Genomic DNA, 288,358 nt, shown 5'->3' on the forward strand with positions numbered 1-288,358 from the left:
CTGTCTTTCCTTTCCTTCCCTTCTATCTTCCTTCCCCGCCTTTTCATTTTCTTTCCCTCTTATCTTCCTTTCCTCCCCTCCCCTTCCCTTTACCTTAACTTCCCTTCCCTTCCCCTTGCCTTTCTTTCTTCCTCTTCCCTTCCCTCTCTTCCTCTCTTCCTTTCTCACTCTTCCCCTTCTGTTCCCTTCCCTTTTCCTCGGCTTGAATTTTCCAATGTCTTTCCAAACTTTGATCACATGGCTTCTGCACCGATGCTGTGACAGTTGTGAACTGCAGAGAGCACTCAAAAGTCACCCTTTTTTTTAGTGTCATTGTAACTTTGAACACTCATTAAAGGAGCAGTGAGAAATCAAGGATTACCTGCAAGTCAATTCTTAAAATGTACGTTTTGCATTTAAATCAATTCAATTTATGTTGGTCAAAGACTAGTATTGGGGGTTAAAAAAAATCCAGTCGCCTACCTGTTTAAAAGTAGGCCATGTATAAAATATAATGTAACAGGGCAGAACAGAAGATTATCACTCCTGCTACAATTTAATCTGTGCCTCTAAAGCTACAAAATAAAATGTGATATTTTTTTTAACTACATGACATAAACTGAGATTCTAAGACAGGAGTCGGCAAAAAGTAAAAATCTATCTATATGTGACGGAATAGAATAACAGAGCTAGAAGAGACCTTGGAGGTCTTCTAATCCAACCCCCTTGCTCAAGCAGAATAAATATTTTCCTCTACTCAGAGTTATTCAAAGGTTAGTACACCATTAGTATAATATTAAGGAATGTGAGGATGAATCAACTCGCATCTTATCTTGCTGGAAGACAACAGGATTTGGCAATGTCCGGAGAAGAGGGTTGCTTTGATTCTAAGAGAATCAAAGACCTTGCATTATTTGCAGGAAAAAAAATCCATCTAAACCCAAATTCAAGACACTCAGAAAGCCTTTTTCTTTTCCAATTGGCAAATTTTTATTATTTGGTAAAATTTGGGGAGGGGGAGCCATGGAAACGTTTAGGCCAATCATAAATATTGTGGCCTTGTTTTACAGACTCACAATTTTTTACCTTTTTATCCTAATCATCAGGGTTAAGTGGTTAAGACGCTGAGCTCATCAATCAGAAAGTTTGGCAGTTTGGCGGTTCGAATCCCTAGTGCCGCGTAACGGAGTGAGCTCCCATTACTTGTCCCAGCTTCTGCCAAGCAAACAGTTCGAAAGCAGGTAGAAAAAATGCAAGTAGAAAAATAGGAACCATCTTTGGTGGGAAGGTAACAGTGTTCCGTGTGCCTTCGGCATTTAGTCATGCCGGCCACATGACCACGGAGACGTCTTCGGACAGCGCTGGCTCTTCGGCTTTGAAACGGAGATGAGCACCGCCCCCTAGAGTTGGGAACGACTAGCATACACGTCCGAGGGGAAACTTTACCTTTACCTATCCTAAGCATTCCTCTTTTTTTTTATCCTAATCCTTTCCTTATTCCTCTTTGTCGTCTACTTTTTCCTCTGAATTTCTTCACTCTGTTACCAGTTAGACTTTGTTCCCTTCACAATTTTCTTTACATCCCTGTACAACCTCTCTAAAAAGTTTGAGCAAGAAGCAAATCAGAGCTTAATCGTCTGTCCACCACACCAACAAAATGAACCTAATGTACTGGCTTCCTCTGTAAATGAGTTTTTTTTATTTTTAAAGGACAAAAAAAAGAGGAAAATCAACAGATAACACAGTTTTTAATTTCCAATTCTATGAGATCAGTATGTCCACCGATTGCTTTTTTTTTTTTTACAACCAGCCACAGCCTCTGGCAAAATAAATCCATTGGCAGTGTATCTCCACATAGTCTGTGAAATAATAGCGCAGGCCAGATAATCTGTGAGTCAGCACAAAAGAATTATCTAACATAAAATAAGCAATCTGTCTGTTTCCCTAAAAGTACCTTACTTCTGGCTTTATGGAAGCACAAAAGCCACAGTAGCTGCTAAAGAACATCTCCCCTAAACAAAGATGATTAGGGGACTGGAGACTAAAACACATGAAGAACGGTTGCAGGAACTGGGTATGTTTAGCTTAAGAGAAAGAAGGACTAGGGGAGACATGATAGCAGTCTTCCAATATCTCAGGGGTTGCCACAAAGAAGAGGGAGTCAAACTATTCTCCAAGGCACCTGAGGGCAGGACAAGAAGCATTGGGTGGGTGGAAACTAATCAAGGAGAGAAGCAACTTAGAACTGAGGAGAAATTTCCTGACAGTGAGAACAATTAATCAGTGGAACAGAAGTTGCCTCCAGAAGTTGTGAATGCCCCAACACTGGAAGTCTTTAAGAAGATGTTGGATAGCTATTTGTCTGAAACGGTATAGGGTTTCCTGCCTAGGCAGGGGGTTGGACTAGAAGGCCTCCAAGGTCCCTTCCAACTCTACTATTGTATTGTATTGTATTATATCTCAAAGCAGAATTCACCAAGCTGTGGAGAAGGAAAGAGGGCAAGCATGAAGAGATAACCAACTCTCTTTCCAGAAAACAACCCTGTGAATTGAGTTCTTTCATTTAAATCAGGAGTGTCCAACCTTAGCAACTTTTAAGACTTGTGGACTTCAATTCCTAGAATATCCCCAGTCACCACAGTTGAATAGCCCTGATTAATCTATGCCCCCATTTTCTACTCCTTAGTCCCACTCTATTAAAACCTATAGGCAAACATATTTACCTGACTTAAGAACAATTCAGAAAAAAAGTCTTCATGTGCTACTGATACTTCTTGACTCCCAAGTGTCTAGATTTTTTTTCTCAACCCCCCCCCCAAAAAAGAAAGAAAAACGGAAAGAAAGACAGAAAGAAAGTGAGAAAGAAAGGAAGGAGAGAGAGAGAGAAAGACATAAGGAAAGAAAGACAGAAAGAAGAAAGATGGAACAAAAGAAAGACAAAGAAAGAAAGAAAGAAAGAAAGAAAGAAAGAAAGAAAGAAAGAAAGAAAGAAAGAAAGAAAGAAGAATGGAAAGAAAGACAGACAGAAAAAAGAAGAAAGAAAAAGAGAAAAAGGAAGGAAGGAGAGAAACAAAGACAGAAGGAAAGAAAGAAAGATGGAAAGAAAGGAAGACAGAAAGAAAGAAAGAAAGAAAGAAAGAAAGAAAGAAAGAAAGAAAGAAAGAAAAAGAGGGAAAGAAAGGAGAGAGAGAGAAGGAAAGAAAGACGGAAAGAAAGAAAGAAAGAAAGAAAGAAAGAAAGAAAGAAAGAAAGAAAGAAAGAAAGAAAGAAAGAAAGAAAGAAAATAAGTAAGCCAGTTTTGGCATTTCCAATAGGGTTTGGAGGGGATTGTGAATGTACAGATATGCAGCCATCTCCTTTGTCTCTTGACAAAGGAAGGTTATGAAATACGTTGCTCGGTCATTATTATTTTTTAGCCTTCTGACATTCTGGATCTTTTGCCAATGTTTGATTTTACACTTTGTCAGAATCACTCAGCCAGAAGGAGCAGAAAGGGACGCTGATTGGAAGAGAAACTTCCCGGAGGACCAGCCCTCCTGGCTGCTCTGCTGGAATATGTAATGCTTGCCTTTTGTAGCAGTTTTATTTTTAAAGATACCCCTGAGCTGTACATAAACAGCAACAGGTGGAGGGGGGGTCACAAGAAAAATGCTGGAGGGCTGCAATCTGATGCTTTCTGGGACATGCTGCCTATTTTCCTGGAAGATAAGGTGGGGGGGGAACTGGAATAACAGTGGACATTGTAGAGTCCTAGATGCTCTCTGACCTCGGTTGTTTGCTTGCAGTTCGTCACCCAACTAGATATATCATCTTCATCTTTGTTATCCTTGTTGAGCAATGAAATGTTTGCGAGAACACCAAGGTCTCCATAGTTCAACCCTGAGTTAACATCAAGGTCACGAGAAGATGTAGTACCGCTTTGTACTGTGCTACTGAGACTACGCTTGGAATACTCCCTCCACTTCTGGTTGCCATGATACAGAGAAGATGTTGAGACCCCGGAAAGTGTGCAGAGAAGAGCAAGAAAGGTGATAAGGGGCCTGGGGGCTACGGTGAATGGTTGTGGGAACTAGGTATGTCTAACCTAACAAAGAGAAAAATTAGGGGTGACGCGATAGCCTTCTTCTAGTACTTGAGGGGCTGCCTCAGAGAAGAGGGGATTGACTTATTCTCCAAAGCACCTGAAAAGAGGAGGAGGAGGAGGAGGAGAACTGTCTCATCTCCAGTAAAAGGAGAAGGAAAGGCGATGGAGAAGGAAAAAGAAAAAAAGGAGGAGAAGCTGTCTCATCTCCAGCAGGAGGAGGAGGGCGGAAGAAGAAGAAGAAGAAGAAGAAGAAGAAGAAGAAGAAGAAGAAGAAGAAGAAGAAGAAGAAGAAGAAGAAGAAGAAGAAGAAGAAGAAGAAGAAGAAGAAGAAGAAGAAGAAGAAGTAGTAGTAGTAGTAGTAGTAGTAGTAGTAGTAGTAGTAGTAGTAGTGGCTAGACATACAGCCTGGATCTAAAGAAAAAAATCCTGGCTATTAAGAGTGAGAGCTATTAAGCAATGGATGATATGCGGCCATCCTGGAGTTGTGGGTTCTCCATCACTGGAGGCTTTTAAAAGAGTTTTGGACAACTATTTGTTCAGGATGAGATGAGGACTCTTACCTTGGCAGAGGGTCCCTTCCAGATGTATGATTCTAGATTCTCTTCTATTGGCACCCTGGATATTGTTAAAGCCAAAAGTGGCACTGGAGAAGAAACTCACCAGTTTGTCTTTGGTGTGTGGTGAAAAAGAGCCATGGGGGCACGGTGGTTAGAGTGCAGTATTGCAGGCTACTTCTGCTGACTACTGGCTGCCAGAGGTTTGGTAGTTCGATTCTCTCAGCCTTCCATCCTTCCGAGGTGGGTCAAATGAGGACCCAGATTGTTGGGGGCAAATATGCTGACTCTGTAAACCGCTTAGATAGCGCTATAAAAGCACTGTGAAGCGGTATATAAGTCTAAGGGCTATTGCTATTTGCACTCAAAATAACCAAATTATCCACCACTTTTGGAAGGGCTTGTTCACAGTTCCTAGCATAAATCCCTGCTAAATATTATGAACCATCTTTTCACCAGATACAAAGAACTGGAGGGTCGGATTGCTGCCCACAAAGGCTTAACATCTAGAAACAGAAAATAGATGCATCAGATATGGGTCTCAGACCGAGACGTGGCTGAACAAAAGAATAGACAAAATTTTGAGCTGTGATGCCCTCTGGATCTGTTTCCTGAACCAGAATGAATTCCTATCATCAGTGCGAATAAAATCTCCGCATGCCAAAAGCAAGAAATTATTACAATTAGAAGCTTATATTGCAACAAGAAGAAATTTCAGAGGAGGGGAAAAAAAGAGATCATGGAGATCCCTCATGGTACTCTGGCAGAGAAGACAATCAGGAGCTGCCGAGAAGCTTGTTAGGGCCAAAAATATCCTTTCTGCCTCTCCCAGAGAGAGACATTATCCCCATTCAAACCTTTTACTCCGATATTGCTAGTGGTAATGAAGTTGTCTGAGTCATTTTCAGGAGAAAAACACAAGCCCGCTTCAATCATCTTTTTTCAACAAAAGGAATGCCAATGTTTTGACATTTTACACAAAAAAAAGGGAGGAAAAGTAAATTAAAAATATGCCGGCACTGGAAAAGCTCCTAAGCCACGTCATGCATTGGCGGGGATAGGCAAAAAATAAAATGAAATTGATTACTTACCCACTGAAATTATAAATCTCCCCCCCCTTTTTTTTCCCCTTTGTAAGACACGAGATGATAGATGGGGAAGAATCAAGATCACGTGAAGTGTTAATACCACTTTATAAGGCCTTGGTAAGTCCACACTTGGAATACTGCATTCAGTTTTGGTCGCCACGATGTAAAAAAGATGTGGAGACTCTAGAAAGTGTGCAGAGAAGAGCAACAAAGAGGATTAGGGGACTGGAGACTAAAACATATGAAGAACGGTTGCAGGAACTGGGTATGTTTAGCTTAAGAGAAAGAAGGACTAGGGGAGACATGATAGCATTGTTCCAATATCTCAGGGGTTGCAACAAAGAAGAGGGAGTCAAACTATTATCCAAAGCACCTGAAGGCAGAACAAGAAGCAATGGGTGGAAACTAATCAAGGAGAGAAGCAACTTAGAACTGAGGAGAAATTTCCTGACAGTTAGAACAATTAATCAGTGGAACAGAAGTTGCCTCCAGAAGTTGTGAATGCCCCAACACTGGAAGTCTTTAAGAAGATGTTGGACAGCCATTTGTCTGCAACGGTATAGGGTTTCCTGCCTTGGCAGGGCGTTGGACTAGAAGACCTCCAAGGTCCCTTCCAACTCTACTATTGTATTATGTATTATGTATTAAGAATTTGAAATGTCCCCCAAAGAAAATGGGGCAGTGCATCCTAACCAGGGGTGGACTGCTATGAGTTCATCTGGGCCAGTTATGGCCAGTTTGGAGAATTTCCAAATCGCACCCCTGGCTGCCTCCGCCCACACCACGCCCTGTCGCCCCACCATGCCCCTCCCAGGAGTCTCCACACAGCCCTTTTTGGATGCGAGGTAAGTGCAGGCCTGCACGGAGGCTTGTGAGGGGGAAAACAGGACTCCCAGATGGCCTCCGAGCACAGGAGAGGCAGTTTTCACCCCCCTAGAGGCTCAAGGAAAGCCTCCGGAGCCTGGGGAAGGTGAAAACGTCCTCCCACCATGGTTCAGGAGCTGACTAGGCCACGCCCACCATGGTCATGTCCACCCAGCAACCAAGCAGAAAACCCGTTGCTGACAATTTTTGAAGCCCACCCCTGATCCTAACCTGGTTCTCAGAGAGAGGGGGAACCTCCCTGGAAGAAAAGGGCAAATTAGAAGTCTTTTTGCATGGCATAAGGTCTCTTCAATGGAGTGTTCAGCATCCTTAGACACCAAGCAGAGGACAAACATGTCTAGCAAACAGGAGACATAATGGAAATGCCTTCATTTCGCAACACCTGGACAGACTCGGCCATCGTTTCAACTGGGAAAACGAGCATCCCAAATCAAGCCAAGTTCAAAAATGCCAAATGACTCCTGGAAGCTGGGCATTCAGAAAAAGAAAAACTGGCCATCAACAGGCACGTAGAGGTAAGCAACATCTACATCGCCACTAACAAGAGACCATCAAAAAGCCAGAAAAGGAAACCACTTCCCTATTAGTAATCAATACACATATGAGCAGAGATTAACACCAAAATTAACACTAGACCAATGGCCTGACCAGCATGTCTGGGCTTTCATCAGGGTGTGAACAGATGGCAGGCCTGCTCTGGAGAACACTTCCGTGTCTGGCACCTTGTCCTGCCACCGGATCCTCTGAACTCTAGGGAGGCAGGAGGCATGGAAATGCTTCAATTGCCTAGCTTGCCTCCGTTATACAATCCAAGTCTCAGTATATTCTTAGTATATAACTCAGGTTACCTGAGTTAAAGATAATCCTTGATTTACAGCTATTTGTTTGGTGAACCTTCAAGGTTACAATGGCACTAAAAAGCAGGTGATTTATGGGCAGTCCCTGCACGTATGACTGTTGCAAAGCTCTTGCAAGCAAAGTTAGCAGGGGGAAAAGAGGATTCGCTTTAAAAACGGTGTAAAATTGAGTACGGTTATCTGATGGCTTATTTAACAACCTCATTGCTTAGTGTTAGAAGTTCTAGTCCCAATTGCAGTTGTAAGTCGAGGACTACCTGTACAAAAAGCATTTATGGAACATTTGTGTCTTTCAGTTAGCTGCAGCCCTTTATTGATCTTAATATGTAATACAGCCCAGGTTCAAATCCCAGTAAGGGTATGGCTAGCTGATGAAAGCTAAATAGCTTGAAATAGATCTATACTAGTCTCCCTTTATTTATTTATCAGCACAAATACAACATATATATATATATATATATGCCCTCCCCGAAACTATTGCAACACAGCAGCAGCTATGGGGTGACCATGCTCGCTGCCTCCTGCACCTCAAAAATAATAAGACTTCCCTGAAAATAAGGCCAAGCGCTTATTTCGGGGGTCATGATAGAATTTTCCTGAGTTTTTTCATTGGTTTCTCTCATAATGCCTCCTCTCTCTCCTTCCTTTCTGTAAGGACATGCCTACAGTCGAGGCACATGTTTATTAATTTTTGGATGGAAGAAAGACGTAGGCACAATATAGATAATAAATATAAACAGTAATCTCATCTGGACACTTTCCTAGCTGAAGGTTGAAAAAGTGAGTTCAGTTTAGATAGCAAATATTCCAGGAGAAGCCCTGCCCTCTGCTGGCTAGAGAAGGAAGTTCATTTTCAGGTAAAGGTAAAGGCTCCCCTCGTACATACTGTATGTGTTAGTTGTTCCTGACTCTAGGGGGCGGTGTTCATCTCTGTTTCAAAGCCAAAGAGCCAGCGCTGTCCAAAGACGTCTCCGTGGTCATGTGGACCGCATGACTCAATGCTGAAGGCACACGGAACGCTGTTACCTTCCCACCAAAGGTGGTCCCTATTTTTCTTGCATTTTTTACATGCTTTTGTACTGCTAGGTTGGCAGAAGCTGGGACAGGTAACAGGAGCTCACTCTGTTACACAGCGCTAGGGATTTGAACTGATGAACTGCCTGCCAACCTTTCTGATCGACAAGCTCAGGGTGTCTCAGCCACTGAGCCACCTCGTCCCTTCATTTTAGCTACTGATTAAACCTAAAGTTCATTTTAGCCATTGATTAAGCCAAGTTTAATTCCCTTGGTTTATTTCCAGAAGGGGAAAAAAATCCCAGATCAACTATAGCTCTTTAGGATCATCCTAAACTGAACAAATCATATGCAATCCTTTCCAGAGCTTTTCATAGTGCAAAATGATATCAAAAATCTAATAAAAACTGTCCAATGTTGCCAGATGATTGAATTGGAATTAAGAAGAGAGAGAAAACAATTAATTGTATTGAGGATACATTTACGATTTATGTGCATGAGGCATTTAGCTGGATAATTCGTGAAACGGAGAGAATATTACGGAAGCATCTCTAATAGACAAAAGGAATAACCTGAAGAGGAGAGTCACTTCTAAGAGAATACAGATAGTCCTCAACTTATGACCACAATTGAGCCCAATACTTATGTCGCTAATCGAGACAGTTAAGTGAGTTCTCCATTTTACGACCTTTCTTGTTACTGTTGTTAGGTGAATCACAGCAGTGACACGGTCGTTAAATGAATTCTGCTTCCCCACTGACTTTGCTTGCCAGAAGGTCACAAAAGTTGGTTGCAATGGCCACCAGGACAACTGCAACCGTCATAAATATGAGCCAGTTGACAAGCGTCCAAATTTTGATCCCCTGGCCATGGGGATGCTGCAACGGTTGTGTGAAAAGAGGTCCCGGGTCATTCTTTTTCCCCAGTGCCGTTGTAACTTCAGTAACTAAATGAATGGGTGTTAAGTCAAGGACCACAAGTAGTGGGGTCTGGAAGAGGACAGTGTTGAGTTGGTGAATGTGGTGATGGAGGCATAAGGGACAAGGGTTAGGGCAGCTTCCTTGGGTAATCCCAAAGAATAAAGCGATGTGTTGCATGTGTGGGCTGTGAAGTTTCCAAAAAATGCCCAAAGTAAATTACGAGCCTTGAGACAAAGTTCAAAAGAAATCCAGTCATTTATTAGGAGCAACATTTTGGCATTATCTTCTGCTGCGGAGCCAAATCTGATTTCAGCTTAATGGCGTCTGAACTTTACCCCTGTATCTCGCCTCCCTTCTGTCTGTGTCATAAATCACATCCACCAATGAGGTGCTGCGGCAGGCTATGAACTTGCGCATTTCACATGCCAGCTGTAGAAATATGAGACCTGACTCTAGCCAAAGGAATGCATGGAATTCTCCTCCCTTTTCTGCCACATGTCACCCCACTGATTGCCAGGGTAGATTCAGCTGATCGGTTGAGTAGGTGGGGGCCCCATTGCTCTCTCACCACTTCACATGAGACCCTCCCAAAGCTGCTTGCTCAGTGGAAGAGACGACCATCCCAGATAGAAGTGTGCCAATCTTCAGTCAAGGGTATATGATAGGATTCAGACGGTTTGTACCGGTTTGGGAGAAATGGTAGTGGCAACCTATCTGAGGGGCTCCTACTAAGATGGAGGGGGTCAAACTTTTCCCAAGCACCAAAAGACAAGAAACAATGGTTGGAAACTAACCATGGAGAGAAGCAACCTACTGCAGAACCAAGGAGAAGTTTCCTAATGGTGAGAGCAATCAACCAATGGAATAGCTTGCCTTCAGAAGCTGTGGGTGCTCCATCCCTGGAGGCTTTCAAAAAGAGGCTGGACAACCATTTATCTGAAATGGTATAAGGTCTCCTGCTTGAGCAGGGGGTTGGTCTAGAAGACCTCCGAAGTCCCTTCCCACTCTTACTATTCTATGTTCTACGATACTTGCACTCTCCTGCTAGATTAAGAACCTTTCATTAAGCTCAAGGTCCATTTGTAGGAAAATAAAGTAATGGGGGGGGGAGGACATGGTTAGCCACAAATGGAAGACCACCAAGAAATTCAGAGCTGTGGGCTAGACAGAGTAGCTCAACATTCTTCAAGAAGGCACCAGCCACAAAACTGTACAATAACTGTACAACAGCTAGAAACCTGTGTCAGAGTTGCATTAGATGCTCAGAATGAGCACTTGGTTCCAGGAATTTACCTTGGCAATTTCTAGGTGAATGATACTTTCCTAATTCAGATTAGTTCCTGTCATTATTTTTAGTAGGGAAGAGGACATATTTCCTCTTCCTTGGTGATGCATAAGAAGTCATTGTTGTTGTTGCTGTTGTGGCCCACCAACAGGAGCTGGCAGCAAAGTCGGACACTGAAGAGGTTGGGGAGGAACATGGGCCAGTCCTGAAGGCTGGGGAAGGCTCGGAGAAGGGCTCTGCATCGGAGGCTGGTAGTGATCAGCTGCCTTCAGTGCTAGACAGCAGTGAGGCAGAATAACAGCTGGAGCCTGTTCCCAGTGTGGACTTGCAGAGCTGCCAGAAGAAAAGAGCAGCTATGAAACCAAGGTTGAGTTGGTAGTAAAGCCACAGATGGTGAATGGCCTCTCCCACAGGAAATAAAAGAGGAGCAAAAGGGGAGTGGGTTTTGCAGGAAACAATTCGTTTGTTCGTTCGTTTCATTAGTTCCTTTTAAGGAGTGTGAAGATCTGTCCGTGAAAAGAGTTCCTATCTCTTTTCACTTATGACTATAACCATGTTGCTTGTATCTTTACAATTTATATGGTTTTATTTGTTTCCTAGTATGATTTGATTGCTATGACTATCACTTAAGTGTTGTGTCTTACGATTCTTGATGAATGTATTTTATTTTTCTTTATGCACACTGAGAGCATTGGTACCAAAGACAAATTCCTTGTGTGTCCAATCACACTTGGCCAATTAAAAATTCTATTCTATTCTATCCCATTTTACACTACTCCATTCTTATTCCATTCCATTCTATTCTTCTCTTCCTATTCCATTCTTCTATTCTCTGCTATGCTGTTATTATTCTATTCTATTCAGTCCATTCTATTATTCCATTCCATTCTTTTATTCCATACTATTTTCCCATTGTATTCTATTCTTCCATTCTATTCTATTCTTCCATTCTATTCTATTCTTCTATTCTATTCTTTTATCCCATTCTATTCTATTAGTCCATTCTATTCTATTATTCCATTCTATTAGTCCATTCTATTCTATTATTCCATTCTATTATTCCATTGCATTCTTCTATTCTATTCTATTCTTTTATTCCATTCTATTTTCCCATTCTATTTTATTTTCCCATTGTATTCTACTCTTTCATTCTATTCTATTCTATTCCATTCCAAATCTGGTTTTAATTGTCTATCACAGATGAGTCCCCCTAGACCCTGGCCCCCCACGTTTACCTGAGACCCAACCCCAAGAAAGCCATAACGAGTACCACCCTTGAAAATCAACACGCGTGGGTGCCATCTATAGCACTTCATCAGCTTTTATTATGTTATTAAAATATGACAAATATGGGGGTTGGGGAGAAAAAAATCTACTCGTTCACACACACAAAGAAAACGGTTTATAAAAACATAGGAGCCTTGGCAGACCGCGTCCTGTACAAAATACTGTTCAACCAATGATAATTCTGCCTCTGGAACTCTCGAGGGTCTCAACGCACCCAACACAAACGAGCTTCCTAGCAAGGACTCCCTCTCAATTTGCACTTATTGCTTCTCACACGGAGTGACCTTTAAATTTTGCTGCAGCAGTAACACCTTTAAGTGAGAGCTCAGCTCCCGTTTAGCATCTGCAGAGTTACGGTATATATGTCACCGTGAAAGACCGAAACTGGTGAATGTCGACACATACCAAATACGTCGGTGAAAGATCGAATATTTCATTACATTATTTTACATTCGGACCCTCACCGGTGTATGTCGCCAATCACAGATATGCTCTGGTGGAGGTCGAAAAGAGAGGGGCCGAGGTGTCGAGAGGATAAGGGTATTAGGGTAAGGGTGTCGAGAGGATAAGGGTATTTAGCAAATATTTCGGACATACACCAAGCGACTATGTGAATGTCGACATTCACCGGGGAATGTCGACATTCTACAGATTTCGGACTTTCACTGTAACATATACACTCATACATCTGCATACATACACACATACATACACACACACATACATACACATATATCTATAAACACACATACATACACATTCATTCACACACATGCATACAGATGCTGGATTATATATATATATATATATATATATATATGTAATCTCATATATATATATGTAATCTCAGTACTATATTTGGTCCTCAGAACGTCTTTGGGTTTTCCAAAAGCCAAATATCTGTGTGGATTAAAGACTGTTATAAGCCACTTGTGATTTGCAAGATGCCCCTTGAGCCTGGGGAGGGAACACAACCCTCAGATGCTCTTGGTAACCAATAAAACCAAGAAATACCCACCGGGGGCCTCTAACCATCTTTAGTCAGTGAAAAACGTGACTCTTGAGTATTGAATTCCATAAGCTATTAAAAAGCCACTGTGGCCGTTGACGCTTGCTTTGGAAAAGCAAAGTTTTGGAAAAACGAATCCGCTGCTTGAGGTTTGTTTGTGGCCGTGACTGGTGGATAAAGTAAGACACTGGGCAAGTTGGAATCTACTTAAGAGTTACGAGCCAACATAATTCTCGATATTAAGTGGTAAGTGGTGAGGATAAACACTTTTTAATTGATCCTGGATGGCCGCATGTATAAACTGTGGGTTGTCTGAATAAGACTGACCACAAATGGCCCAAGGATTAATTTTCAGAGGATGACACTGAAAAGGCACCACATAGACAAGAGTAAGATTTCTTGAAAGAAGAAAAAAACAATAACAACCACCACTTATAGAAGCACCAACAAGACAGCAAAGGACTAATCGTATTTGACAGCTAGCAGTGGATACAAGTATTGATAGGAAAACTCACTTACTGTACCTGGCAGGGTAGGAGGAGGATTAAATCAGGAGTGGCCAACCGTGGCCACTGTTTAAGATCTGTGGACTTCAATTTCCAGAATTCCCCAGCCAGCAGGGTAGGAAATTCTGGGAGCTGAAGTCCACAAGTCTTAAAATGGCCAAGGTTAGATTATATGGATCAGAGGGAAAAATGCTGACAGTACGATTATGGGACTGAGGCACGCACAGAAGTGTCGCTTGGTCTAGCAGCAACCAATTCCACTATGGACATGTGTGCAATCACTGGGTTGATATTAGGAGTTAAGCATCAACTGAGAATAGCGGTGGGCACCTGCACATTTGGGGAGGGGGAGCTGCTTAGATGCCTGCTTCCTGCACCATGCATCTTGTAAACAGTGTCCATCCGTCAAACACTGAAGGAATGTCACATCCTTCTTCCAAGCATGGAGTTTCGTATCCCGTTCTCGGCACCAAGATGCTCAGCAGAATTCGCCATCGAAGCCAAACGAAGGACCTCCCCTTAAAAAGAGCTCAGAAAAGTGCATTTTGGCCCCAGTGCTTCCCCTGCCACTTGATGGTACCTTGAGGCTTTCAGTGTAAGCTAGATTTGATGCAACAATTCCTATGAAATATTTCACCCTCGAATCAAGGCTAAGGAGGGTGGCATTCCAGGTTGCAGGGCCGCCGTGATCCCAAAGAACTAGCAATTGTAACAATGTTAAAAAGAGGAATTTGCTGACAATGTCCAGAGGTGCGGCTTTGCAGCGTTCTTCTCACGGAAGAAAGTGGTGGAAAGTTTGAGAAGTTGTAAACTGGTTCGCCACTACGGATTGGTAATTTTCTTTTCAGCGAAATACGGGCATGATTGAACAAAGAAGCCAACGCCGATTGGACACTAAAAAGCTTTTCTCGACTTGGCTAATAAGGATGGGTTATACCTTGATCTCTTTGCAGGCAAATCCGCTTGCAAGTCTGTCCAGAAACATAATGAACTGGACAGGGCAAAACCTTACAATCTAGGGGAAAAAATGGAAGATGGTGAGAAGGCATACATGTTCGTGACAGAGCAGACGGATAGATGTTTTGTGCAGATTCCATGGGTTTGTTTTCTCAGGCCGCACCAGGCCAAGGTCTTGGAATCAGGAACAATAATACCATTTGCTCAAGGAGTTTTCAAGTGGTGCTCCACATTCCAGCCAGAGGAGGCCTGGTTTCAAATCACGAGGTTGAAACGTACAGATGTGTCCGGCATTCCAGCTTGGGAGGGTTTGGCACAGATCGGAAGATTTTGCATTCGAAGCGTTCTATGAAACCACCGATTGGAAAAAGGTCCGATTTATCATTCAAACGTCCGCAACTACATTCAACGGACAGGAACTCCGGGTAGAAGAGGACAACGCAAGACGAAACTGGGCTGCATTCCTGTAAAAGCAAGAATTCAACTTTGGCAGCTTGTGGACTTCGACTCCCAGAATTCCCCAACCAGCATAGCCGAATGGAGAATGATGGAAGTTGAAGTCCACTTTAAAATTTCCAAAGTTGGACATCCCTATTGTAAAGAGATTTGGGTTATTATTTTATTGCTGGATTGTTATCGATCAGATGACTACGGGGCTCATATTGGGTAGCTGCAAATACCAAATGGCAGCCTTTGAAACATTGGTCTTCTCCAGCCCCAGTTAATTTTAGGCGTTGTAGTTTTTTTTTCAAATGGCTTCTCACAATTGATGAGTGCTTGTTGCAAGATCTGAGCGATGCCCTTATTATTTTTTTAAGCTTTATGCACCGACGATATGATCAAAGGAATAGGATAGAGAATTGACACCACCAGGAGAAACGCCAGAAAAAAAAGATGTCCATACTGCATCAAATGTACATTTGGATTTGGGGGGGAGATGCTACTGAAACGGACTTAAACAACACCCCAATGGCAATATGGGCAACGGCAAAAAATGTGGGATTAGTCTTCAAACGGTTGTTAAGAGAATCACTCCAGATCTCAAAGTGAAAGGCATCTGGCTAAAACAGTTCCTAACTGAACACTGTCCTTTGAGCCTGCTGAAGTCGTCAAGTATGGAAGTCTCAGCTGTTGTCATTGATCACCAACTTAAAATATAATATGAAAATCATTGACGGCGAGCTTTTGTTGAGTAGGAATCAAATTAATACGCTCATCTCATTGGTTTTTTTTTAGAAAACCTTGTCAAGCTCCTGCGTTGTCTTCAAGAACAGCTCACATTTGGGCTGGCGAGGCCAATCTAAGGTTAAACCCACACCTGCCTAGGTCAAACAGCCTTTGGAGGGGCTTCACCAGTTCCCAGGTTCATATTGGTAACAACAACCCAGCGTGGGTGACATCTTGGCGAGGACATTCTAAGGTCCTCTCCAGCTCAATAAAGATAGAAAGAGGGACATTCTCTGCATTGCAGAGAAGCGGCACTCTGCCTTCATACAGATGTGGCACCTGTGCATTTTGTCAGGCTTGTTACCGATATTAGGAAAAAAGTGACCTTTAAATGATTTCCAACAAGATTCGAGAGGGGGGAAAAACCAGAAACAGCAGCAGCTTTAAAAATAGAGGTGCAAAACATTCTTTTGTGCTTCCCCATTGGAAAAGGAGGGGGGGGAAGCATTTAAACCTCATGGAGGAAAAAGTGAAACTCTACTGCGTCACGAGCCAAAAAGAACTTTTTTCACGTAGGATATAGTGAAGTTATTGTAGAGCATCTCAATATGTTCACTTCCTGGCAGCTCGTGAAGCATGACCTTCTGTTCCTGCTGACCTATCCACTTCTGGCATTGTAAGGCACTTTCTATGTTTACGGTTCCATCTCCGTTCCCATAAAAGATCTTCGGCTCTTTATCGGGGAAGCTGTCGTAGAAAAACGATTCCGGAGTGTTGACGCCCGTGCCGTAAAGGCAATGCGTGCGTACGCCTGGGGGCGCCATGCTGTAAATCAAGGCTTCGGTAGCTTTCCTCATGAGCCAACCATCTTCGAAACCGATGTCCGCGTAGAACTTCTGGAAATCCCGAATCGTGTAGTTTGCGGAAGGCGTGCTGACGAAGATCTTCTCCGGAGACCAGGTGTAATTGTAAGGGAGCAACCAGTTGGTGGAAACGGCGGATCTCTGTTGGTCCCTGATCTTGAAGGAGCTGATCACGGGAATCCGATTGTTGTCCCCTGTGAGATTAAAGCAAGGACTTGTTAGAATTAACAGTGGTGGGATTCAATGTTGTTTACTACCAGTTCTGTGGGTGTGGCTTGGTGGGTGTGGTTTGGTGGGTGTGGCAGGGGAAGGATACTGCAAAATCCCCATTCCCTGCCCACTCCAGGGGAAGGATACTGTAAAATCCCCATTCCCTGCCCACTCCAGGGGAAGGATACTGTAAAATCCCCATTCCCTGCCCACTCCAGGGGAAGGATACTGTAAAATCCCCATTCCCTCTTCACTCCAGGGGAAGGATACTGTAAAATCCCCATCCCCTCCCCACTCCAGGGGAAAGATACTGCAAAATCTCCATTCCCTCCCCACTCCAGGGGAAGGATACTGTAAAATCCCCACTCCAGGGGAAGGATACTGTAAAATCCCCATTCTCTCCCCACTCCAGGGGAAAGATACTGCAAAATCTCCATTCCCTCCCCACTCCAGGGGAAGGATACTGTAAAATCTCTATTCCCTCCCCACTCCAGGGGAAGGATACTGCAAAATCCCCATTCCCTCCCCACTCCAGGGGAAAGGATACTGCAAAATCTCCATTCCCTCCCCACTCCAGGGGAAGGATACTGCAAAATCCCCATTCCCTCTCCACTGCAGGGGAAAGGATACTGCAAAATCCCCATTCCCTCCCCACTCCAGGGGAAAGGATACTGCAAAATCTCCATTCCCTCCCCACTCCAGGGGAAGGATATTGCAAAATCCTCATTCCCTCCCCACTCCAGGGGAAGGATACTGCAAAATCCCCCACTCGGGAGGCAGAGAATAGATGGGGGTGGAACCACCTCTGATCATAAACATGTTAATTCATGTTTGGGGAAGGGACACAACTTGGAACTTAGCATATTTTCTAAGACATTACATAAGGCCCCTTTCCTCAACAAATAATGTGGAGAGGAGCCATATTGCAAAAGTTGGACAACAGCTTGAAGCACGTTAAGAAAAGCGGCTGTCCTTCAAAAACGATCATCTAATCCTGACAGTATTTTCTTTTGAGAGGGGAGAGAGAGAGAGATTATATCAGATGAGTTTTGAAGATATTGTTTGAGAGCGTCTTATCGAAACCATTTCCCCACACTGACAGGGCAAGCCACTAGGACTCTGATGGCAAACCTATGGCACGCATGCCACAGGTGGCTCATGGAGCCATATTTGCCGGCACGGCAGCCCTTGGCAGGCCTCAGTTCCGGCCAGCTGATTTTCGGCCTTCCGGAGGGCCATGGAAAGCCGTTTTTGCCCTCCCCAGGCTTCAGGAAAGCCTCCGAAGCCTCGAGAGGGCAAAAAATGGCCCAATGGACAAACCAGAACTTCTAGTTGTGCCGTTGGGCTGTTTTTCACCCTCTCTACGCTCCGGAGGCTTTCCTGAAGCCTGGGGAGGGCAAAAAGTGACCCAATGGGCAAACCAGAAGTTCGTTCCTGATCTTCCGGTTCGGCTGTTTTTCGCCCACCACAAGTTCTTCTGGTTGACCCGTTGGCCCTGTTTTTCCCCAGGCTCCGGAGGCTTTCCTGAAGTCTGGGGAGGCCGAAAACTCCCCCCACTCTTGCGTGGGGCTGCGCACGCATGCGCAGGTGGGTGGGGACACACACACACAGTTTTGGCACCCCTTTAGGAAAAGGTTAGCCATCACTGCACTTGTACATAAAATGAGAGCAAACCCTACCCCTTCTAGTACTGATGATGTTGCCTAGTGTGGTAATAAAACGTCTGCAAGAAAACACTTCATGGCCAAAGTCCCCCAACTGTCTCCTGATTTCTAACCTGGTGCCTTCACCACCAAGCTGAATACCAGAATTATAGTATTCCCCAGATTACTCTCTGAGGATCAAAGTACGCTGGACATGTTCAGGTTGCACCATAGTCCCCCATATCCCTCTAAACCCACCTACCTGATGCCAGCACTCGGAAAGCTTTAGCCACTCCTCCCCACGGAGCCCCCAGGGAGACAAAGTCCCGGATGTATTTGTCTTTCCATTCCTGGGGCTGATGGCTGAGGAAGTACAGAGAATACATGTTCCCCATGCTGTGGGCAATCAGGACCACCGGTCCGCCATACTCTTCGTACATGATCTCGATCAGCTTCTGGAGAGCTTCAAAAAACTCTCCATTCTCATCTGCAAGGATGAAGAGACAGGAGTTATCCAGCGGAAAGAAGGAAGTCATTACCTTCGTTCGGTTTAAAAACCTTTCTTGACCTGTCCATAGATTACTAGCTATTGCACCAACAGGGAAAGAATGCAAGCATTATTGCAACGATTTGTTTCAGGGTAGCTTTATACGTTAATGAACAGGTTCTGCCCCAGGAAATGTAAGAAAGGTGAGCGGTTTAACTAATCAATCAATCAATCAATCAATCAATCACAAACACTTCCAAGGATGTTGCTCTGAATTGGTTATTTGCTAACCAAGTAATTCCTTTTAATTAGGTAGATGTCTTTACCTGGGACTCAAGGTATCCCATTTAATTACCATTCAAAGAAATGTGTTAACAGTTTTGTTGCTGTTGTTAGTTGCAAAGTTGTGTCCGACCCATTGCGACCCCATGGACGATGTTCCTCCAGGCCTTCCTGTCCTCTACCATCTTCTGGAGTCCATTTAAGCTCACGCCTACTGCTTCGGTGACTCCATCCATCCACCTCATTCTCTGTTACCCTTTTTCTTTTGCCCTCAATCCTTCCCAGCATGAGGCTCTTCTCCAGGGAGTCCTTCCTTCTCCTTAGGTGGCCAAAGTCTTTGAGTTTCCTCTTCAGGATCTGGCCTTCTAAAGAGCAGCCAGGGTTGATCTCCTCTAGGACTGACCGGTTGGATCGCCTTGCAGTCCAAGGGACTCGCAGGAGTCTTCTCCAGCACCAGAGTTCAAAGGCCTCCATTCTTTGGCCCTCAGCTTTCCTTATGGTCCAACCTTCACAGCCATACAAATTAACAGTTTAGTTCCCCTAAATCAGGGGTGTCCAACTTTAAGCTTGGCAACTTTAAACCTTGTGGACTTCAACTCCCAGAATTCTCCAGCCAGCATGGGGAATTCTGGGAGCATGTTGATGGGGGAATTCTGGGAGTTGAAGTCCACAGGTCTTAAAGTTGCCATGATTGAACACCCCTGTCCTAAATGAAGGAATCCTTTCCTACTTTCTCACACTTTTTAAACAACAAAAATATTTCTAGGGTTTATCCCATGATCTGAGAGAAAGCTGTTGCAACTGCAACTGATATAATAACTGCAACACACCCAGAATATATATACTCTATATTTACACAATGACTTTATGAAGGATATGCACTCTAGCACATTTCCACCGAGGCCCTAAAGCTAATCTTGATTTCAACAATATTTATAAAACTATGAAGACATACTTGCATTTCGTCTTATGATATAATCACAGAATAAGGATTAAGTCTGGGTTAAAGACTTCAGTCCTTTGCTTATTTTCTGACACTCCTTCTGTGAATAACAATCACAGGAGTAAAACCTGACATTTCTGATGAAAACTCATTTTGAAAATTCTTTTTCAGAACTGCAAAAGTTTTTATTCATTTACACCACCGCCTTTAACTAATTTAGCATTAAAGCCCAACAGTTTGAGTTCAGTGTTGAATGTCTATTTTAAAAAGAATGATATTTATATACCTTGTAGATGATTTATTTAGTTTTGTGTTTTTTAAAAAAAAAAACCAGTTGTCCTTGCTTGTTGGGTGATATTTTAAAGCAGGAATTATTCATCTTTGTCAATAGCACTGCATATTGTTTTCATTGTTTCTATTGTTACAGTAGACTTGTTTAAAACTGTAGCAATTTATACCACAAAACTGACAAGAGTTTTGTCAATGTACTCAGTTTTCTAAAAGTTTCTGCCTGAAGTTCATAAATCCAAGTCAAAACCCATGTAGCAAGATAAATATATTCTGGGCTTGGGTTAAAAAAAAAGTTGGCATAAACAAACAGCAAAAAATCATGATCTGATTCAAACACCAATCTCCATATGTGAGATCAGCAGCAGACGGGGTAAAATAGAGAGGAACATTATTTTCCACTGTTGGGGTGGTTTTTTCCCAGCTGTTTTTATCTCTCTCTCTCTCTCTCAAGTATTTTATCAAGAGCAGTTGGCTTTCTTGCAGCATCCGATCAGCGAAGCGAGATTGATTGATTGGCCAACAGCCTTGTGACATTCGGTTGCATCAGTGGGCAAACAGCTCAAGAATGTTTGTGTGCGGTTCTTAGGATCTAAAACTCCTAAGGTTGTTGAAGTACAGATTAGGCTCAAAAACAGTAACTTGTGAGAGGGACCTTGGAGTCTTAAGTGGACGGTCACTTAAGCAGTGAGTCAGCAGGGTGCAGTAGCAACAGCCAAAAAAGCCGCTACAATCCTCGGCTGTATAAACAGAGGAACAGAATCAAAATCGCGTGAAGTACTACTACCGCTTTATAAAGCCTTAGTAAAGCCACACCTGGAATAACTGCACCCAGTTTTGCTCACCACATCACAGAAAAGCTGCTGAGGCTCTGGAAAAAGATCAAAGAAGAGCAACTAACATGATCAAAGGCCTGGAGACTGAAATATATGAAAAACGGTTGCGGGATTCGGGCTTGACTACTCTAGAGAAAAGAAGAAGTAGGGGTGACATGATATCAGTATTCCAATATTTGAGGAGCTGCCACAAAGAGGAGCGGGGGGTCAACTTATTCTCCAAAGCACCTGGAGGCAGGACAAGAAACAACGGATGGAAACTAATCAAGGAGAGAAGCAACCTGGAATTGAGGAGAAACTTCTTAACAGTGAGGACAATTAACCAGTGGAACAGCTTGCCACCAGAAATCGTGGGTGCTCTATCACTGGAGGTTTTTAAGAAGAGACCGGACAGCCATTTGTCTGAAATGGCATAGGGTCTCCTGCTTGAGCAGGGGGCTGGACTAGAAGACCTCCAAGGTCCCTCCCAGCTCATTCCTATTCTTTCAAGCAAAAGCAAAGTAGACATGAAGACTTTCAGGCATTTTATTTACAGATATTCGGAAAAGCCGTTCTATCAGCGGAGAGAATAACTCAGCTCTGTTCCGATTCTGATTTTGACTCTGAAGCTTTTAAGCACAAGCAGCAAAGTGAACTGGCCGGAAGAATTCTGAATGCCTAAATCACTTGGAAGGACTTGCTGGACTACCAAATTAAAATGCTCTTGGGAGCCGTAGCTCATTTCATTAGCGGCATCTGGTGGAATGAGCTACATAGGTAGTCCTTGATTTACAACCTTAATGGAGCCCAACATTCTCCTCGTTAAGTCATGACCGTCCTAAGTCAAGAGACACATATGACCAGCCCAATTTTACGATATTTTTCATGGCCACTGTCAAGCAAATGCAATGTGTTGGTGGAGCCGGATCTCAGATTACAGTATCTGGATTGAGATGGGTGTAACTATTGGGTAATGTGATTTATGACACAGACTGAGGGGAGGAAAGGAACAGGGGCAAAGTTCAGAAGCAGGTAAAACCGAGAAAAGAAATGGCTGCGAATAAATCTTGCCCAATGGAGAATGCCTAATGAAGCTGTTAATAAATCACTGGTTTTCGCATTACAACATTGGCTCGCTTATTATGAATCAGTTACGGCATCGTTAGGAAACTTTACACAATGGTTGCAAAGGAAGTGCCATAGTTGCTAAGTGAACCCCATGTGCACAATGGGGTTTTTTGCGTGTAGAAAACAAGAACCATCTATGGAGAGTCTCAGTCATCCGGGTCATGGTGGTCCCAAAGGTGGGGGGTGGTCATAACTTACAACCATTGCAACATCCTCATGGTCACATGATCAAAATTCAGGCAACTGACTCTTACTTATGACGGTTGCAGGGTCCTGTGATCACCTTTTGTGACCATCTGACAACAAGCAAAGTCAATGGGGAAGCAAGATTCACTTAACAACTATGCTACGAACTTAACAACTGCAGTGATCCACTTAGCAACTGCAGCACAAAAAGTTGCAAAACGAGACAAAACACACTTAACAAATGTCTCGCTTAGCCACAGAAGTACTGGGCTCAATTGTGGTCGTACGCTGAGGACGACCTGTACTCTAGTCCTCTTTGATGTTTTTGACTAACGTACATTAACAAGGAAATTCTTCTTCGCCTGGAAAAGTTGGAAAACTCCCGTGCAGCATAGCAAACGCTCCAAATTCTTAGGAAATCTAACCCTGGTGATCTTGTTTTGCAAAGATATGTAAAGGAAGCAGCACTTTGCAAAAATGAAAGGAAGAATCTCTCCCACACGCGCAGGCACACATACTGGGGAAGTTGTTGGGGTTTTTTAAAATATTTTTTTAACCTCTTCAGTGGTTGAAAATGAAACCTGACAGGCAAGGCAACAAAATTAAAATCTCCAATGCACCTGCCAAAGAACACAACCAGCCAAAAAATAGCATCAAATCACGTGCCAAAGGGACATCTTCAACAATGGGCTGTGATTGGTTTTCGGGAGACAAATGCCATAAGCTTAAAAAAGGGGGGGCGGGAGAAGAGATGAGCAGAAGACATCCTAAACTAAGCAAAGTTTGTTAGGACGGAAAGTGGACAAAGTTTTGTTCATGATGTTCTTAGTTATACCACAGACTAAAACAAAAACCAGATGGAATTTCAGTTGCACCATTATGATTTTTGGGGAGAATAATCTGAGGAGACCTTGTCACTGTATAACAGAATAACAGAGTTGAAAGGGAACTTGGAGGTCTTCTAGTCCAACCTCCTGCTCGAGCAGAAGACCCTACACCATTCCAGACAAATGCCTGTCCAATCTCTTTTTGAAAATCTACGGTGACGGAGCATCCTCAACTTCTGGAGGGAAGCCATTCCACTGGTTAATTGTTCTCTGCGACAGGAAATTTCTCCTTAGTTCTAGGTTGCTTCTCTCCTTGATTAGTTTCCATCTGTTGCTTTTTGTCCTGCCTTCAGGTGCTTTGGAGAAAAGGTTGATCCTGTCTTGTTTGTGGCAGCCACTCAAAAATCAGAACACTGGTATCATGTCACCTCTAGTCCTTCTTTTGATTAAACCAGACATGCTCAGTTCCTGCAACCGTTCTTCATACGTTTAGCCTCCTGTCTCCTAATCATCTTGTTATCACTATCCTTATCATCTTGTAATCATGTCTTATAACACACACATCTTATAATCCCTATCTTTTTTTCTCCTCATTTATAACCATTTGAACATTTAAAGCCAAAAGGACTGGGGGATTCATCCATTGAGAAAACGTCTGCCAGGGGAGACAAAATCCCACATCAAAAACAGAGAGTTGTAAGTGTTAACAACTTTCTGATTTTATGTCTCCCTACCTACATATGCTACTCTCCTTGGTGACATGTGAGCATTTGGGGGGGAGGACATGGGACATTTCACAACCAAGTACCAGGCTGCCCATCATCTCGGTGGCGCAGAGGTTAGAGGGCAGTACTGCAAGGTTACTTCTGCTGACTGCCGGTTGCCTACAATTTGGCAGTTCAAATCTTACCAGGCTCAAGGTTGACTCAGCCTTCCATCCTTCCAAAGTGGGTAACATGAGGACCCAGATTGTTGGGGCTATAAACCGCTTAAAGAAGGCTGCAAAGTGGTGCATAAGTCTAAGTGCTATTGTTATCTTGGTTTTTAATTGTAACTTTTAAAATGTTTTATCCCATTTTAATGGTTTTTTGCACTTTTAAACTTTTATTTCTTTAGAAAATTTACATAGCCACGTATTTGCTCACAGCGACTATAAGGAGGCTTGCAAACAATAAAATACAGAGTATAGAAAAAGCAATAACAAATAATAAATGCCAAACACCCCCACACTCCAGCAACAACACATGGTCAAATAAGCCACTTTATGGTTCCCCAGGCCTGCTGGCAAAACCAAATCTTAAAGGGTTGATATTTCAAGCTTATCCTATCAGGTGCCCAAGGTCACTATTTTAGTGAAATGGGTACCACAAAAACTCCATAAATAAATAACATCCATAACCTTAATTTTCTGAGAAAACGTATCTAAGAATACTTGAGGTCCAGAAGCAACCTTGTGGGGGGGACGGGGGGGGGGACGGGGGGGGGGACGACAATTATTCCAGAATAATTGGCCTTTTGCTTGGTAGCACGGTAGCTTTCCTATTGAAGCAAACCTTTAATAATCTTATTATCCAAAGATTTAAGAGCCCAAATGCTTATTAATAATGAATGTCATACTTGGTGCCTTCCGCCAATCGTAAGGAGCGCCTCTGATACTTTCGTCTCGCTGATAGCCCAGATCTACCAGTTTTTGCACCAGAGTGTAGAAGTACGTGCCTGTAGACAAAGAGAATTCTGGGTCAGCAAACCTTCAATCAACAATCTTCCCTTTGCGCAGAGCGAGCTTAGAGCCGAGCTTCTTCTGCAGCCGATTCTCGTGCCTCGCTTTTCAAAGGGGCCATTGACTGAATGAGCTATTGTGCGTAGAAATACATCTCTACTCACTTTGAAGCTTTGCCCTTTTTACTATTAATTTAAACGAACAAGATGCACGTTAAAACAATTTATTTTTACTGTTTTTTTCAGACTATTAAGAGGCACCAAGATTTCGAAGAGGTAAGTAAGGGGGAAAAAAAGTTTTTGTCTTCCCCGGCCCCCAGGAGCACTCTTCAGCAGGGCCGGGGGAAGGCAAAAACGCTTCTGTTTTTGCAAAAAACAGGCGGAAAATGGGTTGTTTTTCACCAAAACGGGGGCATTTTTCCTTTCCCCCAGCCCTGCTGAATCCTAGAGTGCCTCTCGGGGGTAGTGGGGGAAAGCAACACACCCCCATTTTAGTGAAAAATTGCCTCTTTGTTGCCCATTTTTCACAAAAATAGTATAATAATAATAATAATTTATTAAATTTCTAGACCGCCCCCTCTCCCCGGAGGGACTCGGGGCGGTGTACAGGAATAAATTTAAAACATACAAACAATCATACACATAAGTAAAAATCAGATTAAACAACCCCTGCACAATTTATAAAAATTAAAAAACAGACCTTAAAACCAATCTTAAAAAATTTAGAAATAGGACTGAGGTGGGATAGGTGGAATTAGGCCAAGCCGGCTAGCTGGAATAGGTGGGTTTTAAGTTTCTGATGGATGAGGGGCGGGGCTTCGGGAAGCCAAAAATGGCCGTACTCGGTGTATAAGACACGCCAACGTTTCCACGCTCTTTTAGGGGGGGGAAGGTGCGTCTTATACTCCGGAAAATACAGTAATTTAAAAGTATTCCTTTTTTTAAAAAAAAAATGCTCGATTTCTGCAAATGTCCACACCAGGCGACATTCTATTTCATTTTAATGTCTCCTTAGTTGCCGAGGAAGAGGAGGGAGAGGTGGGGCTCAGTGGATAAAGATGCTGAGCTTGTCAGCTGCGAAGCTGACAGCCGGTATTTGAGACCTGAGCACTAGGCGACGGGTTGAGCTCCTGTTCCTTGCTCCAGGTCCAGCCCACCTAGCAATGCAATTCAATACATTATGGTCATAGACCAGAGAGCAGAACAAATAAGAACGCTCAATAAATATACCATGAAAAGTTCTAGAATAAAATAAGAACAGATAAGATCTCTACGATAACATCCAGTGTGTCAATTACACATGGTGTACTATACTAAACATTCAGTCCATAAGCTGTGTGGCCCGTAGTCAGTTTAATACTAAGAGGAAAAGGAATAAGCAATGCAAAATAGCTGTGGTGGATTAGAGACATGTTTCCAACAAATCCCCAGGGCTGCTGCGCAGAATCTAACCATCTGCGCTATACTTATGGACTGCTCATCCTTAAGCAGCCACTGGAGATAAGCGGTGTTGGAACGGCAATTGTTGGAAGGATAAGCCATGATGGCCAAATGACCACGGAAAATGCCTTCCGACAACGCTGGCTCCCTCAATTAGGAAACAGAGTGAGGGCCACGCCCTAGAGTCAGACATAATTAAGCCCAAAATGCTGGCTGCCAAGTGAGACACTTGCTAAGCGAGTTTTGCCCCATCTTGTGACCATTTCTTGCCATAGTTGTTAAGTGAGCCACTGGAGCTGTTAGTGACACGGTTGTTAAGTGAACCGGGCTTCCCCATTGACTTTGCTTGTCAGAAGGTCGCAAAAGAGGATCACATGACCCTGGGACAACCTGCAACGGTCACTAAATATGAGTCAGTTGCCAAGCATCTGAATTTTGACCACGTGCCTATGGGGATGCTACAATGCATGGAAATTGGTCATAAGTCATTTTTTTCAGTGCCGTTGCAACTTCAAGCAGTGTTGTGGTCCACCAGCAGCCTGTGGAGCTGGCAGCAGAGTCAGACAGGGAGGAGGGTGGGGAGGAACATGGGCCAGTCCTGGAGTCTGGGGAAGGCACGGATGAGGGCTCTGCATCGGAGGCAGAGAGGGAGCCAGAGCAATCTGGAAGTTATGTGCTGCCTCCGGAGTCTCCGGAGTCTGACATCAGCGAGGCAGAGGAACAGGGGGAGCCTGTTCCCAGTGGGTGCATGTGCAGAGCTGCCAGAAGGCAAGAAGAGTTAAGACAAAAGGGATGACTCAGGAGTAAGGCTTGGAAATGATTGGCCCTCCCATAGCAACTTTGTTCATTCTGGTCAGTTTAAATTCTGTGTGGCCATGAAAGCATATTGCCAATTATGTCTTTGGCAGGGTTTCAAGGGTGAGAAAGGTGAGTACTTATCAGCCTTATCCTGAAAGACTTTGGCAGACTTCTGTCGGACACTTTACAAACTATTTGTGACTCATTCAAGGGCTGTGAATGAACATATTTCAGTTGAAATAAAGAGAGGGGTTTTGGGACTAAGCGTGTGCTTTTTGCTGCATCAGGAAGACTAGGTCAGAACAAGCGGTCACTAAATGAACTGCTGTACGTCGAGGACTACCTGTATATAATCAGACTTACAGATATTCTCTTTGGCTCCCCCTTTTATTAATCAGGCACAAGAAAAGCTAACAGTGGACCAGAAAAAGGGGGTGGGGGAGCTGAGAAAAGGCTGTATGGGCTACTTGATGCTGCCCAAAACCTTGATGAAAAGAGATACATACCAACGCTTCTTTTGCTAGGATCAAGGAACTCCAATGCGAAAGTCTTCCCAAACCCAGGGACTTTGATATCGACCCCATCCGGGGGAGCAGTAGCGCCACTAGTTCGATTGTATACTAGCCTAGAGAGAAAAATCACCAATTAATTGAAACAGGAACAGAATCGTATCTGATCATGCACTGTAGCCTATTTTCATCCTCCATGCCAATCTTTCTGGAAGTTTATTAGCTGGCAGCCATCAGCATGGACTTTATGGACCTACTGTTTTGGCTCTAAGTTATTTTTAAAAAGGGGGTGGAGTCTGTTTGATTTCTAGTGATCAAAACACTCAAGAGTATATTGAATTTTGTTGAAAAGAACGTAGCCATCTCATGAGGTTCTAGTGGGGTGCTTTGTTCTGAGCTGAAAATAAATTGTTTGAAATGAACCATATTCTATTTAGTATTTACACATTGTAGCTATCAGGTAAACAAAATGTATATTTTAAATGGAATTCGGTGAACTCATTTCTTCAGTATTGGTTTTAAACATTAGCCTGATTTTTTTCTTTTTGTACATTCCACTTAAGAGTTGGGACGTCAATCAGCTTTGAGCAGAGTAGTTTAACGAACTTCTTCTGGAAGACTTAATATAGTCTAAGAAATGTATTCACTTAACACTGAGAGCCCTAAAAATAAATTTTAATTGTTACAAAAGGATCCTGGGAATTACACTGTTAGTTCACCTTTCTCAATTGAAGGTACTGGGCTACAGCTCTCAGAGTTCCTAATCACCATGAGTCAACAGGCAGTAGAAATAAGAATTCTGGGAATTATTATTCCAACACATTAGTTAATTAAGATACATTAGTTTTAAGCAAACTAATTAGGTTAAACTTAATTGCAAGGTCACTTTTCTCAGACAGTGGTGTTCTCCACCCCTTTATAATCAAGGTCAATAGAAACCATGATGACCTATCAATCCTGAAATCTCAACATTTTAACGGTTTCACTTACCGTATTTTTCAGAGTATAAGACGCATCGGAGTATAAGACACACCAAGGTTTTGAACAGGCAAATTTTAAAAAAAGGTTTTGCACTCTGCAAACCTCCCCCAAACAACCCATTTTTTGCCAAAACGGGCCCATTTTTTTTTTAAAAAAAGGCATGAATAGACTTTAGGATACGTGTAGAGCGCTCCTGGAGGGAGGGGGGGCAAAAACAAGCAAAAAAAGGGGCCCTTTTTGTCAAAAAAAAAAGGGTATGGATTGCCTTTTAGAAGGCTTATAGAGTGCTCCTGGGGGTTGGGGGGGGCAAAATTGAGCAAAAAATGGCCCCAGAAGCACTATGAAATCCTCCTAAAGTCTATGATGGCCATTTTGGTGAAGAAGGTAGGGTTTTGGGAGGCAAAAAATGCTGTATTCAGTGTGTAAGACACACCCAGATTTTCAGCCTCTTTTTTGAGGGGAAAAAGATGCAACTTATACTCTGAAAAATACGGTAATTTGTCTCCTTCTCCTGCAAATGGTGTAACTAATGGCTGCATTTAGCCATTCTGGCCAGTAAATGAACAAACACCTTTGTCAACAAGAGATTGATTAACTTGCTTCTACTTTCCGGCTTGGGGGAAACAGGATGGGGACTACATCATCTGTACTGTTTGTTCTTTTTAAAGAACACATTCATGTGACAGCTAAATTGATCGTTAACTCACAGCTAACATGCAAAGAGGACAGCATAATCGGATGCTTAAAAAGCACAGTGCAAGACTGTTTATCCACGTCAAGTCACAAACTTTAAACCTTAAGCCTTCCTATGTCACAGTGCCACGGCCTTTTGGAGTACCATTCTCCCAAGATATTCATAAAGGCCCTCCTTTAAATGAGCCTTAAAAATTGGCTCTATCTCCAGCCCCTGAATTGGGGGTGATGGTTTTCTTAGTATGCTTTTCTCCAAACCCCAAGTCCCAAATTACTATGGGTTATAGAACCCCTGGTATGGTTTTCTGGTCAATGAGTGCGTGTTTTCTAGACTTTTGGATGATGTAACTAGGTTATGTAATATTGCTGTGTGGGGTCCTTAGTGGTCTCAGAGCTTGGTTGCTTTCTTGCAGGTGTTTCACTACCAAACTAGGTAATATCATCAGTGCTGCAATATTGCTGTACTTGGCAACTCCACCCCATCCCAGACTCGTAATCAATCAGGGCAGCCTGTAAATTCCATAAATAAATCCAGGTAATGGTTGCAGAGCAGGGTTTTTTTCTCTTAATTCGTGATTATTCTCAATTTCTAGCCAGTTTTTTCACACACACACACACACACACACACACACCAGAGATGGTATTCAGCAGGTTCTGGCCAGTTCTGGAGAACCGGTAGCGGAAAATTTGAGTAGTTCGGAGAACTGGTAAATACTACCTCTGGCTGGCCCCGCCCCATCTATTCTCTGTCTCCCAACTCCCAACTGATCGGAAGGGAATGGGGATTTTGCAGTATCCTTCCCCTGCCATGCCCACCAAGCCACGCCCACAGAACTGGTAGTACAAAAATTTGAATCCCATCACTGACACACACAGACACATACACACACCTCCCGGTATCTGACTGAATTATACAAACAACAGTGTGGCCCACCTGATATTATCTATCCAGCAGTCAATGATAACTGGAAGCAACAATTCTAAATTCAGCCACAATGTAAAATAACTGTCTGTCTTCTTAGAGCAGAGATAATGCACCACGGCTGGTTTGTCCAACTTGGCTTCTAGCTGGTTTCCCAAATCTCCTGGCACTGTAATTATACAAGACAGGAAGACTTACATGACATTTTTTTTCTGTAGATTTATCCAAGACTTCCCCCCCCCCCTCTCTCAAACGTTGTCTTGGGTCCTTGGAAACACACTGTATTTTATTTTCCTACGTGAAACTCTTTCTGGTCTCCATGGGCACTGTAGAATTGTAGGTGGCTTCTCAGAAAGCAAGTGAGTGAGGTGGATTCCCAGCAATACAGATAGTCCTCAACTTACGACAGTTCTAAATGAGTGACCATTCAAAGTTACAATGGCACTGGAAAAAAAGCGACTTATGACCTTTGTGACTGTTATGAAGACTGCAGCATCCCCACGGTCACATGGTCAAAATTTGGACGCTTGGCAAATAATATAGGGTCTCCTGCTTGAGCAGGGGGGGGTGGACTAGAAGACCTCCAAGGCCCCTTCCAGCTCTATTCTGAATGATGGCTTGAATCACTGCAGTTGTTAAGTTAGTGTCCGTTTTTCACACCTATAACCACTGCAGCCTCCCCGTGGTCATGTGATCAAAATTCAGGCGCTGGGCAACTGACTGGCATTTATGACGGTTGCCGCAATCCCCTTTTGTGACTTCCTTACAAGCAAAGTCAATAGGGAAGGTTTTTAAGTGGCTCTGCTTCTTGCAAGCAAAGCGCTACTGGCTGAACCACTGCAATGATTCACGTAACCACTGTGGCAAGAAAGGTCGTAAAACGGGGCCAAAATTAACTTCACTAAAGTTTTATTTAGAAGCAAAAATTTGGGGCTCCAAATTTTTGGGTCGTTAAGTCGAAGACTACCCGTATCCCCAGGACAGCGTTTCTCAACCCTCAACCCTTTAAGAAGCCTGGACTTCAACTCCCAGAATTCCCCAGCCAGATTTAGAATCCCAGTTTAGCATTCCCCCCCCCCCAAACCTGATCAGGTGGCACACTTAACAAGCAAAGAAGTGGACCAGCAATAGCCTTCCCATGTTTGTTTCCTAAGCATGTCTGGGGGTTTTATTGGGCTCAAAGGTTTCCGGTTAGGCAAATGGATCATGCTTTATTTGAACGAAAGAGATCACATCCTCTGCCTTTGGCCAAACAGTTCCACTCGTCTCCTTCATAAAATGAAAGGGGTTTCTTTTCCCTTAGTGAGCAACGGCCTCACGTTAAATTTCCCACAAAGGAGAATAAAGACAGTCATTTCCTAAGCATCCTTTTGGTAGCTCTTCGCAGGCAAATATGTCCCTCGGCGAAAGACAAAAAGGATATCTGCAGAATACTCCGTGGTCACATGATCAGAATTTGGCAGGCTTAGTAATTGGAATCTCTTTATGTTGTTGGATAAAAATCGATAGTTATTTTTTAATCCAAAAAAATTGGATATTTTTAATTTAAATTGTTTTTTTAATTTAAATAATTGTTTTTTTATTTAAATAATTGATTTTTTTATTTAAATAATTGATTTTTTAAATTTAAATAATTGATTTTTTAAATTTAAATAATTGATTTTTTAAATTTAAATAATTGATTTTTTAAATTTAAATAATTGATTTTTTATTTAAATAATTGCTTTTTTATTTAAATAATTAATTTTTTTATTTAAATAATTGATTTTTTAAATTTAAATAATTGATTTTTAATTTAAATTGATTTTTTTTATTTAAATTGATTTTTTAATTTAAATTGATTTTTTTCATTTAAATTGGATTTTTAAATTTTAAATCAGATTTTTTTTCATTTAAATCGGATTTTTTAAAAAAATATATATCATTTTTTAAAAAATAAAATGCTTTTGGAGTAAAAATCTATCTAAAGATAGTTTTCTATTTAAGATGCATTAATAATTTAGTTCATTCAGCATGAAATGGAGCTTAGGTGTAGTACAGGGCTGTATATTTCGCAACATTGGGACTGTCGGTGAGTTAACAGCGGGTCAGAGGAGGAGCCAGTGCGGGACAGAGGTGACAGCTCCTCCTTAAAAATTATGATTTAAATCCGCTTGATTTAAATCAAGCCTTTTTATGAGATTTAAATTGTGATTTAAATTGTGATTTAAAATGATTTAAACTAAATCCGCCCTGTTTGTAGTGTTTCGGAATTAAATGATCGCCATTGGAGACTGTCCCACTGGGCTTCAGACAAGCAATTGGGTGGGGGCATAGAGGAAACCCCCCCCCCCAGGATACTGAAATCCTATATGTCTGTTGGCAAGAGCCCAGGTTCTGATCACATGACTGTAGGGATGCTGCAACGGTCATAAGAGTGAGATTTGGCCATAAATCATATTTTTCAATGCTGTTGTAACTTCAAATGGCCACTAAATGGGTGGCCATTAAGCCAAGTTCTACCTATACGGCATCATATTGCAGATACTATGTAGTTGTGTTTAAAACTCTCTCTGTCGGTATGTACAAATCACCTGGATAGGTTTTCTCCTGAATAGGTTTTCACCGACAATAATATCTAGCACTTATCATTTGCTCAAGTGAATTCAGATTTACTATAATTATACCTTATTAATAAAGCAGAAATAACAGGGGGGAAAAGACTTGGGTATTGCAATACTATTTTCAAGGAGAATAAACATTGTTTTTGAAACTATATAATGTAACAAGATTTGCAGCAATATAACAAAAAAAGGAAAGAAGAGGTTGTTTTTGTAACCTTCTAGTAAAAGATAATTTTGTATTCCTATTTATAACTGTTGCAAAAAAAACAGAAGCTACTTCCTATTTCTTGCTGCACTTCTGACTTTTTTTCTTTTTACTGTATATTATTCTGTGTTATCTTTACCTTTGATAAAAACTGTGTGTGTGTGTGTGTGTACACAAAACAAAATAAGAAAATGGGCAGTTAGCCAACAATTTGTTTCTCTCTGCCACACAAACATGCCAATGGAAAATCATCATCTTATCATATTTATGGCTTAGAAGCCAAAGAATTCTGCCAAGGAGGATACGATAGCCCTTAGACTTGTATACCGCTTCAGTGTTTTTACAGCCCTCTCTTAGCGGTTTTGCAAATATCAGCCTATTGCCCCCAACAATTTGGGTCCTCATTTTACCCACCTCAGAAGGATGGAAGGCCGAGTCAACCTTGAGCCGGTCTGCATCGAACTGCTGGCGGTCAGCAAGGAGTTAGCCTGCAATACTACTGCATTCTAACCACGATGCCACCGGGGTTCATAAAACATCTAAATGAGATTAGCAGAATAAACTGCCTTTTGGGGAGAAGAATTTATGGCAATTTAAGGCAATTCACCACCTCCTGCATGGACTTTAATGTTCCAATCCAGCTTAGGTCTTTATAAATCTCCTGGTGGCCTCCTATCCATTTAATAACCAGGCCAGATTCCACAGATATCTTTGAAGATTTGGGGCAATGCACATTCAGCTAAACATGCATGCCTGGCCCAAACCCCCAAACCAGCTGGCCGGTGGGAGGCATGTGCACACGTGCAGCAGAGCTGAGCTGGGGTCACGGCTCACGTGCCCACCTATGGCACACATACCATAGGTTTACCATCACGGGTATAGGACTCCTGCTTGAGCAGGGGGCTGGACTAGAAGACCTCCAATATCCCTTCCGGCTCTATTCTGATTTTTTTTCAAGAAAAGGCAAAGTAGACAGGGATTATCTCTAAATGCCATTCTATAACTGGAGAGAATAACTAATGAAAACTATTTTCAGGAAGGCTGGAAAACCTCTGGTGTGGCTAGCCAATTAGAAACATGACACAGATTTAGGAATTTTAGACCACTATTATCTTGAAACTGGTTTAAGAATTTAAGCTTCTGGATACATTTGCAAAGTTCAGGATGTATTTGTTTTCTCTGAGTTTTTTTCCCTTCCTTCTCTTAAAACTTATTCTGCCCTGGAATACTTGAATGAGGTTGACTTGTGGAACAAGTCTGTTTTTCCAAGAACTGTGGGAACATTGCCCTTCACTGTCCACCAAGAACAGTTCACGGAACTACGTATGTGAATCAACATACGGTTTACTCAGCAGGTTATTATTAGATCTTGGGAACAAGCATGTGACGTGTAGAAAAATGTATCAACAAGAAACAAAATCTAACTAGGAAGGAAACAGAAGCCCCAAACTAGAGATATCTGTGTTTCAGAATTAGATGGTAGCTAAGTAACATTCACGTGGAAATAAAATTACATTAAAGCAACCTTAAATTTATTTAATTCACCATCCTTTCTCTGATACTCATCCCCAGTGCAGGCAGTCCTCGACTTACAACAGTTCATTTAGTGACTGCTCAGAGTTACAATGGCACTGAAAAAAAGTTGAGTTAGGACCCTTTTTCACACTTGCAGCCTTTGTCGCATCCCCAGGATCATGTGATCAAAATTCAGATGCTTGGGAACTGACTCATACTTACGACCATTGCTGCGTCCCAAGGTCACGTGACCACTTTTGCAAAGCAAAATCAAAGGGGAAGGCAGATTCACTCAACAACCGTGTTGCTGACATCAACTGCGGTGATCCACATAACCACCGTGGCAAGAAAGGTCGTAAAACGGGGCAAATCTCACTTCACAAATGTCTCACTTAACCAAAGAAATGTTGGGCTCAGTTGTGGCCGTAAGTCGAGGACTACCTGTATTTTTTTCCCTTCCTCTTTAAGGTCAAGGCAAGCAGAAGAGGGCAAGTAAAAAGAAAATACAACTTTGTTCCATAAAGAGGGAGAAACAGGAAAATCAACGGGGAAGCCAACACCTGCTTTTTCTCTTGAGAAGCCCCCCCTCTTCCCCACTTGAATGTCCAAACAGACTCACACCATGCCACAGCTCCCCCTCCACCATAGCACCCACCCAAGCCCCCACCGGCATCCATGTTGTAACACAAACACGGGTGATTCCTGAGCCACCTGTTATGGATTTCCAACTTCCCACTGGAAACCTGAATACCAGCTGGCTGGCACCCTGGATTTTTGGCCATTTTGGGGGCATTTTCAGGCCATTTTTGGGGGCCACTTCAGGCCGATTTTGGGGCTTTTTCTAGCCAAACACGGCCTGTAAATGGCCCAGAAAACGGCCTGAAAACAGCTCCCAAAGGGCCTGTTTTGGGGGGCATTTTCCGGCTGTTTTCTGGTACTCTGGTGCCCATGAAGACCAGCTGGCCAAGCGCATGTGCCAACCAGAAACCAGAACAACAGCTATTGACAGCGCGCACGCCCACAGTGAGGGCTCTGTGTGCCACCTCTGGCATGCGTGCAACAGTTTCACCATCACAGTTCTAAGATCTCTCTCATCCCCTTAAAGATGTGTCTGTTAGAGGAACACATAAACCCAAAGCGAGAGAATGGTGTACTCAGAATGAGGGACTCCGCAATCTCTGGCACTTTGGCCACTCCAATGAGGATGCTGTCTGGCATTTTCCTTCCCCCCCAAATCCAGCTCCTTTTCATACGAAATCCATACCTCCTTCCAACAAATCAAGTTCATCCTGTTTCTCTTTTTGGGTAGTTCTACCTATGAACGGTAATATTCTCTCTCTCTCTCTCTCCTTTTTTTTTTTTTTTTTTGCTTCCAACATCTGGTTGGTTGGACAAATAAAACACAACTTTCCTAATGAAGCATGAAAATTTTTCAGGGCTTACTGAAGCTTTGGACAAAACTCCAGACCTTGAAGTCCTCTGTTCTGGACTTGAACTCGGAACATATTTGCATACATCAATCCCTTCTCTGGGCACTCAACTACCAAATGTTTTCTGCTCAAAAATTTGAGAAAAGAAACTAATACTACCACATAAATCAGTGTAAAACTTATGTATTCGGAATACTTACATAAGCCAGTTACTTAAAAAGAAAAGAAAAAGAAATCTTACTCATAACAAAATGCTTAGTTACTGAATTACTGTCCTATCTTGAACATAGATGATGTATATAATCTTAGTTTCAGCATTTTCAGCCTCAGATTAAAGGCCAAAGCATTTTTTCCCCACCAAGACAATAAAGGAATAAATAGCTGAAGGCATCCATCCATCCCTCTCCCCCCCCCTCTCTCTATATATAAATTCAGCAACTCACAATTTAAATATATAGTTCCCTTTATGCCTAGTTTAAGAGAGAAAACAATCCTTTCTGTAAAACATTGTATTCAGCATTTTAAAAAACCCTTACTTTTTCCTGTTCATCTCTGTACAATAAAGCTTACAAGCGAAATAAAAAATGTGATTTCTATTTAGGGTCATATCTGAAATCAACAGGCTTTGCAAATTTCTGCAAAGGAAAAAACTGGTGTGATAATTCTCTCTCTTAGAATTATTGCAGGATGTAGAACGTAAAAGAAGTTAAGAGAGTTTAGTGGAGTTAAAGGCAGCCTTTAAACATGACACAGAAGTTAACACTGATATCCAGAAACCAGACAGACTGACTTCTGTTTCACATTGATTAGTCTTGCATCAATATAATGATCCATTAGCAGACTTGCAGGCGTTTGTCCCTGGTTTCAAAGACAAACAGATCTTCCTTTTAGTTTATTTTCTGCTTTTGCCTTTAAGCACAAAAGCAAAACCAGCATTTTAAAAGACCAGAGTCAGAACAGAGTTGGAAGGGACCTTGGAGGTCTTCTAGACCAGCCCGAACCTGTTTTTAATGCTAGGATTAGTCTGCACTGCAGGCTTTGTCAATCAAGAAAGCATCTCATTTTCTACTGCCAAGAAGAAATAAATGACTTGTTAAACCTGCAAGGTGTTTCACATTGATTAATCTTGCATTATTATAATGATTTTAGCCATTAGCAGACTTACAGGTAAGTAGCACTGGCTGGTTTCCCTTTCCAGCATCACCCCCATCTCTCAGGCCAATTGTATACAGACCACCTGGGCTACTTTTGGCTGCCCCCCAAACAAAAGTTTACACCAGGAGTCCCCAAACTTGGCAACTTTTAAGACTTGGGTTGAAGTCCACAAGTTTTAAAGTTGCCAAGTTTGAAGACCTCGGGTTTAAGCCATAAACCACCAACAGACGCCCATTCTGGCAAATTACACTTAACCAAGTGCTTTTCCACCGACTTTCCTTTTGAAAAAGTGGGGGGGGGACCCCTTCAGTTCAGCTCCCCCCAATTCAGGTTGCCACAACTCCCTAAAGCCCATCCTTCCCATTACTCCACAGTCCCAAATTAGGCAAATGGGCCCCAACGAGTAAATAAGGAGGCAAGGAGAGAAAACAAGAGGCAAACCCAGATACCTCTCACGCCCAGCTTATTTCTAAGCAAGCCGCGGTTGTTGCGGCCGCAGAAGAGTTCCGAAACTCGCGAAGAGCCGCGGCGGTTGCCGTCGGAGCGCGGTTCCCACGACCCCCCTCGCCGCGTGCAAGCTTTTTTTGCCCCGGTCTCCAGTTTTTCACCATGCACGCGCGTGGATTTATAGCCTGACCCTGGTGGTGGTGGTGTTCTTTGCAAAGCCCCCTTTGCAAAGCAATCCAATTAGGGGTCGACACGCATATTTGCCATCCCCACGACCTGTCAACCCGCCTCCGCTGACCTGGGTTTGCAAAAAAATAAGAGGATCCCCCCCCCCCAATTGGCATAGGGAGAAAAGGGTGGTGCTACTTCGGGGACAGCGGGCAACACCCTCCCGCCCCCTTACCCAGCACGATGGGGGGCCCCGGGGGGGCAGTCCTGCCCCGTGGCTGTCCCGGGGTCACGGCAGGCAGCTGGGAGCCAAGCAGGAGCAGCGCTAACAAGGCCAGCGGGGCGGCCGGGAAGAGCTGCCAGGCGTTCGCCGGTGCCCCCATGGCTCTCGGACTCGCCCCGCCGGCGAGCGCGGGGCTAACGGAAAAGAAACGCCGGAGCTCCGCCCGCATCGCCCTCCGAAGCCGAAATGAGGAGGGTCGCTCCTTTAAAAGGAGGGGCTGCAGCCAATCCGTTGCTCCCCGGCTTTTCTCGGAACCAATCAGAAGCCAAAAGGAGCGTCCCGCCTTGCCTCGCGCGCCTTCCTCCGCCTCTTTTTTTTGGAAGCCATCCAAGGTGGGCGACTTGAGAGCGGATACATCGATGGAAAAGACACACAAACACACACACATGGAGGGAGGGGGGAGCATCTGAGTCTCCTTTGCCTTCTGCCTTACCGCCGAGGCACAATCGATCGCCGATCGAGTCGATGCGATTTGGCTGCGGCGCCTGCAGGGAGTTGGGATTCCGGTTTTTGCTTTGTTTTTGTAGACGTCCTTCGTGCATTTGGTTTGGGTTTTTGCTAATCCGCGTTAGTTTAATTCAGTCTTGGCTAGGGAATTCTTGGACTGGAAGTCCACCCTTCTTAAAGTAACCAAGATTGAAAGGTTTTTAAAAAGTTGTTTTGCAAGCCTTGTTTTCATGCTGTCACGTGCTGGCTTGTTAACCTGTTGTGTCCTGATTTGAAGCTTCTCTTATCTCTTATGTCTTTCTCCCTCTCTCTCTCTCTCTCTTTTATTTCTCTATTTCTCTTTTATTTCTCTCTTGCTTATCTCTATTTCTCTCTCATCTCTCACTTTTCTCTCTCCCTCTCCCTCCTTTCTTCTCTCTCTCTCTCTCTCTCTCTCTCTCTCTCACACACTTTATCTCTCTTTTATCTCTCACTTTTTTCTCTCTCCCCCTCCCTCTCTCTCTCACACACACACACTTTTCTCCCTCTCTTGTCTCTCTCTTTTCTCTCTCACTTTTTTCTCTCTCTCCCTCTCTCACTCACTCCCTCTCTCACACGCACACTTTTCTCCCTCTCTCACTTTTCTCTCTCTCCCTCTCTTTCTCCCTTCTTCCTTCTCTCTCTCTCTCTCTCTCTCACACACACACTGTCTCTCTTTTATCTCTCACTTTTTCTCTCTCCCCCTCCCTCCCTCTTTCTCACACACACTTTTCTCCCTCTCTTCTCTCTCTCTTTTCTTTCTCTTTTTTCTATCTCTCCCTCACTCACTCCCTCTCTCACACGCACACTTTTCTCCCTCTCTCTCTTCTCTCTCACTTTTCTCTCTCTCCCTCCCTCCCTCTATCTCCCCCTCATAGCTTTATTGTCACTTTGAATGTACACTAATTGCTCTATGGTAAAATGAAATTCAGTTGCTTACAGCTCTCAAGAGTCACCACCTCCAATAATACACTACATAAACATGACAACATAAATAAATAAATACAAAATTATGTATATTATATGTCACAGAGAAACACCACTGTTCAGTTCAGATGTATACATGTACATGGCGAGAAACATGAGTTTATCAGACGGATGACATAGGGAACAAAGCTGTTAAGAGAATTGAGTAGCCCTGGTAGAAATACTTTGAAACCTCCTCCCAGAGGGGAGCAACAGAAACAGACCATAAAGTATGTGCAATCTCTTAACAACGGAGGGAACCGTTTTTGTAGCACATTTCAACACCTGGCTTTTGTTGAGTAATGTAATCATTTTCCATACAATCGTAGCTACAAATGAGCTTAGTGGTCAGCTAGTCCAAACCTCCCATTTGATTCAGGCTCAGCTAGAGTTTCACTGCAGGAAAGAAGCAGAGTAATCAGCTGCCCAAAATTAAATCCTCTGTACCGCCTGACTTGCTTTAAAGTTAGCCAAATCCTTTTGGGTTTATCTGAGAGATAAAGAAGAATCAGCTATTGTAGGAATTTCCCCCCAAATGGCCTGGAAAGCATAAACAGCTCAGCTAAAATTCAGAACGGCAGTACCAATAATTAGAGCTACTCAAAAATGGGGAGCTAATATTTAAGCTCCCCAGATTCCTTCATCAAACTGGTCTCAAATTGGATCGCTTCTTTTTTCTTTTTGAATTGTGAGCTTTCTATGCTCTAATCCAGCCTTCTCTGGACTAGCAGTCAATGGAAAGAATAAGAATACAGTACTCATTTTTGTAATAAATAAATAAAGTTCTATGCAAGTAGTCCTCAACTTATGGCCACGTCTGAGACCAAAATTTCCATTTCTAAGCAAGGGGTGCTGCTAAGTGAGTTGCACCTGATTTTACAAGCATTTTTCATAGTTGTTGACTCCCTGGTAGACATATTTTATTGATAGTTGTGCCATAAATACCAGAGAGGAGGTCTATTTCTTGAGAAGGCAAGATGGCCTATTCTGGTTTTCAATAGAAATGTCAAGCTATAAATACAGAACATGGAACATGGAATAATAGAGTTGGAACGGACCTTGGAGATCTTCTAGTCCAGTGGTTCTCAACCTGTGGGTCAGGACCCCTTTGGGGGTCGAACGACCCTTTCACAGGGGTCGCCTAAAACCACTGGAAAACACAAATTTTTGATGGTCTTAGGAACTGAGACACCAATTTTATGGTTGGTGCTCACCACAACATGAGGAACTGTATTAAAGGATCGCGGCATTGGGAAGGTTGAGAACCACTGCCCTATAACCCAAGGCACGCATGCCAGAGGAAGCACGCAGAGTCTTCTCTCTGAGCATGTGTGTTGTCGCCAGCTGCTTTTCTGATTTCCGGTGCAAACACATGTGCCTGCCAGCTGTCTTCGCAAGCACCAGAGCACCAGAAAATGGCCCCAAAGTGGCCAAAAATAGCCAAAATCAGGCCATTTTGGGGGCTGTTTTCAGGCCGTTTTCTGGACCGTTTACAGGCTGTGGTTGGCTCAAAAAAGGCCTGAAAATGGCCTGAAAATGCCCCCAAAACAGCCAAAAAACAGGCATGTGCGCACCAGCTAGCTAGGGTTCGGGTTTCCCGCACTGTGGTGCGCGCGCACACATTTATGCATGTTCTGTTTGGTGCCAAAAAGGTTCGCCATCACTGTGCTGGGCTGAAAATTGACAGGCTCACGTTTGAGTCCTGGTTTCTGCCATGGGACAGGGTGAGCTCCTGGCACATGCTCCATTTCTTGCCAACTCAGCAGTTTGAAGGCAGGCAACTGCAAGTAGATAAATGGGTACCATTTCGATGGGCAACTTAATGGGGACGTGAAAAGAGTTCCCTGATTGAGTCCTGTGAGTAACAGTCCTATCACTCTTCAATCCTTTCAACCCGAAAGCACTTGGCATGTAGTAGTAGTAGTAGTTCCCCTATTGACTTTGCTTTTGGGACAGGGCTGGGACAGTAGCAAATGGTGATCACCAGAGCCCCAGGATGTGTTGTGGCCCGCCAGCGGCCAACAGAGCTGGCAGCAGATTTGGAAAGTGAGGAGGTTGGGGAGGAACATGGCCAGTCCTGGAGGTTGGGGAAGGCTCTTATGAGGGCTCTGCATCAGAGGAAGAGAGGGGGCCAAGGACATCTGGCAGTTCTCAGCTGCCTTTGGAGCTAGACAGCAGTGAGGCAGAGGAACAGGTGGAGCTTGTTCCCAGTGTGCGTATGCTCAGAGTGACCAGGAGAAAAGAACAGCTCAGAAATCAGGGTGGACTTGGGAGTAAAGTCACAGGTGGAAGATGATTGGCCCCTCCCATAGGAAATAAAAGAGGAGTGAAAGAGGAGTGGGCTTTTGCAGGAAACAATTTGTTTGTTTGTTTGTTAGATTCATTTTAGGAGTGTGAAGATCTGTCCGTGAATCTCAGAGACTCTGTGCCCAATCTTTCCTTGCACAACACCTCATTTGAAAAATATTTACATGGCCGCTTTCCAAGATAGATAAGGTCTGTGATCATAAATATCCCTTTGAAAGACTGCATGCCAGGCCTTTCTGAATGTGAATGAGAGGAATTCACATTCATTTAATAAAAGGGGTTTTGTCGGGACCAGGACTCTGCTTCGTGCTTTTTGGGAAAGCCTCGGTCAGAACAGGATGCTGGAATAGTTGTATCCACATACTGGTTGCCTAGAGATAGAATTTTGATCATGCTGTGATGGTTATAAGTATGAAGATAGATCATAGGCCACTTTTTTCAGTGACAATGGAATTTTTAACAGTCATTAAACAAATGCTTTTAAGCCACCTGTACATGCTTCTCTGTTTGATCCGTACTGCTTCAACATATTGCCCAGGTTAATCTCCAAGTCTTCATTGGCATTAAAAACCAAGAGTATTCCTGTTATTTTGTTTTTCCTCCTCCTCCTCCCTCTTTCTCCCCTCCCCACCTTACTAATCTTGAAAACTTGCTCACTGTGTTGTTGGGCATTTTCAGTCCGTCTCTGAATTTGGAAATCCTTGCTCAGGGTCTAAGAATGGGTTTTGTATTGCATGCAGCACTGCAAAATTGTTCTTGCCCAGTGACTGTCATTAAGCAGCTAAAGGAAGACTTCCTGATAAACTCATCAAAGGGCTCCTTCACTCCTTTGAAATGAGGAAGAGTTCTAAGAATGTGGTTGGACTCAGAGCTCAACTATGCTGCAGAAGCCACACGACACAACCTCATTTCGATTAAGAAAAAATTGGTTGCCCTCTGGAAAGACAGATTTCATGGAACGTTACATGAACAGGATGCAACTGTTTTAAGTTGTTGTGTTGTTGTTGTTAGTTGCAAAGTCTTGTCCGACCTATCGCAACCCGATAGACAATGTTCTTTTAGGCCTTCCTGTCTTCTACCATCCTTTGAAGTCCATTTAAGCTCACCCTGACTGCTTTGGTGACTCCATCCAGCCACCTCATTCTCTGTCGTCCCCTTCTTCTTTTGCCCTCCATCGTTCCCAGCATTAGGCTCTCCTCCAGTGACTCCTTCCTTCTCTTTGGTGGCCAATGTATTTTTGTTTTCTAAAGACTGCCTTCTAAAGAGCAGTCAAGGTTGATCTCCTCTAGGACTGATCGCCTTGCAGTCCAAGTCTTCTCCAGCAGCAGAGTTCAAAGGCCTCAGTTCTTTGGAGCTCAGCTTTTCTTATGGTCAAACTTTCACAGCCATACATTGCAACTGTTCAAGAGAAAAGCCTTATGCCAGGTATCAGCTGCCTTCAGAGTCAGACATCAGTGAGGCAGAAGAACAGCTGGAGCCTGTTCCCAGTGTGCGCATGCGCAGAGCTGCCAGACGAAGGGAACAGCTAAAGAAAAGGGGTCGACTTGGGAGTAAAGCCACAGGAGAACGACGAATGGCCCCTCCCAGAGGAAATAAAAGAAGAGCAAAAGAGAAGTGAAGTTTGCAGGAGACAATTAGTTCACTTAATTGGTTCGTGACTCTCCGAGACTCCTTGCCAGGTTTTGCAGATATAGGCCTGCCAAGCCAGATAAGGTCTGTGACTGTAAATCCTCCTTGGAAAGACTTTGCTGGATGTAACTGAGCAGAATTCACAGTCAGTTAATAAAAGGGGTTTTTGTCGGGACCAGGAGTTTGCAAAAGGAGATTTCTTACCCTGTTATCCTGTGTACACCTCCTACATGTATATTCAGTTGCCTTCCTGGGCCCTGGGTTAAATGGGCTGTAGGAACATTTGAGATGATCATTATCTCTTGCATAATTTTCCATCATTTGAACATGTTTGCACAAAGGGCGCTTGGGCTGTTTTTCGGGTCCATCCAATGATGCAACCAGGGTGGCTCGAAGTGATTCACAGGTGCCAAACGAAGTCTGTTTCCACCTGTAGTAACTGGGAAACTTCTAAAATACGCTCCTTTCTCCCAGACTGTTGGATTGTGCTCTTCTCCATGGTGTTCTCCATCCATCCTTGCATCTACATTGCTTTAAAAGTAACAGCTAAGGGGGAAAAAAACCCAATAAGGCCTTTTCCCCCCCATTCTGCTGTTGAAGTGCTACCCACCCATTCTTAAATCAGCAGAAAATTATTCTGATCTGACCTGCACTTTCCCTCGTGTTGACCTAGTAGTTCTTTGTTTCCAGTCACTCAGCTTTCTTCCAAGATAATAGGGGGACAAAGCCTAACATAACATCCATATCTTGAAAATGGGCATAACTGGGTTGCTGAAATTCAAACAGCCTCTAGATTATAGCGCAGAGATCAAAAGTCGATTGGCTGTTCTTTGGCTGCATCTGGATTTTTCCCCCAGCCCTGATGTCTTCGTCTTACTGTTGGATGCGGTTGGAATAAGGAGGAAAACACTATTTTCAAATGGAAGAACTAAGGACAGGTTAAAGAGGACTCGTACATGGCGGACACGGTGCTGAAATCTAATTTTTTGGGGCCACCGGTTCTGTGGGCGTGGCTTGGTGGGGGTGTCATGTGACTGGGTGGGCTTGGCCAACCTTTTTTTCACTTTTTAAAGCATTTTTTCCCCTGTCGAATAGGCATGATAAGCCCGGTCACATAGTTCCATAGCAAAGCTAGTTTTCTTATATTTAATACGAAGACTTGAAACTCATTATTTCTCATTAATAGATAATGTCATGAACTCTTGTAATAGTCTCATCTTCCTGAGTAGGCATCCGGACATTTCTAGCTGAGGAAGCAAAATAAAATTCCGGGGAAAGGAATAATTAGGCAAATTGGGAGGAGCTCGGCTCTTTTACTCAATCAACTTTTGCACTGCCGTTTTCAATTAAACAGGATCTCACAGGCCTCTTGCTCAATGCAACCGATCGGCGTCTGCTAATCTTTCTTCTCCAGACAAACTGTTTCTTGTCAGCTCCTTAAGATAATGTTCTGGATAATGTCTCCAAAACATCTTGGTCTCCTCCAAATTGGGTTGTAAAATAGTCCTAAGATGATTGTGTTTGTTTTTGAGAGCCTGGGTGTTGAAAGAAAGGATTTATTGGACCGTTTGGATCCTATCAAACCCAAGTCCTTCTCTGCTAATTCTTGACAATAGAATGGCTTGGCAACCGCACTAATATCTGAATTGTGAATGGTCTTAATGTGCTTATTAGACTTGGGTGAGATATATTGTCTTTGCAGCAACATGCAGAGAGCCAGTTTGGTCTAATGGTAAAGGCAACCAGGCTAGAAAACTAGAGGTGGTGAGTTCTGGTCATGAATGCTGGCTGGATGACTTTGGGCCAAGCACTAGGAGATTGTAGTCCTGTCTTAGGTACAAAAGTTGGTTGGGTGACTTTGGGCCAATCACCAGGAGTCGGTGAGTTCTAGTCCCACCTTAGACATGAAAGCCAACTGGGTGACTTTGGGCCAAGCACTAGGAGACAGTGAATTCTAGTCCTGTTTTTAGACACAAAGGTTGGTTGGGTGATTTGGGGCCAGTTACTTTGTCTCACCCTCACAGGGTTGCCCCTAGGAAACTAGGAGGAGGAAGGAGTAGTAGGTATGTTCACCACTTCTTTGTAAAAAAGCACAAAAAGATATAATAAACGCTGTTTCCAGCATTCTTTAATAAAGTTACCGATATAAAATATATCAACCTTTGGATTTAAAATTCAACAACACACCATATTCTGTAATCATAAACATTTACACTTTTCAAATTGCAAAATTAATGTAGCATTTCTTTTGGTCTCTAGCAAAGCTTCCAGATTTCAAAGTAGAAGTTAGACAAAGCCTTTTCTGTAACCAAGATAGTTAAATGTTGCTGTCTCAACCAGTTCCAATAATTTCACCATCCATTTTTCCAATCTGTAAGTCTGTCCACCTCTGTGCATACAAAGATCCCTCGGCAATATTTAGTGCAGTTTGCTTCTTTGCTTATTCCTTAAACAAGGGATTGCTGAATAGCTGAAGCACTTTGTAAAGGAATCCAGAGTTAACCTTGCGAAAAGCAGAAGGGAAAAGGGAGGAAGGAGCAAACCATTTAACTGGAAGGTGGGGCTCAACAATCAAAGCTTATGGGGATCTGAGATAGAAGGAAACATGAGGAAGAAACTCCAATCAGGAAAGAGAGCAAGGATTTCAGAAATAGTACTTTATCATGTTAGGGTATATAAGAGAATAACAGAATTGGAAAGGATCTTGGAGGTCTTCTAGTCCAACCCCCTGCACAAGCATGAGACCTTATACCAGGAGTGTCAAACTCATTTTCATTAACAGCCACATCAGGATTGTGTAGTCCGAACCAGGTAAAATTTCTTCTACCGGTTTGCGCCAACTGGTCTGAATACCACCTCCGGGTATAGATTTTCCTGCTTGGGCAGGGTGTTGGGATAGAAGACCTGTAAGGTTCCTTCCAGCTCAACAATTCTATGAATTTCTGCTGCTTTTCCCTCTCTCTTCTGAAAGCAAAATCTGGGACTGATTAAAGTACCACCAAAAAGGCCTTCACCTATTTCACTGGCAGAGTTGATGTGTAAGGAAAACTAGGACAACACAGAAACAGGTAATTGAGGCCCAACATCTTCTCTCATTTCTAGTGTTCTCCTCAGGCACCAATATTTGGGTAACTGCATGATCCTTCTAACTACAAGCTGAAGGGATTTGACCCAGATAATGCTCAGCCACGTCAGCAAGAAGGAGCCAGAGTTTAGCAACTGTTGCTAAACAGTTCCTGTGCAAACAAGAAAAATTGCATCTTTTTGTCCTGGCCTTGGATTGTAGCGACCACAGAACCTCCTTTCTGGTGATAAGAAGACATCTAGTTCAGAGGGAAAAAGTAGAGTCAGTAAAAAGAAGAGGATATATGTAGTCCAGGTTGAACTGTGGAGCCTTAGGAACTCTCTGATGTAGGAGCTACAACGAAACTCAGAGGACACCATGGATTCCACAGAGAGAAGTTATGATGACTCGGTCAACTAAGAAATGAAATTCATCTCATCCTGGTCACCCTTTTTTTGAGCTATTGCCATATGGCAGGTGGTAAGGTAAAGGTAAAGGTTCCTCTCGCACATATGTGTTAGACGTTCCTGACTCTAGGGAGCGATGCTCATCTCCGTTTCAAAGCCGAAGAGCCAGCGCTGTCCGAAGACGTCTCCGTGGTCATGTCGCCAGTATGACGAAATGCCGAAGGCGCACGGAACACTGTTCCCTTCCCACCAAAAGTGGTCCCTATTTTTCTACTTGCATTTTTACGTGCTTTCGAACTGCTAGGTTGGCAGAAGCTGGGACAAGTAATGGGAGCTCACTCCGTTACGCGGCACTAGGGATTCGAACCGCCGAACTGCCAACTTTTCAATCAACAAGCTCAGCATCTTAGCCACCGAGCCACCGCATCCCAGCAGACGGTACAGGACAGTAAAAACAATGAGAAATAGGCTGAAAAACAGCTTCTATCCCAGAGCAGTAACTATATCAAATTCTATGGTATAGTGTAATATTAATGCAGTATCCAAGGTTTTCAATTCAATTGTAAAGAATGCAAAGGATGTGTTTTCGTGTTTTATTTTTATAGTTATAAGGTACACTGAAGATGGTATTTAATTTCATTGTACAAGGTGGAATGACAATAAACTAAAAAAAAAAAAATATTCCTGAGCAGCTGTCTTGATCTAACTACATTTCACGTCAATAATATAATCACTAGGGTTCAACAAACTTTGCTTGGGGAGTCTAGCTTTGTGTACATGGATTCTGGGACCTAGCTCAACAATAGTAACTGTGAGAGGCATCTAGGTATCCTACTGGACTACCACTTAAGTATGAGCCAACTAGGTGCTGCAGCTGCCAAAAAGGCCAATGTATGTAAGTCCTAGTGCCATGATGGCGAACCTATGGCACGCGGAGCCATTTGTCCAGGCACGCGAGGCATTGACCTGGCCAGCTGACTTCAGCCTTCTTTTGAGGCCATTTTTCACCCTCCGGAGGCTTCAGGAGCTTCCCTGAAGCCTCCGGAGCGCAAAAAACCAGCCCTATGGCAAAACCGGAAGTTCAGGAACATACTTCCGGTTTGCTTGTAGGGCCGATTTTAGCCCTCCGGAGGCTTCCGGAGGCTTCCTTGAAGGCTCTAGAGGGCAAAAAATGACCCTATGAGCGAGCCTTCAGGGAAGCCTCCGGAAGGCTCCCGAAGACTCCGGAGGGCTAAAACCAGCCCTATGAGCAAACTGGAAGTCCATTCCCGAACTTCCGGTTTGCCCATAGAGCTGGTTTTAGTCCTCCGGAGGCTTCAGGGAAGCTCCTGAAGCCTCTGGAGGTCCTCCGGGCAGGGGGAGACTATTTTCGCTCTCCCCAGGCTCCTATAAAGCCACTGGAGCTTGGGGAGGGCGAAAAAAGCACACCCAAAATGGGGGGAGCACTGGTCATGCATGCATGTGTGCTGGGGTTGTACGCATAGCATTATGGGTGTGGCACGCCTGCGCACAACCCCCATGCGCTCCCCCAGCTTTTGGCACGCGAGCCACAAAAGGTTCTCCATCACTGTCAAGTGTCAAGACTGAACTGCTTTGCTTTTATAAGAATTATAAAATTCACATTCCCAGGAGGGCCAAATGCGATAAAGAGAGCCGTGTATTTTAAAATGAAAGAATAAAATGTTTATTTCTTACAGCAATAAGGATGAAAGGGGAAAAATAAGAGTAAAGAAATTATTCACCATGTTCTAACATTTTGGGTACTTTCCCATCTCCAGTCTGGTGTGACTGGCCTTTCAGAGATATGATTTAATACAACAGATAAATATGGCTGCTATCTAGCTAACCCTGATAATGTAGTAGTCTCATGACTGGAGAAAAGTGAGTTAACTGTCCATGACTCATTTTCAGCACTTAAGAAGTCCTATTTAGTCTTCATAAAGGTTGGGTAAGATAGAAAAGGGCAGTTGTTAAGCGTCTGGGAAATCAGAAGATTCAGGCAGCTCAAATGAGTATAAAGATTTATTGCAAACTGAAGCTCTCTACAAGAATCTGGCCAACTAACAATCAAAAGAAATGAATGGGAGATAAGAAAGGCATTCAAGGTGGGCTGGACTTTGATCTCTTGCGGGCATGTAGGGACTCATGACTTATGACACATTTAACCCCTCCCTCGGGCTCAGCCTGATCATCTCCTACAGCTCTTTTTCTCACCTCTGAACTGGAGCAGTTGTTGTGATTCTACAGTGTGTAGTCTCATCCTGTTTCATTGGTTGTACTTCATCATTTTTGAGTCATAAAAAGCCACATTTTGTCTACCGAAGCCAGTTCTGCCAGAGACATCAATGGAACATAAACAAACTGCCGCTGAACACGGGTACTCATTTTTTACTCAGAATATTTCATTTCCTGTACTTGTTGACCTATTTCTACTTCTTCCAACGTTGAGCTTTGTGTCAGGCCTGGTGCCACAGCTGGGGAGTTTCCTTTCCTGAAAGGAGAATGATGCATTTTGTTGGTTCCTCAGGAATCTTTGAAGTTTTCCTTGATGGAGGATGTACCTCGATTGTCTTCCTGGATGGTCAACTACTTGGTCCCTAAGCAACAGCGATCAGAAAACTCAGGAGTTCTCTTCTTCAGCTCCAGTTCCATTCTGGTTTCCTTAGCATGGCACATAACTGTGTTAGTTGAGGAGGATGGAATAATGGAAATTGTAAGATTTATCCCAGGAGTGCCCAACCTTGACAACTTTATGACTTGGGGACTTCAACTCCCCAGCTTGCATGGCTGGTTGGGGAACTCAGAGAATTGAAGTCCATAAGTCTTAAAGTTGCCAAGGTTGGACACCCCTGATTTATAGAAACTGAAGAGCAACCAGGGTATCTAGCTCATTTCTTAATTGATTATGGGCCATCAAGATGACATTGAATCTTAGTAATCACATAAATACTTCTTCTCCAGGATCATGTGTCCTCAACCTTGTCCTTCAGGTCTCTGAATTGGATACCCCAACAGCTGAAATTGAGTCTTTCCGTCTTACTGAGGGTCATCCTTTTCTTCTTCTGGAGGCTAAAACATATAAAAAATGGTTGCAGGAACTGGATGTATCTAGTTTAATGAAATGAAGGACTAGGGGAGACATGATAGCAGTGTTCCAATCTCTCAGGGGCTACCACAAAGAAGAGGGAGTCAATCTATTCTCCGAAGCACCTGAGGGTAGGACAAGAAGCAATGGGAGGAAACTAATGAAGGAGAGAAGCAACTGAGAAGTAAGGAATAATTTCCTGACAATTGGAAGAATTAATCAGTGGAACAACTTGCCTCCAGAAGTTGTGAATGCTCCAACACTGGAAATGTTTTAAGAAGATGTTGGATAACCATTTGTCTGAAGCGGTGTAGGGTTTCCTGCCTAGGCAGGGGGTTGGACTAGAAGACCTCCAAGGTCCCTTCCGACTCTGTTATTCTATGATTCTATTCTTTGTCCTTCTTCCTTTCCCAGTGTCATGGACTTCTCAAGGCAGCTCCCTCTTTGCATCATAATATGTCCCCCAAAATATAATATTGTGAGCCTGATCATAAGTGAGAACTCTGGTTTAATTTGTCCTAGGATTCATTTGTTTGTTTTCTTGGTTATCCTTGATATTCTTGATTTGTCTCTTAGATCAGGGGGCCATGGACTGGCACTAATCCATGACATGTCAGTAACCAGGCCGTGCAAACAAGCAAACCCCATCCGTGGGATGCACGCAGCACGTGAAACACCCCTCCCCCATTCCATGGAAAACCCTTCCTTCACGGAACTGGTCCCCGGTCTTCAAAAAGTTGGGGGCCACTGTGTTAGAGGGCTTTCAAAGGGTCCAAGATGGGTTACTAAAGAAAACAGAGAGAGCATTTTGCCAGGAGAGACAAATGAAACCTTCACAAGAGTTAGAACATCAGGTGTCCAAAAACAGAATATTGTCTTCACACCTTGCTTATAGGACTCTCCAAAGCACCTGTCGTGGTTTGTGTGTGTACGTCATATGTCTGTGATGGGTTGGTTTTGTTTTTTTGCAATTCAGTAAAAAAAGGAAGAAGGAAACTACCAAAATGACACAAGAGTAGATTTAGAGGAGGGTTGTGGGCAACAGGGAAATGATGCACAAATATGTAATCGGAAACAGCAGTTACGGTACTTCCACACCTCCCACCATCAAGCTCACAAAGGCAACAGTGTGAAATAAAAATAAATAGTAAAATGAACTGATAAAATTAAATTGAAGCATCTTTAGACTAGACAAAAATCTATTTTAGGGAGGAAGGAATAGTCTTCAAAGTTGCCCAGCATATTTCAATCCCATATTATTTTTTTGCTCCCTAGGCTCCCTACATCTTGGCAAGCTTGTTCCAACCCTTTCTTGTATGCTAATGTCCCAAACTTGACTTGCTACTTGTTACAAGTTTATCTGATAATAAAAATAAGTAAATTAATGCTAGACAGGACTGGACAACTCTTTCCAACAGCAACATTCCAGAGCAAAAGAAAACGTCTTTTGCTGAACAGGACTCAAGACACATATAATGCTGTAAAATATTCATAAGACCACTGCACCAGTCTACACCATTGGCAGTCATTTCTTTTCTCTCTTTTTTTTCCTGCATCCCTTCCTTCCTTCCATAACAGAGAGACTGGCAGAGCTAAAGGGAGCAGTCAAGCAAGGCATCAATTTAGAATCTCTACATTGTCACAAGATAACAAAGTCCAACCCCTTTGAATGCCGTTGAACTTTATCTACTGTAGTTTCACCCAGGTATAACTTGTCAGACTGAGAAAATTCCTGTGCATAGCCTTGAGCAATAAAACAATTAATTGAACTCTGTACATGTGGGTCTGATAGTTTGTGCCTGACACTCTTCCGCCCTTCCTTCCTTCCGCCCTTGCGTCCTTCCCTCCATCCATCCATCCCTCTTTCTTTCTTTCTTTCTTTCTTTCTTTCTTTCTTTCTTTCTTTCTTTCTTTCTTTCTTTCTTTCTCATTATAAATCTTGATACATTGCATTATTTCAATACAGTATGGAGCTATTTATACAATATTAATGGAAGATGATGGACATTCTGTTCTTTAGAGGGTTGAAAATGAAGAGGAGCATTCAATCAATGCAGTATTAATTACAGTATAGGATGTCAATATTGCAAACATAAAATTGTTTAACTTTTTCATTCAGAGTTGAGTAGGCCATTAAAAGAAAAAGAACGGCTGAGAATTCCATTGAAGTATTTGTTGCATGCCAAAGGGTTTTCTAGACAATTTCCCTGTGTATGTGTACTGAAAAGAGAGAGGTCCTGTGTTGAGTTGGGGGGGCTCGCGACTGAGCATCCTGTTTTACAACTTTGGAAGTCCACGTAAGAACAGGGCAAGCTGCCAAGGCTGTCACAGCTACCCTGTTTAGCGATAATGATGTTAATGGAAGCCATCATAGACTAAAAAGTAGCCGGAATATGATGGCTTTATGCTCATCTCTCACTTTCACTTCATTTTCTCTGGAAATCTTCAACCTACAATAATGGTTTGCTTGGAACGGTTCCATGATTAAAGAAAAAAGAGTTGTTGTCATTGATCATGGTTATCTTGGCAACAACTGCCTAGGAAATCTAAGCACAATTACAAAGTGTCTCCCTTGCACAAAAGTGTGAATTGATGGATTGAATGGAGGGAGGGAGCCATTAGTCTTTGTATGTGACATCTAAATTTGGTTGCTTTCTTCTTGGTATGTTTATATAACTCAATGTTTCTCACCCAGGGCAACTTTAAGATGTGTGTGGACTTCAACTCCCAGAAGTCCCCAGTCATGTGCTCCATGAACAATTTATTAACAATACCAATGGGTTCTAGGATCCATTTTGCATTGTTAGTTTGTGAACCTTTTTGGGAGAGGGGCGGTCTAAAAATCTAAGAAATAAATAAATAAATAAAATAAACCTTCTGCAGAGTTCTTTAACACATACATACCTAGGCAGTCTCCATTTTCCTGAAAAGCAATGTCATTAATGGTATAGTTAGCCATCTATCTATTGCAATCTCCCACAACTCTAATGATGTGTAGACAGCAGTTTGGAGGGTTGTTTTTTTTTAGCTAGTGTGTAGGTTGGTCAGACAGTTCCATCCTCTGTATGATGATATTATGAAAAAATATTATTATTCAAAATATCATGCGGCATTTACTGCTTATTGCACAGCACCAGATCTAGAAAAGGGCAAGTTTTCAAGTGCTGGAACTGCCTCCTTTACAACTTTAACAGCATCTGGATGTGTCAACATTCATTTGCAGCCATTGTGTTGGCGTGAAAATCTTCGCTAGCATATGTCCTGCTCATGAAGCCTTTGGAGTTACTCCCATCAGATTTAGCATTCTGGCTGCTGCTGAAAGATTTTTCCCTGCTTGGAACCCTGGACAAATGGCGAGTTGCACAGCCCTTCGGCATGTTTCTAAATATGCAGATGAAGTAACTCATGTGCAAACGAGACTGTGAAATTACCATTTCTGCAAAGTCTCTGGACTTGCAAGATTTCCCAAGGCAGCGGCATATGTCTTGCCAAGGAAAAGGTGTGTTTTGTGGTGGCGTAATACACTTGTGCAATTGCAGTACTAAGTACTGTGCTTTTTTTTTTTTAAAAAAAATGGCTCCCTCCGTTGGCAACAGGCGCTGGGTGCAAGGCATGGAAAAATAACTGGAAGGGTAGGTGTGAGTTTGTGTGTGCATTTTGCAATTTAAAGACCAGCCGATAAAAACCAGGCAATATTTAGAAAAACCAGAAATCTGATTTAAGAACCTAAAGTATTTAAGTGAAAGTCTGACAGTATTGCAAATTGTGCATACCCCTCTCACGAGCACAAACCAGACCAACTTAAAAACAAAATAACCATTTCCATGATTTAAAATTTTTTAAATAGTTAAATTGGTTTAATTTCGTAAGGTATAATAGCTGGCCATGCCTTAATCCACAAATCAAACTAAAATCTATTTAAGATCCCTTTAAATCCCAAATTGCCAGAGTTACACACACACACACATATGGATTACACAGGTTGTCCTTGATTTACAACAGTTTGTTTAGTGACTGCTCAAAGTTACATCAGCACAGCAAAACGTGGCTTATGATCACATGATCAAAATTCAGATGCTTGGCAACTGACTCCCATTCATGATGGCTGCAGTGTCCTGGGGTCACTGGTGGCCCCGTTTGAGACCTTCTGGCAAGCAAAGTCAATGGAGAAACCAGATTCACTTAACAACAGCAGTGATTCAGGAAAGGTCATTAAAAAGATTCTTCAAAATCACTCAATTGGCTTTTGGCCTGAGATAAATTATAGATTAACAGAATTGGAAGGGACCTTGTAGGTCATCTAGTCCAACCCTCCACCCAAGCAGGAGACCCTACACTATTTCTGAAAAATGACAGTCCAGTCTCTTCTTGAAAGCCTCCAGTGAGGAAGCTCCCACAACTTCTGAAGGCAACTTCTGTTCCATTGGTTTGATTGTTCTCACCGTCAGAAAGTTCCTCCTTATTTCTAGGTTGAAACTCTCCTGCGTCAGTTTCCATCCATTATTTCTTGTCTGGCCTTTGGGTGCCTTGGAACATAGCTTGATCCCCTCCTCTCTGTGGCAGCCCATCAAATATTGGGAGATTGCTATCGTGTCTCCCCTGGTCCTTCTCTTCACTAGACTAGCCATACCCACTTCCTGCAACTGTTCTTCATATGTTTTAGCCTTCAGTCCAGTGGTGGGTTTCAAATTTTTTAGAACCTCTTCTGTAGGTGTGGCCTGCTTTGTGGGAGTGGCTTGCCAGCCATGTGACTGGGTGGGAGTGGCTTGCCAGCCATGTGACTAGGTGGGCATGGCCAACTTGTACAATGTAGTGAAACTCACTTAACAACGCTCTTGCTTAGTAACCAAAATGTAGGCTCAGAAACTCTGGCATTTGAGTTTGACGCAAGTCTTAAAGCTGTCAAGTTACAAGACCCTTGCACCCCTAACCCTTTAGAAAAAAACCCCAGGGGTGCTCAAACTTGACAGCTTTAAGACTTGTGGACTTCAACTCCCAGAATTCCTCCTCTCGCTCTTCATCCTGATGATGTGCGGACGGGCGGGGGAGGGAGCTGGAACCGCTTCTAAACGTCCCTGTAGATTTGTGGAACCTCTTCTATAGAAGAGGTTAGAACTGGCAGGAACCCACCCCCGCTTCAGTCCCTTAAACATCTTGGTTGCTCTTCTGTGCACAATATCTCAACATCTTTTTTATAGTATGTTGAATAAAACTGGATTCTAGGTGTGATTTTACTAAGGCTTTATAGAGTGGTTTTAGGTAGGACCCGAACTCATGTTCCTCAGGCTCTTAACCCGATGCCTTCACCAACTTGGCTCTCTAAATATTCTTTGGTATTCCAAAAAGTCATACAGTGGTATCTTAGATCTCAACTGCTTTGAAACTCATTGTATTTGATAACCCATGCATTCTAACATGAAAATTTTTATCCTGATACTCATCATTTCTTTGGTACTCAATGGACAAGCTAGAACTTTTCTCTGTTTAGCTTCCTTGTAACTCAGTACATTATTCCTTATGGGAAAATTTTGTTCGGTACTCATTATTTTTGGTACCCATTGTACCTCCGAGAACCAATTCAAACAACACCAAAAGGAACTCTTCAAACTAGAGGAAAGGACCTTCAAATAGCAAATAAACATAAATGTCCAGAGCAAAGGAAGAGAAATAATCTTTGGACAAAATGCACACACAAACCAGTTCACTGATAATAACCAACCAAGACAGATCCTAAGATTATAATGTAGAGGTCAACTCAGTGTAAACATCAACTCGGAGAAGAGCTGTTGTGAAAAGGACAAACTCCAGGTTGAATAAGGAAAGGAAGTGTGTGTGTGTGTGTGTGTGTGTGTGTGTGTGTGTATAAATAGATAGATAGATAGATAGATAGATAGATAGATAGATAGATAGATAGATAGATAGATAAATGGATGGATGGATGGATGGATGGATGGATGGATGGATGGATGGAGATGGAGATGGAGATGGATATATATTTAATACCCCCGTTTCCCTGAAAATAGGACCTAACCGGAAAAAAGGTCCTAGCATGATTTTTCAGGATACCCGTAATATAAGCCCTAACCCAGAAATAAGTCCCAGTTAAATTCATCAACCAGATGGACTCATTTAGTACTGTATTTTCCTGATAATAAGACCTCACCAGAACATGAGCCCTAATATGTCTTTTGGAGCAAAAATTAATATGACCTGGTCTTATTTATATATACATCATGTATGTGTATGTGTGCGTATGCATGTGTGTGTGTATGTGTGTGTGTGTGTCTCTTTACACACAGAAACTCACATGCACACACAGAAATATATGTATATAGGTAGTCCTCAACCTATGACCATAATTTAGCCCAAAATTTCTGTTCTTAAGCGAGACATTGGTTAAGTGAGCTTTGCCCCATTTTACGACTTTTCTTGCCGCAGTTGTTAAGTGAATCCCTCCAGTTGATAAGTTAGTAACCCGGTTGTTAAGTGAATCAGGATTTCCCGTTGACTTTGCTTCTCAGAAAGTCGCAAAAGGGGATCCCATGGCCTTGGGACACAACAACGGTCATAAATATGAACCAGTTGCCAAGCGTCTGAATGGTCCTAAGTCCCATTTTCGAGTAACTTCGAATGGTCACTAAATGGACGGTTGCAAGTTGAGGACCTGTATTTTGTATTCTGCAAATAGCCAAAGTAAATAACGACACAAAAAAGAGCTAATTCTGACCTAGCTCTCAATTAATCGTCTCACAAACTTACACCAAAAAGATAAGAAAAGCAGGACAGTCACATGGCTTTCTGCATTATCTCCAAAATGTCTACAGGTTGAGTACCTGGACCCAACCTCCCTTATCTCCTGAGTACAGGTGAGCTCCAGCTGCCACTTCCTTATTTTGTTTTTGTTTTTTTAGTTGGGAAGTCGTGTCCGATCCATCGCAACCCCATGCACAACGTTCCTCCAGGCCTTCCTGTCCTCTACCATCACCAGAGTACATTTCAGCTCACGCCTGCTGCTTCAGTGACTTCATCCAGCCACCTCCTTCTCTGTCGTCCCCTTCTTCTTTTACCCTCAATCTTTCCCAGCATTAGGCTCTTCTCCAGTGAGTCCTTCCTTCTCATTAGGTGGCCAAGGTATTTGAGTTTCCTCTTCAGGATCTGCCTTCTAAAGAGCAGCCAGGGTTGATCTCCTCTAGGATTGACCGGTTGGATGGCCTTGCAGTCCAAGGGACTCGCAGGAGTCTTCTCCAGCACCAGAATTCAAAGACCTCCATTCTTTGGCGCTCAGCCTTCCAACTTTCACCGCCATCCATTGCAACTGGAAAAACCATAGCCTTGACTATACCCACTTTTTTTTGGCAGGGGATGTCTCTGCTTCTTAAGTCTGCTGTCTAGATTTTCCATAGCTTTCCTCCCCGGGAGCAAATGCCTTTTAATTTCTTGGCTGCATTTTTTATTTTTTATTTGGTTACGATTGTTTTAAAAGTAAACTTTTGTTATGATCCTTTTTTTAAAGTCGACACCAGGAGGCAGCAGATATCCACAGCATGAAGAACAGATCATAATTGCTAGCTATTTTCTCAAGATAACCTGGCTGACTATCTGTGCAACAGGAAGAACAGGTGTAACAAGCCACACCTGAAATGCAAAGCAAATATACTGTAATATCAGCATTGCAGAATATTTTGCAACAAGCTTTTCACTGCAAAACATTTCCAAATGCTAGTGTGTTTGGACACTGCTTCGGGCACTTTTTAGTACTTCACGTACTTACCATTTTAATGTCTTGTACTTTAGCTTTACACCATCGTAAGCCAGAGTTGCCTGGCCGTGAGGTGGGTGGTATATACATTTTATAAATGAATGCATTAAATAATAAATAATACAATACAATACAATACAATAGTAGAGTTGGAAGGGACCTTGGAGGTCTTCTAGTCCAACCCCTTGCCTAGGCAGGAAACCCTATACCGTTTCAGACAAATAGCTATCCAGAATCTTCTTAAAGACTTCCAGTGTTGGGGCATTCACAACTTCTGGAGGCAACTTCTGTTCCATGGATTAATTGTTCTAAGTGTCAGGAAATTTCTCCTCAGTTCTAAGTTGCTTCTCTCCTTGATTAGTTTCCACCCATTGCTTCTTGTTCTACCCTCAGGTGCCTTGGAGAATAGTTTGACTCCCTCTTCTTTGTGGCAACCCCTGAGATATTGGAACACTGCTATGTCTCCCCTAGTCCTTCTTTCTCTTAAGCTAAACATACCCAGTTCCTGCAGCCGTTCTTCATATGTTTTAGTCTCCAGTCCCCTAATCCTCTTTGTTGCTCTTCTCTGCACTCTTTCTAGAGTCTCCACATCTTTTTTACATCGTGGCGACCAGAACTGAATGCAGTATTCCAAGTGTGGCCTTACCAAGGCAATGTTGGGGCAGGTTTACTCTCACCCCATCGCTTTTTCATTTTTTAAAAATGCATATTTCATGCATTGCTTGAAGCTGTTTTTCATCTGGGAACCTGATCTTAAAAAGTTAAGCGAATGAAACGTATCTTAAATAATATTCTACTACACCTAAAGCGGCTCAGAAATTTCCAGAATTGTATCTCCTGTGAGGTAAAATAAAAGGTGAAAAATTATAATTCAGGGAAAGACCAAACAGTTTTCTTTCAGTAAGCATCTATGGAGATTCTCAGACATCCAGTCATGATTGTCCCAAAGGTTGTTTTTTTTTTCTTCAAAAGGCAACTGGACTTTCTGTTTTTTCTTTGAAGAGGTTTCACTTCTCATCCAGGAAGCTTCTTCAGCTCCGAGAACCTTTGTTTCAATAAGGATGTTTAATAAGCCGGATCAGATGGGTTGAAAGGTTGCAGCATATGAAAATCTGTGTGGATGTGTTTACGAACTACAATGACTTTGTTTGCAAGGCACATTAAAGCCGGATCAAACAAATTGCATTATGGCTTTGCCACAAGGGGTGAAACTGTCATATGCCTACCAGCACACAACTGCACCAGAGGTGGGTATTCAGCAGGCTCTGACCAGTTCTGGAGAACTGGTAGCGGAAATTTTGAGTAGTTCGAAAAACCAGTAAATACCACCTCTGGCTGGCCCCGCCCCCATCTATTCTCTGCCTCCCGAGTCCCAGCTGATCGGAAGAGAATGGGGATTTTGCAGTATCCTTCCCCTGGAGTGGGGAGAGAATCGAGATTTTACAGTATCCTTTCCCTGCCATGCCCACCAAGCCACGCCCACAGAACCAGTAGTAAAAAAAATGTTGAATCCCACCACTGAACTGCACTTTGTAAAAGTTGTTTAATCCTAGTATTCCTCACAGGTGGTAAGATGACTTGCCTGCCAGTCCTTCACGTCGAAATCTTCTTCTTCCTAGCACAGTGTTGGTGAACCTTTTCGGCACAGAGCTGATCTCCTGATTCTTCTGACCCTGCCAATCTGGATCTATTCTTTTGCCAACCGCTGGCTCTTTGGGATCGGCGCCTGCAAAGGTCTGGTGTTCTTTATTTACTGCAGCTTGTACGCCAGCGTCTTCTTCATCATGTGCCTCAGTCTAGAACAGTTAGAACTGACGTTTCGCTTCTCATCCCAGAAGCTTCTTCAGCTCTGACAGGTTAGTGGGGAATGGAAGGATTTATATTCCTTGCAGACAGCTGGTCATTTGTATCCTTTTGCAAATCCAGTTGCCTCCTGAAAAAAGCTCCTTTGGGACAACCATGACCTGGATGACTGAGAATCTCTGCAGACTTTTAGCCGTACAATTTGGGATGTACACCCTTGGAATAATGTGGGAATAGGAATGGATTTGAAGAGGAAAAAAACTGCAGACTACAGGAACCATTTGCACCACTCAGGTGACCCTGAGGACACAGACAAACCTCCAGGTGACCTCAACAACTCTCTAAAAGGATGCAAATGACCAGCTGTCTGCAAGGAATATAAATCCTTCCATTCCCCACCCTCCAGTCAGAGATTCTTGGATGAGAAGCAAAACATCTTCAAAAGAAAAAACAAGAAAGTCCAGTTGCCTCCTAAAAAAAGCACTTTGTGGAGAGGAATTATATTCATGAGAAGGCTCCTGGTTACTCATGATAGGAAAAATACTTTGTCCAGGCCTTTGGGAAGATGAGAAAATAGTTGACTTTTGAGCAAAAGTTGTTACAGGTTATGACCACAATTGAGCCCAAATTGTTAGGTGAATTTTTGCCCCATTTTAAGATCATTTTTTGCCATAATTGTTAAGCAAATCACTATAGTTGTTAAGTTAGTCACACGGTTGTTAAGTGAATCTGGCTTCCCCGATTGACTTCGCTTGTCAGAAGGTCGCAAAAGGGGATCACATGACCCCAGGACAGCGCAACCGTCATATATGAGTCAGCTGACAAGGGTCTGAAGTGTGATCATGTGACCATGGGGATGCTGTAGGGGGTCATATGTGTGAAAAATGCTCATAAGTCACATTTTTCAGTGCCGTTTTAACTTCAAGTGGTCATTAAAGTCAAGAACTAACCGAACTTTTACTTTCAAGTTGAGTTCATCATGCAGTCTTCCGAGCAACAATGGAAGAAGTGGTTTTTCACTGTCTTCTTTGACCAAGTTTCGTTTGTTTTGATTTTTTAAAACTTCTCAGTCTAGCAAGTTTCCAGTCTTACTTATCATTTTCAAGGTCAGTGATGTTGGACCAGTTTAGCTGGTCCCCCTTTGGAAACAATGCTCAATGAATTTAGGGATATGCTTTCCTTAAACCTACTTACAGGGTCAAAGTTTGGAAGTTCTCCACTTATATCTCAGTGAGTGTCACAGAAGAAAATGTTTGCCTGGATTTAAGGTTGGTGAAATACTTTCCACTGATTTTATCAATTGGCGTCAGAGACCGTTTTGTCCCAGGAAAAAAAAATGTTGGTCACACTAAGGTCACTTAACAACTGAATAAGCTTGAGAAAGAAAGAAAGAAACCACTGCGAAAAAATATCCAAGCAACTCATTAACTTCCAAATTGTAGAGTTAACTTCCAAATGGTACTTAAACATAACTTCCTCATTTTGTACTCTACAAATATAATTTCCTTATTTAATATAACTTCCTTAGATATTTGTACTCTACAATGTATTATTTACATTGCATAATAAAATAATTAATTTAGGGGGGATATAAAATTAAGAGGGGGAAGAGGGATCTTGGGATTCCTTGCTAACTCAAAAGACAACATTGGAAGTTAGCAACCAATTCCAAGTTCCCTGTTCTCCTTCTTAAATCTATTGTTGGACTACACGGGACAAGACTTCAAATTAAAGGCATATTTTCAAACAGAGGAGCATCCTGTTCCCGCAAAGAGCCTGCCCGGCCATAATTCTCACACTTGGATGCTTAGGGGAATTCTTAGGGGTTGACATCCACTCATCATAAAAAAAGATGTGGAGACCCTAGAAAGAGTGCAGAGAAGAGCAACGAAGATGATTAGGGGACTGGAGGCTAAAACATATGAAGAACAGTTGCAGGAACTGGGTATGTTTAGCTTAAGAGAAAGAAGGACTAGGGGAGACATGATAGCAGTGTTTCAATATCTCAGGGGTTGCCACAAAGAAGAGGGAGTCAAGCTATTCTCCAAGGCACCTGAGGGTAGAACAAGAAGGAATGGGTGGAAACTAATCAAAGAGAGAAGAAACTTAGAATTAATGAGAAATTTCCTGAGAGTTAGAACAATTAATCAGGGGAGCAGAGGTTGTAAATGGTCCAATACTGGAATTTTTAAAGAAGATGTTGGATAACCATTTGTCTGAAATGGTATAGGATTTCTTGCCTAGGCATGGGGTTGGACTAGAAGACCTCCAAATTCCCTTCCAACTCTTCTCTTCTCTTTCTGTTCTGTTCTGTTCTGTTCTGTTCTATTTCTATTTCTATCCTGTCCTATCCTATCCTATCCTATCCTATCCTATCCTATCCTATCCTATCCTATTATCCTATCCTATTCTATTCTATTCTATTCCTATTTCTATTCTATTCCTGTTCTGTTTTGTTTTATTTCTATTTCTAATTATGTCGTGTCCTGTCCTATTCCTATTCCTATTCCTATTCCTATTCCTATTCCATTCCATTCCATTCCATTCCATTCCATTCCATTCTATTCTATTCTATTCTATTCTTCTATCTTCAAATTGCTAAGCCTGAGAAACACTGCTATAGATCCTTATCCCTAAGCAAAGAGGCTCCATTCCTGGCCATAAAGAATTTTCCTCCATTTTTTCTTCCCCTCTGAAAGAACATTTGAAAGCAGACGTTTTACAAAGTCAGAGAGAATTGATAGAACGAAAAAAATGTCTTTTTTAAAAAGCAAAGTTATAATTAAAGAACTTCACCGAACGATAATCCAATCTTGCCTACTCCTAGGGTGTGTTTCTCCTAGTTCTACTACAAGACTGGGAACAAAACTCTTAGCTATCTTCCCTTCTGAACACACCCAGCTTTTTTTTTCTTTGTGCCTCTCTGGCTCCCTTGAACCGGTTTGCTGTTCCCGGGCCCAATCTACTGTACAATCGCTGACAAAGAGAAGGACAAGCTATCCAATTCAAGAAATCTGAGGTATGTGCTTTATTCTTCGTTGCACACATTTCGAAATGCATGTTTATTTATCTAGCCTGTTGGAAGACGCGTCTTTCTGGGTTCAGTTCCAAGTGGGGGGGGGGAGGGGGAAGACACTGGATTCATGGGAGTTGCTTGGAAAGATGGTTTATTGATGAACAGGATCACATGGCTTGAAGATCTTGGATGAAGGGGAAAAAGGGAAGAGATGTTGAGACTACCTGGGTTTTATGCCCTCTCTGGGCTTTTGAATATGAGCTTGTGTTCTGATTGGTTGTCACACTCCCATGGGCCCATGCAGGGGCAACTCTCTAGGCTATCCTGAGTCCCAAGCTTGGTTGACTCTCGCTGCGTGATGATGTAATGAAAGGACTTTGGGCAATTCCTACTGTGGCTCTGCTTCAAGGCTCTGCTACATCTTTGTTATGTAGAATAAACTGACCCAGGTCTTAATGGCCCATTGAAAAAAGGTGGGAGGAATGTGTTTCTGCCTCCCTTTTAGGGGAAGCCCTTTTGATATTTCCTAAAATATCTAATTTTCCCAGCAGAAGGGTGGGTGCTAATTTCCCACTATCCTATTTAGAAACCTCCCATCTCCTTCATTGGATGAGCAGGCAGTCATTAACCTAGTGACAAACATGTAGGACAGAGAAAGAGAACAGCCTATCTGTCATATATAGGAGGTCATGATCTCTCTGGTTTCCATGAAATCCCAAGAAAAGACTGATACCAGGAAGAAAATCCCACTGATGGAGCACCCACAACTTCTTCAGCCGTTGATTGTTCTCAGTGTCAGGAAATTTCTCCTTACTTCTAGGTTGGATCTCTCCATCCATTGCTTCTTGTCCTGCTCTCAGGTGCTTTGGAGAATAAGTTGACCCCCTCTTCTCTGTGAATGCCCTGCAGGTACTGGAAGACAGTTATCATGTCTTCCTGCTCTACCACACCTAGTCTTTCTGTTTGAAAGGCTAGTCACACCTAGGTCCCTCAACCATTCAGCCTCCAGACCCGTTTTCATTCTTATTGCTCTTCTCTGCATATTTTCTAGGGTCTCAACATCTTTTTTGCATCATGGTGACCAGGAATGGGATGCAGTATTCAAAGTGTGGCAACCAAAATCAAAACAAAAACCATCTGAAGAAGTTTGATTCTTGCCCGATGTATCTCCAGCATTTTTTCCTGTTCTTGAGTGTCTATGTCAAGTCATAGACAGATCAATAGACTGTTGGCCGTCAAAGGAGGGGTGAAATCCAGCAGGTTCTGACAGGTTCTGGAGAACTGGTAGCAGAAATTTTGAGTAGTTCGCAGAACCAGTAGCGGAAAATTTGAGTAGTTCAGAGAACTGGCAAATGCCTCTGACTGGCCCCAGAGTGGGGTGGGAATGGAGCAGGGTTGGGTTCCTGTCAGTTCTAACCTCTTCTATAGAAGAGATTCCACAAATCTACAGTGCTGTTAGAACCGGTTCCAGCTCCATCCTCCCGCCCGTCTGCACATCATCAAGATGAAGAGCAAGAGGAGGAATTCTGGGAGTTGAAGTCCACAAGTCTTAAAGCTGTCAAGTTTGAACACCCCTGGGTTATTTTTTCTAAAGGATTAGGGGTGCAAGGGTCTTGTAACTTGACAGCTTTAAGACTTGCGTGCTTCAAATGCCAGAGTTTCTGAGCCAACATTTTGGTTGCTAAGCAAGAGCGTTGTTAAGTGAGTTTCACCACATTTTACAAGTTGGCCATGCCCACCCGGTCACATGGCTGGCAAGCCACTCCCACAAAGCAGGCCACACCTACAGAAGAGGTTCTAAAAAAATTTGAAACCCACCACTGGAATGGAGATTTTGCAGTATCCATCCCCTGCCATGCCCACCAAGCCATACCCACCACGCCAACCAAGCCCACCATAGAACAGGTAGTAAAAAATTTGAATTTCACTACTGAGTGAAAGCTATAATTTTTGGAATCCTCTCCTCTCCCACGGGGCACCGGGGTTCACCCGAGACTTTGCGCATGGGTGAGAAAACGCACTGATCCCAATCACCAGCCTGTTGCAGCCCCAACAATACAGACGTGGATTGGGTTCCAGTCACCTCCAGCACAGCCCATTATGCACGGGTTATTGACACAAGAAACCGTGGGGAATGACCCCTGTGTTTTCCAGGTCATTGGGCAGCTCACAAATGCTCCATTTGCTATTCATTAACACAAGACACATCTCTAAACAAGCCCTCCCCTGCTTCCGAATAGGAGAGGCTGCCTAATACAATAATTAGGATTTAATATCATCTAAAGACGGAGGAAGCGTTATCTGAAGTGACCTCTGTTCCAATTAGTAGGGCCGAGACAGTACCATTTTACACCAAGTGTGTGCTTTCTTAACAAGGCCGAGATTTGAATAGGCAAGCGAGATGCTCTTAAGAATGCCTTTGGTACCGTTTTTACTGAGCCAGAGTGCCGTAATAGCAACAACATTGTCCGGCTTACACTGATTTAAAGCCTTGTTAACCCACAAATTATGTTAGACTATACTTCTACAGCAGACTAAAAGACAACAGACTAAAAAGCAGAGACATCACCCTGCCAACAAAAGTGCCTATAGTCGAGGCTATGGTTTTCCCAGTTGCAATGGATGGCTGTGAAAGTTGGACCACAAGGAAGGCTGAGCGCCAAAGAATTGAGGCCTTTGAACTCTGGTGCTGGAGAAGACTCCTGCGAGTCCCTTGGAGAATCGAATTCCCGAACTGCTGCATTCTAACAACTGCATTGCCACGGCTCATAGGATATTCTACTGGGGCTGATGGAAGAAGTAGTTCAACCATATGCGGCAGGCTCATCCGTCAGAGTTTGAAAGAGGTTGCCTTCAACTGGATGCCTTCCAGATATGTCCAGAAGGTTGAGTGGGTAAAAATGTCCAGAAGGCAGCAGATGCTGTATGATTGAAGCTGCTATATTGGGTTTTTTTATGGCCGCCTCTCCTAATGCTCCTCATGGTATTTCATTCCCTATAATCCTTTGTACCCAAAACATCTGGAGGCACCATTTTGGGAAAAGCTGGTAGCCAGCAGAAGAATGTTGCACCAGAAATGATAGTCTTTCAAGCGATTCCCCAAGTAAACCTTACAGCAGGGGTGTCCAAACTTGAGAACTTTAAGACTTGTGGACTTCAACTCCCAGAATTCCCCAGCCAGCGGCTGGCTGGGGAATTCTGGGAGTTGAAGTCCACAAGTCTTAAAGTTCTCAAGTTTGGACACCCCTGCCTTACAGGTAGTCCAATTTACATCATGACTTGTAATCATTTGTTTAGCCACCATTTCAAGTTTTACAGAAGTATTGAGAAAAGTCTTGTCCTCCCACTTATGACTGGTCCTCGAGCTTACAATCATCACATCACACACATCCCCAAAGTTGTACGATCACCAATCAAGCATTCGGCCACCAGCTCACATTTACAACTGGTAGCAGTGTCCTGCAGTCTTATGATCTAAATTTGCAACCAAACGGGTTTACATTTACAGCTGCGGCATTCCGTTAATGACCAGGGTATTTGGCTTAGTGATCATCATAAATATAGTCCTAAAAATGGGTTCAACTCTACTTGTGACTGCAATGACTTATGATGGAAATTCCAGTCTCAATTGGGATCGTAAAATGAGGATTACCTATAAATAGAGTTTATCTTGGATTCCACTAACAGAGTGAAAGACGATTGAAACACTAAGGTTTTCTTAAGCTTTCATTCTTCCATTAAAATGTTAATTTTAGGAATACCCTGTTCTGTTGTTGAGTCATATTTTCATCTGTTTTTTTTTAATTGAAAAAGTTTTATGCAAACAGATTTTCCCCCTTTTTACCCCCCCGCCATATAATGTAAATCACGTACAAATACTGTACCCTCTCCCCTCCCCCCATCTTAAAGTAAATTTCTCATTCAAATATTGTACCCCCTCACCCCCCAACAATCATAGTATAAGTTTCTCTTAAAGTAACAATAACCCAATAACCCCATCATCTAAATTAATTAAACGTATATAAATCATAATATAGGCTTCTCTTAAGGTAACAATATCTCATTAATCCCATCTTCTAAATTTATTGTGCATATATATTTCCCCACCCTCCACCCTAACCCTCCCCCACCTCCCAATCAAACCCACCCCCCTGACTTCCGCTATACACCACTCTAACAATTCCAAGCATCCCACATATTATTTACTCTGATCATCTGTCAATCTAAACATTCTTACCTAAAGGCTACATAGTACTTCCTAGCGTGATATTTATTCTGTATGTAATCAATCCATTTTGCCCATTCCTGTGTATAATTCTCCTGCTTCTGACCTTTTAAAAAAGCTGAAATTTTTGCCATTTCGGCAAACCCCGCCACTTTCTGAATCCATTGATCAATTGTCAGTAAAAAATCTTTTTTCCAATGTTGTGCAATCAACAACCTAGCTGCTGTAACCATATACAAAACCAGTTTTGTTTCCCCTTTGGTAAAGTCCTTAGTTATACCCAATAAAAACATTTGCGGAGTAAATTGTATTCTTTTCTTAAATACAAGTTTTCTTAAGTTTTCATTCTTCCATTAAAATGTTAATTTTAGGAATACCCTATTCTGTTGTTGAGTCATATTTTCATCTGTTTTAAGCATGTTCACCATATTAGAATGCAATGGAAAACAGGTATGACAACTTGCTTTCCTTCTTTCATCTTGAGATGGTGGTTCAACAGCCAAAAAGGTATGAGTGCATCAGCTGTATGGGGTGAACATAACCACAGCAGGAGAAGGAAGCTAATCTCAGCTCTGCATTTGACAAAAGAAAGCTGCTTCTACTAAAAATATTAAATCCAGAGATCCAGATGGAAATCTAAGCAGCTTTAAAAGAATACTGATAGGTGTGAGCCCTAGCGGATTCTGAATCATTTGTCTTCCGGGTAAAGAAGAAGGATTAATCTTTCAATAATCTCTCTTAAAACTGGTGAAAACATCCTCCAAAGATGTTCCATGAATGAGAACTGAGAACAAGCATGATTAATCTTGCACGTTGCTCAATCATTTGGAATCTCCAAGTCACTGAGCAATCTGTAAAAAAAAAAAAAAGTGTGTGAAAGTGTCCAGTGCAAGATGTTCATTTCTGCTCCACAGTTCTTTTTCTGGAACCAAGAACAATGATCTATAGATGATTATTATAGGTGAAGACAGAACAAATCATTCTTTCTTTCATCAAAGGACACCTTCATTCATGGTGTCCATTCATTCTACTTCTAAGCTGGACACTTGCATGATCCACCCAATATCCCCACCCACAAACTGAGTGGACAATTTCAAAAGGACCTCAGTACCCAACAGTAAGGGAAGGGCATGGGTTAGGACAAGAACTCAAGATGTCATTACAGAGTCAGCTTATTGTCCCCAACAATCTGGGTCCTCATTTTACCTCCCTTGGAAGGACGGAAGGCTGAGTCAACCTTGAGTCTGGTGAGATTTGAACTGCCAAATTGCAGGCAGCCAGCAGCCGGCAGAAGTAGCCTGCAGTACTGCACTCTGACCACTGTGCTGCTGTGGCTCATAATCAACGAGTCAAGCAACCTAGAACTAATGAGAAATGTTCTAAAATGAGAATAATTAAGCAGTGGTATTGTTTGCCTTCAGAAGTTATGGGTGCCCAAGGCGTTCAAGAAGAAAATGGACAGCCATTTGTCTGAAATGGTATAGATCAGGTGTGTCAAACTCGCAGCCTGCAGGACAGATGCGTCACATGCTGGCCACACCCACCCCTGGTTTAGTGAAGGGGGGAAGTTGTGATACATCACATGATGACAACATGTCATCGTGAGTTTGACACCCCTGGTACACACCCTCCTGCTCAAGCAGAGGGTTGGATTAGTAGGCCTCCAAGCAGGGGTAAATCCAGCAGTTCTGACAGGTTCTGGAGAACCGGTAGCGGAAATTTTAAGTAGTTCAGAGAACCGGCAAATGCCACTTCTGGCTGGCCCCAGAGTGGGGTGGGAATGGAGATTTTGCAGTATGCTTCCCCTGCCACGCCCACCAAGCCACACCAACCAAGCCACACCCACCAAGCCACACCCACAGAACCAATAGTAAAAAAAATTGAATTTCACCACTGCCTCCAAGGTCCCTTCCAACTCTGTTATTCTATGTTTTATGTTTCATACCAACCATATATGCCGGATTAAAGCAGGAGGCTGTTCCAGGCAAATTGCCTTAACATCAGCATCCCCCACAGTGTGTTACCTTGGCATTCAGTAAAATGTTAAACCTTTTAAAAAGATAAGTTTAATTAAAAAGCAAGGGAAAGTAGCCTGCAGTTCATTTTTTTTATTTTTCAAGGGTGTTTTTAGGACCACACGATCTTTCCTAGATAGAAAAAGGAGGGTGGAATTGTTGCAGCCTACTGTTTTTGAAATATGTCCAGAAAATAGAGAAATAAAAGTGAGATAAAATAATAAAGAGAAGTCTTACATGGAAGAGGAAAGTTCAGGGGATAACTCTCCAGGTTGCCTTCTGTTAAATGAGTGTTTGGGAACTGGTCCAGTGGTGGGATTCAAATTTTGTTACTACCGGTTCTGTGGGAGGGTCTTGGCGGACTTGGCGTGGCTTTCTGGGCGTGGCTTTCTGGGTGTGGCAAGGGAAGGTTACTGCAAAATCCCCATTCCCTCCCCACCCCACTAACCTGCTTTCCAGCTCCGTTCTCCTATTCAGGGCAACAAAAGAAGATCAGCTGGGAGGCAGCAGGGGCGGGGCCAGCCTATTTGCCGGTTCTCCAAACTACTCAAATTTTCTGCTACCGGTTCTCCAGAATCTGTCAGAACTGGCTGAATACCACCTCTGAACTGGTCCAATCTGTACTGGATGCCATTTTGTGAGTGTGCCCTTGCTGCCTCTGTTCCTGATGCGGTCAATTTTGTCAGCAGGAAGCCAGCCTCTGTAGAAGAGACGTTTGATTCAGAGAAAAGGAGTGAAGGAAGAAAAATTGTCAGCAGAAAACTAGCCCACTTTCTGACTCCAATATTAGCTGCTTTTTACCTCACTCAGGGGATTCTAATTTTTAAAATCGGTAAACTGTTTAACAGATCGTAAATCATAAATAGTATAACAGAGTAACAGAGTTGGAAGGGACCTTATAGGTCATCTAGTCCAACCCCCACCCAAGCAGGAGACCCTACACCATTTCTGACAGATGGCAGTCCAATCTCTTCTTGAAAACTTCCAGTGATGAAGCTTCTACAACTTCCGAAGGCAACTTCTGTTCCATGGGTGGATTGCTCTCACTGTCAGAAAATGTCTCCTTATTTCCAGGTTAAATCTCTCCTTGTTCAGTTTTCATCCATTGTTCCTTGTCTTGCGTTTTGGTGCTTTGGAAAATAGTTTGACCCTCTCGTCTCTGTGGCAGTCCCTCAAATATTGGAAGACTGCTATCCTGTCTCCCCTGGTTTTTCTCTTCACTAGACTAGCCATGCCCAGTTCCTGCAACTGTTCATCATATGTTTTAGTCTCGAATCCCCTAACCTCCAGGTCTCTTAGTCCAACACCTCACCCAAACAGGAGACCCTACACCATTTCAGTCTCTTCTAGAAAGCCTCTGCTGAGGAAGCTCCCAAAACCTCTGAAGGCAACTTCTGTTCCATGGGTTGATTGTTCTCCCTGTCAGAAAATTCCTCCTTATTTCCAGGTTGAATCTCTCCTTGATCAGTTTCCATCCATTATTCCTTGTCTGGCCTTTGGGTGCTTTGGAGAACAGGTTGATCCTCTCCTCTCTTTGGCAGCCCCTCAAATATTGGAACACTGCTATCATGTCTCCAAGTAAAGAATCCCAGAAAACCCTCGGACATTTTCCTAGCTTGAAAGTGGCAAGGGCCCATTTCAAAAATCCTGCAAGGATTAAACAGGGAAACACCTTGATTCAGGTGAAATCAAAGCTGCAAGGAAAAGCATGTTTTGACAAGCACATCAAATGAGGGTGTTGGTGAAAAAGAAAAAAGACCATAAATAATCCATGCTGGGGGAGTGTGCTCCCATCCAACTTCGCCCAAGGGTTTATATACCGGTGGGAAACGCTCAGCTACTGTGGTCCCCAAATTTCAAGTATTTGTACATTCCCCCCCCCTCAAAAGCAGCGTTGTGTAACATTTGCTTGCTTTCCAAATTTAATCAGCCACATTTCTAGACCAACAAGTGTTAAAAAGAAAATGAGGAAGATTCTTGATTAATGTATTCTATTTTATTTTTCTTTATCTACACTGAGAGCATATGCACCAAAGACAAATTCCTTGTGCCTCTAATCACACTTGGCCAATAAAAAAATCAATTCTATTCTATTCTATTCTATTCTATTCTATTCTATTCTAGTCTAGTCTAGTCTATTCTTTTCTAATTCTATTCTAATTCTATTTCTATTCCTGTTCTGTTCTGTTCTGTTCTAATTCTATTTCTTTTCTTTTCTTTTCTTTTCTTTTCTGTTCTGTTCTGTTCTGTTCTGTTCTAATTCAGTTCTGTTCTATTCTAGTCTAGTATAGTCTAATGCTATTCTATTTCTATTTCTGTTCTATTCTATTTTCCATTTCTATTCTATTCTATTCTATTCTATTCTATTCTGCTATTCTATTTCTATTTCTACTCTGTTCTATTCTATTTTCTATTTCTAATTCTATTCTATTCTATTCTATTCTATTCTATTCTATTCTAATGCTATTCTATTTCTATTTCTACTCTGTTCTATTCTATTTTCTATTTCTATTCTATTCTGTCTATGCATTGGATGAGACAAAGCACATACGTTTTTTGGGGTAACGAGGCGGAGTTTGCATCACTCTGCATCATGGCGCAATGCTTTTTTCATTGTCTGTCAACCCTTCACCCTTCCTAGAGGCAGCTCTCTTTGTAATGTAATACAAACTTTATTTACAGTCAAAGACTGGTGTCCACTCCATATAAGAAGCCATAAAGAAAGAGGGAAGATCTTTAGAGCATATTAAGCAAGGTCCTGTTGGTAAAACCTCTAGGAATATGAGACCCATTTGGGAGTAGTAATGAAGGACACCAAGCCAGAAACCAGGAGATGGTGAGTTCTAGTTTTGCCTTAGTCACAAAACCAACTGGGTGACCTTGAACCAGTTCCCTGTTCCTCAACCTTAGGAAGAAGGCGGCCATGTCCAGCTACTTTCAAAACTCTTGCCTAGACAATTGAGGCAACTAGTCACAAGAGTCAAGAGAAACACGAAGGTGTACTTGTAGCTACCAAAAATCTACTTATGGAGTTGACCAGGACAACCATGCCTAGATTAACAGAGATTTGGAGCAATCTCTGGACATCTTAATTGAATGGACCAAATGTGCAGAGAAATATTCTTTATTCTCAATGGCCGGTTAAATAGGAGACTGTATTATTGGATCAATTGGGTCAAGAAGCAACAGTGAGAACTGGACACGGAACCACTGATAGGTTCAAAATTGGGAAAGGAGTCCGGCAAGGCTGTATACTGTCACCCTCCCTATTTAATTTACATGCAGAGCACATCATGAGAAAGGCAGGGCTAGATGAATCAAAAGTTGGAATTAAGATTGCCGGGAGAAATATCAACAACCTCAGATATGCAGATGATACCATTCTAATGGCAGACAGTGGAGGAACTAAAGAGCCTCTTGATGCGGGTGAAGGAGGAGAGTGCAAAAGTTGGCTTGAAACTCAACATTAAGAAAACTAAGATCATGGCATCTGACCCTCTCAATTTCTGGCAAGTAGATGGGTAAAAAATGGAGGTAGTGAGAGATTTTATTTTCTGGGGATCTAAGATGACCGCAGATGGGGACTGTAGCCAAGAAATTAAAAGAGGTTTTCTCCTTGGGAGGAAAGCTATGGCAAATCTAGACAGCACACTAAAAAGCAGAGACATTACCCTGCCAACAAAAGTGCGTCTAGTCAAGGTTATGGTTTTTCCCAGTTGCAATGGATGGCTGTGAAAGTTGGACCATAAGAAAGGCTGAGCGACAAAGAATGGAGGCCTTTGAACTCTGGTGCTGGAGAAGACTCCCATGAGTCCCTTGGACTGCAAGGCCATCCAACCTGTCAGTCCTAGAGGAGATCAACCCTGACTGCTCTTCAGAAGGCCAGATCCTGAAGAGGAAACTCAAATACTTTGGCCACCGAATGAGAAGGAAGGACTCACTGGAGAAAAGCCTAATGCTGGGAAAGATGGAGGGCAAAAGAAGAAGGGGACAACAGAGACTGAAGTGGCTGGATGAAGTCACCAAAGCAATCAGTGTGATCTTAAATGGGACTCCAGGGGATGGTAGAGGACCGGAAGGCCTGGAGGAACGTTGTCCATGGGATTGCGATGGGTCGGACATGACTTTGCAACTAACAACAACATGACAGAGGTAAATAAAGATCCTGTTATATCCTGACTGGACCTTCTATTTTATTTTGTATCATTAAGAAGCTCCAACTCAAGACTCTGGACAACTTAGACTTAAAAATAAGAAAACCAGAGCAATAAAGGAAAAAAATGCACAGCCAGACATTTAAAAAAGAATATAACACAGACAGGAATAAGTGAGAGGGGCTCTGTAACCACCCTACCCCAAGGCCTGGGAGAGAGGCCAGGCCTTCAAAATCTTCAAAGACTTCCAGAAGCATCTCAAGGGTGGAACTTCCTTAATGAGGACCAGGGAATTATTACTTTTCTAACTCTAAGCCAAGAATGTCAAAATGCTTGCAGTCCAACTGGTTTCTCATTGGCTATAAGTAATAAGTCATCTATCCATATCTCTGGTCCTGGGTGTCTTCTAAAATAAATTTGTTTCTTAAAACAGAGGTGAGGTTGGGTCCTCTAACAAAGTAAAATGGGAACTAATAATTTGCACAATTTGGAAGTGGAACCCGTTTTTGAAACACTCCAAAATTGCATTTGGTTGGGGGTTGGGGTTTTTTGCAGCAACATCAATCCTGTTGCTTCGTATTCAAGCGAATCAACTATTTTAATGTCCTTTAACCCCCCCCCAATTATTACTGTCGGTCCAGGTATCTCCTCATCTTTATTGGTGCATTTGATTTCTGCTTCTCCTGCCCCCCTTTTTTCCTTGCTAAATTTAATTCTGCTTTAAAATATGACTTTCCAAGACCATGTTTGAAAGTTGGCATTTAGAAAGCTCTGCTTTCTGTGATCATCATCTTCTTCTTCTTCTTCTTCTTCTTCTTCTTCTTCTTCTTCTTCTTCTTCTTCTTCTTCTTCTTCTTCTTCTTCTTCTTCTTCTTCTTCTTCTTCTTCTTCCATATCCGTCATTGGACGTTGGCGATCATGTTGGCAATCCTATTTTTGTCAACAGCCACATGAAAAAGTGTTGCTGGGTTTCATCCAAACTGGCCCCTTAGACTTTGAAGCCATGATGTCCTTCTTCTGCCTGGACCTCCTTTGCCTTCACTCTTTCCCTGGAGGATGAAGCGAAGGATGACATATTTTTTTCTGGGTGTCGCATCCTATGTGCAAAATATTCTAACTTTCACTTTTTAATGGCTTTGAAGATCTCTTGGCTTTCCCAGGCGGCTCATCACCTCCTCATTTGTGATTTTGTCAACCCAGCTTCTATGTGACAGCTGTCTGTCAACCCACATTTCAAATGCTTCTAAGTCTCTTCAAGTGGCTTTCTCCCATCTTTCTGTGATAGCTTTCCTTATTAAGCTTCCATCGCCGATCACCGGTACCTACCCTTTTGCTTGCTGAGTTTTTATGAGGTCAACCTGTTCAGTTTGCTTTGCTCCTTCTGAGTCACCTGGGCGGTGTCCACAAAGGTGTGGCTGCCTCTCAAACATTCCCCTGGCAACCGGGGAATGAAGAAGATAAAGTCTCCTCCAAGCTGAGTACAGCTAAACTCCCAGGGATCGGCCTATTCCTGCCATTTTCCTGACACCAATCTTAAAAGCGGCTTGCGGTTGCTGGCTTCACAGAATTTGTTTTTCATTTCCCAATCTAATCTACTTCCATGGGATTTCTTAGTGGTCTCCTCTCCAAGCGCTAAAAAACAAAATATTTTGGACATGGGATGCGACACTCGGAAAAATACAGCACCCTTCACTTAATCCTCCAGGGAAAGATTGAAGGCAACTGAGGTCCAGGCAGAAGAAGGACCTCGTGGCTTCAAAATCTAAGGGACCAGTTTGAACAAAACTCAGCCGCCCTTTTTCATGTGGCTGTTGACAAAAATAGGATCACCAACCTGATCGCCAACGTCCGATGACGGACAGGGCACAAGAAGAAAACAATCACTCTGACAGATTCTCAAAGATTGTCCACCACTGAACAAAGAAGAATGACGGGTGGGAATTGAACAGAGAAAATCAATCAGGCAAAGACTTGAACAGAATATACAAGGATGACGCAGGGAATGGGCTTGACAAGGTTCAGTCTTGTGTTCAGACAGCCTGCTGTGGCCCAGGTTTTGCAAAATTGCAAACGTCCGCTTCACAAAGGACAACTCTTGGAGGGAAACCTTCTACGCCCACTTTCTTCTGTAATTTCACCTTTCCCGACCTTTCTCAACCTGTGGCTCTTTCTGGATGTAAATCTGAGAAGTCCCAACCCATTGAGAGAATGCCGGAGGCTGTGTACATATGCTAGGAGGGCCAAGACAAAGTGTTGTGGGGCATTTTTGAGCTGGGTACCCAAATGCTGTGGTTTCTTTGCTTTGCTTTCACAACCAAAGGTGCGTTCTTCAAAGCCAAACTGTGTGCTAAAGTGGGTGGGTGTGGAGCTGGCAACTGAGGACATCTGGGAGGGCCAGGTCAGGGCATGTCCTGGTATCAGACAGGATTCAGGTAGAGAGGAGGGAGGGACACCATATTCTGCACCAGTTGTCCATGTACTTAGCATTTGGAGAAAAAAAAGAGTCAATATTGACCTACAGTTCCTTGGCTAATAAAATACCACCATCATTTGAAAATCCACTAAGCTACTGCTTTACAGTGCAAAAAACATGTGCTGTCATCATGGGAGAGGTGCATAAATTTGAAGGGATGGAGTTGAAGAGCTGCACTGCTTGGCTTTCATATGTTTTTGCAAAGCTCTGAGGGCAGCTTATATTTGTGAGACAGTTCTAGGATCCCTTTACCACAATAGCAATAACACTTAGACTTACCGTATTTTTCAGAGTATAAGACGCACCTTCCCCCCCAAAAAAGAGGGTGAAAATCTGGGTACATCTTAGACACCGAATGCAGCATTTTTGGCCTCCCAACCCCCCCCCCCCTTCACAAAAATGGATGTGCAGAGGGTTTGTGAGACCTGCAAAGTGCTTCTGGGGGCTGGGGAGGGCAAAAATGAGCGGAAAAAGGGGGCGTTTTTTGCTCAATTTTGCCCCCCCCAGGAGCACTTTGCAGGCCTCTCATATTCTCTGCATGCCGCATTTTTCACCAAAAAATGAGGCATGCAGAGGGTTTGGGAGGCCTGCAGAGTGCAAAAACTTTTTAAAAGAATTTGTCTTCAAAACCTTGGTGCATCTTATACTCCGGTGCATCTTATAGTCCAAAAAAATACGGTATATACTGCTCCATAGTGTTTTACAGCACTCTCTAGGCAGTTTACAATGTAAGCACCATTTGCGTATTTCCCCCAATAATCTCGGTCTTCATTTTCCCGACTTTGGAAGGATGGAAGGCTGAATCAACTTTGAGCCCTGTCAGGATCGAGCTCCAGGCTGTGGGCAGAGTTTGCATTCTAACCATTGGGCCACCAGAGCTTTCTATTGGATTGTCCCCATCATTTGGCAAAACACATGGCAACATCTGAGTTTATATTTATTTCCACTCCAGTTGGATATTCATCATGCAGGGCTAGCTTTATTGTTAGATGAAATTGGTACAAAGGGTTGGTAGCTTATGTCTGGTTGGCTATTAATAGGATCACTCTACATAGGTAGGAGAAGAGCAGGCAGAGCTGAGGGTGGAGTTAAATGTGTCATTAGATTAGAATCTTTACATTGCCACAAACAGTCCAAGTCCAACTCCTCCTTATATGGTGCCAATTTAGTGATGAATTTTAGAGTATTGTATATAGGCTTGAATAACTCTTATATGTTGCAATCAAATGGATGGCCCATTTTCCTTCCACCTGATAGTATGGCTCTATCATTAGGTGAAATGAAGCAGTCCCTACTTTTAGGACACTGGGCCTGCACACTGAAGAGGAGTCCTTACTAGATCCCTTTGGCACCTACAACCACTTGATTGTGCCATGAGGCATCACTCTGAAAGGGTTGTGATGTAGTTTTTATTTTTTATTTATTTATTATTCATGCTTCTAGACCGCCCCCTCTCCCAAAAGGGACTCGGGGCGGTGTACAGTCCATGCAAAATATATCAAAATACAATAAAAATTGAATATGTACAGTTGGAATGGAGGAGGTTAAAAATGGAATTAAAAGAACTGTACAAAGCAATATATATAAATATAGGATTTTGAACCCCTAAAACACACACAATAAGTTAAAAACAATACCCCTAAAATAACCAGTTAATACATTTGCCAGGAGGGACAGTTGTAATTATGCCAGGCCTGCTAATCGGAACAGGTGAGTCTTCAATTTTTGCCGGAAGGAGCGGAGGTCAGTAGTGGTTCTAATGTCGGGGGGGAGGTCATTCCAGAGGGTTGGGCCCATCACAGTGAAGGCCCTACTCCTTGGTGTCGCCCGTTGGCATTGCCTAGTGGACGGCACCAGGAGAAGTCCCTCTCTGTGTGAGCGAATTGGCCGCAGGGATGTATGTGGGAGGATGCGATCCCGCAAGTAACTAGGTCCCGTGCCATGGAGCGCTTTAAAGATGGTAATCAGCACCTTGAAACGCACCCGAAAAACCACAGGTAGCCAGTGCAGCTCGCGCAGGAGAGGTGTTACGTGGGAGTACCTTGTACTCCCCATCACAGCCCGCGCGGCTGCGTTCTGAACTAACTGCAGTCTCCGGGCGCGTCCCAAGGGCAGCCCCATGTAGAGAGCGTTGCAGTAATCCAGGCGGGACGTCACCAACGCGTGAGTGACCGTGCGTAGGGCATCCCGGTCCAGTAGGGGGCGCAATTGGCGCACCAGGCGAACCTGGTGGAACGCCCCCCTCGCCACGGCTGCCACATGGTCATCCATTGACAGCCGGGCATCAAGGAGGACGCCCAAATTGCGCGCCCGTTCCACAGGGGGCAATTGTTCGCCCCCTATGGCCAGCGATGGAATCAGCTGGCTGAACCGAGGTGTCGGTAGCCACAGCCACTCAGTCTTGGAGGGGTTGAGTTTAAGTCTGTTGTCCCCCATCCAGACCCCGACGGCTTCCAAACACCGGGACATCACTTATGCAGACAGCTGCTCTGTCCATCCACCAATGGACCACACTGGGACACTTAAGGTGGCATCTAGATCAGTGATTCTTAAACTGTGGATGGCCATATTCTGGGGGGGGGGGTAGTGGAGTAATCTACCCAGCAGTCAAGGATCCAGTTTGGGATTGTCATTGCCGGCATCCAGTATTGGTGTAAAACAGTACAATGTTTAGCTTGTTCCTTTTTGTGTGTTTGTTGGTGCTGATGGGGTAATGACATTATTTGAGACTGAGAAAGGGGGCAATAGTGCAGGACAGTTTAAGAACCATTGTTCTAGAACAGGGGTCGGGAAACGTAAAGACTCAAAGAGCCATTTGGACCCGTTTCCCACAGAAAAGAAAACACCGGGATCCCCAAAGGTCCTAACCGGAAGCTCCCTGTTCAATTCTGGAGCTGACCGGAAGTTCAGTTCCCCCCACCATAGAGTCTCGTCCTAGCACGGCGTCCTTTTTCCTCTACCTGTCATAACCAAAAGCCCTATCAATTGTGGAGACAACTGGAAAACCTTCCCTTGGCCATAGAGTCTTCTCCTGGCGCACTGTGCTTCTCTCTCTCCCCTCCCACCGGAAGCTCCTCTCAAAATTGTGGCACCGACCGGTGACGGAGCCGCAGCAGAGGGAGGAAAGAGCCACATGCAGCTCCAAAGCTGCAGTTTGCTGACCTCTGTTCTAGAATAACAAAAGAGCAGAGTTGGAAGGGTCCTTGGAGGTCTTCCAGTCCAATCTCCTGCTCGAGTAGGAAACCCTATATCATTTCAACCATTTCATAGTTGTCCAATCTTCAGGACAGCGTTGGCGCACCCACAACCTCTAGAGCAAGTTATCCCACTGATTAATTGTTCTAATTATCAGGAAATTCCTCTTTAGGTTGGATGTTCTCCTTGATTAGTTTCCATTAGTTAGGTTGGATGTTCTCCTTGATTAGTTTCCATCCATTGCTTCTTGGGCTGCCTTCAGATGCTTTGGAAAATAGGTTGACACCCCGTCCCCTTCCTTGCCGCCGCTCCTCCTATATTGGAAGACTGCTATCATATCGCCCGTAGTTCTTGTTTTCATTAAACTTCTAAACATTAGAAGTTAAGGTTATTGCTGAGAAGGAACAGGATGGAGGTTGTGATGGAAAGGAAAGTTATGGGAGTGGTATTGGTGGGTGAAGCAGGAGATCTTTCTATTGTTTAAAGAGTTGGCTTGTCTCAGTTCAGCCTTGCCTTTGGGCAACTAGAACTTAACGTTTTTCAAGCTCGTCTCCTTATGTCTCAAAAAATAATGCACGGTCTTTATACCTGTGCATGAGTCACCGTCTAATTCAAGAAAGTCAATTCACAGAGATGGCATGAGGCCATCACTATCCATGTGGTAGAATCTGGATGATGAGCGGTTGAAGGAACTGGATATGTCTAATGAAGATGTTGTGATAGCAGCCTTTCAGTATTTGTGGGGCTGGTACAAAGAAGAGGAGCTCAACCTATTCTGAGGTTCAGGATAAGAAGTAACAGATGGAAACTTACCAAAGAGAGATCCAACCTGGAACTAAGGAGAAATTTCATGACTGTAAGAATAATTTTATTTGTAAAATTAATTGGCTGTGTAATCAATCAATTAATTACTTGCCCCCAGAAGTTGTGGATGCTCTATCACGGGAGGTTTTCAAGAAGAGGTTGGACAACCATTTGACCCAGATGGTATAAGATCTCCTGCTTGAGCAGTGGGCTGGACTAGAAGGCCTCCAAAGTCCCTTTCAAGTCTGTTATTCTGTGTTCTGGACTGAAACACCATGCCACAAATACAATACAATAATACAATAGTAGAGTTGGAAGGGACCTTGGAGGTCTTCTAGTCCAACCCCCTGCCTAGGCAGGAAACCCTATACCGTTTCAGACAAATAGCTATCCAACATCTTCTTAAAGACTTCCAGTGTTGGGGCATTCACAACTTCTGGAGGCAAGCTGTTCCACTGATTAATTGTTCTCACTGTCAGGAAATTCCTCCTCAGTTCTAAATTGCTTCTCTCCTTGATTAGTTTCCACCCATTGCTTCTTGTTCTACCCTCAGGTGCTTTGGAGAATAGTTTGACTCCCTCTTCTTTGTGGCAACCTCTGAGATATTGGAATAATGCTATCATGTCTCCCCTAGTCCTTCTTTCTCTTAAGCTAAACATACCCAGTTCCTGCAACCGTATCAAATATCAAACAAGAACTACAGAGATCTAGAAGAGACTGTCTTCCTGAAGCAGAACTTGACTCATAGACCCATGTTATGCTGTGTGCTCCCAATTTGGGAGAACTGGAGAGTAGGAAGCTTCTCTTGCTATCCCAATATAATTAATTCAATCTGCAGAATATAATTATTCCCCTTGATTTGGGCACTTCTGTTTTAAAGCAGCAAGACTGATTTGGTTGAATCATCATGAATTCCGCCTTCTATAATGTTTTTATTCTATTCAGATTCTTGCATAACCATATGGAATTGGGACAGGAGCAAATATCACAACTTGCCTCACCCATAAAGACACAAATGCACACCTGTTTCCAGGTGGGAAAGTGTCAAACGTGTAAGGATTTATTGGGCTAAAAATAAAGAGAACAGAGTTGGAAGATACCTTAGAGGTCTTCTAATCCAACCCTCTGCTCAAGCAGGAAACCCTACACAACTTCAGACAAATGGTTATCTAACATCTTCTTAAAAACTTCCAGTGTTGGAGCATTCACAACTGTTCCACTGGTTAATTGTTCTAACTGTCAGGAAATTTCTCCTTAGTTTTAGGTTGCTTCTCTCCTTGATTGGTTTCCATCCATTGCTTCCTGTTCTCCCTTCAGATGCTTTGGAGAATAGGTTGACCCCCCCCTCTTCTTAGTGGCACCCCTCGAGTTTGAAGACTGCTATCATATCATCCCTTGTCCATCTTTTCATTAAAGTAGGCATACCAAATTCCTGCAACTGTGCTTCATATTTTTAGTCTCCAGCTGCCTAATCATCTTCATTGCTCTTCTCTACACTCTTTCTAGAGTCTCCACATCTTTTTTATATCGTGGCAACCAAAGCCGGATGCAATATTCCAAGTGTGGTCTCACCAAGGCATTATAGTGGGACTAATGTTCCACATGATCTTAATTCTATCAGTAATGTTCCATTGTCAGATTTCAGCTTGTGAGCTTCTCATCACGTTTCTCACAATTGGGACCAATTTCCGTATTTGTATCCTGGTATTTGGGGGGGGAGGGGGGCAGGTGAATGGAGAAGGGAGGGGAAATCATCAACCCACCTTTGAAGATAGTCGCTTTTTTTTTAGAAATCTAATTCTCCTGCCCCCACCCCCCAAACAACCAAATGTTTTCCTCAGTGATGGGTTTCAATTTATTTTAGTACCGGTTTGCTCATGCGCATGTGTGCAGAAGCATCGTGTGTGTGTGTGTGTGTGTGTGTGTGTGTGTGAGTGTGTGTGTAGCCTCCCACTGCCACCACTACCACAGCAGAAACCCACCTCTGGTTTCCCTCCATCTTAGCCTTCTTTCTCTCTCTCCTACTTCTGCAACTATCCTTGGCTTTGATTTCACAGCTCCTTGCTGTTCTTTCTGAAGACATTCTTACCCTTGATTGCCCCTTCCGTGAAAATACCTGAAGTCAGCTCACCTGAATTTTTCCCCAACTCCACCCTTTCTCCTGTAGGAAGTGGGCACCTACCCTTCTCCTAGGAAAATGGAATATTCTAGGAAATATTAAAAAGGCGGAATAGAATATTTCCCCTAAAAGAGAAATCTTAAGACAGAAACCCTGCCCCCAGCGGATATTTTGGTTATCTACAAGACAAAAGACTGGGCCAGCTTATCTACAACACAAAGGATCTTCAGCTCCAGGGTGATAGGATTAGCCCTCACTCAAGATCCAAAACTGGACAAAGCCATTAAGTCATAATAGGAATGGTCCAAAGCCCCTTCATTACATCATCACCCAGCAAGATTCAGCCTGGCCCCATGGGAGTCTGACAACCAACCAGAGTGCATTTCTTACACAGGAACAGGAAGCTCCAAGGCAGGGCCCAAGAGATGGTATAAATCTCTCTCCCTCTCTCTCTCACCCATGTGCTCTTTTTTGCCCAGGATCTCAAACCATGTGGTCCTGCCCACCATTAAACCATCTTTCCAAGCAGTCTCCATGTTCCCAGTGTCTTTTTCCCCACTTGGAACCGAACCCAGATGGACATTTCTTCCATCACTTCCTTGTCACCTACAGCTCCTGCCTGCCACTCTTGATCGTTGTGAAAGTCTACACAGGATCAATTCTTCCTCAAGAAGGAAAGGAAATAATCTGGGGCACAAGAATATGCAGCCCCAAATTCCATGGTGCCATGGATGGCATTTCTCCAGGGATTCAGCCAGAATTCTCCCTCCTAATCCCATATAATTTAAAGCAACCTGGAAACTTTTGGCTAAGGAATTCTGAGACTTGTAGTCTCAGAATTGGAGAGAGCCCTAATTTAATAAAGCGAAGGGGGGGGGAGTAAATCTCTCATAACTATCACATTTATTCTGACGATGCTCGAATCTTACAGAACAATACTATAACAGACCATTTCATTCTGCTTAGTCATTCCTTCTGTTTGCAAGAAGGGAGAAAGACAGAACGAGGGAGGGATATCATCAGGCTGAATGAAGCTTTGGAAGTTTAGCTATAGGCAATTCAATCAATTATCACCACGCACTAACATTGACCTGGGTTATAACCTGAAAACTGGAGTTTCTATAAATGTGACCGAACCAAGTCATGCTAAAGCAAGAATAAGATTTTTCTTTGGGAAAATTCCAGTTAAACTTTAAACTTTGCTAGCTCAGAGCATCTGGAATCTCACATCCCTGCAAAAAAATGTGTCCCTGATTCAGACGCAATCTGGCATCCTTATAGAAAGTGGCATTTTATACCGTGACTTAAGAAAACTGTTGTGGCAGTTTGTTGTGGCAAACTCATCCAGTGAGGAGGTTGGGGAGAAATATGGGCCAGTCCTGGAGTCTGGGGAAGGCTCTGATGAGGGCTCTGTGTCATAGGCAGAGATGAGGCCAGGGCTGTCCAACAGTGATCAGCTGCCTTCGGAGTTAGACATCAGTGGGGCAGAAGAACAGCTGGAGCCTGTTTCCTATATGCGCATGCACAGAGCTGCCAGGAGAAATGAACAATTAAGGAACAAGGGCCGACTAAGGGAGTAAAGGCATAGGTAGACGGTGGACGACCCTTCCCATAGGGAATAAAGAGGAGCGAAAGGGGAGTGGAGTTTGCAGAAGACAATTAGTTCACTTAATTAGTGTGAAGATTTGTTCGTGACTCTCAGAGACTCCTTGCCAAGTATTTTCTTGTTCAGTGTTGCCTTTGGAAGATACCGGCCTGGCAGTTCTCCTGATAAGGTCTGTGGTTGTAAATCCACCCTTGAAAGACTGTTTTCCGGGACTTTGTTGGATGTGAATGAGAGGAATTCACATTAGCTTAATAGAAAGGGGTTTTGTCGGGACAAGGAATCGCCTTCGTGATTTTGTGAAGCCTCAGTCAGAACAAAAATGTCAAGGTTGAAAGTGACAACCCATGGAAGAGAATGGTGTATAATCCAGGTTTATGGGGAAAAACACAATTGCTCAATTTCCCAAAATAGGAGGACCATTGAAAATATTGTTCGGTAGGGTAGTCCTTGATTTACAACCAGTCATTTAGCAATGATTCAAAGTCACACCGGCACTGAAAAAAAAGTGAGATACGACCTGTCCTCTTACTTATGGCTGTCACAGCATTCCCCACAGTCACGCAATCAGAATTTGGGTGCTTGGCACACTGTCTTGTATTTACAATGGTTGCGGAATTCTGGGTGACGTGGTCAAAATTTGTGATTTTTCCAGCTGGTTTCTGACAAGCAGTCAAATGGCATGATTCACTTAATAACTGCAGTGGTTCGCTTAACAACTGTGGCAAGTATGATTGTAAAATTGGAATGACTCACTTAATGACCTTGCTTATCAATGGAACTTCTTGTCCCAGTTATGGCCAGGACTGTTTACGTTTGAAATGACACAGGAATGTAATACTTTCCATCGAAGGAAGCAAGATCAATCCACTTACTAGAGAAGGGAGTAGAGGAGCTCCAGGGCTTTGACTACCTCTCTGGCTGGGCCGAGGCCCTTGGAGGCTTAGCCTTTCTCTGCCCCGGGCCTTTTCCCCGCTTCCTTCTCAGCCCTGGGACCCTTCAGGTTCTCCTTCCTCACCCCACTTGAGTTCCTCAGAGTTACGACCTGCCGGAGGACGGTAGACCTTAGCGGGGCTCTTCCCGGCCTTGGGGTCAAGGATCGTGGGAATCCCCCCCAGTTTACAAAGTCCCGATGGAAGTGGTGGTGCCTCTGTCTCCCTCCAGGAGGGTTGGACTAGAAGACCTCTAAGGTCCCTTCCAGCTCTCTTATTTTATGAACCTTTAGGGATTGTGGATTTCCCAACACATTTGGCCTAACTGAATTGTTGACTATAAAGAAGTGCATTTTCTTCAGTCACAGCTTCAGATGGTCACTAAACAATCATAAGGACAACTTCTAACAGATAGACACTCTTATGTACATATAATTAGCTTCTTTTGACAAAAACTTCATTTCACAATAGATCTCAATCTACTCCCCCATTTTCCAAAAAGCAAAAACATTATTTCATCTAATGGCTCCCGATTTTTTTTTTAACCATTTATGTATAACTTACAATTGTCTGCTCCAATTTTCCTCTCAGGAAGAGCTGCCTTGGTCTTTGATGCTTGGATCTTGAATTAATTTGTATTGTTCTTTATTTGTAATCTGGTCTTCCTCCCAAAGGAGCCAGAGAGATCTATTAAAAGAGAACAATACAGTGAAGAGGAAATAATAAGAAAGGTGATGGACTGTGCCGAAATGGACAAACTAACTAAAGAAATCCAGGGAAAAGAAGAATCAGAATTCTATCAGATATGGGATAAATGGTATAGGTCAGTGGTGGGCAACCTTTTTTTTCAACTGAGCCAAATCTCGCCAAAACCACGATTGAAATTTATTTGGAGAGCCGCATTTTTAAAACCGAAAATACATAGGATGGTACACTGTTTTTAGTTTCAATAAGTTTTTATTGAGAATATTCCGCATGCAAGTATCCACATAGGTGGGGAGGATACAAATAACACAACTAATAAAATAAAAACTTTAGAACGATATTATTTATCGATAACGTTAAATTCCGTAAAATTTGCCTTACAATGTAGAGAAAATTACATCCTGACATTGACTGACAAAGTCACAACCACTAATGTGAACATTGGCCTTGCATTTCCTTGGATAGTTTGAGTAAGTCAGGTTTGTATGTTGTTGCTTTTAATTTCATCTCCCTCTCCCACTTTCTTTCTTTTTTTCTTTTTCTTTCTCTCTCTCTCTCTGGCTCTTTGTCTCTCTCTCCCTCCCTCCCTCTCTGTCTCCCTCTGTCATTTTCTCTGGGTGTCTATCTGTCTGTCTGTCTCTCTCTGTATCTCTGTCTCTCTCTCCTCCTTCCCCCATCTCTGTCACTCTGTGTGTGTGTGTGTGTGTGTGTGTGTGTCTGTCTGTCTGTCTCTCACTCACTCTGTGTGTGTGTCTGTCTGTCTCTGTCTCTCCCTCTGTCTCTCTCCCCTCCCTCTCTCTCTGTCACTCTGTGTATGTGGGTGTGTCTGTCTCTCACTCATTCACTTAATCACTCACTCTGTGTGTGTCTCTCTCTCTGTCTGTCTATCTTTCTCTCCCTCCCTCCCCCTCTGTGTGTGTGTGTGTGTGTGTGTGTCTGTCAGTCTCTCTCTGATTCCCTCCCTCACTCCCTCTCTGTTCCTCTCTCTGTCTGTCTGTCTCATTCACACACACACACACACACACACACACACACACACTGTGGTCACCTTGTTGAGTGTTCCAATCACATGTGATTGGAACACTCAACAAGGTGACCACAGTGTGTGTGTGAGTGAGACAGACAGACAGAGAGAGGAACAGAGAGAGGGAGTGAGAGAGGGAATCAGAGAGAGACTGACAGAGACGAATCAGAGAGGTACTTTTAACTACCTGGCAGTGGCGTTTTGGCTTGGGGGGCTCCTCAGAACTTCCCAAGACTTCGGAGGGAAGTTTACAGCCCTCCCTCGGAACGCTTCGGAGGGAAGCTTCTTCAAAAGCCCTGGCGAGTGACAAGAAGTCTCCCAGGCTTTAATTTGCTGAGCTGTGCGCACGCGCCTGTTTTCCACGCCGTGGAGCAGTGGCGAGATTCTGCGCGGCGAGCGATGATTCCGGGGGCCATCCGGGAAGATGAGGAACGCGAGGGGGGACCCTGCCCCCCCACTGATGGCCCCCGGAATCATCGCTTGCCGCCCAGAATCTCGCCGCTGCTCCACGCCGTGGAAAACAGGTGCGCGCGTACAGCTCGGCAAATTACAGCCTGGGAGACTTGTCTCGCCGGGGTTTTGCAGAAGCTTCCCTCCGAAGCCCGAGAGGAGGGAGGGAAGCGGGCGCCCGGCACACAGAAGAGCCAGATTAAAATGTTTAAAGAGCCGCATTTGGCTCGTGAGCCGCGGCTTGCCGACCACTGGTATAGGTGGATGGAGGAAAGAAATAGGAATCCTAGGCGATAAATAAGCAGAATGTGGTAGCTCTTATAGATTGTTGTCGGTGTTAAAATGTTTATTCATTGAATAATATAAATACGAATGATTCTGGATAAAAGTACTTTCAAACAAATGTAGTTAAAGGAGAATGTTGGTATATTCTTTGATTTAAAATGCACAACTCAATTTGAATGAAGTATAAAGAATGATTGTAGTAATGCACGGAATTTAAATGTAACCAATCGACATGCTAGCTGGAAGACGTATTGAAGAGTGTTTTGTGTGTGCGTTATCTGTCTAATTAAAACAATTTTTTTAAAAAGAGAACAATACATTATTTAATTAAAAGCCGGGGTAGCGATAATTTACAAATCTGTCCTAACGCAGGGTGTCTAAGAATAACAAAAATGCTATAACTAAAAGCAAAGTTCATTCCAAAAAGGTAGCCTGAAATTTGATGGCACGAATGTCTGCAGGATGTAATCACACAAGTCAAGAGGGAGGTGACTGCAGTCAAAGCTCCACCTGTTGGATGTATGTCTGAAAGCCTGAATAACCACCAATAGCACTGACACCCCCCCCCCCCTTGCAAAATTCCTTAGATGTGCTAGATTGCTGGGGAAGAAGAGGAGGACAGAAATAACCTTGGAGAAAATACGTGGTGAGAAAACAGGGGGAAAAGGAAAGCGTAATGAAGAAGCTTCAGGATTGCATTGCCTTAATTCTCTTTGATATATAAAAAGGCGGGAAACATAAATGGAAGGGAGCCAGTTTGGTCTAGTGATAAAGGAATCAGGCCACAAACCAGGAGGTGGCGAGTTTTAATCCTGCCTTAGCCAAGAAAGCAAACTGGATGACTTTGGGTCAGCTACTCTCCCTCAGCCAAACCCAGCTCACAGGGTTGTTGCTGTAGGGCAGGGGTGTCCAAACTTGGGAACTTTAAGTTGGCTGGCTGGGGAATTCTGGGAGTTGAAGTCCACAAGTCTTAAAGTTCCCAAGTTTGGACACCCCTGCTGTAGGGAAAAGAGAGGAGGAAAGAATATTCGGTGTGAATTATTTATGAACAAATTAAACCAGGGGTGAGAGTCAAAAAATTTAGCAACTGGTTCTCTGCCCAGTTGTTGGGTGGGTGTGGCCATGCGGGTGTGGCCTACTCAGCCTCCTGCACCATGGTGGAGGGGGGAGTTTTCACCCTCCCCAGGATCCGTCGGTTTTCCTCAAGGCTCCGGGAGGATGAAAACGGCCCTCCCCCTGGCTCCGGAGGCTCTCCGGAGACCAGAAATATACTCATTTCCAGACTTCCGGGGGGTGGGGGCATTTTTTGGCCTCCCCAGGCTCCAAAGACTTTCCTGGAGGCTCCAGGAGGGCAAAACCTGCTTCTCCCAGACTCCAGAGGCCCTCTGGAGGTGGGAAATGGATCCGGAGGCTTTCCTCGAGCCTGTGGGAGGGCGAAAATGGCCTCCTTCAGGCTCCAGAGGCTTCCGGAACTTCCCGGAGGCTCATTTTTCACCCTCCCAGACCCTCTGCCCTGTACTTACCTGGCATCCAAAATGGGCCGTGTGGAATCTCCTGGGAGGGGAAGGGTGGGGTGGGCGGGGCCAGCTAGTCCTTGCAACCCATTCCTAAGAGTTCCGTAAACGGGGCGTGCATAAGCACACCAGCGTTCCTACCCTCCCTGTCCTACTGTCCCCATTTATTCGCATCCATTTCCTGTGTTCATGCCCATGTTTATACTTATACCTGTTGCCTTGTACATGTTTGACAAACTAAATAAATAAAATAAAATAAATTGAACCTATCTATCTTATTCCTGGCTTCCTCCAAGATGGCTGCTTGCTCTACCAATCTCCCCCTCCCAATATATATATAATAGAAAGGACTGTTTTCCTCTCTCTCCCCCCCCCCTGCTTTCCCCATGTTGGACCAGATAACGAAGCAGCTGCTGTTAAAGGCATTTAGCAGAGTCCCTTCACAGCCCACCTGTGCAAATGACCTGTGTGCTCCAGACAAAACACTTCTATTTTCTTAGGTCCTGAAAGCCATTAATTTCCACAGGTATTCTCCCAACCAGGTAAGGGAGAGCCTCCCCCCCGCACTCCACCCATCTCTGGTCCAACAAATCCTCTCTGTTTTAGCTTTTGCATCATATAAACAGAATATTTGGACGTGTTCTTGTCATTTCTGGCCTTTGCAGGTTCCCAACCTTGTCTTTCCTTTCAGCTTTTCCAATTGTGAGGACTCTTCTCCAGTAAGGTGTGACTCGGACAACCTCATTCCCCCTCCCCCAACATTATTTGGTCCATTTGGGCTTTGGGGTAATGAGAAGTGGAGGTTTTCTCTGAAAGGGACTGCTAGGCAGACTGGTTGGTACCTTCACAAAATGGCAGTCCCTTGCTAGGCAGACTGGTTGGTACCTTCACAAAATGGCTGCCAGGGTGGGCTAGGCTGGTTTCCATTTTCCCAGAAGGCAAAATAGGTGAAAATGGCTTCCTGCCCTCCGTTCCAGGCGGGCAAGGTGTTTTCCTTCATATTCATTTGCTTTCTTTATTGAGAAGTGGAGCAAATGTAATGAAGCACCCTGTTATGGTTAATTTCTTTTTGGTATTCTCTATTTTCTAAGATATACGTGTCCTATCCACACATCCGTGTGAAGGAAAGCAACTTTTCAGATTTTAAGTAATAGTAATAAATGAAGAGGGAGCCTGCCAGTTTGCCTGAAAATATATCATTCATCTACTATTTCTGTTACGTTGTGACCATCTAGAAAGATATTTTACCCACAGCTAAATTAAGCAAGGTTCCCTTTAGAACACCAAGATGGAGAATTAAAATAACAGCTCACAAAGAAGGATTCTGAAATGGGAAGTTCCTCCACCTTCAGAGTATTTTAGCTATTGCCATTTCTCTGTTTATTTATGTGGAAGAGTTATAAGCAAAATGTATACACAGTTCACCTATTTTTCTGAGTAGCTTGTTTGGTTCACTTTAGAAAAAATAGTGTTAACTTTAAAACATGAAACCAAGAAGCTGCAACAGTAGCAAAGCGTAGGAAATTTATTATGTGTTTATTGATGTATTAGACTCCTATCTCACTTTTCATTCAGAACTGAAGCTAGGGTACAGTAGGGTAGTGCAATAGCAATAGCACTTAGACTTATACCCCGCTTCACAGTGCTTTACAGCCCTCTCTAAGCAATTTATAGAGTTAACCTATTTGCCCTCAACAATCTGGGTCCTCATTTTACCGACTTCGGAAAGACGATAGGCTGAGTCAACCTTGAGCCTGGTGAGAATTGAACTGCCAAATTGCAGGCAGCAGAAGTAGCCTGCAGTACTGCACTCTAACCACTGCGCCACCAAGACTCACTTAACAACTATGTTGTTAAGTAAGACATTTGTACCTCTTTGCAAGTTTTTAATGCAGTTAATGGGGGCTGTTTTACAATGTTTCATACGGGTGCTTTCTTTAAATACCTATTAATTACAAAGGATATTTCTAGAATGTGATCTCAATATTCATTTCTAGAGATAGGGGAATTTGGCTGGATCTCCAGCATTCATTTTTAAAAAAAGGAATTGAAATTTAAATAGCCAATGTGTTTTCATTTTCATGAAGGGATGCAGTGGCTAAGACGCTGAGCTTCTCGATCAGAAAGGTCGGCAGTTTGGCGGTTCGAATCCCTAGAGCCACGTAATGGAGTGAGCTCCTGTTACTTGTCCCAACCTACCAGTTTGAAAGCATGTAAAAATGCAAGTAGAAAAATAGGGACCACATTTGGTGGGAAGGTAACAGTGTTCCATGCACCTTCAGCATTGAGTCATGCCACCCACATGACCATGGAGACGTCTTCGGACAGCGCTGGCTCTTTGGCTTTGTAATGGAGATGAGCACTGCCCCCTAGAGTCGGGAACGACTAGCACATATGGGGAACCTTTACCTATGTTTTCATAGAAACTGGTGAGCTGCCTGGATTTGTGGATTCCACACCTCTTAAAGTTGCCAAGTGTGAAAAAACACCGCTTTAGAAGCTGGTTTTCCTTCAAACTAAAATGTTTTGCTTCTCAATAAACCCATAGAACTAGCCTTATAATCTGAGATTGTGGCTTTTGACTCACACCAACAGGGTCATTTCATTTTGCGTGACTTTTACACTGGGCAGGATCTGATTCTATAACTCCCACAGTTTTAAGACAGACCTTTCAACGATTTTGGCCACATTCCTTGTGATCCAAAGAACTGGATTTCAGGTGAATTCAATGGGCAGGTGACCAGATGGGGAAGCCAAACGCAAAATATTTGGAACCAGAAATCTTTGGAAGGATCTGTCCTGGGAGGAGGCTCCTTGTGTATTTTGGATCTAATTGTGGCAGGAGACCTGCATTCCGCTTGCTGATAAAAGACTCCTGAAATAGAGGAGAGAGAGAGAGAGAGAGAGAGAGGGAGGGAGGGAGGGAGGGAGGGAGAGAGAGAGAGAGAGAGAGAGAGAGAGAGAGAGAGAGAGAGAGAGAGAGAGAAAGGGTGGGAGGGGAAAAAAAAAACCAGAACAGGTTAAGGCACTTCCTGAAATTAAAGTTAAAATTGAGAAAGGGAGTTTCCCTCCTGATCTCTCTGCCTCCCTCCCTCCCAACCAACCAAACATACACAAACCCAATCAGGTAGATTCAACTGGGCGTGGATTTCGCTCCAGGTCCCACCTCCACCTTTCCTGCAGGCCCAATGGCTTTGCCTGTTGGGAAATTGACTCAGGTCATGTGCTTCCACGGAGGGGCAGGTAACTTAGGAAAAAGAGAGCGAGGAAAGAAAAAGATTTTTTTTTAAACCTAGGCTGGGATCCTGCCATGATGTCAGAGGGAGACAAACGGACTGTCTGTTAAATTTTATCCCCCAGTTAGAGCTGGGGAGAAAGAGCTCACCTGAAATACAGGTACAACAGCAAACAGATATTTTCCCCCTTATTATTAAATGTTATTTGAATCTTAGCTACCTTTTTCCCTGTTCCCTTTTACCCATAGTTCTGGCTTTTCTGAGATTGACTTTTTTATATCTTCCCTTTGATCACTTGGGGAATGGGGGTACCCTTTATTTGTAAGTTTTTGTGTTTGGCTTGTTTTATACTTTTTCTCTCTTTCTCTCTCTCTCTCTCCTTTTCTTTTATTTATTTTTTGTTCTTTTTTTTTTCTCTCTCTCTCTCTCTTCCTTCTCTCTTCCTCCTCCTTTTTTTCCCCCTCTTCTCCTTTACCTCTGCTTTTGATTGTAGCTCTTCCCTCCCTTCTGTGGTCATGACGGCTTCTTCTCCGCACAGTGACTGTTTGGTGGTCTTGTTTGGGGCATCCGCTGGTGGAAATGGGGCTAAGCTGGGGTCGGATGAAAGGGAACTAATTCTGTTGGTGTGGCAAGTTGTGGATCTCCCCAGCAAGAAGGTATGACTTCCCAAACCTCTTTGTACACCCGTTGGGCAATTTGCAAAAGGAGAGGCGAAACCACTTTAACCGAGAAAAAAACCTCTTCTCTCTCATTCAACCACCTGAGGGGGATTTCTATATCTGAGCAAACATACCCAGGGCTGGAATGAGCTTTGCTCTCCTCCCCCAAACTTGGCTTGGGGGGGTTGGGGGTGGGGGGGCTGGCGGGTTAGTTGAAAGCAGGGAGAAACTATTAAGTCTGGACCAGGCTCAGTTCAAAATTAAACCTGGGTTCAAAATTTTCCCTTGAAATTGACTAGGAGAGTCAATTCCAGACTTTACAAAAAGAACGAAGTCTTCGCCCAGCTCCATATTCTGGGGTCCATTAAACCTGGGTTCAAAATTTCCCTTGAAATTGACTAGGAGAGTCAATTCCAGACTTTACAAAAAGAACGAAGTCTTCGCCCAGCTCCATATTCCGGGGTCCATAGAAGCATTTTCATGTTTGAGGGACTCTAAAAGGCCCTTGCTTCTTGTAAAACAAACAAACAAACAAACAAACAAACAAACAAACGGCCTTTTAACCATGTTTGGGATATTGGATATGTACCTTTTTGTGTTTCTGTGTTTGAAATCAGGCCTGCATGTTTGCTTGGGGAACCTGTCGCTTGATACGGGGATTAAACCGGAGTGAGTGGGAGGAAAACCTGTTTTACGCAACCCAGAAGAACTCGGTCCAATGAAATCCCTATGTTGACTTTCTTCCTCCCCCCCCGCACCCCCGCACCCCAAAGTGAATTTCAAATGAATAATTTGAAAAGAAAACAAGAGGGGAGGTTCAAGGGCTGTGTGTCCCCCCCACCCCCACCCCCACCCGAGATCCCTAAATCAAGTTCTTAATGATGGGATCAGCCTGATTTTATTCCCCCGCTCCTCATTGGAATGATGCAAGAATTGCAGCTGGGTCTCTTCAAAAAATAATCTCTTATATTTTTATGGGAAGGCTGTGAATCTCCTTGAAAAGGCAAAAAGCCCAGAGGGGAAACCGAGATGGGAAGTTTGCGAAATTAGCAACTGCATCTCCAGCCATCCCTTTCCCATTTTCAACGGGGAGCCAGCTGTGGTTCCAACCACCTTTTAATACACTTTATTTTATTTTTTTTACAAGTCGCTCGCTCCATCCAGTTCCTGGAGTTTTACTTTTCTTTTCTTTTTCCCCTCCCCCCTCCCCCTCTGCCTTCTTTGTTAAACATTTTCAGGTAGGGACGCTGCATAAATGCCTGGTGAAGGCAGACAATTTGGAGCTGAGCGAGCCTTGCCGAGAACTGACAGGGTTAACCCCCGAGAGTTTGGCCAAAGCGGAGCCTCTGGACCGCGTCCTCCAACAGGTGAGGGTTCGCTTGTGAATGCAGGGAGCAGGGTTCCAACTGATGCAATCGAGCAAACAGGAAGTGCCTTCCGCTTTGAAAATTGGTCAAGCGACCCAGTGCTTCGCCCCTTGTCGAGGAAAGCGTGTTTGTTCTGCAACCGAGGCTGGCTGGGCACCATCTCTGCCACGTGTGCGGCCACCTTGGATGGTGGCCTGCAGTGGCTGAGTTCACCCAGCACCCGAAGCTGTTTGCTTTTGCTCCTTTTGAACCCTTTCTTGGCCTTTGCAGTCGATCTGAGTCGCAGTTAAGCAGCCAGGGTTTGCGAAGGGAAGCCACTGAAGTTTATCCGGGCATCGGTAAACCTGGTTAAAATAAATGCAACATTTGTTGATTTAGTGGTGTGAACTGATCATGGTTGATAGTGTTTCGTTGGCCAGTGATGAGTGCTGGAACTTGGTCGAGTAAGAAAGTGCAGATGTGAGGACAGTCAGTAGATAAAACATCTCACCCTCATTATAAATGACTGGTTTACCCACCCTGTGCCCAATCTTCCATCATCTTAGGGAGGTGTCTCTTTGTTGTCTGTCTGATATGTACCAGCTCTCTTTGTGTTACCTGTCAACCATTCGGTTTGTGTTACCTGTCAGCCACACCTTTATGAGTTGTCCAGAGAATTATTTTTTTTAAAAATCCTGGCTTGGCATTATGTATGAACGTAATCCAAGGTATGAGCTATGTTAAAAAACTTGGATGTCGTAAGTCATTGCCGAGAATAATTATGACTGGAACTTTCGGTGAGCAAATCCATGTTGGCCCATTTAGATGTAGATTAATGTCTATATTTGTTGCTTAACGTTGAACTCCGGGACATATCTGCACGTGCGAATTCACTTGGAAAGTTTTTGGATACGTTGTGTGTTGCTGTTTGGTTTGGAAACTTCTCAAGAATTTTAATACACTTCTGAAACGTGGGACAGAACTTTAGCATCCTTTACAGCAGAGGTCCAACCCCCCCTGGGACCAGTACCGGTTCGTGACCTGTTAGGAACCGGCCTGCATGGGCAATGGGTGAGTGGGCAAAGCTTCACCTGCACATGTGCAGGATCTAGGTCCGTGATGGTGAACCTATGGCATACGTGCCAGAAGTGACACGCAGAGCCATCTCTCTGGGCACATCAGGCATCGCCCATTGCTCTTCCAGGTTCTGGTGCGCACCGGACAGCTGGTTTTTGCTCACATGGGAGCATTGGAAATCAGAAGCTCAGCTCCCAGGCATGTGCATGCACATCAAGGAGCTGCTCTTCCTGTTTCCAGTACTCTTCCCCCCCCCCCCCCCGCCTCCAGTGCATGCTCCCATTTCGGCACTCGGTGCCGAAAAGGTTTGCAAGCACAGATCTAGGTTGCACAAAAAAACCAATCCCTTCCTTCCCTCCCACGCCATCCCCAGTCCATAGAAGACAATTCTTCTTCCCAAACCAGTCCCTGGTGCCAGGGAAGTTGGTGACTGCTGTTCTACGGCAAAGTCAGAGAAAACTTTCTGGACCAAGAGCCCAAACCATAGCAAGATATCCCAAAGAATATGGGAAATGCTTAATGCTTAAGTTCAACACATTTTAATAGTGTTGATTTGACTTAATCTCTTTCCTTTTTTTAAAAAAAAATGTACCAGCCTTTCAAGGTAGGTCAAATTAGGAATTCTGGATTCCCAGAATTTTATTCTATTGATGAGACAGAATTTCAGAAGCCGAGAAGGGTTCTCACTGTCTCCAAATTGAATCAAGGCCAAGGCTATTCCAAAATCCTTGTTCACGCCTCCCATTTTCCCAGGACTGAGAGTAGCTGTTTCACACCCCTTCCCTAGTCCTCAAGGACAGATCATCTCTGCATTCGGAATCCCTACAAGTAATCTACACCCTCCAATCGCATTGAATATGAGAAACCAGATCAAAAGCCTTTGGACACGGCATCTGTTCCTGAGGATATTCATCCCAACTTTGGGGAAATTTTGGTACCCATGATGTCTTGGATTATGCTTCTTTGGGTGGGAGGGTGAGAAGATTCCTGTCTCTGAACAACAATGTAAGGACAGCTTTCAGGAATATCGACAGAAGAGAATATTTGTAGTTTAGGGTTGAACCGTAGAGTCCTTGAGGTTCTCTGAATTTGGTGGGTTTTTTGCAGACATTTCGTTAACTAAGTAGGTAACATCTTCAAGGCTAGAAGGGAGCGGGGTTTGCTCTCTGCTAGAGAATATAATGAAAGGTTTGCAAAAGAGCCAAAAACAGGCCAGCCCAGAGAGCACCAAGGACTCCCCGCTTTTCAAGGAATGTTACTATTCTTGGCAAGTCCCAAAGATGCTTTTTTTCCCAAGAGGCCACTGGGCTTTCTTGAGTCCAGCTGCCTCTTGGGAAAATAAGCACCTTTGGGACAACCGTGACCTGGATGGCTGAGAATCTCCATAGACATTGTTCTTAGCCAGGGTCCCACAAAAGACTTTGGATGGAGAAATGACAGGTATCGTATTTGGGTGGGAGGGTAAGGAGATTCCTGTTTCTGAACCACAATGGGGAAAGAAGGGAATGTTGCATCCCCTCGGATGCACAATAGGAGGCTGTCTCCTCTTGTTCTCTATCTCAGATTGAGGTCGTCCTTGGTTTAAGGACCACAACAGAGCCCAAAATGTCCATCGATAAGCAAGACAGTTGTTCAATGAATGTTGCCCCATTTGACAACCTTTCTTGCCACATTGAGTGAATCCCCGCTGTTCTTAAGTTAGTCACACAGTTGTTAAGTGACTCCGGCTTCCCCATTGGCTTTGCTTGTCGGAAGGTCGCAAAAGAGAAATCACCAGTCAGTCCAACCGTCCTAAGTACATGCCAGTTGCCAAGCAGTGATCATATGACCACGGGGAAGCTGCAATGGTGGTAAGGGTGAAAAAGAGTCATAAGTCACTATTTTCAGTGCCGTTGTAGCTTGGAACAGTCACTAAATGAATGGTTTTAGGTCAAGAACTTTCTGTTTTGGGTTGATTCCTGGTTGATCTATGGATGATTCCTGACATTGGAAACGAATTCCAGGACTTTTATCTGGCTTTGTAAAGCTTTCGTGAGGTTTGGAGAAGTAATTCTGGAGCTGAGCATAGATTTCAAAATTCCCAACCAAATTCTTCGCCTAGTTCTTTTTCACCGTTTATCTGAATTCTGCCACGGAACTTCCCTAATAATTATCCAGTAATTTCTCAAATTAAATTATTAGAGGGACACGGTGGCTCAGTGGCTAAGATGCCGAGCTTGTCAATCAGAAAGGTCGGCAGTTTGGTGGCTCGAATCCCTAGCGTCGCGTAACGGAGTGAGCTCCTGTTACTTGTCCCAGCTTCTGCCAACCTAGCAGTTCAAAAGCATGTAAAAATGCAAGTAGAAAAATAGGAACCACCTTTGGTGGGAAGGTAACAGCATTCCATGCACTTTCGGCATTGAGTCATGCTGGCCACATGAGCACGGAGACGTCTTCGGACAGCGCTGGCTCTTCGGCTTTGAAGCGGAGATGAGCACCGCTCCCTAGAGTCAGGCATGACTACCACATACGTGTGAGGGGAACCTTTATCTTTAATTTCTCAAAGAGAAAACTCTCCTTGCAGTAGCCATCTTACCCAGGAGCTTCTGGAAGAATTTCCTTCCTTGGTGTTTCACATAATTGAAGAGAAGTTTGTTTCAAAACAAAAACAAACAAAAAAAAAAAAACCTAAACCCCTCTGGCTACTTTGGGATTAAATAGATGCAAATTTCCTGCCCTCTGTCTTGGAGAGTTTCTCTGAAATCCTCTTTTCTACTTTGAAAAAAAAAATCAAAAGCAAATTCTCTTTCAGAAAACTAAATGAAGACCGATAGGAAAAATGCAAGGTATTTCTTTAAATAAATATGTACGTTTTTCTTTCTATAATACATCACATTTCCAGTTTTGCAATGGCAGTGTACTGGCTGTATCTAGTCCTTTTTGAGTAGATATAGTTTTATACATCCTGATTATAACCAATATTCTCTTAATCATACATTTATAATCTCTTTTAAATACATAATGTTGTATGTCATAGTTATCGACATTATTTTCATAATTGTACCTGAAAAATGCAAGATGATTGTTAAGATGCCAAATGGGTATATATTTATGATTGGGATCCTATTGTATTGTTTTTCCTGGAAATATGACATGTTGGTTGACATGTCTTGCGCTCAGAGCTTGTCTGTAGAATTTGTTGGGTGTTCCTTCGCTTTTAAGGTCTTAAAGAAAAGATTGGACAGCCATTTGACTGAAATGGTATCCTGATTGAACAGGTGGGTGGACTAGAAGTCCTCCAAGGTCCCTTCCAATTCTGTTATTCTGTATATATTCTGTATGTCTTCTTCCCATTCGTGTTTCCAAACAGTTGTTGGTAACTCCATATGTTCCACCAAGGCCATCCAGCTATGATAATCCAGCTGTTACGCTAATTTAGTAACTTTACTCTTCGTTTTAACCTTCACAGGGACTAGAACGTACTGTATTACAATACAACAAAAGCAAACTAAATTGAGGACTGTAGAGTGCCATTCAGAAGTGCCAGATGATATTTTTCATAATCCCCCAATAAGCATAGTGGAGGTGCTAATCTTAAACAGGATTTTAAGTTGGCTAGATGGTTATATGGTAATTAATTGAATATGAGGGGCCCTTGGTCCTCTCTGAGCTTGGTTGCCTTCTTGTAGACGTTTTATGACCCAAATTAGGTGATGTCATCACTGCTAGCAGGACTAGCCCTGATGATGTTACCTAGTTGGGTCATGAAATGTCTGCAAGAAAACAACCAAGCTCAGAGAGCACCATGGACCCAGTGGTGGGTTGAAGGCGGTACATCCCGGTAAGGGCGTACCGGTGCCTGCCGGAAGCACCGGGTACCGTTCTGGTACGGTGCTCCGGAGGGCCCACACACCTGCCCGAGCTCCTTACCTGTATTTGAGCACTTTGGCACTTCTGTGCATGCACATGAAGCGCACGGTGCCTGCGCGGAGCTCCGCCGAGCAGCTGGAGCATCGCGGAGGTGTCATGGAGGTAAGGACGCATGCACACGCTGTGTACATGTGGGGGACACCGGGCCCCATTGCACCGGGATCCGGAACCCACCACTGCATGGATTTCTCATTTCAACCCTGAGCTACAAGTATCCTCCTTTATTGTTAATTGAATCTTCTTTTGTATGCTTTTCCACCATCTTGTTTTTGGTCATCTGTTTAATTTACATTGGTTGCTTTTAATGGTTTTTAATGGATTGTGTTTATTACACATGTGCATGAGATGGATGGCTGTAGAAATCCAATGCAGTCAATCTTACCCATGTAGGAGATCCCAGGTGCAAGAAGTTGGATTGCGCACTTGGTAGAATACCACGTGATTTGGTCTGTTTCGGCTTTGAACGACACACCAGCATGTCCAGTGCTTTTCTTTCTGGTGTCCTTGCAGGATAAGGTTGCTCTTTTTCTATGTGTTACTATAGACACGAGGAATAGCTCGGCTATTTACACGTGAACGTAAACATTCCCTCGTCCTTTTTCTTCCTATGTATCTCTCCGAGCTTGGAGTTGGAAACCGGAGGGGAAAAAATTGAAAGTAGACAAATGCAATTTCAAAGCTTTGTTGAATGTGGGTTGGGTGGGTTTTTTTTCTCTCTCTCTCCTATGAATCTCCTGTGAGTGTGTTTGCTGAGGAGGTAAAACGGGTTACTAGATTGCTGTTTCTTGGACAAGTATCTGCCTGGAAAATAGAGCTGAAAGTGCCGTGTTGTTTCAAGGCTGCTGGGTTTTTTTTTTTCCCCTTCTCCATGCTGAGCTGATTCATCCTTAATTATAGGAGAACAGAAGCCTCTGGAAAAGCTGAAGTAATTTTGAGCAATGGGGGGGGGGAGCCATTAGATATGATACGTTTCTATTCTTTCACTCTCCAGTTGGATAAACTTCACGAAAAACCAGTTAAGACTGCAAAGTGAGTTTTGGTGGTTTGGAAATTATTCCAAAATGAGTATTCGGACTGCAAGTTAGATCTTGCCCTGCGTTTTACAACCAAAGACAGCTGAAGCAGCTTAAATACACTTTGCCGTTTCTTCTGTCTCCCATCCCTCCCTCCCTCCCAGTCACACTTCTTAAGCAACACACTATAATTATCTTCGATACTTTTACGAGACAGTACCCTGTTTTCGCCAATTGCAACTTGGGGTTTAGCCACCCTTCGCAGATTTTGCCCGCTTTTGCTTGCTGAACCAAGTCACGGACTGTTGTAATCGTGAATAATGGGGAAAGCCACAGTTGGCTGGGTACACAAATTAAATTAAGCTACAGTTTTAAAAACAAGTCGTACTGCGCCGGAGAAACCCCAGTGAATAAGTTAATTAAGGCATGATGAAAATCACAAACCGTAAATCATCCCCCCTCCCCATCAAAAGTTAACACAGCCTTTGAAAAGCTTGCCTTCTCTGGCCCCTTGTTTTGTAAGCTCGCAGTGACTGAGCTCACACATCTAAGTTCTTAAACCTAGCTTGTTGAATAAGCCAGCCATTGACAAATCGTTCCAACTATAGGTCATGATTTTCAAACCAGATTGCTGGATTCACATGCTAAGCCAAAAACCAAACTCTCTGATCATTGGGGGAGCTTTGTCACAGGAAGCTTTCAAGGAGAGACTGGAATGCCATCTGTCTGAAATGGTGTAGGTAGGGTCTCCTGCTTGGGGTGGGGGGTTGGACTAGATGACCTACAAGGGCCCTTCCAACTCTTTATTATTCTGTGTCTTTGGGTATAATGTGATATGTACACCAAGATGATTTTCTGGTAGGAACCAAATGGTTCTTGACCCTTTCCAAGAGAACTTTGCCAGGTCTGTAGGACAGAATCGGCTGGTTTAGCATACTTGGGCATGCTAAAGTAAGGACAGCTTTCAGGAATATCAACAGAAGAGAATATTTGTAGCTCAGGGTTAAACCGTGGAGTCCTTGATGTTCTCTGAATTTGGTTGTTTTCTTGTAGACATTTCATGACCCAACTAGGTAACATCTTCAAGGCTAGAAGGGAGCGGGGTTTGCTCTCTGCTAGAGAATATAATGAAAGGTTTGAAAAAGAGCCAAAAACAGGCCACCTTTTTTTTCAAGAGGCCACTGGGCTTTCTTGAGTCCAGCTGCCTTTTGGGAAAATAAGCACCTTTGGGACAACCATGACCTGGATGGCTGAGAATCTCCATAGACATTGTTCTTGGCCAGGATCCCACAAACACTAAATACACAATGCATGACTTTGGATGGAGAAATGACAGATATCATGATAATGTTTGTGTCAGGGTTGCAAAAAACACCCCCAATGAAAGAAAACTCCAAGGTTTGAAGTTCCTCAAAGTTCCATTTTATTGGAGATGTCATATTGGCACATCTGGGAAAACCCAAATCTGAAAGCTTCCAGGTTTTTCCCACCCAAGGGAAAGTTCAAGTCCCTGCCCAGCCCCCACATGTCCATCACATGGCCCAATCAGACCCTGTCCCAATCGGAGAGACCTTCCAATCACACCACTCCAGGTGCAGGGCAAGATGTCCTTGACTCTCTGAGAAAGGAATGTTATTTTGACTATATCTCTCTCTCATACTCCATATAATCCCTCCTCCTATTTTCTCACAGCAGTAAATGTGGCAAGCTGGAAGGCCCAAGGCAAAAGATGGCTTCCAGGCCTGACAGGCCACCCCCTCCCATCAGAAGACCATGTCCTATAACGAACTTAACACAGGGGATTAAAATCAAAATAATAGCCACAAGAAGTGATGTCCTATTGGCACATCTGGGAAAAGCCGAATCTGAAAGCTTCCAGGTTTTCCCCACCCTAATGAAAGTCCAAGTCCCTGCCCAGCCCCCACATGTCCGTCACATGGTCCAATCAGGCACCATCCAAAACTGGAGATGCCTCCCAGTCACACCCCTCCAGGTGAAGGGCAAGACGTCCTTGACTCTCTGAGAAAGGAATGTTATTTTGACTGTATATCTCCCCCATACTCCATATAATCCCTCCTCCCATTTTCCCACAGCAGTCAATGTGGTAGGCCAGAAGACCCAAGGCAAAATATGGCTTCCAGGGCTGACAGGCTGCTCCTGCAGGCATGGGTTTAGAAAGGAGAAGGGGACCTCCAGACTGTTTAGGTGAGCAAACCTTGGACTCAAGGAAAAGCAGTCAAATGAGCCTCGCCCTTTGCAGTTGGCTAGCAGATTGCTCTTTGCCCTGGTGAAGGAAGCCAGGGTTTTTGTGGAATCTGTTAACCTGAACAATGGGAGTGATATTGTATACTTTACACTGCAAACACGCGGCTCCTTCAGAAATACCGTCAACGTTTTGATCTGCAAAAGTATCCATTGGGGTGCACCGTCGGAAGGCTTGCAAACGTATTTCTTTGTTTTTGTTAGATCATACAGGTACTCCATTAAGGTCACAACTGCGACCAGGATTTCCAGCGCTAAGCTAAGCAGCTGTGAAATCAACTGTGCCCAAATTTGTGCCTTCTTTTTTTTGGGGGGGGGCATGGTTGTTAAGTGAATCTCTACAGTTATTAAGTCAGAGGGGGTCAAACTTGATTTCATTGAGGGCCACTTCAGGGTTGTGTTTGACCTGGGGGGAGCGTGGCCATGGTGGGTGTGGCCAGCTCGACATCACATGTCAGGGGCGCCTGTGGTGGCTCGAGCGCCCCGCTAAAGAAAACAGCTCCCGAGCTCCATTTCTGGCTGCAACCTTCTGCCAGCAAAAACGGAGCCCAGGTGCAGCCCACGTGAACTCCATTTTCAGCTGCAATGGCCTCCGTTTTCGCTGGCAGAGGCATCACGGCTGGTCCTTCACTGTTTCCAGGGCAGCCCCATGGGCTACATCTAAGCACCCAGAAGGCCAGATATCCCCCCCCCCCCGGGACCTTGAGTTTGACACCCCTGTATTAAGTGACTCAATGATTGTTAGGTAAATTCTAGACTCCCCACCCCTTCCAAATGGACTTCACTTATCAAAAGCCAGCTGGGAAAGTTGCAAATGGAAATTGCATAATTCCAGGGAGCTTGCGACCAAGATAAACACATGCCCGTTGCTATAAACGTGTGTATTTTGATCCTGTGGCTAGGCCGTGCAAGGGAAGGTCATAAGACATTTTTTTTTTCAGTGGTGATGTAACCTCAAAAAATGGATAAATGGCCGGTTGTAAGCAGAGAGCTACCTGTATGGAGTTACTATTATTCAGTGATCGCCTGAAAAGGTGCCACGCAGACGAAGGTCACAATCAGAATAGGTCGTCTTACCCTACGAGACAGATTTATGTGGAATATTGAGTAGTAGTAGTAAAGGCAGTTTGATTTATGCAAGGCAGTGCGAGGCTGGTTGTCTTTCATTGTTTTCCTTCACTCTGAGACCAGATAAATCATCTGTCTAGGAATGTATTGGTACTTTTTCAAGAAGGCAACTGGACTTCCTTGTTTTATTCTTTTGAAGACATTTCACTTCTCACCCAAGAAGCTTCTTCAGCTCTGACAGGATGGTGGGGAATGGAAGGATTTATATTCCTTGCAGACAGCTGGTCATTTGCATCCTTTTAGAGGGCGGTTGAAGCACTCCGAGGTTTGTCTCTGTCCTCAGGGTCACCCGAGTGGTGCAAATGGTTCCTGTGGTCTGCAATTTTTCTCTGGAAATCCATTCCTATTCCCACACCATTCCAAGGGTCTTCATCCCAAATTGTACAGCAAAAAATCTGTAGAGATTCTCAGTCCTCCAGGCCATGGTTGTCCCCAAAGGGGCTTTTTCAGGAGGCAACTGGACTTCTTGATTTTATTCTTTTGAAGACATTTCGCTTCTCATCTAAGAAGCTTCTTCCGCTCTGAGTGGATGGTGGTGAATGGAAGGATTTATACTCCTTGCAGACAGCTGGGCATTTGCATCCTTTGAGAGGGTCGTTAAAGCACTTGGAGATTTAAAAACCTTCCATAAATCCTTCCATTCCCCACCATTCTGTCAGAGCCGAAGAAGCTTCTTAGATGAGAAGCGAAATGTCTTCAAAAGAATAAAATCAAGAAGTCCAGTTGCCTCCTGAAAAAGCACCTTTGGGACAACCATGACCTGGAGGACTGAGAATCTCTATAGTATCTATTTGGTAGAGTGATAGAAAATGGCTGGTCTCTATTTTGCATTGTTGGAAATGTTTTCTAGTGCATCCATGGACCTATGTTTATTTAGAGATCTTGCTGAATTTCCAAGCTGGCTGTGAAGATGCTTGTATATTTTATTTAAATGTTGTCAGCTAATTCTCCCTGGTTCTCGTAATCCCCTCTAAGGATTTTCTTGTCTGTTGATGGATAATTGGAAACAGGGAAACCTGTTTCAAAATAGGAGTTGATGTGAGGACGGATGCATGTTAGAGGATGTCTCAGCGTATAAAACACGGTTGCTTTATGCTCACAAAATAAGGTGTGGATTTCTCTGTTTCATGGAGTATCCTGAATGAAAGAGGTTCAAACATACAGATGCTTCTTTGGGGAAGAAGATTTTTCTGGAAAAACAAAATTCTTTTATCTAGTTTGCTTTCTGCTGTCTATTTGGACACAGCCTTATATTGTTGGGTTTCTTTTGGCAAGAGTAAACGCTTGTGTATCTATTGCCAAGAGTTGTTTGCTGTCGTTTTGCTGTTGCTTTTTAAAAACAAATGAACCTGTTTGGCCTAGGGGTGAAGATGCTAACCTGGGAACAAGGAGACTGTGAGTTCTAGTCCAGCAGTGGGATTCAAAAAGGTTAGCAATTGGTTCTCTGCCAGGTTGCTGGGTGGGCGTGACCATGGTGGGCAGGAAATAAATTAAGTAAATAAGTAAATAAACAAGCACATACATGCATACATACATAAAATGGGATTTCTTTGTAGTTCTATCCAAATATCAATTGTTACCCAGCCATGCTTAGCTTTTCAAGCGCAGCTAACAAAGGTATTAAGTGCAGAAACACTGTTCAGTAGGTGGAGGTGAGGATCTCAGGTGCAAAGTAGTGGAGAAAAGAGGCAGAGGTGAATCTGTGCATTAATGGGATGTATTTAATTGCAATGGCGTACGGTCTCCTGCCTTGCGCAGGGGGTTGGACTAGAAGACCTCCAAGGTCTCTTCAAGCTCTCGGATTCCGCGTCCTATGGACAAACTTAACGAACTGTTAACATTGGAACTCATAAACACAGTAACCTGAGTAAGAGAATGTTAGTTATAAAAGCATATTAGAAATATAGAAGTTCTTCAATAGTATCTAATTTGAATTAGATAAATACAGACAGCATTGGAACTGTTTACTGTTATAATGATGTATCATACTGGATTTTTTATTGGTTGCATTCCCCCCCCCCTCCAAAAAAAATCTTTTAAAGGATGTTCTATGCATTTGGCTATTTTTCTGTTTGACCGTCGCTCTATCATCATTCTCTTTTGGTTTCATTCCCGTTTTGTTATTGTGGTTTTTAAATGGATAAGGTAAATAAATAAAGAAGGTAAATCCCCAATTAAGGAGTCAAGGATTGAGGCTGGTCTTTGGCGGTGATGTGGAATCCCAGAACTGATTGAGCTCTGTAGATTTATCTTCTGCATGGCATTATCTCTACCTGCCTCACCTCTTCCGTTCAATCCCTCTCTTTTTTGCCTCCTCTGAGGAAGTCAGGATGCTACAGGGGATGTAAGAAGATACTGAGGAAGTTGAATGCCTTTCTTGTTTCTCAAGTGGGTGGTTTCTGTTTTTTGTTTTGCTCCTTCCTCAGCCTGGTGCCCTCCCCAGACGTAGGGTTACATCCAGGGGTGGGATTGAAAATTTTAAGCAGCCACTTCTTTGCCCGGTTGCTGGGTGGGTGTGGCCATGATGGGCGTGGCCTCCTGCACCATGGTGGGGGGGATTCTCACCCTTCCCAGGCTCTGTTGGTTTTCCTTGAGCCTCCAGGAGGGTGAAAATGGCCTTCTCCAGAGGCCGGAAACAGGCTCATTTCCGTACTTCCGGAATTTCCGAGAGGCGTATGTTTTCATCCTCCCCAGGTTCCGGAGGTGTTCCAGAGGCCCTCCGGAGACTGGAAACGGCCCTGTTTCCAGACTTCCGGAACTTCAGGGAGGCCTGTTTTTCACACTCCTGGAACCTCTGGACTTACCTGGCATCCAAAATGGGCCATGTTTAGACTCCTGGGAGGGGTGGAGTGGGGTGGGTGGGGCCAGCCAGTCCTTTCAGCTCCCGGCTGAAAGAGAATTAACAGTGTTGGAAGGGACCTTGGAGGTCTTCTAGTCCAACCCCCTGTTCAAGCAGGAGACCCTATACCATTCCAGACAAGAATAAAATAAAAGAGAAGAGAAGAGAAATAGAATAGGATAGAATAGAATAGAACTGGAAGGGACCTTGGAGGTCTTCTACTCCAGCCCTCTGCTCAAGCAGGAGACCCTATACCATTCCAGACAAGAATAAAATAAAAGAGAAGAGAAGAGAAATAGAATAGAATAGAACTGGAAGGGACCTTGGAGGTCTTCTAGTCCAGCCCCCTGCTCAAGCAGGAGACCCTATACCATTCCAGACAAGAATAAAATAAAAGAGAAGAGAAATAGAATAGAATAGAACTGGACGGGACCCTGGAGGTCTTCTAGTCCAACCCCCTGTTCAAGCAGGAGACCCTAATCCATTTCAGAGAAATGGCTGTCCAATCTCTTTTTTAAAAAGCATCCTGGCTTTCTCCCACTGAAGCGTTTGGCATCTGGAGATGTTGGAATTTTGCTCTCTGAAACCATTGTAGTTGGACTCGATATATGCATTGCTCATTTCTGGTTTTTAAACTGCCTGTCTAGAGATGTGCCTGTACCTGTGGGTTAGTTATAAAAGCCACCTGAGTTTAGGAATGCAAAACAAAGTACCAAGCGCCAACCATTTCCCCTTGTATGTTATTCCACTAGGATGACAGCTGAACTCTCACGAGTGGTTGGGCGAAAGTGCTCACACAGTCATGCTTTTTCCAGGCTGATGTTTTCATTGCACATGGGACAATAGCATTAGTGAAAGATGGTCCTCAGGAGCACAGGGAATAGTACAGGTAGTCCTCGACTTACATCTGTTCAATAAGTGACCGTTCAAAGTTGCAACAGCACTGAAAAATGTGACTTACGACCATTTTTCACAGTTACAACCTTTGCAGCATCCACGTGATCATATGATCCAAATCCAGAGGCTTGGCAACTGGTTCGTATTTATGCGGCGGTTAGAATGCAGTATTGCAGGCTAACTCTGCTCACTGCCAGCAGTTCGATCCTGAATGGCTCAAGGTTGACTCAGCCTTCCATCCTTCCGAGGTTGGTAAAATGAGGACCCAGATTTTGAGGGTCAATAGGCTGACTCTGTAAACCACTTAGAGAAGGCTGTAAAGCACCGTGAAGCGGTATATGTGTTATTGCTAGCACACACAATATTTTGTGACTTTGGTGTGCGTAGCTGTGGTGAGAGGTGGTGTTTATTATAGCAAGACATTCTGAGCACATTGACCCCTCCTTTTTTTCCAGCTTCAACTTATCTAATAGTCACCATGGCACATGCAGCAAATCATAGCTCTGAAGGGGGAAATGGGGCAAGGAAACAAACCGTGGGACTCCAGATGTTTCTGAACTTTTCTACAGCTGCTGAGGATTGAGATCCAGGAACATCTGGAATGCCGCAGGTTATCTAGGACATATTTCAATTCACACAGAAAGCAACACAGAAAGCAGGAGTCCATGGTGGTGAAGATAAGGCCACACTTGGAATACTGCATTCAGTTTTGATCACCACGATGTAGAAAAGATGTGGAGACTCTAGAAAGAGTGCAGAGAAGAGCAACAAAGAGGATTAGGGGACTGGAGACTAAAACATATGAGGAACGGTTGCAGGAACTGGGTATGTGTAGTTTAATAGAAAGAAGGACTAGGGGAGACATGATAGCAGTGTTCCGATATCTCAGGGGTTGCCACAAAGAAGAGGGAGTCAAGTTACTCTCCAAAGCACATGAGGGTAGGACAAGAAGCAATGGATGGAAACTAATCAAGGAGAGAAGCAATTTAGGACTAAGGAGAAATTTCCTGACAGTTAGAACAATTAATCAGTGGAACAGAAGTTGCCTCCAGAAGTTGTGAATGCCCCAACACTGGAAGTCTTTAAGAAGATGTTGGATAGCCATTTGTCTGAAACGGTATAGGGTTTCCTGCCTAGGCAGGGGGTTGGACTAGAAGACCTCCAAAGTCCCTTCCAACTCTGCTATTGTATTATGACAGGAATTGAATTAGAACACCTGTAGAGGTGGAGCCAAGGGACATGGTGGCTCAGTGGCTAAGACGCTGAGCTTGTCGATCAGAAAGATCAGCAGTTTGAATCCCTAGTGCCGCGTAATGGAGTGAGCTCCCATTACTTATTCCAGCTTCTGCCAACCTAGCAGTTCAAAAGCATGTAGAAAAAATGCAAGTAGAAAAATAGGAACCACCTTTGGTGGGAAAATAACAGCACTCCTAAATGCTTTGGCATTGATTCATGCCGGCCACATGACCACTGAGACATCTTTGGACAGCGCTGGCTCTTTGGCTTTGAAACGGAGATGAGCACCGCCCCCTAGTGTCGGGAACGGCTAGCACATATGTGTGGGGTAACATTTACCTTTACCTTTAGAGGTGGGACCAGGCTGGAGAAGGAAGAGATAAACTTACTGTAGGTGCAAAATTAGGACCTTGTCTTAAACTGACACAAGATGTCAGGAAATGATGGGTAGTGTTGAAGTGGAAAAATAGTCACACATACACTGTCCTATGAAAGAGGATTGTAGGCACCCAAGTTAGGTTTTAGTGATTTGGCTCAGGTGTCTGGTTGCAACTTGGATCCTACCTGAGAACCTCAGGGAAGATGAAATCCCAACACTCGTCATCACTGATCCCCAGCTTACAAAACACCGAAATTATAGGTTTCTATCTTTAGGGGGAAAATGCATTTGGGAAAATTGAAGTGAAACAAAATGGAGCGATTTTTATCATTATACCCAAGGAGGTAATTTTAAGTAATCGATAGAATAAAAACAAATTAATGGAAGACAGACTAGCTTCACTCAGATGTTACAGAGCTGTTATGCCTAAGGAATAAAGTTTTAGGTTCGGCTATTAGAAATGCCTGAATATTCTTTAAGACTCACAGACAGTAGAAAATTGTGTGTGTGTGTGTTCTCTCTCCTTCTCTCTCTTTCTCCTTCTCTCTCTCTCCTTCTCTCTCTCTCTCCCTCCCTCTCTCTCTCTCTCTCTCTCTCTCACACACACACAGACACACACTAATACATATAAAAGTATTTGTTTTACAGGTTGTCTTGATATGTTTCCATGCTAAAGAAGGATGCATAGCAAAATCATCTAATTTTGATTTCTCTTTACTTAACCTGCAGTGTTCGTTGTCTTTCCTTCAAAATTTGGTGTACACTAAATGTTTACAACATCACTAATGAAACAGCTGAGTTACTGAAATGGCTGACAAGGTGGTTCTTCATGAAAAAGTGGGGTTTGTAGCAAGAAAGCATTTGAGTTCAATTGCATGGAAGTTCTTATAGGAGACATCAGTTTGTGAATGAACGCCATAATCATCTCATTTATGAAACAGATGGTTATGTTGCATTTGCCTCTTAGCATTTTCCAAGGCTCAAGCAGTACCTGGTGTTTTTTTTAAAAGACTCTTTAATCAATAATAAGTAAAGGGAAATGGTCATGCTTTCTTCTGACCGAGGCTTCCCAAGAGCATGAAGCAAACTCCTTGTCCAGACAAAAAACCCTTTTATTCATTGACTGTTAATTCTGCTCATTCACATCCAGCAAAGTCTTTCAAGGGAGGATTTAGTGTCACAGACCTTATCTGGCTTGGAGAGCTGCCAGGCCGATATCTGCAAAATGTGGCAAGGAGCCTCGGAGAGTCACGAACCAATTAAGTGAACTAATTGTCCACTGCAAACTCCACTCCCCTTTCGCTCCTCTTTTATTCCCTCTGGGTGGGGGCATTCATCATCCACCTGTGGCCTTACTCCCAAGTTGACCCCTGTTCTTTAGCTCTTCCCTTCATCTGGCAGTTCTCTCCATGTGCATACTGGGAACAGGCTCCAGCTGTTCTTCTGCCTCACTGATGTCTGACTCTGAAGGCAGCTGACAACTGGCATACGGCTCTGGCCCCCTCTCTGCCTCCAACACAGAGCCCTCATAAGAGCCTTCCCCAGATTCCAGGACTGGCCCATGTTCCTCCCCAACCTCCTCACTGTCTGAATCTGCACAGAGCCACTATCAACCCTAATGTTCATTTCATGCATTCAACAAAGCTTTGCGTATATTCTCATTTCCCGAAGCCAAAATAAAAGACTGCCGACCTGGTCAGAAATCAGAGAAGTTGGTAGAAAATATCCTTGCGAGAAAGAAGGAGGAGAAGGAGGAGGGAGCAACCTGCTAGTTGGCCTCCTTGTGAATTCTTGGCAAGTATTCCTATCCAGCACATCAGCCATTTTGTGAACATGCTCAGAGAATTCCAGATGTGTTTGCTGTTGTCGAAAGAATGTGGTTCTGTGATTGAAGAAATGTGCAATTCGGCTCTCAGTTGACTTGAAGAGGGTCACCTCCACACCTGTCCTAACAACTAACCACTAACCATGAGAGCTGAGGGCTTTCCTATTAGCAGCTCAATCTGCAGGAAATGGGCAGGGGGTAGAGATGCAAAGTTTTAAAACAGAATAGTGTATGGTTTCCTTCGGAGATTCCAACAAGCTGATTAACAGGTTGCAATTTTGTTTCAGGGCAAACCTGTTCTGCAACCTGTTTCTTCTTCCTCCTGTACCGAAGGGTGTGTTTTCCCTTCTGCCTGGTTTTCATTTCATCTCACAAATCTCTTTTCAAAACCATTTTGATGGCGTTTTGGGAAGAGGGACAAAAAAAGGGATGCTTGCCACGACTCTTGGAAAAGCCAAGGCGAATGCAAGAGCGATTGTTTTCTGGCATTTTTTGCTTTTTGTCTCGGCTCGGGTAAAAAAAAAAATTAAGGGAAAAAAATAGGCAGGAATGCTGACTCTGCTAGATTCCTTCTCTTTAGATTTGGAAAGCTGATTAGGTTTGGGCAAATGCCGTGTCTCCAGTTCTTTTGTAGGAAGTAGGTTACTTGGATCAGGCAGATGGAACCCTAAAGTTGATTATTAGATATTGGAAACTTTCCTTTCCCTTTTCTCTTTCTGCTTTCCTTTCCCTCAGCCTTTCCTTTCCTTCCCCTCAGCCTTTCCTTTAGCCTTTCCTTAACCTCGGCCTTTCCTTTCCCTCATTCTTTCCTTTCCTTTCCCTCAACCTTTTCTTTAGGCTTTTCTTTTCCTCAGCCTTTCCTTTCCTTCCCCTCAGCCTTTCCTTTAGCCTTTCCTTTCCCTCAGCCTTTCCTTGCCTTTCCTTTCCCTCAGCCTTTCCTTTCCCTCATTCTTTCCTTTCCTTTCCCTCAACCTTTTCTTTAGCCTTTTCTTTTCCTCAGCCTTTCCTTTCCTTCCCCTCAGCCTTTCCTTTAGCCTTTCCTTTCCCTCAGCCTTTCCTTGCCTTGCCTTTCCCTCAGCCTTTCCTTTCCCTCAATCTTTCCTTTCCTTTCCCTCAACCTTTTCTTTAGCCTTTTCTTTTCCTCAGCCTTTCCTTTCCTTCCCCTCAGCCTTTCCTTTAGCCTTTTCTTTTCCTCAGCCTTTCCTTCCTTCCCCTCAGCCTTTCCTTTAGCCTTTCCTTTCCCTCAGCCTTTCCTTTCCCTCAACCTTTCCTTTCCTTTTTCCCCCCTCAACCTTTTCTTTAGCCTTTCCTTTCCCTAAGCCTTTCCTTTCCTTTCCTTGCCCTCAGCCTTGCCTTTAGCCTTTCCTTTCCCTCAGCCTTTCCTTTCCTTTCCTTTGCCTCAGCCTTTCCTTTCCCTCAGCCTTTCCTTTTCTTTCCCTTCCCCCTTCCCTCCCTGAGCTGGAAGGAACAATTGTAGTCTAATCTCTTCAGCCCGCCCTCACCTACACACACAATTGTATAATTAGGTTTGTGTAACAGGCAGTGTCAGAGTCGAGACAGCAAACATAAGTAATAGACAAAGGAGACTGTCAATGAGTGTTACCTTAAACAACATTCAATCAATGATCCAGGTATCAACAACATGCCAAAACTCAACCCACCAGCGATAGTCATAGGATACTAATAAGCAATCAAACCATACTAGGGAACAATAAAAACAATATAAGTTGTAAAGATACAAGCAACATGGATATAGCCATAAGTGGGAAGAGCTAGGAACTAGTAAGGATGAGAAGAAGAATAGTAATACAGTCTTAGTAGATAATTTGACAGTGTTGTGGGAATTAGTTGTTTAAATGGAGAGAAAGTGCTTTTAAGTCTGGATCAATATTATACATATTATTATTATGTAAATGTATGATTTCATTTATTGTAGCCCCTACCTAGAATCCTTATTCTTCCTGGAGTGATTTCTTCAAGGACAGCTCTTCTGTCCATGGTGTGAAATCCCTTGAATTATTAGGAATAAAGGTAAAAGTTCCCCTCACATATATGTGCTACTCATTCCCGACTCTAAGGGGCGGTGCTCATCTCTGTTTCAAAGCCAAAGAGCCAGCGTTATCCCAAGATGTCTCCGTGGTCATGTGGCCGGCATGACTAAACTCCGAAGGCACCCGGAACGCTGTTACCTTCCCAGCAAATGTGCTTCCTATTTTTCTACTTGCATTTTTACATGGTTTCGAACTGCTAGGTTGGCAGAAGCTCAGACAAGTAACGGGAGCTCACTCCATTACGCGGCGCTAGGGATTCCAACTGCCAAACTGCCGACCTTCTAAATGACAAGCTCAGCATCTTAGCCACTGAGCCACCGTATCCCATTTATTAGGAATAGAAGAGACCAACTAACTGAACCTGATCATCCACATCAACCTACTGGTGGTCTTGGGCTGCATTGACCATGTTGTTCAACGGCTATTTTTATTAGCCAAACGACACAGGAAAGAACAGTATTGCAGAGTCCTTGCTGCTCTCTGAACTTGGTGGTTTGCTTGCAGGAGTTTCATGACCCAACTAGGTAACATCATCAGGGGTGACATGTGTAGGGTTTGATCCCTAGTTATATACAGCAGCTTGCCCTGCTAGTGTTGGTGAGGGTGTGGTTTCCTCCTCAGTAATTTCTTGATTAGGGTACAGGTAGTCCTCAATGTACGAGGAGGTGTTATAGAATAAACTGGACAAGCATTTGACTGGGATGGTGTAAGGTCTCCTGCCTTGAGTAGGAGGTTGGATTAGAACACCTCCAAAGTCCCTTCCAGCCCTATGACTCTATGGTTCTGTCTCTAGAGTTCTATGCTCTAGGATTATGTGTTGTAGGGTTCTAGGAGTCCATGGTTCTAGGATTCTCTATTCTAGAGTTCTATGTTCTATTGTTGTAGGGTCGTAGAGTTCTAGGGTTCTACATTTCTATGATACTATGATTCTATGACACTGATACTATGCTTCTGTGATATTATGGTTCTATGGCTCTATGGTTCTATGATCTTGATCCATATTTCTTTGACTGGCTTGATCCTTAAAGAGTACTAGGAATATATGTGCCTAAAGGCAGGGATCCTAATGGTTTTGTGAAGAAGGAGTATCTATGCATGGTCTACTACTTCCCTTCTTACTGGCTCAGCTTTGCACTACAAACAGTGGGAGAGTGTTGGGTAAATACAGCAGGAGGACGGTGCTTTGCAATCAATACCTAGAGCCTGTGCTAAAGATCGCGTTGCTGCAAGACCTTGAGGGGAGGGGAAGGGAGGTGGAGGGAGGGACAGGCCACGGGCAAACAGGGAAGTGTACAACAAAGGCTTTGTGCCTGTGTGTGCATGTGTTTCTGTGTAACGTCCTGCAAAGCCCTTTCAAACCGGTTATTATGGGGCCATGATGTTTTGCAAAGCTGTCTCTTGGGTTCGCGCAGCGAGTCGGGGAAGATCTCCCTTTCCACAAAGGAAAGGATAAATAGATTTAGAAGATATTTTCTTTTTCTCCTGTCTCCAACTCCACAGAAGATAAAAATGGACAAAGGGACGAGACTGGGGGGGGGGGAAATGAAAGGATCCTTCACCCAGTGCTCTCGTAACAACCAATGGCTCAAATATAACCAAGTGTCTACATTTTCAGAAAGGTCTTTCAATATTTTATATTAGATGTTTGACACTCGTTCGAAAAGTTGACTGGGGAATGGGATAATTATGAAGCCGGTGAATCCTGCCCCTTTGTTAATTCTGAAAAAAGAAATAGAACTCTTAAGGGAGTTTTGCTTAGTGTGCCTAGAAGATTTCTGCCTGGTGGAGATTTATGGTGAAATACAAGAAAACAGCCTTTCTGTCTAGCCGTTTTATAGTTTCACGCCGGATTGCACCAAAGGTGGGTTTTTTTTCAAGAGGCAACTGGACTTTCTTGTTTTTCTTTGAAGATGTTTCGCTTTTCATCCAAGAAGCTTCTTCAGCTCTGATTGGATGGTGGCGAATAGAAGAATAAAAATCCTATCAGAGCTAAAGTACCCTGTTTTACCCAAAAATAAGACCTCCCCAGATAATAAAGCCCAATTGGGCTTTTGAGCGCATGCACTAAAATAAGCCCTCCCCTGAAAATATGCGCTCCCCAAAAACATTGCAACACAGCAGCAGCCATGAGGTGACTACGCTTGCTGCTTCCTGCACCTCAAAAATGATAAGATCTCCCCGGAAATAAGTCCTGTCTTATTTTCGGGGAAACATGGTAGCTTCTTGGATGAGAAGTGAAACGTCTTCAGAGAAAAAAAACAGAAAGTCCAGTTGCCTCGAAAAAAAGCATCTTTGGGACAACCGTGACCTGGAGGACTGAGAATCTCCAGAGACATATTGGATTGCAGTTCCCATGTTTCTAAAGCAACATGTGGGGAATAATGGATCTTGTGATTCAACCCATGGAAGTTGCTAGTTAAGGAAGGCTATAAAATGATTTTCAGTAAATACAGAATATGATTTATATCAGGAGGACCAGTCTGTTGAGGAGGATGGCCATGGCAAACACTACCCAAATTTGGTGTAAAGGTAAAGGTTCCCCTTGCACATATGTGCTAGTCATTCCCAACTCTAGGGGGCGGTGCTCATCTCTGTTTCAAAGCCAAAGAGCCAGCACTGTCTGAAGACGTCTCCGTGGTCATGTGGCCGGCATAAATAAATGCCGAAGGCGCTTGGAACGCTGTTACCTTCCCACAAAAAGTGGTTTCTATTTTCCTGCTTGCATTTTTACATGCTTTTGAACTGCTAGGTTGGCAGAAGCTGAGACAAGTGACGGGAGCTCACTCTGTTACGTGGCGCTAGGGATTCGAACTGCCAAACAGCCCACCTTTCTGATCGACAAGCTGAACATCTAAGCCACTGATCCACTGAGCGTCCCATAACAATAATAGAGAGTGGATTTAAAAGAAAAATCTAAAATCAGGTGCTCTTGCAAATGGCCTGGCCCCGTACCCAGCACCTCGGATTGCCCCTGGTGGTGGGGGGATCAGCAGAGGTGTAAGGTGGGTAAAATCTGGAGCACCCCAAGCTGCTTCTGTGTATCTGTGATGAGTGGCAGGCAATGCTCAAGGAAGCCTGTCAGGTGTACGAAAGAGGCTGGTGGCAGGAAAAGGACAGCTGTGCCAGTTGGGGAGGGGGGGTCTTTTAATCTTAACTGTGGGACCCCTTAACTGCAAGGCTTGGGCTGCATTGAGCCTGTCAGAGGGAAGGCATAAGGCAGACCATGGCAAGAAAGCGCTTGCTGTTGACAACAGCAGGACTAGCCTCTGAATGAGGATTAGGTGATTCTTTCCTTGCTTGAATAGAGCTTAACAATATGGAAAGAAAGACGGCCTCAAGTCAAAAGCCCTTCGGGATGACTTCACGGACAAAGGGCAGCAGTGCCCTTTGCTGACTTCTGGGAGGCTTTTGAATTTTCTCCTCTGGCAACCTCCAGGGAATTATTTTTGGGGGAGGTGATATCCCATCTCACTATGAAGCTGTATGAGAGGGGTTCTTGGTGCCTTCTGTGCTGTGTTGTTTTTCAAGGACCCCACAATTGTCTTCCTCCTCTTCCTCCCCCTCCTCTCTTCCTCCCTCCCTCCCTCTCTTCCTCCCCAACCCCAGTCCTTTCTAGCACTGATGACGTTACCTAGTTTGGGTAATGAAGTGTCTGCAAGAAAACCATCAAGCTCAGAGAGCACCAAGGACCCAGGTTTTCCTCCTCCTCACTCCCCTTCCTCTCCCTCCCCCTCCTCTCTTCTTTTCCCCACTCCTCCACCCCAACCCTACTTCTTTCTAACATGGCATTGGCATCCTTCAGTCTCAAAAGACGATGGTATCGTGCTCTGGGAAGAGGTCAAAGCTGGAGTGTCCTCTCCAGAGCACGAGGCCTGGGTAGATTAATATGGAGGATAGACTGTGACCCAAGCAGCAGATCCTCTCTCTCCACATCGCTGAAATAGTCCAGGAACGGCAGAGCCGATACGATGCATCACAGGAGTTACCAGAACATGGTTGTACACAGTCATGAAATGCTTCTGGGACTCCGGCTCCGGATTTTGCCTGGAGGTTGACTCCTGAAGCCTTTTCCAGTAGTGGATATAGCCATAAGGCAGTGGAGGTTTCTAACCAGAGTTTCCCTTCTCCTAGAAGATGGTTCTGTCGCTTGATCTGCCGTTGGGGCATAGAGCCCTCTTCCGCCTTCCAAATCATTGACCGTCTTCTCCTGTAACCCTGGAAAGGGGCCCTTACGAGGTGCTCCCAGCCGGGCCAGCTGGACCAAGGATTTTTAAGGAGGTGTTACTCCTCTATCACTCACCCTTTGTCCTGGCTTGTGACAGGCAGAGCCTGGCTTCCCAAACATTGGGCCCAGGATGGCAGGGTTTCTTTCTAACACTAATGAGGTTAAACCACCAAGCTCAGATAAGTGAATCAGTCTGCCTTCCATAACTTGTCACTCTCTAGATGTGTTTGGAGAGATTTCAGACATCAATAAGTTTTGATGTTGAAACGTATCTGAAGGGTACAGTATCAGATTAAGGGAATTTTATATAAATTATAAACAAGCCACTCTCCCAAATCAGAAACAGCCCAAATGCGTGGATGATGGGTGACAGGAACAGAGTACTGTTGAAACAATAGTGCTTGGCAGAGCCGCCTAAACAAGCTATATTTATATTTTTCATTTGTAGGTGTGTGTCGATATGAATGTAAATTGAATGAAGATCTGCACTCTTTGTTCTATATAATAGTAGCTACTTAATTCTGCAGAGGGTTTGATGAGTAGGCATCTGCTGTACTAGTCTCGAGGGATGAGCTACCTCTTATTTGTAATTGTCCAGTTCCTCCCATTCCTATTTTGAAATCCAAGAAGGGCTCAGTTTGAGGTTCTAAATTTGTTGTAGGGGAAGGAGTGGCAGAACCTGGAGGTGGAGTCAAAAGAGGAACCAGCCTAGAGTTTCTACATAGTCACAAGCAGACTAAGTAATATTGAACTCCATTGACCCTTATCCAGCACCAAAATAGTGCTGTGACTTGACTAGATGACATATGTGACGTTCCAATTAAATGGATGCATTGCTACTCATTCACAGGAATGTACTCAACTCAGGGTTAGCACTGAATGAAGGACTTCATTGCCTTCAAAAGTTGTGGGTGCTTCATCACTGGACGTTTTTAAGAAGATAGTGGACAGTCACTTGTCTGAAATGATATAGGATCTCCTGCTTGACCAGGGGGCTGGACTAGAAGACCTCCAAGGTCACTTCCAGCTCTATTCTGTTTCAATGCAGAAATCTGCTTTGGAAATACAAGTGTGGTTAGCTAGAAAGTCAAAGCAATATCCCCATCTTGAAAAGAAAGTGGTAGATCATTTCTACAAACGTGTCAAGATATGGTGATTGCTTGGAATCGATCTCTCAAAGTCAAGCTTGAATGAGGTTGTCACTATTCCCTTCCCTCCTTCACATCTATGGCCCTGACTTTTGTCTACCTCTTTCCATATTTACATGTAGGTGCAAACTCCCTCTGCACAATACTGATTACTTAAACCAAACATTGGGTGTAGCTTTTAGCCTGACATGAAAATCCCTGTTCTCTCTTTTCTTCTTTTGTTGGTTGGCCCAGGGACTAATCTTCATTTGTGCACAGTTAAGCAATAGATAAGACCTTAAAAACAAATGAAGAACAATACCATTGTTCCGTTGTGAAATTATTGAACCCTGGTGCTTCTACGTTAGTCTTCTACCGCCTTAATTTCGCTTTTTAGAATTGAGTTGAGTGACAATAAAATAACTCTTCCCCCCACCCCCCGTCTTTGGCAGTGCTTTTCAGGGTCCCATTTTCATCTCCCAAAACAGAGGCGGTTCATGCATGTAGGATAATTTTACATCTGGTATTAAATCTGTCCCCACACCTTCTGTGTCTTCTGTCGACAAGGCCTACCTTTGCTCAGACAACAAATAGCCTTCAAAACAGGGGCAGTCAGTACTGCCGGTTCATTTGTGGGTGCACCGCACGCATGGGTGCTTGATGTGCATTGCGCATGCATGCGCAATACAATAAATATTGTTCTGCACTTGCGCAGAAGCAAAAAACAAAATGGTGGCACTGTAGGCACTGCCCGGAGAACTGGTTCAGGGGCGTGGCAGGCCTGGGTTACTGCCGGTTCCAGCGACCCAGGCCGCCAAACCACTACCGGTTTGTCCGAGTCCCTTTTGGGAGAGGGGGCGGTCTAGAAATACGAAATAAAATAAAGTAAAGTCTGAACCGGTCGGAACCCACCACTGCTTCAAAACCAGATTTTGGTGTCCATGTAAACTTTTTACAGCCAGTTGATTATACAGCAACAACATACAGCGAGCAGCAGAAACCACTGTTTAAAACAAGGCGAGGCTCACAAACCTTTTGCAGCTGAGTGGCATAAAATACGTGCTGTAGTAGCATAAGGAGTGTAACACAAGGAGTCGCTTTGCCGAAAAGGTGGGGTGGGGTGGGGGGGAAGGCAGGTGTTGGCTTGATGCCAGGCTCTGACTGGCTGAACGCGCCACGCAGCTTCTCTTCGCTCCCACTAAATGGCCAGAATCCTGTTTAACTGGTTTCCGAGGCAGCTGTTGTTCCATTAGGTTTTCTCCTCTGGGCTCAAGCATTTCATGTAGGTTAAACCTTTTTTTATAAAAAAAACAGGGCTGCTGCTTGACAAATGTAAGGAATGTTGCGGGTGATGTTTGGTTCGCGCTAGTCGCACCTCAGCTGAAGCAAGCAGGCTGGGGAATGTTTTAACGTCCTCAACTTATGTCCACAAGCGAGCCCCAAGATTTCTGTGGCTAAGCGCGCGGTTTGTTCGGGGAGTGCCCCGCTTTATGACCTTCCTTGCCGCCGTTGTTAGGTGAACCGCTGCAGTTGCTCAGTTGGTAAAGCAGTTGTTAAGTGAACCAGGCTTCCCCATGGAATTCATTTGTCAGGAGGTCGCAAAAGGGGAACATGTGAGCCCGGGATTCTACAACATGACGTGACTTCGCAACTAACAACAACAATCTCCTTGGGAGGGGAAAAAACCCCCCACCTTAATTCTAGTTATGAATATTTCTTTGGAAAAAAAAACAGAGATCTCACTCCCAAATTCAGTTGTGTGGCATGACCATGGCGTTTCAGATACAGCGAATCCCTTCCCCCTCCTTATCGCTTTCCGTTCTGTGCCCGTGCTCAAATAACACCCACAAAATAAATTCCAAGGAAATGCAAGAGCTCAAATTAGGGTTGTGTCAATATTGGCATCCAGGCGGTTCCTCGGGTGGAGGGTTGCTGAATTTCGATGCTTCTGCCACGAGGCAGGCAGGCATCCTAGGCGCCCTTTAAAAGTGGTAGACACGTCTCAAGCGGATTTGCTTCCGCGTGTGAAACATTTGGGCTTTTCTTTTCCAACAGTGCAGGGCTGCTGACCATTTCTAAAGTCAAACCTGTAAGGGTGACAAGGCAGTAATTAAACTGCTCATAGCATCTGAAATGCTAAAAAAAGAAAGAAAATATTGGGACAGGTTGGTTTTCTTGATTCTATCCAAATACTACCATCTCCACTCTATGTTGTTGTTAGTTGAAAAGTTGTGTCTGACCCATTGCGACCCCATGGACAACGTTCCTCCAGGCCTTTCTGTCCTCTACCATCCTCCAAAGTCCAATTTAAGCTCACGCTGGCTGCTTTCGGTGACTCCATCCAGCCCCCTCATTCTCTGTCGTCCCCTTCTTCTTCCTTTGCCCTCAATCTTTCCCAGCATGAGGCTCTTCTCCAGGGAGTCCTTCCTTCTCCTTAGGTGGCCAAAGTCTTTGAGTTTCTTCTTCAGGATCTGGCCTTCTAAAGAGCAGTCAGGGTTGACCTCCTCTAGGACTGACAGGTTTGATCGTCTTGCAGTCCAAAAGGCTCGCAGGAGTCTTCTCCAGCACCAGAGTTCAAAAGCCTCCATTCTTTGGCGCTCAGCCTTCCTTATGGTCCTACTTTCACAGCCATGCATTGCAACTGGGAAAACCACAGCCTTGACTATACACACTTTTATTGGCAGGGTGATGTCTCTGCTTTTCAGTATGCTTCCTTCTAGATTTGTCAGAGCTTTCCTCCCCAGGAGCAGGAGTCTTTTAATTTCTTGGCTGCAGTTGACTTCAAGAAAAATGGCTAGAAGTCACTTTTTTCAGTTCTGTCATAACTTCAAATGGTCACTATAAATGAACTGTTGTAAGTCGAGGACTACCTGTATTTCCAAACCTATTAATTTGTGAAATGGGAACCTAGGTCAGAGGCTTGTAAGTGTGATTATTTTTCCCCTCCTTTTTCAGTTCAGCCAACTGGTTTCCAATGACCTGAAAGTTCTAGGAAGGAGCTCATATACTTTCTGCACCGATGGCCAACCCCTTATTCGACAAGTTCTCCATCCAGAAGCATCCAAAAAGGTAAGCTACTAATGGGATCCTGGCTATGACTCAGGACAATATGTTGCAGTGGTGGGTTCCGGATCCCATTCCAACCGGTATGGTTGGAACGGGTCCCGCGTCGCCCACATGGACACGTGCGATATGCCCATGTGTTGTAACTGCCAGCAACGCTTCCACAAGCCTCTGCGATGCTCCAGCTGCTTGTCGGAGCATCGCGCAGGCGATGTATGTGCCATGCACGTGCGCAGAAGCACAGAAGGCTTTAAAGGACAGTTAAGGAGTTCAGGCAGGTGGGTGGACCCTCCGGAGCACCATACCAGAATGGTACCCGGTGCTCCGGGCAGGCTCCGGTACGCCCATACCGTCTGCAACCCACCACTGATATGTTGGATGTTACTTCAGGGCTCAATTTATTTTCTGCTGGGGATCCTTCAAATCTGAAACTACATGTTGTGACCCACCAGCTGCCAGCTGAGCTGTCAGCAGACTCAGATGATGAGGAGGTTGGGGAGGAACTTGGACCAGTGATGGAGTTTGGGGGAGGCTCCGATGGATGCTCTGCATCAGAAGCAGAGATAAGGCCAGGGCCATCCGACATTTCCCAGCCACTGGAGAGGCAGCTGCCTTTGAAGGGTGATATGAGTGAGGAGGAAGAACAGCTGGGGCCTGTTCTAGTTGCACAAATGTGCAGAGTAGCTAGGAGAGGAGAACAACGGAGGACAAGGAGTCAATTTGGGAAGCAAAGCACATGTGGACTCTGAATGGCCCCTCCCTGGCTGGAGAATAAATAGAAGGAAAGCGGAGTGGTTATCGTAGGAGACAACAGTTCATATTTCTGAAGACTTTGCTCATTGTGTTTCGTGCATCAAGGACTGCTTGCCAGAATGTAATGGGCAGCCTTTCGGCTGGGCGCTCACAGCCAAGTCTATTGCTGCATTTAACTCCTTGCAGGACTCTTGCTTGGACTTTTTGTTGGGTGAATGCCATTAATTCACAAGAGGTAACTAAAGATGGGTTTTTCATGGGAAGGACTCTGTTTCTTGTTTCAGCTAAGGCTGGATCAGAACACTACAATGCAGTGAAACTATGGTCATAATAACTTGAAAATTATGGGCTTCTGATGACAGCACCTCTTCTTCCTTCAAGTTTTATTTTAAAAGCATCTTTGTGAAATCAACAATCAAGCTCAACCTTTTTAAAAAAAAAATATCTACATCAGTGTTTCTCAACCTTAGCAGTTCGAAGATGTGTGGATTTCAGCTCCTAGAATTCCTGAGAGCTGAAATCTCCACATCTTCAAACTGCCCAGGTTGAAAAAACGCTGCTCTACCTTTTCCCAATTAGAATGCAAGAACTCTTAAGTTCTTTAGAGTTCAAGAACTCTTAAGTTCTTTAGATCATACAAATAACATACTATAAAAAAAAAACCCCACCCATAACTCTTTTCTAATCTAGGACAAGGTCATGTCATCTTCAGGTCAAACTGAAGAACTCCTTGTGACTTATGCAGATCATAAATCAAGGAAACAACAGTTCTGAGGTTTATTATTTCCTTCTTCTGGAGATAACTTGCTTTCCCCCCCCCTCAACTTTCCTGTGTGGTTCACAGCCCCAGGATGTCCTAATAGGCATGAGTAGCATTTGACTTTTGGTAAACTTTTCAAAAATGACAAAAAGCAGAGACATATTGGTAGTATGTATAAATAAGGAGGGTGCTTTTACAGACTGTCACTGTACTGACTTTAAGGCAATAGGATTAGCATAACTCTTGGGTAAGCTTTCTAAATTTGCAGGTGAAAAGAGTTGTTGAGTTGACGACTCTTTGTTATTGTCTTCAAACACATTCTAAACACTAGAAGGATCCTGCATCTAATGGAATCTGCATCTAATGGAATCAGGGGTATGTGATTTTGACTGAATTAGGGTTCTGTATTTCGTCTAATTTAACTGGTCTCAATCTTCCCTAAAGTCCCCTTGTCCCCTTCTCCCATCTGGGAACTCCCCGGGAGTTGTAGTTTTAAATTAGCTTCATCAACACTTCCATTTCCATTTCTGGTAATTTGAAGAATTGCAGTTCCTAAAATACTAATGGGCAGATCAGGTTGATAATAGAAAGATGAGCTAAGCACCTAGAAAGCCTTACACAAACAGAAATTTGAATACATAGTTATTATTTTTTTACTTCCATTTACCCCTTTATTATCACATGAAAGGCATCTCTAATCTAAATTTGTAGGGAAACTTAATTGATCAACCTGATGTGAAATTAATCCCAAGCACCTTTGAATGAAACAATCATTATCTATCACTCCTCTGGTTATTCAATCATCCTTTTCTTTCCTCTGCATCTCCTATCTGAAATTGTGTGCCTGGGCACAAGATTGCATGTAATATTTTGAATGTGAAATACTTTGAGCTTGAAAGGGGCTGATCTGAACATATTGGAAGGGTTTAGGGACAGAAACAAACAACAAGGTACCCATCCAGTTTTCTAGTCCCAAAGAGGGACTCATGGTCTCCAGCTTTTTAATCTGGTGCCTTAACTATTAGACCCAACTGGCTCTAAATATTCATTATCTCCTTTTTATGTTACTCCCATTACAGAATCTTCTGCTGTCTGATTGCTTTTATTCGTTTTATGATCTACGGAAAGAATTCCATGACTGCTATCCCAGCTCAGCCCCCGTGAAGGATCAAACTATACAATCTATGGCAGAATGTATCTTTTGCAAAGTTTTGCTAAAGTTTTATATCATAAGCAAAGTGGGATATCTGACCTTTCAGAAAATGCCAACTGACAATCTTCAATAGCCTTCATCCTTGGCTAGGTTGGTTGGGCTCATATTGAGAGTTGCAATTTTATAATATCCAATATACTCCAGTTTATTGCGCGTACACACATTTGCGAACAGGTAGGGAAAGTAAGTCAATACCACCCCTGATCCATGGTCAAAATGAAAAGTATCCCTATTTATTTTATTTATCAAATTTATTGGCTGCCCACCTTAGCACAAGGTTACTCTGGACGGCTTACAAAATTAAAAAATAAAACCATATAAATTAAAATTATAAAATACAAAAGCAAAAAGAAGGAGAGGGAGGGAATAGGATGAGCAGGGAGGAGGTGGTGATCTGATATTCATCTATAAGCCACCTCCATCATGAACCGTCTCCTTTGGAGTCCAAGGCCATCTGATAGACCCTAGGCCTTTAGACTCTTATGGAAGGTCAGGAGGGTGGGAGTGGACTTCACTCCCGGGGACAAGACGTTCCAAACAACAGGTGCAATGGCAGAGAACGCCCTATTCCTGGACCATGCCAGCTAGAATTTCTTCGCCGATAGGGCCCACAGCATGCCTCCTATGTTGGTACAACTGAAACAGGCCAATCCTAGTGGGATGAAATGGTCCCTCAAGTAGCCTGGAACCATACCGTGAAGAGGAATGGAATGGAATAGAATATGGGGATGGGGATGGAATGGAATGGAATAAAATAGAATAGAAAATGGGAATGGAATAGAATGGAATGGATTGGAATAGAATAGAATATAATAGAATATAATAGAATAGAGGAATGGAATGGAATGGAATAGAATATGGGGATGGGGATGGAATGGAATAGAATAGAATAGAACAGAACAGAACAGCACGGAATTGGAATTGGAATTGGAATTCTTTATTGGCCAAGTGTGATTGGACACACAGGGAATTTATCTTTGGTGCAGATGCTCTCAGTGTACATAAAGAAAAATAAAATAGAATATATTCATCAAGAATCATAAGATATAATACTTAATGATAGTCTTAGGTTACTAATAAGCAATCAAATTATACTAGGAAACAAAACAATATAAATTGAAAGATACAAGCAACATGGTTATAGTCATAAGTGGGAGGAGAGAGGTACTAAGAAAGAGATAGGTACTAGGAAGGAAGAGAAGAATAACAGTAATACAGTCTTAGTAGATAATTTGGCAGTGTTGTGGGAATTAGTTGTTTAGCAGAGTGATGGCATTCAGGGGGGAAAAATTAAAGGTGATTACCAACATCTTGAGTTGCAAGCCAGCAGCCATTGTAGCTCATGGAACAGTGGTATTAATGGGGCCCAGTGGTGCAATTCAGCCGATTCTATCCGTTTTGGGTGAACTGGTAGCAGCAGTGGCGGGAGGCTCCGCCCACCCTCCCGGATGTCATCATGTCTCGTTTTGAGAGGCGCATGCAGAGAGGTGGTGCCTGTGCTCACATTTGTGATCCGGTAGCGAAGGTAAGTTGATTTCACCCCTGATGGTTCCCAAGGACTGTCCGTGATCCATAAGCATCTCTGTGGCTGGAAAAATCCTTTCACGGTCGTTTCTTAAACTCAAATCATCCAGATATTGGCTATGGGATAGATGAAAGCGAGGAGGACTTTGGAGTATGGCAGGTGAAAGCCATGGTAGCCATTGTTTTCAGCATGCTTCCGGATACATGCAGTAAGTGAAATTCTGATTCTCATTCTGGGCCTGTTTTTCTTCTCCATCTGAAGCATCTTTTCTCTCCTTGGTGCATTTCCAGGCTCTTGACTTCTTCATTTTGGTCTGTTTCAGGTCACAGGTTTACCACCCCAGAAACGGTGAAGTACAAGTATGAAACGGGACCCTGGTAAATGTTTTTTTCTTCTTCATAGGATGGCACCAAATGGAAGCTGGATGGGGGGCAGAGATGATTGCGGAGTCCCTGGAGCCTTATTTATTTATTTACAGACTTTTATTCCTGGAACGCGGTGGCTCAGTGGCTAAGACGCTGAGCTTGTCGATCAGAAAGGTCGGCAGTTTGGCGGTTCGAAACCCTAGCGCCGTGTAACAAAGTGAGCTCCCGTTACTTGTCTCAGCTTCTGCCAACCTAGCAGTTCGAAAGCATGTAAAAAATGCAAGTAGAAAAAACAGGAACCACCTTTGGTGGGAAGGGAACAGCGTTCCGTGCACCTTCGGCGTTGAGTCATGCCGGCCACATGACCATGGAGACGTCTTCGGACAGCGCTGGCTCTTCGGCTTTGAAACGGAGATGAGCACCGCCCCCTAGAGTTGGAAACGACTAGCACATATGCCCAAGGAGAATCTTTACCTTTACCTTTATTTCTGGGAGAAAAAGAAGGATAGTAAGGAAACATCCCCAGTTATCTCAAGCTTTGTAGAAAATCCGAAGTCACCATTTTTGCTATCTTTATATTTAATTTTTTCCCCCCGAGGGCTTCCTAAATGCCAAACATGAGAAACATACCATTTTTAGAGACAATAAGAAGGGTGACTTTGAGAGAAATGTGCAAGAATCTTAGCTCAATACAGTGGCATTTTGGTCTTCCTGTGGAGTTGATATTCTGGCTTGCTCTACCTGGCTGCTGTGACACTTACTTGGACTTAAGTCTTCCAGTGTCATTACAACTACATTGGGCTAAACGTTTTGTCCAGCGATTTTGGATTGGTTCATGCTATGGCCTGTGAATATTATTGCAGCGTATATAGGCTAGGCACGTACGAGAGTTCATATTTTCTCATTTAGTTATTTTTTAAATGTTATTTTTATATGTTTATTTATTTAGCTTGGAATAGTAGAATTTTCATGAAAAGTATATGGAATTGGGATGGGATGAGATGGAATGGAATGGAATAGAAAATAGAATGGAATAGAAAATAGAATGGAATAGGAAGAAGAGAAAAGAGCTGGAAGGGACATTGGAGGTCTTCTAGTCCGGCCTTCTGCTCAAGCAGGAGACCCTCTACCATTCCAGACAAGAATAAAATAGAAGAGAATAGAATAGGAATAGAATAGAATAGAATTCTTTATTGGCCAAGTGAGATTGGACACACAAGGAATTTGTCTCTGGTGCATAGGCTTTCATTGGGCATACAAACAACAAAATAATATAATCATAAGATACCAATAATGAAAGGTAGTAGAAAAGATGAGAAGGATAATCGTAATACAGCCAAACTACATGGTAAATATCCTTAGACACAAGACACCAATGTGGGTGAAGTACAATCCTGCATTTTGCTGGCACGAGTACAATCCTACATTCAGTGACCGTTCAAAATTACGAGGGCACTGAAAAAGTAACCTATGACCAATCCTTGCATGTACAATTGTTGCAGCATCTTACAGTCATGTGGTCAGAACTCAGGGGCTTGGCAATTAGCATGTATTTACAATAGTAAATCCAGTTGAAAGTGACAAGGGCACTGGAAACAGTGATTTACAACTGGTCCTCACATTTACAACTCGCAAAGCCACCTGGAGTTAAGTGATCACTCTTTGTGACCTTCCCAGCTCAGGGGTCTCCAACCTTAGCAACTTTATGATTTGTGGACTTCAACTCCCAGAGTTCCTCAGCCAGCAAAGCTGAGCTGCCCCCTCTCCCAGCTGGCTTCTGACAAGCAAAGTCAATGAGGGAAGCTGGATTTACTTAACAACCATGTGACTCACTTCACAACTGCTATAATTTGCTTAACAGCTGTGACCAAAAAATAAAAGGTCATAAAACTGGATATGACTCATTTCACCTCCGCCTTGCTTAGCGATGGAAATCTTGATCCCAATGGTGGATGTAAGTTGAGGATCGCTTGTAGTATGGTAATCCAGAATTGTGTCAGATTAATTGCTGGTTTGTATTGTCTTCTCTTTCTTTTTGTAGTAGTAAATCAGAAGCAGTGGACAACGAAACGGTCATACGGGCCCGAGGTCTCCCTTGGCAGTCTTCGGACCAAGACATAGCTCGCTTTTTCAAAGGCCTTAATATTGCCAAGTAAGAAAGTTTCTCAATCATCCAATAGAATAGAATTCTTTATGAGCCAAGTGTGATTGGACACACCAGGGATTTGTCTTTGGTGCATAAGCTCTCAGTGTACATAAGGAGAATAAAATACATCAAGAATAAAAGATACAACAGTGAGAGTCAAGGTTACTAATATGCTATCAAATCGTACTAGGAAACAAATAAAACAATATAAATTGAAAGATACAAGTCATAAGTGGGAAGAGATAGGTAATAGGAAGGAGAGGAGAAGAATAGTAATACAGTCTTAGTAAACTATTTGACAGTGTGATGGGTATTATTCGTTTAGCAGAGTGATTGTGTTTGGGGAAAAACTGTTTTTGTGTCTAGTTGTTCTGGTGTGCAGTGCCCTATTGCATCATTTTGAGGGTAGAAGTTGAAACAATTTATGTCCAGGATGCGAGGGGTCTGTAGATATTTTCACAGCCCTCTTTTTGACTCGTGTAGTATACAGGTCCTCAATGGAAGGCAGGGTGGCAGCCATTGTTTTGTCTGCAGTTCTAATTATCCTCTGAAGTCTGTGTCTGTCTTGTTGGGTTGCAGAGCCAAGCCAGACAGTTATGGAGGTGCAGATGACAGACTCAATAATTCCTCTGTCCAAGTCATGGTTGTCCCAAAGGTGTTATTTTTTCAAAAAGGCAACTACGATTTCTTGATTTTTTTTTCATTGAAAACATTTCACTTCTCATCCAAGAACTGAAGAAGCTTCTTGGATGAGGAGCAAAGGTTTTCAAAGAAAACATCCAAAAAAAGTCCAATTGCCTTTTGGAGTGGGAAAAAACCCCACTTTGGGACAAGGAAGAAGGATGGGTTAATGCTGTCTGTTTCCAGCTACATATCCATTTTACTTTTCTGTTGCTGCAAATGCTTGTGTCTCCTGTCTTGGTAATCTTAGCTGTAAAGGATTCTTTACAGTCCCTGTCAAGGTGGCTCAGTGGCTAAGATGCTGAGCTTGTCGATCAGAAAGGTCGGCAGTTCGATGGTTCGAATCCCTAGAGCCACGTAACGGAGTGAGCTCCCGTTACTTGTCCCAGCTTCTGCCAACCTAGCAGTTCGAAAGCATGTAAAAATGCAAGTAGAAAAAAATAGGAAACACCTTTGGTGGGAAGGGAACAATGTTCCGTGCACCTTCGGCATTGAGTCATGCCTGCCACATGATCACGGAGACATCTTCGGACAGTGCTGGCTCTTCGGCTTTGAAATGGAGATGAGCACCGCCCCCTAGATTCGGGAACGACTAGCACATGTGTGCGAGGGGAACCTTTGCATTACCTTTAAAGGATTCAGGGTAAAATTTTTATACTTAAAAGTTGGGCACCCAGAAAAGTTAGTGTGGACCACAAACTCTTCAAAAAACATGAAAACTTGTTGGGTGATGTCTTTATCAAGAACCATCAATGAGAAGAGTAGAATGTTATTATGTTCAGCTTTTCTGTGGAGTCAAGAAAGGGGGGGCAACGGCCATTGTTTCTTCAGAATCTGGAAGGAACTTCTAGATTAGATATAATCAGATACTAACCGACTGCATTCAGCCCATAAATTCTGCCTTGGGGACTGATTTCAAGATGCTGATAAAAGTTCTTGTGGTTTAACAATCTGACTTAAGTTTTGTACTTTCTTTGTCATCCCCCCACATTCAAGAGTTCAAAAGCTTTTTACCACATTTGAAGTTGTTCTGGTTCATTCTAATTCAGCCAACACAAAGAATCGAATAGAATTCTTTATTGGCCAAGTGTGATTGGACACACAAGTCATTTTAATTTGCAACCTGGCAGCTCTTCCTAGTGATTTGAGAGTGCGTCCCATTGATTTATAAGCGATGCAATTTTATGATTTTGATTGCACCGTGATTGTGGGTGGCTTTAGAGCAGGATTGAAATCTTGCCATCCAAAGCTCAGTTGCATCAAAAAGCTTAGCCAGATCTTTAAAAAATGACATCGCTTTGGAAGAAAGCTGGATATGGTTCATTTTCTCTGTGGGTTTTCTGAATTTCCCCTTTCTTTTAGAGGTGGTGTGGCCTTGTGTCTCAATGCTCAAGGAAGGCGAAATGGGGAGGCGTTGGTGCGTTTTGTCAGCTCCGAACACAGAGACTTGGCTCTGGAGAGGCACAAGCATCACATGGGAAGCCGATACATTGAGGTAACTTACTTAGCTAGCTATAATTGATTAATTATAACTAAAGAACTCGATGTGATGTACTGGACGTATGCAAAGGGGATGTAGCATTAGCAATAGCACTTACACCAGTGGTTCTCAACCTGTGGGTTGGGACCCCTTTTGGGGTCGAACGACCCTTTCACAGGGGTCACCTAAGACCATCGGAAAACACATATTTTCGATGGTCTTAGGAACTGAGACACCAATTTTATGGTTGGGGGTCACCACAACATGAGGTACTGTATTAAAGGGTCACAGCATTGGGAAGGTTGAGAACCACTGACTTAGACTTATATACCACTTCACGGTGCTTTACAGCCCTCTCTAAGTGGTCAGAGTCAGCCTCTTGCCCCCAACAATTTGGGTCCTCATTTAACCCATCTCAGAAGGATGGAAGGCTGAGTCAACTTTGAGCCTGGTGAGATTCGAACTGCCAAACTGCAGGCAGAAGTAGCCTGCAGTACTGCACTCTAACCACTGTGCCACCGTGGCTTGTGTAACAGTCATTTACTTGTTTCCTATCTACTTAAATAATTTACACGGCTGCCTATCTCACTACCATCTTCCTGAATAGTTGACAACGAATCAAGGCTGAGATTACAATTTTTTAAAAATACCAATGTATCATGTGCCAGGAAGCCACATAGATCATTCCATTTTATGACCAATAATAATCCCAAAGGAAAAGACAAAGCAACTAACAGCAACTCCCCTATCATCCCAGCCCCAAAACATGAGGGAACAACCAATCATGACCAATTGGATGAGGGCCATCCATATCTCCAAGCTACCTTCCCTTTGTATACAGATCTCTAGTGCCAATAAGATTGCATTGAAGGGCCATGGAGCTTGATCATCATATCAGTTCTGGTGGATTAAGGAGAAACATTCAGAGTGATCCTACAAATAATTTGGCCCTTGGCCATACAGGGCTTTATGGTGATCGCTTAAACTACACTTGGAAGCTTGGTAGAAGTGTAGTGTTAGATTCCTCTTGTAGTGTTGTATGAGTGTTTTAAAGATGAATTAAATGTACTTTTATATGAGTACTTCCAAATCTACAGAATAAATGTTCTTGAGATCTCCTGATATTCCATTTTCCTTAGGGAGCACTGATTACTGGTTCCAGATGGTATCACAGACCACTTCTGGAAAGCTAGATTGATGTGGTCTGCAGGAGAAGTATCCCAAGGTCTTCCCAAATATTATGTCCTAAAATGGTTTTGCAGATAACTAGATTTATAAAGAGTATCTTGTGTCATCTTAAAAGACAAATGTGTATATTATGCTAATATCACTCATCAAATATCTAGACATCGATCATAATTATTGTCTTTGCCCCTTTTTTGTTTCAGGTTTACAAAGCCACAGGAGAGGAATTTCTGAAAATTGCTGGTGGTAAGTTCTTTAGCGGGGGAAAAACCTTATTAAGCAAGAGATTGAAACTGTACTGCGAGAAGGTGCTTTTAAGTTGCTATGAGAAATAATATAAAATGTGACATATCAAAATTTATTTTTGGTTCCTCAACATGCCCATCACCAGATATTGGGGTGGGGTGGGGTATATATAAGTCTCATAATTTTAACTATAAATAGTTGGGAGTTCAGTCAACAGATTCAGAGATGGAGAAGGTTGTTCCAAATAGACCCAGCACCAGGAGACTAAATATTTAATAATGTCTTTGTTGACATGACTTAACAAACTAGCTAACTAGCTAAACTTTTGCTTACCATGCTGTGTAAATTCAGATCCTGTGTTTAAAATCAGTCTGACGCGTGCACCCAGAAAATTTTGCAAGTTGGGTGTCTTGTTTATTTATTTATTAGATTATATATTGTCTTAGGGAATGCGTTGGCTCTGTGGCTAAGATGCTGAGCTTGTCAATCAGAAAGGTCAGCAGTTCATCGGTTCGAATCCCTAGAGCTGCATAATGGAATGAGCTCCCGTTACTTGTCCCAGCTTCTGCCAACCTAGCAGTTTGAAAGCATGTAGAAAAAATGCAAGTAGAAAAACAGAAACCACCTTTGGTAGGGAAGGGAACAGTGTTCTGTGCGCCTTCGGCATTGAGTCATGCCGACCACATGACCACAGAAACGTCTTTGGACAGCGCTGGCTCTTCGGCTTTAAAACGGAGATGAGCACCGCCTCCTAGAGTCGGGAAGAAGTAGCACATATGTGCGAAGGGAACCTTATCTTTACCTATCTTGTCTTGGGTTTGTACAACCCGTAATAGCGCATGTATTGCTCACTCATTCTAATAACCCCACAACAGCAACAACCTTGGAGATGGATTGGGCTATGAGGACTGGCCCGAAGTCACACAAGCAGCTTCTATGCCTCGTGGAGGGACTAGAATTCACAGCCACCCACTTCTTCATCCAGCTCTTTCGTCAGTGTATGAAAATGTGGAATTAGAAAGAATGTTCAATTTCAAATTTTAATTGACAAAAGGTTTCTCTCTGAGGATTAAGTATAAGACGTACACTTTCCTGTCCTTAACGGTGGTCATCTCTTCTGTCTAGGCACCTCCAACGAAGTTGCCCAGTTCCTCTCCAAGGAGAACCAAGTCATCATCAGGATGAGAGGTCTCCCTTTCACTGCAACGCCCGAGGATGTGCTTGGTTTCTTGGGCCCCGAGTGTCCCGTCACGGGAGGCAAGGAAGGCCTCCTCTTCGTCAAGTATCCAGATGGCAGGCCAACTGGAGATGCATTTGTTCTGTTTGCCTGTGAAGATTATGCCCAGAATGCCCTTAAGAAACACAAGGAGATCTTGGGCAAACGCTACATCGAACTCTTCAGAAGCACAGCAGCTGAAGTCCAACAGGTGGTACCACATATTTTATTCTGGGCATTTGGGTCTCTCTCACCTTTTATACATTGGGCCTTCTTGGGGATAAGAGCCACAAACAACTGGTGCAGAGATCTGGGAGCAATGAGAGTAATTTAATCCTAGAACATGGACCCAAAACAGCCTTTGGAATTTATCCATTGATCTTCAGGACAACAAAATGAGTTTAGGTGATTTTTCTCAACTTTTCCAGAGGGGAAGTTGGCCTCACTAAAATGAGCAGACCATGAAAGCATCTCGGCAGGAAAACCAACACTCCTTTTATTGGGATTAGATGTAATAAGAGAATCTGGCATGTCTGATTATGTTATACCTCCTCTTCCTCCTATTTATAATTCGGTGACAGGAAGACGTCTGCGCGAGCCGCTTCTGAATATTACCGTATTTTTTCGCCCTATAAGACGCTCCGGAATATAAGACGCACCCAATTTTAAAGGAGGAAAATCTAGGAAAAAAAAGATTCCGAACCAAATACTGTAGTAAAATATTTTATATCAACTGTAGAAAGTTAACAGCAGTTTAAGAACAATTTTATGTCTGCCCCATTTTTAGATGACCCAGGTGGCTACATTCGGCGTATAAGACGCACCCAGATTTTCTCCCCCTCTTTTTTGGAGTAAAAAAGTACGTCTCATAGGGCGAAAAATGCGGTATCTCATCATTCCAGACTTAAAAAGAGTTCCAGCCCTTTCGCCTTGGGAACAGTTCCTACATATTTTTTTTTAGCAAGGGTCATCTTCCCCTACTCTCCAGAGGGGAAAATTCTGGCCCAGCTTATCAAGAGTTTAAAACCCTTCCCCTTCACATCGCCAGGAGGAATTCCTCGTGATGTCTTCCCTCAGCCGTGAAGCATAGTTTCCAAGCCAGGGTTGCTAGATGCACTCATTGCAGTAATCCACACACACACGGTATCACGGCTTAGTATGATAATGTGACCTCGCTATTTTCTTAGGATTCTTTCTGCTGGCGCTTTTTGCAAAAGGCTTCAAGTAAGGGAAATCATTTGATTTTGTTGTGTCGATTCCAAATAGGGAATATAATCGGGGGGGGATTCAGTCTAATTTTACAGATGCTAATTTTACATCTGGCTTGCCAAACTGGTAGTTGCAAGGACTGGCTGGCCCCGCCTACCCTGCCCCGCCCCTCCCAGGATTCTCCACACAGCCCATTTTGGATGCCGGTTAAGTGGAGGGCTCGCGCGGAGGCTCCGGGAGGGCAAAAAATGGGCCTACCAGAAGTTTCGGAAGTTAGGAAACGGACTCATTTCCAGTCTCTGGAGCCCAAGGGAGGCTGTTTTCGCCCTCCCAGAGGCTCAAGGAAAGCCTCCGGAGCCTGGGGAGGGTGAAAATGCCCCCACCCACGGTGCTGCGGAAGGCCGAGTAGGCCACACCCACCATGGCTATGCCAGCCAGCAACCAGGCAGAGAATGGGTTGCTAAAAATTTTAAATCCCACTCCTGAATGTAATCAACCGAGAGAGGGCCAATTAGGGACCCCTCCTCATTTACAGACGTAACAAATTAAGTCTTCTTGGAAGAGGAGAGAGGGCTGAATTCCAGAGAGACCGTCATCTTCACCTGTTCCAACGAAAACACAAGCAAGGATCCCTCGGCACCACCTTAAACCCAGGTTGGTTCCTTGGGGCAACAGCCTTCTAGGCAGACTGAAGGAAGGTTGACCAGATGGTCTATAATTAACTTCAGGACAATAGTATCTCTACTGCTGGCTGGGCTCCAGTTACTTCTCTCTGGCAGTTGTCTGTTGGAGACAGACCCAAGAGGGACTCACTAGAAATATTACCAGTGAGATCTGAAAAGCCGGGAGTTTGTGTGTGTGTGTAGATTTCTCTGAGCTTATTATTTTAGCCAGATGGAGACTTTTCTTTGTGCCACAAAGGGGATGAGTCTGGATGGGTTTATGGCACAGATGGAGACTTTCCTGGATCAGCTTGAAGCAAGAGCAAAAGGGTGGCCTTGAAGGGACGGCGACATTTGCATGGGCTTGCCTTTGTGTACGATGTCCAGGCATGGCTTTTGTTTAGCTGTGGGTCACTCATTAAACTAACCCAAGAGCCTCAAGGTGACACACAAGCCCCACATTGCAGCTTATGGAGGCTTGTTTGTTTCTTTGTTAAATTTATGTCCTGCCCATCTTCAGTGGTGGATTATTTTATTTTATTTATTTATTTCTTTATTTTATTTGTCAGTAAGTACAAGGAAACAAGTATGAAAAAACGGCACAAATAATTAGATATACATAAGCAAAACATAGCGCTAAACACAGATATAAATGGGGACAGTAGGACAGGGAGGGTAGGCACGCTGGTGGGCTTATGCACGCCCCCTTAGGAACCTCTTGAGAAATATGTAAGGTCCACGGTAGACAGCTTAAGGTAAAAGTTATGGGGGTTAGAGGAATTAACAACCGGATCGGGTAGGGTGTCCACACATTTCCTACTCTTGCTGAAATCGTTTTTCCTGCAATCAAGATTAGAATGGATTCCATTTAGTTTGTAACCTAGCAGTTCGGAAGCACGTAAAAAATGCAAGTAGAAAAATAGGGACCATCTTTGGTGGGAAGGTAACAGCCTTCCGTGCGCCTTTGGCATTTAGTCATGCCGGCCACATGACCACGGAGACGTCTTTGGACAGTGCTGGTCTTTGGCTTTGAAAGGGAGATGAGCACCGCCCCCTAGAGCCGGGATCAACTAGCACATATGTGCGAGGGGAACCTTATCTTTTGTGTTAAAGGGAAAGGATATCTTTTATTAGTTTTCTTTTTTCAAGGCCCTTGTGTAGTTGAAGTAAAAGTTGTCATTAACAGGTAGGGCGTTATGGCAGATTTTCTTGTGCACTAAACTTACAGTTCTTTACACTTTCCTGTCTTAATGATCCATCTGTGAGAGGTATCTCAAGATCCAGCCCTGTGTTTTATTTTTTACCACTCCTGCCCTAGTAGATAACATAGAATTTTGTACCAGGAATCAGTGTTTAAAGCTCTTTTCTCACACGCTCACTTCTCAGTTAAATAATTCAATGTGGGCCAGACGGCTAAGAAACATTTGGAAGTATTTTGCTGAGGAAAGCTGATCTGTTCTTGCCTTCTTCAGCAATTAAACCGTTAAAGAACCAGTTCAGCTTAATGAGGCAAAGATCAGAGGGAACCTTTTCACCTTGTGTGCGTTGTCCTTCTTAAAGCCGGGTGCCTGGATTAGCCATTACCCACATTTGTTTCGGCTGGACCAGTTTATCCTGGTTGCCCTGAATTGGCTTGCTATGGTGGATGCGTTAGGGAAGGGCTGAATTCTTAAGCCGAATTCAGGGTGTAGTTTGGTAACCTTGATCTGTTAGGAAATGGTAAGTATAATGTTGTGGTTTGGGTGAAAGAGAAACGGTGATTAATGGGAGATTTGAGCAAGGAGGGAAGTGAGGTGCATATTAGTTAAAAATGTGTTCACCCTGCTACATTAATACAGTATAGCCCAGTGATAGCTAACCTTTTTGCCATCGCGTGCCAAAAGCTGGGGGTCGTTCATGGGCATGCCCACACTCATAATTCTATGTGCGTGACCCACCCTGTGCATTCGTGTGCACACTCTTCCCTGATTTTCGCACGCGATGGACCCGTTTTTCACCCTCCCCAGGCTCCAGAGGCTTTCTAGAAGCCTGGGGAAGGCAAAAATGCCACCCTACCCCCGAGGCCCTCCAAAGGCTTCAGGAGACTTCCTTGAAGCCTCCGGAGGGCGAAAAATGGCCCAACATGCAAACCGGAAGTCTGTTCCCGAACGGCCGAAAATGAAGGCTGATGTCAGCTGGCCAGCGCACGCATGCGCGGTGGAGCTGACAGAGCAATGCCTCGCATGCCCTAACAAATGCCTTCATGTGCCACCTGTGGCAGGCGTGACATAGGTTCTCCATCACGGGTATAGCCTTTATTGTCATTGTACTTCATGTATACAATGAAATTGGTTTTAGTTTCACTGGTGCAATCCATGACAAAAAATACTAACAACATAAATAGTATAAAGAGCAATCCCTATGCAAGTAATTAGGTAAAAAAAATAAGAGCTGCGGTGGCTCAGTGGTCAGAGTGCAGTACTGCAGGCTATCTCTGCTGGTCACTGGCTGCCTGCAGTTTGGCAGTTCAAATCTCACCAGGCTCAAGGTTGACTTAGCCTTCCATCCTTCCGGGGTGGGTAAAATGAAGACCAGATTGTTGGGGGCAAGAGGCTGACTCTGTAAACCGCTTAGAATGGGCTATAAAGCACTATGAAGCGGTATATAAATGTAAGTGCTATTGCTAAAACAAGAAAGGAAAGAAAGAAAGGAAAAGTAAAACCTGTCAAATGTTTCAACATGTGTGTGTGGAGTGATTGTGGTTGTGTTTAAGAGTCTGACAGCCCAAGGATAGAAACTACGTATTTTTAAACCTATTTGTTCGGCTGGCAGAACAGAGTAGAAAAGAGAACAGCTTGTACAGAAATGACAAAACATGAATTCTAAATAGGCAAGTGACTTTGGGTGGAAAACTTGCATTCCCTCACACAAGCCATAGATGCCCATAAAAACAAATTTTCAGCATAAGCGCTCAGTTAGAACTATCACCTTGATGAAATGAATTAATCAAGTTAAAGTTAATTGAAGTTGAAAGGTTGGAGAAGACTTCTCAAATATGAGCGATTTCATAGCATGTTAAAACAGGTAGTCCTCAGTTGTTAACTATTCATTTAATGAGAGTTCGAAGTTACAGCGACACTGAAAAACCTGATTTATGACCGTTTTTCACACAACCACTGCATGATCACATGGTCAAAATTAGGATGCTTGGCATTTATGACGGTTGCCGTGTCCCAGCATCATGCGATCACTTTTTTGCAACCTTCTGATGAGCAAAGTCAACAAGGAAGCCTCTGTGTTAACTAACTGCAGTGATTCACTTCACAACGGTGGAAGAAAGATCATAAAACAGGACAAGATTAACTTAACAACAGAAAGCTGACTTAACCACTGTTCTGTATGGCAATGGAAATTGGGGGGGGGGGTCAGCTGTGGTTGTAAGCTGAGGACCACCTCTAGGGCAGGGGGTCCCCAAGCCTGGCAACTTTTAAGACTTGTGGATTTCAACTCCCGGCTCTGCTGGCTGGAGAATTCTGGGAGTTGAAGTCCTCAAGTCTTAAAGTTGCAAGATTGAAGACCTCTGAACTAGAGGTTTTCACTCTTCCTAGTCCGTATCCAGAAAGCAATTCTGTTCTCACTCTCGGTGAACTTTCTCCTCCTGCCAGGTTCTCAACCGGTACATGTCAGCCCCCTTGATTGCTACTCTCCCTACCCCGATCGTCCCTGTCATCCCTCCTCCTTACACCATTGCTGCTGGCAGTTTGCGAGACTGTGTCCGCCTCCGAGGCCTGCCTTACACAGCTGGGATTGATGACATTCTGGAGTTCATGGGCGACGCGACTGGAGACATCAAACCGCATGGAGTTCACATGGTCCTGAACCAGCAAGTATGAAAGGGTTGTAATGTCCTCAAACTCTTGGAGACACGGGCTCCACGCAAGGGCTCAGAGCCTGTTGTGGGTGTCTCACAGAGGGGTTGTCCTAGGGATAGAATGGAGCAACCATAAACCAGAAGGTGATCATGATGGGGTTTTCTTCCATCCCATGAGCCTTGTAGGAACCTATTGTGGCCTGTTGGCTGCCGGCCCCTCCAGCAGCCAAATTGGAGGAGGGAGGCAGGGTCAGCATCAAGGCAATTTCCCAAGGGGGAAGAGAGAATGGAGCTGGCAGAGAGAGAGAGAGAGAGAGAGTGAAAGAGAGGGAGGGAGGGAAAGAGAGGGAGGGAGGGAAAGAGACAGAGGCAGCCCTCAGATGGAGAGTCAACAGCCCCCAGGTCTGGTGGTGGCTGATGAAGAAGAGGAGGAACAGCTGTGTCCAGTGCCTGACATGTGGCTGCACAGAAGGCAGAGGAGAGGAGAGCAGTGGAAATCTATGGGCCGGTCCTTGGGATGGAAGAGCCACCGCTGCTAGCAAAGCCCCACTCTAGCCCTGGGGATAAAATTTGGTTCTCTTAAGGAAATGTGAAATCTTCAGATTTAATCCTGCCAATAATCAGTCTCGGATATCTGATGAAAACGTCTGGGAAAGCACATGGTATTTCTTTTGTTTGCAGAAGAAGAAGAAAGACTAGTAGAATGTCAGCAGTATCCATCTTAGATTGTGTAATAAGATTACCTGAAAATTATAGGGAGTTTGCCAAGCTTCCCAGGATGAAATTAAAAGATAGAGACTTGGCGTTAGTCCAGAATAAAGATGAATGCAAATGAAAAGAACAGCTTCCTTTATGCTGCAAAAGATGAGCAAGTATTTTACTTTTGGTGATTCTTTTTTTAAAGAAACAAAAAACCCAAACCCATGGCCAATAAGACAAAGAAAAATCGTGCGTCAACTCTGGAATATTATTACGCTTGGTCCCACAATGAGCCAGATGTTTAGACCGGATTTGGCATTATTATCTATTGAGTCCTTCTTGAGGACCTGAGAGAGGCAGATGTGGATGTTGGATGGTATTGCAGTTATCATCACAGAATGTCAGCTCTTCCAAGCAAAGCTGCCTTTTGCAATTGATTTTTTTTGGGTCAATGCCAATGGCGTTGAAGTGGTGCTCCAGATGTGTCTATGGAGATTCTCCATCATCCAGGTCATGGTTGTCCCAAAGCTGCTTTTTCAAAAAGCAATTTCTGGGTTTTTTTTTTGAAGACATTGTGCCCGGATTGTGCCCAGGGGAATCTATTACTATTGGTACTACCTTTGCTTTCTTTCACTGCAGTCGTTCGACTTCTATTTGAAGACCTTTGTATTTTAGGACAACGATTATTATATCTCACCTAATTTTTATAAGTCTCACCAAAACAACACAGCAGCATAAGTTGTTTATTTAGCATAGGGCATACAATGTCAGTGAAAAGTACTACGCAAGGCACAAGTTAGACACAATGCAGTGTGAAATGCTGAATGCAGGTTTCTTCCTCTCTACTTCACAAGGTCACTAACCAATATCTATATCTATCTATCTACCTATCTATCTATCCATCTTATCTATCTATCTATCTATCTATCTATCTATCTATCATCTATCTATCTATCTATCTATCTATCTATCTATCTATCTATCTATCTACTATCTATCTATCTATCATCTATCTATCTATCTATCTATCTATCTATATATCTATATATCTATATCTATCTATCTATCTATCTTCTATCTCTCTATCTATCTATCTCTTTCTTTCCTTCTCTTCTTTCCTTTGCTTCCTTCCTTCCCTTCCATCCCTTCCCTCCCTCCCTCCTTCCTTTCCTCCCTCCCTCCTTCCCTCCTTCCTTCCTTTCCTTCTTTCCTTCCTTTCTTTCCTCCTACCCTCCCTCCCTTTTCTTCCTTCCTTCCTTTCTTCCTTTCCTCCCTCCCTTTTCTTCCTTCCTTTCCTCCCTTTTCTTTCTTCCTTCCTTCCCTCCCTCCTTCCTTCCCTCCTTCCTTTCCTTCCTTCCTTTCCTCCTTCCCTCCCTCCCTTTTCTTCCTTCCTTCCTTCCTTTCTTTCCTCCCTTTTCTTTCTTTCTTCCTTCCTTCCTTCCTTCCTTCCCTCCATCCCTCCCTCCTTCCTTCCTTCCTTCCTTCCTTCCTTCCTTCCTTCCTTCCAGGGCCGGCCGTCAGGAGATGCCTTCATCCAAATGAAATCTTCTGACCGAGCCTTCTTGGTGGCTCAGAAGTGTCACAAGAAAATGATGAAGGACCGTTACGTGGAAGTCTTCCAGTGTTCCGGAGAGGAGATGAATTTTGTGTTAATGGGTGGCACTTTAAACCGTAGTGGATTGTCTCCGCCTCCTTGTAAGTTACCATGTAAGTCTCCAATCCTCCGCCTGCTCTGTGCTGCTGCTCCCGGCTGACACTCTGGTAGGTGCTGATGGACAGCAGGATCTGGCCCCTTTCTTTCGGGATCAACTCTGATCAGGAATCCGCTTTCTGGGGACAGGCTGGGATTGCAAGCTGGGTGAAAATGAGAGACGATTGGCAGGCGCTTTTCTTGAAAACGGCCCACAGTATGAAGGTGCCAATGTGGGCCAAGGCTTTTCAAACTGGGATTGGTTTTGCATCCAGTTTGCATCCGGAAAAAGTTTTTTAAAAAGTGGCCTGGAAAATCATATCATATTTATTATCTATATATTAGATCCAAGAGACGCGGTGGCTCAGAGGCTAAGATGCTGAACTTATCAATCAGAAAGATTGGCAGTTCGGTGGTTTGAATCCCTAGTGCTGTGTAATGGAGGGAGCTCCAATTACTTGTCCCAGCTTCTGTCAACCTAGCATTTCGAAAGCACGTAAAAAATGCAAGTAGAAAAAATAGGGACCACTTTGGTGGGAAGGTAACAGCTCTCCATGTACCTTCAGCATTGAGTCATGCCGGCCACATGACCACGGAGACGTCTTCGGACAGCGCTGGCTCTTCAGCTTTGAAATGGAGATAAGCACCGCCCTCTAGAGTCAGGAACGACCAGCACACATGTGCAAGGGGAACCTTTACCTTATATTACATCTGTCCTGAAAATTTAGATGAAGTCGCTTGCAAGCCACGTTTTCTGCCAAAACAGACCTACAACTGCTGGCATATCGTATTAGCCAGCCAGGGTTGCAAATCACGAATGATTTTATCTTACTGTTGGGATTGAATCATTCTTTTGGCCATCCACTATGAATAAGAGGTCTAGACATTCACGCTGTTTCCATAAATTCTAAATAATAGAATTAGAGTTAAGAGTTATAAACATTTTTCACGCACCCAGGCACAAGCCTGAAATCTTGTTAGAGGTCTGACAGCTTTTATACCTCCAAAAAAGGAGTTATTAGTTGAAAAAACTGCTATTTAAGGAATGAGAGAGGAAATATAAGATCATTTAAAATTAAAACTACAAGGTGCTCTTCTGTGCTAAGAGACGTGGTGGCTCAGTGGCTAAGACGCTGAGCTTGTCAATCAGAAAGGTCAGCAGTTTCGCAGTTCGAATCCCTAGCACCGCATAATGGAGGGAGCTCCCGTTACTTGTCCCAGCTTCTGCCAACGTAGCAGTTCGAAAGCACGTAAAAAATGCAAGTAGAAAAATAGGGACCACCTTTGGTGGGAAGGTAACAACATTCCATGCACCTTTGGCATTTAGTCATGCCGGCCACATGACCACGGAGACATCTTCAGACAGTGCTGGTCTTTGGCTTTGAAAGGGAGATGAGCACCGCCCCCTAGAGCCGGGGACCACTAGCACATACGTGCGAGGGGACCCTTATCTTTTGTGTTAAAGGAAAAGGATATCTTTTATTAGTTTTTGGTACATAAAATACAAGGTTGTCTTATGGGTGAGATGGAGCAGTACATAAAGTTAAGAAGTAAATAAAACATGACAGGTAATTCTCAATTCACAAGCAGGTGTTTAGCAACCATTTAAAAGTTACAAGGGCACTGGAGAAAAGGTGGCTTACAAGCACTTATGAACATTGTGGCATTGCCCTTGGTCACATGATCAAAATTTGGGCTCTTGGCATCTGGCATTTCTTTACAACAGTTAATTGTTAAAGGGGACATGGGATTGCCCTGCGTGACATTTCCAGCTGGCTTCCAAAAAGCAATGGGGAAAGCCAGATTAATTTAACATCCATGTGATTCCCTTAACAACTGCAATGATTTGCTTAACAACCTTGGCCGAAAGAGGTAGTAAAATCAGCCACAACTCATTCAACAACTGCTTTGCTTAGCAATGGAAATTCTGGGTCCTAATTCTGGTTGTAAAATGAGGACTATCTATATAAGAACATCCTTAGGCAGTTCCCTGTAATGGGTTAAAAAAAAACCTGCATTTCCCAAAGTTTCTCATTCATCCTCCTTATTTATTTATTTCTTCTAAGAATCAAGAGGTTTTCTGGGCTGCAGCTTTAAACTGATCAGGATCTCATCAGTTTTAAATCCACTATAAAGAAATGTCACCCTTTGCCCAAATTTGAGTAGCTGCCTTTGGAAGCCTTTCTGCTTTGAACTGCCCTGAGATTAATGTTATATTAACCAAGGGGAGACTTAATCCGCAGAGGAGGATGCTTGTTATTGAAGACAGAGGGTCTCGAGGGACAGGAGGTCTAACAAACCGAGAAAGAATGATGAAATCCGCTGGGTTTACATAGCTTTGTAAACAGTATTTCCAGTTGTGTTGAAGGACAATTTGTGATTTGGCTTTTTTTATGGCGGGAAAGGAAAAAAAAAAGAAAGGAAAGAGGGAAGGAAGGAGATGGAAATGAGAAGAAAGAAAGGGGAAGGAAAGGAAAAGAAAAGCACAGGAGGGGTGAGGGAAGAAGGACAGAAAGAAGGAAGGAAGGAGGGAAGGCAGGAGATGGAAATAAGACGGAAGAAAGGGAAAGGAAAGGCACAGGAGGGAAGGAGGGAGGAAGGAGGGAAGGAAGGAGATGGAAATAAGAAGGAAGAAAGGGAAAGGAAAGGCACAGGAAGGAAGGAGGGAAGGAAGGAGATGGAAATAAGAAGGAAGAAGGGGAAAGGAAAGGCACAGGAGGGAGGGAGGGAGGAAAAAAAGAAGGAAATGGAAATGAGAAGAAAGAAAAAGAAAAGCACAGGAAGGAGGGAGGAAGGAAGGAAGGAAGCAATAAATTCTGCCAGTCTGCATCTTGTTTTAGGGTTGGCTTTGGAAGTCAGACTTTTGCTGCTTTCTGATACAGAGGAGATTATACTCCTCTGTTTTGAAATTGGTACGACTCCCTTTCCAGAGAGACACATTTGAGCCCTGATGCCCAAACGTTGGAGAGCCCTAAAAACGAGGACTCACAACAGACTAAGCGGGCCAGTGCGCTTGGTGAGAATTGTCGCTTTTCCCTTCTAGCTGATAGGCACCCCGAACCCCTTGTTCATCTCCTTTTTCCAAAGTCAACAGCAGCTGCCAAACAGAATCTGTGTGGCTGACTTTGCCTTGTCGTCCCGCTTCAGGCCTTTCTCCTCCCGCCTATGCTGCTTTCCAAACAGCAGCCACCGCCGTGATCCCAGCAGAAGCTGCAATATACCCATCACAAGCCCTCCTGCCTCCAACCAGGTCTCAACACGCTGCGGCCGCAGCCGCTGCAGCCGCTGTCACTCCAGCTGTCGCTTACTACCCCACTCAGGCGGCTCAACTTTACATGAACTACACCGCTTACTATCCCAGGTACTATTGAACGTTGGCGTGCGTTTTTCTACTACGTTTTGGGACCCAAAACGTGAGCAACGTCTTGCAACTCGTGCTGCGTTTCCAGTGGCATTGGGTTTTTAAAGTTTCTAGTCCTCCCAGTTCTTGAAATGCGTTTTTAAGATGCTTAGCATTTAAGATCTCAAGGAATGAGGAGAACTGATGTTGGTGAACAAGGTCCAGCTAGGATGAAGTTCTACCTCTGAAGAATGTCACAAGGTCCTCAATTAAAGACAAAATGCCGGATAAATTTGAAGCCGGGTATTCAAGATCCTAGATTAACAGAATAACAAAGTTGGAAGGGACCTTGGAGGTCTTCTAGTCCAGCCCTCTGCTCATTAGCATTAGCACTTAGACTTATATAGCGCTTCATAGTGCTTTTACAGTCCTCTTTAAGCAGTTTACAGAGTCAGCCTATTTGCCCCCAACAATCTGGGTCCTCATTCTACCCACCTCGGAAGGATGGAAGGATGAATCCACCTTGAGCCAGTCAGGATCGAACTGCTGGCAGTGGGCAGAGTCAGCCTGCAATACTGGATAGATGGATAGATGGATGGATGGATGGATGGATGGATGGATGGGAGGGAGGGAGGGAGGGAGGGAGCCATAGCCCTTAGATTTATATTCTTCTTTACAATGCTTTGCAGCCCTCTCTAAGTGGTTTACAAAGTCAGCCTATTGCCCCCAACAGTCTGTGTCCAAGCAGGAGACCCAGTACGAATTCTGACAAGTAGTGATCCAGTCTCTTCTTAAAAGCCTCCAGCAATGGAACTGCTTGAAATTCAGCCAATGTTTTGGTCATTTTGACCAGTTTTCTTTTCTAAGCACCCCCCTTCTGTATAACGGCCAACATGGCCCATGTGCAGGAGTTTGAATCCTCTTGCTTGCTTTATCTTTCGACTGGGGCAGATAACAAACTTGTAAATAAATGCAAAAGCTAGTAAAGATTGTCTGAAGATCTGGAGCTGGGAAAAGCTTCCGTTTGCTTGGAGGATACTTATATGTCTTCAACAGTTACCCTGGCCCTGTTCCAGGCCTTCCCAATCTTTTCTCCCACCACCAAGTCTGTGGGACAGAGAAGGGTTATTATTCAGCTGGGTTCCCCCCCCCTCCAGGATTCCCTGTCTTCCTTCCACGGCTGGTGCACGGTGGAGGAAAAACTGCATTGAGTTTGCGGAGTTTGCCAATGTGAGTTTACACATTTGTCCTTGTATTCTCCAAAGCCTCTTTTTCACCTTCACGAGCCAAGCTGCTCCATAGCCCTGGGACATCATTTATTTTCATGCATTCCTGTTTTGTCCTTCAAAGGGCAGAGAGTGTGCTGAGAAGGTTTACTGCAAGGTTAAGAAGGGAACTAGTGCTTTCAGAATCATGAAAAGGTATTTAAAAAACAAAAAACAAGCAGAGGTACAAAATTAGTAAAATTGACGGGCATGCCAAAGAAAATAATATCCCCCCCAAAAAACACAGGATAGTAACAAAGAGAAGAAGAAAGATCAAGAAACTACAAAACCAATACAAAACCACAGAATCAATAAGAGGGGGACAGTACAAGACAGATTGTAGACGAAATAAGAAATTATGAGAGGATCAAACGAATATAGTATGTATGAAATAAGATGTGTAAAATATGGATATAGATATGGGTATAGTTATGTAAGATATATAGGTATTGATAAAGGATAAAATGTGCTGCAAAGATGATATGATTGTATGAATAAAATAAAAAAACTTTTTTAAAAAGAAAGTAATAAATAATATCCCAGGTCTGTTTAGAGCAGTGGTTCTCAACCTGTGGGTCGGGACCCCTTTGGGGGGGGGTCAAACGACCCTTTCACAGGGGTCACCTAAGACCATTGGAAAACACATATTTTCGATGGTCTTAGGAACCGAGACACCAATTTTATGGTTGGGGGTCACCACAACATGAGGGACTGTATTAAAGGGTCGCGGCATTGGGAAGGTTGAGAACCACTGGGTTAGAAGAAAATGCTAGAATTCCATGTGTGCCATCTTTGTAAAGCTGAGTCCAACTGACCCCAGCCAGTTGCCCTCAGATTATGTTGACTGCAATGCTCAAACTTTATAAGCATCATAGCTTCTTCTGTTTGTGGGTCTCGCCAGCACTGGCATCCTTCAGTCTCAAAAGACGATGGTATTGTGCTTTGGAAAGAGATCAAAGCTGGAGTGTCCTCTCCAGGGCACGAGACCTGGGTAGATTAATATGGAGGATAGACTGTGACCCAAGCAGCAGATTCTCGCCTCTCCATGTTGCTGAAATAATCCAATGGAACAGCAGAGCCGATACGATTGGTTCCAGTTGCATCGCAGGAGTTACCAGAACATGGTTGTAAACAGTCAGGAACTGCTTCCGGGACTCCGTCTCCGGATTTTGCCTGGAGGTTGACTCCTGAAGCCTTTTCCAGTAGTGGATATAGCCATAGGGCAGTGGAGGTTTCTAACCAGAGTTTCCCTTCTCCTAGAAGATGGTTCTGCTGCTTGATCTGCCGTTGGGGCGTAGAGCCCTCTTCCGCCTTCCAAACCGTTGACCGTCTTCTCCTGTAACCCTGGAAAAGGGGCCCTTACGAGGTGCTCCCAGCCGGGCCAGCTGGACCAAGGTTTTTTAAGGAGGTGTTACTCCTCCATCACTCACCCTTTGTCCTGGCTTCCCAAACGTCGGGCCCAGGATGGCGGGTTTCCCTTAAACACTGAAGCACTGCTTATTATGTCATCCCTAGTTCTTCCTTTCATTAAACTAGACACGCCCAATTCCTCCAATCGTTCTTCACGTGTTTCAGCTCCGGAGGTTCAGAGGGTGGTTTACAGCCCATAATATTATCTTGTCCTTGGAAAAGGGTCTTGAGAACATTTTGGCCAGACAGCCAGATGTTCCCATTTCTCTACAAGAGTTTCTACTTTTAAAATGGAAAAAGTGTGGGAGCTTCATCATTGGAAGCTTTCACAGAGAGACTGGATTGTCATTTGTCAGAAATAGTGTAGGGTCTCCTGCTTGGGCAGGAGGTCTTACAAGGTCCCTTCCAACCCTCTTAATCTTGATCTAATCAATCTTCTTTGCAAGCAAATGGCTGTCGGAATCATTTATTCAATTCTCGTGAATTTAGAAGAAGGTTTAATCAATCTGAGTAACTTTAAGATGTGTGGATTTCTCCCAGAATTTCCCAACCAGCGCTGGCTGGGGAATTCTGGGAGTTGAAATTCACGCATCTTAAAAGTTGCCACCAAGGTTGAGAGACCTGGTTGAAGAGAATGAATTCCCAGCCCCCAAGGATTCTGATCCAAGTGACATGCCAATCGGTGGAAACAGCCCTTCGACCAACATGTTCTGTTCCTCTCTCTTCAGCCCACCGGTGTCTCCAACCACGGTTGGCTACATCACGGCTCCCCAAGCCGCTGTTGCAGCCGCTGCCTCGGCTTCCCACACTCCGATGCTCCCTCAAGCAGGCGCCCTTGTCCGGATGCAAGGATTGCCCTACAACGCAGGAATGAAGGAAATCCTCAGCTTTTTCCAAGGGTATCAGGTGAGTGCCGGGCCTTTTTCTCTTGCATCCCCTTCTCCTTGTAAGATCATCCATCTCAGCGGTCTCCAACCATGGCAACTATAAGCCTGGAGAACTTCAACTCTCAGAATTGCCAAAGCTGGCTGGGGAATTCTGGGAGTTGAAGTCCTCCAGGCTTATAGTTGCCAAGGTTGGAGACCCCTGATCTGTCAGGATGATTCTGGGAGTTGAAGTCCTTTGCCGGTTGGGGAATTCTGGGAGTTGAAGTCCTCCAGGCTTATAGTTGCCAAGGTTGGAGACCCATGATCTGTCGGGATGATTCACGGTGGCATTTCCCCAATCTCATTCTGGAGAGAAGCTCTTCAACGCCAGAAGGATCTGTAGCCTTCTGAGAACTTCCAACATTGGAAAATGGAGACCTAGTGTTAAATATTCAATGTGGATAGGTTTAAACCTACAGGTAGTCCTCAACTTACAACTATTTGTTTAGTGCAGGGGTGGGTTCCTGCCAGTTCTAACCTCTTCTATAGAAGAGGTTCCACAAATCTACCGTGCCATTAAGAACCGGTTCCAGCTCCTTCCCCCCGCCCGTCCGCACCATGCTTGCCCTGCCTGCCGCTCACTGATTGGCTGGCTCACCAATTGCCCTGCCTGCCTCTAAGAGTCCTATCTAAACCTTAAAGTCTTAAAGCTCTCAAGTTTGAACACCCCTGGGGTTTTTTTTCTAAAGGGTTAGGGGTGCAAGGGTCTTGTAACTTGACAGCTTTAAGACTTGCACACTTCAATGCCAGAGTTCCTGAGCCAACATGACTGGAGGAGGAATTCTGGGAATTGAAGTCCACAAGTCTTAAAGCTGTCAAGTTTGAACACCCCTGGGGTTTTTTTTCCTAAAGGATTAGGGGTGCAAGGGTCTTGTAACTTGACAGCTTTAAGACTTGCTCACTTCAATGCCAGAGTTCCTGAGCCAACATGACTGGAGGAGGAATTCTGGGAGTTGAAGTCCACAAGTCTTAAAGCTGTCAAGTTTAAACACCCCTGGGTTTTTTTCCTAAAGGGTTAGGGGTGCAAGGGTCTTGTAACTTGACAGCTTTAAGACTTGCACACTTCAATGCCAGAGTTCCTGAGCCAACATGACTGGAGGAGGAATTCTGGGAGTTGAAGTCCACAAGTCTTAAAGCTGTCAAGTTTGAACACCCCTGGGTTTTTTTTCCTAAAGGGTTAGGGGTGCAAGGGTCTTGTAACTTGACAGCTTTAAGACTTGCACACTTCAATGCCAGAGTTCCTGAGCCAACATGACTGGAGGAGGAATTCTGGGAATTGAAGTCCACAAGTCTTAAAGCTGTCAAGTTTGAACGCCCCTGGGGGTTTTTTTCCTAAAGGATTAGGGGTGCAAGGGTCTTGTAACTTGACAGCTTTAAGACTTGCTCACTTCAATGCCAGAGTTCCTGAGCCAACATGACTGGAGGAGGAATTCTGGGAATTGAAGTCCACAAGTCTTAAAGCTGTCAAGTTTGAACACCCCTGGGTTTTTTTTTCTAAAGGGTTAAGGGTGCAAAGGTCTTGTAGCTTGACAGCCTTAAGACTTGCACACTTCAATCCCAGAGTTCCTGAGCCAACATTTTGGTTGCTAAGCAAGAGCGTTGTTAAGTGAGTTTCACCACATTTTACAAGTTGGCCATGCCCACCCAGTCACATAGTTGGCAAGCCACTCCCATCTGGTCACATGGCTGGCAAGCCACTCCTACCCAGTCATATGGCCAGCAAGCCATTCCCACAAAGCAGGCCACACCTACAGAAGAGGTTCTAAAAAAATTTGAAACCCACCACTGGTTTATTGGCTGAAACAGCACTGAAAAAATGGCTCATCACCATTTTTTCCCCACACTTATGAGACATTGCAGGCATCTCCCTGGTCACGTGATGAGAATTCAGATGCACCTGGCCCATATTTATAATGGTTGCAGCAAAAGGATCCCCTTTTGCGTCCTCCTGACAAGGAAAGTCAAATGGGGAATCAAAGATTTCCCTAAACCCGGGGTGTCCAAACTTGGGAACTTTAAGACTTGTGGACTTCAACTCCTAGAATTCCCCAGCCAGCCATGCTGGCTGGGGAATTCTGGGAGTTGAAGTCCACAAGTCTTAAAGTTCCCAAGTTTGGACACCCCTGCCCTAAACGACTGCAGTCACTAACTGAACAACTGCAGCGTTTCACTTAACAACTGCAGTGAGGAAGGTCATAAAATGGGGCAAAATTCACATAACAACCGTCTTGCTTAGCAACAGAAATGGAGGTGGTAAGTCGCGGACTACCTGTATCACCAAGGAAACAGGGCCACAAAACTTTGGTTTTAGTGAAGCGTAACGGGGACGGGTGTTTTATTTTTGAAGAATGCCTGTTTGGTTTAGAGACTGCGCTGTTGGTGTGGTGAGGTCATCACTCATACGACAGAAGTTAGGGTCTTGGCATCATTGGACGCCACTTTTGCAATGACCTTCTCCCCCAAATGATTCCTTTTGTCCATCATTTCCATCATTTCCATTGCCATGGGCTTTTCGTCCACCTCAATGCAAAGTTAGTCCCAACAGATTCCGGTAGAATATGGTTTCACTCTCTGTATGAACTCGGTTATAATCTAATGAAGTTGCACATCGGCAAAGAAAGTGACTTTTCCTTCTTAAAATCACTGTTTTCTGTTTTCTGAAGGTGTTGGGTCTTTTTAATCTTCAAAATGGCCTTTGAAACTATGAGCTTTGATCCTCCGTAGACCACTTTTTCCCCCTTGGGACACACTATGCATTCCTGAGCTCACTTGTAACGAATTCTTGCTGCATCTTATCCTGGTTTAGGTTTTCTTCCCCGTTTAGGGAGAGAGAAAGTGTGTCTAGCAAAGACAGAGGATTGGGGACCAATCATAATTGGCTCCCAACCCCCTGGCTTCTCTGGACAACCTCCCCTTTCCACAAGTGGCCACTCCCACTGACAGGGCAAACCACTTGTGTATAGATAGGGAGCAAACCCCACTCCCTTCTGGCACTGATGATGTTACCTAGTTGGGTCATGAAATGTCTGCAAGAAAACCACCAGGCTCAGAGAGCACCAAGGACTCCTCAGTCCTCCTCCTCCTCCTCCTCCTCCTCCTCCTCCTCCTCCTCCTCCTCCTCCTCCTCCTCCTCCTCCTCCTCCTCCTCCTCCTCCTCCTCCTCCTCCTCCTCCTCCTCCTCCTCCTCCTCCCTGCAAACCCCACTCCCTTCTGGCACTGATGATGTTACATAGTTGGGTCATGAAATGTCTACAAGAAAACCACCACTAAACTCAGAGAGCCTCTAAGTTTAACCCTGAGCTACAAACATTCTCTATATTGGTTGGAGCAGCAGAGAAAACAATGGGAGCTATTTCACTTCCCTGCTGTAGCTCTCTTCCTAGACCTATTTCCTTCTCTGCCTTACACACACACACACACACACACACACACACACACACACACACACACACACACACACACACACAAACCTCATAGCTGCTAAATGTGCCCAGTCTTTATTGGACTCTATGGGTTAAAATGTTTAACATGAGTTAAATGTTTTTCTAAAGTAAAACGCTTGGAGCTCTTTCTTGAGCTTTCCATCACCCTAGTTTTGGTTACAGAATCGTGTGTGTGTGTGTGAGAGAGAGAGAGAGAGAGAGAGAGAGAGAGAGAGAGAGAGAGGGAGGGAGGGAGGGAGGGAAATACGACAGTCACATATGGAAAGGAGAGTTAAACTGCTGGACAAGGACTAACTCCTTTGCTTTACTTCGTGAAATGGATCTTGATTCCTCCTTAGCCTTTCCTTCTCCTCCGAACAAGGACAAAACTATGGTGGATTTTTTTTATTTTTGTTTTTGACATTGCTTTCTCCTCTGGGCAACCTTTAAATGTGTTAGGGCTGCAACTCCGGTTCTTCCCACTGGGAATTCTGGGAATTGCAGTCTCAGCACCTCTGGAAGCTAAGAGAAAAGTCACCGTTCCTCCCGGTCAGCCTCTCCTCTTGAAAGTCATCTACGCCCTGCTTAAAGGTGCCCTCTCGTGGCCCGCTCTTGCTATTTGCTGGCGAGGCATCTCTCTCTCGTGGCAAAGGACTTGTTCTCTTATTCTGTTTCGAGCGGGCCTTCAAACATCTCGCTGCCTGTACCAAACTGAGGTTGGATCTGAGATTGGCATTCTTGTGTTTGTCATTCATAACACGGCCTGCCTCAGATACAATCAGGGCTTCTCAAGGAACGAGTTCTCATGATTTCCTTCTCCGAAAGCGTTTTCGATCCCGGCTTGTCCTTTTCAACTTATGATGCAGCTTTAGTTTCGGATCTCTCCACTTTCTTCTGAAGCAGCCTCGGCTTCAGCACTCATCCTGTGCTGTGTTTAAAGGCCAAGGCGATCCTCTCCAATCTTCTTGTGGGCATGAGAAGAACCTGCTAATAGGAAGCTTGTTGTTAGCTGGTTTCCGTTGCTTCCAGTTGTGGTCGAAATCCCCCTGGGTTCCGAACTTCACCACCGTTTAGCCGGTAGGGGAGAACACCGGCGGTGATTATCTGGATGCAATGGCCTTGTGATACTTTCCATTGGTTTTCCCCATCTTCTTTGCTCTTCGCACTTCTAGTTCTCCCCCCACAGCTTTCCTTCAGTGCTGGCTAAGCCTGATGCGTTGACCAACCAAGATAGCAATAGCGCTTAGACTTATATAATGCTTTACAGCCCTCTCTAAGCAGTTTACACGGTCAGCCTATTTGCCCCCAACAATCTGGATCCTCACTTGACCCACCTCGGAAGGATGAGCCAACCTTGAGCTTGGTGAGACTCGAACTGCCAAACTGCACTTCAGCTGAAGTACCCTGCGGTACTGCACTCTAACCACTGCGCCACCTCGGTTCTATGTAATCAGCTTGCTCCTAGGAAGATGTACCAATTAACAATTGAACTCTTTCACAGATTTCTCCCCCCCCCCCACAGCCCCCAAAGTCAGGTCTAAGCGATGGCCAAGAGCTTGTTTTAACGCTTGCTGGCTTCAGTAGCCCCACTCTCTGGACATTGTGGAAGCTCATTCCAACAGATCTGCTGTTGGGCTTAGCTCTGAGGCCAGCGTCCCTCACTTCCTTGTTCTGAAGGGAACTGCAAACCCCCTCCCCCTTAAAGGAAAAGGGCAAGTGCTGATGGGGGGGAAAGGATGAGTTGCTGGTTCACGACCCCCTGGCTCCTTCTCTTGCTGATCTTCTGTGTCACACTTGTACTGTAGTATGCTCCTGACGACTACAATGGCCTCATTCAGCTCAACGAACAAGCAAGGGGCGTGTTACAAGCACCGAAAGACTGGGTGTGCTTGTAAGTGTTGGTAACCACCAGAGAGAAGGTAAGCTCGGATTGGCTGAAGCGGAACTCTTTGGTGGTGAATGGAAATGATTCTGCGGGGAGATGATTTGTGTTCCCTCCTTTTCCCTTTCTTTCCAAAAAAACCAACCCCCCAAAACCAACCCCCCAAACCAACCAATCGTGTTTCATCCTCCCCTCCCTAGCTCGTGATGGGATTTTGCTTGCTAACACTTCCTTCGCTTGGGCCCTTCGCATGATTCCACTAACCCAATGGTGACGTTGAATGTCTCAATGTGCTTTTGTGCTTCGGGATGAACATTTAGGACAACGTTGGGAGGTTGGGACTTTTGAAGTTTGTGTGGCATTCTCTCTCATTCTGGGTTTTTTTGGGGAGGGATGGGGGGAAAACAAGGCTACCTTGCTGCAGCCGTCACCAGCTATGCAGGCCGCTCTCCCTTGATCCTATGGTCAAACGTGGAGCAGGAAAAGCAAAATATAGGAGAGATGGAAGAGGAAGCATCATTTAATTGGCGTCCCGATTGGTTCTTCCATTGTTCTTCCATTGGTCACAATCCACTTGGGGACCTCGAGAGCTCTTGAGAATGCATAAGGCCCAGCCACCATCTGCCGGGTACCAGTTCAGGAACGACATTGTGTGACTAGTTAAGACCTAGGGATTTATTTACCTAGGTTTTGAATCTGCTTCGTGTAGTCTAGCTGCTAACTAGTCAAGGAAATGATGGTAGACGTGTTCGTGGCCCTCAGCTTCATCAAAAGAACACACCAAGTATTTGGAGTCTGCTGCCTCAAACATGTTGGGAAAGCTTGTATCTTCAGACCAGTTATTTGATAACTGTTAAATTTCTACTAGATCTCTTCCCATCAGACACAGGAAAACAGATGTTCATGGCAGACCCAATGCTGAACATGTGTGGACAAATTCCCTCCTCATTTCCAAAGCAGCTACTGTACCGTAGAGACTATATTGTTTTTGTCGTTCCTTTTTCTTTCAGTGTTCCTTCCACAGAACAGCCTTAAATGTCCAACCTAGGAAGTGAATCCTTCTTGGCTTGGGGAAGGCCATGCTTGCATGCATTATATCCTTGTGGGCTATTTGAAAAAAAAAAAAAACACGCCAGGCTACATTTAAGATATCCGAGCATCCATATTTGCAAGTTATTTCTGTAATATCGGAACTTAACTATGGTTTGCTTTCCCTATTGTCTAGCTCCGTGTTTCTCAACCTGGCAACTTTAAGAAGTGTGGACTTCAATTCCCAGAATTCTACATATCTTAAAAGCTACTAAGGTTGAGAAATACTGCTCTAGCTTATCAAATGGATCTTGGAACACGCGTAGTCTTGTGTTTCCCCCAAAATAAGGCAGGGTCTTATTTTATTTTGACCACCGAAATAAGCACTTGGTTTTATTTTCGGGGAGATCTTATTATTTATGAGGTGCAGGAGGTGGCGAGCATGGTCACTTCATTATTCATTATGCAATATTTTCAGGGAGGGGTTATTTTTTTTGGGGGGGAGGGCTTATTTTAGCGCATGCACTCAAAAGCCTGATTGGGCTTATTATCTGGGGAGATTTTATTTTCAGGGAAACAGGGTAAGTTTAGATTCAAGTTGTATTTTCCTTAAATAACTTCAAACTCAGCTTGCTTGCTAATATGGTAGATGAGCCATCTTCCCAATACAGGAACAAAGTTTTTAGCACATATACCATGAAGGAAGGTTCTGGGGCTGGCTGTTGGTTCAGTCTCTTGCACAAACTCAGGAAATGGGTTTATTTCTTAGGCAGATTAAATATAGGACACAAGACTGAAATCATTGTCTCATACGATCCTCCCAAATACAGCAATAGCACTTAGACTTATATACCGCTTTCTAGTGCTTTACAGCCCTCTCTAAGTGGTTTACAGAGTCAGTCTCTTTCCCCCGACCTCGGAAAAATGGAAGGCTGAGCCAAACCTTGGTGGGATTTGAACTGCCAAATTGCAGGCAGTCGGTAGTCAGCAAAAGTAGCCTGCAGTACTGCACTCTAACCACTGCGCCACCGAGGTTCTTATACTAAAATATGCGGATTTCAGTTCTGGGGTGATCGCCATTGAGACCTACAAGGGCTTTTCTGCTTTGGTGTTTGGCTAAATATGCTTTACAGGGACTGTTGAATAGAAGTCCCTGCAAAATCAGCTATTTCCCTGGGGGGGGGGGGGGGGAAATACATTGCATTACAGATAATCCTCAATGTACGACCTAGATTGGGATCCGAATTTCCATTGTTAAGTGAGTCGCACCCGATTTTAGAACCTTTTTTCTTTTGCTATGGTTGTAAGTCAGGGGTGTCCAAACTTGGGAACTTTAAGACTTGTGGACTTCAACTCCCAGAATTCCCCAGCCAGCCATGCTGGCTGGGGAATTCTGGGAGTTGAAGTCCACAAGTCTTAAAGTTCCCAAGTTTGGACACCCCTGTTGTAAGTGAATCATATTGTCGCTAAGCGAATCCGGCTTCCTCCTTATGATTTTGGTTGCAAATGACAATCGCACAACTCTCACTGGATGCTACAACCCTTTGTCAATACACCACGCTTGAGAAACGCCAGAATTTTGATCACATGCTTGTGGAGAGGCTACAGTGGTCGTAAGTGGAAGGACCAGCCGTAAGTCAGCTTTCCAGTGCTGCTGTTACTTCAAACAGTAAATGAATGGTCGTACCTTGAGGATTACCTGTGTTTTCCGCCAATTGTTGGTTTTAAATTGTAGAGTTTATCTTAGACCAGGGGTCCCCAAACTTGGCAACTTTAAGACTTATGGACTTCAACTCCCAGAATTCTCCAGCCAGCTGGCTGGAGAATTCTAGGAGTTGAAGTCCACAAGTCTTAAAAGTTGCCAAGTTTGAAGACCTCTGTCTTAGATCATCCGAAAGTATAATAATAAAAACTGTTTTGGTCTAACATTTCTTTTTTTGCGGGAGATGAACTATATGAAATCAACTTCCTCCCTTCCTAAATTGATATCCATTACTGCTGGTTCTCTTCTATGCCCTTTTCAATGTTTGCTATTTGGGGTGGGTGGGTGTCTTTAAAAATTGTGGCTGAAGATGACCAACTGGATCGCCCAGGTAAGCAATTCTAGAAATCAAAGATCAGGATAGAAAATCAGGATCTAAATGAAATGGACAGCTCCTCTCTGAGCTTAGTTGTTTTCTTGCCAACGTTTCGTGACCCCACTAGGTAACATCATCAGTACTAGTGAGCTAGTGGGGGTCGTGAAACTGGTCAAGAAAACAACCAGGTTTAGAGAGCACCAAAGGACCCTTTCATTTCAAGCCTGAACTACCAATATTCTTCTCTATCGATAAATAAAATTATGATCTGAAAGGGGCTGTTGGAGTTACCAAGGCTTACAGCGGACAGACCTGTGGCTTGTCCATGTCAGCTGGGTGCTGTCTGCTTGTGCATGGCTTATACCATGGTGTCAATTTTCAGAGAGGGCTCTGTGACTTCTGCACCATGGTCCTCTCAGCTTCCCTTTTAATTTCCAACAATATTCTGGAGCAGTCCTGGGTGTTTTATGGCCCTCTGGCAATCCCTGTGTGGCGTTCATGAGGTCAACTGGAAATGAATTGAAATAACAATGGCACTTAGTTATAAGGTCAAGGTTTCCCCCGCACACATGTGCTAGTTATTCCTGACTCCAGGGGGCGGTTCTCATCTCCGTTTCAAAGCCAAAGAGCCAGCGCTATCCGAAGACGTCTCCGTGGTCATGTGGCTGGCATGACTCAACGCCCAAGTCGCACGGAACCCTGTTCCCTTCCCTATTTTTCCTCTATTTGCCTTTAGATGCTTTCGAACTCCTAGACTGGCAGAAGCCGGGGCAAGTAACGGGAGCTCACCCCGTTACGTGGCGTGAGGGATTCGAACCGCTGAACTGCCGATCTTCTGATCGACAACCTCAGCGTCTTAGCCGCTGAGCACTTTGCTATATACCACTTCAAAGTGCTTTTCAGCCCTCTCTAAGCGGTTTTTACAGAGTCAGCATGCATATGTACGCAGGAGAACTGAATTGCTTTTATTTTGTAGACCAAAGTTTTCTCAAATTGACATAGATGTGTGCTTGCGTGCCTAGTACACACCTCCACGGCCCTATTGGTTTGGCCCTCCACAACAGCCCCGTTTTTCTCATGTGGCCAGTTGGGGAAATGAATTGCCCATGCCTCTTCTAGAGCACAGATCCGGCAGGTGAGCTTGAGAAGGTTCTGCCCTCAGGTGCCTGAGATACAGGAGGATTTTCCCCTCTTGTATCCATGGCATCCAGAGAAGGGGCCACCTATTGCCAGGTAATCTCAGCTCCATCACGTCTAACAGGCTCTTGGTTGACGTGGCATTGTCTGTCCCGGATAAGCCGTTCCGGGACGTGTCTGTCACCTTCTCGGCTGTCTCCAGTGGGGAAGGGAAGCTGAGATGACCCCTATTTGCTGTCTCCCCCTGCACCCGGCTGTCCTTTTGATCCTCTCCCTCCATTGTTGCAGCTCCATGCAGACTCCGTCCTTCCGCTTTTCAACTTCAGTGGTCAACCGAGCGGAGAAGCCCTGGTTTCTTTTCCCAGCCTGGACTCCGCCAAGAAAGCCGTGGCTGAGCAAAACGGAAGCCTCTTGGGGGGCCACTGTGTGGACCTCTGCCTTATTTAGACACCACCACCCCTCTGCTGGATCCGAGCGTGGGGACCAAGAACAAATCGCCTCTTTCCTCTTCAAAGCAGCCGTGTCTTCCTTGCCCAGACGCCTTTTTATCCGCCTGCGGGGGAAACAGCCACATCTCCCCAAAGCAGACCAGCCAAGTGAGAAGGAATGTCATCCACCTATTCCCGAAAAAGCAGGACAACTTGCTCAAATATTATCGAGGCAAACACTACTCAGCTGAACTACTGAAGTGCTGTAGACTTTAGGATGTGTGTTTTTTTGTTTCGTTTTATTTTTAAAATAGAAATATATATATATATATATATATAAGCAATTTTTGCATTCCCTGTTTGGAGAGAAAAAATGTTTTGTTTGAAAATACAGACTTGCCAAACCTCTTTAATTTGGAATGGAAAAGAATTCCGTCTCATCAAAAGCGAAGAATCTTTCATTTGTTTGTTTCCCCCCCCCCCAAAAAAAGGTGTCAAATTGAATTATATCTTCCTGTTCCCTTTCCTTAAATGAATGAAATGACAGAATAAGCTTTTTCAGTTGAAAGGTGTCAAATCGAATTGTTTTTCCTACTCCCTTAAAAAGGAAAAAAACAAGTTGTCCAAATGAAATGACGTAAGTGTTTCAGTTTTTGTTTTAATTTTTGTTTCGTGAGGTAGAACCCTAAGTAAAGCCATATTTTCAAACTGCCAACCTGTAAACTAAACAAGGTAGAATCTTAGTAGTACAATGACAGCACGTTAACACTGAGGACTAATAAATTATATATGTTGTTTTATTTAAACATCATAGTGCTCAGCTACTGTATTTTGTTTTTGCTCTAGTTCACACATATTCCATTTGTTTACAATATTCATTTGTATATTATGACGCAGCAAAGAGGTCGAAATTTAAGTCTAATTAGTGCATGTTTTTTTTAAAAAATGTATGTATATAACATGTTCAAAGAACATAATTTTATGTTGTGTAGCGTGTGCCGAAACATCTGTTGTACAAGCACTAAATAATTTTGGTTTTTAACTGTGCCTTGATCAGGATTCTTTCGAAATGTGCAATAACAGCGGAGGAAACCAGACTGAGTCGGGTACCTGTGAATGCAGGGATAATTTTTTGTTTTGTTTATTGTTTTGTTAAATAAAGAACTCTTGAGTAGTACTTAAAAGGGGATCACGCCTGCCCTGCCCTTGAATCGGTGTATGCTTCTTGATATGATAAGAAATAAAAGATGCTTGCAGGAAAATGGACTTGTCTCTTTAGCTTCTTGCAATTGAAAGAAGAACATATTTTTGGGGGTACTGGTAATTCAATTAGCACACCACATGTGGAGTATGTGCCCCACTGGCTATCAGCAACTGAATTCCAGCACAACAACTGATATAGCAAAAGAGCTTTTTTCACATGAACCATAGCCGGTTAATACAATTGCCAAACTAATCTTTGGAGATTAGGTGGTGGTTAAAGCATCGGGTTAGAAATCAGGAGACAGTGAGTTCTAGTCCCACTTTAGGCATGAAAAGTGGCTGGGTGATTTTGGGCCAATCGGCAGGAGATGGTGAGTTCTAGTCCTGCCTTAGGCATGAAAGCTAGTTGGGTGGCTTTGAGCCAGCTTTACTCTAATTTAACGAGGACTAAATCTTATTAAATAGAATAGGTGCACACACTTCATTGCAAAACAGTGTTTCCTATTTGACAAATAGATACAAGCTACTATTTCTTGGGGATCATCTTTTCTACCAACAGACCGGCACCTGATAGTATCTTCTATTTGAACAGAGTCTTGCTATGGCCCATTTGAAAACTCAAGAATCTGAAGACGCCCAGTTCCCACCAAGATTTGCCAGGCAAATCTTAATGCAAAATCATATATTTTTTAAAGCTCTGCAATGTCCACGTCCCACCACCAGATGTCCCCTTCATACTGGATCTCCAAAATGCTGGGCTGATCTAACCTAACTAGAACAGATCTTATAGGATTCTGGTACACAGGCTGAAGCAGTGGACTTGCGATTCCAGTTCAGCTCCTTCTTTGCAGCCTTGGCACAGGGAAGCAATTATTGGGATCATTTCAATTTCCCGTGGATTTAAAAAAGTGTTTCTCCATGTTGGCTATTTTAAGATGTGTGGATTTCAACTCCCAAATTTCCCCAGCCAATGCTGGGAATTGAAGTCCACCCATCTTAAAAGTTGCCAAGGTGGCAAGCCTCTCTTTTTTAACCATGGGTTTTCCCAGAGTTTTCTTCCCCACAAGGTAGAAAATGTTGACTTCCAAGAAATGTTCCCAACCTGCCAGCCTACCTTACCTCTGCCAGGCTAACCAAGTCCAAACAGCTGTTCTGAGATCAATCAGAGTTAGCATGAGGCTTTCCTCTGCTATGACAACTTTTGTGTAGCCACATCTAAAGGTAAAGGTTCCCCTCGCACATATGTGCTACTCGTTCCTGACTCTAGGGGTCTGTGCTCATCTGTTTCAAAGCTGAAGAGCCAGCGCTGTCCGAAGACGTCTCCGTGGTCATGTGGCCGGCATGACTCAATGCTGAAGGCGCATGAAACGCTGTTACCTTCCCACCAAAGGTGGTCCCTATTTTTTCTACTTGCATTTTTACATGCTTTCAAACTGCTGGGTTGGCAGAAGCTGGGACAAGTAACGGGAGCTCACTCTATTACATGGCGCCAGGGATTCGAACCGCCAAACTGCCGACCTTGTGATTGACAAGCTCAGCGTCTTAGCCACTGAGCCCTTAGCCACATCTACCGGTATAATAATGTATGGAAGATGATTAAAGTCCTTCAGCCGAGAAGCAGAAGGAAATGAATCTGCTGGATACTCTCTCTGCCGTCTCACTTCCACAATCCTTCAGGCATGTTTGCTCTGAATCCCACAAGTCTCCACAATCTGTTGAGGGATTCCGTCACAGACAAGGAGTGAATTCCCTGGAATTTGTAAGAATGGCGGGATCTTTCTGACAGTTGCCACTGACCTAAATAACGCAGCTGCTTGCAGCTGCTAAAATAAGCCGCCTCGCTTCTGTTCTTTTTTTTTTAAGCAAATCTTTTTTTAAAACCCCTTTCTATTTTAAGACGGCTATCTTTAAAATGTCTCAGCCAGCAGTGGCACCTAGATGATCTCAAAAAGCTAAGCAGGGTCAGCTCTGGTTAGGAATGGAATGGGAGGCCACCAGAAAGAGCAAAACCTGAGGTGGGGCAGCCAAGAAAAGCACATTGGTGTGTCCACATAAGCACTTGGAGCTCAGCTCAGCTTGAAGGCTCTTGGTAGTAGATAAACTAGGTTTGTAATCCTAAATTTGTACACCCCCCTCCCAGCAGAATCAAACTCCGATGCAGCTCTCTTCAGAAAAGGGAAAAGCCTGTGGACTTCAATTCTCAGAATTCCCTAGCCAGCATGCCAAGTTTGGAGACCCCCGGATTAAAGGATGGATGACAACTCAAAACTCTATCTCACTTTTTAAACTATACCTCCTTATTTATATAAAAGCATGGCGGCCAAAGGTTTTCCTCACACATGCGTGCTAGTCGTTCCTGACTCTAGGGGGCGGTGCTCATCTCCATTTCAAAGCCGAAGAGCCAGCGCTGTCTGAAGACGTCTCCGTGGTCATGTGACCGGCATGATTAAATGCCGAAGGCGCACGGAACGCTGTTCCCTTCCCACCAAAGGTGGTCCCTATTTTCCTACTTACATGCTTTCAAACTGCTAGGTTGGCAGAAGCTGGGACAAGTAACGGGAGCTCACTCCGTTACGCGGCGCTGGGGATTCGAATGACCGAATTGTCGACTTTTCTGAACGACAAGCTCAGCGTCCTATGCCCAAATCAAGAATAAGCCAGTTTTCTGAGCCCTGCTGACTTCTAGCCTTAATTATTTCATGCAAAGTTGAGCATGGGAGAAGTTGTGATGCAACACTCTTGGTAGACCCAAAATTCAAATCAGGTATTCGGCCACAGGGTAGCAAAGCTCCGATTCAACTCTGATCCATCATGAATCTAAGATTGAAGTTCAGCATCTAAATTTCTGGGAGTAAATCTTATCGGTTGCTAGGGGACATTCCAGAATCAAAATCCACAGGAGTGCGTTATTATGTGCCCTGCTTCCATTACCTTTAAAAAAAACCCACATAGAATTCTTTATTGGCCAAGGATGATCGGACACACAAGGAATGACTCTGGTGCATAAATTCTCAAGTGTACACACAAAGTGGTAAGTCACAGATCATACTGTAAGTCATAGAATACAATCATCATCGTAAGATACAAACAAGAAGTAATAAATTGTAAGATATCACTAGGAGAAGGCAGTAGGAAAGATCAGAAGGCGAGAAAGATGACGTATATCTCATTTGAATTACAGAGAGGATCACAAGATTCATGAAGAAGTTATGCACATTATCTTAAGTGTGCTACATTTGTTAATTTAACCTGGCCCCCACAACACTATGAACTAAGTAGTAGTCACAGACATATTAACCAGTACTTTCTCTTCAAAGAGACTCAACTACAGAATCTATCATATTAGAGGCCAATAGTGAGGCTTCAGTCACATCTATAAGCAAAAAAATAATAATCTGATTTTTAAAAAGCCTTGCAAAGTTGTTTTTATTCGTCTCCAGAAATAGAAAAGCCCTGGTTACAGAAAGCGATGCTATTAAATGGGTTCTGCAAATATCTGAAATCCATACAGAATAATATTTAAGAGGGGACTCAAACGATGTCAAGGGGCTTAAATTAATTTAGGGTTGTGGAGCGAAAATATAATAAATCCAGTATTTGGAAGATAATACCATAACAGTCCAAAGATCTCACCAAACACTGTTTTTCTTACTCGGCTGATTATATAAAAAAAAAAAATTACTGCCCATCATGCCTGTTCTGAGAATAGGAATTTTATAATCCCTGATTATATCAATCTTTCAGAAACAAAACATCTTTCAGATGAAACCCACAAACTTCTGAATAAAGAATATGCACATTTTGAGCAAATGTATGGATTCTTGCAAAATAGACCATTATTGGAGCAAATCCTTTTTTTTTTTTTACCTTTTGCAATGGAAGTTAAAGGACTGGTGTCCAGTCCACTTACAGTCAATTACAAAGACATATTAAAGGAAGACAAAGTCTTGTATCATCTTAGGCCTGCTTAAAAAAAAAAAAGATATGTCTACTGCACAGCTAATAGTTTTACTCACCTCTCTTCACTCTTCTGAACTAATGAGAAGAGATAAATAAAGACACAGATTCCAATATGCATTTTCTTTTTTATTTCAACACTATGATTCAAGAGCCTATGATGCTTTTTCCCTTTGCACTTCTGCATGTAGCACTGCAATCATAACTTACAAAAGGTTTAATACACAAAATGTACATGAAATTACAATACAAGGCTCTGTAAACATCTAGAATGTAACTTTTAGTCTTAAATCATTATTGTCCCAAACTGTTAAATAGAAAATTTCAATTGAAACAATCTTCAAACCTCAAGGAATGACATTCATTCTATGTATCAAAAATAGATTTTATTTCCCCCCCAAGATTTGTTTGCATCCAAGCAATTGTTTTTTCTCTTTTATTCTTTGGTTTACAATGGATGGCAATTCCATTTTCTAATGAAGCATTTGTTAGAAGGAGCGCCAAATTGTGGTCAAACTTTGGTTAAACCAAAACAACTTTCAAAATGGGATATATGTATGTCTGTATGTCTGTATATAAAAAACCTCCTTTGGGTTACAAAAGCCTCCACTTCTTTTGTTATGAAAGCTACCATTTGAACGCTTTCCATAACATTTTTTTAAAAACAAAAAACTGGGCCCCAGCATAGAAAGCAATTGTAAATTTGGAGAGGCCAGCAACACAGATGCCAGTCACAGGCAGAAAATTGTAAATTGCATAGTCTAACGGAGATCATGTGCTTTTATCTCTATTACATTACTCAAGATTAACAGTCTCACCTAAAGCATCACACAAGCCAAAAGTGTGTGTGTGTATTAAGACCCTTGCATTGAAGCTTTTACAAGGCAAAAAAAAAAAAAAACCCACCGTTATAGTACTCAACGTCTATAGTTTTGCTTTAAATAGGAAAGCGTTTGTTTCTACGTCTACAGGCATCGGGTATTTCAAGGCAACAGAAGGTTGAGGACAATCCACTACTCCCATTTGCTGCAAACTCTCCATCTCCTTCAGCATCGGCAAGAGCTTCCTCTTGCCAGCTGGGGGGAGAGGAGCTGACACTGCAGTGCTTGGTGGATTGCTCACTTAGTGCATAGTAATTCGGGACTCTTTGGGTGCCCATATTTCAGGTACAAATACAAAGACACACTAGCTGGGAGAACTTTTAAGGGAGAAGAGGGGATAGCCATCACTCATCTCAGAGCACAAGAAAACTCTGAAACTTCACCTAAGTCAATCTTCACATCTGACCCACTCTGTACGAGGCAACGGAGATAGCTTTGGACAAAGGAATGCAAGAATCGTTAAGTACATCTCTTAACTTTGCCGAGGAAGAGGGGGTCCGGGAAAGAAACTCAAAATAATCCCACCTTGATTCTCTTGGGTATAAGAGGGGAATCTCCGCCAGGCTTTTCAAGACCATTAGGATATCCTCCAACAATAAAGGGGAATTCCTTGTAAAGTCTGTTTCCTGACCTGTCCAACGTTGGGAGGCCTGGCACATTTTAAGGGTTGAAAACTGTAAAAGAGACCCCGGTGACAGCACAGAGGAGACATTAAAAGGACGGCCGGAAAAGGAATGTAGTACTCCAATGTGTAACTAGGCGTACTGGTACTTTACACACAACTAGTTGCATCTGTTGAACAGAAGGTAGATTTACTTCCAAAGAAACCCTAACATTTGAGGGGGGCAATTGTTTGGTTTCGGAAGTTCGCGAGTGGCCGTTTTGATGACTGTAGGTCAGACAATCGGAAGGATTGTCATTTTGGATTGTATAGGCTCTCTGAAATGAAGATAAAAGATAAAATCCACCATGGGGGGGGAGGGGGGATGAGCAAGGAAAGGAAGAGGATGCTGCATCAATTTAGGAGTCACCCAGATGACAGGTCCGCTTGATCCAACTCTGAAGACAACAACTAGAATAAAGACATCTTCCTTGCCATCTTAAAAAGGGACAATTTATTAAAAAAAAACATTCGTTTCAGCCATCATCTTTGTGGGGGGTCCTTGGTGCTCTCTTGAGCTTGTAGACGTTTCGCTACCAAACTAGATAACATTATCAGTGCATGATGATGTTACCTAGGTTGGTAACGAAACGTCTGCAACAAAACAAACAAGCTCAGAGAGCACCAAGGACCCCCCCTGAGCTACAAATACTCTCCTCTGATGGCATCACCTTTGTCTTTTGAAGAGTCAAAACCGTGTGATTAAAAAACCCAAGATAAACAGTTCCAGAAACCCTCGAATGCGACTGATTTTAGTGCTCTAAATTATTTTAGGGAACTGTCTTCTGAACTGTGCAAACACATCTGTATCTCCTTTGTTTTACTTCATCCTGAGTTAGCAGGGTGAGTTGTAGACTAAGCAGTAAATGTAGCCTGCAGATAATTATGGTTAAGCTGCCCTCTTAATAACTAAATTGTGGCTTAGAGTTGCCTATATTCTTTTCATTAAAAAAAAAATGGAGATTGATAAAAAGCCAAGAGGCTTGCTGTATGAAGACAGCTACTTCACTCTCTATCAGCCTGTGGTCAGTAGCGTGAGGCTACAGAGCCTATCTTGTCTTTATCAGTTAAGACTTAGGTAGCTATAAAAATTAGCTAAACAGTGACAGAAAACTATCTTAACCCTTATGTATCTTAACCCTTATGGTTCTCGAAGACTCCTACTAATTACCTTTTCATTTTGCAGCCTCCTGATCCGTTTGCTCATCTAAACTCAAGACATTTCTATTTTACAGGAGAAGGAACTCTTATTTAGTAGACATTCTCATCTGCCGTGGTTGGGTTCTGTATCTCTCCTGTTTCGAATCAGAGATTGAGCCCAACCCAAGTCACACCGTGGTGGGAACTATTAACCTAACATGCATAGAAGAGCCATGGTGGCGGAGTGGTTAGAGTGCAGTACTGCAGGCTACTTCTGCTGACTGCCGGCTGCCTGCAATTTGGCAGTTCTAATCTCACCAGGCTCAAGGTTGATTCAGCCTTCCGTCCTTCCGAGGTGGGTAAAATGAGGACCCAGATTGTTGGGGGCAAGAGGCTGACTCCGTAAACCACTTAGAGAGACCTGTAAAGCACTATGAAGTGGTATATAAGTCTAAGTACTATTGCTATAGGTGGTCACAGACAGCTTCACCTTCAGTGGTCATAATGTGGACATGTCCCTGGTCAGTGAGCTCAGCCCTGTGAAGTACATCTCTTACAGTAAGAGGGCCTAGCTACATTCCTTTCGTTACACCAGCTTCATTTCTTAAAAGGATGAAAAAAATAACCCAGTAGGATCGCTAAACCATTAAGAAAAGGTTTTAAGAAGCCCGTATATAAATGCCAACATACAATTTCAGACACATCTAACAGAAGAAGAAGAAAGAATAGACCGTGTGAAGTTCTCTACCTGAGGAATCTCAAGAACAACAGTTTAACAAGTTTGAACAAATCGGGTCAAAAGGATTCCACATGGAACATAGGCCTTTTTGACGCAGCCCAAAAAATTGTATAATGGCTTCAGTTAAAAAGGAGCACAATATATAAATTGTTTTTGAACAAGTGCTTCTGTTTAAAACAGGTCTGTGCTAGCAAAGGTATGAAGGTATAAAAGTCAGGTTTTGGAATGTCGTTTCTATCCCAATCTTGCCATGATGGACTGGTCTCTTTGCAAGCCTACCAAAATTTTTCAGTGTCCCAGGTACACAGGTCTACATTTGGCTTTGCTTCCTAAAGCTCCAAAGAAAATGGTAATCATGATTCATTTGTGAGACTTCCAAAGGCATTGGCTTCAGATGATAGAGACTTCTGTGCCTTTGAGAGAGAGTATTATTATTATATTATTATTATTATTATTACTATTATTTAAAAAAAACCTGTTTGAAACCACATATGCTTAAAGGCTCTTCAAAAAGACCGTCCAAAAGGTATACAAATTTTTATTACAATCTTAGTATCTCTCCTAAAGAAAAGCAGCATACAAAGATGGTGTTTAAAAAAAAAATTACCCACATTCAGTTAACTGTGCATATTTGAGAGCAAAACTATATTTCTCCATACAATGAAGCACTTCATATAAAAGAATTATGTTAAATGCACAAGACAAGCAAAGCTCATTGGTATTTTACTCAAGGTTAGAGTAAGCTTGGGTCACTTCTTGGTGTCCATTTTTATAAAGTAATCTTTCTTTTTTTTTTAACAGCATTCTAAAAATCTAGAACTCAACCTGTTTCCTGTTACCACTTTCTTTCCCGCTCTCCTAGAACAGCTCTGTAGGGATCCAGTGTCCAGGATCATCAAGGCCACGTAATCGGAAGCACAGTAGATCTAAAGGGGGGACATAACGTTACTCAGAGGAAAAGTGCAAAGCTTCCTGGGTCTCTCCAGGTTTCTGCAGGACGGCAGCTCCTGCTCCACGGGATGCAGAGATCTGCGGCATGTCTCTTCCAATGATTTCCGTCACTACATCAGAAAAGGAGAGAAGGGTCAATATGTTTTCATGCCTTCCATAAACATCGGTTTCTGGGTGATCCAATATCTAGACCTTTGCAATACTGGTTACTTCCTGTTCTGACCGAGGCTTCCCGAGAGCATGAAGCAAACTCCTTGTCCCGATAAAACCCCTTTTATTAATTTTCTGTGAATTCTGCTCATTCACATCCGGCAAAGTCTTTCAAGGGAGGATTTACAGTCACAGACCTTATCTGGCTTGGAGAGCTGACAGGCCGATATCTGCAAAACTTGGCAAGGAGCCTCGGAGAGTCAGGAACCAATTAAGTGAACTAATTGTTTCTTGCAAACTCCACTCCCCTTTTGCTCCTCTTTTCTTTCCTCTGGGAGGGGCCACTCATTGTCCACCTGTGGCCTTACTCCCAAGTCGACCCCTGTTCTTTAGCTGTTCCCTTCGTCTGGCAACTCTGCGCATGCGCACATTGGGAACAGGCTCCAGCTGTTCCTCTGCCCCACTGCTGTATGACTCTGAAGGCAGCTGAGAACTGGCATACGACTCTGACTCCCCTCTCTGCCTCCGACACAGTGCCCTCAGCAGAGCCTTCCCCAGACTCCAGGACTGGCCCATGTTCCTCCCCAACCTCCTCACTGTCCAAATCTTCTGCCAGCTCCGCTGGCCACTTGTGGGGCACAACGCTTCCAAACAGGTTGAGAAATCTACTGCAATTGACTTTTCATGCATCTGTCCCTGAAGATCATTCAAAAGCTGAAACTGACTCGCCATGCAGCATATACATTGAATAAATAAAATACAATGCAGCAGCCCAATGAGTGACGGGCACAACTAGCTCAGTCCCTGTAGTATCTTTATTCCTGGAGCTGCATCAGCTGCCAGTTGGCTTCAGGCTACAATTTCAGGGGGCAGTTATCACGTTGAAAGCCCTAGGTGGCTCAGAGCCTACTGAACTTCAAGACAGCCTGCTCCAAAATGCCAATTCCGAAAGATCTGTCTGAAAGGTCTTCTCATCCCTAAGAAATTCCATCCATAACATGGGACTCCATAACCTCCTCGATGCATACAGATTACCCCATTGATCTTCCACAGAGAAGTAAAAACTTCTGGAAGAGGGCATTTGGAAGGTACTAAGGTTGGGTTAAACTGCACCCTTACAGTTTAAAGAGATAATCTTTGAGTTATATCCAGTCACTTGCTAGCAGTTTGAAGTTACACCTGATCTTCAAATCAAGAAGTAAGAGTTTATGCAAAACATTTCAAAATGTTCTAGTTGTTGAGAAGATGCTGCAAAACTGACCTGCTCACAAAAATACCTACAGTTAGGTAAAGCTTCCTCTTTCACTGTCATTTTTTAAAAGCCATTATCCAAACCTAGTTAGGGATACGGGGGAAAAAAACCCTCAAAAGTTTCCACCCAAATGAAAGTCCAAGTCCCCGCCCAGCAACCACATGTCCATCACATGGGCCAATCAGGCACCATCCCAATTGGAGATGCCTCCCAGTCACACCCCTCCAGGTGCAGGGCAAGACGTCCTTGACTCTCTGAGAAAGGAATGTTATTTTGACTATATATATATATATCTCCTAAGCTCCATATACTGCATTTTTCGGAGTATAAGACGCATCTTTTCCCCCCTAAAAGAGGGTGAAAATTTGGGTGCGTCTTATATACCGAATGTAGCCCCACTCACCCACCTCTGCCTCCCAGCAATTTGCCTCTTTGCAGCAAAGGGGGGGGGGGGCTTGCAGAGGCTTCAATAAGCTATAACAATCCCTGCAGCCTCTAACAGCTGATAATCGGGAGAAATTGAAAGTGAAACTAGCTGTTTGCTCCACATGGCAAATTGCTGGGAGGCAGATTTTTTTCTTCTTGTGCTAATCAGGCTGTTTGGAGGCAAGTCAACAACTATAAATGCCTATAGAATGCTCAAATTATTAGACTTATTTTTTAAAGACTGATTTATTATTGTTCTACACAACTTAACAAAATGAAGAAGCTTTTTAAAATAAATGCTTGATCTGGAGAGGCAGATATTTTTCCCTTGTGTTCCTCCCCAAAATCTAGGTGCTTCTTATATTTCGGAGCGTCTTATACTCTGAAAAATACGGTAATCCCCCCCCTCCCATTGTCCCATAGTAGTAAATGTGGAAGGGCCAATGCAAATGATGGCTTCCAGACCTGACATCAAATCTGTATTTGCCAAGCTCAGGATTTAGAAGAAATCTTTTTGTTATATATGGCGTTTTCTGGACCACAAGCTAATTTCCTTTCAGTCTAATTCCACCATTTCTTAAATCCTATTAATCTTTCAGTCCAGATGCACAAAACATTGAAGCAGTATGTAAGTGTTAGTGCTAGTGGTATTCTCAAACTGAGCCCACTCAACAAAGGCTGGTCCATACAGAAACCTAACCACTCACACAAAGGTAAAGGTTCCCCTCGCACATATGTGCTAGTTGTTCCCGACTCTAGGGGTCAGTGCTCGTCTCCATTTCAAAGCCGAAGAGCCAGCACTGTCCGAAGACGTCTCCGTGGTCAGGTGGCTAACATGACTAAATGCCAAAGGCGCATGTGTTCCCACCAAAGGTGGTCCCTATTTTTTTTTCTACTTGCATTTTTACATGCTTTCGAACTGCTAGGTTGGCAGAAGCTGGGACAAGCTCACTCTGTTATGCGGCGCTAGGGATTTGAACCGACTAACTGCCGAACTTTCTGATCGCCAAGCTTGGCATCTTAGGCAGAGAGCCACCGTGTCAGCCTCTGTTTCGCTATTTGCTTTTGGCTGCCATTGAAATGGGGGGAGGGGGGGCTGGTATTTGGGAGGGGAAGCTTTAGTACAGGAGAGATTGTAGAGTGGGAGTTTGGTCTCACCGTCTACTGTGCATGCTGGAGATTAGCGCTTGGTGTCGGCCAAGGCCAACCGTCCGCATACCTACCTGATGATGCTCCTTGAAGATGGAACTCACATGACACCTAAGGGATTTGCAGATTGGACACTGGGATGAGGGTTACCAGGGGGACGGGGTTTGGTCACATATTGATATGTATGATTTCGCGCGCTTTTGCCTCAGATCTTGCTTTGCTTAGGTGCTATCTTTTCATAGCCAGTAAAAGTACTCTTAATTCTGCAAAATGGAGTTAAGTGGTTTCTTTCTTGGTTACTGCGGGAGGCCGGCTTGACACACCGCCTCCCTTAATGCAAAGACAGGAAGATGCAAAGGGGTGCAGGGTTAGACCCTGAAATTTCTTCCACTCAAAAAAAGTATTTGGAGGGGGGGGAACTAAATATGACCAAAGAGCCCAGAAACATGAAGAGCTAATTTTTTTTTCAGTGGGACTCCTGAATTCTACTTGTAGGCTATGCTGCCTTGAAATTTAATCTATTTCCACACCCCTGAGGTGTTAATGTGTTTTTGGCAGAGTTTGGTATCAGTGATGAGCTATCAGGAGCTCCACCGTAAATATTCTTTTGGCCTTAAGTGTCTTTGTTTGGGGTTTATGACACATTGTTGATGTCTCCATCCGATACCAATATTAATTTTCTCTCTCTCTCTCTCTCTTCACAACTCCTATCCCTGTGGAGTTGCAACCCGACGCTGAAAGACTGCTGCTAATCTGAATTTGGATCAATGTTTTTATATTATACAACACACTATTTACTGCAAAATATTCAACTGGATTGATTTCAGGGTTTTTAAAATAAATAAATAAATAAAACAAAAACACCAACATGTCTTCAGTTGGTTTTAGTTTTCTCTTGCAAGAAGGGGGGGGTGAGGGGGGGAAAAGCAAGTGCTATAAAACTAACCCTGCGAAGATTAAATCTTTCACTGCATTTTTAACGTCTACTTTCACTGAAGGCATCCTGCAAACTCCATGCCTTCTTAGTCATGCGTCCACTTCGGTCTTTATAAATTATGTACATTTTTAAATCCCAAAGAGAAACGGGACTTATAAATAGTTCTTCCACTAGAAATGAGCTAACTGTCTTGGGAAACATTTGAACTGTGACCTCTGCTGCCAAACTGGAGAGCTGGGTGTTGTTGTTGTTTTTTTAATTTTTATTTTAATGCTGAATTTGTGTGTCTCACAAATCCAGAAAAACATGTTTGGCAAAAGCCTGGTAAGCGTGACCTTGCCCGGGAGAAAGGCAAATTAAGAGCTATTCCAGTTTGCTGCTCAGCTTCTTGTCCTCGACCAATTAGGAGAAAGGAAAAAGCAGGGCTGTGGTTTTGGAGTCTAATATCTTGCTAATAAATATAGCAGGGAAACTTAAATGGCATTGTAAATATATAGTAACACATGAATAAGGAGAGGGCAGATATAGAGGCTTATTTTGAGAAGAAAATATAATCAGATGGGTAGGGCTGAAGCTGGAAAAGGATCCCAGAACTGGAAGGTTCATTTTAAAAAGATGCGTGCATGATCCAATTTTCCTCTAAATACTATCTTCTTTTCTGCTAAATCAAGCAGAAAAAAAGGCTTGCTGGGGACCTTCCACCACTGCACCGTAGAGAGTATTTTAACTTACTGCACCTGCGTGTGGTTTGCCAATTGCACAGTGGCAGATAGGACAGCGCTCCAGAGGGTCAACGTCATTGCCCAGAGGGTCAGGGGTTGCCCTCTCCCCTCTTTGGAAGAGCTTTATAGCTCCCGATGCCTTAAGAAAGTTCAAAACGTTCTTAAAGACCCATCTCATCCTGGGTACCTTTTTTTTTTTTTGAACTATTACCATCTGGCAGACGGTACAGGACAATAAAAACCAGGGCAAATAGGCTGAAAAACGGCTTCTATCCCAGGGAAGTAACTATATATTGAATTCTACGGTATAGTGTAATATTAATGCAATATCAGGGGGGGGGGGGTGTCAATTCAACTGTACATATGAATGTGAAGGATGTTTTTTTTTTTGAAAAAATAGTTCTGCATGATATGTACTGAAGATGGCATTTAATTTCGTTGTACAAGATGCAATGACAATAAAGTAAATTAAAAGGGGAGCGTACATTAAAAAATGCACACATCTACCCAGAAATCTGATAAAAGAAATGTAGGAAAGATGGGAGGAAAACGCTAAAAATGATGAAACTGTAATCATGTACAAATAATTAAAAAAAAACAACCCACAGATGATTCTTTTTTGAAACGACGATTTAACCGAAACATTTAACCAAGCCACAACAGGAGCAATGGGGTTTTTTAATCAGTTTGTTACCCAAACAGAGACTATGAGGGTGTCATACTGCATTCATATCTTGCGTAAGTAACACTGTTTGCACCACACAGAACTGGACTGAATGACCTTTGGTATCTCTTTACATTCCCATCATAAGACTGTAAACCACCATGAGTTAAATTGTTTGATTTGTGCCTTGCCATGTCATGCTATGGTTTCTAACCATGTCCTATGACTATGGCAGGAAGCAGAAAGCTTGCCAATGGTTAAACACGATGGCGTATTTGTTAAGCGAACCAAATGCAGCCCTTTCAACTAGCTTTGGAATGAGTTCCCCCTAGACCCCCAGGAAATTATGTCTTCAGGCATAGTTAACAAGGACTTCAACCACTCCAGGTAATCATCGGAAGATCACTGGATCACCAGGTCCCAAAGAAGGAACAACGGCACAGGCACACATGGAGCACCTGACAAAAAATACCTGAAACCAATGTTTCTGAAACTTGGCAACTTTCAGGTGTTCCTAAATAGCCAAAAGAACATTTTATTTGACAGCTAAGGAATAAAGCATCATAGATGGAAGTCCTTGCCCAATCCCTCTCAATCTTCTTATTTGTATTACACACACACACACACACACACACAAAGATGACACATGCTCATTCACAAATGATTGAGAATGGATGTAATGAACGTAACTATTAGTCCAAATTACCAATATTCATCACAGATTGGCCACCGAATTAGTAAACGTGCGTTTGCTCTTCCCCAACTCTTGCTATTTTGTTGGTATTAGCTGAATAGTTGTCCCAAGGGTGCTTTTATTTTAAAGGCAACTGGGCTTTCTGATTTTTCTTTTAAGACATTTCACTTCTCATCCAAGAAGCTGCTTCTTCATTTCTATCTGAGTTCAGGGACAACTCTAGGAAAAGATTGTGACCAGCTCCCTAACCATGAAATAAACAATGGTCTTTCCAACCATGGTAATGTATGGTTATGAAAGCTAGGCTTTGAGAAAGAGTAAGAGAAAGAAGGTAGATTATCTTTGAACAATTTGGATTTGGCTAGACTTATTGTACTAAAAGTACCCTATAACCAAAATATAACAATTGTAAAAGATTGTCCAATGTATTTTTATACAAGTCTGATGTGCGCCAAATTTTAAATGAGGAAGGACAAGCCTCTAGTCACACAATGCTCAAGTACATTGCACATTCCCAGATGAACAAGCTATTACAATGGTCTGGGATCCATGATAAATCCTTCCTTGTATGAGGCTTCTGAAAGTATGAAGCTATTTAACCATATTCTCCTAACATAGCATCACTTACCATCATCTAACGTGATGTCTTCCAATCCCATTGTCTGAAAATTTAACTCTTGATCTTCTGGTTCAGGCTTAATATTAACAGTTGACCCTTCTGATGGAAATGGAGATGTGTCACATATGTTATGATGCAGCAAAGGTGAAGTTGTGGCGATTCCACCCAAACCTGGGCTATGCTCTTGTGGGGACTGTTGCCCAGACTGACTGAGGGAAGCTGGAGGAGGAGGAGGAGATGAGGCAGATCCCGAGCTAGAAAGATGGTAAGGTAGAGGTTGCAACTGTGGCGAAGATGGCCCAGATCGTGGTGAATGGACTAAAGAATGAGAAGATTTGGGGGATGATGATGATGAGGAGGAGGAATTACCTGGATTTGAAGAAAAAGTCATTGGCTGCAACTGTGTGGAGGGGGGTCCAAGGGACTGAGTCATTGCAGGAGAGACAGGGTTTTGCTGAGGATCGGGACAATGGTATCGCATGGATTGCAAATGAGGCGAGGAGTGTCTCGATTGAGCTAGGTGTGCTGAAGTATGTCCTCCGGCTGCAACGTTGGATGTTGACACCGAAGCTGAACTTGAAGAATGATATGGGATGGGTGGCAGAGACTGGCAGCTGAGGTTTATCAGTGGAGGTACAGGTGCGTCTTGCTGAAATGAAATTGCCTCATATCCTTGACTGGAAGAGACAGGGTCCATGGGAAGACCGGGCTGTCCATTAAACATAACATTGGGTTGCATAGACTGGTAGGAAGGCCCCACAGAAGATGCTGCTGTGACCTGAAAAGACGGATGGACTACAGCTGAAGACAGGGTAGGATGCTCTTCACCTGGACTAAGGTTTCTACCTTGTATGTGGGACAACTGAGTTACTGTTGAGGATACCATGGGCGTGAAGGGCGGCTGTATGGGACAGACAAGGTTCCTGGAGGAAGGAGGAAGTAAACTATCGTGTGAAAGCCCTGGGTCAGGAGAAGGCAACTGGGTTTGGACAGGAGAGAGTCCTTTACAGTGAGTCAGGGACAACGATGGGACTGAAGACAAGTCCATTTCATCTCTGTTCTCTTGTTTCAATACAACTGTGTAGCAAGAAAACAAGGATCAGCTAAAATTCACAGATGGAATGATACAAACATCAGAACTCAATCGAATAAAAAGCTGTTCCACCCCACATCCAAACTAACATGTACATGAATGGCAGTGAACACACATGGAAAATGCAGTCAACCGTAACATGCTTGAAAAGTATGGTGTGAAATATACTTTGTGGGATAAGGCAGAAAAGGGTTTTCTCACTATAGCAACAGGGATTAAAGAATAAAATTCTAGAGTTGAGAATTTCGAGTCTTGAGTTGAGTCTCATTCAAAAACAGCATGGAATCTACGACTGTGCAATTAGTCCTGAATGTTCATTTTCTGACATGGTTCATAAGAGAACTGAGAACCACAATACACAGGCTATCATAGCTAATTATGGATCAAAGAATGCATCAAAGACTTCCAGTTCCATGCTGGCTGATGACATTTCTTATTTCTAACGTTCAAACGATAATTTATTCACTCAGAATATATTAGAACTTAATGTGCAAAACTTCATTTTTCCTCATTTGCAATCCTAGTTAAAAAGTCAACAGAGATACCTTTATTAATTTATTTTATAAGTAATTCAAGGAAGCAAACATATATAATACTCCTTCCTCCTTCTATTTTCTCCACAACAGCAGCTCTCTAAAGTGGGTTGGGCTGAGTGAGAAGCAGTGACGTGCGGTGAGGTTTATGGCTGGTGAGGCTGGTGACATCATCAGGAAGGCGGGGAATGGGACCACGTGTGCTGGAGGCTCAGGCTGCCTCAGCCTCCAGCACATGTGATCCCATTCCCCGCCTTCCTGGGCGTGCTCCACTGGCTCGCGCTCCGCAGTCCTCGAAAGCGACTGGAGAACGACGAGAACCTTCCTGCCTCTGCTGGACTTTGCGCGCTCCTCGCGACTGCATATTGCAGTCGCGAGGAGCGCGCGAAATCCAGCAGAGGCAGGAAGGTTCTCGTCGTTCCCCAGTCGCTTTCGTGCCTTCGTCATCCGGGAGCGCCGACAACATTTCTGCCTCCGCCCTCCGCAGCTCCCGGGTGCGCCCGGACGGATGTATGTCTCCTGGTTTCTAGCCTAGTGCCTTAAAAAAAAAACACAGGCCGATTGATGTTCAATTAAAAACTTTCTAGCTGTCAGGAAAAGCATTGAAAAATTCCTCGTTACATTTCACACACACATACACACACGCGCCTCCAATTCATGCCTAATTTTCTAGGGTAAAATAACTAACATTTCTCAGAATCTGGGCAATGGACTAGAGACATTTGAAAGAAAAGGCAAGTTCTCACTCATGATTTCTTTGCCAATAATCTGTACCTGGAATATAGGTAAACCGCTGAGCCTGGCTTTTTTTCCTTTTGCCGTTGCAAACATAGAATTGTACGTGGACGGCTGCTGTAATTGCTTTGTTGTGATACGGAGGAACTTCAAGAATGAGCGCAGCCTGTGTAAAAATGAATAAAACGATAGAAAAAGACCAGGTGTGTCTCGGAAGGCTTTTTTCGTCATCCTCATTAGACCTGATAAATTGCATGCTGCATTTCCTGAAGCACTTTTTTCTTTTAAAGATAAGGAACAGAATTGTCAGTGGTGACACCTTTCCACAAGCCACTTTTCCTAAGAATGATTGGCAGGATGTTTGAGTTTTCTGCCTATGAGTCCTACTTCAAAAGGAAAGATCTCTCAGGAAGCAGTTCTCGTAAGTGCAGGATGATGCTTTCTTCGTGAAATTTACATATGCTAGATAACTTACGTAGAATATTTACATGTTCTAATCATTGTAATTTTCCCAAATGTTAGCTTACGAAGCTAACATCTGCGAAGGGGAAAGAGTTGGCACTTCAATTGCTGGAAAAGGTTCCACTTCTGGGTTTCCAAGTTTGTGAATCAAATCTGGCAGCTGCTGTAACTTTCTTGTATAATTTATATTCTTCCTCTTCTTTTCTTTCCCACAATCCCTACTACGCTATTAGTGTTTACTTTCTTCACATCAGTTTGCCCTTTCTAGCCTCTCAAGACTGAAGGTTATTTTTTTTTCTATTTAATATTACATCACTCACCGCTTTAGCCTTCTTCCCTATAAATCTGGCTCAAATTTTGCTAATATTTTTGCACGTTTGATATAAGTGCTAAGGGGGGGAAAAGCTGCCTATGTTGTTTCATTTTCCACCAGGATCTTTACAGAAATCAGTAAAATAATTCTGTACTTTAAAAAAAAAATCTCACCTCTTGACTCCTGTCTCTAATTATTTTTCCTTCCACTTCCCACTGGGGCCGTCCATCTACAAAGGCAAAGGTTTCAGGTCAGGTATCAGCTCAAGCTGAAGTAATTCAATTATTATATACATACAAAATACACAGTGTACAACTCTTATTAGTTTTCATTTGACTTTCAAGACTCTGTTCATTGTAGACATGTTAAATATTTGTCCATGCAATACCTATCTTGTTCAAAGATAACTGGCCAGAGAGAATTGAGCTTTGATTAATGAACCCCAAATGGGAAGTGAACTATGGATGAAGTGAGCTTTGAATGATTAGTTTTAAGAAGGGAGGAAAAATGATGTTGTGGGTGAAGATATTTGCATAATTCATAGGATAGTTGCTGTGTGTGTGTGTGTGTGTGTGTGTGTGTGTGTGTCTCTGTGTGTGTGTGCGCGCACACAAAAAATCATGAAATTGAATGTTCATAGTTAGAAAGATTTGGGCCATTTCATGGGCCACCAGAATCAAACCAGAAGCTAGAGAAAAACCTGAGCAAAATGTAGCACTAGATATTGTATTTACAAGTATATTAGTTTATATCCTATGTTTCTATTTCAATGAATATTTAAGGCACTGAGTATTGTGAACAAAAATAAAATGCAGAAGGCTGAAAGAAATAAAATACCTACCAAATAAAAGGCTTGGAAAGAAACATTATTTACAGTTTTTAAAAAAAATTAAAAGGGAGGGAAACTCTTGAAGAGATTCATTCCATTGCCCAACAGAAAAAGGTTTCTCCCTCCATGTATGTGACTGGCTCTAACTGTACAAATCTTTCAAGTCAAAGAGAGGATAAATCTGTCCAGTTTAATCAAGCAATAAGAAGAAAGGAATCTATAACAGACAGTAGTCCTTCCTGCTGCCAAATTGTCCTGTCGTGAAATCTACAAACTGAAAATAATCCAGAATAACAAGGCAAGCAGATTCTTATAATCTACTCCAACACTGAAATCCAAAGTCATTGGGATCCGATTAATTTCCTCTGCAAACAATATGCAAATTAGAAGGAGTCACTGACTGCTCTGGCGCTAAACTGTGATTTTAAAAAATGCTGCATATTGCAAAACAAAATGTGATGATTTACTGCAAAGAAGCAGTGGCGTAGAAGACTACAAATTCACCGTCTCCAGGGCTGCAGAAGAGAACTTCAAATAGATTTCATCCTACGTCTGATCTAAGCCACCTTGAAAAGTCCTCAGCTTAACATATCCTCAACTTATAATTACACCATAGTCAGTTCCACACTTAAGCATGGGACTGATCTAGCTCTATGGGAAGAGAGTGCTTACAAGCAATAATACCAACTGGGTATACTAGCAATGTTCCTAAACACAAGAGTCCTACATTTTACACCACTGATTTGCAATTTTTTGGACAGGCCAGCTCTATCAAGATCCTTTGTAATTCAAACAGAATTTGCATTTGCATCTCAGGGTAAAAGGACGTGATTGAATGAGCTTAGACACTCCGGTATCGGGGGTGAAATTCAGCAGGTTCTGGAGAACTGGTAGTGGAAATTTTGAGTAGTTTGGAGAACTGGCAAATACCGCCTCTGGCTGGCCCCAGAGTGGGGAGGGAATGGGGATTTTGCAGTATCCTTCCCCTGGAGTGGGGAGGGAATGGGGATTTTGCAGTATCCTTCCCTTGGAGTGGGGAGGGAATGGGGATTTTGCAGTATCCTTCCCCTGGAGTGAGGAGGGAATGGGGATTTTGCAGTATACTTGCCTTGGAGTGGGGAGGGAATGGAGATTTTGCAGTATCCTTCCCCTGCCACGCCCACCAAGTCACGCCCACAGAACCAGTAGTAAAAAAAAATGAATTTCCCCATTGTCCACTATGTTCCTTCAACCCCAGAAACAAACCTTTTCTGTTACTTGAAGCAGATCGACTTACCTTGCCCCTTTTCCAGAAATAAAATTTTTGATTCTGGAAGGAAGTTACAGCCTGTAACAATCATTTCATGGCCTCCGTTTACGGAGCAACTGCTGATGTTGTATTTCTCTATCTGAGGAAGTTCCTGAGCCGATCTCTGAGCTTTATCGAAGAGAAATACAAAAATGCATAAGAACGTATACACATATGGTTCTTATCGTATCTTCTCCCCCCCCCCGCCTTCTCTGTTTTTATTTCCCATATGCAACACACTTTCCTATATTTAGTTTAATCTGTTAGCTCAAACAAATTCAGAAATTGCTTGGCAGACCATGAACTAACCACAGAGGTTGCATTTGCTAAACACCCTAGACCAGTGATGGCGAATCTTTTTGTAAAGGCGTGCCAAAATTGTGAGTGCACATGCTATCACGCGCGCATGCGTGACCACACCCACAACTCAATGCGAACCTGCACACCTGTGCATGCGTGTGCAACACCCCCACCCCCGCGCAGGGGAGTTTTTGCCCACCCCAGGCTCCGGAGGCTTCTCTAAAGGCTGGGTAGAACGAAAACAGCCCTCCGGGAGGCCGAAAATCAGCTGCCCGGTGCTGGAGCTAACAACTCCCATGCCAGAAAATATGGCTCCATGTGCCACCTGTGACATGCTTGCCGTAGGTTCGCCATCACAGCCCTAGACCATGATTGGTAGCATTTGACAAAAAGAAGAGATTAAAACAGCCTGCCTCAGAAGCAAAGTCCCCAGGTGAATACACCAGGGAGCTTTCTAAAAGTCCCAGGGCAGGAAGGTAAAAAGCTGCCTCTATGCCGTATTTCTTATGAAGTCCAAACTTAATTCCTGAAATATTTATGGATATAACCATTTCCCCCACCAGCCAAAAGAATGAGCAAACTTACAGCATTCCACAGGTATAGAGGCAACCTGAAGGGACAAGACCTTCCCGCTCGGCTGTGGGATATGGACACGAAATACGAGCCTCACTCTTGTGTTTTTCCTTCCAATATCGGTCTCCCCCTTCCGAAGCTCGATGTCTGAATTGCGGAGCTTCAGAATACCTGCACAGTCAATACTGGAGAAAACAGAAGACATCACCCAAGTGGTATCTAATTACACGGGCCTTTTTCTTGTCTGAATATCTGCAAACACACAGCCACTCATTTAAAACAATAGCAATAGCACTTGGATGAATATATACCGTTTCATAGTGCTTGATGGCTCTCTTTGAGCGGTTTACAATGTCAAGCCTATTGCCCTCAACAATCCGAGTCCTCATTCTACCGCTCTGGGAAGGATGGAAGGCTGAGTCAACCTTGAGCCCGTCAGGATCAAACTCCACGTTGCGGGCAGAGCTAGTTTGCAATATTGCATTCTAACCACTGTGCCACCAAGGCTCCTTATCGGGTTAAGACTGCAAACTAGACATTGTTCCTTTGTACTAGAACAAGTGGGAAAATATTTATTTTGTGTACCGCAATCAGGCATGGAGCTGTGAGGTGGCAAAAACCACAGCAAGATGCTGGCAGTACAAGCAATTATGTAACTCTGCTTGGTTCTTAGCCTTGGAGCTCATGAGACATAGCACAACGATGCCAGTTGGGCAGAGAAAAAATGAAAAGGCACGTCTCCGGGACTGATCGGAAAGAATCGTGACTATAGATGACTGACAGATGTTAACTGTGGAACATCTCTGAAGTTTGCAAAGTAATTCTCTTGAAAATCACATCTAGCAAACAATGGATCAGTTCTTGCAACAACCGATCACCGGTTTTCAGGTACCATTTTTTAAAATAAAAAACATAGATAATAAATTGACTCTTCCTGGGTCAGTCAGTATCAGATGTGCAGCGCTCCTAGTCATCCAAAGCATTGCTTGCAGTGTTATAAAATCCTCTCATTCCACATTCTCCCTCTTATGAATAAAAAGGAGTAGAATAACAGAGTTGGAAGGGACCTTGGAGGTCTTCTAGTCCAACCCCTGCTTAGGCAGGAAACCCTACACCATTTCAGACAAATGGTTATCTAACATCTTCTTAAAAACTTTCAGCGTTGGGGCATTCACAACTTCTGGAGGCAAGTTGTTCCACTGATTAATTGTTCTAACTGTCAAGAAATTTTTCCTTGGTTCTATGTTGCTTCTCTCCTTGATTAGTTTCCATCCATTGCTTCCACTCTGTCCTACTCTCAGGTGCTTTGGAGAATAGCTTTACTCGCTCTTCTTTGTGGCAGCCCCTGAGATATTAGAAGACTGCTATCCTGTCACCCCTAGTCCTTCTTTTCATTAAACTAGACATGCCCAGTTCCTGCAACCGTTCTTCATACATTTTGGCCTCCAGCCCCCTAATCATCTTTGTTGCTCTTCTCTGCACTCTTTCTAGAGTCTCTACATCTTTTCTTTACATCATGGCGAACAAAACTGGATTCAATATCCCAAATGTGGCCTTACCAAGGCATTATAAAGTGGTATTAACATGTCACGTGATCTTTGATTCTGTCCCTCTGTTTATGCAGCCTAGAACTGGGTTGGCTTTTTTGGCAGCTGCTGCAATGAAGGCAAATGAGGAAGAGGGAGGAAGTCTCTCTTGTCCTCATTCAAGCCAACCATAATTTAACAACACCTGCAAATGCAGCAATGTTTGTGCAGACAAGAGGCAGAAGAGAGGAGTGGGAATGGAAAATAAAGGTGGTGAAAGAACAGACTCGATGTAGCCAAATGTGTTTCGAGAAAACCACGGAGACTACATTGAAATAAATCCATTATAACCTACTTTGCTGACGTTAGTACTTCACTACCTCAGAGACAATACATTTTGCCTTATTTCGGAATGGACCTGATATTTTTTAAGAATCAACATTAGTTCAAGGATTACCGACAAATATTAATGGGTGTGTGTGTGTGTGTGCGCGCGAGAGAGAGAGAGAGAGAGAGCATAGGAATTGTTATGAATATGTCTGAAGGTCAATGAAGAGTTTATTCAGATAGCTGCAAACACTCAAACACAAACTAAAGCTAAGACCTTGTGTTATAATCTTTGTGTATGTCCCTGTGCACATATCTGTGTGTGAGTCTCTACGCGCAAAACTGAGCATGATATAAAGCAACTAATTCTAGGATGCAAAAGCCATCTGCAGTTGCATAATCTTATTCGTACTGCATCATACAACACCTGCACTCCAGGGGTCAGCCAGGCGTTTTTGTTCTCTTAATGTGTCCACTTCAAACCTGAAGGACCACATGGCAAACTGAAGTTGCAATGCGCTGCACTCGGAAGCTGATATACGAAGATTATAGTATAATATACTTTTTAAAAATAAAAATACCCGCGTATCCTGAAACCCACAAAAGCCTATGCATTCTGGGGCACAACGTATTGAATTTGCGAGGCAGAATCCTCAGACCTACCTGGCAGTCATGTTGTTTTCAGGCAAAAGAGGGATTTCCAAAACTTTTGTGCTGGCAAGGATGATTTCTTGACTCGCCGTGGCAACTGTTTTCCCTGTGATTCTGTGCACTTGGTAAAAAGCATGTGGCCTTAAGTAACGATCATCGGCTGTCCCAATGAACATTTGAAGATTTACAGGTTTTTCATTGTAACCTAGGAGCTGATAAGACACAAAGAAAAAAAAAAACCTGTTAAAAATTAACAATTAGCTTTTCAGAGTGAAGGTGTTAAAACTGCAGACACGACCTAAGATACAGATGTATATTTGTAGCATATTTGATTCCCCCCCCAAAATAGCTCACAAGCATATGCCTGTAATAAAAATTAAACATGGCAAATCTGACAGTCAAACCACTCTGCTGCACTTGGCAGTCCTTAGGCTTTAAAAAAAATGGATCACAAAAGTAATTTACTATTATATAGTTTCCTTTTCCAAAATAACTTGCTTTGATTTTGACCTCATTCAAATCCCAAAGGTCCTTTGTCTCCTTGTTAAGCAGGAGGGATGGGGTCGATCAGAAGACCGCCAACCTTCCTTCTAACTGTTATTCAGTTACCTTAGAAATCCTAACTAATTGGTACATCCAAATATTTTAGGTATTGCTCCAATATAAGTTACCTAAAGCCATAATACAAACTCTTTTTTTTTAAAGTCGAATACTATAGTAGGAGCCTTTATCTTCCACTAGAAAAGATTTTGCTGTGAGACAGACTTTCTATGAGTCCCCCTGGGTCCATCCTATTGCAGTCCACTGGGAACGTGGTGGCTCATGAGGTTAGGATGATGGGCTGACGATTGATTGGCAGGCTGAAGACCTCGTTACAGCCTTGTGGTGAGGGGTCCTCTCATCATTCACTTCAGTGGGCTGTTCTGACCTAGGCTTCCCCCAAAAAAGCACGAGGCAGATTCCTGGTCCCGACAAAACCCCTTTTATTAAACGAATGTGAATTCCTCTCATTCGTATTCAGCAAAGGCCTGGGAAACAGTCTTTCAAAGGTGAATTTATAACCACAGACCTTATCTAGCTTGGAAAGCTTCCATGTAAATATTTTCCAAATGAGGTGCTGTGCAAGGAAAAACTGGGGAAAAGTCTCTGAGATTTACGGACAGATTTTCACACTCGTGAAACGAATCTAATGAATGAATGAATGAACAAATTGTTTCCTGCAAAAGCCCCCTCCCCTTTCGCTCCTCTTTTATTTCCTATGGGAGGGGTCAATCACCCTCCCCTTGCGAGGTTACTCCCAAGTCTACCCTGATTTCTGAGCTGTTCTTTTCTTTTGGCAGCTCTGCGCATGCGCGCACTGGGAACAGGCTCCAGCTGTTCCTCTGCTTCACTGCTGTCCAGCTCCAAAGGCAGCTGATAACTGCCAGACGGCCTCGGCCCCATCTCTGTCTCTGACGCAGAGCCCTCGTCCGAGCCTTCCCCAGACTCCAGGACTGGCCCATGCTCCTCCCCAACCTCCTCACTGTCCGACTCTGCTGCCAGCTTTGCTGGCCTCTGGCGGGCCACAACTTGAGCAACTTCATGGAGACACAAAAGGAGCCCCCACCTATGAGTCTCTCAAGCGATGGTGATGTCACTGGCTGAGTCTTTCACCATGGAAGTGCTTGCGAAACGGAAGTCTAGCGTTGCAGTCCAACTATTGAAAGTAGAAAGGGGTAAGGAATGGGTATCCCTCCAGTTGTTTGAAACTACGACTCTCAGATTCTGTTTCCATTGGCCATGATGAATGGGACTGATGGAATCCAAAACAGCTGGAGGGTGCCAGATTGCCTCACCCTCAAACAGAAGCAGGGTGGTTTTGCTTGCCAAGTCTTTTGAAGATTTTTGATTAACTGCTTCCCGCATCTGTTCCAATGTAATTTAGCAGTGGTTTTAAGCTACAATTTTCTTGGGGGGGGGGGGGGGAGAACTGTATTATTGCACTAGAAGAAGAACTCTGTGGATGTAAAGGCAAGCAGCAATAAAATACAATAAATCTGTCAAAATCAAAACCATCAACCTATAATCCCATATGGGAACCATTTTAGATCATTAAAGTAAAAGTCCCACTTTGAATTGCAACTTTCAGTTTAAATTTAATTCATTTCAGCTCTTACTACCAAATAAAATCATTCCTCCCTATCCAGCTCAATCCTATTCGTATTTACAATAATAATACAATACAATAGCAGAGTTGGAAGGGACCTTGGAGGTCTTCTAGTCCAATCCCCTGCCTAGGCAGGAAACCCTATACCGTTTCAGACAGATGGCTATCCAACATCTTCTTAAAGACTTCCAGTGTTGCGGCATTCACAACTTCCGGAGGCAACTTCTGTTCCACTGATTTAATTGTTCTAACTGTCAGGAAGTTTCTCCTCAGTTCTAAGTTGCTTCTCTCCTTGATTAGTTTCCACCCATTGCTTCTTGTTCTACCCTTTGGCGAGAAGCATCTATGTTCAATTAATGGCACCCAAGATCACTACCAAGCCTGCTTCGGAGGCTTCCCATTCTGCAGCAAAGTCAGCTGATTTTAATTCTAACACACACACACACACACACACACACACACACACACACACACACAGAGACGGTGGGTATTCCGTAGGTTCTGATCAGCTCTGGAGAACTGATAGCAGAAATTTTGAGTAGTTCGGAGAACCGGTAAATACCACCTCTAACTGGCTCCAAACCCATCTATTCTCTGCCTCTTGAGTCCCAGCTGATCAGGAGGGAATGGTGTGTGTGTGTGTGTGTGTGTGTGTTTATTTGTGTGTGTGTGATGGATCCATATGCAATTTATAAGCCACTGGCTGCTCATCCCTACCAAAAGATGACACTAATCATCCAGAACATTTCATAGTATTCTACTAAATGCAGAATTAATTTCTAGTTTCCAATACATTTTCTGAATACTTCAAAGCAAAACAGAATATATCCCAACTCTTTTATGTCACCCAAAGGGACGTGCAGACTTTTAATTCTCAATAGATAGGAAGTTGCAGGAGCCACTTTTTTCCCCCTGAGATTCAGAGATCCCTACAAGTCACTTGCCAATCACGGCAGACAGTGAATCTCTCTAGCCTGATTTAAGACACTTTTCTATTTAACCGTTTCCCCTGCTAAAAGGTATCCCAGTTCAGGGGAAAGTTGTTTTGAACAGAATAGGTGCTCCATTTTTTTTTAACAAAACAAAGCAAAACAAAACTGTAGTTGCATGTTGACTGACTGTGCAATCCAAAATATGAATATAAATGGGACCTTGATAAACCCTCCAATGGATATTATATTAAAAGGCTGGCATTAATGCCAGTCTGTGTCCTTTACGCAGATACTACACTCTAGTGGTTGTGTTACAAAAGGGAACCAAACACGTTTAAAATACATTTACAGTTCCTGCAGTTGCCCAAATATAGGCATGCTTATGATAGGCGACGTATATATATATTTTTTAATTCCATAAATATAATCACACACTCTTCACACGAGGCATCCTGCCGAATATTGTAAATAATGAAAAGTTACAGCACCGTCTCATTGACTGACCTCTAAAAACCCTCCACCCGTAACTATATCCTGTGACACACAACCCATTGCTTTGCAGACGAAGCTCTGTTTGTGTTTCTGTATCGTTTCCATAGCAAAGGTCAGCGTATGCGCACGTTAAACTAAAGCTGGAAGGCTAAAGAGAGAAGGTCACTACAGGATAATCTACAGTAGCTTCTCTCTAAAACACCTCTATTAATTGGGGCAGCCTGTTGTCACAGGTAGGTTCCCTTAAATGTGGATGCAATGCAGAAATAAACGACCAGGTTAGGGAAAAGGAGTATTTATTCACTCCCCCCCCCCTTATTTTCAAACCTCTCTCTAAAAACCAACGCCTGGCAACTAATTTCAAGGTCAAACATTTGGCTCCATCGGCTAGACAACTATTTTAGAATGGCAAATCACATTAGGTTCCTTTCAATTAGACTTTTCACACTTTTTTTAAAAAACTCCGCTCTTTGATGGAGCGTTAACCCCCCCCCCCCGGGACTGGATTGGGTGCCTGTCAGCGGTACGCGGCACGACCTCGTCGCTTGCATTCATACCCCCGATTAATGCAACAACAATATCCCAATTTTAAAAGGCGAGAGTCTTCTTTCGCAGCAAGCGGCAAGCGTTTGCTTTTCGTTTGTCCTTCCGCCTGCATTTGCCTTTCTTTGATCTTGATCTGCATTTGGTTTGCAGTTTATAAGCACAGAGATCAAAGGAATTATGGCTAAGGGAAATGAGAACATGTGTTCCGATCTGACGTCAAAAGCCGTCTGCAAAGCCAGGTCTACCACCCCTTGCTTTGTTTCACTGGACCGTGCTTTTTTTTTTTTTTTAGTAATGTAATCAGCGAACGCTAATCAATGTTCCAGATTCTAATTCCATTTCTGGATGTCTAGGACATTTCATAAACTCAGCTAAAACATACGAATAATGGAGAAAATGGGGGGGGGGGGGGGAAACCACGATGAAAGAGTTGATAATAATTCAACCAGTGTTTTGGCCGGGCAGAAAATATCTCATGACCAAATATAGCAGTTGTTCATCTATATATATAAAAGTGTGTGTGTGTGTGTCCCAGCATAACTCTGGAACGCCTGGAGCAATTTCAACCAAACTTGGTACACAGATGACTTACTCTCTGGAAACAAATACTGGGGGGGGGGGGGGGGAAGACACCCCTAACAACCCTTGTGGGGGGGTGTTCTGTTAAGATGCAGCCTGTTGTACCTTAAAATGGCTTCTACCGTACTGCCTTAAAATGGCTTCTACCGTACAGCGCTGTGGAGTTGCCATGGTAACGGCTTCATAGTACTCCACAAGGGGATTCCCTCTGGTAAGGGGAAAAAAATCCAATATTAGAAATTGTGGCGACGTTCATGGAAGGAGGGTTGGGATAAATAAATACCCGGGCAGCGCCGGCTTATCAGCTAGTATTAAATCAAAGAACTTGTCTGTACTTGAGACTTCTGTATTATAAAGTTCTCGAATCATTTAGGTGCACAGAATTGAGACAGCACCCATTGCTTCTGCTGATGACCTTTGGCAAGACCAGGATGAAGATTGTATATTGATCCTGGTTCTTCCTGAAGTCAGTGATCATAGCATACTTCTGCAGAGACTGTAACTGGAGGCCACCATGTAGCAGTAGTCCTCCTCCTTTCTCCGCAGGTAGTTGGTGTTGACAAGTCAGAGAGATCGAGCCTGTGATCCTTACTTGAGAGATGCCTCAAGACTCAATGCCCTTGACCCTTTTTTAAAAACTTCACACGAAACCATTGAATGAGGCTATCTGGGACGTCAACTATCCAACTTAGCCCTAGGGCCGTGATGGCGAACCTATGGCACGCCTGCCACAGATGGAATGCAGAGCCATTTGTTAGGGCACGTGTGGTGTTGCCCTGTCAGCTGCAGCACGCATGCACACACCGGCCAGCTGACTTCGGCTTTCTCTTAAGGCCGTTTTTCGCCCTTCAGAGGCTTCACTCCAGAGGGCGAAAACCGGCTATACAGGCAAACTGGAAGTCTATTCCTGAACTTCCGGTTTACCTGTGGGGCCGATTTTTGTGTTCCCTGAAGCCTCCGGAGGGCTCCGGGTGGGGGGAAGCTGTTTTCGCCCTCCCCAGGCTCCTAGAAAGCCTCTGGAGATTGGGGAGGGCGAAAAACAGGTCCATTGCACACCAAAAGCAGGGGGGGAGGGTTGGGGTCACGCATGCATGCACAAGGGGGGGGGTGTCACATGCATAGCATTATGGGTGTGGGCACGCATGGACACAACCCCCCTGCACTCCACCCGCTTTTGGCACGCGATGGGAAAAAGGGTTGCCATCACTGCCCTAGGTACCCTAGAAATTTTGCCAATGTCTTGTCCTGGTGTCTGGAGGCTGTGCGGGTATGCCCTTCATGGCATAGGCCCTGGTTATCTAAGGGACCGCCTACCTCCAATAGCCTCTGCCCATCTTATAAGATCGAGCAACTGGATGTGCTCTAGATACTCTTGATCAAACAATTCCATCCATCAGGACCTAGGAAAGCATTTCTTTTCTGTTGCAGCACCTGCCCTCTGGAGCAGCATCCCTGAACATTTTTATCTGAGTATCTTATTTCTTCTAGACTTGCATTGACTTTGTTCCTATTGTTTTGTTGCTTTCTTGCTTTTAATTGTTGTAAGCTGTCCAGATTCTTGTGGAGCTGAGTGCCAGGAATGACTAAATAAATTCTAAACAGCCACCAGCTATCATCAAAAAGTATCTCCTTGCTGCTATCTGGTAGTTCTCCAATATTAGGAGCCAGATATGGTAGCCCTAAGTGCATATACAGAGCCTGCCTAACTGGGCTTCAAAAGTTAGAGAATGAGAAGAGTTAAAAGGAATTTTAAAAGTATGTAAATCTGTCCATGTAAGCAAACATAAACTCATCTGTCAACCTGTCTTCTCAATGAATAACATATAAGTGAATCACTGCAGTTGTTAAATTAATACCCGGTTGTTAAGCGCATCTGGTTTCTCCATTGACTTTCCTTGTCAGAAAGTCACACATGACCCCAGGATACTGCAACCGTCATAAATATGAGTCAATTGTCAAGCGTCTGAATTTTGGTCATGTGGCTGTGGGGATGCTGCAATGGTTGTGAAAAATTAAGTCATTTTTTCCAGTGCCGTTATAATTTTGAACAGACACTAAATGAACTGTTGTAAAGTTGAGAACTACCCGTGTAAGGCAGCATTAAAGAAAAAAAAATGATCTTGAAAACGCAAAAGGCAAGTCAGAAAAAAGCAAGGTAATATTTAAACATTGGGGTTCCACGTAAAACAGTTCCCTCTAGCAATTCTCTTGCAAACTCCCTAGCTATCCGGCTAAATTCTAATGTCAGGCCTGCAGTCATATTTCTTTTAGGATCTTTGGCCTGCCACACACTCTCTCATTTTACTATGTTACCCTCCGGGGAGAGGGGGCGGTCTAGAAATTTAATAAATTAAATTTAAATTAAATTAATGTTGTTTCATTAGTAGGGTAATTGGGAGGGGGAATAGTAAGGAGTAGAATTGTAGAATGGGTTGTTGTCAAAATAAAACATTCCTTTCTCAAAGCCCAAGGACATCCTTTGTCTCCGTACCACTGCACCTGACCGGAACTAGATGGGTGGAAATGTTAGCGTGGCAGAGGAAGATTGGACCATGTGATGGACTTGTGGGTGTGGGAGCAAGATGAGGAACTTTCAACTGGGTGGGAACCCCAGGAAGCTTTCAGATTCTGGTTTTCCACAGATTGTACCAACATGTCTCTCTTATTAAATTGGAACTTTGATGAAAGCTATGCCTTGGACTCTGATTTAATTCTGGGTGATATTTGGAACGCTGACATCTAATCCCATACATACAGATTCCAACCACCAAAAATCCCAACAACATGTATGTGAGGCACGGGAAAAGGTATACTCAAATGCAAAATGGGAAAATGAAAGAAAAGTAGAAGATACTTTGCTACAAACTATTTTTTTAATTTTTTTTTTATTAAGGCAAATAGTAACCGGAATAAAAACAGAAAACAGAGAAAAGAAAACAGAAAAAAGATATGGGGCCTCCTGCTTGAGCAAGGGACTGGACTAGAAGACCTCCAAGGTCCCTTCCAGCTCTATTCTATTTAAAAATGGGTTGATAGATTACACTCTGATTGCAATAATGTCTTTTCAAGACACTTAAAAGCCGACTTTTAAATTTTAAGGAACGTGCACCCAGCAGGTATGTTTCTCAAACTTACATCATACCTATTTAGCCCTAAAATAGAGTCCAGTTATGGAGCTTTTAGAGATCTCTAGAGGGGAGAAAACATGAGATGATGAATAACCACCAAAAAGCAAGGGCAACTAGAGATAAGATCCACTTTGTAGCACTATATCAAAATTATCTGAAGAATGAACACTAAATGTGACAGAGAAGCTGATTAATAAAGGAACTGTTTGAACATATAACAAAGAGCTGTGATAAGGTACGGGCTACATTCAATTTCTGAGTTAAAATTTCCGTTAAGTCCTCCATTATACTTCAAGCATTTCACACTAGGTTCTCTCATTTTACAATACTTTGTCTTTTTCTCCTGACATACCAGGTTCTGACTTGCATACCACAAAGCAGGAGAAGTGTGGCATTGCCTTTTAACTGTTTCTCAACTAACTAACATATCACAAGCTTTCTCCCTGACAGAAATGTTTCAATGATTCATTGAACAGTAAAAATTCAAACCTGCCTAACGCTTGCCCAATATAAAAATTCACTGGTCTTCTCAAATCTGGGTCACTTGTTACATCCGGTACATTTTTTCCAGAAGCTCAAAAGAAACTGATCTGCGAGAAGAGTTTGCATTTATTTATTTTTTGGACTAGCCAATGAGCCACATTTTACTATCCGCGTCCATCTTTTACTACCTTCCATCTTTTCTACCTTCCAGTTTTATCATCAATGCCTGGAATCTTTCAAAAGATTCTCAAAACTTTCAGGGGACTTGAGGCTTATTTTTCCGTACTCTTGTTCTTGGAGATTGATAGGGGTACGTATATGAGGGAGGGATGGCACCGCTGGTGGAGGGGCATGCTGCGCCCTTTTTAAGGCTGCTGGGTCATCTTTGGTCCCCACCTGACACCCACCTCTCACCTGTGGCTCCAAGTACTTGAAACACACAGTGGCCACAGCCCAGTCAACGTCTCGGCAGACAGGTCAAACCAGGAGAGGGTAATTGATTAATTGATCAATCTTTGAGTCTCAGTGATGTAGAAGATTTGTCTATCGCAACATGTGAAATCTGGCCCTGGCAGGAAACTGATCAACAGTCTTAACAGTCAAGAAGGCAGGCCCAGAAGACGTTGTGAAGAACCAAGAATACGTCCCAAAGGTGCTTTTTCAAGAGGCAACTGGATTTTCTTTGTTTTTTTCCTTGAAGACGTTTCGTTTCTACATCCACGAAGCTTCTTCAGTTCAGTTGGATGAGAAGCGAAACGTCTTCAAGGAACAACAAAGAAAATCCAGTTGCCTCTTGAAAAAGCACCTTTGGGACTACCATGACCTGGATGGCTGAGAATTTCCATAGACATTTTGCTGAGAATATGACAAGCTGCTTAAATATCTACCGCAGCAGGAGATGTCCCAGCCATAGCAGTTCTCCATGCCACTAAATCAGGAGTGTCCAATCTTAGCAATTTAGCAAAGCTGGCTGGGTAATTCTGGGAGTTGAAGTCCACAGGTCTTAAAAGTTGGGGCAGAGGGGACACCCCTAAACTAAATTAAGGTCTGCTTCTGCCAAGAGAGTGGGACTGCCCCCTGTGCAACAGCTCTTGCACTTAAAACTCCACCAAGCACAGGTTTCTGTTGTGCAGTTCATACTTCTGGAATTCATTTCAATTTCACTGTTTGACACGCTACTATTATACCCTACGCATTTCTAAAATACGCCCTTCATCACTCTTTCATTTCAGTTTTCTATGACTAACTAATACAGAACAGAATTATATATTTTTTTAATTAATCCTGCTTCAGAATTTACTAACAATTCTGAAAGGTTTCCTGTAAGTGCTGTGGGCGAGTTATGCTTCCCTGGTTTTGCTGGGTATCAAGACAGCTTTTGCAAGGTGACTCATCCCTGGATGCTGGAGTTAGTTAGCAGGACCTCTTGGGAACAAAGGAGAGATCCTTAAGATCATCCACCTGACTCTGGACAGCAGCTCCTTGTGAGCAGATCACAAAAACGACTGTTTTCAGTCACTTGATGAATGGAGTGACTGAAAGTTGAGACGACATTAAAGTCACATTCACAAAGCAGCCTTTAACATTAAGCTTGATTGACTCTTACATCTTAAACACTTTTTTGGATTTTTATTTTTATTTTGCATATTGAAGAGATTAAGAGCCTCTGGACTGGCAAGATATTACTCTGCTCATTGGGTGAGATTCCATCTCCTTTAAAAGGTGATGGTGCAAATTTGGTTTGAAAATTTTATATGTATGTATGTATGTATGTATGTATGTATATTCGATTCCCAGTAAAGGTATGGCTAGCTGATGAGAGCTAAATAGCTTGAAATAGATGTATACTAGTCTCCCTTTATTTATTTATCAGCACAAATGCAACACACACACACACACACACACACATATGTATATGTTTTTTTTGGGGGGGGGACTATGCAGCAAAGGGGTACTAAGTATGTAGATTTTGAAAAGTCAGTAATAGATTAAAAGGCCAGAAGGATTTGTAATTATAATTTTGAATTATTTGGAAGATATTGGCTCATGAGAAAATAGAGATTTCTTTCGTTTTTTTTAATGATACAAACACTTTAAAGGCTGGACATTAAAGTTGGAGGATAAAGGAAAAAAAGCAGATGTCCTCAGGACAAATCTTGGAATACCTTTCAGCTATGTTTCTGGACATAATGGGTCAAAGGTTTGATAAAATTGAAAGAGCACATTCTAATAAAATTGCAAAACAAGGATGGCTGCAATCAATCTCTAATTTTAAAGGAAATTGTGTTATAAAAAGAATTTGTTAGCAATTCTAACAGCCACATTATGCCGATAATTCATATTAGTTACATGCCAATTAAGATTTGGCCCAATAAATTTTACCCAATAAATAAGATTTAGCTTCCCCTCCCCCCTCTGTTGAATTTTATGTTGCTTTTTGCAACCCTTTTTCCCCAGTTTCAAAAGTTTTTTTTTAAAATGTGAGTCTGTTTTCAATAATGTTGATAGGCCTTTCTACCTCTGTGTTGTATGTACATTTAATAAGCAAACCATCCACAGCCTCTGCCACATTATTTATTTTAATACACAGGACCGATTGACATAGATCAATTAATGAGCATCAGCTTACTACAGCTGCTTTACCATCCATTACTCCAAATACTATAGCAACATTATCAATAATAAGGTCACTTTTGTTTTATTTTTAAAACAGAGGCTGTTAAATGCTTTGCTAGTACAATATTAAAGAACTATGCTTAAGCCATTCTCATTATCTGAGATCAGTCAGAGACCTGGCCTGGAATATATTTTTTTCTAAGAATGTTTTAATTCTTGTAATCAATACAATGATTCACACATGAACACTGGTATTTTATTCTAAAATGCTGCCATTTTTGCAGGCTTTCTAACATTTTCCACATTCATACTTATCCCATTTTTGAAGTTGGAGACATAACTTAATTCTCCAGTGTTTCTCATGCATTATAGATAATGGTTCTGAGATAATATTTGAAAGCTCTTTCAGTTCCTAAGTGTATAATCAAACTCTTAAAGAGGCATGAAATCATCCCTTTGCTTATAATGGGTACAAATCACCCTTTAGGTTGGCAAAGCTTTTCTTTGTCACAGTTGGCATAAATTATCTTCTTTAAGCATCATCTTCTTCAAACATCATCTAATATAGCCTAGGAAGCAGTTTTTCTTACTTTTTTTAATCAATCATAACTATTCTTCATGTTGAGCTTTGTCTTCCTAACATTTTTATTTGGAAGATATCTGTCAAGAAATCAGGAACCAGGATAGGGTTCAAAACAACTACAAGTTTATTCATGCTACCTATACACAAGAATCTGATCTACTAACAGCCAAGGCAAATTGGCACCAGATAAGAGTCAATGGACTTCAACGGGGAGGGGGCGGTGGACTTAAGATGTAGAGATACCAAACTGATGATGCATTTGACCCCAACCTACTCATCACCTACAATACCTGCCTTTTTTGTCCGTCCATGAACTTTTGAGTTTCCTTAATGTGACGCAGGTCCTTTTAAGTTCAGTGGTTCTTACTAAGGTATCATATACTGGCTTCTTTAAACATCCTCAGTTTTATTCTCTGATGGGAACAGGTTGCAGCTGTACTTTCACATATTTTCAGGAGTCTTCAGAATTTCTTACCAAGGATTTTATTCAAAATTTCCTTATACTTTTGTAAACAGATATCCAAAGTCTTGAATATCCAACGCCTTCTGTATTTTGGACTTCACATAACATGGTCACATTTCCTTTTAATATTTCTGACAATTATGTATCATTGATGGATTCTTCCCTATCAACCAGGATTACATTCAAGATACCATATCCTCTTTCCATTTTCAACAATATTTCCTATACATTTATTAGATATTCCATTTCTAGAAACTTCATCAGAAGTTATGACTTTGTTGATATTGGATCATTAAAGATCCCCCATTATTACTACAGCTCTGTGAAAATTGCATCAACTGCTCCAGAAAAGAACCATTCATGTCTATCAGTTACTTAGCAATACTTGCAATATTACCCTTTTCCCCCCAAAGAAAACTTTCTTTTTTAAAATCATAGATGTTCTATGCAGAAAAACACACTATTGATACCACAATTCTAAGCCTATTTCTTTTGAACAATAATATATACTTACACATACCAGCACGCATCAAACACCTGTTATACATGAGGTTCAGATTATTGTATAAACCTTGCAAATCCACTACATCTCATAAATTACGGTATTCCCCACCTGAAATCTTGCCAGATTCAGGCAAGAATTCCCAGATCACATTTCCAAAAAGAACCCCAAAATAATAAACAATTGCTATATAAAAAAAGATTTTCATGCATTGTTTATCTTAATATGTCTAATATCACAATATTTAGGTAGCTCAATCACTATTACAAACAAGAAAACTCCTTAAAACTGTTGATTCAATAATTTTACTTGCAAACGAATTGCCCTGTTTTACAAAATTAATGCATGTATATATGTAGAAATGTGACTTGTAGTCTTGCATGTCCCAACTTCCTTCTAGACGAACTACAATACTCTGTTTTCCATCAAAAGGAGAAATGGGGGAAAAAAAACATACTGTATGCAACACATACATGTTGGCCTTCCCGTGAGTCTTCAGTCTGCAAATACCCCAGTCCAACTGCACACTTTAATAACTGTTTATCGCCAAGTTCGTAAAAAAAAAAATAAACATTTAGCAAAACTGTTTTGAGCAATAGGATAATGATTTCAATTAAACGGGCAATGTTAACTATCAAGCATTAAGATCCTCATGCTAAGAGAGCATTTCTTGTCAGATCCAAGATAAATCATTTTAGCATATTACAATTTTAATACTATAATAAAAGGAGGAGGATTTCATTTTCTAATTTTTATTTCAGTGATTACGTAACAAGGTAAGCTCAGATTTGGCCACGATCTACACTGAGTCCCAGGCTCATGTATAAGGAAATAAACTCCCGTGAACAGAACTGTACTTAATTCCAAGTACTGTAAAGTTGTATTGGATTATGTATTAAACCAATTCAGTGCAGTGTGTCTAAAAGCCCATGCCTACAACAAAACTATGCACCGTCTAAAAAAATACAGTCTGCAATCACTGGCTATTTTAATGCTTGCCTGAATATTACAAAGCCCGTTAATGTTTAGCACGTACAAACTAAGTATTTGTTTGGCATTCACCTACTTACCCCATTTTATGATCAAGGGAACACGTGATTTACACTCTAGTTTATACCTAATGTCTTACTTAAGCATTATGAAAAAATATTCAATCTCCTGTTTACGCACATAAATAGAAGGGCAACGTTAAATCTGTTGGCTACTTGCTTGTCAAGAAACGTGCACCCGGCTCTGCTAAATACCATTTGTGTGCAGACTATAATCATGCTACCGTATCTTTCCATTTCCCTCTCACGTGTTGGAACAAGGGAAAGTATCACAGTAATAAAAGTGCACTTGCTCCTGGAAATAACCCCCATTTGCATTGGACTGACTGTGATAATGCATGTCTGCTAATGCCTACACAAAATATCAATGGCCAAAATAGGCACAGATCAGAATTTTGGGTTTTCATTCATAGCAAGTATACTTCTGTGCCCAAAAATGACTCCAGCTTAGTGTTATGTGCACATTTCTTGTCGCTTCTAAGCAAGCCATACATTATAAGTAAGTAAACTTTAGGCCGTAGCTTCTGATATTGTCAGCAACTAACAAGGAGATCTGGCTATGTTCCTGGGAAATGAAGTTACTTTAAATGAAGTAAAAATAACAGAAGTAGCAAGTTAAGAACAATTAGCAGGCCTACCTGCTCATGAATAATAAGCCAGCACTCTTCAGAGTTCTGACATAATTCTATCCAAACACTGTTCATTCCTTGTAGACAATTATTTTTATTATAATCAAGAACATGTAGCTATAATGATATCTGGGGATGATTTTGGAGGCAGGAGAAAGACCATTGCTTAGGCTGCAGAGTCTTCTGTCAGGCCTGCAGTTATATTCCTTTTTAGGATCTTTGGCCGGCCACACTTTCTATTATTTTCCTATGCTGTTACATTAGTGTAGTAATTGGGAGGGGGGAATAGAAAGGAGTAGAATTGTGGAATGTGTTGTTGTCATTCTTTTCTAGAAGCCCAAGGTCATCTTTTGTCTCCGCACCTCGACACCTGACCGGAACCAGCGGGGTAGAGATGCCAGCGTGGCCGAAGAAGATTGGACCATGTGATGGATTTATGGGTGTGGGGATAAGATCATGACAACTGGGTGGAATCCCAGAAAGTTCTTCAGATTTGGGATTCCACAGCACGATGCCAACATGTCTGTCTTATTAAATTGGAACTTTAAGGATAGCTCTGCCTTGGACTCTGATTTAATTCTGCATGATATTTGGAACCCTGACATCTTCATCCTGCCTCCCGAGGCCATTCCCACAGACCACTACAGCAGGGGGAAATGGGATTCACAGAAAAGCCACATAGTAGCATCTCTTACCTTGACTACAGGATGACCACCAGTAGATGCTTTTACTGCTCCTCTGCTGCCTTCCGTTTCATAATGTGCTCTGTGATGAGTTTTTGGTTGTACTTCTATTTTCAGTTCACACTGCCCATATTGTATGGGTAAAGGCCAGTCTAGAGGCGGCAATGAAGATGTGCTAAAACCAAGAAGTGCATATGTTTCAATACAAATATAATCTTTTTCTAACCTCCCTCCTTTCAATGTCCACGTTTTTTTGGGGAGGTAACACTATAAATATAGTAATAAAGCTGTGAAGTGTTTTAAACAAAGATTTAAACAAGACTGTCTTTCCCACATTAAAATGTTATTTTAATTTGTTTTAAAAATAATTCAATTATAATTGTTTTATGTTAACAAACATTAGTTACCCGCAAGAAGAAAGCAGATGTGAAGGGCCAAGGGGAAAAAATAGAAACAAATTTGCATAAACTGTCATCCCCCCCCCCCCAAAGACTCTAATAGCTCTCCTACGCATGAAGAGTTATGACTAGGACTCTATTACAAAAGTGTGGCATATTTCATAAACCTGCACTATCTGCACGCATGATACTCTGAATGACCTAACTCATAACTTTCCAGAAGCATTTAAGCCCTTTGTCGAGCACACCAAAGTGAACTATCTGTGGAATTCCTTTCATTCAGTTTTACTATCCCTCTACAAAGATCCAATATGAATTGCAGTATTGTTGTTATGCGCACGCATTAAGCATGTGTTAATGGAACATCAAGCTACCACCAGCTACACAGGATTCTTGTTGCAGGGAAAGATAAATATTACAAATAAAAAGATTAGCTAGCGAGCTAGGATTTAAGCATATTGTACTGTGATAACATGAGAAAGTGCCTAATGCAACCTTAGCAAAGGAGGCAGATAAGCATTTCAAGTCCATTTTTAAAGAAACAGTTTAAACACAGCGTGGCACGAACAATGACCTTGCATGTGATAGTTAGCAGAAACAACCATTATTAAAGAACATTTCACACTGCAAAGACAATAAATGCAGAGAGCCACTTCGCTGAGAAAACATTCTGTATTATTCCAAAATATTTATGACTAGGTTGCAAGCCTCCTATTTCTGAAGTAATGGAAAGACTACTAATGAACATATAACCCTGAATTTCAGAGCATAAGCAGACACTGGCTAACAATAATCTACTCTGAATCTGTGCAAGATCGACTTTCCCCTCAATAGATCCTAAACTGCCACAGCTTGGCTTTCATAGTTGTCTGGTTTATTTAAACTTATCTTCTAAAATTAAGCGATGTCCTCCTTATTTAACACAATCGCCAGAGAGTTTTTCCAGGTTAAAAGTAGAATTACTAACGCGCTTCTTACCAAATCAAGGAGCTAGTCAATCATTCACCCTTTTCCAAACTGCAGAAGATGGAAAATCAAAGAAGATTTCAAATATATCTTTAAAAAGAAAGTGGGGCGGGAGGGGGGGGGAATCTGGACTGCTAGGGCATGAAATATGAAAGATGATCCAAAATCTGCTTTATAAACTAGTGGGGAAAAAAAGCACTGGTACAGATATAGTGGCTGTATTAATAGCAACACGTAATATTCACCATTTCTTGGAGAATGGAACTTTCAAAAGGTCAAAAAAAAACAAAACCTAACAAAAACTAATAAATAAATAGAGGTGCCAAACCAAATGTACAAAAAAGGATTTGCCAATAAAGATGATGCAATCAGGTTCTTTTCACAGGGAAAGTTTCTAATACAACCACCAGGTGTAGCACTGATGTGGCTTTATTTTTATTGATATTTCTTGTACCCAAGATTAGAGAAATCAGTAATGATGGCCTGGTGTACTATTGAGAAACTGGTAGTTAAACTGAAACTGATGCATTAAGTTAGGCAAAACAAACAAAGCATTCCTATTGAACGGGTTCTTTTAGATATCTAGCTAATGGATTGTATCAATCAAGTGCGATTAGATCTGCATCCATTGCATAACATCTAAAAGGAAATTAATCAGTAAATCCTTCATTTTAAAAAAGAGAGATGATCGAGTAAAAAACAGTAAGTTGCCTGCACCTGCACTGAACCATTTTCCTGTGACAGATTTAACTTCAGTTAGTTAGTTAGTTAGTTGCACTTCAAAGCAAAATATGTGTCGGTCGAATGACCAACCACAAAACTTTTCACCATTCAAGATTTCTCATCTCGATCTTAGGCGTTTTGCTTTGAGCCATGCTATTGTGAACATCGAAGGAGTTTTCTTAGGCTTGTTAAGCCAGGGTGGTTTTGCCAAAATTTTGCCAACGTAAGAAACGAACTGAAACCGTATCGGTTGCTCAAAAAACGAATCGCCAGTGAGATCTTTCACGTTTCTGAAGTTTTTTTCTTAAACGGTCCAATTTTAAAGGGTCAAATTGCCAGGTTGCTTTTTAACTGACATTGGAAACTTTAGCCAAGTAAAATGTTGAGGTTTAAGAACTGATTAGTAAATCGCTCTTTGGTGTACTTTTAACTGAATAAAAGTCCGTTTCAAACATGATCAGAGATGATGCAACTAAGGTACAAAAAATGTCAGGAGAATTCAGCTGGGAAACATAGGCAGGATAAAATAGAAGAAACTCCTACTTCATAAGGAAGCTAGGAAAACTTAATTGTGGCTTTAAAATCAAAAGCCAATGTTTAATGATTCAGTGTTTTATCGCAACTTTAAAATGTTAATATGTTTGCCACTAATAAGGAACTGAATTAAAACACTAGATGAACAAATACAGCTATGTGTAAATGTTTTAACTTCTTAATATGTATATACTCTAAAGTGTTTATTTTTCTAAGACGTGTCGGCACTTTGAAAGTCCTCAACTTGTATGAGCACTTATCCCTTGGTCAACAAATATACTTGTAGGCGACGTTTACTCAACCTAGCTGACTGATTTATATACATTATTGGTGAATAATCTAGATATGAATTTATTGTTCAGGTTCCTTTCTGTAGACACAGCTACTCATAGTAATGTCACAGGAAAGATCTGAATTGCTAACTCAAAATTTGGAGTGATCCTTTGTGTATATTCCTTCTCCTTTAAAATCTGGGGGTTTAATGTCTGGGGGTTTAACTAATCAAGGAGAGAAGCAACTTAGAACTGAGGAGAAATTTCCTGACAGTTAGAACCATTAATCAGTGGAACAGAAGTTGCCTCCAGAAGCTGTGAATGCCCCAACACTGGAAGTCTTTAAGAAGATGTTGGATAGCCATTTGTCTGAAACGGTATAGGGTTTCCTGCCCCGGCAGGGGGTTGGACTAGAAGACCTCCAAGATCCCTTCCAATTCTGCTATTGTATTATCTTCTCTTCTTTTTTCTTTGGCCTCTCCATATTATTTCAAGGGGGATATGGACTGCCCACATATTTGGGGAAATCTCTTATCTTCTCTTGTGCGCTGCTTGGAGAGTCCAAACATGGGTTAATTCTGTCTCACTGCCCCGGACTGAATTGAAGATTTTTAGCCACGCCTCTTGCACCAGCATCCCAGATTTTCAATTCAGTCTAAAGCCCATGGACGTGTTATAACGTGGTTCCTATTAATAACCTTGATTGGACTCTCCAACCTAGCTCTTTTCCATTTTAATTACAGTAATCAGGTCGGTGAGTGTTTTAAAAAATCTTTCTCTGCCAGCTACATCGATCTGCGAGCCGACGTTTCCTGGGCTTCGCTCAGGCGCGCGTGGCTGTCATGCCGCTAAGGGCGACGAGGGAGGGTCAGAGTGCCGACGCCTCCCTCGGTTTTGGTATCTTTGGGGCGCAGTGGCAGTGGTTTAGGGCCCGGCCACTCGCGTTCTCACCCATCGCATCGGAGACGTGCTCGGAAGGCCTTCCAATCAGTTTCTTGGTTGCGGTGGCCATTTTCCAGCCAAATTAAAGGCGGCGGCCATTTTAACTACAGAGGTTTTCCTGCCTTTTCAGCGTGGTGGCCATTTTGTGGCCACTTATTGCATTGCGTCGGTCAGAGTCGGTGACAAATTGCCGCTACTCCTCTTCTTGCCACCCGACTGTCCCTACTTGGCAGAGAGTGTGGGGGTCTCAGAGTGGCGCCTGCACCCGGACCTCTTCCACAAGATCATGCAGAGGTTCGGTCGTCCGTCCGTCAACCTATTTGCCACGGCAGAGAACTCCCATCTTCCCCGATACTTCTCCAGGTTCCGGTCCTCAGGAGCGGAAGGAGTCAACGCCCTCCTTTGCCACTGGCCTCCTGGCCTGCTCTATGTGTTCCCGCCACTCCCACTCCTTCCCAGCATGGTCCGCAAGATTCTTGGGGAGTAGGTGGAGGTGATACTAGTGGCTCCATTCTCGCCCAGACGGACTTGGTTCGCCAACCTGGTGAGTCTCTCCATTGCCAAACCATGGAGGATTCCTCCGGAACCAGGGGGCTCTATCACACCTGGAGTTCCAGTGGTTGCAGCTAGCTGTCTGGCACTTGAGAGGGAACTCCTGGAAAGAGACAGACTTTCCACTAAGGTCATTCAGACTATTCAAGCCTCTCGGCGACCATCAACTACCAAGATCTACGATGCCACTTGGGCTGCTTTCATCAGGTGGTGTATTACAAAGACCATTGATCCCACTTCTGCCACTATCCCACAGATTTTGGACCTTTTGCAGGAAGGGTTGGACCAAGGCCTAGCGCTGTCTATGGTCCTGGTTCACAACAACCACTTCTCCCTTGCTCGTCACCCCAGGGTTCGTAGCTTTCTCAAAGTGGCCACCAATTCAAGACCTCCTGTTGTCCACCGTTATCCCTCCTAGGAGTTGAACGTGGTCTTGAGGGCACTGATCGGCTCTCCGTTCGAGCCCCTTCGATCCTGTGACCTGAAACACCTAGCCTTCAAAACAGTTTTTCTGACCGTCATCACCTCAGCACGAAGGAGCTCGGAACTGGGGGCCCTGTCTGTCCGGGAGGACCTTTGTATCATACATCCCGACAGGGTCGTACTACGCCTAGATCCCTCATTTATCCCTAAGGTCAACACCTGGTTCCCTCGGAGCCAAGAAGTCACCCTTCCAGACTTTTGCCCGCATCCGAGACACCCTAGGGAGTGCAGATGGCACAAGCTAGTTGTACGCAGGACACTCCGTAAGTACAAGCGCATGGAGTCATTTCGACAGTCCGAATCACTCTTCGTATCGTTTCAACCTGCCACTATGAGGCACAAGGTCACCTCTGCTACCATTGGCAGATGGTTGCGCGCCTGCATTGCCCTTGTCTATCAGCTCCAATCGACACAAGTGCCGTGTCACATCACGGCCCATTCTACAAGGAGCGCCGCATCTACAGAAGTCTGGGCGACTCAAGCGCCCATTGACGAGATCTGCAGGGCGGCAACGTGGGCATCACCATCCCAATTTGTGCGAAACTACAAGTTGGATAAGTTCATGTTGGCGGGCGCAGCCTTTGGGAGACGAGTTCTTCAGGGCATTCATTCGGTTGGAGAGACCGTTAACGCAAGTGATCCTGGCCCTAGTGACATTTAGCTTGGGTATGTCCCATGCTTGGACTCTCCAAGCAGCGCACAGGAGAAGTAGCTTACCTGAACGGTCTTCTCTATGCGCTGCGGGAGAGTCCAACCCCGCCCTGAGGTCTCTCCCAGTGTTTATTGACTTTGACTTTCCTCAGTCGACATCCTTTCCTTACGGCGATGTTTTGCGACTTGTGACTAACCTTTGATACGATCTTGTAACAGACTTATGGAACCACCTTTGAACAGACTATCAGTCCACACCTTCATCGAAAATCGAAGATGCCGGTGCAAGAGGCGTGGCTAAAGATCTTCAATTCAGTCCAGGGCAGTCAGACAGAATTAACCCATGCTTGGACTCTCCCGCAGCGCACAGAGAAGACCGTTCAGTTAAGCCAACACTACTTCTCTATCCCTTTCCCTACTTCCTTGTTCATCCATACCAGGTTGATCCTCGACCATGATTTATGGGGGTTGGAATAAAAAGTATATTTATTTTCTTTTGGGTGCAAGCTTCTCCACATGTCCGTCAGGGTCAATTCGTCTGTCATCTTAAAAAAGGTTTTTGGTTTCAACCTCCTTAACCAAAAGAATATTTAGAAGAACTGTATAGTTATTAGCCAATATTGTTTTTTTTCCTGATTGCCCAATCCATTTTCCCTTCTTGGTCTTTACATTGCAAACTTTCCTTCTCTTCTTTCCTTCTAGTATTTTTAAAGTAGTAAATAACAGTTAACTCCCTGCACACTTCTGATAAAAGGAGAACATCTGTCGGGTATCACTTGTGGTACGCTCTTTTCCTTATCGTGCGCATCAGAAGGCTGTTTGCTGGCCAAATCTCTTTTGAACTTTCTATATTTGGGGAGTGAAGAGGAGGAAAAGGAGAAAAGAAAATGATGTCAACTTTGTAGGGAGCCAAAAACCAGACTTCTCAATGTTATAGGAGTAGTCCACTAAGCTTGGTTAGTTTTAATTTTACATGATATGGGGAGGGGGGATTAGCCCTTGGTATGAACCTAATCTTATGGCGATAGTTCTGCTAGGTGAAACTCCAGAATTAGGTTAATGGAGTCCACCAGTGATGGCGAATCTTTTTGGCACCGAGTGCCGAAAAGGAAGTGCGCTCGCTCATCTGGGACACGACCCGGAAGAGGAGCTAGCCAGGGGGCATGCACATACCGGAAAATGCACTTCAGGTTTCTGGCGGGAGCATACACACCGGCCAGCTAGACTTCCGGTTACTGGCCAGCATGCATGCTCATGCTGTAAAATGGAAGCTCTTTCAGTTTCCAGCACACAAAAGTCAGCTGATCGTCCTGCGCAACAGAAACCCAGAAGAGGAATGAGCAATGCCGCACATGCCAGGCGACATGGCTCTGCGTGCCACTTCTGGAACACATGCCATAGGCTTGCCATCACGGGAGTAAACCAAGGATGGGGTAACGATAGTTTGGCTCTCAACACAAGTCTGTGCATGTTTAACAAAATCCTAACAGAACAGTAGATATCCTCTCATATGCAGAACTGACAAATATAAAGTGTCACCTATGCACAGGGACTTTCGAAATTCCACCACTGTGTTCAAATTCCAGCCTTCCCACCTCGGCTTTGGTTCTTAAATTTTATGATTGGTTTTATGGGTTAGTTTTAATTTTTATAAATTGTACAGGGGTTATTTAATCTACTTTTGATGTATATTATTGTTTGGATGGGTTTTTTAATCTATACCTGTACACCGCCCCGAGTCCCTCCGGGGAGAGGGGGCGGTCTAGAAATCTAATTAATAAATAATAATAAATAAATAAATAAATAAATAAAGAGAACACACGTAAAAATACACCATTTTGTATATATTTTGAGTTTTGAGTATATATTATTGCTTTGAGGGCAAAGACTATGGACGCTGGAATTCGAGTGTAAGGGGAAATGTTCAGTTCTGCAGCATGTTTTAAACTGCAACTCTATCACTGTTTTTGAGAACAACTGAAAGTGCTGATTTTCATCTCTAAGCCCATCAAGTTTCAGACACCTTCTGCCGGAGATGAGGCAAACGGTGGCTTTAGATAAGAGACGGTTTCTTTTGTGAAAACTCGATTCTGGAATTCTCGCCACCATGTTGAGTCTTACACGTTCCCTAAAATGAACTTACTTGCTCTTAGGATTTAAAGTGCTTTTCAAACATTGGTGCCCTCTGATTAGACTACAGTGAGGCAGACTGTGCTGAGCGAGACAGGCCTTAACCCCAAACCACTCCGTGCCTTTTCATGGCTGAAGGTGAACTTGGACCCGGGTCTCCTCGCTTACAGTCCAATACCTTCACAATTAACACCACGCTGGGCCTGTGTTGGAACCACAACTGTCCAGAGGCATCAACCGGGACATTATCTGGGAACAAAGTTTAGAAATTTCCATTCTCTTTCGTTTCCTTTCTTTGGTACGGATATATAGAACATAGAGTATCAGAGTTGAAAGGGACCGCAGAGGTCTTCTAGTCCAACCCTCTGCTCAAGCAAACCCTGTACCATTTCAGACAAGTTGCTCAAAAGACACCTCTTCTTAAAAGCCTCTAGTGATGCAGCATCCACAACTTCTGAAGGCAAGCCATTCCACTTAGATATACTGTTTCTTTTTTTGTCCTAATGCATATATTAAACAATCCTGTTCCATGGTCTCTAACATAAAGATGCTATATCTCCCCCCCCCTTTTTTTTTTTTTTTTTTTTTGCCTGCAGGCTGCAGTTTTAAACAGAAGGTTTCGTCTGTCCTTGATGCTTTTCTGTTTGACAGCTGGCTTACTGTCTCTCATACTTCGCTACTAGTGGACAGAGTTTTGTCTACAAATGCTTGTCATTCTATACTCCTCTTTGTAAAGCACTTCAATAGTATTTCTATGTTCTTTCAATCTTATTTCCATGCAGAAACCTGCACAATGATTAATCTCATTAGCTGAAAGTTTACCTCTCATGTCCCAGTGCTTAAAACATTTCTCTCATTTTCTTGTTTTTAATTTAATTTAATATGCGTCACTTCCACTGTGACAATTGTATGTTTTCCTAACTTTGTTCTTTGTTTCATTCTATCTTTGGGGGAGAGGGGGGGATGGGGAATTCCTCTGTTATTACCATCACCAGCAAAGAGCAAATCTCACCGCAACGTTGTTCTAACTCTACCATCATTTCCAGAACTATTTATGAAGTGTTAATGTACTCATTAACTTGGGCAACACATTCTAACCTGAGGATCTCATCATGTGCCACACAAATGCTCTCACATGTCTGAGTCATGCCCACAGTTTTCTTGATAAGAATTCAAAAGGGATTTGCCAGGTTTAATTGTGGAGTTCCCTGTCCTAGGGAGGCTTCCATGTTTCTCAGATGTTTCCATGCTCCCGATGGATTACCTTAAACGTCACTCCTCCCCTTAGGACACTGATGGCTAATCTTTCTGGAGTGCCCAAAGAGCACACATGGTAAACCCCAAAATGCAATGCAAGTGCCCCCCTCCCATGCTTGAGCCCCAGGGGGGGCGCATGTGCATGCATTTCCCATCCATGTGCCCTGCCCCTCCCTCACCCATTTTTAGCTTCCAGGTTGGTGCAGGAGGCTCTCCAGGCCCAAAGCAGGGTGTGTGGGGGTCTCATGTGCCCCATGTTGGCTTCCAGGTTGGTGCAGGCGGCTTTCCAAGCCCAAAATGGGCGAACCCCCAAAATGCAATGCGAGCGACCCCCGCACATGCAGCTCACCCCGTGCATGCGCGTGCACAACCCCCTTATGCGCCTCCCCCCCCACATACATGCGTGGCAGAGACCCAAAGATCAGCAGGTCAGCGGAAGGCATGTGTGCATGCATGGTGGAGCTGGGCTGAGTCAACGGCTGGTGTGCCCGCAAAAAGGGCATCTGTGGCATGCGTGCCATAGGTTCGCCATCACACCCTTAGGATTTTAACATCAAGTGTGACCTTCCTAGCAGCATTCCTACCCACATTCGGCTCACTAGAGTTACGGAACCTCATTACCCATGTCAATTAGTTGTGTTAATTAGAATTAATTAGAATTACCTCCCAAGTATGGATTGGAGGCACTGCCTTATAATAATTGCAATTCCTTGGGTGGCCAGTTCCAGCTTTGTGGGTAGGAGAAGGGAACTCTGGATTTTGTCACTTCTTTTAACATGGACACAAAGCCACTTTAGTAGGTCATCCATCAGTTTAAAGGTTAAGGTATCTTCAGTATGCTGGTTGTAGCATTATACACTGCTACACCAGGGATTCTGACAATGCCTTGACTCAGAATCTGCAGCCTGTGATAGGTTGAAGTTGAATCCAAACATAATAGCGTTACTATCTGTCCATCAAAGTTTCTTGATATTGCTGGTACTATATTTAGATAGAATAGTACTTTCCCTTGAAAGAGTAGCTCCAGAAGATATTGGTCCTTCTGGACTTGCGGTTACTACTGAATGGACAGAAGGAGGCAATAGAGAAGGGGTATGATAGGTGGGGTACCAACTGTGACTCTCTTTGCAGCTTAAAGACCTCACAAGGCTAATCCACACCCTTATCACCACTTACCTAAACTACTGTAATCTATAGACTACAAAACCCCTCACTGTCATGACTTTCAAATGGACGAAATGGTGCAACCTAGGGCAACAATTTTTGAACCAAAGCACTTCGAATAGGATAACTTACAGAAAGTATCCAAAATCTGGGACCCATGACTTCCAAGAGAATGAATTTTGGGGAAAGTGTGGCTACTTCAATAGTACCGTCTGCTGCTATAATCACGTGACATGATCTTCATTTTCAACATTCCATGACAGTTTCCCAGCCAGCCTCGCAATCCCTTGTTCCTTCCCCAACCCACTAATCTGCTTGAAGGTTCCTACAAGGAAACTTCTTCGGGGAAGAAGTCAGAAGTCACTCCTGTTCCCCCTGCTTTTTTGCCTGCCCTGAGTCTTTTCTGTTTCTCTGTTTAGATAAAGAAATACAGAGGATGGATTGCCTTGTTGTTGTTGTTAGCTGAAAAGTGGAGTCTGACCCATCACGACCCCATGGACAACGTTCCCCCAGCCCTTCCTGTCCTCTACCATCCTCCGGAGTCCATTTAAGCTCATGCCTACTGCTCCATCCAGCCACCTCATTCTCTGTCATCCCCTTCTTCTTCTTTTGCCTTCCATCTTTCCCAGCATGAGGCTCTTCTCCAGGGAGTCCTTCCTTCTCATTAGATGGCCAAAGTCTTTGAGTTTCCTCTTCAGGATCTGGCCTTCTAAAGAGCAGTCAGGGTTGATCTCCTCTAGGACTGACCGGTTTGATTGCCTTGCAGTCCCAGGGACTCGCTGGAGTCTTCTCCAACACCAGAGTTCAAAGGCCTCCATTCTTTGGCGCTCAGCCTTCCTTATTGGTCCAACCTTCACAGTCATCCATTGCAACTGGGAAAACCATAGCCTTGACTAGACACTTTTGTTGGCAGGGTGATGTCTCTGCTTTTTAGTATGCTGCCTAGATTTGCCATAACTTTCCTCCCCAGGAGCAAACCTCTTTTAATTTGACTAGACTGCTCTATATGGATTGCCTTTGAAGATCACTTGGAACATTCAGTTAGTACAAATGAAGAAACCAAGATATTGGCTTGGTACTTGCTAACACAAACAGGTTTGTTTGTTTGTTTATACTATTTATGTGGCCACTCATCTTATAACAGTTATTTTGGGCAGCATACAAAGTTAAAACGTCAGCTAGCAGACCCTGCCTAACCTTCTGTCCCAAGCACCTGGGGCAAATAGCCAGGACTTAAATGCCTTGCAAAAGGCCAACAGGGTTGAGATATCCAGATTATCTGGAGGGGCATTGTTCTAAAAGACAGGCGTTGCAACAAGCACAAAGTGATGTTTCTTACCTTTAAAGTTCTACATGGCTTGGAAAGGAGACTAGTATAGATCTATTTCAAGCTATTTAGCTCTCATCAGCTAGCCATACCCTTACTGGCTTGGAAAGGAGACTAGTATAGATCTATTTCAAGCTATTTAGCTCTCATCAGCTAGCCATACCCTTACTGGGAATCGAACCTGGGCTGTATTACATATCAGGCAGTTGTATTAGCCTCTAATCCACAGGCTCTCCTCCTTTATCAGCTAAGACAGGGAAATAGGTATGTATTGTGTTACAACCCCTGGTATGCCCAAATCCTTTTCTGTCTTTCGGCTCACCCTAGGAGCCATCCAGGCAGAAAGCCATTTTTTTTATGTTGCCTTTGTTACATTTGTGTTGCATTTGTGTGGCACAATACATACGTATATGTATGTATATGTGTGTGTGTATATATGTATGTGTGTATGTATGTATGTATGTATGTATGGATGGATGGATGGATAGATGATAGATAGATAGATAGATAGATAGATAGATAGATAGATAGATAGATAGATAGATAGATTCTAGTTACATTTCTGATAAGATTCCTAGATATGTTTTGGGTGCAGAAGATATAAAGGATCATAAATCCACATATGCAAGAGGAAGAACAAGGGACATTACAAAAGAACACTACTAGGTAACATATGTGCTAGTCGTACCTGACTCTAGGGGGCAGTGCTCATCTCCGTTTCAAAGCCGAAGAGCCAACGCTGTCCGAAAACGTCTCTGTGGTCATGTGGCCGGCATGACTAACCGCAAAGGCGCACGGAACGCTGTTACCTTCCCACCAAAAGTGGTCCCTATTTTTCTACTTGAATTTTTTTATGTGCTTTGGAACTGCTAGGTTGGCAGAAGCTGGGACAAGTAACGGGAGCTCACTCCTTTACGCGGCGCTAGGGATTCGAACTGCCGACCTTTCTGATCGACAAGCTCAGCATTTTAGCCACTGAGCCACACTACTAGAGCAAAGACTAAATTGGTTGAAAGAATCTAGCAGGCAAAAGGATTACCTGAAGTTGGAAGGAAAGGAGTGGAAGGAAAAGCACAGAAAGATAAACATCCTAGAGGAAGACAAATCACTTTCATATTGTTGCCAAGAAATTTCATGTAGTCACCAGGAGTCAAAGATCAACTCAAGACAGGCTTTAATATCTTAAAAAATAGATTCTCAGTCCCTAGTCTTCACTACCCTGTAATCTCCATAGCCTGAATATCTCTGATCACACACATCAGTGTTCTCTAACTCCACTATTTCCCAGCTGGCTGGAGAATTCTGGGAGATGAAGTCCACACTTTTACAATTTAAAAGTTGCCAAGATTGGGAAACATTGATGTATTGTAACAACAGTAAAATGAAGGAAGAAAACAGGCAAAACAAGTATAATTAGAACAAGCATGAAACAAAAATCAGGAGTTATTTATATGAACAGAAACTAGAGCAGAAGATAAAACATCTTGGGGGGGGGGGGAATAGAAAACACTCCTCTAACAACATCTGTGAAGACACCAATGCAAACTTTTGATTTATCTGCACTAGCCTTGATTTTAATATTCCTTTTACACCAATAGCATTTAACAATCCCTATTACAGTATTATGCAAGTTTAAAGGACATCTGGTAAAATTATGTTTCAAAGAACCCCTGAGTAATGTTTCCGCAGCCTCTATATCAGGGGTGTCCAAACTTGGGAACTTTAAGACTTGTGGACTTCAACTCCCAGAATTCCCCAGCCAGCCATGCTGGCTGGGGAATTCTGGGAGTTGAAGTCCACAAGTCTTAAAGTTCCCAAGTTTGGACACCCCTGCTCTATATATTCAAGTAAAACATGTCATCTTTTAGCAAATTTGAATGCATGCTTACTATTTATGTGCTGTTTAGAAATTCAAAATAAGAAATAGTTTCTTATAATGGCCCTTGTAAAAGTTTGGACACTCTTTAATATTCCCTATAGATTCCTTATAGCCTTTCTATTCTTCTCTTAAAAATATTGCTATTTATTTTCCCCCGCCACCACTTTATTAGTAGAAATTTTATAGCTCAAAAGTATTCTTGATCTCTTGAGCTCTCCGCAGAGACTTTTAATTATGTTCAAGTTTGAGAACTGTGGAGGTCTTTGAAAACCCTTATTTCTTTTAAGTGTTTCTGCTTGAAGGTATTTTTCAGATCACTGCTTTGCTGCAAAAACCAAGCTCTTTTTACCTTCAATTTTTTTTTCACGGGACAGTGGGACACTGCAAGATTTTCCTTCTTTTAACTATGACCTAAATGGATGTTAATTACCATTTGCATCTTTCTTGACTCTGCTTTTACGTTGATATCAATGTTCTTATTTTTTTTTTAAAAAAACCTTATACATAGGAATTCCACAAAATTGCGTTGTGGAAAAACTTTTGACTTTTAATGTGGTTTTGGTTTCAACTTTTCTTACCTTCCGAAAATTTTCTGAAGACTGCGTTTAAACACAGCACAAATACATAATTGTTACAAGAGAAGCTGATACATTTATTCCAAATATCCTATACTTAATTATATGCCCAATACTTGATACCAATGAAACAAACAACTGAACTAGGGTATGAGTATGTTCACAGCCTGTGGTTAATGAACCGTATTAAAGCTAACATATTTTAACTAATACGATGCCACGGAGAGGTGTGAAAGCATGGAAGAGTCACATGAATGAATGGGTTTTAAGTTCTGGAAGTGAGCAATCAAAGTTCCCTGAATTTATTTCTATGAAAGTAATGTCCTAGATTTTAAAAAACAACAACCAAGCATCACTGGAGTGGCTTCCTGGCCTTCAGTGTGACAACAGTGTAACTCTGATTGCACCTCTTATTAAAATATAATACATTCAATCTTTTCCAAGGAGTGGAAACCAATTGTTTGAAGCTAACCATATTTCCTCCTGACATACCACCCAAGCATCCAAATACAGAATCTGACAAGAATGAGCCATGTAAAGAAGTGAGAAAAACTGAGAAGAAAAGCTAAAAACACAAAGCTCAGCAATTTATTGCGTTTGCCTGCTACTTATTTCAAGTTAAGAAAATATTAACCAGCCATGCCAAGTATTCTGTCCTACTAGGATATTCTCACTCCAGAGAGGCTAAAACAAAGAGTCAGATTTCTAAGAAGCTTTCACATACTATTTTGAGATGGGGGTCACTAACCCAGCTTATCCTAGAGAGAATTAGCAAGCACATTTAATCTTATTTAAGATCAAATGGCTACTCATCCTATTTCACATTTAAGACCTTATATGAATGAGAACAATGTAACCAGAAAATTCCCGGGGGGAAATCTATATATGTAGTCACTATGAGTCGATGTTTGACTTCATGGCAAAAAAGCCATCAATCAATTAGTAACTTTTTTTTTAATACCGCAAGTATTTATTAAATACACACATGTCTGATAAATATGAGTACACCCACAATTTTTTTGCTTAGCTCTCTGCAAGTGACAATTTAGTATATTTCAAAGAAACATTGTGACCATCTTGATCACAAAGTCTTACAATTTAAAGGTAGGTTCTTAGCTTATTTTAAAATGCTAAAGTTAAGAGATCTGAATCAGGAGTGGTGTTCACTGATCTTCCCTACCAGTTCGCAAATGGGAGCGCGCTCGCACGCGCCGTCTCCACACAGGCGCACAGCCTTGCGTGCAGGCGCTTTTCATGAAAAAGGGGCCTAAATGGGATACCGTAGAACCGGGGCGAGTGGGCGGGGCCACTCGCGATTTCCGCTACCATTTCAGGTGAACCACTCCGAACCGGTAGACTACCACCTCTGATCTGAATGCTTTCCATGCAAGATTACATTCACATTTATAACCAAACTTCCCGGAGATTGCAGGAATTGCATTCTAAAGTTTCTGGAAGATAACCTCGTGACAAAAGTACAAAAACTCTTATAAATTATTTCACTGTTAGTTTAATAACCCTGCAAAAGAAATCTTGGGCTCATGAAAATTTTCCCCATCCAACAATGCCTACACACACACACACACACACACACACACACACACACACACACTGATGCTTTCATTTCCATATCAAATAACAAGAGTTGCTTCCAAATCTAAAAATATAGTTAACTGTAACTATGGCTTACATGGCAAAAGAGCCAAGATCATTGCCTATTCTTTGGAATGGGCTTCTTTCATGAGATCACTGTGAAGAAGGACCACAGGGTGTCCAGTTGTCACAGCATAGCAATAAACTGATTAGCAAAGAAAGCAAATGAAAGCCTTTTAAATATATAGCCATGCAGAAGGCTGCTGGGGTTTGCACGGTTCAGGCGATCCTCTAGCTAGGATTCTGCCTAATTCAGCGAATCCCCAATTGCTAACCCTGGCTGGCCACGCCCACCCCACCCCTCTTTTACCAGGAGTCTCCATGCAGCCCGTTCATCATGCCAGGTAAGTGCAGGGCCCGCATGGAGGCTTGGAGAGGGGGCAAAACGGGCCTATCGGGGGCAAGCAGTTTTTGCCTCCCAGAGGCTCAAGGAAAGCCTCCAGAGCCTGGGGAGGGCAAAAACGTCCCCCCCCCCACTGTGGTGCAGGAGGCCGAATAGGCCACGCCCACCATGGCCACGCCCACCCAGCAACAGGGCAGCGAACCCGTTGCTGCAACTTTCGAAGCCCACCCCTGAGAAGATGCCACCACTGTTAAGTGAACCACTGCGGTTGTTAAGTAAGTCATGTGACTGTTAAGTGAATCTCACTTTCCCACTGACTTTTGTTTCTTGAAAGTTAGCTGGGAAGTTCACGAAGGGGGATCACGTGACCTGGGGACGCTAAAGCCGCTGTAATATATATCAGTTGCCAAGTGCCCAAATTCTGATCTCGTGACCCCGGAGATGCTGCAATTGTTGTAAGCGCGAGGACTGGTCGTAATTCCCTTTGGTAAATTTTGACTGATCGCTGAGAGGCTACCGGTATTTATCACATTGTCTTATCAACAGAAAGGCAGAAGGTAGGAAATCTAATTTCATTATCTTTAATCTACTTACCGAAATATAGGAGTATGGCCCGGCTTTGGTTTATTCCAGGTAAAATGTGAAGGGACAGAAAGGAATTGGTCACCAGGCAAATCTTTTTTTAACATATGATGGGATACGGAGCCATCGTCTATCGCCATTTCAAGGGACGGAGATAAATTGCCCGGGTCGTCGGAACAAAGCTCGGCTGCCCCAGCAATAATCGTCGTCTGATCCTCGGAGGTCTTCCTGGTCTTAAGAGGTATGTCAGCATCTCCGCAACACTGGAAAGCCGCAAGGCCGGGACCGAGACCATGGAGGGAAGAATTCAACCAGGTGTCTTCCGTGATACTCCCCCTAGGAGAATGTCCGGGTGATGGAGCGGGAGAATGATGAGGAGAAAGGGAGCCGAGGTAACAGATTTCAGCACTCGAATGCCGGCGCTTCCCACAGGGCGATGTCGGCCTGGATGAGGGCCTGGAGGTTGGTCTTGGGCTAAGCCAATTCTCGTCCGTGATGCTAGTCCTCGGAGAGTGACATGGGGATTGTCTTGGTGACAAGGCATGCCCGAATCCGTACGATTGTTGCCAAGGGTCGTCAACTCTTGGAGAACCTCCAGGAGATGCCAAAGGTGACCCAAGGGTGAAGCGAGCGGCAGCTTCATTCAGTTCCGAATCCACGTCATCGTAAATATGAGAGACTGACTCACAAGAGGAAGCATCTGAGAACCAGCTCCGAGAGGAAATGCTGCTGGCAGGACTTGGGCTAAGGGATGACTCTCGGTAAGATGGCTCAAGAGGAAGGTACAAGTGGTCCCTTGAAGGCCTTTCCAGATACTCATTTTGAGTGCCGTTGGTGTGCAATTCATTCTCGCTGGCTTCTATTCCATGATGACAGTTTGGAGAGATGGATGTAATCTGAATACTAGGACATTCAAAAGGCTTAGGCCCACCAAGTGGACTGTACTTTGAATCGGGTGTTTCACAGGTTCCTTCGTAGCTTTTGTGACCCTGCAATTTAGCAGGCGAAGACAAAGGAGAAGGGTGTGTTTGAAATCCATGACACGGGATGCAAATAGGATGATTTACGGATGAAGTGTGGTCGACGCTGAAAATGCACAAAGATGCGCAGTCATCGGGTTCGAGATCTGGAAAAAGATAAGGAAAACAAGAGGGAGATTAAAATATTGGGTTATAAGAATCTTGCTCTTGTAAGACATTTGGATCTCGGAACGCTTCTACTTATTGCGTGGTGAGACAGCGCAATTATGGTTTCAAAACATTTGTAGGCCACTTTTCTATAAAAGGTCTGGAGTTTGCAATAGTGTTCACAATATTAAAATAGCAGTCGTAGGTACACAGTTGAGACATAGCAAAGATGCTTACAACAAAATCCAGGAACAAGCAAAGTAATATCACTATAAAAACCATCTGGTATTATGGGCTGTCAGCTCGCTTGGCATGAAGACTCAACCTGACAATGGCCTGGGTCAAACTGGGGTAAATGAGCCCACTTATAACTTGCTACGTCTCCAATGCAAAATCCTTCACAAAGGCCATCTCTGAAATCTAATTACTGGTACAGTCATTCAACGGCACTTTTTCATGCGGCTGTTGATAAAAATAGGATCGCCAATGACGGATACGACACAAGAAGTGGTACAGTAACTACAGAGTCTTCAACTCACAGTCACAATTGAGACTAGAACTGCTGTTGCTAAGCAAGATGCTTGTTAAGTGACTCGCAGCTGAGTTTACAACCCTTTTTTTTGCCATGGTTGTTAAGTGAACCAAGTGAATCCAGCTTCCCGCAGTGACGTTGCCTATCGAAAGCAACTAGGAAGGTCAAAAATAGGGTTCGCATGACTGCAGGATACTGCAATCATCATCAATATATGTCAGTTGCCAGGCGTCCAAATTTTGATCCCATGATTGTGGGGACGCTCTGAGGATGGTAAGTGCGAGAGGATTGGTTGTAAGTCACTTTTTTCAGTGCTTGTTGTAACTTCAAATGATTGCTAAATGGATGGTTGCAAGTCAAGGACTACCAGGATCTGCCTTAATCCAGCATCAAAATAATATCAAGATTTCTTCATCGATATTGTGTGGTTAATCAGATACCCAGATGTGAGGTTATGGTAATTTAGCTTGAGACACAAAACAGCTGTGGTAACAAAGGAGACAGATCCATGTCTTCCATTTTATACATACACAACTGTATTACTGATTATGCATGTAATACAATAATACAATAGTAGAGTTGGAAGGGACCTTGGAGGTCTTCTAGTCCAACCCCCTGCCTAGGCAGGAAACCCTATACCGTTTCAGACAAATAGCTATCCAGCATCTTCTTAAAGACTTCCAGTGTTGGGGCATTCACAACTTCTGGAGGCAACTTGTTCCACTGATTAATTGTTCTAACTGTCAGGAAATTTCTCCTCAGTTCTAAGTTGCTTCTCTCCTTGATTAGTTTCCACCCATTGCTTCTTGTCCTACCCTCAGGTGCCTTAGAGAATAGCTCGACTCCCCCTTCTTTGTGGCAACCCCTGAGATATTGGAACAATGCTATCATGTCTCCCCTAGTCCTTCTTTCTCTTAAGCTAAACATACCCAGTTCCTGCAACCGTTCTTCCTATGTTTTAGTCTCCAGTCCCCTAAGTTTGTAAGTTTGTATGTATTATTAAACTTCTACGCCACTCATCTCGCTGAGGTGACTTTACCATTTAATAAAGGTAATACTAGAAGTAAAAATACTCTGATCCTAACCAAATTCCTAAATTGTTGTGATGTGAACTTTTTTTTTAAAAAAAGTTATTGCTGTATAATTAAGTTCATATTTAAAACCTTTCCACTAAATTCAGTATTTGAGTGGAAAGCAAATTACACTGGGTAAAAGGACATAGGCAATGGCTTCTGACCATGATTCATAGGCCACTCAAAAGATCATAGATAGTCAAGTGTTTTGTTTTATTCTTAGCTTATCACCACTTATCTGGCTATAGCTGGTGAGTCTCAGATTTTTAAGAAAAGATCAAGATAATCCTATAAGAATAGAATAACTGGATAACTTGCAAATACATTTTGATAAAGTGGCCAAGTTCTATGCAGTCACCACCACAATAGCCATTGGTTAAAAAGCACCATGGAATGGAAATATTGCATTAGGCTGTGCGCACAACATATTCTTTAGAATGAATGTGTTACTTCATAGCTACATTTTGTTTTCTATACTCTCACTGTTACTGGAGAAATGAAACACTTCTGTTTATTTGCGATATACTTTGCAAAGTGAGAGGCAGGAAGGTTGTTGAATGAAATAACTAAATCTTTAGCACCTGCTCAGGAATTTAGACATGAGCCCTTCTCATCTGAAGCCCAGTTCTCTTTCCCAGCAAGCTGATTTTCAAAAGGATTCATAAACTTTCTCAGTTTTTTACATCAAATTTCCATAAAGCCATGGTTATCTTGAGTTGTCTTGTCATGTGCTAGAGTTTGATAAACATCAAACCGCTGTTCTTGCAGACAATGCCACTTTTCATGTATTAAGTCCTTTATCAAGATCAATTCACATATTTGTGTCTATCAGCAACCTCAATATCAATATATGCCAACCGTCTTTCTCTGTTGCTTTAGTTTTTGCTCACCGGTATTTACGCAACCATTTTTTTCTCTATTATTTTTTTCCCCAAAAAATGGAATTGGGAGAAACAGTGAAATTGCCAACTATTTCAATGGTATCAATTATTCATTGGTATAAGCAAAACCACCTCACATGATTGTTATTGTGGAGAAAACGGGAGGAAAAAGGCGTATTGGATATGTTCGCCACCTTGACTTATTTGTAAGAATAATACAGGTAGGATAAAAATCAATAAAAATGAACTTATTTACTTAATGTGAATGTCATCTATTCAGTGGGTGGAATTCAATTTTTTTTACTACCGGTTCTGTGGGCGGAGCTTGGTGGGCGTGGCATGGCTTGGTGGGCGTGGCAGGGGAAGGATATTGTAAAAGCTCCATTCCCACCCCACTCCAGGAGAAGGATACTGCAAAATCCCCATTCCCTCCCGATCAGCTGGGACTCGGGAGGCAGAGAAAAGATGGGGACGGAGCCAGCCAGAGGTGGTATTTACTGGTTCTCTTGACTGATCAAAATTTCCACTATCGGTTCTCCAGAACCGGTCAGAACCTGCTGAATACCACCCCTGCATCTATTCCCTTAGGTTCTAGGTAGCTAAACATCAAAATCATTACACAAAAGAATAGCTGTACAAAATAATGATACCTCCCCCGTATAAACAAAAATATCAGCATTAAAAGTTGGAAATACAAAGTCATGTGCCTGCTACACTCCAGTCTTCAATCACAATATATTTTCTTCCTGTGCTTGATGGAGAGTGACTGACTCAAAGTCACCGAGCTGACTTGTATAGCTAAGGCTGGACTTGAACTCATGGTCTCCTGCTTTCTAGCCAGGTATCTTAACCACTAGAACAAACTGGCTCATTTAACTTAATAAACTTTTAACAGCAACATCTTATTCTGTTTGTACAGGAGAAAGCCATTCAGCCTTTGGAGAGAATCATTTAAACCAAACATATTTTAAGTTTCTTGTACGGGTTTGGCTGAAAATATCTACTCTCCATTTAACAAACAATCCTGTTTTATCAATAAAACATTTTAAGGCAAAAGAATTTAAATTCATCAATCTTCATCCTTCTAACAACCATGCAAAAAGCTACCACCTTTTAGAAATGTCCAGAAAATATTTAAAATGTGGCATGTGTGAATATGAGCCAACAGTAAGAGGCGCCACCGAGTTCTTGCCTAAATTGGTATCAATAGAATTATATTCTTAAAACTACAAATACTTCAGATTTCACTATATAGCATAGAGACCAAGAAGAAATAATAAAAGAATATTATTCATTCAGTGATACATCTGCTCTGCACAGTAATAGCTTTTTAAAAACTGATAATGGCAGCACAGCTCCATCTAGAACAAAATATGATCCCTATAAAGAAGAAAGTAATTTAGATTAAATACAGTAGAAGCTATTTTCCTCTCCTCTCAGCTGAAGGTTGAGCAATAGAATGAATACTGCAATCCACTTACATGGCACACACTCCATTCTAAATGAGAGCTCTTTTTGATGCTTCAGTTTCAGATAGCACAATTTGCCAAGCTTAATTTAATATGCTATTTCAGGAATTTATTAAAAATACAAATTGTTTTGACAGCAATTGTTGCAAATTTGTCTTGATTTAGCAAAACATGAGAAATCTGCTGTGCTTTCAGAGCCCCCAAGAAGCTTTATATAACAAAACCTAAAGCATTGATGTACTTTTGTTAGTTCTGTTAGTTAAACTGTCATTTAGACTTAAATGCAAAGGACTTTTAGATTTTAAAAAATCAAGCAGATAATAATAATAATCTGCTACATTGGCAAACAAGATTAGTGTTGGAGCCAGTTCTGCTTTAAGCCAAATAACTGCATGAAGAAAACCAGTACACAGATTCAACTACAATAAATTACAGCTTGAATTTTGCAAAACATCTTAATAGATAAACCCACTTTGAATATATATTAGCATCAGCACTGGTGGTAATGGGGCACTTTCTACACTTCAAACCTTTGAAATTTCTACGGATGGACCTGACTTTAGTAGCAATATAAATTTCACATCCAATATAATTACATTAAGAATATATATTTAACAAGAACAAAGTAAGAAGTAAAAGCTTGGTAGCCCCAGCTAGTACTTTCCATAGTAATCACAGTGGCTAGACTACTGTAGATTGCCTTTCTATGGGCTTATAATGTTACTATATTCCACTTATTCATGCCTTTTTATTATTTGCGGGATGGAATAAAAAATCCTGGTTACAGCAGCCAGGAATAATAAGGCTTCCTAAGTATGCCTCTAATTCAATTGTACTTTCATATGAATTTAATTCTGTGTCCTATGGACAGCCAGTCTGTGCTAGAAATAGAATTACCAAATTCTAGAGTTTTTTCTGATTGTTAGTTATTTTGAAACCCATGAGTACCAAAAAAGTTCAGTTTTCTGTAATGACTTCCATCCAGATACATCTTAATTTTGCTTATTCCCACAAGTTCCCTTCCAACACGTACTTCCTGTCCACATGCTCAGCAGGTGCACTCTAGAAAACTGAGAAAAATAATATTTAAGAAATCAGATGCTAATAAGTCAAAATTTGATGAGAAAAACATTTAGGACATGAGTGAAACTGAACACCAAGAGGGGAAACAACCTCTCCAACTCTTTAAAAATGCTAGGGGATATTACAAAATAGCACGAGCATGAAGAAAATGGGGCAACGCATCACTACCCATAGTTACGTGTCAGGCTATTTTAAGCAGATGCCTGCAATAATTGGTGCAAATATATAAACACAGGAATTAAAGGCTGGTTTTCAACATCAACCCTTGAAGGGGGACATTATGTCAATAACTGCGAAGGAAGGAATGTTGACCATATGTACTAAATTAGAAAAAAATGTACATTGGCCAAGCAAGAAACTACAGAGTTACACAGCAAAATGTAAAACACATCAGACCTATATAACAAACAAGTAAACCACTCAGAAAAAGTATCCTAACAAACGCTACTAAATACAGGCAAAGAAATACTTAAAGGGCTTGCGAAATGTGTGTAAATGAAATGTATTTTATCTTAACTAAAACACTCAGTCAGATTGACAATAAAAAATCCATATACTATTTCAGTCAACCATGGCTGAATTGACATTCTCAAACTGCAGCTTCTGACTTTGCTCAGAACCTAGTGAAATATCAATCATTTTTTTAAAATCAGAAAGTACTCTTTCCCAAAAGTGTGTTATATTTTTGTTTTCTATCGTCCATAAAATCTTTTGCCTTAATGTTTGCTTTCTACAGGCGTCCAGGGAATATTAGTTGCATTTTAAAAGCACAATGGTTATTTAAATCGGGAGATCTCAAACCCTATTAAAGGCACCATTTTCTTCTTTTAGAAACAAAATCATTAATGTGCACATAAAATGCACAAATAAGGATCTTTTCAAGAGTTTTTTTTTTAAATATTGGATGTTCAAGAAAAGTGCAAACATTTAAATCAAGGTTCTGCAACAGATGCATACATTACTACAATCTTTTTTTTTTCATTCTGAACATTTTAATCCTAGAAAAAAAGCTGCAATATTCAATATGGTGAGCAGTAAGAATATTACTTACAGCCTTTTACTATTAGTAATTAACAGAGACTTGTCAAAAATTGCTTCTAAAACACAAGGCCGTTTCTACATTTTACACTAAGCCATTCTCTAAAAATAAATCTGGCTCATGAGCCTGTAAATATGCAGGGAGGTCCCCAGTAAAATGATGTCAATTCCAACTCTTTTATACACTTGTGTTTATTTTCTTTAGTATAAGGTAGGTCTCTTTACTATAATTAACAGGCAGGCAGTGCTACTGCAATTAAGTTGTGACCTTTCGTTTAAAGCATTTTAAAGTTTCTGCATCCCTGACAGGCCACTTCCCATTTATTGGGATGGGCAGAGGGAACAGATGTAATAGCAAATTTTTGGGACAGCTGGTTCAATATGCAGATATCTATTCCTTGCTCTTCAAGGCACTTCAACACTTCTGTACTTCACAGCCAGGCAATAAATGGCCACACAGCCGTACATTTCCACAAGGCCCAGACGAGGCATTTAGCTTTGGACAATGTCTCCAGGCTTTTGTTTTTATTTTTTCCTTAGTAACACAAATCTTTGATTTTGTATATAGGGTTTTAATCACTTCTTTCTGTATGCCATCTTAAGCCTTGAAAAGGAGAACGGCCATGAGCAGGCAGATCTCTCCTGCTCTCTGTTAAGTTCAGTCTTTGCTTGTTTAGAGCTGCCAAGACCACACACACACACACACACACACACTCAAAATTACATCAGGAACCCACGTCCATTATCTACAATAAAATGCTTCCAAAAACCAGACCCATCTCTACCAAGTAAGTTTCCAGAAATTCGCATCATTCATCCGCCGAATTCTAAAGCCAACAGACATCTGGTTTTGAGGTTTCTAATGAAAACATTGCAGTACAACTTGATATAACTTCACACCGGCAGCAACTGCCCAGAGAAAAGCCAGCTGCAGAATTTCCAATTAAAATCTTGCTTGATAGCCTAGGTAAATCATTTGAAATCTGCTACCACTGCCCTAACTCTTGCCAAGACAATTGTCTGATGTTCATGAAATCACCAGGGGCCAAGTCTGACTTCAAGAAACTAATTTTTGTTTCTATTACTAGAGCCTTAGCAATGTACTATTACCAGATTTTGCATATAGATAGAGACAACTTGCAACTAAAAAGAATCAGAGTTTATCCCAGTTGTTACCCAATCTATTCTAGTCTTTTTAAAGTTCAGGATGCTGCCCCCAAATGTCTTTAAATAAGCTAGAAACCTCCAACCAATACTAAGCAGATTTGCTTTGTTGCTAAATTCAATCCTTGACAATTAAGGGGATCTCTGATAATAAGACTAGGAAAAGGCATGAGCCATCCCTCTCCAATTATCAGTAACAATACCAAGTCAGAGGAACTGATAGCCTGGTTTAGTTTAAGGCAATTTAGTAGGTTCAGTAAAGCAGGAATGCAGTATCATTATCAGGATGAGTCCAATTATCTCTTACAATGTCCACTGAACTCCGGAAAGGGTACATTTTCTGCCCCTAAAAATTCTAAATCGTAGGGAACATCTCTTTAGGTGGTTAATCTAGAGCAGTGATGGCGAACCTTTTTTGGCTCGCGTGCCACAAGTGGGGGGAGCACAGGGGGGTCGAGTGCGGGCGTGCCGCACCCATAATGCAATGCGCGACCCCCCCAGTGCACATGCGTGCACAGCGCACGACCCCCCCCCATTTTTACATGCTTTTTTCGCCCTCCCCAGGCTCCTATAAAGCCTCTGGAGCCTGGGGAAGGAGAAAAATAGCTTTTAAAAAGGTGAACTAAGCTGGCCAGTGCGCGCATGCGCGCTGGCCAGCTGACAGGGCAGCGCCTTGCGTGCCCTGACAAATGGCTCCGCGTGCCACTTGTGGCACGCGTGCCATAGGTTTGCCATCACTGATCTAGAGTCTCCATGCAGTCACAATGTAGCACATTATCAAATCAAAACATTTGAATATGCATTAATCTTTTTTGACTGAGGCCCAAACCATCCAGAAGTCCATTTAGAAAGTCCATCAAATTTTAAATACGTAGGAGGAATAAGCCTCATCCCTTTGTTGTGTGTGTGTGTGTGTATGTGTGTGCGTATTAACCCTTTCTGAAAGAGTCCCAACCACCCAGAAATCAATATTATTCTAAATGTATATTAAAATAAGCCTCATTCCCATTTTTATTTGTTGTTTTTCTAAATACATTAACGTTTTCTGACGAAGTCCCAACCAACTCATCCAGAAGTCCATCAGGTTCTTAAAGCATGTTAGAAATAAGCCTCATTCCCTTTTATTAAAATAAATGCTTTTTATCCATTAACCCTTTCTGAAAGAGTCCCAACTATACATACAAATCAGAAAGTCCATCATATTCTAAACATGTTACAAATAAGCCTCATTCGCTTTTATTTTAAAAAAAAACTTTTTATACATTAACCCTTTCTGAGTGTCCCAACTATACATAAATCAGAAAATCCATGTGGTTTTAAATGCATGTTAGAAATAATTCTCATTCCCTTTTATTAAAAGAAATTCTTTTCATATATTAACCCTTTCTAAAAGAGTCCCAACTATACCTAAGTCAGAAAATGCATAATGTTCTATATGCACATTAGAAGCAAGCCTCATTCCATATATATGTTTGTTTGTGTGTGTATGTGTGTATATATGATTTGCTTTCTTTTTATATTAACCCCTTCCGACCGAGTCCAAAATGCTTCACCTGCCCAATCAGGAGGTTTCTAATGAAAAAAATAAATATTGCTGGCACCAACTGCTCAGAGAAAAGCCAGCTGCAGCATCTCTGATTTTAAAAAAAAAACATCTGCTGGAGAGCCTTAGGGAAATCATGGGAGATCTGCTACACCTTCCTTACTCTTTGGAAAGGGTTTCTCGGTGCATGTGAGAAAGAAGCTTTCTAAGCAAGGAGCAAAAGAGAAGGGAAAAAAATCAAGCCAAGCCAGAGGGGAGGGGGAGGAAGGAGGACTCCAGCCCCTTAACCAAAGGATAAAGTTCAGGCTGTCACCCCACCAGGCACTGGGTAGGAAGCCATCCTGCCAACACGGAGGGGGGGGGGAGAGGCTTCAGAGGGCTGTCTGCAAACCCAAAACAGGGTCAGGGTCTCCTCGGCCACTGATCTCCCCCCATTGGGGGGATGGGCTGCTGAGGGGGGCCCTTCCGAGGGCAGCCATATGGCCCCTGCAGGCAGGCTCAGAGGCAGCCCTGAGAGATGGGGGACTGAGCGGGGGAGTGCAGGGGAGGGGAGGGGGAGCGAAACCCACTTTTCTCTCTCTCTTCACTGCCCCCCCCCTCCGCCAGCCTGACCCGCAAAACCACTTGTATGTCTGAATGCACGTCAGCACTCCGTCAGCACTCCCCGCGAGGCAGGTAAAGTGTGGAGGGGAGGGGGGGGGAGGAAGCACTTCTCCCTCTTCCCTCCCGGTCCACCACCGCCCCTCCCCAAGCCCGGCTGTGGAGCATGGGAGCTGAGAAGTCCTGCCTGCTGCAGAGCATGGGAGCGGGGAAGTCCCTCTGGCTGCGGAGTATGGGAATTGGGAATCCCTCCAGCTGCGGAGAATGGGCGTTGGGCAAGTGGCTGTGGAGCATGGGAGTTGGGAAGTGCCTCCGGCTGCAGAGAATGGGAGTTGGGCCAAGTCCCTCTGGCTGTGGAGCATGGGAGTTGGGAAGTGCCTCTGGCTGTGGAGCATGGGAGTTGGGAAGTGCCTCTGGCTGTGGAGCATGGGAGTTGGGAAGTGCCTCTGGCTGTGGAGCATGGGAGTTGGGTGTCTCTCCGGCTGCGGAGAATGGGAGTTGGGCCAAGTCCCTCTGGCTGTGGAGTATGGGAGTTGGGAAGTCCCTCCGGCTGCGGAGCATGGGAGCTGGAGTCCCTCCGGCGTTCTCCACGTTCGCAACACACACAAACACACATATACACACACAAACACACCCCACGACCCCTCTTAAAGCCCGGTCACGGCCTGCGAGGCTGGGCACACCTGCTGCTGCGGAGGCGGAGGCGGCGAGAGGCCCCGGCGGGTCGCCGTCTTCCTCCCCGAAGATGAGCCTGAAGTCGAAGTCGTCGTGGGCACCTCCGCCGTTTGCCGCAGTCATCGGGGGGCGGGTGAGGAGCCCGGACCCCGCCGTCGCCGCCGCCGTGGTAGTCGTGGTGGGGGTCCTGGGGGGGGGTGGGAGGGTCGTCGGAGCGAGCCAGAAGGGGGACCGGGCGGGCCGCGCTGCCCCGTCAGGGCCGCCTCGTCGCACGCGCGGGGGGCGCTCGACGTCCTCGCCGCTCTTCAGCGGCCGCCTGTCACTCACCCGCCGCGGGGAGGGGGGAGAGAGAGGGCCGCGCAGGCCACGCCCCCCCTCCCCAGCCCGTTAGCGGCCGCCCGGACACTGATTGGCCAGCCGGAGGAGAAGAGGAGGGGAACCTTCCGAGCGCTGCGGTGGAGCCCGCACCTCCGGTTCTCCGTCGCACCAAGCGCCGGCACGCTCCGCTCTTGGAAAGGGGCGGTGAGTGGCGGCGACAGGAGGGAACGCAGCTCCGCTTCTCGCCCAATGGGGGCTCAGGGCATTGGTCCGAAAGGTGTATCCCCCCAGGGGTGTTTCTGAGACCCCGAGATAGTTGGGGGTTCAATACCCCCCCCAGAATGTGCAAAGAATAGCAACCAAGATGATCAAAGATCTGGGGACTAAAAGACATGAGGAACGGTTGCAGGAACTGGGTTTGTCTACTTTGATGAAAAGAAGGACTAGGGGTGACATGATAGCAGTCTTCCAATATCTCAGGGGCTGCCCCAAAGAAGAGGGAGTCAAGCTATTCTCCAAAGCACCTGAGGGTAGGACTGGAAGCAATGGGTGGAAACTAATCAAGGAGAGAAGCAACCTGGAATTAAGGAGAAACTTCCTAACAATTAAACAGTGGAACAGCTTGCCACCAGAAGTGGCGACTGCTCCCTCACTGGAGGCTTTTAAGAAGAGACTGGACACTCACTTGTCTAAAATGGTGCAGGGTCTGGGACTGGAACCAAAGGTTTTGTCTTCCAAGCTTTCGGACTTGTGCTGGAGCCCATCTTCAGGGAAATTCTCCCTGGCCAATTCCCTGAAGATGGGCTCCAAGATGCATCTCAAATCTCAGAAGACAGAAACCTTTGGTCCCGGTGGACAACCCAGATTGGATCCTGCAACATTATCCTGGGACGCGTCTATTTGCCTTCATTCGCAGTATAGGGTCTCCTGCTTGAGCAGGGGGTTGGACTAGAAGACCTCCAAGGTCCCTTCCAGCTCAGTTCTGATTGGATTTCCCAGCCAACATGATCAACCATCCTAGACGAAAGGAGCTATCCTGCTGCAGTATCAACCCACCAGGTTAGCCCCCCCACCCCGCCCCACTTTACTGGTCCAGCATCCAACTCCCTCCCACCCCCATGTGAGTTGCAAGCAACGAACAAAGCAATCCTGCCCCTTATTGGCCATCTGTGCGTGACTGGTAGCCCTCCACTTACAACCACTCACTTCGCCACAATCCAAAGTTGCAGCATTTTATTGGAATAAAACGTCGTGACCAGTCCTCGTACTTACAACCGTCATAGCATCCCCCACAGTCACAGGATCAAAATCCAGGCGCTCGTCAACCGGCATGGATTTACAACAAGTTGCAGCATCCCAGAGTCACGTGACTGTCGTTTGGGACCTTCCCAGTGGGCTTCCGACAAGCAAATCCAGTGGGGGGGGGAGAGAGAGAGCCGGATCCACTTAATAACCTCGTGCTTCACTTAACAACGGCAGTGATTTACTTAAAGTCCGTGGAGGGGAAAAGGTTGTAAAATCAGGAGGCCCGCTGAGCCAGCTTAGAAATGGAGATTCTGGTTCCAGTTGCGGTCAAAGACTACCTGTATTTCTTTGGACATTGATGTTTAATTCTGTGTTACCAAACTACAAAACAGAAAGGTGCAACTGTGAGGCCTCTGTTGTGATTCTATGTAGTCATTGTTATTGTTTCAGTCCATGGATGTCTGGGTTGTATTTTGGTTTTTTTTTTAAGTATTTCCGTTGTTCGGGGATTCCTGAAGCTGCCCTGAATCTGCCCGTTCCAGCTGGCTCCAACCCATTGAAAGCAATAACAGCAACAGCCTTAATACGCAAGGCCATTCCATTCACATGAGACCATCCCGTTATTAGTAGCAGCCACCGTTCGAGATGCGAGTTGCTCCCAGATTGTGCAAACATCCTGAAACTGCTTCACACCCGGCAGCGCAAGCTGGTAATTCGATTCCACCCACGCCCAGCATGCAGGGCAGGCTTCCCTTCCTCGTTCTGGCAGATTTTATTGGCAAGCTGGGTTTGGAACAAGATGGAGCAAGGGAATCCTCCCATCAGGCAAGGAACGCGTGTCCAGTCCAACTGTACTCTGCGTCGGCAATAAAGATGACAAGAAGGGCAAGAGAGCGATGCTTCAATTTAAAGGATGAAATACTGTTCCATCGCAAGATAAATGTAACATTGTTTAAAACTGCACAGGGCCTACTTTGAAGGATCTGACGTAGCCTGTTAGCGTCTTACAGGGACGTGTCTCAAAATCTCTTTTTCAGCCTCGATTTTGCACAAAAATGCAAAACTCTGCACTCTTATGGGATATTTCTCAACCCTAACCACTTTAAGATGCACGGACTTCAACTCCCAGAATTCCCCAGCCTTCTGGCTGGGGAATTCTGAGAGTTGAGGTCCGTGCATCTTAAAGTGGTTGCGGTTGAGAAATAATTGTCTAAATCATAACCCAAGGGACTCCCAAAACCCCTGCCCTATTATTCTACAATATTCTACATTGTGGTTGCAACAAGCAGAAGCCGGAAGTTCAGTTGTTTCGCCATCCTTACGGACCTCTTGGTTGGCAAGGGTCATCGTCTCCCGGCGGCTCCGTCTGATACTGTAACTCACAAGCCACAGCCACGCCTCCCGCGTACGTCACGGGCCCGTCATTTGTCCTCCATGGCCCCTGGCTTAGCCACGCCCAGCGGCCCCGGCTCCTCACCCAAAGCCAGGCTTGTTTGTCCTATGACGTCAAGACCTTTTCCACTCCGAGCGAGAACCCAGCGCGAAGAGGGAGGGAGAAGGGCGGGGCCCCTGCGAGTCACGTGGTGCGAGCGAGTGCCCGCCTTCCCTCCGTCCATGCGCGGTGGCGGGGGGGGGGGGGAAGCGCGTGCCGAGTTCTTTTGCAACTTTTTATTTTTTTAATCAAGGGGGGGAGGGAATTAAGGGTAAACTCCCCAATTTATTATTTTAATTTATTGATATAATTTATTATTTTAATTTATTATTTTAATTTATTGATTTAATTTGTTATTTCAATTTATTGATTTAATTTATTATTTTAGTTTAATATTTTTATTTTTTGATTAAATTTATTAATTTAATTTAATATTTTTATTTATTAATTTAATTTATTGATTTAATTTATTAATTTGATTTATTAATTTAAAATTTTAATTTAATTTATTGATTTGATTAAATTTATTAATTTAATTTATTTTACTTTAATTTATTTTAATTTATTAATTTGATTTATTAATTTGATTTATTTAATTATTTAATTAATTTCGGCTCCAGAGCCCTTACAAGAGGAAAGGCTTCTGTGTGTGGCAGTCTGGAATTCTTGCATTCTTTCCACCAAAACTCCAGGGAACGGGTTTTCAGTGGGAAAAATTTAAATCCCCATCAATGTGACAGTTTGAATGACGTTTTGCATGTTGCTTTTTGACTTTTGATCAGGAGCTTGGTGATAAGAGGAGCAGTTGGATTAAGTCTTTTAAATAAATAAAATAAATGCCCTTAACCCACCCATTTGAGGAGGTGGTCTTATTTTACATTAAGACATTAACAGATTCACAGAGTTGGAAGGGAGCTTGTAGGTCATCAAGTCCAACCCCCCTCCCAATCCAAGCAGGAGACCCTACAACATTTCTGACAGTCCAATCTCTTCTTGAAAGCTTCCAGTGATGAAGCTCCCACAACCTCCGAAGGCAACTTCTGTTCCATTGGTTGATTGTTCTCACTATCAATTTCTCCATACTTCCAAGTTGAATCTCCTTGTTCAGTTTCCATCCGTTATTCCTTGTCTGCCCTTTGGGTGCCTTACAAAATAGCTTAACACCCCTCCCCTCTGTGGCAGCCCAAATACTGAGCTCTGTGGCAGCTCAAATATTGGAACATTGCTAACATGTCTCCCCTGTCCTTCTCTTCACTAGACTAGCCATGCCCAGTTCCTGCAACCATTCATCATATATTTCAGCCTCCAGTCCCCTAATCATCTTGCTCGTTCTTCTCTGCACTCTTTCTAGAGTCTCAACATCTTTTTTTTTTTATAGTGGATGTAGTAGTCTAGGTGTGGTCTTACCAAGGCTTTATAGAGTGGTATTAACACCTCACATGATCTTGATTGTATTCCTCTGTAAACTAAAACATAAACTAAAATGGTTTGGATCCACCTCCCAAGTGCAAGGGACATAAATCAATCTGGATTTGGAGTGGAGTGGATATGCATCTGGTAGATCTTTCCTTGGGCAAATCTATTATTTATCTATCATAGGGATTATTCTTTATACTATTTATGTTGTTTGTATTTTTTGTCATGGATTGCACCAGTTAGACTAAAACCAATTCCGTTGTACACCTGATGTACAATGACAGTAAAGACTATACTTTTTAATTTACTGATTAACTTTACTTTTTAATTTATTTTATACTTCATTTTACTTCACTTCATTTTATTTTACTCACAGAGTCACGGATATCGCACCTGGGACTCTTAAGTGGCTGCCGTAATGAAATCAATACAAAAACTAAGAAACAAAATACAGATATCAGTGAAAACATAACCCCATTAAAACCATAGTAAAACCAGATTATAACAAAAGTTGGAACTCCATGCATGATGACAGAGCCCTGTTCCGAGACCCTTTCAGAAAACCAAAAGCTAACCATGTTACCTGGACTCCCACAGCACACTAACCATAATCTGAACATGTTCCTTTTGCACAGTGTTTTTCGCCACTTTAAGATGTGCAAACTTCAACTCCTCAAATTCCCAACTCTGGGGAATTCTGGATCCTGAAGTCCACACGTCTTAAAATGATCAAGGTTGAAAAACATTGCGCTAACATAGAATTCTATATTGGCCAAGTGTGATTGGACACGCAAGAAATTTGTCTTCGGTGCATAAGCTCTCAGTGTACATAAAAGCTATAAGTCAGTGGTTCTCAACCTTCCTAATGCCGCGACCCTTTAATGCAGTTCCTCATGTTGTGGTGACCCCCAACCATAAAATGTCTTCTTCTTCCCCTCTCTTTCCTCCCCTCCTCCTCTCTTCTCCTCCCTCTTACCCTCTCTCCTACTCTTGATTCCCCTCCCTTACTTCCTCTGCTTTTACCCTTTCTTCCTTTCCCTCCTCCTCCTTCCCCCCTTCTCCTTCTCCTCTCTTTCCTCCCCTCCTCCTCTCTTCTCCTCCCTCTTACCCTCGCTCCTACTCTTGATTCCCCTCCTTTACTCCCTCTGCTTTTACCCTTTCTTCCTTCCCCTCCTCATCTTTCCTCCTTTCCGTTGTTGCCCTTGCTTATTTACTTTCTCTGATGGGTTCTCGGGATGGCATTTCAGGAAACCCCACTTTATGTTTTCATACATATCATTTTCTCTGTTACATTTTATTTCTAATAATAATTCCACTTGCATCATTTTTTAAATTGTTTACTTGCATTTTTTTTTTCCCTCTTTTCCTTTGTGCATGGTTTATGGTACTTTTAGCAAGCAGGTTTTCATTGTGTGAATGGGGCCAATTCGGGCTCCTGAGCTTGGCTCCTGATGACAGGTCTGGTTGGGGATTTAGATGTAGTTAAAAGTACCTGGCAGTGGTGTGGAAAACATAGCCGTGCGCACGCCCCGTACAATTACAGCCCCGAGCAGGACCTAAGCCCCTTCCTCCCTCACAGGAACACTTCCCCTCCATTACGAAGTCTCCGAGGCTAATTGTACAGGGTGTGCAAGCGCACCTATGTTTTTTACGGCGTGGAGCCGCGGCAACGCACTGCGCGGCCATTCCGGAGCCCATCCACGGCGATTCCAAGGAATGTGTGGAGTCTAAACTTTAGAGTTGTGCTGGTCTCAGCGACCCCTGTGAAACGGTCGTTCGACCCCAAAAGGGGTTGCGACCCACAGGCTGAGAACCGCTGCTGTAAGTGATCAATCATATTCATCACACAAATACACGCATCATAAATCATAAGATGCAACACTTACTGATAGTCATAGGTGAGGCGAGGCCAGAAGGGGGGAAAGGGAGGGCGAAACATGCCCCATGTACCCCACACGCCCTTAACTAACGGCCGCTGCGGCAACCCTAGCCATCTTGCTCCTTCTGTCACACGAATGGCCGCTGCAAAAAAAGCGGCAAATCCAGCGACATGCACCACAGCAGCAGGCATGAGGTGTGAGGTGACCACACTTGCCACCTCCTGCATTTCAAAAATAATGAGACCCTGCCCAAAATTAAGGCCCAGTGTTTATTTCAGGGATCCAAAGAAAACAAGACCCTGTCTTATTTTCAGGGAAACACAGTAATAAATGTAATACGATTAGTACAATAGTACTAATACATAGATAGTACAATAGTAACACATGTATAGTAATACTTGTCACTGAGACCATATTTCCCAGGCTCAGTTATGGTTGTAAGTTGAGGGCCACCTGTAGATAGATTTGCTCCATTGAGTAAGGTGTCTTTTTCTGTCATAATTCCAGCAATTGGTTTTGAAGCTGAGCATAACAAGCTGATGGAATCTGATGTCACGAGATATCATAATGGTTTTTTAAAAGAATTAGGCCAAGACCAGGCCAACAACCTTTAATGATTCCAGGTGAACTTCAGGTTCAGAAAATTCCATTTTAATCGAATTCATTACTGTACTCTCTTCCTCTTTCCCTCTTGGTCTTCCTGTGAATTTGTCAGTAGTGCCAAATGACTTTCAATAAGTACATTAACCCGCAATTGATTTAACACACTTCCCTCTCTTTTGATTTGTTCAAATGTATTGAAATGAGCTCAATGCATGAAAATAAGTGAATGAATAGGGCACTCTTTGTTAGGAATGTATCCTTAACCGGGATAAATACGAGACAGTTGCCAAACGTTTGAATGCTGCAGTGATCATAAGTGTGAAAAACGGTCATAAGTTGCTTTTTACAGTGCCGTCGTAACTTTGAACGGTCACTAAACCCAGTGCTGTACATCAAGGACTGTCTGGAGCCACGGAAGAAAAAGTGGGGCGTAAATGCATCGCATTGAATGAATAAATTAAAATTCTAATTCATCCCACAAAGCCGAACCCTGGTTCTTTTTGCCGCATTCCTGAATTGTCGATAGCTGTTTGCAAACCACAATGACAATGGGATTTCTTTCCTTTATAGCTGAAAGCTTTCTGTGAATCCAGCTCAATCTAGGGACAACCACTTCGGCAGCTTTACAGAAGCTCAGAGCTTCAGGCAACATTTGTCTACAAGCAATGATTTCTTGACTTTTAGTGGCCTTTCTAATCAGTAGCATCTCTCACACAGATTCCAGAAATTCAGTGTTCATTTTAAAACAGGCCTGGCACCATTGTTAACATTCCTGAACCCTCTGGAACCGTCCCTAGGAAAAAAACCCCAAACTTCACTCTCTTTTTTAAAAAAGTTTTTAATTTTAAACACTTAAACACATCGACAAAAACATGCACATAACTTACAAGTGACACCGGAACTACACATTCTTTCTTACAACAGATAGCTATCGGTGCATCTTTACAGTTATTTCATCTTTACAGTTATTTTTGCTAATTTTACAATTGTGATCGTTTTGTTTCATACTCCTTCACTTAGTTGTTTATGTTTAGTTATTTGTGTCAGACATTCATATTGCCCTTGTTCTATTGTATATCTTTTTCTGCTTTTGTATATCCTATTCTTCCTACCTTCTTATCGCTGTTTCCCAGCTCCTCTGCAATACATTTTACATTTCCCAATTTCTTATTTCTATCATCTAACCATTTTTCCCAAACTAAGTAGTACTCTGTTTCCTCCTTTCCTTGAACTTCCTTGGTCAATTTATCCATCTCTGCACATTCTAAGATCTTCCATATTACCTCGTCTTCATTCGGTGTTGTGTTATTCTTCCATTTCTCTGCATATGTTATTCTGGTCACAGTAATAATATGTAGAATTAGATATAGAGTCTCTTTGCTGTATTTTGTTGTGATTAAACCTTATAAAAATGTCTCCGGTTTCCAGTCTATGCGGTTCTCTGTTATATTTTCCAAGCAATTCCTAATTTTGACCCAGAATTTTTTGGCCACCTCGCAGGTGGAGCGAGACAGAAACAGACACAGAGAGACAGACACAGAGACAGAGAAAGAGAGACAGAGAGAGACAGAGACACAGAGAGAGAGTGTGTGAGAGAGACAGAGACAGAAGGACAGACAGAGAGATGGAGCGAGACAGAGAGAAACCAGGAGAATATTTGTCCAATACCTGATATGTTTGCCCACAATGTGAGCTCAGGTGGAAATATGACCCACATAAAAACTCACAGGAGCCAGGATAACCTTTTGTCAGCAATTCTATGGCTTTCTAGAAGCAGTTTAATGACTTGTGGGGTTGAGATGAAACAGTTTCAATACTGTTTTTTCCCTCTTCAAAGGACCCCTGAAAAGAAAGCAGTGCAACTTCTGTTGGTTGCTGGCTTAGCGTTCCATCCCCCCAAAAGCAGAAATGATCTTGCTAAGTTCTCAGTTAATTTTGGAAATGGTTTAAAGGGAAGAGAAAAATGGTTGCCCCCTATAGATTCAGCTTGTCTGCATGCTTTGACTGTGTACATCAAATGCTTGTCCATCTTTCATTCAAACCAGGATTAGCCTGATGAAGAAAACATGCGGAAGCAAACCATAAGCCAACTGCAAAGGTTAGGTTGTATGAATTGTAAAGTTCATGCCAAATGTAGTATGAAAATGGTGAAGGTTGAAAAACTGCCTCAGCTATTGTCTTCCACTAATCCGAGGTAGCAAGGAAAGAAATAGTGAGATGTTGGACAGAAAACTATGCGGAACCTCTTAGGAATAAAAGATAATGTTTTATGGAATTCTGAGTCGCCTCTCTTGCTAATCTGACTATGGTTTGATCTACAAAGGCACATTTCATTGTGCAAAATTTAACTTGCATCAATTTTATTCTGCCACATTTAATAAATAAATAAAAATAACGTCAATTACGATATTTCTACGTCATCGTGAATATCCCAAAGGTGCTTTTTTCAAGAGGCAACTGGACTTTCTTGTTTTTTCTTTGGAAGACGTTTCGCTTCTCATCTAAGAAGCTTCTTCAGCTCTGACTGGATGGTGGGGAATGGAAGGATTTATATTCCTTGCAGACAGCTGGTCATTTGCATCCTTTTAGAGGGTCATTGAGGCCACTTGGAGGTTTATCTCTGTCCTCAGAGTCACCTGAGTGGTGCAAATGGTTCCTGTAGTCTGCATTTTTCCCCTCTGGAAATCCATTCCTACTCCCACACCATTCCAAGGGTCTTCATCCCAAATTGTATGGCTAAAAGCACCTTTGGGACAACCATGACTTGGATGACTGAGAATCTCTACAGACTTTTAGCTATACAATTTCCAGACAAAAATTGCAAATTACAGGAACCATTTTCACTACTCAGGTGGCCCTGAGGACACAAGACAAACCTCCAAGTGACCTCAACGACCCTCTGAAAGGATGCAAATGACCAGCTGCCTGCAAGGAATATAAATCCTTCCATTCCCCACCCTCCGGTCAGAGCTGAAGAAGCTTTTGAATGAGAAGCGAAACATCTTCAAAGGAAAACCAGAAAGTCCAGTTGCCTCTTGAAAAAGCACCTTTGGGACAACTATGACCTGGAGGACTGAGAATCTCCATAGTCATAGTGGATACTTTAGAGCAGGGATCTCCAACCTTGGCAAACTTTAAGACTTGTGGACTCCCAGAACTCTGGTAAAGTCCGAAAGTTTTAAAGTTGCCTAGATTGGAGACCTCTGCTCCAGTGACTGCAGAATTCATCTCCCAGAACTGTCCAACCAGCTTGTTTTAAGTTCTGCAGATTTCAAGATTTCCCCCAGCCGGCCTGCTTTAAGATCTACGAATTTCAACTCCCAGCATTCCCCAGACAGCTTTCTTTAAGGGCTGCAGATTTTTTTTTTAACTCTCAGAATTTTCCAGCCAGCGGGCTTTAAGATTTACAGAATTGCAGACCTGCTGGCCAGGGAATTCTGGAAGTTGAAGTCCGCAAATCTTAAACTTGCTGAAGTTGAGAGATCACTGATTTAGAATAATGTGAGAGCACAGCCAAGGGGGAACCACCAGTGGGAAAACAAATTATAACTTCGATCAATGTCAGCAGCTCTGATCATTGGTCCGTCTAGCCCAGGGGTGTCCAAACTTGGGAACTTTAAGACTTGTGGACTTCAACTCCCAGAATTCCCCGACTGGGGAATTCTGGGAGTTGAAGTCCACAAGTCTTAAAGTTCCCAAGTTTGGACACCCCTGGGCTAGCCAATATGGTCCTCTTCTCCACAATTTCAAACCTGAAGATTCCCAAAGGTCTTTTGGTTTGCTAAATGGAAATTAATAAATTGGAATTAAGAACCATGCCTAAAATAACGCTGGGGAGAAAGATCTATAAAGCTAAGATCTGCTTCTTTTCTCTATTGTTTTAAGAATTAGATCGCTTCAGATCACTCCAGCTATGCTTCCTACCTTTTGAAATACCGATAAAACAGACTTTGATCGTTTTCGTTATTTGCCTGATGCCATTAACCACTTAAACCACACATATTATGATTGTAATACAACACCTCAGTTTACGTGGGTATGATGCCCAGCTGAATTGAGTAGGATCTACTTCTCCATAGGTATCTTGAATGCTTATTAATTGTTAACTCTGAATGATTCATTACTATCAATTATTACTTAATGATATATATTTAATATAACGATCATTATATTATTATAATGTAATAACAGATTATATCATTACTTTGTCCCCATCTTTTTTTCAAGAGAGTTCAAGGCAGGCTCTTTCACGTCCTGGTCCTTCTTTTGCCATGTCTTCATGCTGCTTGTCAGCCTTCTGTAGACAGTAAAAGAAATAGCACTTAGACTTATATACAGCTTCACAGTGTTTTATAAGCGGTTTCTCTAAGCGGTTTACAGAGTCAGCCTCTTGCCCCAACAATCTGTGTCCTCATTTTACCCATCTGAGAAAGATGGAAGGCTGAGTCATTCTGGAGTCAGTCAGGACTGAACTGCTGGCTGTGGGCAGAGTTAGCCTGCAATACTGCATTCTAACAGGAAGGAAGGAAGGAAGGAAGGAAGGAAGGAAGGAAGGAAGGAAGGAAGGAAGGAAGGAAGGAAGGAAGGAAGGAAGGAAGGAAGGAAGGAAGGAAGATAGCAATAGTACTTAAACTTATATACTGCTTCATCGTGTTTTATAGCCTTCTCTGAGGAGTTTACAGAGTCAGCCTCTTTTCCCCAACAATCTGAGTCCTCATTTTACCCACCTCAGAAGGATGGAAGGCTGAGTCAATCTTGAGCCGGTGAGATTCGAACTTCTAGCAATGGCAGAGTCAGCCTGCAATACTGCATCCTAACCCCTGCATCACCAAGGAAAGGAAGGAAGGAAGGGCAATAGCACAGACTTATATACCACCTCACAGTGCTTTATAGCCCCCTCTAAGCAGTATATAGAGTCAGCCTCTTGCCCCCAACAATCTGGCTCCTCGTTTTTACCAACCTTGGAAGCATGGAAGGCTGAGTCAACCTTGAGCTGGTGAGTTTTGAACTTCCAAACTACTGGTAGCAGTCAGCAGATGTAGCCTGCAGCACTGCATTATAACCACTGTGCCACCACAACAGATATCCTCAGAGACGATAACTCTATAATTCCCAACCAACATGGTTAACCCAGAATTCTCACTCAAGTCAGAAGTGCCCCAGCTGAAATTATCCTTCTCAGGACAACATTATGCCAAGATCAAACTCTCTAGAGCAGTGGTGCTCAACCTTCTTAATGCCGTGACACTTTAATACAGTCCCTCATGTTGTGGTGACCCCCAACCATAAAATTGGTGTCTCGGTTCTTAAGACCATTGAAAATATGTGTTTTCCGATGGTCTCATGTGACCCCTGTGAAAGGGTCGTTCGACCCCCCCCCCAAAGGGGTCCCGACCCACAAGTTGAGAACCGCTGCTCTAGAGAAAGCGCTATTGCTGAGAAAGGCGGAAGGAAAAGAAGAGGACAACCAAGAGCCAGGTGGATGGATTCGATTACAGGCGACGAAGGCGCTATTAGAAGACTTAAGGATCAACTTAATAGCATGTAATTAATTAATGGTCTATCTTGGAGGCCTTCTAGTTGCGGAACTAAATCTAAGCTGCAAAAATACAAATGCTCCACTAGGTGGCAGAGAAGAGCATATTTCAAGTTTTTGCTGCCATCTTGTGATCAACTGTATTTTTGCATCCCTAATATTAAGCTGCCCCAAGGTTATCCAGTAAGCTTTGTGGTTGAGCTGGAATTCGAAGCCATGTTTCAAGGCTTGATTTTGAATATTTATTTTCTTCTAAAAATGAAAACATACTTGATTATTATTGCTGTATTATATTGCAACATAGAACATCCATTCCATTTGTCATTAATGGAAAAGCAGAGAATGTGTGTGTTTCTCAATATCCAGTACATTCTTCAAACGCTTTAAAAAGTTCTAAGAATCCTAGATGGCAACCACATGAAGGTAAATATGCAAAACTAAAACTCTTGAATAAGAGTTTAATAAGAGTTTTCATTCATTCCAGCTGGAATAGCTAATGTACATACTTACTTTAATGATTCATTCAGAAACAAGTTATTTCGTGATTGAATTCATATGTTGCATTGTATTAAACAAGGGTATGTTTGGTGAAGGGACGTGGTGGCTCTGTGGCTAAGACACTGAGCTTGTCGATCAGAAAGGTCAGCAGTTCGGTGGTTCAAATCCCTAGCGCCGCGTAACGGACTGAGCTCTCGTTACTTGTCCCAGCTTCTGCCAACCTAGCAGTTTGAAATCATGTAAAAATGTAAGTAGAATAGGAAGCACCCTTGGTGGGAAGGTAACAGCGTTCCGTGCACCTTCGGCATTGAGTCATGCCGGTCACATGACCACGGAGACATCTCCAGACAGCGCTGGCTCTTCAGCTTTGAAAAGGACATGAACACCACCCCCTAGAGTTGGGAACAACTAGCACATATGTGTGAGGGGAACCTTTACCTTATGTTTGGTGAATTGCTTCAATACAGTTGCTAACTTTTATATATATATATCTTTGGCAAAATTCATACAAAACAGAAAGTTTAAAATCTTCATAATTTAATTTTACAAATGAAATGATATGCAAGGTGATTTTGAAGAGACATCTTTGGTGACCTAGCTCTTACCGGCACTATAGCTGGGCCAGGACAATTATACTGAGGTTTGCTGATTGAATAAAGCAAATCAGAAATAATGCTAGAATCAGCCCCTTTTCAGAGGAAAAAACTAAAATTCCAGAAATGCATGATCTAAAAAATGAAGAAAAGATGGACCCACTCAAGTTTAGCCATGCCTGCTGTCAGGAAGAGATAGTAGGAGCTTTCTCAATACTTCAAGGGGAATATTTCTTGATTCTCCTCAGTCTTCTGGCTTGCTGTTCCACGGAATCTCTCTCGTTTCTACTTCTTCATAAATTCAAAAAGTTCATAAGTTCAGTAATGGGTAATTCCTAACGATGCCTCAAAGAGCTCCCTGTGATTTTCTCAGGAAAAAAAGTAAGGAAGCGATTTGTCCTCATAAGTCTTCCGGGACGTTCTTCTCAGCTTCCCATTCTCGCTCACAACTTCCTCCCTCATACAAGTGGAAACCTAGTCTGAGGCTATGAGGCAGGGGTGTCAAACTCAAGGCCCAGGGGCCGGATCCGGCCCACGGGGTACTTAGATCTAGCCTGCGAGGCTGCCCTAGAAACAGTGAAGTGGTGCTCCTTTTTCACTGGCAGAGGGTTGAAGGAGGTCGTGGCAGCTGAAAACGGAGCCCGGGAGCCCGTTTTCGCTGGCACGTGGCCCTCCCGAGCTCCGTTTTTATTGGCAGAGGGTTGCAGGAGGTCGTGGCAGCCAAAAACAGAGGTCAGGAGCCCGTTTTCACTGGCAGAGTGCTCAGCCCACCACAGGCGCCCCCAACAGGAAGGACATCGAGCTGGCCATGCCCCACCCTGCCTGAGGTCAAACACAACCCTGATGTGGCCCTCAACGAAACTGAGTTTGACACCGCTGCTGTAAAGCTTCCAGGCCCTAGCCAGCTGCAGATATTTGATGGCACAGCATAACGGCATATGCACCCAGTGAGCGATTCTTCGAATGTCATGATTCAGGTAGGTAGGTAGGTTCCAACAATTAAGCAAAGTGCTTTGAAGCGACATATTGATCAGGACACAAAGCAATGCCTTTTAATGCCTTCTATCAAGGAAATGGTCCCTTGGTTATTTTAATCATGGGGCTCTGCGTTTGGAGCCAACCAAGAAGTTCACCTGAGGTAAAGATAAAGGAAGGAAAAAGAAACAATATTTGGAAATTATAAATTAACTAAATAGAGATAACAGAATTGGTATATATAGTTCACCTTCTCTTAAGATCTCCCCTCCTGTTCTTATCTGTTGACTCAGCCGTCCTAGGTGGGTAAAACGAGGGCCCAGATAGTTGGGGGGCAAGAGGCTGACTCTGTAAACTGCTTAGAGAGGGTTGTAAAGCACTGTAAAGCGGTATATAACTCTAAGTGTTATTGCTATTGTATTTTCTTCCTTCCTCCCTCCCTCCCACCCTCCCTCCCTCCCTCCCTCCAGCCATCCCTTCCTCCCTCCCTCCATCCATCCATGATGCACAGTGGTTAGAATGCAGTATTGCAAGTCAATTCTGCCGACTGCCAGCAGTTCGATCCTGAATGGCTCAAGGTTGATTCAATCTTCCATCCTTCCGAGGTTGGTAAAATGAGGAGCCAGATTGTTCGGGGTGAGATGCTGACTCTGTAAACCATTTAGAATGGGCTGTGAAGCACTGTGAAGCAGTATATCATTCTTAAGTGCTATTGTTCTTCCTTCCTTCCATCCATCCATCCATCCATCCATCCAGTATTGCAGGCTGACTCTGCCCACTACCAGCAGTTCGATCCTGAATGGCTCAAGGTTGACTGAATCTTCCATCCTTCCGAGGTGGGTAAAATGATGACCCAGATTGTTGGGGACAAGAGGCTGGCTCAGTAAACCGCTTAGCGAGGGCTGTAAAGCACTGTAAAGCGGTATATAAGTCTAAGTGCTATTGCTATCTGGAGAGGTCCAAGGAACCAGTCTATTCATCAGGTCCTTGGTCTTCGGTTTGGTTATTGGTTCAGTTTTTGCAGAACCACCTGATCATCGGAGCAAACCGGTTCGTTCCCAGCTGGTTGTCACCCGAACCAGCTGAATCCCACACCTGGGACAATCACTACAGCAGCTTTACAGAAGTTTTGAGCTCCGAGCAACATTTGTCTATGATTTTTGATTTTGAGTGGCCTTTTTTTTTGTAACTTTGAACGGTCACTAAATGAACAGTTGTAAGTCTAGGACTACCTATCGTTCTTCTACAACGAACATTCAGAGAGCCATTCTCCCACTCCCACAATCGCAATCAAGAGATCTTTCGACAGGAGCCTCGCAGCCCTAGTTGGCACCTTGAACCCTGCTGCAGGAGTGAGCGGAGGGCAACGGGGTGGGGTGGGGGTGTTCAGGAAAGGAAAGCAGCTGGGAAAATGTCCCCGTGCTGGGAACTCGATGTACCAGTGAACGCCAGCCAGGGAAGGGCACCAAGTGATCCTCGGCTGGGACATGGATCTGCACAGCAGGAGAATGCCAGAGCCCGCGACAGCTGCCTCTCCCGGTGCCCCTCGGCTGTAGGTCTGATCCTCTGCATGTACAGTAGGCAGCCCTTGCATGATTAAAGAGAAGAGCAAGGGCAGAGGAGGAGAAGGAAGAGGGAAGGAAGGAGAAGGGAAGGGAAGGGGGGAGGGGAGGAAGGAGGGAAGGAAGGGGGGAAGGGAAGGGAGGAGAAGGGAAGAGGGAAGGGGAAACAGAAGGGAAGAGAAGGGGGAAGGGAAGAGAAGGGAAGAGGAAACAGAAGGGAAGGGATGAGGGAAGGGAAGAGCGGAGGGAATGGGAGGGAAGGGAGGAGAAGGGAGAGAAGGGGAGAGAAGGAAGGAAGGAAGGAAGGAAGGAAAGAAGGAAGGAAGGAAGGAAGGAAGGAAGGAAGGAAGGAAGGAAGGAAGGAAGGAAGGAAGGACAGTGCTGATTGTTGGGGAAAATCTTTCCCGTTACCCAAGAAAATAAATCGGTGTTTTACTCTTCCACCCTGCCTTTCTCCTGTAATTGCCCTGTAAAATAAGTAAGCCTGCTCTTCCATTTCTTTTCCTGCGTTGGATTCCCCCAATGATAACCTGCTAGCATCTGCGTCCCTGAAGCTGCCAGGCGAAACATCCTGCCCGTGTTCACAGAAGAAGTTGCACCAGGTGAACCTCAGATCTAAGCAATGTTCTAAGCTTGCTTAATTGATTTTTTTGGGGGGAGGGGTCACAGCTTTGTGCCAAGCAGCCTGGGCGGGAGTGTCTGCACAAGGGAAACAGGACAAGGAAGCCCAGGTGCCACAGGCAACAGCATACCAGCTCCTTTGTTGTGTGTGTGGGGGGGGGGCTTTGTCTTCTCTTTCTTCACTCCATCTGAAGACATCCCCATTGGTTAGCTTGTAATTTGGGGTACCCTGCAAACTCAGAAAAGGGTCAATTCAGCTATCAAGTTAATTACGCTATGTGGACATGCACAGGTCTGAGTACCCACAAGGTGAAGCCAGTGGAGGGATTCAGCCGGTTCACACCTATTCGGTTGCTAACTTTCTAAGCAGTTGGGAGAACCGGTTGTTGGAAGAAATCTCCTTTTGTTTTGTTTTTTCCACTTTACAGGGCTAATCCTGTAAGGAAGGCAGGAAGGAAACATTCTGGTGTTGTTTCTAGCCTCATCTTTATTGCCCTGCTTACAGAAACTGCCTCTCCGGTTAACCCCCTGTTACATTGTAACAGCTAAGGCAAACCGCCCATCAACCTGAGTGACATTGAGTTGGCCACACCCTCATGGTCACATGACCACTGAGCCACACCTACCCAGGTGGTCATTAGGGCAAAGAACCAATTGTTAAATTATTTGAATCTCACCACTGGGAGAGTGTTGATGAGATGATGCACCATGTTATACCTCGTGGATATATCGCATCCTGTAGGTGATTCTTGTTTTTCCGAAACTCCCAGTGCAGCCTTTATGTGAAATATACAACATATGTGTATTTCGCACAACATATCTGTAACCTATATGTGTAATACACAACAGATGTCCAATGTGCCATGACAGTACAAAGATTTTGCTAATCAACCCTCAAATTCTCAAAATACTGTATTTTTCGGAGTATAAGACGCAACTTTTTGCCTTAAAAAAGAGGCTGAAAATCTGGGTGCGACTTATACACCGAAGGCAGCAATTTTTGCCTCCCGAAGCCCCACCCCTTCACCAAAATGGCCATGCATACCCTTATGGAGGCTTTCAGAGAGCTCCTGGGGGCTGGAGAGGGCAGAAATGAGCAATAAATGGCCCATTTCCCCCCCTCCCGCAGCCCCCAGCAGCATTCTATAAGCCTCCATAAGGCTATGCATGTAATTTCTTTGACAAAAAACGGCCCCGCTTTTGGAAAAATGGGCCGTTTGTTGCTCGTTTTTGGGGGGCCCACTCCCCCAGGAGCACTCTGCAAGCTCCCCCAAGGCTATTCATGTCTTTTAAAAAAAGAAATGGGCCCTTTTTTGTGGAAAAACGGGCCGTTTTTGGGAGGTTTGCAGAATGCAAAAACTTTTTTTTTCCTTTTGGAAAGCCCTTTAACAGATTGATGAGAATTACATTGATCAAGTGCTGTGCCAGCAGAAACAAAGTCTTAGGTGCTGCAGATTGTCAGTGATTTCCTTCTCCAGCACACGGATAAATACACCTGGAAACATCTACCTGCCTGCCTACTCTCTCTCTCCCTATCTATCTACTGTATTTCTCTCTCTCCCCCCTCTATCTACCTATGTACCTACCTACTCTCTCTCTCCCTATCTACTGTATTTCTCTCTCTTTCTATTTCTCTCTCTGTATCCCTCTATCTGCCTACTTACCTACACACACACTCTCTCTCCCTACCTACCTACTGTATTTCTCTCTCTCTCTCTCTCACCCCCTTTATCTACCTACCTACCTACCTACCTACTCTCTCTCTCCCTACCTACCTACTGTATTTCTTTCTCTTTCTCTCCCTCTCTATCCCTCTACCTGCCTACTTACCTACACACTCTCTCCCTCTCCCTACCTACCTACTATATTTCTCTCTCTCTCTCTCTCTCTCCCTTTATCTACCTACCTACCTACCTACCTACCTACCTACCTACCTAACTAACTAACTACTCTCTCTCCCTACCTACCTACTGTATTAAGTCTAACATAATTATATTCAGTACTATTAGAATTGTTAAAAACCACGAGAAAGCAAAAATTGAATAGTAAACTACAAAAGCAGAATATACATGCTGATATGGGAAGCTGCAAAAGTATATTACATTGTTATATGTTTGTGTTTTTATTTGTTTTGTATCTGTCTTTGTATTTTTTTTCTTGTTCTTTTTAACCTGGAAAATGTTTAATAAAAATTACTTTTTAAAAATATAAAAAAATTCTTGAGTAGCTGTCAAGCCAAAAGTGGACTATTAGTATTTTGGCAACTGCCCTTCCCTCTTCTCTTCTCTTCTCTCTCTCCTTCTTTCTTCCTCGCTTTCTCCCCCTCTCCCTCTCCCCCTCATTCTTTCTACCTTTCTCTTCCCCCCCCCCCCCGCCTCTCTCCTCTACATGTGCATCTATCCTGTGGAAGAACTAACCAGATTGTGGGCTGCAACAGACTCTCTTAGAAGCAGCTACTTCTGAAGGAAGCTGACCCACACATTAGAATTGTGGCATCCTCTACATTTGCATTATTTGATTATTTTTTCTGACTATAAATAACACTATTAAAAAAAACAACTGCCCTTCCCTTAAGGAAGGCAACAAGAAGTTAAATAATGCCAAAAATGAATCTATTTGGTTCAAGCAACAAGCCCTAGTAGGGTTGGTACAATAAACTACGTTTTCTTGGAGTTTTCAATACCCCACACTACAAATCATGGTTTGCAAAACCATAGCAGCCAGTTTCGAATAAGACACAAAGCCACAAATAAGCAAACTGCAGTTTGTGCTTAGCATATGATGCTGGGCCGACTGTCAAGAAATATTATTTTTTTAAAAAAATCGCTCTCTTTCCTTTGCTCTGATTGGCTAGAAAACGATTCACGAGGAGAGAGAATATATTTATCCCGTCTTAGACTGGAATCTGATGTAACTCAACCTGGGAATTAATTCTTCTGAGCACAACAAGGTTGTGCCTGAAGTAAACACACACAGCTTGGTATCTTTAGTAACACGTGCAAAGAAAACAACCAACGTATTTTCTCTTATTATTATTGCATTTCTCTCCCCAACCCCACTCCAAATATGCCTGCTTAAAACACCTATCACCCTCAGCCACTTGGCTGGGGTGATAAAGCTTATATTTAACACATTTGAAGAAATGGGTTAATTTCTTCTATCTTTTTTTTTTCTTGCAGCGTGAAATAAAATAGAAAACATCCTGGAAAAAAACATGGATAGGACTTCTCTCTTTTAGTCCGAGGACAATCTTTCCTTCCAGCTTAATGGATGGGATGGGATGGGGTAGTGTAGTGTTGGGTACAGGGGTGAAATCAACGTAGCTTCACTACTAGTTCACAAATATGAGCGCATGCGCAGAGCATCAAAAAATGGGACGTGATGACGTCCGGGCGGGTGGGCGGAGCCTCCTACTGAGCGCACCTGCAAAGGTAAGTAGAAGAGCGAGGGGGGTGGTGGAATCTGCTGTGCCCCATAATTTAGATTAGCTAAGGAGAGAAGCAACTTAGAACTGAGGAGAAACTTCCTGACAATTAATCAGTGGAACAGAGGTTGCCTCCAGAAGTTGTGAATGCCCCAACACTGGAAGTCTTTAAGAAGATGTTGGATAGCCATTTGTCTGAAACAGTATAGGGTTTCCTGTCTAGGCAGGGGGGTGGACTAGATGACCTCCAAGGTCCCTTCCAACCCTGCTATTGTGTTGTGTTGTATTGTGTTGTGTTGTATTCTATAGCTAGAAAGCATGAAATCTGATGATTCTAGCTAATATAAATCGCACATCTCTGCTGATTGTCGGAAATACCAGTTCGCCTGAACCAGTAGCATTTTTTTACTACCAGTTTGGGCAAACGGGTAGCATTTTTACTACCAGTTTGGGCAAACTGGTCAATCCCTAGCGTCGCTTAATGGAGTGAGCTTCCGTTACTTGTCCCAGCTTCTACCAACCTAGCAGTTCGAAAGCACGTAAAAAATGCAAGTAGAAAAATAGGAACTTTGGTGGGAAGGTAGCACGTTCCGTGCGCCTTCAGCCTTTAGTCATGCCAGCCACATGACCACGGAGACATCTTCGGACAGCGCTAGCTCTTCAGCTTTGAAACAGAGATGAGCACCGCCCCCTAGAGTCGGGAACGACTAGCACAGATGTGCGAGGGGAAACTCGCACCTCACCTCACAAGGATAAATGGGTCACTAGCAGACACGGAGACTAGTTGGCCAATTTATATTTCTCAACCATGCCTGCTGTTGTCGTTCAGTCTCTAAGTATGTCCAACTCTTTGCAACCTCAAAGACCACAGCAGTCCAGGCCCCCCTACCCCATGCTCCAGTGTCTCTGGGAATTTGCCCAAATTCATTGCAGTGAAGACCCTATCTAACTATCTCATCCTCTGCCGTACCTTTTTCCTTTCGCCTTCCATCTTTCTCAACATCAGAGTCTTTTTCAAGAAGTCCTCTCTTCTCATTTAATATTTGAGTTCCAGCTTCTGGATCTGTCCCTCCAAAGAACACTTGAGTTGATTTCCTTTAGGGTTGACTAACAGAAAGTAACCTAAATGTTAAGAATGTTTACACAGAATAAAAGACAGTTACAATGGTCACAGCTTCCCACAGTCACATCCTCACCCCTTGTGATCTTCACTGCCAGCTTCCAACAAGTCAAGTCAATGAGGAAACCAGCCACCACCTGATGTTGCGTTTAATGACTGCACATGATTCCTTGACAACCACAACCTGAATTGTCATTGTACACTGAAGATTGCATTTAATTTCGTACACAAGGTGCAATGACAACAAAGTAATGAAAAGATAAAAGAGGAAGAGAGAAGAGGGGAGGGAGGGAGGGAGGGAGGGAGAGAGAGAGAGAGAGAGAGAGAGAGAGAGAGAGAGAGAGAGAGAGAGAGAGAATGACAGAGACCGAGACCGAGAGAGAGACAGAGAGAGATACAGAAAAAGGGAAAAGAACAAAGCTAAACTTTAGAGAATTAGGACTTCAAAATCTAATTTTATTATTCCTCTTTCTTCTTAGATGTTATGTAAATCCCTTCACTGCCTCTTTATGAGGGAAATCTCTTAACGCTAGAAATGTTAATGTTATATAAAATTACATCCCAAAATGTGGAATCTATTTTGTCAGGAACTTCGCTTATTTTCAAGAAATGGAAGAATTGTGACTATAATCATTCCAGGCTTCGTGACATTGTATAACAACAGCCCCATTTTCTTTTCAATCTGAAATGTCCCTACCTTGTGTAATACTTTCCCAGACAGGTGATGTGCTGAGATCCTTTATAATTTTCCTTTCCCCGTTTTCCTCTATCATTTGCTATTATTTGCCATTAGCGGGAGCAGCTAAGGGGGGCCCATTTCTCCGCCAAGGTCATTAGGACCATTGAGGCCTCCAGGAGGAGCTCCACCGCACGCATCTACAATGCGTCCTGGGTTGCCTTTGCGACCTGGTGCCGAATGGCGGGGATTGACCCATCCTCGGCCTCCCTGCCCCAGGTCCTGGACTTCCTCCAGGAGGGCTTGGAGAAGGGGTTGGCCCACAGTACCCTCAGAAGGCAGGTCTCAGCCCTGTCCACTGTCTTGGGGGGGGGGGTTGGGCACCCGACCCTTGTCCCAGCACCCGGTTTTAAGGCGATTCCTCAAGGGGGCAGAGAATCTGAGGCCTCCCGTGGTTCACTGATTCCCGACCTGGGACCTTCCCACAGTGCTCCAGTCACTGACGGAGGCGCCCTTTGAGCCCCTGAGGGAGGTGAGCCTTCAATTCCTGACCCTCAAGGTGGTTTTCCTGGTTGCGATCACCTCAGCCAGGAGGGTGTCCGAGCTTCCTAGATAACTGGGTCATCCTCAGACTGGACCCCGCTTTCATGCCAAAAATAAACTCACTCTTCCACAGGGCACTAGAGATAGTCCTCCCAGATTTCTGGATGTCAGAAGAGCCCTGCGCATCTACCTGAGGCGCACGGCGACTTTCTGACGGTCGGAGGTGCTTTTTGTATCCTTCCAACCTTCTACCTGGGGAGCTAAGGTCTCCCGGGCCACTATCAACAGGTGGATCAGATTGGCCATCTCCAAGGCCTATGAGGCACAAGAGGGCATCACCGCGCACTCCACCAGAAGTGCAGCCACCTCAGCGGCCTGGGCCACCCAGGCTCCCATCGAGGAGATCTACACAGCAGCCGCCTGGTCCTCGCCCTCGCTTTTCATCAGGCACTACCGACTGGATGCAGATGCCTCTGCGGAGGTGGCCTTCGGGAGGATGGTTCTTCAAGGAGTCCTTGACTCTTGGGGGGGGGTTCAGGCCCAGTGATTCCCTCCCGTGGACATCTACCTTTGGTATGTCCCAGATGTGACTCCTTCCACACCCCATTTCGGAGACTGTCAGTTGGTTTTACCTGAACTGCATGTCTCGAAGGTGGTGTGGGAATAGTCACTCCCCACCCGTTAGGGTGCCCTGTGCACAGGGGCCTGAGTTAGTCAGTTCTGGTCAGTCAGGGACCGGGCAGGAAGGTGCGTGTGTGTGTTTTCTCTGTCTCCTTCCTTCCCAGGTTTCTCTGCAACAGGACCATCGGTTAATCTAGGGAAGTCAGGAGGAGGAGCAGAGGTGTGGCCTCAAGATTTACCTCAGTCTCCGGTCAAAAGGGCTGTGTTAATACCAGATGTGACCTATGCCACCTTCGAGACATGCAGTTCAGGTAAGACCAACTGACATTCCCTACTCGTGTGGTATTGTTGCTGAGGTACTTTCTTCTTCTTCTTCTTCTTCAGACGGCCTATTCTGGTTTCAGCTCAGGAACATTTGCAAGCATCTGCAGAGATCTGACAACAAGATGACCTTTTAAAGTTAATCAAGCTGAAGGCTCACACAGCTACCCTGGCGTGGGAGTTAGAAGATGTGGTCAGAGATATTTTGGCACAGAGGAAGCTAATGGAGTTGTGCAGCTTCCTTATCACCCACCCACCCTCTTCCTAAAGAAACCTACAGAAATTTTGTCAAGTTACTCAAAAATAAAGCGGAGGAAATGGCCACATTATACTACTTCAGAGGACAGGGGGAAAATCCATTCGTTTCTGAGTCTTCTTCGTGGTAGCAACCTCTCTGGGGTAGAAATAATCCTCAATTTATAGCCATTTATTTAATCCAGGGGTGAAATCCAGCAGGTTCTGGCAGGTTCTGGAGAAGCGGTAGCAGAAATTTTGAGTAGTTCGGAGAACCGGTAGCAGAAATTTTGAATACTTCTTTCAGTACCTGCACTGAGATTATTTTAAAATTAGCCTTATGTTTTTATGCTCGAAGGATTTTTCCAATTTTAGAAAAACAGTGCTTCTGATTTTCAGCAATAATGATAAGAAGGTTCATATAGCTTTCAATAGGTGAGCAGTCATGGGATTCAAAAAAATTGACTACCGGATCTGTGGGCGTGGCTTGGTGAGTATGGCATGGCGTGATGGGTGTGGCAGGGGAAGGATACTGTAAAATCTCCATTCCCTCCCAATCAGCTGGGACTCAGGAGGCAGAGAATAGATGGGGGCGGGGCCAGTCAGAGGTCGTATTTACCGGTTCTTCCAACTACTCAAAATTTCTGCTACCGGTTCTCCAGAACTGGTCAGAACCTGCTGAATACCACCTCTGGTTGCCCATTTCTACCTAACCCACTAAAGCTTCGAGTAAGTCAGGCTAGCTGCAAAACCACCATTCAGCTAAAATCTCCACCAGATGCAGGCTAGGATCTACACAGTGGTGGGATTCAGCCACTTCGGGAGAACTGGTTGTTAACTTTCTGAGCAGTTGGGTGAACTGGTTGTTCAACTGGAAAAAATCATTAGGGCAGAGAACTGGTTGTTAAATTATTTGAATCCCAATGCTGGATCTACAACCAACATTAGTATGTCCACAACATACCTCCCAATATCCAAAGCTTTGGATATTGGGAGGTATGTCTTAAACTTAATGTCTTAAACTGAAGAAATCCACCCTGCATGAGTCAGTCGGTTGTAGGTATCCATCAACACACCCATTGCTGTTCCCCAGCACTGGGTCAGCAAAAAAAATAGTGCACACACAGCGCATCAGCAAAACAAAAGACTACTTCTCCCCGACGGGTGTGAAGTGTGTAGGCGAGCTGTTCTCAGCCTCATCCTACACAAGATCCTGGATGGGGACTTTGCAACGTGGGGCAAAAGGGTTTGTGTTGTACATCTAAACAGGATGAGGTTAGACGTTCTGCTTCACAGCAACACGACAAACATTTTAGGACAGCTCATTTTCCCTTTGATTTATTTGGGCATATCACCTCTAACAATACTAGACAACACAGTATCAACAGTAGAGACCTTCAAGTTCCTAGGTTCTATCATATCTCAAGGCTTAAAATGGACACCTAACATCAAAAACGTCATCAAAAAAGCACAACAAAGAATGTTGTTTCTGCACCAAGTCAGAAAGTTCAAACTGCCCAGAGATTTGCTGATTCAGTTCTACAGAGGAATTATTGATTCTGTCCTCTGCACCTCCATATCTGTCTGGTTTGGCTCTGCAACCCAACAAGACAGACAAAGACTTCAACGGATAATTAGAACTGCAGAAAAAGCAATGGCTACCAACCTGCCTTCCATTGAGGACCTGTATACTGCACGAGTCAAAAAGAGGACTGTGAAAATATCTACAGATACCTGGACATAAATTGTTTCAACTTCTACCCTCAAAACACGCTATAGGGCACTGCACACCAGAACAACTAGACACAAGGACAGTTTTTCCTTGAATGCCATCACTCTGCTAAACAACTAATTCCCACAACACTGTCAAACTATTTACTAACATAGTACTACTATTATTCTTTTCATCCTTCCTATTATCTATCTCCTCCCACTTATGACTATAACCATGTTACTTGTATTTTTACGATTGTATATTTCTGTTTGTTTCCTAGTATGATCTGATTGCTTATTAGTAACCTATGACTATCACTAAGTGTTGTATCTTATGATTCTTGATGAATGTATTTTTCTTCCCCCCCCACCTCTTTTATGTACACTGAGAGCATATGCACCAAAGACAAATTCCTTGTGTGCCCAATAAAGAATTCTAGTCTACTCTATTTAGCTTTATTTGGAGGGGCAGAGAGAGAAGGGTGGGTGGACAGAACTCTTAAAATAACAACAACAACAACAACAACAACAACAACAACAACAACAACAACAGGAAGACACTTGCTTCTCTATTTTGCTTCGATGAAACCTGTAAATGGGTCTTCAAGGCTCGGGGAGTATAAGGCACCAATATTGGCTGACCTATAGTCCATGCCATACATTTCTGCAATATATCGCTGTGTGTTGAGGTTTCCTTGCAAACAAATTATCAGGGCAAGGGTCTTCCAACCCTCCCCCAAAAGGCAACAAGTTGGAAATTGATCCATTAACGAATTTATTGGCCTCCAACCCATAAGTTTTATGCAGCCCCCTCCCTCCATATGTTGTTGAGATATAGTTGGTTTAATCAACATGCTATGAACACCCAAAATGTTTGTGAATGTGGGATCTCTCTCGCTCTCTTCCATAACTATCTTCCATCTCTCTATCTGTCTTTCATATCTTCCATATCTATTTTCAGTCTCAATCTCTCTCTCTCTTTCATATCTTTCATATCTATCTTCCATCTCTCTCTTTCTCTCTCTTCCTTTCTTTCATATCTATCTCCCATCTCTCTCTCTTTCATGTCTTCCATCTCAATCATATATATATATATATATATATATATATATATATATATATATATATATATATATATATATATCACTCACTCACTCACTCACTCTATCTATCTATCTATCTATCTTCCATATCTATCTCCCATCTCTCTCTCTTTCATGTCTTCCATCTCAATCTTCCATATCTGTCTGTCTGTCATCTATCTATCTATCTATCTATCTATCTATCTATCTATCTATCTATCTATCTATCTATCATCCATCTATCATCCATCTATCATCTATCTATCTATCTATCTATCTATCTATCTATCATCTATCTATCTATCTCTCTATCTATCATCTATCTATCTATCTATCTATCTATCTATCTATCTATCTATCTATCTATCTATCTCTATCTCCCATCTCTCTCTTTCATATTTTCCATCTCTATCTTCAATCTCTCTCTCTCTTTCATGTCTTCCATATCATCTTCCATCTCTCTCTATCCATCCCTCCATCCCTCCATGTATGTGCCAGCATATTACATGAACACCGCATCCAGGTGGGGTTTGAATAAGGAATTTGTTTATCTCAACTGTTCTCTAAATTATTATTATATACAACAACCTCCATTTCTATTGTATCTCAACTTCCTCCAGTTAAATGACAAAAACAAGGGATTATGCATTTGTAATATAAAGAAGATACTGCTTATCTGACTACATCAGAAGGCAATGAACAAAGCGATTGGACGTGGCTTATTCATACTTGGACAAAGTCTTCCCCAACCAAGGACCTTCCTGATATCTTCTAACCCTGACTTCTTAGCTTAGATAGCCTTGACTTCATTTAGGCCCCTGATAGTTGGGAACACAGCACTATCACAAAAGTGGGGTTGGTTTCTGTTCTAATCTATAATGATTAAACCAGGGGTAAAATTCAGCAGATTCTGATCAGCTCTGAAGAACCGGTAGCGGAAATTTTGAGTAGTTCAGAGAACCGGCAAATAACACCTCTGGCTGGCCCCGCCCGATCTATTCTCTGTCTCCCAAGTCCCAGCTGATCAGGAGGTAATGGGGGTTTTGAAGTAACTTTCCCTGGAGTGGGGAGGGAATGGAGGTTTTCCAGTATCCTTCCCCTGCCATGCCCACTAAGCCATGCCCCCAGAACCGGTGGTAACATTTTTTGAATTTCACCACTGGATTAAATCCTCCACTGCTCCATCTATTTGCAGGTTCCCTTGACTGTAGGAGAAGGAGTGGCAGAACCTGGGTTGGAGTTAAAAGAGGAATCAGCCTAGAATCCCTACGTAGCCACAAGCAAATTAAGTCCAACCTCCCTTGAATTCCGTGGACCCTAATCTAACTCCTAGCAGGTGCTAACAGTTAGTTGACTAGATTCCTGTGCATAGGCATGATTAGCAATAAATCAATTTAACTGGACCTCCCATGTGGATCTGGTCTTTTGTACCTGACATTGACTGGCACAAGCTACTTGAAATAATAGAAGAATATGGATGTCAGGCCTGTAGTTATATTCTTTTTAGGATCTTTGGCCTGCCACACTTTCTTATAATTTTCTATGCTGTTTCAATAGTGTAGTAGTTGGGAGGGGGGAATAGAAAGGGGTAGGATTGTGGAATGTATTGTTATGGATTTTCTTAGAAGCTCAAGGTCGTCTTTTGTCTCCTCACCTCGACACCTGGCCGGAAGCAGAGGGGTGTACATGCCAGCGTGGAAGATGATGATTGGAACATGTGATGGATTTGTGGGTGTGGGGATAGATCATGAACTTTCAACTGGGTGGAATTCCAGGATGCAAATCAGAGTTGGTTTTCCATAGAGGTGCTAACATGCCTGTAGAATAAATTGGACCTTTAAGGATGTTTTGCCTTGGACAATGATTTATTTCTGCATGGTATTTAGAACCCTAACAATGGAGAAGTATCGGGTTTGAAGATTAATAATGATAAAACAAACATTTTGGTGAAAAATATGACAGAAAAACAGAAAAGAGAGCTGATGGGGAAACTGGACATACAGGTGGTGAAAATATTTGGGCATCCAATTGACATTGAGGTGTGTAACACTAAAGGAGGGACAACTACTATAAGGTGAGAAAACAAATAGAAATAGATCTGGAAAGATGGGAAAACCTACAATTATCATTGATGGGAAGAACAGCAGTAGTAAAGATGAATATATTACCAAGATTGCTATTCCTATTCCAAACAATATCAATAAAATTAGAGAAAAAAATACTTTGAAAGTATGAATAAAATAGTGGGGAAATATACACGGCAGGGGAAGAAAGCAAGAATTAATATAAAAATGTTACAAGATGCAAGAGTTCGAGGTGAATTTGGATTACTAAACTGGGAATTGTATTATCAAGCAGCGGGAGTAGCTTGGATGAAAGAATGGATCTTACTGAGAAATACAAGATTATTGACACTGGAAGGTCACGATTTGCAACTTGGTTGACATGCCTTTTTGTGCTATGGCAAAAGTAAGGCACATGGCTATTTGGTGCCTGACATTGACTGGCTTAGATTAGCTTCCTCGAGAAAACATCAAAACATCTACAAGTAGGCGGATCTAAAAAAGCACATTTCACTCCCACCGAAGCAAAGTGCTTCTGCTTCCTTTTCCCCCCCTCCCTTCGCCGACAACTCGCGCACTCTCTACTTCCTCACTTACTTCCGGAAAGCAACCGTTTCCAGCTACACCCAAGCTTCATACAGCCTCTATCGGAGTGATCATCCAATACATTTTTGCATGAATCTTTCACAACACCTAACCCTCTCCCAGCAAAAGGAAGTCCTTCAGAGGACTTTGGAAGACCAAGAGGGGGTATTGCTAAGTCCAGCCACATCAATGCAAACATATTTTTAACACCCGTCTGGCTCTTTAAATTGACAGTTCTTCCATTATCTTGTTAGCGTAGAACATCGAGATACGGGGTTGTGAGAAGAGTTGTGAGTCAATGGCACGAAACATGAACTGCGCATGAACAGAGTTTTGAACCCTATCCAAATACCAAGGCAGGAAGCTGCTACACCCAGAATTGGTCATCAGTTCCCGGAATACCAGGTGTGGTGGGTGGGAATTCTAAGGTTTGCACACCTGAGAGATTTGGAGAAGGTTTTCATCATGGTTGCTTGAAGAAACTTCAAGGATTGGGCTCAAATATCATCTTGAGTGGAATGATTCACTCAACTCTCTAAACTGGCTATGCTGGGTTTCAGGTTATTTGTCTGAAATAGTATAGGGTTTTGTGCCTGAGAAGGGGGTTGGACTAGAAGACCTCCAAGGTCCCTTCCAACTCAGTTATTCTATGAAGGTAGGTGCTACCTCAGTTCCAAACTCAGCAAGGGGCTAAACAAGCAGGTACATGCCAGAATGGAGATTGGTCAGCAGTGGGGAAATCAGTGCTGAAAAACCTTGATGCTTTTACATGATATGAAGAAATACTTGATTGATTGAATGGATACATACTATATGTTGCCATCTTTATTTTATTAGCTTAATACTTCTTCCTCCTATTTTCTCCACAACGACAACCCTGTGAGGTGGATTGGGTTGAAAGAGAGTAACTGGACCAAAGTCACCCAGCCAGCTTTCATGCTTAAGATGGGGCTAGAATTCACCATCTCCTGGTGATTAGTCCAAAGTCACCCAGCTAGCTTTCATGCTTAAGACAGGACTAGAACTCACTGTTTCCTGGTGCTTGGCCCAAAGCCACCCAGCTGGCTTTCCTGGCTAAGGCAGGACTTGAACTCATGGTCTCCTGTTTGGTAACCTGGTGCCTTCATCACTAGACCAAACAGGCTCAGGGGTTACGTTCTTTGGCAACTGATTTTAATTGTTCACTGATGTTATATCCATGATTTTAATTTTTTTTTTTTTACAAAGGACTTTCTAATAGGAAAATACAAAATTGTAAGAGATGCTTTTATTGTGTTACAAATACAACATTTAAAACACACACACATAAACATACACACACATATAAGGGACACAGTAAGGATGTGATAGCTCAGTGGCTAAGATGCTGAGCTTGTCGATCAGAAAGGTTGGCAGTTCGGCGGTTCGAATTCCTAGTGCTGCGTAACAGAGAGAGCTCCCGTTACTTGTCCCAGCTTCTGCCAACCTAGCAGTTCACAAGGCAAGTACAAAAATAGGAACCACCTTTGGTGGGAAGGGAACAGCGTTCCATGTGCCTTCGTCATTTAGTCATGTCGGCCACATGACCACGGAGACGTCTTCGGACAGCCCTGGCTCTTCGGCTTTGGAACGGAGATGAGCACCCGCCCCCTAAAGTCGGGAACGACTAGCACATACGTGCGAGGGGAACCTATACCTTTACTTTACCTTTACATTGAGTAGAGATATAGTCTACTTTAAGGAAGGCTTACAAAAGAAGGTATATATAATCACCATCATCTTGACTTTGTAAATTGATCCAGTTGGGCAACCCAGCTTAGTCGGAACATTGGTTTTATAAGAAAGCTCGGTAAAGGGTAGAAATCAATCTTGAGGGAGAAGTGGCTTAATGCAGCCAAAGATCTGGTTTGCTGTGCCAAAATACGCCAAGCAGCTTCTGACTACAGTACACAGGTTTTTTTTTTTTGTAAGAGCCTTATGACTCAATTGGGAATTGCTGGACCAATTAGTTGCTTGCAGAGTATTCTCAGTCACCAAGGGATGCAGAAAACTCCCTGCTGGCAAGTTATGTTCTCTGTGTGTAATTCATTATAAGCAAATAAACAGAAGTGCCCTGGAAGGGGGGTGGGTGGGGTATTACTTCAGCGTTAACCCTTGAGTTGCTCAAGAGCACAGAAGTCTGACTGGCAGGAACCAGAGCCTCTCAAATCATCTTCCAAACTTGTGGGCGAGGGTGGCTTAACAGGAGGAAGGGCAGAATTTGAGCGGGTGGCCTTGGGTAACACAAAGGAGAAACGATTCTGTTTTCTTAGTCACTGGTTCTTCCTTGCCATCTTTTTAGGTCAGTGTTTCTCAACTTTGGAAACTTGAAAATGGGTGGACTTCTGGGAATTGAAGTCCAGGCATCTTCAAGTTGAGAAACACTTTTCTAGATTCTCATTAAATCCATCACTTACTGGATAATTTTTCTTTCCTTCCTTCCTTCCTTCCTTCCTTCCTTCCTTCCTTCCTTCCTTCCTTCCTTCCTTCCTTCCTTCCTTCCTCCCTCTTTTTTTCCTTTTCTCTTTCCTTCCTTCCTTCTTTCTCTTTCTTTTCCTTCCTTTTCTTTTCTTTCTTTTTCTTCCTTCTTTCCTTTCTCCCTCCTTTCCTTTCTTTTCCTTCCTTCCTTCTTCTTTTTTTCTTTTTCTTTCTTTCCTTCCTTCCTTCTTTTTCTTTCTTTTCCTTCCTTCCTTATCTTTCTTTCTTTTTCTTCCTTCCTTCCTCCTTTTTCCTTTTCTCTTTCCTTCCTTCTTTCTTCTTTCTTTTCCTTCCTTCCTTTTCTTTTTTCTTCCTTCCTTCCTTTTTTCTCTTTCCTTTCCTTTCTTTTCCTTCCTTCCTTTTTCATTTTCTTTTTCTCTTTCCTTCCTTTCTTCTTTCTTTCTTTTTCTTCCTTCCTTCCTTTCTTTTCTCTTTTGCTTCCTTCCTTTCTCTTTCATTTTTCTGTCTTTTTCTTCCTCCCTTCCTCTTTCTTTTCTTTTTTCCTTTTCCTTTCTTTTCCATGTTTCTCTCTCCATGTATTCCCACCATAATTTAATTGGGAAATATGGTTAAATCCCATGTATCTTTTACTTCCAGCACTTCTGAAGAGAATAGCAGCTTCTGCTTACCGGCACAACTTTTTTCTTCTTCCAAAGTTTGAAAGTTGGCAGGGAACGCAGCTCCCAGTTATCCATACAAACTGAACTCAACACCCTAGTGAGGCTCAGGCCCAGGAGTTTAATTTTCCCAAGGACATTCACGCAAAGCTGCTCCAGTGGCGTCACCAAAGTCAGCAGCAGCCTACTCGAAACCCTGCAGAGACTCAAAGAAGAGCGCTTGGCTTTCGCTCCAAAATATGCAGCTCCCATCCGGCTCGATTAACTTAAATGAACTTGAGGTGGAAGGCCGTTTTAGCACAATGGATGGAAGAGTAAGGGAAAGCAAGCCCCTGTGTCTATTGGTTCTGCAACCCAACAAGACAGGCACAGACTTCAGAGGATAATTAGAACTGCAGAAAAAACAATGGCTACCAAGCTGCCTTCCATTGAGGACCTGTATACTTCACGAGTCAAAAAGAGGGCAGAGAAAATATCTACAGACCCCTCACCTCCTGGACATAAATTGTTTCAACTCCTACCCTCAAAACAACGCTAAAGCATACCAGAACAACTAGACACAAGGACAGTTTTTTCCTAAATGCCATCACTCTGCTTAACAACTAATTCCTTCACTACTATCAAACTATTCACTGAGGCTGCACTACTATTAATCATCTCATCGTTCCTATCACCCATCTCCTCCCACTTATGACTGCAAGACTATAGCTTGGTTGCTTCTTTCCGTATGATACACATTGTTTCCTAGTATGATTTGATTGCTTCTTTGTACTCTATGACTATCACTAAGTGTTGTACCTTATGGTTCATGACAAATGTATCTTTTCTTTTATGTACACTGAGAGCATGGGCGCCAAAGACAAATTCCTTGTGTGTCCAATCACACTTGGCCAATAAAGAATGTAAAATCTCCATTCCTTCCCCACTCCAGGGGAAAGATACTGTTTAAATCCCTGTTCCCTCCCGATCAGCTGGGACTCGGGAGGCAGAGAATAGATGGGGGCGGGGCCAGCCAGAGGTGGTATTTACCGATTCTCTGAACTACTCAAAATTTCCACAACTGTTCTCCAGAACTGGTCAGAACCTGCTGAATACCACCTCTGGTGCACTCAGCAACGACGACGTTGGTGCCAGACCAGACTGCAGCCACTAACAGGGCCCTTTCTGGGTCTCAGTTAGCACGACAGCATCTCCGGCCATCTGTTTCGCCCCCCCCAGCCCCCGATAGGGTGACAAAACCCCTTTTTGTCAATGAGCGCTGCCTTGAACGAACACCTGTTTTCATGACATTAAGACTTGCTGAAAAGCATCCTGCAAAGTGCATTCATTGCAGGCCACAGGGGGTAAGCTAAAAAGGAAAAGAAACAACCAGCGCAGCATTTCTGGAGTCTGAAACAAGAACAGCTGAGCCGTCCCGCAGTCCCACTGCCTCACTGCTCTCCATGCCAGGGTCTCTGGGAAGCACTGGATCGGCTGCTATTCCGACCGCATCGAGTCCGACATTAAGCCTGACATTCCAGGGCAAGGCTCGGCTCCGTGCCCGGGACATTCCAAAATATGTTCTGCTAACATCTCCTCCAGGGAAGGAAGTCCCGAATGCAAGAGTATCTGAGGTCAAGGGGCATTCAAGACTCTCTTTTTGAGGTCCCCGCAAGTGTCCTGACAGGAGGACATGGCAGGAGTGTCGCGCACGGAGCTTCTTTTGGAAAGCATTGGAGGTCGCCTCAATGGATCAAGAGGGATGCGGTGGCTTGGCGGCTAAGACGCTGAGCTTGTCGGTCAGAACAGTTGGCAGTTCAGCAGTTCGAATCCCTAGCACCGCGTAACGGAATGAGCTCCTGTGACTTGTCCCAGCTTCTGCCAACCTAGCAGTTCGAAAGCAGTTAAAAATGCAAGTGGAAAAATAGGAACCACCTTTGGTGGGAAGGTAACAAAGGAATATCTAAGGTCAAGGGGCATTCAAGACTCTCCTTTTGAGGTGTCCTGAGAAAGGAGTGTCATGCACGGAGCATTTTTGCAAAGCATTGAGGTCTCCTAATGGGGCAGGGCAGGTAAAAAAATAATTAGGGAGGAGAAAAAAAGGAAACCCAGAAAAATCTTGACAGTGCGGTCCTTGGTTCTCTCTGAGCGTGGTTGTTTTCTTGCAGACGTTTCATCACCCAACTAGGTAACGTCGTCAGTGCTAGAAGGGGATGGGGTTTGTGGCGAGGAGGAGGAGAACAAGGAAGAAGCCTGTTGGGTCCTCAGTGCTGAGCTTGCTTTTCTTGCAGATGCTTCATTAGTCAAATAGATAACGTCGTTAATGCTAGAAGGGAGAGGGGTTTGTAGGGAGGAGGAGGAGGAGGAGGAGGAGGAAGCCTGCTGGGCCCTTGGTGCTCTCTGAGCTTGTTTTCTTGCAGACGTTTTATTACCCAACTAGGTAACATCATCAGAGCTAGAAGGGAGTGAGGTTTGCTTTCAGTTTATATTAAAGTGCCTTGCCCTGCCAACGTTGGTGGAAGTGATTTCGGTGGTTCCTTGATTAGGCTGGGGTTGGTTTGTTTTTTGATACCCTCCAACAGGGGAATATTATTCAAAAGACAATCCTCGCAGGTCTCAGAAACTGGCGTAAGTCCATTCTGCAAGAGGAAATTCCCAGGATCTCTAAAAAAGCAACGTGGAAATGAAAACCGATAAGCGCCGATTGGAGCCTACCCGGCTTTCACTCCTGCAAATAAGGCTGCAAAGAAAAAGAAAAAAGCTCATGGACGACGATAAGTTTCTATGCTGGCCTAGCTGGATTCTTCACAAACAGGAGTCAAGTGAACAATCCGGAACCTTCCGGTGTTTTCACGGAGAAGCCCGTTATTTGCCATGCAGGCTGGGGCGGAGAGCCGCTTGGGGCAAGAATTCTGGAAGTCTCCTGCCATTCTCTGCTGCGTCCTAACAATGGCACACGGCTGGGGGGGGATGGAGAGCCTGCAGCTTGCACTGCCCCCTGATGTTCACAACAGATATAACAACTTCCCTTCTTCCAGCTAGTGGGCAGGAACCATCTTTTTCCTAAGTCGAAAAGGTACTGTGGTTGTCGACTTACAGTTCATTTAGTGACCGTTCAAAGTTACGGCGGCACTGGAAAAAAAGGGACTCGTGCCCGCTTTTTCACACTTACGACCGTTGCGTGGTCACGTGATTACAATGAGAGATGCTCGGCAACTGACTCGTATTTATGACGGATGCACTGTCCCCGGGGAGTCAGGTGATCCCGTATGGCGACCTTCTGACAAGCAAAGTCAAGCCAGATTCATTTAACAACGGTCTGATTAACTTAACAGCGGGAGTGATTCGCTGAACCACCGTCGCAAGAAAGGTCATAAAACGGGGCAAAATTCAATTCGCGAATATTTCGCTCAGCTAAAAGGAAGTCCTCAATTTACAATCAGGATCTGGATCAAAATTTCTGTTGCTAAGCGTGGTGATCATGAAGGGAGTTGCACCTAATTTTAAAGGTAAAAGGTAAAGGTTCCCCTTGCTCAAGTGTGCTAGTCATTCCCGACTCTAGGGGGCGGTGCTCATCTCCGTTTCAAAGCCGAAGAGCCAGCCCTGTCCAAAGAAATCTCCGTGGTCATTGGCCGGCATGACTCAGTGCCGAACGCTGTTACCTTCCCACCAAAGATGGTTCCTATTTTTCTACTTGCATTTTTTACATGCTTTCGAACTGCTAGGTTGGCAGAAGCTGGGACAAGTAACGGGAGCTCACTCCATTACGCGGCGCTAGGGATGTGAACCGCTGAACTGCTGACCTTTCTGATCGACAAGGTCAGCGTCTTAAGTCACTGAGCCACTCCGTCCCCTGCACCTAATTTTACTATCTTTTTTTTTTCCCCCTCAATGGTTAAGCAAATAATGTAGTTGTTGAACGAATCACGTGATCACGAAGCGAATCTTGGCTTCTGACATTGATTTTGCCTATTGAAAGCTGGCAGGGAACGTCACAAGTAATGATCACATGATCTCAGGTCGTTGAAACTGTCATAAGTACATGCCAGTTGCCAAGGGTCTGAATTCTGATCATGTGATTATGGGAACGCTACAACGGTGGTTAAGTGGAGAACTGGTTGCAATTCACTCTAGTGCTGTTGTAACTTAGAACAGTTGCTAAGTAAATGGTTGTTGAGGACTTACCTGTATCAAAGGCCCATCCATCCCGGTCAGTTTTCCATTTAAGCCTGAATGGCTATCAATTTGTCATTTTATAGCAAAAGATTTCCTTCGTTTGCAGAGAATGATCCTTTAAATGCCATCCAGTATTTTTTAATTTAACTTAATTTTTTACGATCCTATAATCCCTTAATTCAGGGTACACTGGATGGTGCTTAGCGTTTACTGACCAGACACCTTTCCTGACGCCTATGCCGAGTTCACAGCAATTTTTTTTATGGCCCTACGAGATAAATATCTCCCAGTAGGATTGAACTCTCAACCTTCTGAGCGAAAGGAGAGTGTCTTCACCTCTCGGCCACCAGGCTGCTCTCAAAATCACTCGAGCAAAAGCCTGAGCCAGATCCTCAAGATCGCCGCTGCGGGATTAGCTCCTGCTCCAATCAGATCAAGAAAGCAATGTTTCCTTGTAAGAAACAGGGAGCGTTCATTCGGTTGGAAATCAAAATAGCAAGGGGAATTATCCCATCGGGTGCTTCCATAAAGAAGTACATCCATCCACGCCGGCTGATTTTCAGCACAGAACGTGCCTAACTACCATCTGTCTGAGTCTGAGATGCTTTCTCAGTTCACTGCCTGCTTGAGGAATGCCTCCCTCTCTCCATCCCAGTCCTGCCTTTCATGTCTCATTAAAGGAACATCCGCCAGAACAGAAAGTCCTATGTTCATTGGAATACACCAGATGTGAGCCATTCGTTTTATTTACTTTACCTTGGTTCAGATTTACATTGAAGCAGAAAGGGCTTGAACCAGAGCTTAAGATGGGAAATGCCTTTTTTATATTGTGACTTAGATGGGTGGGATTCAGACGGTTGGGGCAAACCTGATGTTAATTTTGCATCTGGTTCACCGAACTGGTAGTTGCAAGGACTGGCTGGCCCCGCCCACCCCTCCCTTCCCCGAAGTCTCCATGCGGCCTGTTCATCATGCCAGGTAAGTGCAGGGCCAGCGCGGAGGCACTGGGAGGGTGAAAAAATGGGCCTCCCGGAAGTTCTAGAAGTCCAGAAATGGGCCTGTTTCCAGCCTCCGGAGGACCTCCGGAGCCCAGGGGAAGCTGTTTTCACCCTCCCTGAGGCTCGAAGAAAACTCCGGAGCAGTGATGTAATTCAATTTTTTTTACTACGGGTTCTGTGAAAGTGGCTTAGTGGCCATGGCATAGTGGGTGTGGCATGGCTTGTTGGGCGTGTCAGGGGAAGGATATTGCAAAATGCCCCATTCCCTCACGATCAGCTGGGACTCGGGAGGCAGAGAATAGATTGGGGTGGGGCCAGCCAGAGGTGGCATTTACCGGTTTTCTGGACTATTCAAAATTTCCGCTACCGTTTCTCCAGCACTGGTCAGAATCTGCTGAGTACCACCTCTGCTCCTTGCCCTAAACAAAGTCAGCAGTGTGGCATTTGCAGGCACCATGAGGGGTGACACACACACCACTACCCAGTCCTGCAGTGTGTGAAAGCTGTCACAATTAAATTTTAAACGATCTTGAAAAATCAGATAAGTTGTGAGATTTTGGCAGAACAACACTAGAGGCTTGAGTGAAGAGAGCTGATATCTTGCAAGGTTTAATGATCTGGCAAGAGGGCAGACAACGGAAATAAAGAATTTGAGGAATGCCTGCTCTGTGACTCTCGGAGACGGAAAAGGGTGGGGCCCCGGCGCAAAAAGATTAATTGTCCCAATTAAAAGGTGCAAAATAAAATTAAAACGGTATGAGATTCCCTGCCTATCTCAAGGTACATGGACCAAACTTCAAATTTAGCTGTTCCATCTGATGGCCTTCAAGAAAAATAAAGGGCAGAGAATTTGGACAGAAACGGGGAGCTGCATAGTTGTAAAATGCCAGGGAGGGTAGTGGGGTGATTAGGAACTGTGGCAAAGGGATTCTTTGGGAAGAAAATGAGGTTTTTTGCAAACGGCGTCGACCGCAAAGCTTTCTCTGTCTTCATTACAGTTCGAAAGTTCCCGATCTTGCCTCTTGCGTTTGTTGAGCAAGGTGTGATTGGCGTTTTCAAGGCGTTTGCCTTCGGGGAGGCCCAGAGTTCTTAAACAGGCGATAGCCGCCGCTTGCTCTGCTAGCTTCTTGGATTTTTCCCTGGAAAAAGAAGATGGGAATATGGTTACTTAGGAGTCTGAATTTTGATCTTGTAACCAAGGGAATACTGCAAGAGTTGTAAGTGCGAGGACTGGATGGACGTCGCTTCCTTCAGTGCTGTTGCAACTTCAAACGGTCGCTAAATGAACAGTTATAAGTCAAAGACTACCTGCATACATAATGTTCTGACGGAGGCGTCACAAAATCACGAAGGCGACTCCTTGTCCCGACAAAACCCCTTTCTATTAAGCTAACGTGAATTCCTCTCATTCACATCCAGCAAAGTCCTGGCAAACTGTCTTTCAAGGGTGAATTTTCAACCACAGACCTTATCAGGCTTGGAGAGATGCCAGGACGATATCTTCCAAACGTTGTACAAGGAAATACTTGGCAAGGAGTCTCTGAGAGTCACGAACAAAGCTTCACACTAATTAAGCGAACTAATTGTCTCCTGCAAACTCCACTCCCCTTTTACTCCTCTTTATTCCCTATGGGAGGGGCCATTCACTGTCCACCTGTGACTTTACTCCCGAGTCGGCCCTTAGCTGTTCCCTTCTCCTTGCAGCTCTGCGCATGCGCACACTGGGAACAGGCTCCAGCTGATAATTGGCATATGGCCCTGGCCCCCTCTCTGCCTCCGACACAGAGCCCTCATCAGAGCCTTCCCCAGACTCCAGGACTGGCCCATGTTCCTCCCCAACCCTCCTCACTGTCCCGGTCTGCCACCAGCTCTGCTGGCGGGCCACGACACATAGAGCTCAAACTCTATATTATGCAGTGTATCTCCTGCATATATGGCTGGTCCTCGACTTACAACCACAATGGAGCCCAAAATTTATGTTGTTAAGCGAGACATTTAAGTGAGTTTTGCCCCCATTTTACAACCTGTTGCGGTGGCACAGTGGTTGGAGTGCAATACCACAGTCTACTTTTGCTGACTGCCTGCAATTTGGCAGTTCAAATCTCACCAGACTCAAGGTGGACTCAGCCTTCCATCCTTCCGAGGTGGGTAAAATGAGGACCCAGATTGTTGGGGCCAATAGGCTGACTCCGTAAACCGCTTAGAGAGGGCTGTAAAAGCACTGTGAAGCGGTATATAAGCCTAAGTGTTATTGCTATTCTGTAGCATTATCATTACTCCTCTCTTTCCGCGTTGTCATGAACAACTTCACTCTCTCTAGCAAATCATCTCCTTGTAAAAAAAAAAAAACACTTCCCCAAAGGCTGCTTACCATAATGTTGAGCTGTATTTTTGCCCAGCAACCGTCACAATGGAACAGAACAGTCGATCCTGCGGTCTTTCGATCTAAAGCAAGGTGAGAAACGAAGGGAGGGTTGGATTTGAAGTCAACGCAAGCGATCCACCATTCAATGGGCCTTGGAATGAAATGTTGGCGAAGCTATCAAATCCCCAACAGGTGCGGCATTTCCGTTCGAGGCCGGGAGCAACCAGCCGCCGTTAAAAGCTAGGATCCGGAAGCTTAAGGCAGCTGACCCACCGCATTCAAAAGAGACTTTCGGTTCTTTAGTTTTCCCAAACAGCTGCTCCTCCAGAGGACAGAGCAAAGTGCTGGTTGAAAAGCTGGAGAATTTCAAAGGACAGTTTGTGGTACAAGAGGCTTGGGCCTAGTGTGCAAGCGGACCGGGTCAACCCCCCCCCCCCCAGGTACATAAGGAGTCGATCTTGTAGAAAGTATAATTTGCACACAGCAGCGATAACACTAAAGTTGATTTTTTATGCAGGTCGTTAAAGTTTGCAAAGTGAGTTTTATTTTTTGTATTTCTTTAATCTTTACTTAAAAGGTGAATGTGTATTCCTCTGGGACGAATTGCAAAGAAAAAAGGAATGTTAATAAATGTTTAAAAACAAAACGTATTTTTCGGAGTATAAGACGCACCCCCCCCCCAAAAGAGCGTGGAAATGTTGGTGCATCTTATATACCGAAAGTGCCATTTTTGGCCTCCTGAAGCCCCGCCCCCGGATCCCATTTTGGTGAAAAAGGGGCTGTTTTTTGCAGAAATCGAGGCGTTTTTGCCTTCCCCAGTCCCCAGAAGCACTCTGCAAATTGACTCTGATTTTGTGAAAAATGGTCCATTTTCTGCCTGTTTTTTGCAAAAACAAGAGTGTTTTTGCCTGCTGAAGCCTACAGAGTGCTCCTGGGGGCCTGGGAAGACAAAAACCTTTTTTTCTTACTACCTCTTTGAAATCTTGGTGCATATTATACACCGGTGCGTCCTATAGTACGAAAATATGTTAATCAATATTTGCATAGATCCCCAACTTGCTATGTGAGCTAAAGTTTCAAGAGGACAAAGTTCCCTATTCCAATCAAATATTTATTGCGCTCATAGACCAGCATAAGGAGATTCCCTATGAATGATGGGGGGGGGGGGGTTACTGTGGATGGGGGCTCTACAGATTCAACAGCAAGAGATAGATGCTGTGACAGAGGAAATATTTAGATTAAATAAACAGATAAAAGGAGTTACAAGAGGAAGCATGAAAGATTCACCAAAAAGTTAATAAGAGTTGAAATTCTAAAAAAGGGCGAGAGAGGATGGATAGATATAGAATATTTTTTTTAACGTGGTGGTTATTTTATTAAGTGTTACCAAAAAGAAGCAGAAAGTAGAAATTAGGAAAAGAGTACTATATATACTGAAATATAATAGAACATATAATTACTATGTATACACAAATGTTAGGTGGAAAATTACGATTATGCCTATTTAAATGGTAATGTCATTATTAGAATTGTATGTAAAGTATATTGACGCAGACAAATACATTGTTCACGAAGCACTTATGGATGTTAAAGAAAAAAGTCATAAATAAAATTATATATACTGTATAAAAAAAGAAGAAGATTCCCTTTGGGGAGGTATGGTTTAAAACAAACGAATTTCGTCATATGGCATCTTACTGTTTCATAAGCAGGTTGAGGCAGCTTCTCTTTCCTGCACCATTCCAGAAGGTACATTTTGGGGGTAATTTGTGGGGGATACTCTCGTCTGAAGAGGAAAAGAAAAAAGAAAAGGAAACACATTGTACGCAAAGTGCAATTAAAATCGTGGCTTAATGTGATGCTTTGAACACAGGCAACTGTGCCGTATCAAGCCAAGATTAAATAGCCTCTGGCTTAGCGTAACCCAGAAGCTATCTCAATGTTTAGTCTTTCAAAGAAACAGAGGATGCGAATTATCTCACTTACTTATCAAACTTAACTGCCATTTTGATGACATCTGTGTCTTCCTTGTGATCCTCGTTATTCTTTGGGTTCGTGGCTTGTAGCAGAACCTTTTTCTTCTCCAGTAAATCAGATGCTTCTTGGAAGAAACTACTCATCTCGAAAACTTCACTGGTTAAAAAAAATCGAATTAATTCTAGAAAATGTTCTCGGATTTTGAAAACGAAAATATATTTATACGGGCGCTTTATCAACAAACATATACTTGCACACTCACAAGCATACAGGTAGCCCTTGACTAACGAAGAGTTCATTCGGTGACCGTTTAAAGTTACACACTGAAACATGTGACTTATGGTCATTTTTCACACTTGGGACTATTGCAGCATCCCCATGGTCACATGATCAAACTTCAGATGCTTTTATGATGGTTGCAGGGTCCCAAAGTCACGTGATACATTTTGCGATCTTCTGACTAGCAAAGTCAGTGGGGAAGCCAGATTAACAACTGGGTTACTAACTTAGTAAGAGCCGAGGGGGCTCAGTGATTAGAATTCAGTACTGCAGGCTACTTCTGCTGCCTCCTGGCTGCCTGCAATTTGGCAGTTCGAATCCCACCAGGCTCAAGGTTGACTCAGCCTTCCGTCCTTCCGAGGTGGGTAAAATGAGGACCCAGATTGTTTGGGGGCAAATAGGCTGACTCTGTAAACTGCTTAGAGAGGGCTGTAAAAGCACTGTGAAGTGGTATATAAGTCTAAGGGCTATTGCTATTTTCCTTCCTTCCTTCCTTCCTTCCTTCCTCCCTCCCTCCCTCCCTCCCTCCCTCCTTTCCTCCCCTTCCTTCCTCTGCACAATGATTAGAATGCAGTATTGCAGGCTAACTCTACCCACTGCCAATAGTTCGAATCTCACCAGGCTCAAGGTTGATTCAGCCTTCCATCCTTCCGAGGTGGGTAGAATGAGGAGCCAGATTGTTGGGGGCAATGGGCTGACTCTGTAAACCGCTTAGAGAGGGCTGTAAGGCACTGTGAAGCAGTATATAAGTCTAAGTGCTATTGCTAGTGCTATTATCGACTTAAAGGATTCACTTAACAACTGCGGCAAGGAAAGTGGTAAAATGGGGCAGGTTTCACTTAACCACAGAAATTTTGACCTCAATTGTGGTCATAAGTTGACAACTACCTGTATTAGAAAAGCACTGATTGCACAGTAAAATGTAAAGATGCCTCTTTGATCAAATAAGGTAACCTCTCCTTTAAAAGGAGCTCAACTCTTGAAGACACATAGACACATGTTATTTCCTTGGCAGGAGTCCGACGGCCACTGCTGTCTCCTTCTGATACATTCAGCCTAGGCAAGCCAAAGCTCTGAGATTTGTTGCGTGTCTCCCATACAGGAACAAGCAGGTCTAACTCTCCTTTCGTTTTTGAGTTCCAAGTAAAACAGTAACAGGCGTATCTGTTCTGTCCCATGATTCTAATGAATACGCAGACACAGGATTGGCTGTCTGCCACGACTAATTACGGAGATAAAGCCACCCCTTGGCTAGGAGCCTAGAAAGTTATCTTCAAGAAACCAAGATTAGACTTACGGAATGCTTTCTCAATGGCTAATAAAATGGACTGTTGTTTCCTGCAAAGATTCCCCTCCCATCGCTCCACCTATAAACTCTTTGGGAGGGGCCACAACAGCTGTCCCTATTTCCTTCTATGATGTCTTCTCCACAGCTGCTCCCTTCTCCTCTCAGCTCTACGCACACGCACATCAGGGACAACCTCCCTCTGTTCCTCCTCGCTGCTCCCTGACTCAGATGCCACCTGGTGGCCAACAGGCCTCTCTAGTTCCTGCTCTGACTCCAAACACCCTCCAGAGTCTTCTTCATTCTCCAGAGCAGTCCCATAATGATCTGAGCTATCAGAGTCCACCAACAGCTCAGCCGGCCGCTGCTGGGCCACAACAGTATCCCACACCAAAGTGTCAATCTTATCCCTATTTACTTGGGAAGAGGCTTCCTTAAAGACTTACTTCTGAGCAGTTTTGAATACAAATGTCGTTTTCGCATAGATTCAACCTCTTAGAGGTCTTTGGGGGGATTTTCAATTTAAAAAACTAACATCAATTTTAATGTTAACATGTATGATTTTAATGTTTTGTTGCTTTTACTTCATTGTAAGCTGCCTCTAGGCGGGATGGGCAGCATATAAAATTAGTACACTGTTTTCCTGAAAATAAGACCTCCCTGGATAATAAGCCCAATCAGGCTTTTCAGCGCATGTACGAAAAATAAGCCCTCCCCTGAAAATAAGCCCTCCCCAAAAACATTGCAACACAGCAGCAGCCATGAGGTGACCCCACTCGCTGCCTCCTGCACCTCAAAAATAATAAGACCTCCCCGAAAATAAGGCCAAGTGCTGATTTCGGGGGAGGGGGGTTCAAAAGAAAATAAGACCCTGTCTTATTTTCGGGGAAACACAGTAAATAAACAAACAAAGCATGCAGCGTTCAAAAGAACTCTTGATAATTTTACAATAGGTTGTTACATTACTTTGAATAGTATAAGATGAATAATATGTAAGATTAAATTCCACCAGTGATAAGAAGAATAGAATTATTTTAACAGAACAATAGGAGATTTTCTTCCAGCAATGGCAGTTAGCGTGCTTTAAAAAAAGATGTAAACAAAAGTGCCACGTTTTTGTATTAAAAACTTTTAACGAATATTTTAACACATTTGCATGTTTGTATTTTACCCTGTTGGCTTTATCCAGGGACACTTTTAATTAAAATGAAAAGCATGAAAATGCCCTTACCAGATTTCCTGTAAAGACTGTGCAGCGTGCAACTTCTTTCCTTGTGCGTTTTCTAATTGCTCCCTTAACATCTGGCACAAGCAATACTTTGTATTGGTATAATGATTATCGTATCTCACTGCCTAAGGAAAACAAGATGAGTGACAACCCTTTAACAAAGGAGAAAGACAAGTTTTAGAATAAGAAAGTTCAAATACCATATTTTTCAGACTACAGGACGCACCGGTGTATAAGATGCACCAAGATTTCCAAGAGGCAAGTAAGAAAAAAAAGATTTTGTCCTCCCTGTCACTGCGTTTTTTTGTTTGCCAGCTGTGCTTAAACTCTAAGACATACGGTAGACTGAGCTGACTCGTATCACTAAGCTCACTACGCATGTCCACATTTTTTTTTTCTTTGTTCGCCTGCCAAGAAGGTAGGCGGGAACGCTGCCAAAATGTAATTATTAGCTAGTAAATTTTGTTTTCATTTTCTGTACAATAAAATGTGTTTCTTAGAATATATCTCGGGTTTATTTTTCTGAATTATGAAGTATACTTCAAGGAAAAACCACGGTTCATCCCTCATTAAGTACAATTACCCCAGGAGGGGAACAGGGCTGAATTTCCACCCTGACACTCCCTGGCCCCCAGCAGCACTTGGCAGGCTTCAGGAGGGCTGGGGGAACGCAAAAACGCTCCCGTTTTTGCGAAGCATAGGCAGAAAACGGGGCATTTTTTGCAAAAACGGAGGCATTTTTGCCTTCCCTTCCCCCAGGCCTACTGAAGCCTGCAGAGTGCTACTGGAGGCTGGGGGGAAGCAAAAGCACCTCCGTTTTTGCAAAAAAAAGGGCCTGTTTTTTGCCAAAATGGGACGCGGGCACAGGGCGTTGGGAGGCCAAAAATGGCTGTTTTTGGTGTATAAGATGCACCAACGTTTTCATGCTTTTGGGGGAGGTGCGTCTTATACTCTGAAAAATACGGCAGTTCAAATTTGGTCTCTGATTTTTTGTAAACAATACCCAGGTTCACACATGGATTTGAAACATTTGTAAAAAATAAAAAATAAAAACTTTTTTAAAAAAGAATGCGTACGTATTCTTTCATTAATAAGTAGGAATTTTAGTATTTTGTAGATTCTTTTAGATTGCTCTTACATGTTTATTCGTTAACAAGTAATTCATTACGATAATAATAATGAAATAATAATCTTAACTAGTAAAAGCAACTTGGATATAAATTGCAAATTGGGACCTGGGAAAAAGACTTATACATTTTATTAACAAATTTTTGTTTAGATTGTTGTTATAAAGATGTCATCTTTTTGGGGCCTGATGAGAGGAGATGTGATATAAAGAGTAAATAACTGTTAGCTAAACACAATAATAACAAGGAAATGTTAATGGATAATGTCCAATGATATCTACATGTGTTGGTATTGGTAAAAGCAATTAGATACAAGCTCTAAATAGTGAATTGGGGGAAAAAGGGGGGGGGGAAATGCTTAGATATTTTATTAATTGATTTCTTTTTCAGAATATGCTATAAAGGAGTAATGTTATTGGAGGTTTATTGAAATTGCTAATGAATGTCAGTAGGTAGTTGTCTTTAAATACAAATGATTTCAGATAAAAGCATGTTTAAATAATTTTAGTTAAGGGAGAATGGTGGTACATTGATAGTAAAATACATAAAGATTTTTGATTTAAAATGTACAAATCAATATGAATTAAGTATTAAGTAATGATTGTGGTAGAAACGCACGAAATCCATTTGTAACCAATCGACACGCTTTCTACAAGATGTAATGAAGGATGATTCTTGTTTGTGTTTTTGTTTAATTAAAACAATAAAAAAAAAATTCGGAGAAAAAAAAAAGAATGCATACGTATTTGATATATTCCTGCATGACGTCCTTCAGGGGCAAAGGTCCTTCCTTCCTGAAGACCGAGGGGTTCCACATGGCGGCCCGGGCCACCATCACGGAAGATGCTGCGGTTGCCTCCCGGAAGATCCGAAGGTCAGAATACGCTTTGACGAAATCATGAGATCCTCCGCTGAAATCAGATGATGACGATTTGGCATTAGCAGCAGCGGTGCAAGAACAGGATGCCAATGGCAGGTTGGATGTTACATCTATGAAGAGACTCCGTTATCCAGATCAGGGGTCACCAACCTTTCGGGCCTCTAAATTCATAATTTTAAATCCCGCGGACCACTAATATGATCTGCCTAATGACCGGGTGGGTGGGTGTGGCTAGGTGGTCATGTGACTATTTGTCCCTCCCCTCCCAGCCACTGCTCACCTCCCCATCCGGGCTCCTTAGGGCCCCAACAGGAAGCAGTTGCTGGCGCTAAGCAGCCCACCATGAGAAAGAGTTGGCAAAACAGCTCAGTTCAAATTGGATCTGACCGAGAAGGAGGCTCAGCAGAAGCACCTCACTGAGGACTACGAGCATAGGCTTTCCAATTTCTCACTTAGCAACATAAATTTGGGGCGCCATTATGGTCGTTAAGTTGAGGATCACCCATATACGCAGTAGATACTCTGTCGAATGCAGAGTTTGAGCTTTAAGGACAGGTAGTTCCTTGACTTGCAAATGTTCATTTAGTGACTGTTTGAAGATACAACGTTTGAAGAACATTGCAAATGCTCATTTAGTGACTGTTTGAAGAAAGTGACGTACAACCAGTCCACTGCAGAGATTCACTTAACAACTGTGGCAAGAAAGTTTGTACAATCAGGCAAAACTCAAGTAACCAATGCCTCACTTAACAATGGAAAAATTGGAGTCAGTGGTGGTCGTACTTCAAGGACTACCCATAGAGCAGATGCCTGAAGCTCTGCTTAACTGCAGAGGAAGCAACATTCAAGTTCACAGTGCACTTTGTCAATCCGTGCAGCTTGTTTGCACCAAGATTGGGCCCTCCTGCCTCAGAGTGAATTCGTTCTACTTACTTGGCTATTACTGGGATAGAAACTGCCTCGGAGATGGCTTGGATGACGTCGCAGTGGACAGGGTGCTGAGGCCTCTCTTCTTTCTTCCTTCAAAAAGGAAAAGATCAGGGATTAGCAAGAAGGCTGAGTCAACCTTGAGCTGGTAGAGAATCGAACTCCTGGCAGTGGGCAGACTTCGCCTGCAATACTGCATTCTAACCACTGCGCCACTGGGGTTTTTGGATTTTTTCTTTTCTTTTTTTGCAGTAGAGCCTGTTCTACCAATTGCAGTTCCAAGAGTTTTATGGTGTAGGACTCATGAGAATTTTTTTCCCCTTTTCAGATGGAGAATTACTTTACCTTCCATGAACAGCAATTGCAGCAACTCCAGCCTGCTCTATCCTCTTCACCAATCTTAGCGTTTCTTCTTCCTGAAAATGGCGTGAGGCAGTAGTGAAATTCACAATTTTTTTTACTACCAGTTCTGTGGGGCGTGGCTTGGTGGGCATGGCAGGAGAAGGATACTGTAAAATCGCAATCCCCACCCCACTCCAGGGGAAGGATACTGTAAAATCCCCATTCCCACCCCACTCTGCGGCCAGCTAGAGGTGGTATTTGACAGTTCTCTGAACTACTCAAAATTTCCGCTACCGTTTCTCCAGAACCTGCTGAATTTCACGCCGGTGTGTGTGTGGGGGGGGGGGGGGGGGCATTCAACATTCACCCAAGGTTTGCTACTTAACTTATCTGAAGCTAAATGTGGATGAGGTTCCACATAAAAAGTACCGTATTTTTGGGAGTATAAGACACACCTTATTCCTTCAAAAAAGAGGGTGAAAATCTGGGTGCCTCTTATAGACTGAATACAGCATTTTTGGCCTCACGAAACCCCGCCCCCTTTTGCAAAAATGGCCATGCATGGCCTTTAGGAGGCTTCCAGAGGGCTCCTGGGGGCTGGGGAGAACAAAAATGAGTTTATATGGCACCCGAGGAGCACTCTATAAGCCTCCTAAAGGCTATGCATGCCCTTTTTGTGGACAAAAAATGGGCTGTTTTGGGGAGGTCTGCAGAGTGCAAAAACTTATTTTAAAAAATTTGCCTCTTCAAAATCTTGGTGCGTCTTATACTCTGAAAAATACGGTATGCACCTTTGGCGGGGGGGGGGGGAGAGCAAAAAGCTCCGTTGGATTTGGGGTGGTGGCGCATGTTGCAATGAGTTGGACTTGCCCAACTCATTACAACATGCGCCAGGTTCTTTGCAGGCACTTTGCAGCCCCATTAAGCCCCAAATGATTTCCAAGTACAAGTCCTTAAGTGAGATTTATTGGGATGGGATTACAAGAATTACAGCAAACCAATTTCCAGTTTTGAGGAAGCAGGTAATAGCATCTTGGCGCTGTATATTTAATATCTGTCAAGGTGTAAGCAATTAGAACAATCAAGTAGTAATTTTATTATTTGTTACCTCTCTCCCGAGAATCTCATCAGATTGTTTGCCTTCCCCTGGGAAAGGCTCAATAAGGCTTCATAGATTTAGGGGGCAGTCGTGGTTACGAGGTTTACAGCTGTGCAACGATTCCAAGATAGGTCCTTGCTTGACCCCTCCCTCCAGCCTAAGTGTCAAACTTCCCAACATCAGCTTCCTGAATCTTTATCAGGGTGGAAACCCACCCACCCAAATGCGGGTGCTGCGTTTGAATCCAGTGTGCCTTTGGAACCCAGGTAACTGTGCCTTTCCCCCCAGCAAATCAGGTTGAACAAATTGTGTTGGTACAGAATGATGTGTTTGGGGCACAAATGCTCTTCCAAAGCATGCAATTCAATGCACGGAGTTCACAAAGGCTAATCTCAGTATCTCCTGAACTCCAATAAAGGATTCTACACCAGTTGGGGCCACATCTGATCTGGGCTCTTATCCGAGAGCCATCCTAGGCATGTCTACTCAGAAATATTTGGTCAATTCTCAATTGAATGGGTCTTATTCACAGCTAAGGGAATATAAGCAGCAGCGAATATTGTTTCTGGTGTCTCAAAGGCCACGTCGTCTAGATGTTGGGGCTATTTCTCACGCCAATGGTTGAAACATCCAGGGTCAAAATTAGGTGTGGTCACTGTTATTTCCCTTATTGGTTCACATTTTCACTCAATGCAATTGCTGCTAACAAACAAAGCAAAAACTGTATTTTTGCATCAAAACACTGGACCGGTCTTTTTTTTTTCTTAGACATGCTATATCTGAAATATCGTAATATATTCTTACCGATGACAAAATTCGGATTTTGCAAGTGACTGGCTTAGAAACCCCATTGACGAGCGTAGTCAGAATCTAAAGAACAGGAAATAAGAGCAGTCTTTTAAGAATCAGAGACGCAGAATGACTGCTTGGAAAACTTAGGTGAATCCTGCAAAAGATTATTTCCTCATTAGGAAATGCCATCTCTCCACAAGTTCTCAACCAAATACCATATTCTTCCGACTATAAGATGCACCGGAGAATAAGACGCACCAAGATTTTGAAGAGGTAAATTTAAAAAAAAAAAGTTTTTCCACTCTGCAGACCTCTCAAACTCTCTGCATGCCTCATTTTCTGTGATACACTGAATACAGCATTTTTTTTTTGCCTCCTGAAACCCTGCCCCCTTCATAAAAATGGACGTGCAGAGGGTTTGGGAGGCCTGCAAAGTGCTCCTGGGGGGCAGGAACGAGCAAAAATGGAATGTGGAGGCTACAATCTTCAACCGTGAGAGCCAAGGACACTTCTGTAGGTGTCTGCCAAGATGTGGACTGTTATCAAAACAAAAGGCTGATTCCTAATTGGGCCATGGATGGGAGGAGGGGGATGAAACTCATCTTTAACTATGCAAGGCTGCACGAGAAAATTTAGATTTGGCTTTGCTTTCTTCAAGTGCCAAAGTGATAGACTCAGTAAAGTTTTGCTTTTGAAGTCCCTGAGCATGCCTGCTTTTATTGCGTCCATTAGTTGGAGGTTGACAGTGGCGAATTGGCCCTGGCGAGTTGTCCTGGGTCGAGTTGGGCACAGTAAGTTGGCTGTAGAAAGTTGGCTGTGGTAAACTGTCCTAGATTGAGTTGTCATAAACCCAGAGGGGAGATAGGAGAGAGAAGGGAAATGAAGAAAGGGGGGGGAAAGAGACAGGGATAACAAAAAGCTAGCAAAAAAAAAGTTAGTTGTGACACCTGTACACTTTTGTTAGTTGTGACACCTGTACACTCCAGTCAACCGTCTCATGCTCTGCTACCTTTTGCAGCCCCCTTCAGTCCCTCCAACCTCCGCCTGCTTTTATTTTTATAAACAAGCACAGAAAACGATAAAACGTGGCACTCTGCATACTCACAGATTCTATTCTGTCTGGATCAGACAAGAGTGCTGCTCCCATTCCTCCCTGGGAAAAAACATACACATTGTTTGTCATTTCAGCAGCCCAAAATATCTCAAGGGGGTTCTACAGGTAGTCCTCGACTTACAACCGTTTGTTAGGATTCAGCACAAAGTGTGAGCTTAGGCTCCAACTGCTTCTTCACAGGAGCAAAACACAAACCGCCCAAAGTTGTCCTGCTTTAGAAAATTATTGATACATTTTACATTAGTCTATTAACTTTGTTGTCTTTGTCTGGTGGAAAGTTTAGACTCACACAGGAAGCCCTGTGTGGTTCTAAACTGCTTTCCTACACCGATCATGCTACCAGATCATGCATTAATTTGAAAATACAAGGAAATGAATGGGAAGTAGTACAAGAGTCTGCAGAGATTCTCAGTCATCCAGCTTGTCCCAAAGGCGCTTTTTTCAGGAGGCAACTAGACTTTCTTGCTTTTTTTTTCCTTTTGAAGATGTTTTGCTTCTCATCCAAGAAGCTTCTTCAGCTCTGACAGGATAATGGGGAATGGAAAGATTTATATTCCTGGCAGACAGCTGGTCATTTGCATCCTTTTAGAGGGTCGTTGAGGCCACTTGGAGGTTTGTCTGTGTCCTCAGGGTCACCTGAGTGGTGCAAATGGTTCCTGTAGTCTGCAATTTTTTCCCTCTGGCAATCCATTCCTACTCCCACACCATTCCAAGGGTCTTCATCCCAAAATTGTATAGCTAAAAATCTATGGAGATTCTCAGTCATCCAGGTCATGGTTGCCCCAAAGATGCTTTTTCAGGAGGCAACTGGACTTCCTTGTTTTCCTTGGAAGACGTTTCCCTTCTCATCCAAGAAGCTTCTTCAACTGAAATAAGCGTCTTGGATGAGAAGCGAAATGTCTTCCAAGAAAAACCAGATAGTTGATGGTTTGTAGCGTCTCAATAACTCTGAAGTGAATCAGGAAGTCAACAGAACAGCAGACACATTTTTCTGGAGTAAGCTAGAAATTCACATATTTAGTATGCAAAAAAGGGAAACTTGGTTTGAATGCAACTGGTCAAAACAAGGAAGCGGCCTGCACTGTTAAATCAGCCAAATGTAACAGGATGGCTGCATGCAATCTTGGTCTAATGTTAGGTTCAAGCAAGAAATACTGATGTCACTTCCTTAATATGACACAATTGAAACACGAAAAACTCTGATTGGGATTCTGGCTTCCTGAGAGAAAAACAAGCAAGCAAACTTATTCCTAGGTCATTCTTAGAACAATTAGACACAAGGGCAGTTGTTCCCCGAATGCCATCACTCTGCTTAACAACTAATTCCCACGGCGTTGTCAAATAATTTACTAAGACTGTATTACTATTATGCTTCTCTTCCTTCCTAGTATCTATCTCTTCCAACTTATTACTATAACCATGTTGCTTGTATCTTTCAATTATACTGTTTTTATTGTTTCCTAATAGGATTTGATAGCTTATTAATAACCTATGACTATCACTAAATGTTGTATCTTTTTATTCTTGATGAATGTATTTTATCCTCCTTATGTACACTGAGAGCATCTGCACCAAAGATAAATTCCTTGTGTGTCCAATCACACTTGGCCAATTAAGAATTCTATTCTATTCTATTCTATTCTATTCTATTATTCTATTCTATTATTCTATTCTATTCTATTCTATTCTATTCTATTCTATTCTATTCTATTCTATTCTATTCCATTCCATTCCATTCCACTCCACTCCTCTTCATTCTATTGTTTTTTTTAAAAACCCAAATTGTTTTCCTGTTCTTGGACACAAGGTTTCTGTTAATATACTTAGCTACTATGTCACAACACACAATTCTTTCAGTTAAGCACAAATGTATTTGCAGCCTGCAAATTCGTGTGTGTTTGTGTGTGTGTGTGTGTCTGTGTGTGTGTGTGTGTGTGTGTCCTTTCAAAGGCTTGAAAGAAAAAAGTGTTTTATACTTTTAGAGTCTTCGATTAAATGAATAAGAAAATTGACGTAATTCAAAAGATGATCCAAGTTATGCAGACATTCATAAAGTCGGAGGCAACCATAAATATGATTCAAAAAGAAAAAAAACACCATACCTTTGTGGAATATTGTTTGGGGCATCCCATGTTGACATCAATGCCAGCAACGTCATCCTCTCTGAAATGACAAGGGCAAAAGGACAGTCACAAACACATAAGGAGATTCTAACATTTAGAAACACACAACGCTATTAAGCAATTCATTTTCAGAGCGACTTGTAAGTGGCCGAAACAATTGTTTGTTCTATCATCATTTATTCTTGAACCTTTGCTTCAGTTTGTTTATTTTGCATTGTCTTAATTTTACATGGTTGCATGTCTCAAGTTCATTGCCAGAAGGATCAAAATTTCTCTTTCTCCAAACCAGGTACAGCTCATGTAGTAGTAGCAATTTCCGAATCAGTTTCCAAATACTGATTTTTACAAGAATCAGAACAGGTCATACATAAATTGCATCTTCACCATAGAGAATGCAACTCCATTTTAAATTACCGTTAGTTACCTCTTACTGTGCTTTTATTGAAGAGTGACAAGCATTTTCTAAACTGTTCTGCTAATTAATTCTGCTAATTAATTCTAATTAATTTACAAGAAAGTAATACTTTGCATAAGTAAATAACAACTTTAAGCTATCACCAGTCCTAAAGGTAAACTTTCCCCTCGCACATAAGTGCTAGTTGTTCCCGACTCTAGAGGGCGGTGCTCATCTCCGTTTCAAAGCCGAAGAGCCAGCGCTGTCCGAAGACGTCTCTGTGGTCATGTGGCCAGCATGACTAAACGGCAAAGGCGCATGGAACACTGTTACCTTCCCACCAAAGATGGTCCCTATTTTTCTACTTGCATTTTTACATGCTTTCGAACTGCTAGGTTGGCAGAAGCTGGGACAAGTCACGGGAGCTCACTCTGTTACGTGGCGCTAGGGATTCGAACCGCCAAACTGCCAACCTTTCTGATCGACAAGCTGAGCGCCTTAGCCACTGAGCCACCGCATCCCTACATCACCAATTCTAGTCACCCATAATTTCCTTAGTGAAAGAATACATTTGTGCGTGTTATTAGTTAGATCAATGCTATCTTTTCTTCCAACAGGAACTCAAGGCAGACAATGTAAGTTCTCACCTTAGCCACCCAACAATTTTGTGAGGTTTGTTACGTTGAACAGCATAATGGACCCAAGCATACCCCATGGCTGAGGGGAATTCTCTAGCTCTAACCCAATGCTCTACACCAGGGTTGTCTAATCTTGGCAACTTTAAGACTTGTGTCTGGCTGAGGAATTATGGGAATTGAAGTCCACAAGTCTTAAATTTGCCAAGGCTGGACATCCCTGCTCTAAACATTATGCCAAACTAAAACTGTCAAGTTTTATTCCTGAGATATGCAAAATGTAAAAGAAATAAAACATTATACAAATGGAGAATGTGGAGTGGACCTGCAACCCAGGCAGACTTAACTGGCAAAGCTAAATGCCAAGTAAAATTAAGTCTATACTAGATCCCATTTTAACTTTCTTTTTGTCTTTATTATCATTTTTGAGGTTTTAGAGCAGGGTGCCAAACTCGATTTCATTGAGGGCCGCATCGGGGTTGTGTATGACCTTGGGAAGGGGGGTAGGCTGAGCATGGCCAGCTTGACATCTCTCATGCCAGGGGGCGCCTGTTGTGGCCCGAGTGCTTTGTGAGCAAAAATGGGTTCAGAGCTCCATTTTCGGCTGCAACAGCCTCCTGCAGCCTTCTGCCAATGAACACGGAGCTCGGTGTGTGTGTGTGTGTGTGTGCACCCTCTCTCTGAGCTCCATTTTCATTGGCAGAGGGCTGCAAGAGGCTGTTGAGGCTGAAAACGCAGTCTGGGAGGGCCGTGCATGGACCTCCCAAGCTCCAGTTTCGCTGGCAGAGGCACTGCGTTTGCAGGGCAGCCCCATGGGCCAGATCTAAGCATCCCACGGGCCGGATCTGGGTCCCGGTAGGCTTGAGTTTGACACCCCTGTTTTAGAGGGAGGAAGGAGCTGATGTAGTTTTGTAAGCATTGTTATAATTGGTTTTAACCCCCCTGGGGATGTTTTCACTTTTGCTTATATAGCAGATAAGCTGATGAGCAATGTTTGAACATAACATCAAAGAAGTACAATACATAAGTAGCATGCATGTAAATATATTCTGACAAGATACATACACAAGTTTGGCTACCGCCAAGGCTCTCTCGGTGTCAGCTGTGCCCTGAACAACAGTAAGGGGGGGGAAAAAACATACAGGATTACTTTTCTAGAAAGATTATTCTAGCTCATTCTTCAGTTCAAGAGCTACCCAAAGTAATCACATATACATTAAAATAAAAGAGGCAGTCCTCATTTAAAAACCCTAAATAGGGACCGGCAATTCTGTTGTTAAGCAAAGCAGTCGTTAAAATGGGAAATCACATGACCACAACTGCACTTTATGGCTGGAAAGTGACAAGACTGCTGTCATGCACAAAGATTCAGGACCATATGCGAAGTGGCAGTAAAGAAGATTTATTGTTCAAGGTCATGCATAAGCGTTTCAGTCAAATAAAGTTTAATACTAAATAAGAATTAACGGAATTCAGGAGGAGTTGGACTTAAGACCATTTGTGGGAATATAATGATTCTAGACTGATGACTCACTTCACTCTGCTCTCCAGCTCTGCCTGCTCTTCTCAAACCACTACTTAAGTACACACCTTCAGCTTTTGTTTGCCAATTTCCCTGCCCCTTGAAAGGGTCACATGCCTGCTTCCTGTCTTGTGTACATAGAAAGCAATGCAATTATGCCACAGCGTAACATGTTACACAGATAGCTTACTCTCTTGAAAACTCTTTCTCTCATTCTCTCTACTCCGTGAGAGGTGGGGGAAAGATCGGGGAAACAAGAGATTACCTACAGAAATAGCTTTCTTTCTTTCTTTTCCCTTGCTTCTTCTTCTCTCTCTCTTTCTTTCTTTCTTCCTTTCTTTCTCTTTCTCTTTCTTGGAAAACCGTGCAACTTATTTGATTGGATAGGATTCACTTTTTCCTAATGAAAGAGCCTAAACAAACTTTTGAAACAAATCAGCAAGCTTCCTTCTCTTGCAATGTCTCGTCTTTTTCTTCTTTCTTTCTTCTTTTTCTTTCTTTCTTTCTTTCTTCTTTCTTTCTTCTTTCTTTCTTTCTTTCTTTCTTTCTTTCTTTCTTTCTTTCTTCTTTCTTTCTTTCTTTCTTCTTTCTTTCATTCATTTCTTCCTTCCTTCCTTTCCTTTCCTTCCCTTCCCTACATGATCAACCCAATTTTACAACACTTTTGTAGCAGTTGTTTTACTTTACCAATTGGCTTTTGTAAATCAATCAGATTCATACCATTTGAAAGACAACATGGTCTTTTTCTCTTTCACATGTCCTGAATACCACTCTCTCATTGGGGGCAACGAAGTCCACAGTGCCAAGGATTTCTGTGAGACACAGAAGAGAAAAAAAAACTGCATTAAGGACTTAATTAATAGATTGTTAAATAATTATAAACACACCCATATTGCCATTCGAGATTTCACTTCTTAGATCATCACGACGGATTACAGGCAGACATTAAAACATGATATGCGTGCTGAAAGTTCAGTTTGCAATTTTATTGAATTTGCTGGATAGGACACTTTTACAGAAGCTCTGAATACTTCCAAAGCAAGGATCCTTCACATATGTGTCAAAAAAATACATATAATAATCTTTAAATAAAGTTAAATATGCCAGCAATTTATAAGATGAGCCATAAGGAAAAACAATAGGTCAGTATTATATAAATGTTTAGCTTAGTTTACAGCTGGAATGATTAATTATCAATACCATCATTTGATGAAAAGTTTATAAGCTACATACTGTATGCAAATATGCACCAACCAATTATTACCATTTTTACTACTGTTAATTTCAGTTCCACCAAAGACACTTTAATTTCTTTAACAAGCACTTTATCTAAAGAAAAGAAACAACATTAATCACTGTCTTGAGCTACCAGTTAGAAAAAAAACAGAACTTTTTTTTAAATTTTTCACTCAAATATCAAATCAATACTTGCCATTTACAACTCTTTTGCATTGAAGCATCTTTATGTCAATCAGCTCCTTAAAGAAAAAGGCAAAGGTTACCAAAGAATTTCACCTCAACAGAAAACAAAGAAACATATATTCAATTTACTCTTATAATTTCTTCTTTTTAAACATGCATCCTAAAGATTAAACTCACATATGTGCTAACTATCTGTTACATCATTGTAAATCTGTTAAATAATAACGCATCTTTATGGTATCATCTATCTTATTTTAAAGAGTAAATTGAATACATGATTTACAATGATAATCAATGTGCTAACGTATATTGGGATGGTAACTACTGATTCTATATGCAATTGAAAGAGGTGATGCACAAATGTTTGCGACCAAACAATATGCTAAATAGATATGTAACTGATGATATTTTTAATGTATGTTTTTGTTTGTTTTAAAATAAAATACTTTTTTAAAAAAAGAAAACAAACAAACAAACAAAAACAATTTTAAAAAAGCAATCCCCTTTTTCCTTTAGTATAGAGCAGGGGTGTCCAAACTTGGGAACTTTAAGACTTGTGGACTTCAACTCCCAGAATTCCCCAGCCAGCTGGCTGGGGAATTCTGGGAGTTGAAGTCCACAAGTCTTAAAGTTCCCAAGTTTGGACACCCCTGGTATAGAGAAAAGGCAGAAAGACAGCCAGGCTGTTTTCTTAAGAAAACAATGAGTGGCTTGTTACTTCTGAGGTATTTCAAGACTAGTTTTCAGCTCCCTAGTGGGTTCTCTTCCCGGTTAGTAATTGGTCAATTTGCTGAGACAGAGCTAATTATATAAATACTGAAGAGACTTTTACAATCAGAGTCCCAAACACTTCAAATATGGTGTCTAGCCATCTACTTGTGAACTCAGTTCAGAGTATTTCCCTCTTATGAATTGCTACATAACGATTAGTATACATCAGTGATGGTGAACTTTTTCGGCACGGAAGAGTGCTGAAAAGGGAGCGCAACCCAGAAGAGGAGCAGCCCAGGGGGCAGGCACACACCGGAAAATGAACTTCGGGGTTTCCAGCGTGCGCATGCGCACCGACCAACTCTTCCAGGTATTGTCGTGAATGTCCGCGCAACAATCAGCTGGCCAGCACGCATGCTCACGCCGGAAAAGAGAAGGCCAGGTCTTCCAGTTTCCGGCACCGCTGCACACATGAAGGACAGCTGGTTGTGGCGTGCACATGCGCGTCAGAAACCCAGAAGAGGAATGGGCAATGGCCAGGCGACATGGCTCTGCATGCCACTTCGGGAACGTGTGCCAGTCGCCATCACGGGTATACATTATGTGTACTGCAGAGGTCAGAAAGAGGGCTGGGAAATTATAAAGAGACCCCTCACATTCTGGATATAAACTGTCAAAACAAGTAGACACAATTGCAGGTTTTTCCCCTCTGCTGAACACCCATTTATCAGAGTAGTGTCTTATATATCTAAGTATATATTTACCCAGGTAGTATGGGTGTATTACTATTATCCTTCTGATCTTTTCTACTACTTTCCTCTATTGATATCCTATGATTATATTATTTTATTGTTTGAATGTACACTGAAAACATATACATCGGAGACGATTTCCTTTTTTGTCCAATCCCACTTGGCCAATCAAGCCATCTGTTCTACTCCAATTCTGTTCTCTCCTGAGAACAATCTGAAAGAGATGAAGACAGCCGGGTCCCCTACCTCGCAATATACAATATCAGCACCATAATCCAAAGCCAGGAGTCTCATCGGCAGGGTCCCAACCCTCACCATTGGAGCCAGTATGGTTTTATTCGTGAAACTGAGGGCTACGCGGTTCATTGGCATGATATCTTTGGAATCAGCTGAAAGAAAGGAAACGGGAGGGGGGGGGAACAGATTCAAAAATTAAAGAGTCCCACTGAACTGAAGTAGCATAAAAACTGTCCAATTAAATTAAGTATTTGCATAAAGAAAGAAAACCATCTATTGCACTTATAACAATCATCACAGCACCCAACCCTAGCTTAATACATCTTGTTGCTATATAGCAGGGATGGTTAACCTTTTTGGTGCCAGGTGCCCAAAGCGCATGTGTGCGCAACCCCAAAATGTAATGCGAGTGCCCCGCAGTGCATGTGCCCCTCCCCCATGCATGCATTCGCACATCCAAGGCGGCCAGCTGGCTGGGCGCGAGTTACGCATGCATGTACGGTGGAGCTGGGCTGGGGCGATGGCTGGCATACCCGCAGAGAGAGCTCTGCTTGCCACCTGTGGCACGCATGCTATAGGTTCGCCATCACAGCTACCGTAATTTTCGGAGTATAAGACACACCGTTTTTCCCCCTAAAAGAGGGTGAAAATTTGGGTGATTCTTATACACTGAATGTAGCCCTACCCACCCACCGTTCCCACCTCTGCCTCCCAGTAATTTACCTCCTTGCAGCAAATGGGAAAATGGGGCTTGTGGAGGCTGCAATAGGCTATAGCAATCCCTGAGGCCTGAAACAGCTGGTGATCGGGAGGGCGCTGATCCCAAATTGCTGGGAGGCAGAAGCAGGTTTTTTTTTCCCTTGTGCTAATCAGGCTGTTTGCTGCAAGAAGGTAAGTCAATAACTATAAATGCCTATAGAATGTTCAAATTATTAGACTTATTTTTTTAAAGAGTGCTTCTTTATTGTTCTAGACAGCTTAACAAAATGAAGCAGCTTTTTAAAATAAATGCTTGATCTGAAGAGGCCCAGAGCTATTTTATCTTCTTTTAAATGGCAGAGAAATAACTATACTTCCAAAAAGCACATCCACTTTAACAGCAATCTGTACAAGTACAGTCTGAAATGTAACACTACAAACAGGGTGTATGGTCTGTACTGTTTGCTGTTTGTTGCAAGGAGGCAAATTGCTGGGAGGCAGAAGCAGATTTCCCCCCCTTATTTTCCTCCCCAAAAGCTAGGTGCGTCTTATACTTTGGAGCGTCTTATACTCTGGAAAATATAGTATACAGAAAAGAACGTACTCTAACCAAGTTAAGATTTGATTCTGATAAAATAGCTGAACTTAGACAAGTAGTTGATTTACAACCATTAACTCCACAAGGGGGCTCCCTCTGATAAGGGGGGAAAAAACTCCAACACTAGAAATTGCGGTGACATTCATGGAAGGGGGGTTGGGATAAATAAATACCACGGCAGCGCCAGGTTATCAGCTACTTTACTATATTTTCATGCCACCTTTTTATATGTAACTCAAAATAACGAGCCTATTATTTAACCCTCCCACCTCTTGTTTTTCCCTACTCGAATTAGAATAGAATAAAGCTGGAAGGGACCTTGGAGGTCATCTAGCCCAGCCCCTTGCTCAAGCAGGAGAACCTATATGCCATCTCAGACAAGTACCCTGGGCCGGAAGCGTTGCAGGGGGTTCTTGCTGGGCTCAGCTGTCCCGGGGGAGCTCGAACCTTTCCCTCCGGCATGAGACGGCTGGGCTCGGAAGCGCCTCCCAGCTCAACTCACCAGACGCCGGTTCCCATCGCTCGGGCCAGCCTCCGCCGCTCCCGCGCATGCGCCAGGCGACGGCATATGACGTCAGGGTCTTGCGCTTTCTCTCCCTTTCGCCAGATTCAAAACAGAGATAGGAAAGGGTAGACATGCCCACGTGTAAATAAACGCCAAAGTTGGTGTTTTTCCCCCCTCGAATTAGCATAGTACAAGTATGCTTACCTAAACGTTCAGTGGATCTCACATCAATAAAATCATGCCTCCGGCCTTGGCTAGCCGTTCTAACGGTCATAGGGAATGTCCCATGTTTTAAACATTTCCATTTTTTAGGGTTACCAACCGAATTGATATAATCCGATTGGCTGAAAAAGTATTTTTTTGCTATTCCTCTAACCCATCAGTTCATATTTTGGTGGCCCATTTCTGACAAACTGCAATTTTATTAAAATAGTACAACCCATGCATGGATAATAGCTGTCAGCTGATCTCTATATTTACTCTAAATCTCAAGTCATCCTCTTATGAAAACCATCATAAAAATGATGAAAAATCCTAATGCCGCAAATTGAAACATTCTATTTTCAGAAAGAGAGGCTCCTCTACATTTTATAGTCTATGGTTTTTAAGCGCCTCGACTGAGAAGCAACAGGAGGCGAGGGCGACATGAAGTCATCAAGGGGCGCCTCCGCCGCGAGGTCTAACTACCGCGCCCGTTTTAAACGTCATCCATTGGCGACCGTCGCGTTCTCCCGTACCGCTCCATTATGGCCCTCTTGCTTTGGGGGATTCGTGGACCCGCGACGGCCGCCCGATTCCCCTCGCGGCTGCCGCTGGCCGTGCGCTGCTGGCCGGGGCGCCAGGCCTCCGGAGCGCCCCCGCCCGACGACCGCGTGGTGCGGATCCCCCACGCTTGGAAGCTGAAGTTGGAGCAGGCGGCGTCGAAGCGGCGGGAGCGACGCGGGAACCCCGAGAGGGAGGTCGGCGCTTCCTTCGGGGAAAAGCTGCTGCTGCGGACCCGGAGGCAGGAGCTGAGCCAAGCGGCCCGGCACACGGTGGGCCGCCTGGACAGGCCGCGCTTGGTGTCGGACGGCTGGAAGCACCGCTTGTCCCAGGGGGATTACTTCCAGCTGGAGCGGACGCGGAACGAGCCTTCTCGGGAGGCCGCCGACGGGGACGCCCCGTCCACCTTCCTGGAGCTGGGGCTGGAGCCCCGCGTGGCCGCCCCCTTGCAAGAGATACTGGGCATCTCGCGGCCCTCGCCGGTGCAACAGCGCACCATCCCCGCCCTTCTGAAGGGGGACCACGCACTGTGCGGGGCGGAAACTGGCAGCGGCAAAACACTGGCCTACCTGCTGCCTCTCTTCCAGCGGCTCTTGCAGGCCCCAAAGCTCCCTGAAAAGGACCTTTATGCGACCTCTCCACGCTCTTTGGTGGTGGTGCCTTCCCGAGAACTCGCCGGGCAGGTGCGCAGAGTTGCTGCCCTTTTGGCTGATCCTTTGGACTTGCGGGTGAAGGAGATCGGCGGAGGGCGGGGCATGGCCATGGTTCGGCGCCGGATCCATCAGGGTCCCACTGACCTCCTGATCGCCACGCCGGGTGCTCTGAGCAAAGTCCTGAAGAGGAAGATGTTGTCTTTGGAGAAATTGCTCTTCTTGGTGTTGGATGAAGTGGACACCTTGCTGGATGCCTCATTCATAGATCTGGTGAAAGATATAGTTCAGCATGCTTTCTTGAAGGATGTCGTTCAGCAAGCTTTCCTGGACCCGAAGTTTGAAGATAGGGATGAGGCTTGGGATCCCAAAGCCCAGCTGGTGGCTATGGGTGCCACTCTTCCAAAGGGCCTAAGTCAGATGTTGAACGAATCTGCCGATCTCTCCAACTTCACCGTGTTGACCGGCTCAAGTTTGCATTGTCTTCAGCCTCACGTGGAGCAAAGATTCATCCGTATGAAAGGCTGTAACAAAGTAGCAGAGCTGCTACAACTCCTCAAAGAGCGAGGGTCCTCCTCTGGAGCTGTTATTATTTTCTGCAACAGAGCCAGCACTGTTAACTGGCTGAGTTACATTTTAGACGACCATAACATCAAACATTTACGCTTGCAGGGAGAAATAGCAGCAGATGTACGAGCGGGCATATTTAATGCCTTTCGGAGAGGCGAGTCTGACATTTTGTTGTGTACTGATATAGCTTCCCGTGGATTGGACACCATTCATGCAGAGCTCATAATTAACTACGACTTCCCTTTAACATTGCCAGATTATCTGCATCGGGTGGGGCGAGTCGGTCGCATCGGCAGTAAATTCCTTGGGACTGCGGTCAGTTTTGTAACCCATAGGTGGGATGTAGATCTTGTTCGGAAAATAGAAACGGCAGCTCGCAAAAGAACCGCACTCCCAGGACTAGATATAGTTGTTAAGGAGTCTTTGCATAAAAAGAAAAAAACCTGAATTTGCCTGGAGGGCCAACAATTAATCTAATGTTTGAAGCAATTCTTAATATATTTCGGACATTTTGTGTATTTGATTTTGGACCACTCAATTCCTTAATAAAACTCTGCTAATATGTGGGAACTGACATGGAACAGCCAAAAAACGCAGCTATCCTATAAAAACACGGAGCATGCTGTATTCACCAGTTTTATTCAACATATTAACATATGTTTTGCATTGTTCAAATTGACATATATTACTAGCTGGATATTCGCGCTTCGCTATGAAACTATGCGATCAGGCATGTGATTAGAATCAGCATGTTAATATAAGGCAACTGGCAGTTGGAACAGAGTTCTTTTCAGGTGGGGAGGGGGAGTAGAACGTCTAACTCTAAATTTCAAGGTTGTAGGATTTACAGTTCTGGAGATTCCGTGATGAGTGAGTGGTATTTGGCTTATATATTATATAGACTAGCTGGATACCCGTTCTTCGCGACAAAACTCGGGTAATGCAGGAGAAATTTGGTTCACAATCCGTTGGCTCAGTGGTGGTGGGTGATTGAAACATATAAGGGAATATCGCTCCCACCACCTTGAGTCCAGAAGCAGTGCCATAGGTGGAAGGTGTAGATATTTTGGTGAGGTACCGATGTTTAGCCCAAGACCGCTCCTGAGTGAAGGAGTGGAATGTCTGCCAGTTTGGCAGTTGAACTGGCAGTTGAAACAGAGCTTTTCGGGTGGGGAGGGGGAGTAGAACTCCTTAGCATCAGAGCATGTTAATTACAGTATAAGAAATAGGAATAATCTGATGGTCATTTCGAAAAATTGTTTCTTAGCGAGCCCCTAGAAGCCAAGAGGAACCTATGTGCCAAATTTCAAGTTTGTAGGCTTTTTCTGGAGATTTCGTGATGATGCGTGAGTGTTGTTTGGCTTTTAGATATATAGATTCTACAAATGGTAAAATCCAGCAGTTCAGGTACAAAATGGTCTGATCCTCAGCCATGCCAAACCCCCTCCAGGCTCTACCATTCCAGGTGCAATTTGTTAAGTTTCCTGGAAATAATATTGCACAAACCGGAAGCAGTTCAATGCCGACTGTTTATTCCATTCTGAATTCAGAAAATTGTATACAGCTAGTCCCCGACTTACAGTAGTTCATTTAGTGATCATTCAAAGTTACAACGGCACTGAAGAAAGTGACCTATGACCATTTTTCACACTTATGACCGTTACGTCAATCCCATGGTTACGTGATCAAAATTCAGATGCTTGGCAACTGATTCATATTTATGACGGTTGCAGTGTCCCGAGGTCATGTGATCGGGTTTTTTTGAAACATTTTTACAAGCAAAGTCAATGGGGGAAATCCAATTCACTTAATAA

At 43.3% G+C, this 288,358-nt stretch overlaps 5 protein-coding genes across 8 annotated transcripts in view; 2 read left to right on the forward strand and 3 right to left on the reverse strand.

Annotated features, from left to right (window-relative positions):
• Window positions 1–11,969: 11,969 nt before the first annotated feature.
• On the reverse strand, window positions 11,970–38,709 carry PLA2G15 (phospholipase A2 group XV). Of its 2 annotated transcripts, none has more exons than XM_081963174.1 (6): window positions 38,566–38,709; window positions 30,339–30,495; window positions 27,728–27,846; window positions 24,882–24,980; window positions 18,571–18,795; window positions 11,970–16,649 (listed from the first exon to the last, which is right to left on the reverse strand). In XM_081963174.1, exons 1-6 carry the CDS (start codon window positions 38,672–38,674, stop codon window positions 16,138–16,140), a joined length of 1,221 nt encoding a protein of 406 aa, XP_081819300.1. In that variant the 5' UTR covers window positions 38,675–38,709; the 3' UTR covers window positions 11,970–16,137. The 2 variants fall into 2 exon arrangements, with proteins under 2 accessions (XP_081819300.1, XP_081819299.1); XM_081963173.1 differs by lacking the exon at window positions 38,566–38,709 and adding an exon at window positions 38,085–38,324.
• Window positions 38,710–91,362: 52,653 nt separating this feature from the next.
• On the forward strand, window positions 91,363–158,262 carry ESRP2 (epithelial splicing regulatory protein 2). 2 transcript variants are annotated; one of them, XM_081963339.1, is made up of 17 exons: window positions 91,364–91,527; window positions 91,861–92,023; window positions 93,265–93,393; window positions 120,296–120,409; window positions 122,996–123,110; window positions 124,764–124,862; window positions 124,977–125,031; window positions 127,061–127,171; window positions 129,209–129,341; window positions 130,715–130,757; window positions 131,883–132,184; window positions 137,489–137,710; window positions 139,902–140,100; window positions 143,231–143,444; window positions 146,827–147,004; window positions 152,252–152,365; window positions 156,861–156,999. In XM_081963339.1, the coding sequence occupies exons 2-16, from the start codon at window positions 91,883–91,885 to the stop codon at window positions 152,339–152,341; spliced, it is 2,145 nt and encodes a 714-aa protein (XP_081819465.1). In that variant the 5' UTR covers window positions 91,364–91,527; window positions 91,861–91,882; the 3' UTR covers window positions 152,342–152,365; window positions 156,861–156,999. The 2 variants fall into 2 exon arrangements, with proteins under 2 accessions (XP_081819464.1, XP_081819465.1); XM_081963338.1 differs by lacking the exon at window positions 152,252–152,365 and having other exon boundaries at window positions 91,363–91,527; window positions 156,861–158,262.
• A 4,014-nt stretch (window positions 158,263–162,276) lies between these two features.
• On the reverse strand, window positions 162,277–224,567 carry NFATC3 (nuclear factor of activated T cells 3). Its single transcript, XM_081963330.1, has 10 exons — window positions 224,231–224,567; window positions 213,050–214,163; window positions 196,619–196,781; window positions 181,788–181,987; window positions 179,284–179,456; window positions 178,387–178,527; window positions 176,455–176,510; window positions 175,546–175,672; window positions 173,155–174,222; window positions 162,277–166,642 (listed from the first exon to the last, which is right to left on the reverse strand). The coding sequence occupies exons 1-10, from the start codon at window positions 224,343–224,345 to the stop codon at window positions 166,527–166,529; spliced, it is 3,273 nt and encodes a 1,090-aa protein (XP_081819456.1). The 5' UTR covers window positions 224,346–224,567; the 3' UTR covers window positions 162,277–166,526.
• A 37,573-nt stretch (window positions 224,568–262,140) lies between these two features.
• On the reverse strand, window positions 262,141–284,603 carry DUS2 (dihydrouridine synthase 2). Of its 2 annotated transcripts, none has more exons than XM_081963354.1 (16): window positions 284,560–284,603; window positions 282,770–282,912; window positions 281,071–281,116; window positions 280,359–280,450; window positions 279,182–279,225; window positions 277,067–277,127; window positions 274,956–275,003; window positions 273,863–273,928; window positions 271,963–272,033; window positions 271,624–271,710; window positions 270,553–270,721; window positions 268,687–268,808; window positions 265,901–266,047; window positions 265,613–265,700; window positions 263,921–263,994; window positions 262,141–262,688 (listed from the first exon to the last, which is right to left on the reverse strand). In XM_081963354.1, the coding sequence occupies exons 2-16, from the start codon at window positions 282,893–282,895 to the stop codon at window positions 262,457–262,459; spliced, it is 1,473 nt and encodes a 490-aa protein (XP_081819480.1). In that variant the 5' UTR covers window positions 282,896–282,912; window positions 284,560–284,603; the 3' UTR covers window positions 262,141–262,456. The 2 variants fall into 2 exon arrangements, with proteins under 2 accessions (XP_081819480.1, XP_081819479.1); XM_081963353.1 differs by having other exon boundaries at window positions 284,443–284,583.
• A 664-nt stretch (window positions 284,604–285,267) lies between these two features.
• Window positions 285,268–288,358, forward strand: part of DDX28 (DEAD-box helicase 28) — a 3,962-nt gene continuing 871 nt past the window's right edge. Inside the window, exon 1 of the mRNA XM_081963581.1 lies at window positions 285,268–288,358. This exon is cut by the window's right edge and continues 871 nt beyond it. Coding sequence (XP_081819707.1) covers window positions 285,309–286,991 — 1,683 coding nt within the window. The 5' untranslated portion in view covers window positions 285,268–285,308 and the 3' untranslated portion in view covers window positions 286,992–288,358.

Source organism: Natrix helvetica (genome assembly GCF_964273705.1).
Source record: "Natrix helvetica genome assembly, chromosome: 10".
NCBI lineage: Eukaryota > Metazoa > Chordata > Lepidosauria > Squamata > Natricidae > Natrix > Natrix helvetica.

Bases quoted from the DNA above. Each gene is read 5' to 3' on its own strand.
- PLA2G15 (XM_081963173.1), bottom strand. From the start codon at position 38,301: ATGCGGGCGGAGCTCCGGCGTTTCTTTTCCGTTAGCCCCGCGCTCGCC. The intron at 30,496-38,084 runs GTAAGGGGGCGG...GTATAATTACAG, and splicing joins GGGGCCCCCCATCGTGCTGG to TGCCAGGAGATTTGGGAAAC. The intron at 16,650-18,570 runs GTAGGTGGGTTT...TTAATCTCACAG, and splicing joins TTTCCGAGTGCTGGCATCAG to GGGACAACAATCGGATTCCC.
- ESRP2 (XM_081963338.1), top strand. From the start codon at position 91,883: ATGACGGCTTCTTCTCCGCACAGTGACTGTTTGGTGGTCTTGTTTGGG. The intron at 127,172-129,208 runs GTAAGAAAGTTT...CCTTTCTTTTAG, and splicing joins AAAGGCCTTAATATTGCCAA to AGGTGGTGTGGCCTTGTGTC. The intron at 130,758-131,882 runs GTAAGTTCTTTA...TCTTCTGTCTAG, and splicing joins ATTTCTGAAAATTGCTGGTG to GCACCTCCAACGAAGTTGCC.
- NFATC3 (XM_081963330.1), bottom strand. From the start codon at position 224,345: ATGACTGCGGCAAACGGCGGAGGTGCCCACGACGACTTCGACTTCAGG. The intron at 176,511-178,386 runs GTAAGTCGATCT...TTGCCTTTGTAG, and splicing joins ATTTCTGGAAAAGGGGCAAG to ATGGACGGCCCCAGTGGGAA. The intron at 166,643-173,154 runs GTAAGTGATGCT...TTTCTGATGTAG, and splicing joins AGACATCACGTTAGATGATG to TGACGGAAATCATTGGAAGA.
- DUS2 (XM_081963354.1), bottom strand. From the start codon at position 282,895: ATGCCAATGAACCGCGTAGCCCTCAGTTTCACGAATAAAACCATACTG. The intron at 280,451-281,070 runs GCAAGTATTGAT...TGTGTCTCACAG, and splicing joins ATGCAAAAGAGTTGTAAATG to AAATCCTTGGCACTGTGGAC. The intron at 279,226-280,358 runs GTATGAATCTGA...ACTGTTGTTCAG, and splicing joins ACCATGTTGTCTTTCAAATG to GGCACAGCTGACACCGAGAG.